Here is a 288358-nt window from a genome sequence, read left to right on the forward strand (position 1 = left end):
ACACAACTGATAGAACCTAGGAAAAAGCAGAGCCAAAGCAGTAGGAATCATTAGAACTGGATGTGAAGTACAATGAAACCACTGAAGCAGAGGGAAAGCAGAGTGAGGTCATCTGAATGTCTAAAAGAATATTTCATGAGTGGCTGATTAGCAATATTAGGTTCAATTACACATTCACATTATTCTTTGTAATTGTTGGACATAGGTCCCTCAATACCAGGCAGCAAGAATTTCATTCTCCCATTCTCCAAAACTTACTCCCAACCTCCATCCACAAAATGTCCATAGGCGGACTGCTTCCAAACTATATCTGTAGGCCTGACCTTTTCTAAAATTCCAATCTCACAGATATCAGTCTTCAAATTAGGCATCTCTAATAGGCAAATCTACCATATCCAAATTTTCTCTTGATTTCACCAATCCCTAGAATCTGTTCTTCCCTAGTCTTTCCCAACTATATGTGGAATGTATAAGCATTTACCCAATTGCTCAAGCCAAAAACCTTGGACATATCCTCAAGCCCTCTCTTTCCCCTTTATACCCCAAACAAGCCAAAGAAATCCTCTTTTTTTTGTCTTTTTTTTAATGTTACATTCAAAAAATATGAGGTCCCCATATACCCCACACACCCCTCACCCCAATCCTCCCCCCATAACAACAACGTCCTCCATCATCATGAGACATTCATTGTCTTGGTGAACACATCTCTGAGCACTGCTGCTCCATGTGGTCAATGGTCCACATTATAGTTTACACTCTCCCCCAGTCCACCCAGTGGGCCATGGGAGGACATACAATGTCCAGTAACTGTCCCTGCAGTACCACCCAGGACAACTCCAAGTCCTGAAAATGCCCCCACATCACATCTCTTCTTCCCACTCCCTACCCTCAGCAGCTACCATGGTCACTTTCTCAATATCAGTGCTACATTTACTTCCATTACTAATCACAATAGTCCCAGAATAGAATATCAGTAAGTCCACTCTAATCCATATTCTATTCCTCCATTCTGTGGACCCTGGGATGGTTATGGCCACTCCACCTCTATAACAAGAGGGTGCTTAGATTCACTTGGATGATGGATGCAATTCTCCTGCTTGCAGTTATAGGCACTCTTGGCTCCCAGGTGTGGTGGTTGACCTTCTTCACCTCCCTGTTAGCTGGCTGGGGTAAATCCAATAAACCAGAGAGTAGGAGTTGCCAGTCTGTTGAGGCTCAGGGCCTGGCTATTACATGGACAGTCCAGAGTCAGGTCCCCTGAGTATACACTAAACCCCAGTGCCAACCATAGGTCCAGTAAAAGTAACCGAGAGGCTTGTGAACAAAGATCACATCTGAGTCCAACTCCATCACACTCAGGAACGCAAACTCCAAAGTAGGGCCAACTGACATGGCACTGAACTCCATCTGCCATGACCATAGAACATGTGGGACTCTGTAGCCCTCAGAAGAACCAATACCTGGGGATGTATCTACTTTAGCTGTCTCTGGGACTCTGCTGAGGTGTGCATAAGGGCGACCCCTCTGATGACCTCTCGGCTCTTTTTTGGAGACTCATAGCCATATAAACTCATTTGTCCTTTCCATTTCCCCCTGTTATTCAAGGTCAAAAAGCATTTTTAACTCCTGATATTACATGTAGGCTGAGATATTCTACTGGTCTGAGTTGACCCTTTCATTCAAGGTCGTTTTCTAGTTACATCATCAGCTGGTACTTGGTAGTAATCCCTCAGTGCCAGGGAGGCTCAACCCCAGGAGTCATGTCCCATGCTGGGGGGAAGGCAATGCATTTACATGCTGAGTTTGGCTTCGCAACTGGCCACATTTGAGCAACATGGAAGCTCTCAGGAGGTAACTCTTAGGCACCCTGCAGCTCTAGGCCTAGTTCTTATTTCAGGCACACAGGCAACAAGCATAGTTATTACTATCAAGGGCCCACTTTTGGACCATCCTTCTTTATTTGTCTTAGCCATTGCACTTGGAGAAATCCTGTCTTGAATCTCACATCGCACCACCTCCATGACCCACCACAAGAGCACATGCCATCATTGCCTTTTATTTGAATTATTGCTGGAGACTTTTGACTGGTCTTCCTACTTCCATTCTTACCTTCTCAGGACCTTTAACCAGACAGAAGGCAGAACGATCTTTTTATTAATGTAATATTTTTATTAAACATAGATAAAAGTGCACAAATCATAAGGGTATGACTTGATTAATTTTTTTTTAAATTTCTATTCTACTAAAATATATACAACCTAAATTTTCCCCTTTGTCACACATTCAAATATATAGTAAGTGCTATTAACTATGTTCACAATGTTGTACAACCATCACCACCATCCCAATTAGAAACCCTGTTCAACTTAGGCATTAACTCCCCATTTCCTACCCCTACAACTCTGACTCTATGAATTTGTTTATTCTAATTATTTCAGATCACTACTTGTCTTTTTGCATCTGGCTTTTTTGACTCACCATGATCTCTTCAAGTTTCATCCATGTGGTCACATGTATCTGAACTTCACCCCTTTTTATGACTGTAGGATATTCCATGATATGGATACACAACATTTTGTTTATCCATTCATTGGTTGATGGACACTTGGGTTGCTTCCATATTTTGGCAAGTGAATATCAGTTTGCTATGAATATCAGTGCAGTATTCAAATATCTGTTCAAGTCCCAGCTTTCAATTCTTTTGGATATGTACCAAGAAGTGGGATTACCAGGTCATATGAAAATTCTATATTTTGCTTTCTAGGAACCACCAAACTATCTTCCACAGTGGCTGCACCACTTTACATTTCCATCAACAATGAATGCATATTCCTATTTCTCTACATCCTCTCTAACACTTATAATTTCTGTTTGTTTGGTTTGTTTTTGTTTTTTTTTAGTAGTAGCCTTTCTAGCTACTAGCATTAGTACTAGCCATTCTAGCATTTAAAGTCCATACTGATAATGGAGTACTTCTGCCATTTTTCTCTATGTCCCTTTTTTGACCCTCAGTTTTTCTGTTGATGCTACTTTCATATTTATTTGATTTTTTTTTGTACTGTACATAATGAGTTCTTATATCTTTCTGGATACATTTTTCATATATTTTGTTTGTGGTTACCATGGAGTTAAAATTTAACATCCATAATATATAAAATCATTCTATTTGATATCAACTTGACTTCAATAGCATACATACACACTGTTCCTATACTCTGAGTCCAATTACCTTTTTTGGACTTGTAACAAATTATGTCTTTGTATATCATGTGGCCAAAACCATTACTTTTATGCATTTTCATTTTAGTACCTATAGGAAGTAAGAAGTGGAATTACATACTTTAAAAATACAACACAATAATACTGGCATTTAGTATTATCCAAACAGTTACCTTTACTGGAAGTCTTTTTTTTTTTTTTATGCCACTTTTATTCACTGTCTACGGTCCTTTCAGTCTGAAGAACTCCTTTAGCACTGCTTATAGGGCAGGTCTGGTGGTAATGAACTTTCTCAGCTTTTGTTTATCTGGGAATGTGTTCACCTCTCCCTGATATCCTTATATTCTTTTTCTGTATTTTCCTTCATCTCCTTGAGCATATTGAATATGAATTTTTTTAAATCTTTATCTATGTCCACAGTCTGGTCTTCTTCCATGATATTTTCTAGTCTTTTGTCCCCTCCTTTGGATAGACCATCTCTACCCATTTCTTCGTTTGTCTGGTAATCTCTCTCTTTCACTTTTTTTTTTTTTTTTTGCATACTGTACACTTTAATAATTTAAAATATTATCTCTGGGGAAGCAGATGTGGTTCAAGTGAACGGGCTTCTGCCTACCATATGGGAGGACATGGGTTCGATACCTGGGACCTCCCGGTGAAAAAGAAGAGAAAGCATACCTGCACAGCAAGCCAGTGCCTGCATGGCGAGCCAAATGCCCACATGGCAAGCCAAGTGCCCACATGAGTAGCCACATGGTGAACCGAGTGTCCATATGCATGCCTGCACATTGAGCCAAGTGCCTGCACGGTGAGCCAACTGCCCACATGGTGAGCCAAGTGCCTATACAAGTGCCTGCATGGCAAGACAAGTGCCCGCACAGGAGCTGAGTCCCTGCGCAGCGAGCTGAGTGCCGCATAGTGAGCCAGTGCCCACACAAGTGAGTCATGCAGCAAGATGATGATACAACAAAAGAGAGATGAAGGGGAGAGTCAAGATGAAGTGCAGCAGAGACCAGGAACTGAGGTGGTGCAAGTGACAGGGAAACTCCCTCCACATCAGAGGTTCCCAGGATGAAACCCCAGTGAATCCTAGAGGAGAAAAAATGAGAAGAGAAGACAAAAATGAGAACTAGATACAGAAGAAAACACAGCGAATGGACACAGACAGCAAAAACAGTAGGGCAGGGGGAGGGGGATGGGGTGAAATAAATAAATAAATCTTTTTTTAAAAAGTTATCTCTGATAAGATTGAGTAATCAGAGTGCCAGGAGCTTCAAATAAACAATGCAGAAAGCTTCTTTCCTCTGCCACTTTTGGCCCAGGTGGGTTGGAGCGATGGTTACCCTGAGATCCAGATCCCCTAGCAATCTGAAGTAGCTGATAGAAAGCAATGCTCAGCAATCAGACCTCACACCTCTGGATTTATATCCTACCCTGGCACCAGCAAGCTGCAACAGGGGCCAGGGTTGAATACCTCACTGTTGCCTGCTGCCATGCCAGGGCATTGGCAATAGTAGCCACTGTCTGGATTTACCAGCCTCTTCTTCCCACTCTTCCCTGATTGCTGCATAGTAGTCTACTAGACTCTGAAGTTTCAAATAGTTGATTCAGTTTCTGCCTATTTCATAGTTGTTCTGATAAAGGGACTGACTCCTGGAGCTTCCTACACCCACAATCTTCCTTGAGCAATCCAGAGTGATTCTTTTAAACCATAAATCATATCAGCCATGCCATTCATCAAAACCTTTTCTGCCATCCAGAATCAATCCCATAGTCTACCAGCCTTAGAGGACCTGGCTGCTGCCGCCTGGCCAACCTCATCTCTTCCCACTTTCTGCCTCACTCACTTTATTCTAGAGACACTGGTCTTAGGACTATTTCTCCAAAATTCCAACACCTTTCTCACACCATGGCCTTTGCACTGCTATTCCCGCTGCCTCAAATGTTCCTGAGAGCTCTTACTTATGCAGGTCTTTGCTCAGCAGTCATCTTCTATGAGTTTGCTTCAGAAAGTACTTCATATTTCTCAACCTCCATTACTCTCTATCCTTTCTCTCAACTTTCCTTCTCTTCATGGCACTTTTTGCTGCGTGAGAATTTATCACAGACGTCACTATTGTTTCTTGTCTAGCTCCTCCACTGGACTGGAAGTTCTACGAGGGCAGGGAATTGGTCAGTTGGTTTCTCTACTGTATATGTGGAGTCTAGGAAAAAAAAATGGCTCACCCATGGAAGTACTCATAAATATATATTTAAGGTATTCACAAAGGAAGGGAAGAAGGAAGGATGGGAGGATGGAAGGAATGTTGGAAGGAGACTAGGAAGGAAGAGAGGAATGAATGAATGGAAGAAAGCCTCTAGAGCCCATCGTGGCAAATAGAAATATGGCCCCTCAATTATGCTCAAGTCCTATTCCCTGGAACATGTGGATATATTACCTTACATGACAAAGGGGAACTAAAGGTAAAGATGAAATTGTTTACTAATCTGCTGACCTTAAAATAGGGAGACTATCCTGGATTATCCATGTGGGCCCATTGTAATCACAAGGGTCCTGAAAAGTGGAAGAGGAAGGCAGAAAATGAGGTCAGAGTGGTCAAGGAATATAGGTGGTCCCTAGACGCTATAAAAAATAAGTGTGTTCTCCCCTGGAGCTTCCAGAAGGGAACACAGCCCTGCCAATACCTTATTTTCACCAGTATGAGCAACATTGGACTTCTAACCTACAGAGCAATCATATAATAAATGTGTGTTGTTTCAAATCCCTAAGTTAGTAATAATTTGTTACAGCAGCAATAGAAAACTAATGCATCTATGCTCTTACATTCTAGGCTGTACCACCTCTCCTGACTTTCACTGTTAGTGACCTTGTCAATATAATTTATTTAATTATATTACTCTCTTTCCTAACACACAAAAAACACATCCTCCACTTCCTGTCTATGTTTTGGCTAATAGACATGATGACCATAATTTTAAATGAAAAATAAAGCACTGAAATGAAAACTGGGTGGGTGTTCCCTAGCTGTCACACTTAGGGCAAGTTTCTTAACCTTTCTGCATCTGTTTCCTTACCTGTAAAATGTGTATTATAATAATAGCTAACTAACAAACATTTAGAAGAGAAGCTGGTAGATAATAACTTCTCAATAAACATTAGCTGCTATTATTATGTTCAGAGAACCCAGGAAGCACAGCCCCTACACTGGTAAGACATGTTACCACCAAATTCTACACTTTTCAGAGATATCCTTAATATTTTGTAGTCAAAATCTCTTCTGTGCACTCAGGAATGATTTAAACTACCATCAGAGATTTGTGTGGGCAAGGTATGGGGAAATGGAAACTCTGATGCTCTTGTGCCTGAGTGTTAGATGTAAGCCAACGAGCTATCTCATTTTTGCTTTTCTGTATTGCTCGAGATTTTTACAAGTATAAACTGAATCTAACATAAAAAATGTTAAAGCTCCTTTTATTTTGAACAAAACAAAAACAAATTCGCTTCACAGATAAAAGTTTAGTAATTGTCCCATAACCTTTTCTGGCATGTTTTTGTTGCACGACAGCTATAACCACGCACATTCAGTGATCTCGTTCTCAACCCTGACCGAGGATGGTACTTAGATTTCCAAGGAAAACAAAAAAGTTTTGTCAGCTGGAGGCTATGAATTTGTATAGAGAAGTAATGAACTCTATTGTATTTTTCCCACACAGAATAAGGTTTTTATAAAAGTTGGTAACATGGCTCTTTCTTGAGTGATACAAAGAGACTGTGGATTACACTATGACAATGAAAGAAGAATAAAAAGGAGCTAGACATTTGGTCCGATTGTTTCAATGAACTCACCTCTTTTGAGTAAATCTAATTCATTAGCCTGTATTATGAGGATATGTGAATTCTACAGCTGCTTCCCACATTTCAAATTTGACACTGGAGAGTGCTTCTGACAGGTTTCTGATGAGTTCTTCCAACTTTTGGAAATTGAAAAATCACCTTCCATGGCTATTCTAATATTGTTAGGGGGGATGGGAATTAAGAGTTGAATCCGTCAGCAGGAAGATTTTAAATACTTCCCCTCTATTGTTGAACTGAAAGATAAAGAGAAGGTTTTTTTTTTTAATTTGTTGATTTATTATTTTATCTACTCATTCATTCATTCACTCCACAGATATCTGTTGGCCAAACATAATGTTCGGTGCTGGCAATGCAGCAACAGACAAGACAAACATGGTGCCTTTCTTAGGTTTCATACAAAAATTAAGAGAAGAATGAAAACTAAATTCCTCTGAATAGCTATTGAAAAGGAATACGGAAATTTGACAGTCCACACTTTGATCCTTCATATCCCTGTCAACTGCATTAAGAAGAAAGGAGATCTGTGTACTTCATCCTGAAAGAACTATGAGTATGTGACGAAGTGCAGTAAAAGGATAGCAAGAACAGGCATTTCATCCATTTATTGATTCATTCATTCTTTCAACAAATACCATTTGAGTATCTGCTATGTATTAGGCACTTTTCTAGGTTTTAGGGATACAGCATTTTAAAAAATTAGATAACATTCCATTCTACTGTAACTCAACATTCCAGGAAAGATAACTGACTATATTTAGGAAGGTTAAATATTGACATCTGGAAGAGAGATAAAAATTTAGCAGAGTAGGTCTGTTGCATGCCCTTTCCCATTTTGCCAGTTGAAACATTGCCCTTCCCATCAAGACTCAAATGCTAAGCCAACCATTTTCCTTCCACTCTCCTCTTTACATCTATGTAAATCACAGCTCTTTTCACTTTGTATCAATGGTTTAAATCTATCACATATTACAAATCCCTTGATTGTTCATTGCCCAGCATATCACTTAGTATATATGATAAATTCTCAATAAATTCTCTTACAATTAAGCAAATACAATTGAAAGGATAAATATCAAAATGGTTAAGCATATTTCATCCTTTCCTAAAGGAAGTCTAGATTACATTAATATCCCAACAGTTCATAATAAAATTATTTTTATGATTGAAATACCAACTTGTTTTCTATATAATAATAGTGATATAATATTAAATCTGCCCAAACTCAACAGACCCAAAACTAAACTTACTACTTTGTTTCAAAAACCTGCTTTGCCTGTTTTTTTTCCCCTTTTATCAATTAATGGCACTGACATTCTTCAAGTTAGAAACTTCAATCTTTCTTGATTCATCAAGCTCTTTCTTTTTTCCCTCTCCAATACTTCACCAATTCCGTTTGCCCTCTTATTAATATAATTCCATTACTTTAATCTTTACCTTCCTCTCTTTGTCTATTTTCACTATCTTAGCCAGACTAGATTATCCCTTGCTTGAAATACTGAAATAAGAACAGCATTGTTAGGGAGGTATATCCTTGAGAAAGTGTCTTATGGACAAATAATTTGAGGGAACAATGACTTAAACACACATTCAAGCTGGTTCATTTACTGAAGAACTTCTCAGAGCCTTGGATATCCTACTCTGCATGGTGAGTCTCCACAAAGAAACAAGGATTTCCCAAATATATTTGATTAGAAACAATTTTTTCATGGAAAACTGAGTCTGATAATATAAATTGACTCACTCATCATCCAAGCTAACTCCCTTTTTCTGTAGCTGTCTCAATTATATAAACTGGAAAATTGAAAAAACAAAACATTAATTTCCCAGCCACCCTGGCCGCTAAGTGACCGTGCTGGCCTATGTGATATAGACAGAACCCCTGGAGGACTGCAGGTGTGGCAGCAGCTGTGTGTGGTCTGTGCTGTGTGCTGCATCTTCAAGGCCAGGCAGGTGGCCGGTGGGTATTTGGCATACAGCCTGGCCGTCGTGACTGACATGGCCCAGGCTCGCAGACATGGGCAGCATGATGGACAGACTTTTCTCCCCTTAACTCTCTACCTGCCTGGCCACCGCACCATGATCTTTGGCTGGCACTGCTCAGAGACCCTGGGGGCCTTGGCCTCCATGGTTTCCCTATCAATGGTCACTGGCAACCTCCTGCTCTTGGCCTTCATCTACCTACCGCACAATGACTACCACATCGAGGGGGCCGCCATGCTCCTGACCAGCATCACAGTCTACACCAATCTGCTAATGGCCCTTGTGCAGCACCGAGCTCAGCCTCTGCACAGTCACAGAGCTAGAGGACAGAGTATGTGCACTGGAGGGGAGGTCCAGAGACCTGCTGCCCCTGGAGAACACCAGTGTCTACGAGACTTTGTGCCCATGCTGGGGTACCTCCTGCACATTGGGGTCAATGCAATATAGGCAGAAGACCTCGAGAGCACTTCTTTTTTTACCCCCTTTCCATACTTCCTCTTCCTGCCTAGAATAGAGGTGTAAAGCTGGAGGTAAGGCAGCCACCTACACACCTGCTAAGGATGGCAGAGTAGGAAGATGGCAGGAGCCTGATTCCCTAATGACATCATTCACCCCCTGAATGAACCCCAGTTTGCCCATAGGAAAATTAGACCCCTTGATCATGTAAGCTATTGTATTTTGGGTTTTCTGTTACTTGCAGCTGAATGTAATCCTAATATTCATTCACATTGCACAGACACTGAGCATGATTTTGGAATTAATGAAATGAAAAATAAAGTTTACATCTCTCAGCATGGCATACAACCTACTGTTTTCCATAAATCTCCCTCATTTCTAATCCCTTAAAAACACTAATATTCTTAACATTCCAAATCTCTCTATGACTTTATGTAATGTGTGTCACTCACCAGGTCTGTTCACTACAGACACTAGAACCTTGAGGGCAATCATTAGTTACATTCTTCTGATTCAGTGCCTCTCTTCAATAATACCTATAAGCACTGCTTTTTTTTAAACTAATTGTAGCCATATCTGTTGCTGTTAGTGACTCCACAGATCAGTGCACATTTGGGAGCTTCAGGGAATACATTTTTTCTTTACTGCTACTCTTAAAACTATACCGATATAGCTTCAGAAAAAGACCTTCTATTCCCTCCTGTGTTAGAAGTTTTGTTACTCACACATGTTCTGTGACAATAAACCCTTGTGGGCTTAGCACGGCCTCAAAGTATTTTTTTTTCCATTACCATTCTCTGAGCTGCACAGTCTAACAACCCCACTGGCTATAGAGATTTTGCTGTCCAGTCATTTTGTATCTATTAATTCTCTCCCTCAGTCTGATCTGCCCTTTTCTTCTGGTAAATGTCTTCTCATCTTGAAAAATCTCAGCTGAAATGTTACCTCCCCTGTACAGTCTTTCTCACAACATCCAGTGTTGGCTTCTCTAGCCTCTTTCCTCCTACAGCAAGCAGAATGTACTCCTATGAAAGCTCCTGACAGAATATAAGGAGGTTTTCTATTTACAGGGTTGTTCATCCTAATAATCTACAAATTCCTTAAAAAAAGACATTGTGCCATCTTTATAATCGAAACCCCAGCATCCAATACAGTTCCAGATACATGCACAGTAAATATTTAACCAAAGAATAAATAAATAACTTAACCAATGGATGATATAGAGTTGGTAAGAATATGGAGCCTGCAGAGGCCTTTGTTTGGCTAAGTTTGAATTCATTCCCTTGCCAATAAAACCTTGTCCCTTGCCAAGAAGTGAAAGGATATAATCCAATTCTAAACTGATCACATAACCTACTTTTATCATTGTATATTAGCTCACACATATTCTTTTCATGAAATAACTGTATTATATATGAATTTAGTGTAATTGTTATAAAGACAGAAAAAGTTTCTACATACTTGAAAGATCATATAAATATATTATCAGTAAAAACATAACTTCTGAATGTCAAATTTTACTATTAAATAAATGTCCAAATGTTAAATGTCACTCCAGAAAAAAACAGTATATGTAAAATCATATTGCTTTCATTCCTGCAAATAATCACTTGAGTTCCCATCTGTTATACAGGTAGGAAGCCCAGTATTTTCCCATCAAGATGTCCCTGCCAAGAACATCTAAGAGCTTCCAAAGGTGAGTCACATCCTTTTCCAAGTGCATAGAAGCTCCACCGGTCACCACTGCCACTGTTCCTCACCACAACCTGCTGTTGATGTTAACTCTTATCCCTACACAGTACCACAATCCACGTGCTCATGTGCACAGTAGGGAAAGCTAGGTCCTGTGTCTGCAGTCCCATCTCCTTATGGTGCCAAGGTTATAACTCTACTAGACAGCTTTTTCAGTTCACATACTAACTACTTCCTAGGACACATTTTGGCATAAGAGCACCTTTAAAATCATTCTCTCTTCCCGATGGGATGGAGCCTAAATTATCCTATACTTCCTAAAGGAAGAGGTCCCTTTCTCTGCCACTCAAAATACCAAAAAAAAAGTCTTTTTTCAGCCTTCTTTCCTAATCATTCAGTCTACTTTTGCCACACAGCCCTGCCAAAAGAAATTATCTTCTGCCTAACACTACCTTTTTGAGTAAGCTAAAATTAGCGATTACAAGTTGATTTTTAGCCCTTGCATAAGGGGAGCTCTAACAGACAACCTCTGTAGCTAAAGAAGTGGGGGACAGAGAGTGGTCACACATTTTATCTCCGTAATGACATTCCCTAAGTAAGGCATCCACTCACATAAGAAGCAACATCAGGTCTTTGAGGAAACTGTGTTTTGTTTACATGGAAGAAAGAAGCATATCAAGAGATGGTATCTGGGCCAATCAGGTGAGTCTTTTCAACAGCACTGTATACATAGGAATGTACAAAGGAAGCAATACATTAACTTTGGACAAACTTCTTGGTGAATTGTGCTTTAACAACTATGTCTCTTTGGAGAGATGAGGTCAAGCTCATTGTTTAAAACCACTAACTGATATTCTTATCAGCATCTACTTTTCCTTGTTAAAATATGATTCAAATTGTCTAGAAACAGAAATTGTACAGTGAGATACTGATATATGTCCTTATATGCAGTTTTCTTGTCAACATTTTTTGCTTAGAAAATAGAATTTTTTCTAATGATAAAAATAGACCGAACTTGCCAATATTTCACCCCCTGATAAACATTGATAATTTTACTCTCCACAAATAGATCCATCAAGACAGATACCTTCAGGTGATTGAAATCCCTCTGTATAAAATGTTATTTACTGCCTGAAGAATCTTGAAACTGATTCTATTTTTCAAGTCTTTCACAGGTGAACTATCACCCAGAAGCTATCAGATTCTCATAAAGCTCTTCACAATTAGCAGGATGTGTTGTGTTAGAGGTTGCTTCTTGCCTCTTTCCTACAATTCTTCACAAAATGGTTCCAGAACCAAAAAAAAAAAAAAAAAATTAAGACACATGAGGTCCATTTCTCTCTTTCATTCTCCCCGCTTACCCTTTCTAGTCTCCCCCCCCCTTTATTTTCTTTAATCATCTTGTTAAGATCCCTCTCCCTTCACGTTCTTTACGCTCTGAAATCCTATAGAAATTGCTTGTGGAAGTAAAAGAGGTAAGAGCAGATTTTCTTAGTATAGGTACTTTGTAGAACCAATTCTGGAAAACTCATAGCTCTCAGAATGCACTAGGGAAGTTCTAGATAAATTGTAATCTTCTTAAGGGCTGTGACTTCAATTGTAGCAGAATTTTCTTTGCTACCCAGAATCCATTTCCCCAATTCTGGTACTAATTTCTTTACCTGATAGGATTCTTTGGTTGCAAGAAACAGAAACCAACTCTGGCTAACTGCAGCAGGATTTGAAGGATATGGGGGAACTTGGCTTGGAAATATGATGGCCTTGGCTTTAGAACCCCAGAAACTGAGGAAGTTCTGAGAGTCTGTGTCTAACACTCTCAAATCAAACTCTCTATTCTGCCATCACCAGGAAAAAAAAAAACCAGCTCCAACTATTTCTGTTTTTTTGTTATTTTGCTCAGGTTTCAAATTTTTAAAGAAAGAACATCTAATTACCAAGTTTTGGCCTTGTGTCCACTATTTATAAGGGAAATCAAAGAGCCTTGATTGATACTCCCTCCATATTGTATGCAAATGGGCACATAAAAGGGTGCTGTACCTAGAAAAAGAAGAATGATGCTGGATAGCATAAAGGGAAAAAAGTTAAAAGACACAAGTTCAGGATAACCCAACTCCTCTTTAGAGGCTTTTTGTTGTGGCATATTTCTCTGGTGTTACCCAGAGGGAGAGGCACAAATTAAGTGCAGAGTACATGGTCAAAGCCCAATATATACTTTATTGATTGGTTCCCATCACCAATCATTAGACTATTACCTCCATGAAGGAAGAGAGCGTATCTTTTATGTACTACTCTATCCTCAATACCTACCAGAGTGTCTAGAACATGGGCACTGAAAAAATATTTGAAAAAATTTTAGATGAATTTTAAAGGTTATCCCTAGTATTGAGATCAGTTCACTTTTCTTCCTTTTCCCACCTTTTTTCATCTTCCCCTATTCATTTTTTCCATTTATTCATCTTTTACTCTTCTTAGCTTTGGCCTAGGCTCATTTTTTACATCAAAAATATAAACTCTCTTACATGTCCAAATTTTAGAACTAGAAAATCCACAAGGTAAAAGAACTTTTCTTGAATATCATGTTGTTGGTAGTATGTATTATTCAAAGTTTCTATCAGGAGGAAGAATTTGGAATTTTTTTTTAAATTCAGATTGTAAGCAAATTGCAAGCTCTTTACAGAGATCTGCTCTCGGCAATTCACCACAGGCAGACAGCATTCTCCATATGCTGATAACAACCTCAGGATTCAAAAAAGTTGCTTATTTCAGGAGTACCTTGGAAAACTCCCTTTCTTGGAGAAATCCCAAGCCAGAAATACCATATAGATCAAATATCTGGATTTGGCTTTTAATGTAGCCAACTTTGCTAAAAACAAACAACAGATGACAATAACTGTGATTTTGACAGTTCATTTAACAGTTCAAATCTTAATTATATTTTGTCATTTGGAAGATACACATTCTCAAGGAATGTTCTCTTCACATTTCTCTTAGCCTTCCAATCACAGTCTAGCCTTTTATGAAATTAATGAAGCTCAGTGGATACTGTCATTTGCCTTTGGTGTGGCCTCTATATTTTGACAGTGCAGTTTCTATTGATGATTAGACTTGCCAACATACAGGCTGAAATCTTAAGGAGGAGGTAAGGAAAAATCTTCACTCAATAGCCTAAACCTTAGCTTCCTTCTTTTAAAGAAAAATATTAGCCAGATAATATGGGCCTTAGTTCTCTTAGCAATGTTACTGCATGGTAGATTGATAAATAACAGGGGGTTAGGAGTAAGGGGTACTGAAAATTTAATAACTCCAAAAGACAAAGTAATAGATGAGATATAGATATATATATTTATATATATAGATATATATTTTTTTACATATATCTATCTATAGATAGATGGATAGATAGATAGATAGATAGATAGATAGATAGATAGATAGATAGATAGATAGATAGATATCAGTGTTTCTTACACCTTTTTGTGCATATAAATCACCTGGTGATTTGGTGAAAATACAGACTCTGACTCAATGACATGGGGCCTGAAAGTCTGCATTTCTATCAGGCTCCCACGGTACCCCATCTGCTGGTCCAAGGACTGCAATTTGAGTAGCAAGAACCTGAAAAATGAGTTCTAACCTCCCCCCCACACATACGCACACACAAAGCATTATAAATTTGTCTGTTTAGAATACTTCTCTCCTTTTAGCTTAAACTTTTGACACTTATTCTTTGCATGCTCCAATTTTTCTTCAGACTTTAGACTGGGAAAATTAGCAGATACAAAGAATTTCCTCTTCAATCCACCATCCCCACATTATTTTGCTCCTGAGTTTCACATCCCACCTTTATTTTGCTTGGGCTATGAGCCTAATGTTATCTAATTCTAATTTGCCTCACATTTCAGATTTAATAAGAATTTGCAATTCTTCATGAAAATGTAGTAATATTTTTTTCTTTCATGAATTCTTTCCTAATGAAGTCCTCTTCACTTCTTATAAGGATAAAAGACACCCTCAGATATACATAAGGAATTATTTAAAGTATTTCTTCTTCTGTTTAAAAAAAAGAAAATCCAGTAACAGTCAACCTTCCACACAAGAAGAACCACGACAGTTAGTTTGATTATTTTTTAAACCTCGACCCATCCCCACTGAGGGCAATAGAATCTCTGCTTAAATTTCTGTTCTCCCATTTTTTACAACTCACTATTATGCAGAGGTATTTTTTCATCTCTGTTCAGAAATGGAGATGGCATTCCTTCCACAGTGAACTTCTTTCCACAATACAAAGAAGTCATTTCAAAGAGGCTCATTAGCTACTGCCAGGCTCTGTGCTAATGTTGAACTGAAGGGGAAAAAAAAAAACAACACTGCCAGAGCTGCTACCAGTATCAGCTCACACAATATCCTTGGGAGATTTCCTGAGTCCTCCTGGGACAAGAATAGTTAAGTTCAGGGCTTCTCCTGCCCTCTCCTCCAGAGTGGATTGATGGCATGCTGCTTTTTTCCCTTCCAAGGATGACGTTTGTCACTGGAGAGGAGGATCAGAATTGTAATCCTTCTTAAATTCTGTTGAATTGGAGTTTACTGCTTTGACCTTTGCAACGGTACATATTTTTTTGAATGACTGCATGTTCCATTTCTTGAGGGGATTTGAAGTGATGGGGGCCAGGAGCTGGAGGTGAGGGGGAGGGATGCTGGGAGAAAGATCTAGAGTGATGGTGATGGGCTTTTTGACCTTCGAGACCAGAGATTTGTACTCGGGTGACTGAAGACATCCTGTGGCTATACAGATTAACATTGCAGAGGTTAGATGGCAAATCCAAATTGTATGTAGCAAGAAACTAGGGAATTTTTCAAGTCTTCCCAAGCCCTGTATTTGAGGACAACAATACTATCTATAATGGCTGCCTGGCACACCCTGTCAACTGGACTATTTTCCTCCATTTTATTCTGCCTGTCCTAACAGCCATATCAGCCTCCTCCATATGCCAGGATGGGACGTTGCTTTATCGAATAAAAAGCCATGGAACACCAGCAGAGGATGAGCAGGATTAGACATGCTGCTACAGATGTTTTTGTCACCGTCCTTCTGTACCCATAAGCTGAGACGGAGAGCTTAAAGTCACCACATAGAGCTATCAGCTACACGGCTCTTCTTATACTTCCTCTTTGACTTTGCAGGGCAGAAACACAGACAAGCAGATTCAGGTGCGAGGCAGTCCTGTCAGGTGCCTCTCTGTGCCGAGCACTGCACTGGGCTTAGAGGCCTCATAGCATTCCATGTAAGAAAGAGTGCAACCTTGGGAGCCAGACGGCCCAAGGTGGCACACAGCTCCACTTCAGCCTCGTGGTCTTGACCATCACTACGCTGGATTTCCTTGTCTCTTAGTGAAGAAAGTGATTTCTACCTCACGGGATTGTGATGGGGATTAAAGGAATATATATATAAATGTTGAGAGAGGCAAATGAGTGTGTGTATACACACATACACATATTTGCTATTTTCCTTAAGTTAACAAGGACTTAGTGAGTAGCAGAAGCTGCACATGGCCTGTGGAAGGGAAGTTTCACAGATCACTGTAGACTTTGTTCTCATTCGTGCTCATTTTACAAATGAGGAAACTGAGTTTCGGAGAGAGATTGCTGGGGAATCAGCCATTTGGTGCTCTGGACATAGTAACAGCAAAGGAGAATGAGAGGGTCCCCAAAAGGGATAAAGAATTTTGCAGCCATGCCAGAAGTTGCTGAATATTCCAGAACCCCAGCCTAGCTGCTTTCCCTAGGCCATGTGCAGCTTCTGCTACTCACTAAGGCTTGTTAATCTGAGGAATAAAACAAGTTAAAGGAACTTCTTGTGTATTCACATCTGGGGTGTCACTTACCCATCTTTGTAGCTGGCCTCTTATTCTCTGATGTTCAAGCACTCAGTGAAACACATAATGCTTGACAATGGTTGTTATACATAGCCTGAATAGGCTTTGTGTTTTGTTTGTTTGTTTTCCTTACCTGCTCACCTTGGATGACTATTGAGATAAATAAACCTATAGAAACTTGGAAAAGTTAGGGTGGAGAGACATAGTATTTGTGGTTAACAAGTTCTCAAGTCCTTGTTGGAATGTTGGCAGCAAAACAAGAGACATGGTTCAGAATAAGGCGCCAGCCCCAACATTGGGATAATGAATAAGCACTGGCTTGGAAGGCTGTAGGCTAGTTTCCATTTCTTCATTCAACAGATGATTCTGGAACCCCAGGCTAAGTGTGTACTGAAGGTACAGGGATGAATAAGATACTGGCCCCAATCTCCTTGAGAGGGGGTGACCCTTATGCATATAGCTATAATAAAGTAGGGTCCCATCGTTCCAGCTCATTTCCCAATAGTAGCCCATCATTCTTCCATTCTTTCTCGAAGCTTTAACTACACAAACTGAACCACTTGCTCTATTCTGACCCAGTATCACACATAGCACTGGCTTTAACATGCTTCAATTTCCTTACCTAAAAAGGTCGATTTGCAATATTCACTTTTCCAGAAGTTATTATGAATATTAAATATGGTTTATGGAAAGAACTTAGGACAGTATCAGGCATAGACTATACAGTCAATACATGGTACACTTAATATATCCATTGTAGTCAGGCTTTTGAGTTGTTGACAATAAAAAAACCATTACTTTTATTGCAAGAAATACTCAGACTTTCTTAAGGATGCAGAGGTTTTTATGATGGATCAGGCTATATCCACCTCCACGCTCCATCATCTCCTATCCCGGGCCTTCACCCAAGAAGCACGTTACACAATGACCACATGCTTAATAATTATAAGTGCTGGACCCAGGACCACACCACCCAGCTTTTGATCCCGGCTCGTCCCTTCACAAGCTGAGTGACCTTGACCACATTACAGAATGTCTCTTTGCTTCAGTTTCCTGAACTCTAAGATGAGGTTTAAAATAGACCTCGTTCACCAGAGTCCTGAAAAGATCAAGTGCCATCATCATGTAAAGGGTTTATCACCGAGCATCCAGCACCAAATACAATCTATATTAACCATTTCAAAATTTTACAAGGCCGCGTTGAACGGAATTATACCTGCTTGGAAACAAAAAGCTCCACCATGGAAGTACACCTAAATCAAGCGCCCTTCTGAGTCAAAGGCGGCAATGCACCTGTGTAGACAGAGAAACAGAAAGGCTGTTTTTCCGTTTTTTCTGCTTTCATCTCACCATCTGTGAGTTAACAGGCCGGCTGGCTGACATGGTCTCCAGAGGCCCACAGCAGCCCAGGTCTGCGGTGAGTTTATGAAATGTCCTCAGAGACCATCTAATTTTCAGACTCAAGTGTGGGAAAATCCCAGGTAGGAGGAGTGGGTGGAGGGTTGTGGTGGGGTTGAGGAAGAGGGTCCATGTTCATGATCTCCCGCCGCCAACACAGCTCACACCAGTCTGCCGCCTCATTGCATTGCTGGCCATTGCTTTGCAGAACTCTGCTGAAACACCCTTCTAACCAAGATGCAGAATTCTGTGACATTACACCAGAGCAAGACAATCTATCACCCTGTAAACTGAATCGTGTGGCCAAATTCTGGCCTGGTTTGTAGTGAAGACTCAGGAAGAGCCAAGGAGAAATCTGCAGACGATAAACCAACCTGGTCAAGTAACGAAAGCCAACGGCTCATCGTGAGACTCTGACCCACTCCTGAAGAAGTTTCTCACACACAGAAACAGGAGCACCGGTCCTTCCAAGCAGTCTTCCCCTGGGCGAAGGTGCCAGCCCGCAACTCATAATTTCTGCCTCCTCTATCCTTTTCAGGTATTTGGGGATGGTTTCCTTTTTATTGTGATTTGAAATGATTCTATGACTCAATTCTATTGTTGTTCTGGGTACAGTGAGTAATGAAACATTTTTAACGGCATCTTTTGGGCGCCTTTTCCTTTGATTTTTCCAGCTTAATGACATTATCGGGAGGGCTTCGGGGACTGTTATGCAGATGTACTTCCTGGCGAAGTTGCTGCTTCAGGAGAAGTCATTACTTTTTGTGGGCCCCACAGGCACTGGAGAGGCTGCTCTTACAAACGGCTTCCTGCGACAGTTACCTCATGAAAAATATGTTATATGTCAAATTAACTTCGCAGTGCAGACCTCAGCTAAGCAGACCCAGGACATCTCCCTAACGTAACTTGAAAGGTACCCAGAGTTTTAATTAAAATCAAGAATGTAATTGTGCTTAGTTTACTCCTCTGAGATTATCCACAAAATAATATGAAGCGCTCGCCTTCAGTTTCTGACAGAATAAATGAAACTTGATTTGTTCCTCCCTGTAATGTTTATTACCAGGGAAACTACATTTTAATCGTTGTTGACAAATATTCTGATTTATGGGGTGCATAAAATGGAACGCAGTCTAGATAGCATGTGTCAACTTAACTTTTTCTTTGCAAAATTTTGCTTCAGGAGGCTGTGCTAGCTGTCTGTCATGGGTATTCTTTAGGCCAAAGCATATTAAAGTAAATCGCCAGATTGGATCTTGACTAGTAAAAAGAACCATCTGTTAGGGAAAGATGTGAGCAGTGGGCGATAGCCGGTCTTTGCCAACACAGGGAGGGCAAAAAGATCAACTGGAAGAATGGCAGTGTCCAGGGGATTCTATCCAGAAACTGGCTACCTTTCCAGCATCCAAATCATGCATTTTTAATTCATCACATGGCAAAAAGACAAGTCAGAGACTAATTGGCACCATAAAAGAAAATCCGCACCATACTAAGAACTGTTCAGTCAGGGTGACTTTGCATCCCATTCCACATGGACCATTTTGTATTCTGTTTAAAGTTTAGAACTAAAACTTAAGGACTGAGAGGTTGCTAAAGAATCCATTTAAACCACAGATTCCATTCATAATGCTATTTCATTACCAGAAAAACATTTGGAGGCAAATATGCACAAGACATTTTTCCAAATGAAGTCAGAACACACTATGTAATTGATATATAAGACTTTCCCAATTGTGTATACATATATATATATATATATATACACACACACACATATATAACCATATCAGCAATATGTTGGTTCTGAGAGTAGGCATTTTTTAATCTAAGGAAACCAAAATAAGTATTAATTAATTTTCACTCTATTTTTTAAAATATACATTAATATTTTTGAGAACTATGAAGTAGAATAATCTTAATCTAATGTGTTTCTTTACACTGGGATTGTTAAAACTCAAAAATACCCAAAATTACTGTTCTGTTCTTCCAGATCCTTGTGTAGGAAAAGCAAAATGGATGTTAATAGAGGGTCCTCATCTCCATTGATATGGCTGCTGGGTGATTATAGACTTTGCACACCATGGTTTCAAGATTTTTTTTATGGCTCCCTTCTTATACTTACATCCCAACACATTCTGCTTTGCCACATTTTTAGCTCAAAAAGGTCTTTCAGACCTAATTAAATCATTTAATGTTCCGGAGTGTTCTTTCCCTCCTTAAGAAATGCTATTTCATTTCATTTCTTTAATTTTAATTCCTATTAGTGCTTCTGCCTTAGAATATACCTGTCTTGGTGAAGTTCCTAAAGATCTATTTCTAATGCCTGGGGTTTGAGGAAGTTAACCCAATACTGTCCCCTGGCAGATGGGTAGGGCCAGACCACTAAAGCCCACTGGTTTTCTCTTCTTCTTTGGCCTGGAAATTTTTCAAATCTCATGGCAAGTCTGGAAAAAGTTTGAATTTTGATCATAGGGATATGAAAGGGTAGTTGGGTCTCAGGAGGTTCCATATGCAGAACCTGGAGGGGAATTTGGGTCTTACTGCTCGATTTGGCAACTTTACCAAAAAGGCAGTGGTAACATAAACCGCTGCAAATGCTTGAAGTGAGGAGGGAGCAGACAGTGACAAAAATCTCTGTCGAAGATGCAGAGCTCCCCACTGGGCACCACGACTAAAGGAAGGCTCATCCTTGGACTTGGACTAAAAGAGAAGCCACAGGATTCACAGCAAGCAGATCTTCACACAGTAGCTATGGTCCGTGGACTCCTTGGAGGCAGGGATTCCACCCCACGCCTACCTTTGTGTCCCAGTATCCAGCAAAGGACCTGACACAATGAATGTGAATGTTTCCTGAACAGAAGCAAAGCCTTTGTTAGCAGAGCAAATGAGGAGACTGTGGAGAGCCTCGAGTCCTGCTGATTTCATTATACTGGATGGAACTATCTGGTGTTTCTCTCAAATTAGAGCTTTTTCTGCCAAAGTAGTATTTGAAAAGGAATGCATGTCAACTGTGAATAAAATGATGAATTTGCTTTAAAATTCAATTTATTCATTCCTAGGGTTTACTCAGAAAATATTTGCAGAACATATTAAGGCATTAAAAGTTTCAGAGGGATTAACAGCCCCTTGGAACAAAATAAATAAAAAAAAACAAAGATGATTCATGATATAGCAGGGGCTCCGTGGAAAAGTTCTAAATATTTCCCCAAAACTCTCATCAAATTTCATCACACTACTTCTTCCCAATTTGCATCCCTTCTTAGAGATGTATTTGACACATGCTTTATATCTTGCCACCACCTTCTCTTTTTTTACAATTGCCATATGGAAATTTCCACTAATATCTTATATTGCACCTTATTGGTTATATTAAATACCAGCCATTCTGATCATATATAATTATCAAACTGATAATTATTGTTTTATAATTAATTCTGTTTTTCATATGTTAGCGCAGTATTAAAGGAAATCCTTGATGCTTTAGGTCTACCATATTAACGTTTTAGTTGAAGGCTTATCTGGTGGACATGATGCAGGTGTGTGAGAGAACTGAGGTCCATGCTTCAGACCCCAAATGTTCTCACAAAAGTTGAGCTGGTATAAACATTGGCTCTACCATCCAATGTTTCTTTTATTTTTCCTAACAACTCAAAGCAATTTCATACATGTTCTTTTTTATCTTTATAGTACCCCTTTCAGGAAACCAGTTGCAATACCTCTATTTAGTGAGTGGAAACACTCACACAGGAGATATTAAGCATTTTCCTACATACTTCAATATGTAGCCCAGTTAGGATCATACTCCAGGTTTTCTCCAACTTCAGCGGCATAGCTGACTTTAACAGCTTGGAATGGAATCTTCTTGAAGTCTTCTGTAATCTGAAGAGTACAACACAACCTGATGTGGCAATAGATTTCAAATCAACTGACCTTCCAATTAAAAATTCTCTACAGTGTTTCAAGACAATAAAGCAAAGCCCTCTTGTAAAAATGCATTTCATGCTAAAATGTTATTAGGCAGAAATGCTTTGAGCAACCTGGAAATGACAGTTGGGAGGTGTTGAAAATCCCTGCTCTGTAAGGAACAGAATAGTGACTATTTAAAAGAGGAAAGTGACTTCTTCGCTCACTATGGACAAGTCATGTGTGGCCCACCACAGGACTCTATGTCCAATGTCTTTGTTGACACTATCTGTAAGTGAGGTTTAAATTAGAATCATGTAAGTCACAGAATTGTAGGATTGGCAGGGGTTATAAGGGACATCTTATCCAGAATTAGATTCAAAGCCTCATTCCCTTGCATCATGGCCCTGAGGGCTGGACATTCATTCTTGGCTTGAACATTCACAGTGCTCGAAGGGGGCCATTTCTCCTTTGGACATCTCTGATAAGGGATTTTCATACTTTGTATGCTATGCAATGAACTGAAATACCTTACTGTAACTTCAATCTATTTGTTCTAGTTTCTCTTTCTACAATCCTAGGGAACTGATCTAATTCTTCTTCTACAAATTAGTACTTTAAATAGTTGATTATACCCATCCTGTCTTCTTTTCTCCCAGCTAAACAATCCATTCCAAATAACAACCCTTAATAGGACATGTTTCAGGTTGTCATTTCTCCCTGTAGTTATGTATACATTTCAGGGATTTATTCACTTCACAGACATTATTGAGTGTCTGCTGTATGCTAAGAAATCCCCCAAAGTGTCTGTCTGTCTTCTGAAACAAAGAGCTAAACACAGTGCTTTAGATGTTGTCTATAGTTCTGCTAACAGACTATAAAAACCTGGACAAGACATTTAGCTTCTTTCACGATGTTTCTTCCAGTATCACTTTCCACTGATCTGGATACCATTAAGACATCTAACTACAGCAGTGTTGTTTTCAGTGAACGAAGGCTGACTGGTAACAATTCCAAAATATCCATGACTTAATCTCTTAGTGGTTTATTTCTTGTTCATTTCACAGATGACATGAGGTCACAGTTTGAAAAGTAAGGGCAGGGAAGGGGTTCTGCTCTAAACAGTCTTATATGAACCCAGAACTTTGTCACCTCCTGGGATCTTGTGGTGAATTGAGTTGTGTACCCCAGTTTGGGCACGTTCTTGGTGGGTATGGATCCACTGTAAATAAGATCTCTTCAAAATGTTATTCAGTTACAGGGTGGCCAACTGAGTCAGGTCAGGCTTTAATCCAGATCACTGGAGTCCTTTCTAAGCAGCGTGAAAAGCCACGGGGAGCAGCCAGAAGCTGGACATGAATGGAACCCAGAGGAGAAGGGAGAAGACATGTGCCCTGCATCTTCTGGGAGAAAGCATTGCCTTGCTGATGCCTCAATGTTTTACTGCTAGCCACAAAACCCTGAGCCAATAGATTCCTGTTGTTTAAGCCAATCCAGTGTGTAGTATTTGTGTTAACAGCTAGGAAATTGAAACAGGCCTCAAAGTCCCCCACTGGATTCTCTGGATGGAGCTGTAAGTCAAGGGGAAAGTGAAAGCATGGAGAAGGCTAACTGCACTTAACTACATTCATCCAGCAGTGATGCACTTCACTTCTCATGTTCCGTTGGTTGGGAAATGCAGTCTAGATGGGTGCCCAAGAAGAGAGAAACAGGGATGAACTTGATTACAAAAGGATCTGCCACAGCTTTTATGGTCGCTGTCTCCTGCCGTGGTTTTATACTGAACTCACTGTTAATTTAAACCCAATATTTCTCACAGAGGCACATGAATTGTGCTGTCATGAATTTGTGCAGCTGGTATATTAGACTCAAGAGAACTTTGTGTTTACATTTGTTAATTTTTTTATCTAATTAGATTCAAACCATTTGGCTTTTTTGTTTTTCAATCTTTATTCTGTCATGGATTATACTTACTATCACTTTGAGGTTTCTGTCATTTTATCAACTGTACATTTCAAAAAATTGCTGCCATATCCTCATCTAAGATATTAGTTAAAACGGTAACTACCTGAGGCAGAAGACAGAGACCTTTGGCACAATATTAGAAACCCCCTTCCAAGATGACAGAAATCAGTGTCTTTTGTATTTAGTCATTCATAAAACTATTATGCATCCATGCATACATATATATGTATTCTGTGTGTGTGTGGAAAGAGAGAGAGAGGTTCATCCTGTTAAAATGTATACCTCTTCATCATTCCCTTGCTTAAAACCCATCATTCATTTATTCATTGAACAATTACTTTTTAGCCATTATATTGGGCCAGGTACCTTGCTAGGCTTTTGATATATTTCTCTTTAATCTTCACAACTACTTGTATTCTTTGTATCTAAAGAAACTAAAACTTAGATAAATTCACCCACACTGTATAGTACACAAGTCAGAATTTCAACTGTGGGCATCCGCCTCCAAAGCCTCCATTTACATTGTGCTTCACTGCCTTTCATACATCAGTGGATCTCCTTCTGTGTTTTCCTCTTTCCAGGGCCCTAAAGGGACAGTGTCAGAGAAGGAGGTAGAACATCAGCAGTACATACTTTGGTCATTGCCCAGAGACTATTGTTATGTTCATTATGGCTCCTTAGTTTCCCTAGGTCCGATATCAAATGAACCAAACCATGAGATTTCTCCAAAGGCAGAGGACTTTTGATTGGCCTTATCTCTCAGTACTCTCTGATACTATTGGCTACTTCTGCTTTCTAGGAATGCTTTCATTCCTTGGCTTCGGTGAAGCGACACTCTTTTGGTTTCCTTCTCTCTGTGACCATTACTTCTTGGTCTTCTCCTCTATTTAATCATTAAATGTTGGCATTCCTTAAAGTTGAATTCCAGACCCTTGTTTTCTCATTCATACCAGTGGCTTCATTACATATATGTAGAAAAGTCCCCAAACGTACATATACCATCTCAAGCTTTCCTCTGAGTTCAAGACCCAAGTATCCAGCTACTTTCATGGCTTATCACACTGGACAGTCCAGAACACAGACATGAGCATCCCTGGCAAACCTGGTCCTACCTTCCATGCTTGCCTTGGCTCAATGAACAGCACCCCATGTACACAAGAATCTGAGGATCACCTCTTTGCTCCCTAACTATTACCATCCTGTCCATTTTACTTCATAACCATCCTTACGTTCATTCATTCTCTCCATATCTATTTCTTCATTCCTTACCCAGGCCCTCTGTCCTATAAATTTTGTTTTTTAAAGATTTATTTATTTATTTTCCCCCCTCCCTTCATTGTCTGCTTTCTGTGTCCATTCACTGTGTGTTCTTCTGTGTCTGCTTGTATTCTCATTAGGGGTCTCTGGGAACTGGTCCTAGGACCTTCCGGAGTGGGAGAGAGATGATCATTCTCTTGCGCCACTGCATCTCCCTGGTCTGCTGCATCTCTTATTGTCTCTCCTTTGTGTCTCCTTTTTTTGTGTCATTTTGCTGCAGCAGCTTTCTGCATGGACCAGCACTCCTGCGCAGGGCAGCACTCCATGCAGGCCAGCACTCTGCATGGGCCAGCTCACCACACAGGCCAACTTGCCTTCACCAAGAGGCCCTGGGTATTGAACCCTGGACCTCCTATATGGTAGATGGGAACCCAATTGCTTGAACCACATCTGCTTCCTTCTGTCTTATAACTTCTGAAATAGCTTCCTGACTAGTCTGCTCATATCCTCCTGGAATCCTGACCATCCACCCTCCATACTGCAGAGTGATTCTGCCAAAATCTAAATCTAATTTCATCCTCTCCTGCTTTAAATTCCTCAATGGTTCCCCATTGTTCCCTTACCTCCAGCCACATTACCTTTTCTTGGTGTGCCTTAGCTGCTACAATCCCACATACCATAGGGCATTTGCATAGACTATGTCTTCTGCCTGAAATGCCCTTTCCCATGGCCACCTCACCCCCTAACTTGAGTCAAATCATATTTCTCCCTCCATCTCAGGGCAAACACCCCTTCCCGGGGAAGCGTTTCTTGATGTTTCTGACTAGGGCAACTCCCATATCACATGCTCTCATTACATGTATACCTCTCTCCTTTCTTTGTTAAGTGTTATCATGGTTTTCATCTTGCATTTATGCTGGTGAATCTTTGATTCATGTCTGTCTTTTCCAGCAGACTATAAGCTCCATGAGGGCAACACCCATCTCTCTTTTTATTCTCAGTGCCCAGCTTAGTGCCTGGCACATTTCTGTTGGATAAATGAATGACCCAATCCATGCTCTAATTCAAATCATTTGATTGCAAGGAAAGTATCCTGATTTAATTAAAACTGAAACATCTACTTCATTATTAAATTTGGTCTCTATGAGAATTCACTGTGAATAGACAGGAGCCAACATTTTACCTAACCAGGAGAAGCATATTCATTTGCATGCATGAAACCTACCATATTACTACACAGTGCATGATGAAACATAAACTCCAAAGCTGGAATGTTTTCCAATCATGAGCTATTAATAATTTAACAAAATTAATTCAAAACACTTCACTCAACAGTGAAACAGAGGCGAGGAGGAAATGATGTGTGTGCCAGTCTTCCAGGGTAGAATTAAATATGGCAAACCAGTAAAAGGAAATAGTCCTGACCCTTGTTTAGAGTGCGTCTTGCTTAGAATTTAATACAAATTTAAGTTTTTCTAAAGATAATTAAAGAATGAGCATCACTGGCATAAATAAAAATCTTTGCTTTTCACAGGTGGATGAGTTAACATGGTAATAGTTGTCTTCCAGGCCCGAGAAAAAGAAAGAAAAATTGAAGGGATTTTCTTCTTCAGCAATAATCAAGTCAAAGAAAAGCTTTCAGTAATTGTTATTATCAAGAGCAATCATTAGGAGTAAAAAGTGAGGCAAAGAATCTATAGAGCATAGAATTAGCACCTACCCAGAGGATCCAACAATTTTTACTAGAGCAACAAGGGAAAGCAGAAGACATTTATTAGAAAAACAGGTGAGTGTTGTACAGCAAAATTTTCCAATCAAAATTTTACATTGACTAGGAAAGCCACCTGAATTCTCTACCCCAGACACCAAGAGTGAAGGAGAAAAAGACGATGGGCAAGCTGCCACTATCATTCTCCCAGAGAAGGGGGGGCGGGGGGAAACAGATGCACAGCAGTCAAAACGTAACTCTCAAGTTGATGAGAAACCTTGATGCACGGACTAATGGTTCCCAAAATTTAGAGCATCAGAACCACCTGAGAATAACCTGTTAAAATGCAGAAGATTGGGCCCCACCTCCAGAATTTCTGATTCATTAGTTCTGGAGTGGACCCAAGAATTATCTTTTCTAACACAGTACTTGGTGACAATAAGGCTGCAATTCGGTGGACCACACGTGGAGAACCACATGCAAATTTCTAATAATAATGAATGCTTACTATGTGCCTGCCAGTGTGCCAAGAGTTTTACAAATGACAATTCATTAAATCTTTATAACAATACTGTGAAAGAGGATTCAATATCCCCATCTTAGAAATGACAAACTGAGGCTGAGAGACATTAGGTCTCTCGATGAGTGAAAGCCCAGTGATGAGTGAAAGCCCAGTGATCTTACTGGCTATGCTGCACCATTTTCTTCGAGGCATTAAGGATCCACCTTCAACTAAGGGCACTCTTAATTCCAAATAAGTCATTGTCAACCCCATCCTCCACCCCCACTAAAATAAAAATAAAAATCACTAAATTGACTTTCAAAGTCTCTGACAGTGGTAAATACAAAAACATACCTAAAGGTAGTTATGGTTAAGCATGCTGCGAAAATGCATTGTAAAGGAGGTGAAGACGCTGCAGAGAGCAACTGGATGCACATGCCAGACCTATCGATAAGTGAGAGAGGAATGGAATAAGGAAATGGAAGGCTCTGATGGAATCCCATTAGGGACTGAGGACTGACCAGGGCAGAGAGGACCTGAGCATGAATGAATAATAGCAAAGGCAACTGGACAGCAATCAAGGGCCCTAAAGAGAAGACGATGCCACATGCCACAAAAACCAAGGATTTATTTTGAAATAACGTTTAGGAAAAAAAACAAAACACAAGTAGAAAGGAATTTCAATTGAACATAGGAGAACCAGCCATGAAGAAAACAGCCAAGGGAGATGAGGGTCCAATAACCCAGTGTCAAGCTGTTGGGAGGTTGTAGAGATGCTACCTCATGTAAATGAATTCTTCTCACAGTAGCCCACCCGCCAGCCCCCACTCCATTGCCTTCCAGAGAAGCCTACATCCTAGAGAAAAGGGAGTAGTTAGGAGAACAGCTTTGGAGTTCAAGACTGTGAGTGTGTCCCCTTGGTTGAGTTATAAAATCCCTCTCTACTTAAGTTCTTCATCTCCTCGGCAGAACTCATAACTCCTACCTCAAAGAGTTCTAAGAATTAAGCATGATAATGTCTGTAAAGCCCTTAGTACCTGGGGCCTCTTGCTAGCCCAGAATACACTGGCTCTTATATTATTATCCCTATTGTTGCTTTGGTATTATCACCATTAATGTTATCGTCGAGGAGAAATTATTTCAAAGAAAAAATATAAGGGCCTAGATAATCCTCGTGAAAAGTTCACGTGTATTTCTTCTGTGCATCAAAACCTCAGCGGTTTGAGCTGTATGGTTTCTAATGACACAGGTGCTCCTGATAGAATTAGCAAAAATAAATAAATTAAATAAATTAAGGAAAGCAGCATTTGGTGCCCTACTTTTCTCCAGTACTGTTTACATGTTCTCCTAATTAGATTTTTGAGTAAACTCAGGTCCACAGCAGTGCTGAGCCTACGTGGATGCTTTATAGAATGATTCACAGCATTGATAGCAACTTCTCCACTCCGAGTGCCAAATTCCTTGCTGTAGGTGCGACAACCAGAATTCATTTATTATTTCACCCTCGCTTAATTAATTTCATTGCCAGCTACCTGTTGCTGGTGGGGGTCTGTTGACAGTGCTCAACAAAGTTTTAAGCTAGATTGTTTTAATAACTTGTTTTCTGCTGGTAGTCTGCCACCGTTGATTAAACTTCATGTGGATTTATAGCCTTTTCCCCCACGTCTGTAACCTTTAAGGAACGTCTGATAAAAAGCAAAGGTTGTGGGTACCAAAAGTCCTCATTCTAATAAATATATTAGACAGCTGATTCTGAATGTGCGGCTCTCTCATCCTTACTCCACCCCACACACACTTGTTTTTTTACAGCCAACAAGGATAAAAATTAACACGAATAGAATTAATGGTTTAATTTTGCAAGAGAAAGGAGAGGCTTTACGATGCCTCAGCAGGGAAAGGGCTTCTGTCTTTGCTGATGACCCAAACAAGTCTGCCAAGGAGAAATATAGGGTCCAGTCTCCCATTGAACTGCCACGGGAATGGATTGGCCGTGGCTACCGGCTTGACAGGTGCAATAAATATTAATTAGTGTGCTTGGCTACAGAGGGAATAATGACATACACTGCTTCTCTGAAGCGTTAAATTGTAGTGTTAGTCTTGATAATGCCTCATCTTCTCCATCACGGTGGGCAAACATTTTGAGTTGCACACATCCCCATATAGGCAAAGAAATAAAGGTTGTAGGGCCTTTCAGGTGCAAAGAGTGGGGGCTAAGACTGACTGTCAACCGGGCCCTTGGCATTCCCTGTGTGATTGTTTTGCTTTTGCTTTTGCTTGTTTAGATCAGCATTTCAGGTGGCACAAACCAATTTCTGAAATGCTTGCTGTTGTTAAGGAATAAAACTGAAACAATTTCCAGTTGTCAAGATATTTGATTACATTGGAAACGGATTTGAAAACTCTGTCTGAAAATTCCCAATAATATGTATTAAATATTAGGGGACCAATGCTTATCAGATTATGGATGAGTTAGTAGGTTTGTGGAGTTGGGCCGAATTACATTCTTGGGATGTTCTCCAGTGTTTTGCTGATAAGTACCTCTAACAGACTGGAGGTAGTTGTATTTGGGAACTGAAGATATAATTGCTCTTAAAATTCAACTCTAATCAGAGAGAGAGAGAAAAAAAAAAAAAGACAAGCCTGAAAAAGAAATTAACTTTAGCAGGATTCTAGGCTTGCTACAAAACACATTTTTGAAATGGATATGTTTAGTTGTTTACACCTGAAGTTACGCACAACAACAGCGTTTTACCAAGAAAAGAGGCCCTAATTAAATGCTGATATTTTCCAATTCCTTAATTATAATGGCTTACAGTTCTGCCTAAGGGCTTCTCTAGGAGCTAATTTGCTGGAATATTACCATTTACACTTTTTCATTTGCTGACGATCTTGCTCCCTCACGAATTGCCTTTTTTAGGTGGTTGTAACTTCATTTGGCATTATCTTTCTGGGAATGCTTCCTACCCTCTATAGAAAGACTGGCAAGAAACTTGGCAAAGTTTCATTCTAGGTGGAATTCTCCCTCTCCTACATGGCTTAAATGTGTTGTTATCTGTTTCCGTACTACAGCTGCGCAGAAAAGGTTTTTGGCAATGCGGATGCGCACGTGTTTTTTATTCTCTCCTGGAGCCCTGGGTTCTAGCAACATTTCCTCAAGTAAGTGTTGCCGGAGCTAGAGGGAACACAGAGGAGCAGTCCCCAGGGGGTACTGAGATATTGACTGATGATGATTTGTTCTGAATCAAGAGCCTGGGGCCTGGGGGTTGGACCATTTCTGCAAAATAAGCCAGGAGGTCACCCAGGACACTAGCAGCTCCAATCTGCAGGAGATGTGTTGCCCTCATCCTTCCTCTCCCTACAACTCTTCAACCAGTTTTCCTGAAGAAGAGCAGATTCCACCTTCCTCTCAGAATCTTGGAAAGGTTTGTCAACCGACTGAAGGCTGGTTTTACAATTATAGTTCTTTATATCTTCTGCCAGATTCTTTAAACACAGGGACCACTGTGTGTTGGCAGTTGATGGGGAGTAAGGACTGAAATGTGAATTGTCATCTCTGCTCCCTGACAAGGAGTCAGCCCTCCAGAACTTTATTCTTGGCAGAATGGCCCAGGAAGTGAAGGGAGATGCCAATGGGATAAGAGCTGGCAATATTTTCTGGCCTCAAGTAAAACTGTGTCCCTCTACAATCCCCAGAATTCAAAGGTTCTGTCTAGCTGTTATGAAACGATTCCTAGAAATGACTTAGCTTCTAACTTTCACCAAAATACGGATCATTAATGAGATCCTTGAAGGAGATTCGAATGTAGTGGATATGGCCCATTATTAAACACTGCCTTATTGGTATGTAGTTCCTACCTGTTTTGAAACAATTTCAAAGTTCCATACCCTCAACAAAAATCAAGGCAATACCCAAAGACAAACCAGAAGATAGTATTTCAGAAACATAGTGGTCCCATGAAAATTAAAAGTTCCCAACTAAATATCGAGAAAAGTTTATCAAATATGGAGTAATATTTGATACTTTCCTTTGAGCTCCAGAGATTCATTAAAACTCTCTTCCATATAGAAGGTGCCCTATCTCTCTAGTCCAGGATGATGACCTGATGACCAGAATTGCTAGGCATGGTTGAGTCAAACAGAAAAACATGTTCATTTGCAATTAAGCTTTTGCCCATAAGAACAGAAAAGTCTTTATTGAAACCTCTGAAAAATGTATATCTTAAAAAACATACCTTTATAAGGGAGATTTAAAATAAGAAAGTTGATGGAATTTGGAATCAGACCATTTTGGATTTGAAAATGGATTCACCAGAAGAATGTGTGGTCTTGAGTATGTCACTTGAATTCTGCAGACTCAGTTTCCTCATCTGTAAATTGACTATAATGGTACTTTTCTCAAAGGGCTTTTGGAAGGACCAAATGAAATTACATTTATAATATGTGGCACAGTACTAAGTGCTAATAAATAGATGTCCTGCATAGTAGTTAGATAATAATAGTAATTATTATAATTATTGCCATTAAATTCCAAATTCTTTGCCATGACCCTCAAGGCCCTACATCATCCAATCACTCTCCATGTCATTATTCCACAGGCAGAATTACAGCTGCCAAGAAGATTCTGTGCTCTAATCCCTGAGACTATGAAACAAACGAGATATCATGCCTGTGAATATGGTACAATGAATATATGTAATGGACTAATTAATAGACCATAAATAGGGAGATTATCCTGGATGTTCCAGGTGGGTCCAATGTAATCACACAAACCCTTAAAAGAGAAACAGGAGAGGCAATCAGAGTGATACAGCGGAAGGGGAGACAAAGAGATTTGAAACCTGAGGACTTAACCCACCATTGCTGGCTCTGTGATCGAGGGGGCCACATGGAAAGCATGAAAAAGACACGAATTCTGCCAACAGCCCATGAGTTCTGAAGAACACCCTGATCCCTAAATAAATAAATAAATCCAACACCTTAACTTTGGTCTTTCGAGACTTTAAGCAGAAAACCTAGTTGTGCCATGCTGTATGTGGACTTCTGACCCACAGAAATTGTAAGGTAATTAACGGGTACTGTTTGAAACTACCAATTGTATGGCCATCTGTTATGGCAGCAATAGAAAATGAATATAGCTATCTACTCTGTCACCAAAATGAACTTCTATCTTTTAACATGACATGCTTTTCCCTCCTCAGGGTCTTTGCACAGACCGCCTCTTCCACCTATGCTCTCTTGCCTCAACTCTTCATCCAGTTGATACTTGTTCATTCTTCTAGTGTCAGATCAATATTTCCTCTTCATGGAGGCAGCCTTGAATTTCTTGCCTAAAGTGGGTCCCCCAATATATTCTCTATCTCTAAAGACCTATTGGTTTCCTCTAGAATTTTTGTCAGAGTTTGTAATTATTTTGTCTCTTGACTCAATAAATGTTTGTGGAATGAGCACAAATTCATTACCTAACTTGATCCTTTTGGGTAAGTACCACTATTACTTCATTTTACAGATGAGGAACTTAAAACATAAAGAGATTAACTTGCCCCAAATCACCCAGGCCCTGAGTGATGGAGCCTAGGCATGACCCCAAAGTCTACGCTCTCATTCTCTGTGCTTCCATGCCCCTCTAATGTGTGTTTTACTAGTACCAAGCAAATATTACCAACCTCAGAGCTAGTTGGCAGGATTTGATCCCCTCCAAAGTCAGATATTTGGAGCACTCTAAGATGCAACAGCTCCTTCAGCTCAAAACTTTGCCTCACACTACACCAGTCGAGTCATGGTCTCCAGCCTGCGATAGGTCAGTTTGATGTTCATCAGATCAAGGTGTGTTCTCTGTGTTTGTCTTGGTCCTGGTCCTCTCCCCACTGATGTGTGGCTTCTCGTTACCAGAGTAGACCACCACCGCTAAGGTCAGAGGCTGCCCCTGCTGCTGCGCGGCAGCGACAGGAGAGGCCGATTAGAGAAAGGACTTCTTTGTGAAAGTCACACTCTGCCCCCTCATTACTTTCTCTCTCCCTTCCTTCTTGATTCTTCTTCCCTGCCCAGGCTCTTGGGTGATCATTTAAGGGAAAGCACGTGATGGGCATGCCTAACTGTGAACATGTGTGTGCTCTCTTGAACATTTCATTTTGCAAATGACATTTTTATGAAAACATCTGCAGAAATCTGGTTGATTTTTTTCTTGGTGCTTCTAACCGAAGACAAAAATAGAAACATGTACAGCAACCACCAAAATTAATGTAGCCAGATTATTAAAACACTAAAATACCCATTCCCTGACTCTGCAGTCAGTCACCACTCATGTATGCTTTATTGTACTAGCAAGAGACCGCTGCACAGCTTGAGGTGTGACTTTGAGGTCACTAAACATGGGGAATTCTCCAACTGTTTCACAGCTACCACAGAGGATGTGTGTGGAGCCTGCATATCTGCAAGAAAAAAAAATCTGTATTTTAAAATTAGCCAGTCAAAATTTTCCAATAATAGAAAATGTGAGATGAAACCCATGAAATATGCTTTAGGACAGCTATTAGACTAGGGGCTGGAACAAAGGACCTTTGGGTTTTCATAAAATAAGTGTGTTCCTTGAGCTGTTTGCTCTCTCACATCTCAGCGTTCCTCCTATCCCGTCGCCATCATAAGGAAAGCAGTTAAGAGTAAAATATTAAAACATTCTAATATCTGAATCGTGTTGCTTTCCATAGAGCCTTGGTGTTCTGGTTCAAGCATTCCAAAATTATAATGAGGCCACAAAATATTTAAAACTGGTATGGCTTGGGCACTGGTAAATAAAAACAGACTCAGACCTTAACCCTTTAGTCCCTAGCTCTTGGGGAAGGTTGAGGCATCACAGGGAGGGGTCAAGGTAGCCAAGGGGCACTCTGGGTCCTCAGTCTTGGCCATGAATATCTACCAGCAGATCAATCATAACAGTGAATACCGTGTAAATATCAAAATTGTACACATGTATGCCCCAAAGATCACCTTGAATGGAATGAAATCTCCAGGCAAAAGTTACCACAAGGATAGAAGCAGGTATTTTCTTTGGGGTAAGATGTGCCTTCTCCCAGCCATCCCCTGCTACAGCTCCCCAAGGTCCCTTTAAGCCACTGGGCTGTGGCCTTGTTTTACTGGGAACTCAGCTGTTTCTGTGAGGAGGGTCCCGCTGAGTCAGGGGAGCCCCATGTCACTAGATAGTTAGTTCCCCTCTCCCAATATGTCCTGTGTGCCCAGCCTGCTACAAGACAAGTTGCAATATTTTCACTGGAAACATAGATTCAAAGGCATTCTCTTATGAACAGATTATCAGGTCGATGGACGATGCATGTTTACAACTTAGCTTCAGGTGTCCCCTAGGTAATTTCCCATTACACCCTGTGATATAAGTGTCACAGGTCAAAACAAAATAATGGTTAATTCCTATAGTGAGAAAGAACAATTGGAAAATCCATAAATTGTTTCTCTTTAGCTCAATGGAAGCAAACTAATAGCCATGAGAATAATCCATATTCTTGAGATAGCTGTCAACAATTGAAACTCAAATTTCACATTTAAACAAAATCTGGATTTTCCAGTTTCTCTTTCAAAATTCAACGATATGGCCACCCTGGGCCTGCCTTCCCACACTATAACAACCAGAGCAAGAAGGGGCTGGTGTGGTGAACAGCAACCCCCAGTTCACTCCAAATCTCCAATACACCATAATCCCTGCCCACTAGACTCATTTTTGTTACCTGCCTGGCCCCTATGGCATTTGGGTTTCCGGCCCTTGATTTCTTCACCCATTTATTTCCAAGGTCAATTTCTTTATGCAAGGAAAAGGCCTCTCTATTGATTAAAAGTTTTCAGGACATTAACCTGAATTTTCTTAGTCTTGATCACTGCATGTGAAATTCAATACTCAAACTAGCCCAAAACATCTTCGATTGCTATTCAAGTCAGATGCATTTACTTAAACAAGCAATTAGCCTTGGCAATAGAAAGCTGAAAGAAAATGAAGTTCATGAATCTGCTACTTGTTCTTCCCCAGCTGATGCCATTAGTCAATGTCCAAGTATTGAAGTGTAGCAAATATTGTGCCAATTCTGGTACCAAGAGATTTAAGATTGGAATGGCTAATGTTACTGAATCTTCAAAGTGGGGTTGGCTGAGAAATGGTAAATGAATTTACTAAATGTCTGCTGTGTATTCAATGCTCTACCAGGCAAGGTGTAGGTATGGGGATCAGAGATTGAGAGAAGAGATCTAAAAAAATATGTACATGCATATAGAGACACTTGCCACTAATTAGGAAATCAGAATAACTTTAAAATACATCTTCAAATCAGTAACTGCTATTTAAGGTACAGGCATAACATAAATATTTTACAGCAAATATTTTATAAATAAGGAAGACAAATTCACTGTATTACCTAAAAATTCATAGATTGTCAAATATATACACATATATTCTTAAAAAAATTCAAAAATATTTATTCATTTCATCTCTCTGCATGGAAACAGATAGTTGCATATAGAATTTTCTCTGTGAAACTTGACATAGGCTTGCCAGGAAGGAAAAAATGGTTAAATTAAAAGGCCATATAGATTTTACTGTTGTCTAGTGGAAAGAAGAAAGGAAGACTTCGCAGCAATCACTCAAATATTCTCATCTCCTTCCTTCCTTTTCTCTAAATCCCTAACCTGGAAAGCATGGTATTTCTCTGCCATCCTCCCCAATCCCATGATAAAGCTCATGTCCTCCACTTGAGAGGTCACAAGTCATGAACTGGAGCTGAAGTGACAGACCCCTTCCTCTCCTAGACAAAATGGATTTAATCTCCAAATATAAGCTTTAAAGAAAGGGACTTTATAAGCATTTTCTCTCACAATCAAGCACAACATCTCTACTGAAACAGAAAGAACCTGAAAGAATGGTACACACACACATGCACAAAATTTGACTCAGTTGCTTTGTAATAGATTGGGGAGGGGTAAGTTAGTAGAGATTTACATTCTGTAATTTATTAAATAAATATGTACTAACTACCTGTTGTTTTCTAGATAATGTGCCAGATAGTGGCGACATAAAAATGCAGCCCCTGACTTCAAGGAACTCAGACCAAGAGGAGAGGCAGATATAACAAATACCATAATACCAGTATTACAAAGTGCTGTGGGAATATATGAAAAAGAAGCATACTGGATATATCAGTTAGCTATTGCTGCATAACAAAACACTCCAAAATTTGGACTTACGGCCTCAAACATTTATTATTTCTCACATGTCTGTGGGTCAGCTGGGTCTTTCTGCTGATTTTATCTTGGCTCAGCTATGCATTTGCAGTCAGTTGTTGGATGGTCAGTCCAGGATAGCTTTGGCTGCATCATCTGGGCTGACTTAACTCTTCTCTATGTCTCATTTCTCAGCATGGCAGCCGAGACATATCCTCAGGACAAAGGCAGAGAAGCAAGAAAAAAACAGAGATTGACAATGCTTTTGTTAAGCCTCTGTTTGTGTCAAGTTTGTTACTGTTTCATTGGCCAGTGCAAGTCACATGACCAAGCACAGTGCCTCTTGGGGAAGGAATCAGCAGATAGCAGAATGAAGGACATAAAAACAGGGAGACTATTTAACTGGGGGCCATTAATACAACCACTCAACCACAGTGGGGAAAGAGAAAGGATTGTGGGGTTGTCTTTATAGGGCAAACAGAATTTTACAAGGTATAGACAGGGCAAGGGTATCCCAAGTGTAAGAGAAACAGAAGTAGTTTCTCCATTGTAAATGATAGATTGGAAGAAAGGGAAGAACTGGAGGATAGGAGACCAATTAAGAGCTTTTGAAGTATTGCAGTTGACCATGCAATAAAAATAAATAATAAAAAAATGAAGGACTTGAGCTAGGTTGGCAACTGGGAAGACTGAAAGAAGAGGGATTGAGAGACATCATGAGATCAGACTCTGCAAGGTTTAATGGGTGTAGGAGTGAAGAAGGGAGAAGAATCAAAAGTGAATCTGAAGTATGCATGTTGAGCATCTGATTTGATGATGATAACAGATCATAAAAGAGAAGCAAGTTTGGGGGCAAAGAGAGGGTGACTTCCATTTTTGTCATACTGGTTTGGGGATGAGGTACTTGCAGAAGTAGTGAGATACATCTAGTCATCTGCCACATCAAGAAGAAAACTCCCAAAGATTGATGAAGATTGCTGAGGGAAGTTGTGACAAATTGGAAAGAGCAGTGAATATGAAATAGAATTCATGGATTACTAGCCCCTTCCTCTTTCTAACTGTGTTAAAATGTGAGGCTAAAGCAGAGAAAAAAATATAGCAGTGCAGGGAGTTACCAACTGTTAATTTACTAATGCTTCTCGAATCCTTGTCTTTGTTTTACTTCAATGCTGCCCCTTCCCTCAGTCCACATTGCCCTATTCATTTTTAAAAGCCAGCCATTCCTGCAAAATTATGGAGATGGGGGAAAAAATAGGTCTGTGCATCCAGAGGGACATGAATTTCAGCTAGAGAGTTCATAAACAATTTGGGAATTTTTCATATCAATGATTTCTGTTCAGATAAGCTATCACTGTAATTTTTTTCTTTAGACCTTTAAGTTACTGTAATTTTTTAAATGGCCTTAGCCTTTCTGCATTTATATTAAGACTTATTTTGCATTATTATTTCATCAGGGAAAGAAAGAAAATATGACTCAAAAAATTTTCACACATGATTTCTAAAAGGTTACTGAGTTTGTAAATGTGATTTTATTAGATTCAGATGCTTAAAAGTTTTTCAGAGAAATGCATGTCCAATTTTATGCTGAAAGTGTATGAAAAAGCAGAGGGTTGGTATAGCAAAATTAACTCTACAGAGTACCTTCAGGAATATTTCTACTACAAAAATATAAGTTAACACGAATGGGAAGAGAGTGCGGAATTACTAAAGTCTTTGGAGTAACCCAGTAGAGTCAGGCCAGTCATATGCTGGACAGGACTGAGTCTGAGACAGGTTTTGAGGAAGTAGAGATTTGTGAATTAAATAAGAAGAATGAAGGCAAAGCATAAGAAGAACTGGCAAGAGAAATGGAGGAATATATGTGGCACGACCAGCAGGTGTTTAAAATGGAAATAAAGAGTTGCATGAGGCCAAAATCATGAGACCATTGAAATCTCCCTGAACCTTCACATGAAAATCAAACTCAGAGCTTAGCCTTTAAGGCTTTCCCAGACCTGGCCCTTACTTCTCCAAGCTTCTCTCTCTCTACTCCAGCCAGATGGCCTTATCCTATTATTCTACCAGCCTGCCATATTTGGAACTAGGGTTGACATCTGTAAAGATGAGGGTTGGACTATGTAGAGTAGCAATTTTAAGTGCTGACTGTGCATTAGTGCCAGCCTGTTATTCATTTTTAATATATCTGTCCTCTCTCTCCAGAAAAGAGAGGACAGATATATTAAATTCCTTGGCGTCAGAGTCTAAGTCTAATGCAAGTTTGTGAAGACAACAGTGAGGAAAATCAACATTTGTTTTGAGGGCAATTTTAATGAGTCCAATAATGATTGACACCTCCTTGCAGAAATGTGATACACAGGTCATAAAGAATCATGCGTTTCTTCTCCTGGTGGCAGATTAATGGCTTTTTTGAAAGCTGCCATCTTCAAGAAGCTGTGAGAAGAATCATAGCCAGAAACTGATAAGAATAAAAGTCAGTGATGTCTCCCAGTCTTTCACCATCTTGCAGCAAGGTGTACTTGGATGGTGACTCATTTAAATGCTCTGGAAGAGAGACGTTAGACTCCTGTTGCTCTCCTTTTTAAAGGGGCTACATGAGAATGATCTTGTAAACAGGGCAAAATAGCCCAAATTCAGCCACCAAATAGCCTGGGCAGAGGTACCTGTTTATTTACAAGGCTGTTAAAGGTGAGAGTGAAGAGAGAGGGGCCCCCATTTCTAGGCACCTTGTTGCAAGGCACCTTGGGACATACTCTTGGAATCACTCACTCGACAATCCTACTTGCTTTCCACAAGAGGAAGGAAGCTCTGCTCTGGGGGCCCCATGTTCCTTATTCGCACCATGAAGACAAAAGTGCAAGTCCAACCATACATATTTTTGAGTTCTTCATTTTATGTCTGATAAAGCACAGTACACTGCAATCACACATAACAGAAGAACATAATGTATATGCTGGAAAACAAGAATGTAAACCAAGTCTTTCAACATTTTCTATGTTAATTAACCTTTGGCTAAACATTTTGAAAAGTCAAGAAATAGTATTTAGCCATGAATAAAGACTATTCCATGCACTTGGCTGGCTGATATTTTTTTCTTCCCCTCCCCCTCCCCCACCCTGCTCTTTTTGCTGTCTGTGTCCATTCACTGTGTGATCATCTGTATCTATTTCTCTTTTCGTCTTCTCTTCTCATCTTTATCCTCTAGGATTCACTGGGATTCGATCCTGGGGACCTCTGATGTGGTTAGAGGTTCCCTGTGAATTGCATCATCTCAGTTCCTGGTCTCTGCTGTGCTTCACCTTGACCCTCCCCTTCATCTCCCTTTTGTTGCATCATCATCTTGCTGTGTGACTCATTTGCACGGGCACTGCCTCACCATGAGGGCACTGGCTCACCGCACCGGCACTTGGCTCACTGCACAAACCCTGGCTTGCCACACGGGCACTGGGTCACCATGCAGGCACTCATGTGGGCACTCGGCTCACCACACAGACACTTGGCTTGCCATGCAGGCATTTGCATGGGCACTTGGCTCACCATGTGGACACTTGGCTCACTGCGCAGGCACTCAGCTCGCCATGCAGGCACACTTTCTCTTCTTCTTTTTCACCAGGAGACCCCAAGGATTGAACCTGGGTCCTCCCATATGGTAGGCGGAGGCCTTATTGCTTGAGCCATATCCGCTTCCCAAGATATTTATTATAAATATACAGAACTATCTAGTGCTGAACTTTTTGGGGGACCAAATGCAAGCCAAACATCTTATAATACTTCTCCTAAATAAAGTCTATTATAATGTATATAAGAGGATCCTCTCCCTCTGACAACACCCTGTCTAAGAAATCTCTCTGTTGTTGTTGTTGTTGTTGTTTTAGCCCCATGTGTCATGTACCGCACAAAAGACGACAGGTTCAAGTCTTAATCCATATTCCCGTGGGTGCAAACCCATTTATAAGTAGGATCTTTGAGTGTGTTGAGGTGAGTCAGGGTGTGAACTCACTTGTGAATAGAATCTTCAGAGATCCTGCATAGATGAGGCCAAATTGAGTCAGGGTGGGTCTTAATCCACGTTCCTGGAGTCCTTCTCAGCAAAGGACACTGGATATGGAGGGTGAAGCCAGAAGTCAGAAAAAGCCCCAGGAGAGACAACAGAGGGCAAGAGAGACCACCATGTGATGGAGGATTGCCCGAACCACTAAAGACTCTGGGAGAGAGCAAGCCCTGCCTATACCATGATATTAAACTTCTAGCCTCCAAAACCACAAGACAATAAATTCTTGCTGTTTAAGCCAACTCATTGTGTGGTATTTGTCATCATAGCCCTGGAAAACTAAGACAAATTCAAAACTCCAAACACCTTTACCCATCTTTTCGTGCCTACTTTAAAGTGCTTACACATTAGATCTATGGTTGATTCTTTTGCATCTTTATTTAATATTTTCACTAAAGGGCAATAGCAACTTCAAATATGCCAAGAATTCTCTTGGCGGGTTGAGAAGCAAACAATCTGCAACACTCAGAGGACTGAATAAAGATAGGAAGTTTGCTTTGAACCTGGGACTCTCCCACGCTGTACCCAAACACATGCCAAACTTGTACAGGTGTACACCACATGAACAGATGAACAAATGTGATTACAAGAGCTGTCAGAATGCACCTGAGTCCATACTGCATTTCTCCCAAAGTGGACTTATACATCTGTTAGGTACTTGATATTTGTTTACTTGCTAGCAAAGAAAGAGCTACTAAAATTACTAAGCTTGTACCATATTAGACAGCATGGTTTATAAAAAGAAAAAGGACACAATGAGATGACAAGACAGAGGGTATCATGGTACGCTCAACTGGAAGGAAGTGCAGAGCCCATCAGCAGAGGCACAAGATTTGAGGTGTCCTAACAGAATATTATGGTGATTATATTGTTGTCCTTTTGTGCTGAAAATGCACTGTTACTTGGGAGAAACGTTAAATTGTCAAGGTAACTTAATGTGGCTTTCCCAATAAGGTTTTTTGAGATCTAATATATATATTCAGGAAGAAAATATATGAAGGATGTCTGCCACTGAAGACTCTAAATTATCTTAAATATATTGTCCTTCTGTAGCCCTTATCTTCCTTCTCAGTGACATCCAAGCCCCATACTTGCTCTCCTCTCTACTTGCAGTCTCCTAAACCTGATTTTTTTCATTTACTCCTCCAATTTTTATTCACTTGACAAATGGCTTTTAGTGCCCCCCTTGATTAATCCCTACCCCTTAAATTCAAGCAGGGCAAAATGGGCCATTAACATAACAGATATGCAAATTAAGTTGTATGCTACATGGTTGATAAATGCTATAGAGAAGAGTAAAACAAAGTGAAGGGGATGAGAAGTACCAGGGGGCTGAAGCAAAACTTTCCTTTTCTGTGTTCTACTGTTTTGCTTTTTAGTCCCTAGCTATTATAAAGTAGAAATTCAGCTTAATTTGTTACTGGGAAAAAGCAAATCCTATTCTTTTCTCCTTACCTTTCCACTAGCATGTACAGCTTATCAATAATACCTAACACTTAACACTAGACTTCATCCCATTATTTTTTTCAATCCTCAATACAACTGGTTAGAGGAGAACAAGGCTTAGAAGTCAATGACTTGATTAAGATCAAATAGTGGATAAATAATAGAATAGGAATCTTTAACCCCAGTTCCTCGAATTTTGTTCATGTTATGATGCCTCTTGTTGGTACCCAAAAGAAAAACTAGAGGTATGAGTGTTGGGCTAGTTGGGGAAGAAAAATGACATAGGAAAATGGCAAATGAATCATTAATGAGGGCAGTAGGCAAACTATTTTGAAGCATACCATGAATGTTCAAGCAGTCATTCAACAAATGCTTCTTGAGTGTCCATTATGTGCTTGGCACTGGGCTAGGTGCTAAGAGTCATAATCTACTTAACCTGCAAATAAGATGTTTCAGATTTAAATCAATATACAGGCCAGGCTGAGGAACAAGTGTTTTAAATTGAGAAGAGGTTATCACATTAATATTTGCTTCTAAAGTCTATAAACTTCAGAAAGGATCTAGAAAAAGAAGTTACAAATATATGTAGAGATAGAAGACATAAAGAGCATAGAAAGTATAAATAAACTAAAGTTAGAGCCAAGGAGAGAATTGAGGGTTAAATTGGAGAAAATGCTCACCATTACCTTAATAGTGAGTTGAATAGGATGAAGTAAGGCAATAGTATTAATCACTGTAAATTCTTCATGAAAAAAATCTTAAAGAGAGAATTGTAGGAAGGAGCTCTGGTGTAATGGATAAGCACAAGACTTAAAAGGTTCTAATCCTGAGTCTGTGATTTAACAGTTTTCTGACTGTTATAAAATGAGGTTAATAATCTTTTCTTTACCCATCAGGTCAAAATTGCATAAGGTCACACTTGTGAATGCAGTGCCAAATGGATGTTTTTGTCAGGGCTCCTGCAATTGCAGCGAGGGCAGAAATGCACTTGACAAGCTGTTTATTGGCTTGTATGAATACAAAATGCAGAGCTAACAACAAAAGGAAAATATAGATAAATTGAACTTCATAAAAATGAAAAACTTTTGTGCATCAAAGAACATTATCAAGAAAGTAAAAAGACAACCTATAGAATGGGAGAAATATTTAGAACCCACATATCTGATAAGGATTTAATATACAACATATATAAAGAACTCCTAAAATTCAACAAGACAAACAAACCAATTGAAAAAACTGGGCAAAGGAGTTGAATAGACATTTCTTCAAAGAATATATAAAAATGGCCAATGAGCACAAAAAAAGATGCTCAGCATCATTAGCCATAAGGGAAATGCAGATCTAAACCACTGTGAGATACTACCTCACAGCCACTGGAATAGCTGCTAATAAAAATCAGAAAATAACAAGCCTTGGTAAGAATGTGGGGAAATAGGAAACTTAGTACATTGTCAGTGGAAATATAAAATAATGTAGTCCCTGTGGAGAACAGCTTGGTGGTTCCTCAAAAAGTTAAATATACAACTACCATATAACCTGGCAATCCCACTTCCAGGTATATACCTGGAAGAATTGAAAACAGGGATTTAGACAGACATTTGCACACCAATGTTCATTACAGCATTATTCACAATAGCCAAAAAGTGGAAACAAACCAAGTGTTCATCAATAGATGAATGGATAAACAAATTGTGGTATACACATACCACGGAATATCATTCAGTCATGAAAAGGAATTAAGTTTTGATACATGCTACAACATGGATTAACTTTGAGGACATCATGTTGCATGAAATAAGCCAGACACAAAAGGACAGCACAATATTGTGAATGTGATTAACCTCATTGAATAGTATGCTTGGGAAATGTCTAGATAGGGAATTTTATGTTGCATATGTTTCCACAATTTAAAAAAAGAGAAAGACTAAAGTGATGGTGACAATTAAATTCAATACATGACACTGTACTGGATCTAATACTAGAGGAGAAACTGCCCAAAAGGACATTATTAGGATACATGAAAAAATTAGAATATACACTGTAAGCTTTACGGCAAGGTTAAATTTCTTGAACTTCATAACTTTATTGAAGGTGGTTGCATAGGAGAATATCCTTGTTCTTAGGAAATATGAATGGAAGTAATGTGTCCAAGGAGCACAGTGTATACAAATTATTCTCAAATGTTTAGAAAATAGACAGATGGATGGGTAGATAGATAGTTAATGATAGATAATAGATAGGCAGGTGATGATAGATAGATAGACAGAGATAGATAGATAGATAGATAGATAGATAGATAGATAGATAGATAGATAGATAGATAGATAGATAGATAGATAGATAGATAGATAGAATGGTACAGCAAATGTGGCAAAATGTTAAAAGTTGGTAGATCTGGGAGGAAGGGAGTATGTTAGAGTTCTCTGTATGGGATTGTATTATTTTTGCAATTGTCTTGTAAGTTTGACGTTATTTTAAACTAAGACATTTAAAATATATCTATTTAGGGACAGTGCTTTAAATATGCAAGAGTTCAACTTCTTTCATGGGGACCCATCTCTCTTCATCTCTAGGCCTGCTCTCATTGCATTAACTTTATTCTCTGATTGGCTCTTCCAAAGAGGAAACAAAATGGCGGCTTGCAGCTCCCAACTCAAATCTTCACAGTTAGAGAGCGCTTTCCAAAACATAATTCCACCCAAAGTCATTGTTGGCTTGGACTTGGTCACAGGTCCCTCTGAACCAGTCAGTAGGGACAAGGCAATTCAGTACCCTGATTGGCCTGGCCTAGGTCATATGTCTTCCTGTGGAGCCAGGGATAAAGTCAGTCACAAGGGATTACACAGCTGATGGAGAGAAGGGTAATTCCCCAGGAGAAACCTGTAATACTATTGTGAGAAGGTAGAATGGAGGATGGCGAAAGCAAACTAATTCCACCAGCATATGGGGTTCAATTAGTATTTGTTGTTCCCAGATCTGTTAGATTTGGATGTCATGTCTCCAAATACATCAGAAATAGAACATAGAACCTAGCCTCTGGGGTAAATATGTTTTCTAAATAATGTTTTTTCTGCAGGAATATGTAATAAAAATAATAATACACTTTCTGTGAGCACAGAAAGCCTGGTGCTTTAGAAAAAAATTGATCACTAGGAAAGCCTGACTTTCTTGCTTGGCTCATGAGCTAGAAAGAAGATATAGTAACATTAATATTTAGTGCATGCACCTAAAGATGACCCTGTATGCTTAAAGAGGACTTAGTCTCTTCATTTATACCTACATCAAGAAAAATTTAAATTATGATGTACTGCTATGAAAAAATGAAATGAAACACCAGACATATATTAAACTTAAAGATTAGAAATGAACCCACAACACTTGAAAATTTGGAATCTCACATGCTCTGTTTTTTTAAGTATGGATCTCTGTGCTTTCCTGTCTGCTTCTGTTGACTAATAAACTTAGTGATAAATAAAATTAATAGCTTTTTTATCTTCCCCATTGCCTAAAGTACTTGATAAAGCAAGTCTCTCCCATCTTTACTAGAATAGCCTTCTCTTTCTACAACCCAATTTCTCCTTTCATTCTAGAAAGGGCAGTCTACACTGGCTGTTTCTACTTCCTTACCCACTCCACCCTCTTTCACCCATAAGCCTATAAAGACAGTTTCTGACTCTACCACATGGAAACTGCCCTCATTAATGAACTAATGAACATTTTCTAATTTCAAAAGATCCCTTCCCATCTTTACCTTATTTAATTTTCATGTAGCATGCTCTGCTTCCATTTCATCAGTGTCTCCTAGTTTTCCCTCTACTGCTTCAGATGTTCCACTTCTGTCCCCTTCACAGCCTTTTCTGCCTCCACTTACTCTTTAAATGTGGTTTCCCTGGGATCTTACTCTATATATTTTCCCCTAATCCTGTGTCTTCAATCATCCCTTGTATACTGATAGCTCAAAGTCTTTACATCTAGCCTAGTCCCCTATATCCAAACTGCCCCTGGACATAACCACTGCACTGCCCCACAGGTGCATGGACCACAAAGAGATGAAAGAAAGAAAAGAGGATCAAGAAAAAAGCCTTAGGAAATAGCAATCTCTAAAGGATGTGTGAAGGAAGAAGCACACTGAGAGAGGTCACAGATGTGCAACAAAACCAGGAGTGAGTGGAGTCCTGGCAGTCAAAGTAGAGACTTTTTCAAAGAAGGAGGGCTCAAAAGAATTGCATGCTATAGCAAGAGCTAGTGCCAAAAGGACTGAAGACTGTCCTAAGAGGCTCCTCAATGAGCTTGACAAGAGACATCTCAGTGAGAAAGGCAGAACCTTGACTGTAGGGAGCCGAGTAAATAAGTTGGGCAATGGTTATAGAGAACATGAACCATTCTTTTAAGAACTTGATTGAGGATGGACTATAGCTAAACGAAGTGAGGGGTGAGGGCTGGTTGGGGGGTGGGTAGAAGCTTTGAAGGGAGGATGAAGTTGAGGTTGTTTATTAAAGGAAATAAAACAGTATAAAGTTAGAATTAGAAATACAGACATTGGAAACAGGAAAGGGGATGTTAATGGTGTATAAATTTCCTACCACCACCACGGTTTTCTATCCAAAGCATAGTTTTACATGTGCTTACTTTACCCCCTTTTTTCTGGACTCTTCAAAAATTCGTCATTAGATATGGGTTAATACTTCATCCTCTGTCTTGCATTCACACAATCTCCTCAAAGTCTGCTCTCATATCCCATACATTATGTCCTACAAGTCCTCCTACCTAAAATGATGCTGGGAGCCTTTCTTACTTCTTTTCCTTCTTGCTGCCTGTTTAAACTCTATCCAGTACTTAAGGCCTAGTTCAGGTTCCATTTTCTCTGAGTTTTCCCCAACTACCTCTGTTATCAGTAATTATTCCCTCTACAGAAATTCTGCAACTTTATATTGTTCTTGATTTCTCCTGGCTCATGTTATTATTCATCTCATTAAGTACATGTTCCTGTTTCCTAGCTTGACAGGCTCCTAAAGGGCTTTGCCCCTTGGGCGGAATCCCTAGCTTAGATTGTAATGCTCCTGTACTAGGCCAACTGCAATAGAGTGGGCTTGCAAAGATTGGAAAAGACAGAGATTGACTCAATAATGGTCATTGGTGACCTCATGAGAGTAACTGGCAGGTAAGGTAGGGAGCAGTAGGAATCAGAATTAGTGATTTGGGAAATGAGGAAATGGAGAGCTTTCTCAAACTTTAAGATGCTTTCATGAGGAGAAAATGTTAAACATAGGATAGCTAAGGGGAATGCACAGTCTTATAAGGGTTATTTATTGAGCAACTACTATACACAAAGCATAGTTTTAGACATGAAAGATACAACAGAGGGCTTACAGTCCAGAAAGCTGGTAAACATTAAACATGTAATTTCAAATGTGACAAGTGGAAGAAAGAGAACTATGAGAGAGGATCGTAGCCTGTATATTCCTGGTGGCTTGGGTCCAGCCCTGCACAGAGTTAGCACTCCCTGCTGGAAAGAATGGAGAGAAAGAGGGAAGGAAGGAGAAAAAGAGAAGGAAAGAAGGGAAAGGGAAGAGAAGGGAAAAGGAGGGTAGGAAGGAAAGGGGAGAGGAAGGAGAAGGAATATTATTCATGAATTTGGATACCTCATATTTTATTGATAATATTTGTTCTAGTTTGCTAAAGCTGCTCAAGCAAATACCATAAAATGGGCTGGCTTTTAACAATAGGAATTTGTTAGCTTACAAGCTTACAGTTTTGAGGCTGAGAAAAATATCCAAATCAAGGCATCATCAAGGTGATATTTCCTCCCTGAAAACCAGCTACAGGCAATCCTGGGCTCCTCTGTCACATAGAAAGGCATGGGGCGGCATCTGCTGGTCTCTCCCTTCTCTTCTGGGTCTCATTGCTTTCAGTTTCTTGCTTCTGTGGCTTTCTCTGTTTGTCTGAATTTCATTCTGTTACGAAAGACTCCAGTAAGAGGATTAAAACCCAACCTGAATGAGGTGATTCATCTTAACTTAAGATCCTACTCAACCAAAGATCCTACTTTATTGTGTTCACATCCACAGGAATGGATTAGCTTTAAGAACATACTTTTCTGGGGTCCATTTAGCAACAAACCATCACAGTGTGGATAGAAATTGCAAAGTTAAGAAAAGATGTAATTCCTTCATTCACAAAACAGATAGTAAGTTCCTATTATATGAAAGGTACTGAGATGGGGGTGCATGTATAAGTCCTGCCTCAGGAAGCCTATGTTCTAATGGTGACATTTCTATTCTATTTATTGAAATGAATTGAACTTACAGGTTAAACATCTAAATCTAACAGAACAGGATATTAGATTGTGCCAAAAATGAAGGAAGCTTTTGACCTAGATAACTTCTGGAGTCACTTGCCTGTATCCCTAAAACCCTGTGCCTCTGTCATGGACTCTGCTTCTCAGAGTTCTACACAAATTAGCCGTGTGCGATGTTTGTTGTGTTAACCTGTAGACATCAAAGAGAGAGTCATAAACAAAGCAGGTTAATTGAAGTCATTCGCTGTCTTCAAATTTTCTTCTAGAGAATTCTTATTTCTAAAACAGGTCAGAATATCAAAATTCTGAGAAAACAAAGGATGGCGAAAAGCACCTAGAATTGAGCAGCTATTAGTAAACCTATCATAGCAACATATGAAACTTTATCATGTGTCACACTATTTGTCATTTTAATGCAGTAATATAACCCAAAGATTACAAAGTTAAATTTATGTAAATCACATTTTGGAAATTAGAGCAGACTGTGGAGGCTGCTTGTACTCAATCTGCTAATGAAAGGACCCATCTCACCAACAGAAAATCAAATGAAGGAAATATTTTTGCTGCACTTCCTTTTGCCTGTTTTAAAAATTTTCCCCCAAAGTCTTTAATTTGGAAGAGAAGGAGGGAGAAAAGTGAAGTCTCTCTGTTCCTCCAATGTTAAAGAGGCCACCTTGGGAGCTGGGAATGTTCCCTTTGGTTTATTGTCTATCCTGCAAGGCGGATGGTACTTTTACTTCCAACTGATTAATCTGTCTGATTCCCCCAATGTTTTCAAGGAACCGTAGACTACTCAAGCATTCCCTTATGAGAATGATGTTCCTGCATTATGAATCTAACATTCATTTTCATAGATGGCAGCATGACTAATGATGATGCCTCACATTTCTATAACAATTTACAGTTTCCCGACCACTTTCACATTCATCATTCATTTGATTCTCATGACAACCCTATGAGGCCTAGAGGGCAGGAATTATTATCCTTTTACTTCAAATAAGGAAAAGGAATTCAAGGCTCAGAGGGGATATCGCCTCCCAAACGTAGTAAATGGGGAATCCATGATTCTAACAGAATTTCTGGTGTTGATTTCAATGTTCTTTCCATAGACAATTTCCCAAAATTTATTCTGAAGGACCATGGTCTTGAGAGTTACGCTATGAAAACACAAACATGCCCGAGCAAATAAGATTGGCAAAATATTATTTGCATACAATTAAGATACATACCACATTATATACATTACGTTACATATGCGTGTGCATGTATTACTATAGTAGGGTCCTCCAGTCCACAGAAACAGAGCTTCCTGGAAATATATATTAATATATACATATAGAGAGAGAGAAAGAGAGAGAGAATGTAAATATTATGAGATTTATTTTAGGATTTGACTTATGCGACTGTGGGGATGGGCAAATTCCATAGGACAGTCTGTAAGCTGGGAACACCAATGAAGGTTTTCGATGAATTCCCCAGAGTAAACTGGTTGGCTGAAGTAGAGATGGAAATTCTCCCTTCTGACAGCTGAAATCATCACTTCTTTAAGGCCTTCAAGTGATTGGATGAGACTTCTCTCAGTGTTGAAGGCAAGCTCCTTAGTTGATTACAGATGTAATCAGCCTTAAAGGCAATCAACTAACTGATGATTTAAATTCACAAAATATCCTCACAGTAGCAATCAGGCCAGTGCTTGCTCAAACAAACATCTGTAAACCATAACCTGGCCAAGTTGACACACAAACTTAACCATCACACTATATATGCCTTGCATACTTGGGGTTCAATGCAGGAAACAAAAGCCACGCTTAAGTATTTTAAGAATAATGGAATTTAATATGGGAAATTTTGTGATCACAAAATTGCTGGAAGGGCAGGAGGAGAAGCAGTTATGAGCTACTCCAGGCTATTGAGCTCAAGGGTCCACCATAGTAGCTGCCATTGTCACCAATGACAAAGCCAAACTGCCTGTAAACAATCACATCAGCAATAGCTGGAAAATTGCTCTCATCTTACTTCCACTTTCCAAATTTTATGTGAATGAATGTAAGTGCAGAATTGAATGGATTCTCATCCAGAACCGTAGTTGCAAGGGAGCCTGGAAAAAGTCATTTTAGGTGGACTGGGTTGAGAAAACCAATCCATCTCTATCATCCCCTTTTTAAAATGCATGGTGTACATTAACATTTCAAGGCTATTTTTTAAAACCCTGCAATAAAGAAAACTATTAAACTTTAACCTTGCTAAATTCTACTTTCCCCAAGATTATTTTACCTTGGAATTCTTATCTGGCAGTCCCTCATTAAACAGAACACGCTTGGTGAAAAAACCACTGCAGCAGGCTGGCAGCAGCCATAAAGCAGCATACACACATGTGCACCAATATGTCAATCAGTCAACCAATAAAACCAATGAACATCTGCTTTCAGCACCGGGTAGACCCTAGGGCAGCTCCACAGAAATTCCATTCAAAGCAATAAACATGTGAGGCAAAGTCCCTTTCCTTGGGGTAGTTATAGTGTAGTTGAGAAAACTACCTACAGGCTTAGGCCCCTGAAATATAAGAAGCTAGAATTAATACTAAGTGGGAAATGAGCATTAAGGCTATTAACTACTGTAGACTAGAAATCATAATCCATCAGTTGAGGGTCAAATTCAGCCAACAATAAAGTTTTTGAAAACAACCTGTCACGGAAGTGCGGAGATGGGCACTTCCTGTTGACAAGCCTGAACCACTCTCTATTGTCTCATATGTGCCCAGACTGTGTCTGTCCAAATCACTTTCAGAAGCACTGAGTTCAACACTCACAGGTGGACACAGTCAGGCTGAGAAGACTTCGTGAGAAAGACGGTCATTGAACTGAGCCTTGAAGGCTGAGTGGAACAGCATTCCCAGCAGTGTTTCTCCTGGACTTCTGAAAGAATATTCCCGTTGCTACATTAGTGGCCAATATGTGGTTAAAGGGTAAGCCCTGATTCAGCCCCATTGGCCTCTCTGAGTGCTCTGGCAACAGGGCTTTTTGTAACAGCAAAAAGTATTAATAAAATGAGAGTGGAGGTTTAATAAAGAGTATTGAGTAATTAGGAAAATATTTGAGGAAGTCTTCAACCATGACTATGGGGGAGAATGCATCTTTCACGAAAGCAAAGAGAGTACAGAAGCCAACTTATTATACCTTTCCATTTATGAGATAAAGCAAACACATGATACATAATGGTATCAATGGCTTCACCATGACTAAAAGCAATCTTTTTGCATCCAGACTCAACTTTTAAGCAGCTTACATAAAATACTTAAAATACAATTCCCTGTCAATCCAAATCTGGAAATCCTCTCCTATAACAACTTGGAATTCTTTTCTCCTTTCTTTCGTGTATTAAGAAAACCCTATACTTGCAGGCTAGGAGGAAAAAAGGCTTTCAAGAAGAAATGCATTTTTCAGGAAGGCTTTATAAAGCCCTAAAGAACATTAATTAGGGTTCATGAAATTGGAGATTTTTAAAGACAGTAAGATTATCCAGGGCCATAAGAACTAGCTCTGAGAAACTGAAGAATTGGGATTTCCTACCATATTGCTAGAATTATTTTCCAGGAGATCACCATAAAATAGGAACCATACAGTGTAAATGTTATGAGCTGATTTTCACAGGTGATGTGAAAGAACTATGTAGAAATCAGTTGTGTCATCCTTGTCATCAATATGGATAGTCAGTTGGCATTCTGAGAAAAACATGCACATTTCATTTGTCACCAGCTTTAAGCTGGATCAATATTGCTATCCCGCATAACAAACATATACCCTTGTCAAGAGCAAAGGACTTCCCCAAGGCACTCAGCAAGTGAAGGAAAGAGTCAGCTCCAGAATGTGGAGAACTGGCTTCCTGGGCTCATGTAGAATATGCCAATAACCAACACTCCTCTGATGTTATCTCTTTATTCATTCCACAAATAGTTGAATATCTACTACACCAAATACTGAGGCAGGCAATGGGAATATAACAGTAATTTTTAAAAATTAAAAAAAAAAAAACAACACCTGCCCCTTTCATCATGGAGCTTAAAATCTAGTGAGGAAGTAAGTCAAGAAGTAAACAAACTAAGGAATGCATTATTTTAAGTGATGGAGATCTATGGGGGTAGCACAATCTTAGTAAGACAAAGATGGCCTCTCGAAGGAGCTAACATTTGGACTGAGATTTAAAGGATGGAACATTCCTAGAAGAGGCCACAGCTAGAGCAAAGACACTACAGTGGGAAAGACCTGGCATGTTTGAAGACCTGAAATGAGGCCAGTGTGTGTGAAGCAGAGAGGAAAGGGAGGGGTGAGGCCGGAGAGGAGGCCTGTGACAAAGGGCCTGGATTTCATTCTGGTAGTGATGGGAAGCCACTGAAAGTCTTAAAGCAGAGAAACAATATTATCTGATTATCATTTTTAAAGGGTCACTCTGGCTACTTTGGTGAGTGTGATTGGGGGGAAAAAGAGAAGAAGCAGAAAGCCCAGGAGTCCCCAACGGAGGGAACAGTAACTCAGATCAAGGTGGTGGTGGTGTACATGAGGGGAAAAAAAAAAAAGGAAAGAACTGGGTAGCCAGATAGCCCGTGGGGAAAAAAAAAACTGCTAGTTTAATATTTTAAGAAAATGAGTAAGATTTGTTGAGTTGGGAAGGAATGTTGGAGCAGGCAATAGCTTATCCAGTTTTAAACGACTTTTTGAAACAATATCAGTAAGTCATTTGAAGAGAGGGACAATCTGTGAGTGCCCCCACACAGTAATTCTACAGAATTGTTTTGAGCATTAGCTGCCTTCTTGTCTTATCCCTGTGATTCAGTCATGGGGCAATCCAATAAGGTTGCAAGTTTCAATTAAGATAGACAATTAAGTATACAAATGCTTACTGGAATATTTATTAGTTTCCTACTGCTGTGTAATACATTACCCCAAAATTAACAGTATAAAGCAACAATCATTTATTTTTTTAAAAGATTTATTTATTTATTTTATTTTCCCCCTTCCCCCTCCCCGTACCCCCAGGCTGTTGTTTTTTTGCCGTCTGTGTCTATTCACTGTGTGATCTTCTGTATCTATTTCTCTTTTTGTTCTTCTCTTCTCATTTTTTCTCCTCCACAATTCACCAGCGCCACCTCAGTTCCTGGTCTCTGCTGTGCTTCACCTTGACTCCCCCCCTTAGTGTCTCTTTTGTTGCATCATCATCTTGCTGTGTGACTCACTTGCACAGGCACTGGCTCAGTGCATGGGCATTCTCACCGTATGGACACTCAGCTCAGCACACAGGCACTCACTCACCATGCCGGTACTCACTTGCCATGCAGGCATGCTTTCTCTTCTTTTTCACCAGGAACAACCTGGTTGTCCCATATGATAGGTGGAAGTCCTATCACTTGAGTCACATCCACTTCCCAACACCCATTATTATCTCACAGTTACTGTGGGTCTGAAGTCTGGGCATGGCTCAGCCAGGTCCTCTGCCCAGTGTCTTACAATCTGAAATCAAGGTATCACCTGGGCTAGGTTCCTTCCTGGAAGGAATCTATTTCCTTGTGGTTGTATGAATCTATTTCCTTGTGGTTGTATGACTGAGCTTCTGTAATTTTGGTGGTCAGCCAAGGGCTGCTCTCATTTACTTAGAAGCCACCAAAATCCTCCTTTCATGTCCACTAGATTAGATCAGGCCTGCCCAGATAATCTCCCCTTTGATTAACTAAACTTATTAGGGACCTTGATGACATCTGCAAAATCCCTTTTGCCATATAATGTAACATAAGCACAGAGATGATGTCTTATCATAATCATGGGTTCAGCCTACACTCAACAATAGTGATTATGCAACTCTAACTTATGACCTTTTGTCCTTTAGTAAGGCAACAAGAACACATCACCCTGGAAAAGGGGACAATCTTTCTTCCTAACTATTACAGGGCTGAATTTGATGACCCGAAAAGCAAGCCTATAGAAAATGATTGGAAATGTTTTAGTAATGGATGGTAGTGATCATGGTGCAGCACTGTAGGTATGATTAGCAGCACTGGAGTGCATGTCTGAGTGTGATTAAAAGGGGGAAATGTTGGATTGTATGTTTGGTAAATTGGATTGAAAAGAAAACATGGAACTGTACTACACAGAGAACCCTAATGTAAGCCATGAACTCTATTTAATAGTACAATTTTTTTAAATGTGCTGGCATCAATTGTAATAAATGTTCCACTCCAATGCAGAGTGTTGATGGTAGGGTGGTATATGGGAATCCTATATTTTGTATATGATTTTTCCATAAATCCATGATTTCCTTTAAAAAAAAGAAGAAGAAGAAGAAAACCAGCTGGTTATAAACATGAATGTTGATTTCTGAACTCTCAGTTCCATTCCATTGGTCTATATGTTTGTGCTTATGCCAATACCATGCTGTTTTGATCACTGTAACTTTGTAATAAGTTTTACAATTGGGAAGTGGGATTCCTCCAATTTTGTTCTTTTTCAAGATGGCTTTGGCTATTCTGGGCCCCTTACTCTTCCATGTAAAATTTATGATTGGCTTTTCTTCTTCCACAAGGAAAGCTGTTGGTATTTTTATTGAGATTGCATTGACTTTGTGGATCTGTGGGTACAACTGACATCTTAGCAATATTTATTCTTCCAATAAATAAACACAGAATGACTTTCCATTTAAAAAGAAAGAAAACAATTGGTACACCAAGGAACACTTTGTGAATTCTGAGAAATAGCCTCGAGATAGGCCAAAGTGGCAAAGAATGAACTAGAGGGCTCAGGAAAGTGTTTGTGCAACTAACCTAGAATGGAATTGTGAGGTAAGTAGCCAAGAGATGTGTTTAACTGAAACAACAACTTTTTCTCAGCCTTTTCATCAAAAATGTCTTGCAATTGAAAACTGATCTTCTGTGGGGAGAAGGAGATTGTGATATGGGTGCCTGTTTTAGTCTGCTAAGCTGTCAAAAGTAATATAACAGAAATGGGTTGGCTTTTACAATGGGGATTTATTAACTTGCAAGCATAGGGTTGTGAAGCCATGAAAATGTCCAAATCAAGGCATTTCTCCCTGAAGACTAACTGTAGGCAATCCTGGATTCCTTTGTTACATGGCAAGGCACACGGTGGCATCCACTGGCCTTTCACTTTTCTTCCAGGTTTCATTGGCTTTCAGCTTCTGGCTTCAGTGGTTTCCTCTCTCTGTCTCTGTATTCATCCTGTTTATAAGGGACTCCACTAAGAGGATTAAGATCCACCCTGGACCACCTAATCAAAAGTCACTCAACTGAAGCAACCTAATCAAAAGGTCCCACTACAACAGGACTATACTCAAAGGAATAGATAGTTTTAAAAACATGCTTTTCTGGGATCTATCCAGCTTTAAGCCATCATAGTGCCCTTTCTGCCCCATCTGTATGACCTCTTCTCCATGGGTTGTGGTTGATGGCACCACTCCTCATAACTTGCAGTATCCTGACACCACTGACTCCATGGGGCCCAGGCACTGGGACTGAAATGCTGTCCTGCCTCTTTGGTCAGAAAGAGCAGACATCCTCTATTCCTCCAGCCCTGGCCAACACTTCCAGTCCTACCTCTTTGTCATGACTTCTAAACTCACACCTCCAGGTGTCACTCCCAAGCACAAACCATGAAGCCTTCCAGCCTGCTACACATTTCCATATTTGTTTGTTTATTTCATATTCTACAGATATATGTTGAGCACCTACTATGTGTCAGCTGGAAAAACAAAAGTGACCGATATAGAAAAGGTCCTACTCTCATAGGGCTGACACCCTACTGGAGTGAGACAGAAAATAAACATATAAAAATACACCAGATCAGTTTAGATCCTGATAAGTGCTAGGAGGAAAATCAAACAGGGCATTAAAAAAGATAGACCATAATGGGAGAAAGGAGGTACTATTATAGACAGATGGTCAGAGAGGTCTCTTGGAAGATGTGCCATCTGAACAAAAACCCGCATGCTGAGAAGGAGCCAACAGTGCAAAGAGCTGATATGAAGAGGGGAGTAAAGGGATCAAGGCATGAGGATGCATTCCTGGCAGAGTTAACAGAGGTCTGGTGTGAACTTTTCAGTGGAGGAACTAAGCTGTCATTACAGCTGGAACACAGTGAGTGAGGCAGAGGGTGGGGTGAGGAGGTCACAGAGCTGGTAGAAAGATCCTGTCGGCAATAGAAAGGTTTGGAATTTTAGTTCCTAAATTACATCAAAATTACCTCAAACATCAACTTCCCTCAAATTCTTGTTCCTAACTTCCTACCTCTGCCAAAACCATTTACCTCCATTCTGCTTATCAACCTGGTTCAAAATTTAGGATTGCTTCTTAAAGACTTCCTAAGCCATGTCACTCTTTATAATCAATCAACTGTGTCAGTTCTCCTCTCAGGGTATCGTTTTTCTCCTCATCCTCTCCCAGTCCCAGCATGACCCCTCCACTGCCTGGACTATTGCTGTAGCATCCTTAGTGGTCATTCCATTTTTCTCTCCTCGTACCAAACTATCCTGTGTCCCACACATGATGATCATCACTGTTGTCATAAGTCATCACATTCATAACGTTACTTCCCTATTTACAACCTTCCAGTGGATGTCTGTGATTTAAAAGATAAAGTCCAAAGTCTGTGATGGGAAGGGGAATTTATAGCCTTAAGCCCCTCCTTAACATGAATTTAACTTTGTATTTAGACCTTTCTCCCTACTCCCTTGCTTTTCTCTCTCCCAAATACAACTTGCTCACTCGCACCTTCTTGCCTTTTCTCACATCCCTTAACCTGGAATGCTCCTTCTTTACAAGTCTAAAATCTATTCATTCTGCAAAAGTCAATTCAACATCTTCTCAATCTCTCAAAGAAAATTTATCAAAGTGTGGTTCAGGAACTCCTGGAAGGGACTCACTTTCAGGGACTCTATGAGGTCCTCCTTTTCTAACCACATAGCCATGTGCAGGCAGACTCTCTTCACCTACCTCAACCAAAGCACCATATTAGAGCTGATGGAATGCAAAGTAGAAACCTATGAAGCTATTTAAAAGATTTGCAAAAATCAAAAACAATGCCATTCTCCTCAAAATTTTGTGTTGAAAATGTCCTGAATAAAAGGGGGAAATGGAAAGGACAAATGAGTTTATTTGGCTATGAGTCTCCAAAAAGAGCCAGGAGGTTATCAGAGGGGTTGCCCTTATGCACACCTGAGCAGAGTCCCAGAGACAGATAAAGTAGATACAACCCCACGTACTGGTTCTTCTGAGGGCTACAGAGACCCACAGGTTCTATGGTCATGGCACATGGAGTTCAGTGTCATCTCAGTTGACCCTACTTTGGAGTTTGTGTTTCTGTGTGATGGAGCTGGACTCAGATGTGATCTTTGTCCACAAGTCTCTCCTGTTACTTTCACCGGAACTGTAGTTGTTGCTGGGGTTTAATGTATAACCAGGGGACCTGAATCTCTGGACTGACCATGTGATAGCCAGGCCCTGGGCCTCAACAGACTTGCAACTCCTACACTCTGGTTTATTGGACTTACCCCACTCAGCTAACATGGAGGTGAAGAAGGTCAACCACCACACCAGGGAGCCAAGAGTACCTACAACTGAAAGCAGGAGAATTGCATCCAGCATCCAGGTGGAATCTAAGCCCCCTCTTGATATAGATGTGGAAGATGGAGGAAGAGAGTATGGATTAGAGTGGACTTACTGATATTCTATTCATGACCTATTGTGATTAGTAATCGAAGAAAATGTGGCATTGGTGTGGAGAAAGTGACCACGGTGGCTGCTGAAGGTAGGGAGTGGGAGGAAGAGATGTGATGTGAGGGCATTTTCAGGACTTGGAGTTGTCCTGGGTGGTGCTGCAGGGACAATTACCAGATATTGTATGTCCTCCCATGGCCCACTGGGTGGACTGTGGGAGAGTGTAGGCTGTGATGTGGACCATTGACCATGAGGTGCAGCGGTGCTCAAAGATGTATTCACCAAATGCAATGAATGTCTCGTGATAATTGAGGAGGTTGTTATTATGGGGGGAGGAGTAGGGTGAGGGGGGTAGGAGGTATATGGGGACCTCATATTTTTTTAATGTTATATTAAATTTTAATTTAATTTAATTTAATTTAAAATTTTTTTAAAATGTCAGGTAAAAACAATCAGAACTTAGATAAGAAGAGATGCTCTTCACAAATATTGCTGCAGTAGGGAAAACACACTGACCTCAGGATCTACAAGCATTTCAAAATCAAACAGAAAAAAAGACTTTTCTTTATAGGGAGGAGTAAGCCAGCTCACAAGAACTTTATAAGAGAGGAGGACAAGAAGGGGGATGAGAGGATGGCAAAATCAGGGTGCTTCAACAGGAAACATTGCTTTTTGCAGGTGGCCAGTTCTCAGAATGAGCTGTTGAGCAGGGATGTTCTGCATCTTAGTGCTTTAGTGCTTGCTCAGACTTGAGGCCAAGTCAAAGTTTAGGGGCCTGTGGGGAAGAGATAGGCCTAATTAAAATTTGGTCAAGCCAATGTCCCGTGGGTAAGTAATGGTCAATTGTGAGCACTTGGTCAAACTACAATTATTTTCATGAAAACGTTATTTATCTTTACATATATTGAGTTTGTTACTGTTACATTGAGATGAATTAATAAGTATTTTCAAGTGTCTCAAACTTAGATTCTGCATGTTAAATATCATTAGATATAACCATTATTAACAAAAGCTCTTGGGAATCCTGAAAACAAATTTCTTCCTGGAAAAAAATGGTAAGAGTATAAAGGGATCCTAACATCAAAATATTCAAGAACCATTGCTCTGGACCACTCATAACTGCCTGTTAATCAAAGAACAATGTATTCACTTAAAAACCATGTAGTTCAATGCTTTCATATTAGTTGAGGAAATTGAGGCTTAAGAAGGCTATGCAGGGAAGTGGACGTGGCTAAGCAATTGGGGCTCCCATCTATCATATAGGAGCCTCAGGACTCGATGCCCAAGGCCTCCTGGTGAAGGCAACTTGGCCCATGCAGAGTGCTGGACCACATGGAGTACTGCCCCACACAGGAGTGCTGCCCCACACAGAAGTGCCAGCCTACATGGAGAGCTGGCATAGCAAGATGACACAACAGAAAGAGACACAGAGGAGAGATAATAAGAGATGCAGCAGATCAGGGAGCTGAGGTGGCACAAGACAATGGATCACCTCTCTTCCACTTGGGAAAGTCCCAGGATCAGTTCCCAGAGCCACCTAATGAGAATACAAACAGACAAAGGAGAACATACAGAGAATGGACACAGAGAGCAGACAATGGAGGGAGAGGGGAGACATCAATAAATAAGTAAATATTTTTTAAAAAAAGAAGGCTATGCAACTTGTTCAAGGTGGCAGTTAATAAAAAACAACTAAGATTAAAATATTGATCCCCTTATTACTAATCCTGTTTGCCCTCCTGCTGCAACTTTGTTTTTCATATATGTTTGTCTACGTTGCATCCAATCATTGAGACTAAAACTCCATCTTCTACTTCTCTGATATTCTCTAGGGCACCCTGCACATTTTCTTAATGGTTCCATGATAGGGGCTTGTTGGATGAATGGGTGCATGAATAATGAAGGAAGGCAGGAAGGAAAGAGAATGAAGGCATGAAGTCTTTTCAGCTCCCCATAGACCTTAAAACCACTGCAGTCTTCCAGCAGCACCCACACCTCTACCATTATCCAAACATTCATCTCTTAGTAGTTATTTCCAGACTTCTGGTGATGCTTGAATCAACTCTAAGAGAAACTCTCACTATCTTCCTGAAAAGTTGCCTCTGCAACCCAAGAGAACCAGAGGTAGACCGACAAAGACTGACAGAAGCAGCAAGCCTTGGCGCCATCCCCCTGTGTACTGCCCACCCGCAGGCAGCAGCAAGACTGGCCTATGCTTTGCTCTGGCTCCCCTTGTGGCCCGCACACCCTGCAGCTTTGCAGAGCCTGAGTCCTGCAGTGGTTCAGTTGGACAAGAGGAAATGATGGGGAATGGCGGGTCAAGAGAGGGGACGGTAACACTAGAGCAGCCTGGGTACAAAAGGCAGAACAAGCAGGAAGGGCTACGGAGATTTTAAGATCTCCTTCCAGAGAAGGTGGAAATAGCGAGGCAAAACCATTTCTTAACAAAGGAAAACCATCCTTTACTTAGGTTAAGGAATACATTCCTGCATAGGTTTGGTGTTTTGGAGTTTGGTTCTTTTATACTTTTGCTAATTTTTTTTACCAGAAAAGTTGTACGTTTACAGAAAAATCATGCAGAAAACACAGTTACCATATACCCCTCATACAAACAACTTTTCCCATTATTAACACCCCATGGAATACCTTTCTTACAACTGATAAAACAATAAATCATAATTGTACTATTAATGTAGTCCATGGTTTACATGAGGGTTTACTGTGTTGTACAGTTCTATGTTGCTTTTTAAAATTTTATTCTAGTAACATATATGCAACCTAAAATTTCCCTTTTAACAACATTCAGTTATATAATTCTGTGGTGTTAACCATTTATATTCACAATGTTGTGCCATCACCACCATCCATCCTCAAAAGTTTGCCATCACCCCAAAGAGAAATTCTATACCAATTAAGCATTAACTCCTCATTCCCTACCCTCACGTCAGCTCCTGGTAACCTGTACTCTAGTTTCTGATTTTATGAATTTTCTTATTCTAATTATTTCCTATCTGTGAGATCACACACTATTTCTCCTTTTGTGCCTGGCTTATCTCAGCATGATGTCTTCAATGTTTATCCATGTTGTCACATGTATCAGAACTTTACTTCTGCAGCTGAATAATATTTCAGGGTATGACTATACAATATTTTATCTATTCATCTGTCGATGGACACGTTTGGATTGCTTCTACATTTTGGCACTTACGAATAATGCTGCTGTGTTCACATCAGTGTGCAACTATCTGAATCTCTGCTTTCAGACCTTTGGGTATATACCTCTCAATGGGAGTGCCAGGTTATATGGTAATTCTATACTTAACTTTCTGAGGAACTGCAGAACTGTTTTCCACAGCAGGCTGCACAGTATTTTAGTCAAACTTTGCTCTGTAGCCCAGGAAAAATTATCAAGTTCTTAGCTGTAGAAATTAGAATATAAAGGCTGGAGTCTGTAGACAGAGTGATATTCTTAACTCCTATTGCTGACCATTTCATGACACTAATGAGAGCTTCAGGGCACTTTCCAGGGTGTGCAGCAGGTGATCCAATGGTCATTTGCTTTCCTCAGCCAAGTCTATGCCAGCTAAATTTGGCCAGAGATTAATGAGTCCCATTCAGGGTGCCGGGATACTCTACATACAGCTTGAAGGTATATGTCAGGTATCCATTGTCTCCACTCAGTTCACACAGGATTCCAAAATCCAACTCAAATCCATTCATTTGACTCTTCCTCCACTGCTACCACCCAGTGTCCAAACCACCACTGTTGTTCATTGTATCAGTCAGGGACCAATCAGGAAAAGAAAGCCCAAGTTCTGATTCAAAGAAATTTAATATAGGGTGCTAATTACAAAAGTTTTGAGAAAGCCTAGAAGCCAAACAAAGAATGGTGATGCAACCCAGAAATTAGCAACAGCAGGAAGTCCCTCTCACCTCCAGAGCTGAAGAAACCAAAGGAAGAGTCCCTGCTGCTAGAATTTAAGAACTGGGACTCCCAGGTGAAAATAGGAACCATGGAAAAGACTGCCCTGAAGGAGATGGAGCACATTCACCAACCCCATGGAAATTTCCTCCGCATGACCTCCTGGCTTTCCTTCTTGCTCCTTTCCCACCCTTTCTCCAAATTGAGATCTTTTTAAATCAATTCTCATCACTTCCTTCCTTATATCCTTCAGCAGCTTTCTATTGCTTCCAGGATAAAATCTAAATGCCTTTCCACAGCCTATAGGGTCCTCTGCCTCTGCTGATCTTTGCAGCCTCCATTCAGGTCACTCTTCCCTTCACTCACCAAGGGCTGTTTTTTCAGTCCCTCCAATGTGTCAAAGTGCAGGGCCTTCATGCTTGTCCTTCCATCTGTCCAGCTAAATCCTACTCATTCTCTAGGTCTCTGCTTAAATGTCATTTCCTTGGGGAGACTTTCCCAAGGCTTACCAACCTCAGCAAGATGTAACTTCTGTGGTTTGGCACAAGCCTTGTTCTTTTCCTCCATAGCACCTAACACAGTTTATAGACATATATCTGCTTGTGTGACTATTTTTTTATATATCTGCTCCCCACCTGTCTGGAAGTTCAACAACAGTAAAGCTCCTGCCAAGCATCTTCCCTTGGGTAGCTTCTGCACACAGCACCAGACCTGGCACAGACAGGTGCCAACTAAATAGTGGTAGAGGATAAATGTGGAAGGATGATGTGACAGGAAGCCATTATTTAATTTGCAAGCAGATCCATCGATTCTCCTCTCAACCCCTTCATTTAAAAACCCAGGAACTAACTACCTCTGAATAAAGTCTCCCCCATGGTAAATAGATGTGCAAACCCGCTGTTGCTAAATCAAGCTTCAAGGATACATTTTTTTGACTTCTGTGTTTAGAAGGATAAAAAGTTCATTGTGTCCTTTGGAGAATAACTCTTGCTGAGAAAACAGGAGAATTCTGAAGCCACAGTTACCTTTTTGTGACAACATGTGAAAAAGCTTCTCCCTTTTTATTTCCAGTCGATGTTGTAGCTTGTCCTTATTTTTTGTGTGTGGCTGTGACTCTGTCATGCTTTGTAATGTTCATTTAATAGCATAAGGATATCACAGAATGTTTATATTACTCACAAAAGACCGTACCATTCTTTCTGGATGTGTAGCACATTTTTTAAAAAGCTCTTTTAAGTAGGTTTTGTTTCTCATGCAGGAAAGGCTACTGGCATAGTACAAGTCAAGGACACATCCATGGTTGTAACCACGGCCCCTCCTTGTGGCAAAACACAGGCAATGACTCCAAATGCCATCCCTATTTTTTTTTTTCTCTCTAGCTGACCTTTACCAGCACAGGAGCAATATTTGTCTGCAATTTTAGCCATGGCCTTGCCACATTCCTCACTACCCAAAGCATTTTCTTAATGGGGCAGCCCTCGAGTCTTCTTAATTCCAGCCCGTTATTTCTCATCTTACTGAGCTAAATGTGTTATTAATAACAACAACAATAAAATGAAGTATGGTGTGCACACTAATCTAAAATTTTGAGTTGGCAATCAGTTGGAGAGAAATGCAATTACATGTTTTCCTTCAAGTCCTAATTTACATGCTGGAAAACATGGGCAGCCTTCACAAGTAATTGCAAAAATAAGCCCTGCTTTCAGTGTTTGTGTATAAATACAAAGCTTCTAAGCACACCTGCCTTTGCCTAAATAGAATAGAGTCCCAGGGGTCTTCTTGCTCTATGATCACTGGGTTATACAGCAGAGAAGAAATGATCAGCCTTGAGGTGAAAATGTTGTTTTCTTTTCACTGCAGACGCTCGTTGCTAATTGGCATTGACTTTATGGAGAGCTGGGGGTAAAATAAACTAAATCTGACAGTATCTTCATGGAACCCCATAGGTGAATTAAGGCCTTTCAGAGCCCCAGCACCCCTTTTCGTGCACTGAAAATAACAATGGATGCAATTCGATCCATTAAACATTTCATGAGCGTCTACCCCATGCAAGACTGCTAGAAGTCCTAGAGGATATGCATTGAATGAGTTACTGTTGTCATCTTCAAGAGGTTACAGTTTGGTAGACAAGACAAGACACAGGCACAAAGACCATCATGGGAAGACCCACAGAAGGTTAGGTGTGGGTTGGCTAAGCAGTTATATGCCTGGGGGATGCAATCCCCATGTTTCCTCCGATCTCCAGTGGAAGTATGAAGTGTCCAGGTAAATATGTCGGTGCCCCAAAGAGGAAACTAGTTTCAGCTCCCATCCCAATCAATAAGCAACACTTATCATCAAAATGAGGAGGAGGGGGACTTCTCACTTCTTCAGAGAAGCAAAGTAGACAAAGGGGATAGGAAGGTAATTTTGCAGAACAAAGCAAATGAAAAATCAAGCACTGTGGGCTTTCTGCAAATAGCATTAAGGGCTCTGGCACAAGAAAGCAACATCTTAGTTCAGATGTGGGATCAAAACAAAGAGGGACAAAGAGAAAGAACCAAAGAATCCATACAACTTAGATGATACAAAGAGTAGGGGGGGAAACCAGCAGAGAACAGAAACCTTTCTGTTGGCCACACTGCTGAGCAGTTTTCCAGTTCCTTAGGAGGAGAAAATTGGACATCAGCATCAGAATCTCCCCTTCAGGTTATTTTGACTGCTGACTCCCATAATTCTCATCGCGTAGTATAGGTTTGGTTATTATTTACTTATTTATGCCCTATTTTGTTTCTAAAGTAATCTGAAGCAGCTAACATTTTTATCATCTTCAAAAAGTCCCAAGATAAAGAGCCCCTTTAGATATTGTCATATACACAGAAATCTAAACTGAGTGGACCCTACCGGAAAGCAGTGATCAAGGTTCTAAGGCACAGAGCTTGTAAAATCCCACAACTAGCCCACTTTTCTGAATTCTGCAGTGGTAAGGCTTTACTGTGCCTGAGTTTGTTACATGTTGTAAAAATACAAAGTGTTGTACTTCATATATAAACGAAGAGAAGACGTTCCAGTGGAGACACCAGAGAGAGCCTCATGAGGGGAGCAGCGCTTGGATGGGATGGTGGGAAGAAGGGCCTAATAGTCACGTGGAATGGCATGTGCAACGATGGGGAGGCAGGAAAGCACCCAGCACGTCATGGGCACCCAGCGCAGGCACACAGCACAAGAAAGGCGAAAACAGAGGAATGCCTCATTATCTATGTTTGCATTTTTTAAACCCTTGGGGTTTTTTGTGCTTGTTTTTTGTATATGTGTGTTTGTTTTTCTATGAGGTCCCAGGAATTGAACCCAGGACCTTGTATGGGAAGCAGGCACTCAACAACTGAGCTACATCCTCTCCCCAATGAGAGTTGGTTTTTTTCATTTGTTTGTTTTTAGGAGTTACTGGGGATGGAACCTGAGATCTCATACATGGGAAGCAGGTGCTTAACCACTTGAGCAACATCCACTCCCAGTCCTTGCTCTTTTGACATACCAGGAATGTGTTTTCCAATGATAGATAATGAGATGCTATAGAGCCAGCCTCAACCTGGTTGGAGAAGTTCCATCAGCTGACAGTTATGGATTATGGAAGGATTTCCAAGAGAACATTCTTCTTAAAAATATCCTCACACCCATATACTCAGTTCACCTTAAATTTTTTTAAACAGGAGAAAAATCTTTAATTTTACATTTGGTAATAATAGTATTTTAAAAGCAAATTTTGCAGTAGAGACCACAGAACAACAATCATTCCCATGGAAGTGTAGGTGATGTCTATCTGTTGGTCCATGTCTGGCCAGTTTAGCTGGGGAGGGTAGGGGAGGACAACACAGTGAAACTGCAGGCCTGAAACAGGGAGAAGGCTAGGGTCCAGATTTGAGCTAGGAGGCAAGAAGACAGGAAAAAGTCCTAAGGAAGTAGAAGTTTGGTAATGATGACAAAAATGACTGAGTTCATAATTAGAGGGAAAACAGTTCTAGGTGAAGGGACTACCCCAGAATGCCTGATAGAGTAGGGCAGGGCAAATTCAGTCACTGCCTTTTGGTATAGCCCTCTAATAATCACAGCCTTTCCTACAAAACCCAGCATGGAGACTTCCCAGGACAAATCGCTTCTGTGTTCCTTGCTGCTTCCAGGTATTAATAGGATCTTTTCATTCTATAAGGAAAACCAAAGTTGTACTTCTAAGCAGTCATTTACATGAGAAATCCATCATTTAAACTTGGGTTGTATTTTAATTATTTTTAGTATGCAAACATAATGTGTCCTGAGGTTTGGAGAAGGGAGAACTGCCATAAAAATGAAGAGATGGGAGGCCACTGCTTAATGCCAGCACAGGAGGGGATCCTAAAGAATGGTGTCACTGAGAAGGGACTCATTTGTCATGGGAAAGGGAATAGCTTGGGTGAGACTGAGAGCTGCTTTTATAAAGGGAGCAACGCAAACCAGAAAGGGGAGTGTGGGAGCTGTCAACTAAAGTCCCACACACTGCAGGAGACGTAAGGAGAGATCACAGGTGATTAGAAGTGTTTTGAGCTAACTGACTCTCCCAGGTAAGGTTAAGCTTAGCAAGAAGACCCCTGCCAGACTATCGCTCCAGCTTTGATCTGCACTCAGTAAGCAGCTGGCATCGTGACCCTTTATCAAAAGCATGTGTGAGTGGATAAAAATATAAAGGGGAAGACAGTAGTTAAGAAGTATCCAGGGGTCCATGGTTAATTGCATTAAGCCTCACTTGTCCATCTGTGCATTGTGTGGGCTTCTTTTTTCTTTGCATATAGGCATCATAAGCACAGAGCAAAGGCCACGTAGTGCCTCCACCTCCTTCCTCCCTGATCTGGAGATTTACTTACTTGCAGACATAGGCTGCATTGTTACATTGTCACCATATCCCTGCTGGGAATGACTTTTCATATTGAGTTACTAATCTAATAGCATGATTTCTGATTTGCTTTCATTTCATTCAAGTCAACAAGCAGGTACGAAATGGCAAGAATATGAATCAGAGTAATGGCAGAAAGGACATCCATGAAAAAATAGGGGGTTAAACCCATAGGACTTGGTAATTAATTGGATTTTATCAGGAGCTAAGGGAATGAGAATTGGATAACTGAATAGAGGATGGATAGTGCCACCAACTGACTGGAAAATAGACTGACATGCAGAGCTCAAGGTGCCTAAGGAGCAATGTATTAATAAAGAAAGGTCAAACTCTGCTGCAGTGACAAATAGTCCCCAAATGTCAGTGGCTTAACACACTTTGATTCCTCACTTCTTGTACAGCCCAGGGGGGAAGCAGCTCCCCTAGGATCTCCTCCAAGAGGTGACTCAGGAATTTAGGTTCCTCCCATATTGTGATCTTGCCATCTGGGAGAACTTTGCTTCCAGACACGTGGATAGGAGAATGAGGTGTGTGGAATGGGTACGTATCATTTCTATTCACATCAGTCATGGGCTAGAATTCATTTATTTGGTCCCAAACTAAATACAAGACAGGCTACAAAACATAGTCTTGCTGTGTGCACAGAAATAGAAACTGGGTTGGATAAACATCTAGCCTCTCTCTAACACAGACATCCAAGTGACAATTACCATACCAGTCTAGGGTTTGGCATGGGGTGGGAGTGAATCAGAACTAGAGATATAGATTTGGATGTGGCCAACTATGTAAATCTAGAAAAGTGCATGAGATCAACCAAGGAGAGCACATACCATAAGACAAGAAGGGAAATCTTAGAAACACCAACTTTTAAAGAGCCAGAGAAGGAAGAAAGACTGAGAAAGATGGCCAGTATGGAAATTCACCAGACACAGGATTAATTTAAAATTTAAAGAAATTCTTTTCTGTGAATTAAAAGATATATTCTGCTTTAATTGAAGTGAGGCTGGGTCATATTGAAGTGACCATATTTACAGAACCAAAAATGTCGGCCCATTCTGATGAAGAATTTTTATTCCCCCTGAGTAATAAAGGAGTTCTGGGATTCATGGTTTGGAGGCTGGAACAATAGAATTTCTAGGGCCTATAAGTAGATTAGTAGAGACAATATTAGGATCAAGAGAAAATACATCCAGAACTGTTGGCTTGTGTATAATGGAAAAAGAACTGTCCTAGGACCTAGCACATGTGAATTCTAGTTCTGGCTCTGTGTGGCTGGGCTAAAGTGACTTAGTCTCTCCAGACATCATCCTACAAGTCTACGAATATGGAGGTTGCACTTCCAGTAATAGTAGTAACAGCTGACATTCATTGAGTGCTTTCCATATGACAGATCCTATGCTAAGACCTTTTCAAGATTATCTCATTTATTCAAATCCTATTCATCTCAATCCTATGACACAGATACTCTAAGAACCTCCATCTTACATATAGAGAAACTGAGTGAGAAAGAAGTTAAATAAGTTGCCCATGATCACACATTTAGATCACACTGGAATTCAGCTATAGGTATTTATAAACCTAAGCTCAAAAAGGTCAGATGCTGTTGCCAAGCTTTCATTCATTTATTCAATAAATAGATAGTGAGTGTTTCAGAGACAGTGTCCCTGATCTCACAGAGGCTTTGACAAAGAAATGGGACACCAAGCACAAGGGTATTTGCTCTCCAAAGCCCAGGCGTGGTGGCTACTCAGGAGCTCTCACACATCGCTCTCCTACAATCTAAATGGGAGAAATTTCAAGTCCAAAATTTGATGTACCCTCGATACACTTGAAAAAATGCGGCTCCATTTTTTTAAGGTGATTCCCCCATCTTTGTTAGCTGAGCAGTTTAATAATTAGGTCCTTTATCACTTTGTCAAAATGGAGCAAGAAGAGCTAAACAAAGCTAGACTTCAATGACCTGTATTCCATCAATATGAAGAAAATGGATAAGGTGACCCAATTTTTAAATTGTTTTCAAGGTAAAGAGCTCAATCTTCTCAAACACACACACAAATGCCTTTCTTTTAAATATATTTATTTCCCAACTTATATAGTATAATATTCTTATTCTAATAAACCATAGAATGTAATGTATTCCATGAAATTATGAATATGATCATGTAATGCAAAGGATCAGAGAGAAGCTACAATATTGTAATAAACTAAATGGTTTACTATTTTACTTTTTAATTTCAATTTAAGTGCATTCTTTGTTCCCCTATAATTGTTAGCAAAATTAAATTCTCTTTTCCAATTAGACTAAAATAAAAATGTTTAGCTGTTGAGCCCATCTAAGCTCTCTATAAATCTCCTTTAACAGGTAAAATAACAGCCATGTATGGCACCCTATCAGTCTCCAGCAGTGTTATTACACATTGTACACAATAAAAAGATACTGACTTTTTCTTTTAATTTTCCAAACCCAACTCCAGAAAAGATGTCTTGCTAGTGATGATTTTTTTTTTCTATTACTACCAGTGAAACTGAAGGTCTTTTCACTACTAGACCAGGGCCTAGCCCAGTGCATGGGTCACAGTACATATTCAATATTTTATGGTTGAATTATTTAATAAAGAAAAGCATATTTACTCACTAAGGATACAGGAGTGAACAAGACATTTAATTTCCCTGCTGTCAAGAGGCTTACATTTATTTGGATGGTGAGAGATGGGAAATAAACCATTAACAAATAAATAAAACAATTTACTCTGGCAAGATCATAGCTACTAGTATACTCTTGATTTAAAAAAAAAAAAAAAAGGACTTTATTTATCCATTGAAGGTCAACCTCTTTAACCAAAGGAACAGCTTCTGGAAGAATGAACATAGTATGAGAGAAGAAGACACACATGGGATGAGAGAACGACAACATCTGTCTACTCAAGCCTGGTGATGCACTGGACTAGACTTGCAGTCCTCTCCTTTAATAAACAGATCTACATACCACTCTACCCCCAACAAAGCAGCTACTGAAATAGGCAATAAATGCCTGGGTGTTGCTAGTCTCTCACCTAAGGTTGGGTAATATTCCAGGATAGAACTTAATTTCGATTATTCTGCAGAGCAGGAACTAAAGACTAACCTTGTTTGGATCTATAGATGTAAAACTGCAATGGTATGCCTAAGACTGTTCTTCCGGGTTAGCTGTATGTGTGCTCATCTCAAATGTCCTGCACACATAGGTTTAATTCGTACCCATTGGGTTGAATGTAGGCACAGTTGCTCTAGGCAAAATTGAAAACCAAGGCAAATTTGTCTTCGCTGTAGAATCTCCTCTTTCTGTACCTGCTATGTTAAACTCACATAATCACAATCAGCCAGGGTTTGTGCAGGAAAATGGAATAAAGTTTGTGTACTCTATTTCAAATAGATAATGTTTTAAATCTGAGAATTAGATGTTTCCAAAATCATTGGAAGTGCCAGAGGAATAAAAAACAGTGAGCTCACCTAGAAAACCAAAGAAAACTATTTGGGGGAAAAAAGAGACCAAAACACTGAAAGCAACTTAGGTTTGGGAATTTAATTTTCAGCTACAGCCTGAATAAAGTAGCCCTTAGTTTCTCAAAACAAAACAAAACAAATTCTATCAAAAAACTCTTGGCCTTTCTAAGAAATTCTAACTTCAAAAAGCAAATTTCTGAAATTTAAACCTAGTACTTGGTACAAAAGCAAAGTCTTACAATTCCATGAAAAAATGAATATTCACTCCAAAAAATCATTTGGAATTTGAAATTAGAAGAAAAACTAACATCCAGTGTTGAGGGGACTGTTTTAAGCAAAGGAAATCATCCAAAAGGTCAAAGTTTATCCCAAACTTTGTCTTTTGGGCAGGTTTAGATACTTTGAGACCTGCCTTCTTATTCTTTCTAAGTACCGGGAATCTATATCGCTAGGGACCCCAAGATAGCAGTATTACTAATTGCACTAATACTAGATCTACCCTCGCACATTCAAGAACTTGTCAAGTCATAAATTCTTTAAAACAATTTATGTAAAATCACTCTAATATTTTAAAAAATAAAAGCAAAGTTTGAAGAGAGAAATTAACTAATAAAACCAACATATAGTTTAAAGTCTATGTGCTTCTAGCACCAGCACCTTTTATATTTCTCTATTTTTGTTTGTAACAAGTGCTGGCAGCTTCTAATTCTCTTTGAAGCAATGTCCAAGCTGGCATTCTCCACAATTACAAACACCTCTCTCAGACCTTTGCTTACAGAACTGCACAAACAATCTACCCTCTCTCCAGATGGTGCTTGACCCTTACTGGCGAAGACTGTGGTCACCTCTGCAGCTGCAGAAGCAAAGTCTACTTGGGGGCTTTTTGTCTCTCCATGCCTTTTCCTCAGTCAAAATAAAGAAGGTTGCATCTGTGTAGCTCCTTTCAGTGCTCTATTTATTGTCCCCAAAAGGATTGTTTACTCATTAAGCAGAAGATTGGTTTTACACTTCCACTTGGTTTCTTCTGTTTTCCTGGCTTTGTGAGCATTTACATACAAGAGGGTGTGCTCCTTTACAGCTTAAATACGTTCTGGATCAATTTCCACAGACCAAGAGCATATTTAGTTAAAGCACCCTACTAAGACAGTAGTACTCAGACTTTTTGATCCAGGTCCTTCTTTGGCAGATCAAAAGACCCCATGACCTTCCTGCCCTTACCATTTCCACAAAAGAGCAATGAAAATAAAGAATTAGAGCAGAACCAAATGACATTGAAAATGATAACAATACTGGAAATTTCCAATAACAAAATGACCAATCACAGTAAAACATAAAGAAAGTCAAACAATATATTTATTTATGTAATAACAGTAACTAGAGACCATGACTTATCCACAGCCACACTGGTGAGATTCTGATAATAAAGTATCTTCCAAGAATTTCGACCCAACTATCTGCATGTATGGGAGACTTGAGTTTTTTAATAATGGTAAGCATCACATAACTACTAGAGTTTATTATTACTATTATTATTAATTTCAAGCAACAGAAAGAAATTCTGGATAACTTAAGGAAAACTTATCCAAAGGGATGTAAGGAATATCTTAACAGGAAAATGAAAAAGAAGACATTGAGCTTTGGAAAGAACAGAAACTCGGCAACTTCAGTGATAAGCAGCAGGAAGGACTGGACAGGCAGTTAGTGAGCTACATCAAGGGAAATAATATGCAGCCATTTTCTTTTTGGCCCACTACATTAAGATTCAAATTTCAGGAAGGCCTTGTCCAACCAGCTTAGCTCAGGTGACATGCTTGCTCCTTGGCAAGTAGAGGGCAAGGCACTATGATTGAGAATGCAACCAAGAAGTGGGAATTGAGACTGTGCTGGCCAAAATACAGATGCCCTAGGTACACCACAAAACTATATGGCTGCTGGACTTCATAGGAGAATGCCAAATCAGAGTAGGCAGGTATCTCAAGTAAAGTGAGAGCATTTAGCTTCTCAACCCGTATCTTACTGTGATTCTTAGTAAAGCTTAGGATTTAAAAAAATGAAGTCTAGAGACTTGTGTTTCATTTTCAATAAAACCTAAAGAGAAGGCAAGCCTATGTGACCACGATGTGGCCCCATAGCCCACCAGATGGTTGCAAACCACGCTTTGGGATATTGCTCTAAGAGAGCACGTTCAGTCAAGCTGACTTCCTGCTGGCAACTGTTCCAACCCTGCTTCCATTTAACCTGCTGCTCATCTAATGAACTAAATGAGATAAATTTTTGAACAATTATCACTAGAGTCATCATGGTCCTCAAAGATGCCCACAGCATGAGTGAATCTTACCTAGTCCAAGTGTAAAATATGCATTAATGTAATTCCCTTTAGCAAACAAATATTAAGTGCTACTGTTTGCTAGACACCAGACTAGCTTCTGATAATGTAGTGAAAAATATTATCTAATCCCTGACTTCAAGGAGCTCAGAGTGTAATGGAGGTGACAATATGAAAATAAACAATTAAAATTCCCTATAATCATATGTATATAAGGTATTACAGCACCATCTTTTTCAAACTGGAGTATTATTATTCTATTGCCATGTAAGAAATGATGCCATAGAATGTTCAAATTCAGAGGGTAAAAGTGGTCAATTTTCCTGCAACATCACTTGTATATGAAAATTGGGGGGCTAAAACAACATTATTTAACAGATGAATAGTATTATTTTCACAATTTCATCTATAATATAAAATTCAAGTTGGTATGAAAAACCCCAGGAGCTACCACCATTCCCTATATCTTGCTATTTGGGGTTTCTTGGATAGAAATATTTGGAAAACACAGAGAGAAACAAGCCTTCATTCCTGCCCTCCACCCCCACTTCTCTCTCTTCACTGATAATGTAAATGGGCTGTTTTTATTCTTGTCCTTAATCTTTGTGGAGTTAATGAGTATAATACTAAGTTGGTGTTTAATGATGTTACCCTCAATTGATTTATTTCTGTGATTCAATGTCCCTTGAAAGAAAAGAAAATCCCCTTACCCTACACTACATCAAGGTTCCCAAAAGAATATTAAAAACACATATGCAGATGAACATTAGATCCCATTGAAAAAATGCAGAAACTTCTTTGCGGAGTTTAGTTTTTAACAGAGAAAAAATCCTCTCAATATGAGATGTCTGTCTTATTTATAAAGATACATCTCTAGTAAGTATCTTACTCACCAAGATAAAATGAACTTGGCTAGATATCTAAGTATTTAGATATTTAGATATTAGATATCTAAATAGATATCTTCACAGGCCAAGGACATTTTTAAAAATTATTTAAAAGGAAATGACTAACATGATTTACTATCTGAAGTTTATACTTTTACTCCATATTTATAAAATATCTTTTCAAAGTACATGTTAAAATAAAGTTTTAAAAGTTGTTCTGAAACAAATAACTTACTAAAAAAGAAACCACTCCAAACAGAACAAGGAGAAACTCTCTTTTGTGAGCAGCTTCTCCATTATACACAATCCCTTGTTGATATCTTTATATTCTACATTTCCAAGTCTGAAAGTCAGTCAATGGATAGGTATTTATTAAATACCAACTGAGCAGAGAGGCCAGTTCTGAAAACAGAAGGAAAATAAGAAAAGCAGTAGAAAACATGGTCCCAGCCCTACAAGAGGTTCAGTTGAAAGGATAAAACCTATCCTCTGCCTCTTAGAGTATCTAATGGCAAAATTCTTTTTAAGTTGCTTCAACATCTGATCCTATCCTTGACTCTCAGTAGAAAGCAGAGAGGGGTTAATGGAGGTGTAGATTGCCAGTCAAGACAGATGAGTAAACCTACAGGGTTACCATTGACATGATCTCAACCTTCAACTTCCTTTGGGAACAAAGAAAGTTCCATAAACGAATCTACGAAGAAAGATTTGTCATTGCATTTATATTTTTATAAATGGCACATTTACTAAATTAACCAGCAAATCATTCCAGGAATTTTGTGTGTGGATATATAACAGCACTGAGAATAACTTCCATCCTCACATTACTCTTTTTTGTTATTCTTATTTTCATCTTTATTTAGTTTCTCAGCTTGCTTTTCCAGCATTATGTAACATTGTTTTCTTTATGCCATTGAGTTTTTGAAATACCAAAGGAAATGAACATTCAAAAAACACAAAGAAAAATCAGAAGCTGAAAATGCAAGATACTCCTTAAAAATGAACCCAAAATGTTTGGGTCCTCTTTAGCCCTATGACATGCGCAATGGAAATTTTTTGCTATGGCATGCACTAGTAACCATGAATTGGTTCTTGTCTCAGAAAAATACTGGCACAAAACTTTCTAAATAATGTTTCATTTTTTTTATTGATTCATTTGATGGGGAAAAATAAGTTACCGTACAGTGGCTTTTTGGTATATGTGTGTCACGTTGTGTTGCTATTTGTTTTGTATGGCAATGAATGATATTATTGATTATAAAATTGAACCAGGAATATGACTGTGGGACAAGGGAAGAGGAGGTAGCAGAAGAAAAGAGGAATAAGAAATGAGCTTTGATTTTTAAGGCCAGATGTTTCTATTTGAGCCAGTGTGCTCTTTATGACATATTACATATGAAAGGGTCTCATAAGAAAAAGATATATTTAGAAAGAGGAACAATAAACCGTGATGTGCCAAACTGCCCTTTTTTTTTCATGGACAACACGGTTTTCTCCTCACCTATACATTATTTAGGCCATTTTTGTGCAATAGAAAAATAAATTTAGTGAATTCTATTGGTGATACCCATACTAAAAGAACCACAAATCACAACTTGTCACAGGAATAGAGTGAACGTCAAGACTCTAGAGCAAAAACTGTGAAATATTTTTCAGAATTCACTGTCTTTCTCTATAAAACAGCCATCCCCTTCCTATTGCTTGGAGTACTTGTCCTGAATGATATTGCAGGAACAGATGCAGGACATTATATATCCTGCCATAACCCACTGAATAGACTGGAAGAGAGTGTAAACTTCAATGTAAACTATAATCCATGCTCTGTAGTAGTGCTCCAAAATATATTCATCAAATGCAGTGAATGTACCACATTAATGAAAGAAGTTGTTGATGTGGGAAAAGTGGGGTTGTAGGAAGTGGAGCCGGGAATCTCCTATATTTTTTTAAGTTAACATTTTGTGTGATCTATGTATCTTTTAAAAAATAAATTAAAAATATATTTTAAAATTTAAAATTTAAAAACCAGCAGTAATTTATCTCCTGATTGTCAGGGTTTGATCCTTGGCTCAGGCAATTTTGAGGCTCATATTCTCAGGCAAGTTACTTAACCTTATAGAATTTTTGTGAATATTAAATAAGATATGATATAGAAAGTATTTATCATACAGTAATGACTCAAGAGAAAAGGAGAGAGGTACATAGATTAGATAGATGATGATGATGACAGAGAGAGAGAGATAACAGATGGTAGAGAAAAAGAGAGAGATTAGATAGAAAGACAGAAATAGATAAAGAGAGGAGAAAAAACAATTCCTCCACTGATGTTCATATTCAGAGACAGAAAAGCCTAGACTAATAAAGAAAAATAGACAGATAATGGAAATACATAAAATAAGAAACAAAGAAGGGGATATCACCACTGACCCCACAGAAATAGAGAATACAATAGGAGGATACTTTGAAAAATTGTATGCAACAAGATGGATAACTTAGAGGAAATGAAGAAATTTCTAGAAACAAGCAACCTACATTGACAAAAGTAGACTCTGAAGAACTCAGCAATCACAAGTAGCAATAGTGAATCAGTCACCAAAAACCTCCCAACTAAGAAGAGCCCAGAACCAGATAGCTTCAGAGGTGAATTCTACCAATCATTCTGGAAAGAACTAACACCAATCCTGCTTAAACTCTTCTGAAAAACAGAAGTGCAGGGAACATTGCCTAACTCATTCTATGATACCAATATCACCCTAATACCAAAGCCACACAAAGATGCCACAAGAAAGGAAAGCTATAGACCAATCTTTCTAATGAAACTAGATGCTAAAATCCTCAACAACAAAAAATACTTGCTAATCATATTCAGCAACACAGCAAATGAATTCTACATCCTGACCAGGCGGGTTTCATCCCTGGCAGGCAAGGACGGTGCAACATCGGACAATCCGTCGATGTAACACACCACATCAACAGATCAAAAGGAAAAAGCCACATGGCCATCTCTATTGATGCAGAAAAAATATATGACAAAATTCTTTCCTGATAAAAACACTTCAAAAAATCGGAGTAGAAGGAAACTTCCTCAACATGATAAAGGATATGTATGAAACACCCCCAGCCAACATATTTAATGGTGAAATGCTAAAGGCTTTCCTTCTAAGATCTGGAACAAGACAAGGATGCCCACTGTCGCCACTTTTATTTAACATTGTGTTAGAAGTACTTGCTCAAACATGTAGGCAAGAAAATCAATGTATCTTTAAAGGAAATAAAAAACTATATTTTATGTGTCTGCTTTTTAAGGTAAGAATTAAGGTATATAGTAAATCAAACAGTACAAACTACAGGCTTCAATTTGGAAAAGCTGAAGAAGAGAAAAAAGCAGGAAGCTTTGAGAGGTTTTATATTTCTCCTGTTCACTAGAATTGAGGACTGTAAATAGTCATCTGTTATCACAAATCTTTGGAATGATAATGAGCCTTCCCTAGTCCTTTCTCTTTTTTCACTATTCAGTGTTTAGTTTTTAAACAAAGGTTTATGCTACATGGACTCATAAAGGTATTCCCACATGTGTGAAGTCATAGTTTAAATTTGGGGGATTTAATTTAAAACCTTAGAGGGGCTGGTTAATTTAGTAATCAGGCCTGAAAATCAAGCTGATGTGAAATCTGCTCTCAGATTAGGGCAGCCTCATTCTACAGTAGTGGAAATTTGCAATTTAATCAACATCTTTCATTGTTCTGAGCATTTATTTTTCAAATTAAATTAACTTTTTTGTCAAGTTTCTGAAAGTGAAATTAAACAACATCTCAATATATGAAAACTCTCAGGAATAAATAATTTATATATGATTTATAGTGAAAAATCTAACTCCAGCCATTACAGAAAAACTAGTAACAGATTTGCCCTCCTGCTAAAGTTAACCCTAAAAGTGGACAAAATATATAACACAACCATTTTAACACCTTGAACAGCAGATAACACAGGGACATTTTCTTTGAGGAAAGAGAAACATGACACAAGGCCAAGTGGAATTCAGCATTCTCAATTAGTTGAGAAGGCAACCAGTGGAGTCCAGCTGTCTAAAGTGATTAGAATTTGTGGTACAGGGTATTAAAGAGAGGGAGATGCACAGATGTAATAAGGCTTAGAAGTAAGGCAGGAAATCATGGTGGATTCTTGGCCACAAGATTTCAAGAGACCTAGAGGGAAGTGGATGTTATTCAAGCAGCTGGGAATCCACCTATCAATAGGAGGTACTGGATTCAGTTCCTGGAGCCTCCTAAAGAAGACAAGCAAGACAGCAGGCTGGTACAGTGAGATGATGCAATGAGATGATGCAACAAAGAGACACAAGGAGGAAAACACAATGAAAGACACAACAAGCAGGGAGCAGAGTTTGCTCAAGCGATTGGGTACCTCCCTCCCACATGGGAGGTCCCGGGTTCAATTCCCAGTACCTCCTAAAAAGAAGACAAGCACACAGTGAACAGACATAGTGAGCATAAACAATGAGGGGGGTGGGAATAAATAAATAAATAAATCTTTAAGAGAACTAGAAGAGACTGACTGCACAGGGCCTGAAACCTGAATGCAATAATGAAGGGCATGCAGGGCTCTGAGACATTACAGCTCTGGCCCAGTGAGAATGGAGATATTGCTAAATACTCTGGGCATTCGTTTAAACACTAGAAAGGTCATGCCTTAGGAGTACCTCAGACTGTAAGGACTATCCCCTCACATTAAGTTCAAAACTGAAATAGATGTAACCTCACAAATAATAAAGCCATGCCTGGTAGGACCAAAAGGATCAGCCAGTATTTTAATTGCCTCACAGAACAAAATTCCACACCTACAAAAAGAAGACATTATATTCCAGACTCCCTAAAGTCTATCATCCTCAATATCCCATATATAATCAAAGCTCACGAGACATATAAGAAAGCACAAAAATGTGAACTGTAATCAAATGGATTAAAAAATAAATAAATAAATAAAAATAAATAAAAATGAAATCAATAGGCACAAATCCCAAGATGACCCTTATGTTGGAATTAGCAGACAAGAATTTTAAAGAAATTATTATAAATACTTCCAAGGACTTAAAGGAAAAAATAGCTATAATGCGTGAGAAGATGAGGACTCTCATACAGAAATGTAGACTATTAAAAAAACTCAAACAGAAATTATAGAAGTGAAAAGTACAATATCCAAAATGAAATATTTATTGTATAAACTTTAAGCAAATTGGAGCTGGCAGAAAAAAGGGTTAGTGAACTTGAAAATATATCAATACAACTTGAAAACCTGAGCTTGAAAATAGATCAATACAATTTATCCAATTTGAAGGACAGAAATTGGGGAAAATTTTTTGAAAAACTTTGTTACCTGTTGGGCAGTATCAAGTAGTTCAGCATACATGTAATCAGAGCCCCAAAGGGAGAAGAGAGAGCAAATGGTGTGGAAACAATAATAATATTTGAAGAAATAATGGCCCAGAATTTCCCAAATGTGATTATAAAATCTCCTTACAAGAAACTCAAGTTTATAGTTGAGTAAATTTTGGACCTCATTATATTTCTAGCTTCACTAAGATTCAATTAGTTTTGCTTAAATGTCTTTATTATTTTATTGCCAATATTGCCTTTTTTAAACTATGCAGTGGTTATAATAGAATAACCTTCAGGATATTTTTAAAGTATCCTTTGGAATCATTTCTCAGTACTTTAAGATCTAGAACAAAGCCTCTCTTTGTATGGTATAAATTACTATACAAATAGAAATGACTGGAGCCTGTGTGACAGCCTTCCCAGCATCAGTAAGCAAATGCAATAAAACCACCCTGCAGTCACTGTCAAGTGCAAAGTTACTTGAAAGTTGAAGTGTTACCTTCTTCAAGTAACCACAATGAGAATTGCAACCTCCCTCATGACACATATTTTCATCAAAGCAGGGGGGAACAAACCCCCTCTAGTGTTTCTCCTATGATTCTATTTCAAGAGATCTTGTTCTTCCCCTAAAAATAAAATGTATTTACAAGATTTATTTCCTCCTAAAAAATAGAAAACATCTTAAACTTTCATGTATAATTGGATGTATACATAACCTAATGTGCCTAGAATTGTGAAAATTCAACACCAATCTTGCAAAAGCTCTAAGCAAATATCTAACTTATTTATTGGTCAATGACAGAGCAGTCTCCATCTGATAAGAAAGCCTGGCTCTGACCACAAAAGACACTTCCTGCTTTTATTAATAAAACACTAGTGAAGCACACCTTTTCAATCCAAGTATTAAATTTATTTTTACAATGATAAATGTCTATGTGTTAAGCTAAGTTTTGATGACTTTTTTACCCATTCCATTCCAATATCATTGTACCATCAATCTAAAAGAATTTCTGAAGATATTTAGGCAAAATAAAAGTTCACAAAAGCAGTGAGATCTGAAAGTATAATTATTATGGGCAGAATCTATGGAGTTAAACTTTCATTTATCCACTTTCAAGTTAAAGGATGCAGAAGGATCTCACGCTTCTGCAGTAGGCTGAGCTCCTCCCTACCAGAGCACATGGGAGGGTAAGAGTGCTCTTGGTAATTAAGCATCCCTTGAACTTGCCATCACATGCCTCACTGCACCATATACCTCTCCTTTGTATTTCTCAGTGTTTCAATGTTATCTTCACTTATGTTTGTTTGAATAAAGTCCACCTCACTTACTAGACTGTAGCCTTGTGCTTGATTTTTCTCACCATTTGACTCCCAACATGTAGGTCAGTGCCTGGTATATGGCAGGCACTCAGTAAATGTTTGTTGAATGAATAAATGAATGAATGAATGAATGAATGAACGAACGAACGAACGAACGAACAAATGCAGCCTACACAACATGGTCTTCAGAGCTCTTCCTTCATTCAGTCTCTTCATAAAGTCCTTGGGCTTCCACTGGGACTCTGCAACTCAGAGAAATAAAGTTTTTCCAGGTCAGGCAACTATCCAGGGACAATTTAGAAACAATAAACAATTTGGAAAGTGCTAACATTTCACCTTAAACATTAAAAATTATTTTTAATTCCTATGTTAGGGAAGAGGAAATTGAGGCACAGGGAGATTTAAGGGGCTTGTAGCAGACTGGTAGCTCCACCTCCAGCCCCATGGTTCCAATTTATTCTCTCTTTATGACACCACAGCTCTGGGTTGAGGAAAAGCAACAGATTTAGTGACCTGGGCTGATAGAAGGAGGAGTCTCCCTTGTGGCAGATCATTAAACTGCAGCCCTGAGCAGTTGCTGGGATTGCCTGGGTGGACTGTGTTGGGGGAGAGAAAAGATTTGGTATTTCAGACATGACAGAACTCTACATTTAGGATCCAAAGGGTCCTCTTCTCTTTCAAAATACATTCAAACTTTTCTAACTCACTAATAGCTTGGCTTTAAAAGGAGTTGTATCTGGTCGTTTTTTAATTGCATAAATTAGAGGAAAATTGTACAATATTCTTTCTCTTGACCTTCAAGATGATCCAACACTAGAACAAAGTATGTAAAACTTTTTCATGTCTTGCTGAGTTTTAAAGATTTGAAAGCATGTTCCCTGGGATTTGCTTGGCTATGCACTACCATGCTTCCTTAATACACAAGTGTAATTATTGTAAGAATTATTGATTTTGAAAGACTCATATTCTCTGCAATTTCTCATTGATTAGTTCAAGGCTGATTTTATTGAATGCTAAACAAGGACCTTCAGGAATTGAAGAAACACAAAAACGAATGCAATTCTGAATTTCATTGTATCTACTGAGTCTTGTGTCATACCTTCACAAGCATTCAAGGTAGAGCATCCGAAGTACCAACACAAAGCTGAGAAGCTTCTAGCAATTTTAAGAAAGATTTTTTTAAGTTCAATAATAAAAGTTTATTGAAAGCACCTCGGATTTTCTTCTCCTGCCCTTTTTTATGGGCTTGGTTGTTTTGCTAAATTAGGTTTGAGGTCTTCTCGCTTTTGTTTTAGCACCACGTTAATGAGGCCAAAATGTCAGGCTCCATCTCTGTAGTGACAAACTGCTCCCTTAACCTCAGGGAGCGCCCCGGTAGATGAAAGCAGGAAGAATATTTGAATTCTGAAAATTCGTCCATAATACTGGAAAAACAACTTTAGGGCCTGAGCAATTGAGAGCCACACCACTTTCACTTATGCAAAATAACAAATTGTTCCCCTCAGTTAAAAAAGAAAATCCCTAAGGAAATTATTAGTGTCATAGAGGAAATAAGGTTGCCAAAAAAAAAGAAAGAAAAAATTACAGTGCCCATAAATGATTAACAAGGAACCATAGGCACAGTTTAGAGGATGGAAATTTTCAGCCATTTGGCTTGAGATGCCCCAGTGATTACTCTGCATAGATGTGCTAAACAGTCCAGGCTGCACATCAAGTAATTAAAATCTGATTAATTCTTAGTGGGTTAGCAAAGGGTGCTGCTTTCACCCCCAAAACAAATTGGCGATGCACCTGAACATTAAATTTAATTTGTCATTTTGCACATTCCACTGGCTCTATTATAATATACTTAGAAGCACATTTGCCACTCTGACCTTTTTTGACACCAGCCCTTCCCCCCCATACTGTGTACATTAGATAAGAACTAAAACATAGATATTTTTTAATTCTGTCATTTAAGTCCTTTTAAAATTCTCTCATTTAAGAACATCACAATGGCCTAATTGCAATTCAAGATATCAACATTGCTTCTTGGCAGTTGCAATCAGCAGAAAAATAATAAATAAAATGTGAGTGAACAAATCACTGTTTCAACAGCAATACTTTTGATAATTAGCAAATATGTTGAGGAAAAAATACAGAGAAAAACTGAAAAGAGAAAAATAGGATTGGAATTTAAATTGGATTTCATTTAAAGTTTCCCCATTGTGTAAAGGTCCATCTTTAATTCATATTACAGTGAGTAATTTGTAATGCTGTGTCAAAATAGATATGCAAAAAGGCTATGCATTTGAATTTTAAATCTGGTCCCTAAGTTTGAATTTAATATTGCACCCTAACTGAGTCCTGTATATGGAATAGGAATCTTGAATCTGTTTTGAATGTCACGAAGATCAGCAATCATGCATAGTGTTATCATTGTTCATTATCTACCATGACTTGTGAAAGGAACATGAAATGGCAATAATCATTATTTCCACTACTAATAATATACTTTAATGCAATTTTCACCATTTTCTAAATATCTAGCAGAAGGAAATTTTCTTCTCCATCTCACCCTGCAAACCACCCCCTCTCCTTTATTCTTGATTTGCAGTTGGAAACCTTGGTGACTGATGTTTGTGATAAAGTACATTGCCCCAAAGGGAAGAATATGCTTCTGACATTAAAAAAAAATTTAACTCCTGACCCCATGCCCAGATGCCTAGAATCATAAAATCCTCAAGCCTCAAGGAACCTCAAATGTCATCTAATCCAGCCCCTCATATATCAGATGGGGAAGTAAGGGCTTATTTTTGGTAAATTGACTTACCCAACGTCACCCAGCAAATAGGGAAATGGAAACTTGAGCTCTTGATTCAGGTTGAATGTTCTTTCCAACAACCAGGTGGAATAGCATCTTACTTCAAAACAAGAGTTTGGGAATCAAATAGATCTGGGTTTGAATCCTGATTATTTGCTTTAATTTCTTCATCTGAAAAATGTATAAGCTAATGTGACATTCCATCATATCACTGTGAGAATTAAAGGATATACTGCACATCAAATACTTGGCACCAAACCTAAACAAAAAAATCCAATAAGTATTAACTGTGAATATTACTTATTAACCCATGTTGCCTCAAGTATTTTTGTACATATAACTAATTTATGTCTCCCATCCACCACCCCCCATATATATACTTTTTTTTAAGGTTTATTCTTTATTTCTTTATTTCTGCCCACCCCCTTTTTGTTTTTCACTTGTTGTATTTGTTTGTCTTCTTTGTTTCTTTAGCACGCACCAGGAACCAAACCCAGGGCTTCCAATGTGGAAGGGAAGTGCTCACACACCTGAGCCACCTCCATTCCCTACTTTGTTGTGTCTTTCATCATGTTTTTTCCTCCCTGTGTCTCTTGTTGAATCATCTTGTTGCACCAGCTCACCGTACCTGCCAATCACGTCAGCTGCTGTCTTCTTTAGAAGGCAGCAGGAACCTCTGCTCCCTGCTTTTTTATGTCTCTCACCATGCTTTCTCTTCTCGTGTCTCCTGTTGCACCTCCCTGTTGCATCAGCTCTCTGTCTTCTTTAGGAGGCACTGGGATCCGAACCAGTGGCCTTCCATGTGGTAGATGGGAGCCCAGTTGCCTGAGCCACATCTACTTCCCTGTATACTTTTAAAGCTAGGGATTCTTACTGATATAATGGCAGTGGCCACCAGAGGCTCTGAGGAGAGGGAGAGTGAAAAATAGGTGTAATATGGGGCATTTTGGGGACATTGGAATTGTCCTGCATGATGTTTCAAAGACAGATACAGGTCATTATACATTTTATCATAAGTTACAAAATTGCGTGGGACAGTATATAAACTATAATGTGAACTATAATCCATAACAATGCTTCATCGATTGTCAGAAATGTACCACACAATGAAGGAGGTTGTTAATATGGGAAAGGGTGGGAAGGGGAGGGTGTGGGGCATATGGGAATCCCCTATATTTTTCTATATAACATTTAGGTAATCTAAGGTTTCTTTTAAATAAATAAATAAGTAAATATATTATATTACTGACTTACTTAATGAACTATAGCTATGACAAACAAGACCCCGTGTGAGACATGGGGAAAGATGGACAATAGTGGTACCATTTTTCAGTTTCTCCACATTTATACAGCAGTTCACAAACCCTAATTGAAAGCATTACCTTGTTTCAGTATTAAACTACCTTATGTGATAAGTAAAGAATGCACTCTTAAACCCATTTTACAGAGAATCAAATGGAGGCTCACAGAGTAAATAAGTGATTTGCCTAAGATTATACTGTTAGAAAGGATGAGGCTTGGACTCAAGACCAAGGCTCTGGCTTCTACACCCAGGAGCATGCCTTCCATCTCACTTAGAAAATCCTGATTTTGTTGTATCATCAACAGGGAAAAATGAGAGACTTAAAGAAGCTGAAGCCACTCACTGCAAATCAGATCTTCTCCAATGTGTCCTGCACTGTCCATAAAATGATCACAATTCTCTGGCCATCCACCCCACCACCACCACACACCTGGCCCTTTAGCACAACTGCAAAGTGAGCAAAAACTGCAATAGAATAAGAAAAAATTATAGAGAAGGGAGCTGGTAGGCTTTACTTACTCAGACTAAAGATGTGTGTGTGTGTGTACACATGCATGAGTAGTGAAGGCAGAGAGAAAGAAGAGAGAAATTGACTGGGGAGACTGATTGCTTAAGCAGACAAGTTCAGCTTGTCAGTACAAGGAAAAGAAAGGGTCTGTGTACTGTTAAGTAGGCTAAAGGTCTGGTCCAAGCTGGAATAAGAAGATCATTGTGGTAGTTGCCAATCCAGAAGGGGTCCTAAAACATCAGTAGGAATGGGAAGAGATGAAGACAAGTAAATCTACCAAAACTCTTCTCAGTGAGAACACTGTACATGCTGAATGGTTTGAGAAGCTGTTGGGAGGTGAGACTCCACAAGGGTCTTGCTCTAACTAGTGTTGCTGCATTAGTCTGGTTTTAAATAGGATAGTTACATAATTTTCCTCCCAATCAGGACATGTCTAAGTGTGAAAGAAAACCCTAGTAACAATCATGCTAGGACATAACATATAACCCAGGACTGTTCCAAACAAATGAAGACATATGGTCACCCTAGTTTTAAGTATTAGAAACAAAACCAAACTGTTATAAGCAAAGGGGCACTTATTTGTGCCAATGTTGAAAAGACCAGGGGTAGGTCTGGCTTCAGGGATACCAGGACCTAGAAATATCTCCAATATTCAGACTCTATCTTACTCCTCTCTGCTCTGACCAGGAAGTCTATTCCACCTCCATGGCCACAGAGACTGGGTCAAGGCTGGGATTGTGATCCAAGTTGGGCCAACGAAACTCTGCCCAAAGACCTGGATCACGAGCCACTTCTGGAGCTGGTGTGTGTGTGTGTGTGTGTGTGTGTGTGTAGAGAGAGAGAGGAAGAATCATCCCACCACTCAAATCAAATGGACCAAGTTTAGACAAGGGGTGATTCCCCAAAGAGAAACCAAGGCATAAATCTGCAAGAAAGGGAGGGAAGGAGGTTGAGCTGATAAAAATCAATAAATATTCACTAACTCTGGGATTTTAGTGTAGCTAGTAGTAACAGACAACACTTTTTGTGGGATCACTATGTGCCAAGAGCATGTTAATGGCTCTATATCGATGATCCCATTTAAACTACAAAATAATCCTATAAATCAGATACTATTATTATATGCATTTATACATGAGGAAACTGAAACTCATAGAAATTAAATAATTTGCTCAAGGTCAAAAACCAGTGCACAGTTGTAAGCCAATATATGAAAAAGCCAAGATTTCAAGCCAAACAGTCTGATTCCAGAGCCCATGTTCTCAACATAGTGCCATCCTATGCAGAGTGAGGCAAGCATTTTGGGGGCATTGGTGGAGTGTTGGGAAAGAGAAACTAGGATTACTAAAATATAGCTCCTCTCGGGGCTATAGAAGAGAGTCTAGGAAGCTGCCACAGTCATCCTCTACTGCCAACATTCCCATGGATCTAAGTAAATATTGAACAAATCTTTGATATTATCAATGTAAAGATGTGCCTCCAAAATTATTCTGGTCAGAGCATGAAGTTTAGCCTTCCTGAGCACTCATGTGTCTTGGTTTCTTTCAATTCAGACTGAGTTAGAAGAAAGAATTTAAGAGTCAGTCAAGGAAAACATTCTCTCTGTTGATTTATAACCCCAAAGTCCTGATACAAATTAACTCAGCACTTGACAGAATCCTGTGGCAGTACAGCCAGCCAGCTTCTTGGAATAATGGAAGCCAGAAGCAGCTCTATCCATCTGGCTTCAACTGTATCTCTAAGATCCCAGCAGGGAAATCACTCAACATAGCTGAGAGGGTATATTCCAACAGAGGGTTTTATGAATCCAAAAAACCTTCTATTAACAAACAACAACAAAAATGTAATTGAGAGAAATAGACAGAGTATTGCAGACTATATTTTTAAAGCAAAGTATTTCTAATTATAATTATGCAAAAGGCACTTTTAGATTCCAGAAATAATCTGGTTGTGTTGAGGCAGAGTGCTACTTGGCAACTTCTAATGTAAGCGTATTTAAATATATTTGGCCATGTTTATTTGTGCATTCCTAAATTAGATAACCAGCACAAAACTGTTTGTTTGTAACAGGAAAAATTGTTCAATCTATCTTCCTTTATAACTGAGTCTCAATAGCCTTGATTTAGTGGTGTGGTTCAAGAAATTTGTCCCACATAGAGTTATAGGGAATCACTTTCATTTGTATGCTAACTGCTTTTGATTTTTTTTTTTTTTTTTTTTTTTTAGCATCGTCAGTGGTTTTGGTGATTGATTTTCAGTCTAGCTAAACCAGTTCGTGGTCTACATATTCCCCAGTAGGAAAGAGATTTGCTTAGCAGACAGTACACTTCAGGCACAAAAAAAGCTCTGGTTCATTCCAATGACATTTGAAAATTTCCAAGGAATATAGTGCATGAGCAAAGCTTCTGGGCTTCTGAAAGAAAGATTATAACAAAAAATAAATGGTAATTCTTTATTAAAATGACACACATTCCTACACAAAGGTGTACATAATAAACACTTAGTTTAGTGGTTAAGCACTCAGGCTCTGGGATCAAGACTCTGGGGTTTGAATCTGGCTCCATCACTTACCAGTTACTTAACCTGTTTAATCTTCTGTTTCTACAATGTTACTTAACCTGTTTAACCCTCTGTTTTTATACTGATAAATTAGAGGCACAAACAGTATCACCAACACTGAGTTGTTTGAGGATTAAATAAGACGTTGCATGCTTAGCACATTTAGCTTGTGTCTTGGCCCACATGAAACTCTCAATAAATATTAGCTCCTATTGTTCTTGTTGCTGCTGCTGTTATTATTATTGGTAGTATTTGCATGATTAGAGTTTCAAAGGAAATAAGATACAAAGATACCTCCCTGGTCATCAAAGACCTAAGAACTTAAGGGAAGATGGTGGTTGAGTGAGTGCACTGGATAATCTCTTCTGCAAAGAAGCGGCTGGGCAGTGTTGGAAATTCTTTGGGACCAGGCTGTTTCAGGATTTTGCAGGGCAGGAGGTGTCTGGACATCGATTTGGTGGGAAGGTAACAGAGAAAATTTGTGTGTAAGATAAAATTGAGGCTCTATTACACGGAGGTGGGGGCTGCGCGCAGGACGCTCCCTCCTGGGGTAGGCAGAGCTGCAGCACCAGCACCGCTGCGGCGATTCCTGGAAGCTCTGCGGTACTGGGGAATTCATAAGCCCTGAGTGGGCTACTGGGGGGCTAACAGGGCAGGAGGCCTTCGCAGACTGATTGGGGGAGACAGACGTAAGTTTTATTGCAAAGTGGGGAATTTTTGATTGCGGACACAAATAATAGCGCTTCTGGCTAGAGGCCCGCCCCCAAGGCCAGCTGCTGATCTGCAGTGGCCTTAAATCGCTCGCAATAAGGAGACGTCACCAGGAGGCTGTTTCAGGGGCTGGCAGGGTGAGAGACGTCTGGAAGCCGATTAGGGGGATATTTTGCGAAGCGTGGGAATTTCGGTTTCGGACACTGATATTGGCGCTTCCGGCTGGAGCCCCGCCCCCTGGGCCTGGCTGCTGATCTGCAGCATCATTAAATTGGCTGCAGTGTAGAGGCACCCCCAGGTGGCTGTTTCAGGGGCTTACAGGGCGGGAGGTGTCCTGAAGTCGAATTGGTGATTCAGCCACAGAAGAGACCCTAGTGAGAGGGTGAATTGCGGGTTTCTGACACATAGGTCAGAGTTTGCGGATGTGACCTCCCCCATAGGGCTGGCACCCAGCTGTGGGGATCCCTAAAGTCTGTGTTGCACTGTAGCGCTCCAAGGCTCCCTGTTGACCAGATTTGAGGTTGCCAGGTCTGTGTCCCCTAAACTCTGGTGGCCCACACCCCAGAGACTCACACCTCTTGAGTCTGCAATATCACAGACTTTCCATCCCTGAATCCACCACGCCCTGAGGTTCATCTGAAGTCCTTGAATGTCCTAGCCCTCAACGTTTGTGTTTTTTCTTTTTTGTTTTGTTTTGTCTTGTTTTGTTTTGTTATTTTTATTTTATTTTTTATTTTTTATTGTCCTGGTTGCTAACATTGCATTATCTCCTAGTCTTTTCTCCCATTGTATTCCCCAAGGTCTTTTTTTTTTTTTTTCCAGTTATTTAGGGGGGTATTTTGTTGTTGCTGTTGTGGTTGTTCTGTATCTTTTTTTCTTTTCCTTACTTGTTCCTCTCCCTTTACCCACTCCCCTTTTTCTTTCTTTCTTTCTTCTCTTTTTTTTTTTTCCTCTCTCTCTCTTGTCCCTCATTTTCTTCTTATTTTATTTTCTCTTAATTATACAATAGGTGCTGCAGGGAACACCTCACATTTGCTGGGTTTCCTCATCCTCCATTTCCTCATTTCTGTGTGAATTGACGTTGGCTACCTACACTACCCCTTTCCCCCACATCTTGATATCCTCCATCATCTACTGTCTCTCCTATATTCCACCTCCCTTTCTTTGATCCCCAAAGTGTCTAACTCTTAATTTCTAATACCTTTGTTGTGTTTTCTGTCTTTTATCCACTCTTGAAACTATTGCCTTTCTTTTCTCTTTCCCTCTCTCACAAAAACACTAGCTTTTTAATTCATACCATATTCCTCCCATATTCAGTCAACTACCTCTTTATAGGTACTGTAACTACTGCTATAACTCTACACAACTTATATGAATCTAATATCCATCCTCCCAGATCTCATATTGTTGCTCTGTTAACATTTATTACCAATACTACTTTACACATTTTCCTTTGTTACAAAATTACCTTTCGCTGGCCCTAATACTTTCCTTCAAAGTGAACTCAGCAAGCAATAAGAAATTAGAATAAGAAGAACAAAGTGACAAAGAGAAGATATAACACTTAAGCAAAAACAACAGTTAATTAATCCCCAAGACTAGACAAAGAAGCTAAGGAACTGATTAAACCCGTCAAGATAAAATGATGACCAGACAGCAACAAAAATCTACAAACCAAATCAGTAATCAGGAAAACATGACTGAATCCAATGAACAAACTAAAAACCAGGAAGGGGAGCAGAACTTTGCACAAGTAATGAAAGATCTCAGAACATATATCACAGACAAATTTAATGAAGTAAAGGAAGAGGTTAACAACATGAAGACAACACTTGGAGGGGAAATTGCAGACATACGCAAAAAGATAACAGATATGATGGGAATGAACATCACAGTTCAAGAAATCAAAAATACACTCGCAGCAAATAACAGCAGATTAGAAGAGGCAGAGCAGAGAATTAGTGATGTGGAAGACAGTACATCAGAAATCAAACAGATAGTAGAATTGATCGATAAAAAGATAGAAAAAATCCAGCTAGGATTAAGGGACCTGAATGACAATGCAAAATGCTCAAACATACGTATTATAAGCATGTCAGAAGGAGAAGAGAAGGGAAGGGGTCAGAAGGAGTGTTGCAGGAAATAATGGCTGAAAACTTCCCAAATCTACTGAAAGAGACATAAGAACATATCCAAGAAGCACAGCGCACCCCAATCATCATAAACCCCAACAGGCCCACCCCAAGACATATACTTGTCAAATTATCCAACGCTCAAGACAAAGAGAAAATTCTGAAAGCAGCAAGAGAAAAGAAAACCATCACATACAAGGGAAGCTCCATAAGATTAAGTGCTGATTTCTCATCTGAAACCATGGAGGCAAGAAGGTAGTGGTATGATATAGTCAAGGTACTAAAGGAAAAAAATTTCCAACCAAGAATACTCTATCCAGCTAAACTAGCATTCAAAAATGATGGAGAGTTCAAAATATTCACAGATAAACAGAAACTGAAAGAGTATGACAGCAAGAAACCTCCCCTTCAAGAAAGTCTAAAGGGAGTTCTGCAGGAAGAAAGGAAAAACAGGACAGGCAGAGTCGGAGGAGAGTGTAAAAGCAACAGAAAAGACAAAAAGAGAAGGGAAAAAAAAAAAGCAAACAAAATATGACAAACACAAGTCCAATCAAAATATGGCTAACACAAATAATTCCTTGAAAGTAATAACACTGGGGAAACGGACTTGGCCCAGTGGTTAGGGCGTCCATCTACCACATGGGAGGTCCGCGGTTCAGACCCTGGGCCTCCTTGACCTGTGTGGAGCTGGCCCATGCGCAGTGCTGATGCGCGCGAGGAGTGCTGTGCCACGCAGGGGTGTCCCCCGCGTAGGGAAGCCCTATGCACAAGGAGTGCGCCCCGTAGGGAGAGCCGCCCAGCATGAAGGAAAGTGCAGCCTGCCCAGGAATGGCACCACACACACTTCCCGTGCTGCTGATGACAACAGAAGCGGACAAAGAAACAAGACGCAGCAAATAGACACAGAGAACAGACAACTGGGGGAGGGGGGGCAGGATTAAATAAATAAATAAATCTTTAAAAAAAAAAGAAAGTAATAACACTGAATGTCAATGGATTAAACTCACCTATCAAAAGATTCAGACTGGGATATTGGATAAGGAAATATGACCCATCTATATGCTGTCTACAAGAGACACATCTTAGGTCCAGAGACTCATGGAGGTTGAAAGTGAATGGTTGGAAAACAATCATACAAGCAAACAATAACCAAAAAAAGGCAGGAGTAGCTGTATTAATATCAGACAAAATAGACTTTAAATGCGAAACAATTGTGAGAGACAAAGAAGGATACTACATTTTAGTGAAAGGGACAATCTGTCAAGAAGATTGAACAATCATAAATATTTATGCTCCTAACAAGGGTGCCTCTAAATACATGAGGCAAATGCTGGAAAAACTAATGAAAGAATAGATGCATCTACAATTATAGTGGGGGATTTTAATACACCACTATCAATTCTGGACAGAACATCTCAAAAGAGAATCACTAAAGAAACAAAACATTTGAACAGTATATTAGAGGAGCTGGCTCTAATAGACATATATAGATCATTACACCCAAACACAGCAGGATATACATTTTTCTCAAGCGCTCATGGATCATTCTCCAAGATAGACCATATGCTAGGCCACAAAGAAAGCCTTAATGAATTCAGAAAAATCGAAATCATACAAAATAATATCTCTGACCACAGTGGAGTGAAGCTGGAAATTTGCAAGGGTCAAAGGCCCAGATTTCACACCATGATTTGGAAATTAAACAGCACACTTTAAAAAAACAGTGGGTCAAAGAGGAAATCTCAAAAGAAATCAACGACTACCTTGAAACAAATGATAATGATAACACAACATACCAAAATTTATGGGATGCAGCAAAAGCAGTACTGAGAGGGAAATTTATAGCCATAAATTCATATATCAAAAAAGAAGAAAGAGCAAAAATTGAAGAACTAACTGCACATTTGGAGGAATTAGAAAAAAAACAACAAAGTAATCCAACAGGAAGAAGGAAGGAAATAACAAAGAGCAGAACTAAATGAAATAGAAAATAAGAAAGCACTTGAAAAGATAAACAAGACCAAGAGCTGGTTTTTTTGAGAAGATCAACAAAATTGACAAACCTTTAGTGAGACTAACAAAGAAAAAAAGAGAGAAGATGCAAATACACAAAATAAGAAATGAGAAAGGAGATATCACCACTGACCCCACAGAAATAAAGACTATCATAAGAGGATACTTTGAAAAACTATATTCCAACAAAAATGACAATTCAGAGGAAATGGACAAATTTCTAAAAACACATAAGCAGCCCATATTGACAAAAGAAGAAATTGATGATCTCAACAAACCAATCACAAGTAAAGAGATAGAATCCGTCATTAAAAACCTCCCAACTAAGAAGAGCCCAGGGCCAGACGGCTTCACAGGTGAATTCTACAAAACATTCCGGAAAGAACTAACACCAATCCTGCTGAAACTATTCCAAAAAATCGAAACAGAAGAAACATTGCCTAACTCCTTCTATGATGCCAACATTACCCTAGTACCAAAGCCAAACAAAGACACCACAAGAAAGGAAAATTACAGACCAATTTCTCTAATGAACCTAGACGCAAAAATACTTAATACTTGCTAATCGTATTCAACAACACATTAAACGAATTATACACCACGACCAAGTGGGATTCATTCCAGGTATGCAAGGATGGTTCAATATAAGAAAATCAATCAATGTAATACACCATATAAACAGATTGAAGGAAAAAACTCACATGATTATATCTATAGATGCAGAAAAAGCATTTGACAAAATACAGCACACTTTCTTGATAAAAACACTCCAAAAGATCGGAATACAAGGAAATTTTTTGAACATGATAAAAAGTGTATATGAAAAACCTACAGCCAACATCGTTTACAATGGAAAAATCCTAAAATCCTTCCCTCTAAAGTCAGGAACAAGACAAGGATGCTCATTGTCTCCCCTTCTATTTAACATTGTCTTAGAAGTACTTGCTCGAGCACTGAGGCAAGAACCAGATATAAAAGGCATTCAAATTGGAAAGGAAAAAGTCAAAATTTCATTATTTGCAGATGACATGATCCTATACATAGAAAACCCTGAGAGATCTACAACAAAGCTTCTAGAACTCATAAATGAGTTTAGTAAAGTCGCAGGTTATAAGATCAATGCACAAAAATCAGTAGCATTTCTGTACACCAATAATGAGCAAGATCAGGAGGAAATCAAGAAACAAATACCATTTACAATAGTAAATTAAAAAATCAAATATTTAGGAATAAACTTAACTAAAGATGTAAAAAACTTATACACCAAGAACTATACAAGACTATTCAAGGAAATCAAAGAAGACCTAAATAAATGGAAGAATATTCCTTATTCATGGATAGGAAGACTAAATATTATTAAGATGTCTATCCTACCAAAACTGATCTACACATTCAATGCAATCCCAATAAAAATCAACACAGCCTTCTTTAAGGAACTAGAAAAACTAACTACGAAATTTATTTGGAAAGGAAAGAGGCCCCGAATAGCCAAAGACATATTGAAAAAGAAAAACAAAATTGGAGGAATCACACTACCTGACTTCAAAACATACTACAAAGCTACAGTAGTGAAAACAGCATGGTATTGGCATAAGGAGAGACACACAGACCAATGGAATCAAACTGAAAGTTCTAATATAGAACTTCATATATATAGCCATATAATATTCAATAAAGCCACCAAACCCTCTCAACTGGGAGAGAATGGCCTATTCAACAAATGGTGCCTGGAGAACTGGATATCCATATATAGAAGAATGAAAGAGATTACCATCTCACACCTTATACAAAGATCAACTCAAGATGGATCAAAGACCTAAATATAAGAGTCAAGACCATAAAGACCTTGGAAAGCAATGTAGGGAAACATCTACAGGACCTTGTAATAGGAAATGGCTTCATGAATATCACACCAAAAGCACGAGCAGCAAAAGAACTAATACATAAATGGGACTTCCTTAAAATTAAAGCCTTCTGCATCACAAAGGAGTTTGTCAAGAAAGTAAAAAGGGAACCCACACAATGGGAGAAAATATTTGGCAACTATATATCTGATAAGAGACTTATAACTTGCATATATAAAGAACTCCTATATCTTGAAAATAAAAAGATAAACAACCCATTTAAAAAATGGGAAAAAGATTTAAACAGACACTTCTCCAAAGAAGAAATACAAATGGCTAAAAAGCACATGAAAAAATGCTCCAAATCTTTAACTATCAGGGAAATGCAAATCAAAACTACAATGAGATACCATCTTACTCCCATAATATTGGCAGCTATGGAAAAAACAGAAGAATACAAATGCTGGAGAGGATGTGAAGAAGTGGGAACACTCATCCACTGCTGGTGGGAATGCAGAAGGATACAACCATTCTGAAGGACAGTTTGGCGGTTTCTCAAAAAACTAACCATAGATTTGCCATATGACCCAGCAATACCACTGCTGGGTATATACCCAGCAGAACTGAAAACAAGGACACAAACCGATATATGCACACCAATGTTCATAGCAGCATTGTTCACTATCACCAAAAGTTGTAATCAACCCAAATGCCCATCAACAGATGAGTGGATCGATAAAATGTGGTATATACATACAAAGGAATACTACTCGGCTTTAAGAACAAATACACTACAAACACATGTGATAACATGGATGAATCTTGAGAACCTTATGCTGAGTGAAGCAACCCAGGCATTAAAGGACAAATACTACATGACCTCAATGATATGAAATAAGCAAGCTGCCTCAGAGAGCTAGAGACTGGAAGATAGGCTTACAGGAAATGGGGGGTGGAGGAAGGATGTGAGCCGACGTCTGCAGGGGTGGAATCTATGATGAGCTGGCGGTAAGTATGAGCACAAAGAAGAGAGAAAATGCCGGCAAAGGGTTGCCTTTGGGTGGGGCTTTGTGGGTTTGAGGGGGGCTGGGGATGGGCGGATGGGTAATATTGCCCAAAAAATTGGGGGGCGGGAGGGGCAACGTACGAACATAGGAGAGTGTCAGGTGTTGGTTGAGAGTAAAATGCTGAGAAAACCGTATCAAAATATAATTAAGAGGGTTACCTGTTTAGGATTCTCAGAGGGGATGGTCTGACACGGGACGGACTCCTGGGTAATGTCTGAATGCTCATTTTGCCAGGGTGGGTTGTACCATTGGATAGAGACCCAAGTAGTGAGAGTGGGGGTGGACCCACATCCTGGGGAGGACTAAGGCCATCAAAAAAGAGGGAACTGTATCTCTCGAGAGAAAGGATGGCTCCTAGGGCATTAGGGCAGTTGAGCAAGTCAGGCCCTGAACACTGTTGCAAGTATCTCTGGACGTGGCTCCTTGGGAAATGGAGATTGGCTGTCACTGTGGGCCCCAAGGGAAGGGGAAAATGGATGTTGAATGGATGGAACCAAGGTAAATGTGGGGGTAAGAGAGGAGTTTCGCGAGAGTACACAAGGATGGATATAAAACATGTAATATTACACCAAAAACATATAGGGGATGACAGACTAATAATGTAAACCATAATGTAAAATATAGGATAACTAAAAATTTAGAAAACTGTATATCCTAAAGTATGGACCACAATGTAAGCACAGATGTCACCTTGTTTGAAAGCTATTGTCTCAGTCTATACGTCAGTTTAAGTAAATATGATATGAATAAGTTATAAGAATATTGCTGTGGAAGGGAAAAGGTTTTACGGTGGATGTGTGGGAGTACTGTATATTGTATATACGAATTACTGTGATCTAAGGCTCTTGTGAAGAGAAGCTCAATAATTAGGAAAAAAGAAAAGAAAAAGATAGGATGTAGAATTTTTCCAAATCAATACGTATTCTATATCTAACCTTTAAACCCATTGCTATATTCCATTTTACTAGTAAGGGATCCTGACATTATATTGGGCTTCACTTTTCAGGAAGTTTTGGATCACAGAGGGGTTCAACAATGGCAGTGGAGGAATACTGGTATAGGATGTTATTGACAGGTGATATATGGTTGACAGGGAGTTATACAGGGCATATGTCCAGGGTGCATGGTAATGTTTGGATATACTCATAGTGGCAACAATTAAAAACAACAGCTGGGGGGCTACTGGGTTCCTGGCCAGGGGTGCTCTGTCGTGGTCCCTAGGGGAGCAGCGGCAGTCCCCCAGGTGCAACGGTAAGGACCAGGAAGGAATGAGGGTCCAACAGTGAGCCCCTGATACTGACTATGCTTGTGAGCCTATATGCCTGAAATAAGAAGAAGGCCTAGAGCAGCACTGTGCCTAGGAGTTTCCTCCTGACAGCCTTCATGTTACTCAAATGTGGCCAGTCTCGAAGCCAAACTCAGCATGTAAATGCAATGCATTCCCCCCAGCATGGGACATTACACCCAGGGATGAGCCTCCCTGACACCAAGGGATCACTACCAAGTACCAGCTGATGATGCAACTAGAAAAGGACCTTGAATTAAAGGTTCAACGTGGACCAGCAGAATATCCCTGTCTACATATAATAACAGGAGTTTAAAATGCTGTTTGACTTAAAGTAAGGGGGAAATGGAAAGGACAAATGAGTTTATATGGCTGAGTCTCTAAAAAAGAGTCTGGAGATTGTCAGAAGGATTGCCCTTATGCACACCTGAGCAGAGTCTCAGAGACAGATAAAGAAGATACAACCCCAGGTATTGGTTCTTTTGAGGGCTAAAGAGACCCACAGGTTCTATGGTCATGGCAGATGGGGTTCACTGCCATGTCAGATGGCCCTTCTTTGAAGCTGGTGTTTCTGCATGATGGAGCTGAACCAGATGGGATCTCTTTTCACAAGACTTTCATGCTACTTTACTGGAATTGTAGTTGGTGCTGGGGTTTAAGATATATCTAGGGAATTTGAATCTCTGGACTGACAATATGGTAGCCAGGCCCTTGAGCGTCAACAGACTTCAGCTCCTACACTCTGATTCATTGGACTTCCTCCACTCAGCTAACATGGAGTTGAAGAATGTCAACCACCACACCATGGAGCCTAGAGTGCCTACAACTGAAAGCAGGAGGATTGCATCCAGTATCCATGTGGAATCTAAGCCTCCTCTTGACATAGATGTGCAATGGACACAACCAATCCAAGGTCCACAAAGAAAATGTGGCATTGGTGTGGGAAAAGTGGCCATGGTGGGTGCCATGCCCTGCTGGGTGCGGGGAATGGGAGGAAGAGATGAGATGTGAAGGCATTTTCGGGACTTGGAGTCGTCCTGGGTGGTGCTCCAGGGACAACCGGACATTGTATGTCCTCCCATGGCCCACTGGATGGAATGTGGGAGAGTGTGGGCTATGATGTGGACCACAGGCCATGGGGTACAGCGATGCCCAGAGATGTACTCACCGGATGCAATGGATGTGTCATGATGATGGGGGAGAGTGTTACTGTGGGGGGAGTGGTGGGGTAGGGGTGGTGGGGGTGAATGGGGACCTCATATTTTTTTAATGTAATATTTTTTTAAATGAATAAATTGAATAGAATTTGGAAAAAAATAAAAAATTTAAAAAAAATAAAATAAAAAGAGCTTAAGGGAAATGGAATGTAGAATCATCCAGACAGGAGCTACCATTTCCATTTCACCCACTGTGATTTCTCCATACTCAGGCTAGAAATTGTTCTTTTGATTATGTGAAACCCACATTTGTCACAATGTCAGTCAAAGCACGAAGTGGGATCATTATTCCCTGTTGCCTTTAAGCAGTATAGCAGTAAATTTTCATTCATTTTCGTTTTCCTTCCTGATTTGTATAAATAAGGCCTTCATCCTATACGTTGTATTTCTGTATCTTTTGCCACCCAGAACACCACCAATTCTCCCCGCCCCCAAGACTCGGAGCATTACTAGCTGTAACTTGGCAAATCTGAGAGTGGATGTCAAATCTCACCTGAGGCAGTACTGCACATAGCTCATTTCCAGTCCTTGTGCCCCTGCTCCAGGGAAAGTATAAATGCAGGGGAAGCTTCTTTATGATTTATGATATGTAGAGGACATCCCTGTGGCTCCTGCCCACCATCCATGCTCTTTTCTTTGATAACATCCATCATATTTTCTTCTTTTTTTTTTTCCATCATCATGGGACATTCATTGCACTTGGTGAATACATCTCTGAGCGCTGCTGCACCACATGATCAATGGTCCACATTACAGTTTACACTCTCCTCCAGTCCACCCAGTGGGCCATGGGAGGACATACAATGTCCAGTAACTGTCCCTGCAGTCTCTCTTGCCAGTTGCATAAAGCTATGGTGAGGCTGTTATTTAAAGTGTCCTGCCCCTCCTGGACAAAGAATGGACATATGACCCAAGATAGGCCAATCTAATTCTCTCTCCTTGGGACAGCAAAAGGACCGAAGCCATTTGTAGTACTTTAATTCATTCCACCCACAAAACACCAAAGGGACTACCCACTAGTTTCTACCATCCATACCCCAGAAACTTCCCTGGTCCCCTACTTTGCATAGTTTGGGCTAATTTAGGGTCTCTTTCAATTCTATGTATAGCCTATTAATAAATTTCCACAGAGCTTAACCAGCTAGTATTAGGTCCTAATACTAGAAACCAAAGAAGTCAAACTGATAAGAGTCCATAATATCTGAACACCTACATTCTGAAATATAGAAATAAGTAAAAGGGAATGTCAAGGCCTTTTTTTCCACTTTCCTATGACTTAACTATTTCATTGGTCACAACTCCTCCACCCACATAACTTAGGTTTTATATCTGGAAACTTTACTTGCTCCACATAGTGATTTTTCTAGAAGTTCTTAAAAGTTTATGCAAGTGTATAAATGATAGCTCCTGGCATCTGTCCATATCCTGAAAATGCTGACGACAGACAGACTAAACTAAGAAGTTATCTTATAATCCTAGGGCAGACTAATTAAATTGTACACATTGACATTTTTAGCTAAAAACAAAGAAATAACTACACTAATTAGCCCATTAGAAAATGCTCATATCTCGTTGTGCCAAATGAGAGGGGATTCCTTATAATTGTTCCTACAGGATTGGGAGCAATTGCTGTAGACATGATTTAATTGCAGGGAACATCTTTACCTTCCAAGTTCCCTTACCCCGTTTAACCACCACAGCAGTTCCGGCCCAGAACAGTGAAGAGGAGTTGGAGCTGGATTCGCTTCTCAAAACCATGGCTCATTACCACTGCACTCCAAACTTTTTAGGAACATAATGAGTTTTTGAAAGTGAAATGAACGTGGCCTCTGACTTCCTACTGTCTGAGGACCCAAGGAAGCCAAAATGCTAACAAACCCTGACAAAGAATGAACAATTAAGCACTGTGAACTTTTTAAGACACTGTGGAAGCTGTACCACATGCGTGTGAAGAACATTTGAAACTTTCTGAAAGTATTTATTTAAATAAAATCCCTGAGGATTTACTAAATGTCAGGCAGTGAAATTAAAATGTCAGCATATGGCAGAGAGGTCAAAATAAAATTAATAACACGGAGCCAAATGACTCGATTCGATACAGTTTAACAAATCTTTGTGGACTCCTATATGTGTCAGACACTGAGGTAGGCCCAGCAGGGGATACAAAAACTATCAAAAAGAGGCTCTGGCCCCCAGAGAGTTTATAATCCAGTAAGGAAAATGGGAGAAGAATGCAAATTCCAGTAATACAAGATAAAAATGTAAGTACTATTAAAAAGCTGCAAATAAAATGGTAAAGGGAAAATGATTACATCCATTGCAGGAATCCAGGAAGGTTCTCACAGAGTACATAAAAATAGGTATAGTCCTTGACTGACAGATAAGTAGAAGAGATCTACCAGGTCCCTACAAGGAAAAGCAAAGAAAGATGAAAACCTATGGTATACGCAGAAGACAGAGATTACTTCACTTTGTCTGAGCTATACTATAAGGTTCAGTCAAGGGGAGAAATGCCTGGAAAAGTAGATTGGAGTTACCCAAGAAGGGCTTTAAAGGGAAGGTCTTTTTTACTCTTGGAGGGCAATAGAGTCATTGAAGGTTTTTGCAGACTTCTCAGAGCTGGCTTTAGAAAGATTAATCTGGAGGCAATGGGAGTGATAAATAGAAGCCAGGGAGATCAATCAATTAGGAGTCCCACTCAGAAGAGTTTTAAGCAGAAGAGTTAGAAAGGAAGCAGGTAGGAGGCCGGTGGGAAATACATATAGGAGAAATAACACAGGACAAACCCAGAGCAGAAGTTCTCAACCCTGACTGCACATTAAAATCTCCAGGGTAACTTTATTAAAAACTAAATCCCACCCCAGACCAATAAAATCAGAATCTCTGTGGTAGGGCCCAGGTATGTGTGTGTATGTATGTGTTTAATTTTTTTAATTTTTATAAACCCTCCTCCTTTGCCTCTCCCCTCAACCCTCCCACCCCCACCCAGTAACTTCCAATCAGGTTTCTATTTGCAAATTTGCTAATTTCCTGTCATTTCTTGTAAGTGATAGCATACAATTTTTGCCCTTATGTGTCTTGCTTATTTCACTGAGCGTAATGTCTTCAAGGTTCTTCCATGTTGCAGCATGCCTCATATCTTCATTTTTTCTCATAGCTAAATAATATTCCACTGTGTATATATACTGCAATTTCCTTTTCCATTCAATGATGGACGTCTGGGTTGTTTCCAGCATTTGGCTATTGTGAATAATGCTGCTATGAACACTGGTGGACAAGTATTTTCTGTGACCCCATTTTTACTTTCTTTGGTAAATACCTAACAGTGGGATTGTCAGGTCAAATAGTAAAGATATATTTAATTTTCTGAGGAACTGTCATGCTGCTTTTCACAGTTGGCACACTATCTGATAATGACTAATGATGTTGAACATTTTTTCATGTATTTATTAACCATTCATATAGCCTCTGTGGAGGAATAACTATTCAAGTCCTTTGCCCATTTTTAAATTTTTTTTGTCTTGTTGTTGTTCAGTTGTAGAGTTTCTTTATATATGCTAATTATTAAACCCTTATCAGATATGTGTTTTTAAAATATTTTCTTTCATTCTATCGATTGCCATTTTACTTTCATGACAAAGTCCTTTGATGCAAAAAAGGTTTTTATTTTGATAAGTCTATGATTTCTTTTTTTTAAGATTTATTTGATTTATTTCTCCTCTCCCCCTCCCTCCCCGCCGGTTGTCTGTTCTCTGTGTCCATTTGCTGCGTGTTCTTTGTCCGCTTCTGTGTTGTCAGCAGCACGGGAATCTGTGTCTCTTTTTTGTTATGTCATCTTGTTGTGTCAGCTCTATGTGTGTGCGGCACCATTCCTGGGCAGGCTGCACTTTCTTTTGCGCTGGGCGGCTCTCTTTACAGGGTGCACTCCTTGTGCGTGGGGCTCCCCTATACAGGGGACACTCCTGCATGGTGCGGCACTCCTTGCGCGTATCAGCACTGCACATGGGCCAGCTCCACATGGGACAAGGAGGCCCAGGGTTTGAACCGTGGACCTCCCATGTGGTAGACGGATGCCCTTTCACTGGGCCAAGTCCGCTTCCCTATTATTTCTTTTGTTGCTCATGTTTTTGGTGTAAAATCTAAGATATCATTGTTTAACACAAGGTCCTGAAAAGGCTTCCCTATGTTTTCTTTTAGGAGTTTTGTAGTTTTGGTTCTTATGTGTAGGTCTTTTTTTTTTTTCTTTATTTTTTTAATGTTACACTCAAAAAATATGAGGTCCCCATATACCCCCCACCCCCCCTCACCCCACTCCTCCCCCCATAACAACAACCTCCTCAATCATCATGAGTCATTCATTGCATTTGGTGAATACATCTCTGAGCAATGCTGCACCTCATGGTCAATAGTCTACACCATAGCCCACACTCTCCCACAGTCCACCCAGTGGGCCACAGGAGGACATACAATGTCCAGTAACTGTCCCTGCAGCACCACTCAGGACAACCCCAAGTCCTGAAAACGCCCACATCACATCTCTTCCTCCCACTCCCTACCCCCAGCAGCCATCATGGCCACTTTCTCCACACCAATGCCACATTTTCTTCGATTACTAATCACAATAGTTTATGAATAGAATATCAGTAAGTCCACTCTAATCCATACTCTCTTCCTCCATCCTGTCGACCTTAGAATGGTTGTGTCCACTCCACATCTATATCAAGAGGGGGCTTAGATTCCACATGGATGCTGGATGCAACTCTCCTGCTTTCACTTGTAGGCACTCTTGGCTCCCTGGTGTGATGGTTGACCTTCTTCACCTCCTTGTTAGCTGAGTGGGGTAAGTCCAATAAACCAGAGTGTAGGAGTTGCAAGTCTGTTGAGGCCCAGGGCCTGGCTATCACATGGTCAGTGCAGAGATTCAGGTCCCCTGGGTATACACTAACTACAGCAACAACTACAGTTCTGGTAAAAGTAACAGGAGAGACTTGTGGACAAAGATCACATCTGAGTCCAGCTCCATCACACAGAAACACAAACTCCAAAGAAGGGCCAAGTGACATGGCACTGAACTTCATGTGCCATGACCATAGAACCAGTGGGTCTCTGTAGCCCTCAGAAGAACCAATACCTGGGGTTACATCTACTTTATCTGTCTCTGGGACTCTGCTCAGGTGTGCATAAGGGCAACCCCTCTGATAACCTCCCGGCTCTTTTTGGGGACTCATAGCCAAATAAACTCATTTGTCCTTTCCATTTCCCCCTTTTATTCAGGTCAAAATGCATTTTTAATTCCTGGTATTATATGTAGACTGAGATATCCTGCTGGTCCGAATTGACCCTTTTATTCAAGGTCATTTTCTAGTTACATCATCAGCTGGTACTTGGTAGTACTCCGTCGGCACCAGGGAGGCTCATCCTCAGGAGTCATGTCCCACACTGAGGGGGAAGGCAACGCATTTACATGCTGAGTTTGGCTTCAAGACTGGCCACATTTGAACATGGAGGTTCTCAGGAGGTAACTATTAGGCATTCTGCAACTCTAGTATGTGTAGGTCTTTGATTCATTTTTACTTCATTTTTGTATATGGTGTGAATTAGGGATCCACCCTCATTCTTTTGCATATGAATATCTAGTTTTCCCAGCACCTATTGTTACACTCTTTTCCCCATTGAGTAGACTTGATACCCATATCAAAAACCAATTGGCCAGGGGAGTGAGTACAGCTCAGTGGCTGAGTGCCTGCTTCCCATTTACGAGGTCCCAGGCTCTATCCTTGGTAACTCCTAAAGAAAAAAAATCAATTGACCATAGATGTGAGGGTTTATATCTGAACTCTCAATTTGATTCCATCAGTCTGATGTCTGTCCTTGTGCCTGTACTATGCTGTTTTGATTACATTAGCTTTGTAATAAGTTTTAAAATTGGGAAGTGTGAGACTTCAAACTTCATTTTTCTTTTTCAAGATGATTTTGACTATTTGGAGCCCCTTACCCTTCCATATAAATATTTTTTAAAGATTTATTTATTTATCAACCCCCCCCCCATTGTCTGTTTTCTGTGTCCACTTGCTGTGCATTCTTCTGTGTCTGCTTGTCTTCTCTTTAGGTGGCACCGGGAACCAATCCTGAGACCTTCCAGCGTGGCAGAGAGATGCTAAACTTCAGCCCCCTGGTCTGCTGCATCTCTTATTGTCTCTTGTCTGTGTTTCTTTTTGTTGCATCATTTTGCTGTGCCAGCTCGCCACTTGAGCTAGTTTGCCATGCAGGCCATCACTCCTCCATGGGCCAGAACTGCTGCACAGGCAAGCATTCCTCATGGGCAAGCTCTCCACTTGGGCCAGCTCACTGCACGGGCCAGCTCACTGCACCGGCCAGCTTGCCTCCATCAGGAGGCCCCAGGTATTGGACCATGGACCTCACATATAGTAGATGGGAGCCCAATCACTTGAGCCACAACTGCTTCCCCCATATAAATTTGATTATTGGCTACTCCATTTCTGCAAAGAAGGCTGTTGGAATTTTTATTGGAATTATGTTGAATATAAATCACTTTGGGTAGAACTGACATCTTAATTATATTTAGTCTTCTAATTCATGAATATGGAATGGCCTTCCCTTTATTTAGATCTTCTTTAATTTCTTTTAGAAATATTTTGTAGTTTTCAAGTCCTTTGCATCCTTGGTTAAGTTTATTCCTAGATATTTGATGATTTTAGTTGCTCTTGTAAATGGAATTTTTTTCTTGATTTCCTCTTCAGATTGTTCATTTCTATTGTATAGTAACACTGTTGGTTTTTGAGTGTTGATCTTATACCCCACTGCTTTGCTGAATTTATTTACTAGCTCTAATAACTTGGGGATTTTTCAGGATTTTCTGTATACAGGTTCATGTCATTTGCAAATTTAAAAAGTTTACTTTTTTTCTAATTTGGATGCCTTTTATTTCTTTTTCTTGTCTAATTGCTCTGGCTAGAATTGCCAGTACAATGTTGAGTAACAGCAGTGATAGTGGACTGTCTTATCTAGTTTCAATTACCATTTCACGGGAAACGGACTTTGGCCCAGTGGTTAGGGCGTCTGTCTACCATATGGGAGGTCCGCGGTTCAAACCCCGGGCCTCCTTGACCCGTGTGGAGCTGGCCATGCGCAGTGCTGATGCACACAAGGAGTGCCGTGCCACGCAAGGGTGTCCCCCGCGTGGGGGAGCCCCACGTGCAAGGAGTGCGCCCGAGAGGAGAGCCGCCCAGCATGAAAAGAAAGAGCAGCCTGCCCAGGAATGGCGCCGCCCACACTTCCCGTGCCGCTGACGACAACAGAAGCGGACAAAGAAACAAGACGAAGCAAATAGACACCAAGAACAGACAACCAGGGGAGGGGGGGAAATTAAATAAATAAATAAATCTTAAAAAAAAAAAAAAATTACCATTTCACTGAGCAAGGTTTCTCAGCTGACACTTGGTGGTTGGGTGCCTGGAAGACATTTAAAACAAAACTCCAGTACAAAAGTCACTAATGTAGAAGAAAGAAATCTGTGCAGCCCAGTAATGCCACGCGGTGTGTGGAGATGGGGAAGGGTCCTCAGATGCAGCAAACATTGATGCAACAAATGTGGTTGCAGGAAACACAGATGCAATAAATGTGAACACAGCCTGTGGAGGTTCTCATACATCATCTCTGATAGTGCCTTGCTGATATTGACACAGAGTCTGGCACATGCTTTTGCTGAATATGGTTAATGAGGGCATGAAAATCAAGTACTTGGTAAAGAGTAGGCTCTCCACAAATCTTACCTCTCTCCCTAAGGATACTACTTAAATGTAATCCTGCCTTTAAAAGATCATGAGTTTTAGAAGTAGACATACATGGGTTTTAATGCTGGCACCACAAGTAACTTACTAGTTGTCACAATCTTGGACAAACTTCTCTGAGCCTCATTTTCCCCATCTCTAAACTAAGATAGTAATATCTACTTGCATGTTCATTATAGATTAGTTGGATAGAATGTACATAGAGTGTCTGGCAAATCAAAATTATGGCTAATGCTTCTGAGTGCTGCTTACTGCATAAGAAAAGCAGTAATCTAAGTATTGTACACATATTAACTCATTTAGTCCTCAAAAACATTCTGTGTGGTAGATTACTATTATTTAACTCATTCTACCCATGAGGAAACTGTGGTATAAAGAGTTTGAGGGATTTGCCCCAGGATACATAGATAAAACATGATAGAGCCAGGATTTAAAGTCAGGCAGTCAGGTTCATGGACTGCCTCTATTTTCAGTAAATTATATAATAGCTATTATTTTCATGTTTTTATAGAAATAACAACTTGATACTTCATCAAACCAAACATGTGACTTCATTTTGGCCTTTACTTTGCTCTCCCAGTAAATGTCCTTACCCCTTTTCTCATTCCCTAAGAAGGAAATCCCAAGCCAGCTCCTATCTGAGTCAATGCAGGTTGCCCCTGCTGAGTCACTCAAGTGAAGGCCATGAGGAAACTCCAGTGTGGTGCCACAGGGCATATGCGCTCCTACCATCAGCCATCCATCTCTGTGAAATCACCTCTGTGTAGCCTAAAAGCTTTGGAAGGCTAGAGGAAATGCTTGTGTGCCACAGCGATTTCTTTTTCTTTATTATTGCTCAGTCCTTGCAGACTCCTCTGCTGCAGTCACCCTGCCCCTGTGGATATGGTCCTTGCTAGTCAGCTCAATCCTGGGCCAATGAGTGCAGGGCTGGGGGTTCATAAAGAGCCCTGACTCTACTACTATTATAGTTAAATGTCCTTTGGTTGCAAAGAATAGAACTCCATTCAAATTAACTTCAAACTAGATAAAAGTGAAATTTATTGAAAGGACAGAGAAGCAGCTCACAAAACCTAAGGGCCTTCAAGTCTCAGATTGGAGAGGGAAAATTATCAAATGTCTTAGTTTGCCAGGCTGTTACAACAAATACCACTTAATGGGTTGGCTTAAATAACAGGAATTTATTGGCTCATAGTTTCAGAGGTCAGAAGTCCAAAATCAAGGCATCAGAAAGACCATGCTTTCTCCCTAAAGTCTATACTATAGACGTTACAGCATTCTGCTGCAGGCTTGCCACAATTCTCAGCTTTCCTTGGCTTGCATCTTTGCCTCCCATCACTTGGCAAAATCCTTGGTTTCCTCTTGTTTCGTTTTCTCTGATGTCTGGCTTTTTAAAAGGCCTCTAATAACACAAATTAAGGCCCACCCTGATTCATTTTGACCATACCTAAATAGGATCTTCAAGGGTCCAATTACAAATGTGCCCACACCTTAACTGTTTATACATCTTCAAAGGGTCCTATTTGCAATGGGTTCACACCCACAGGAGCGCCAATTAAGAGGAAAATTATTGGGAGGAAAATAATTCAACCTACCACATCAGGCATTCATTTTTTCTCCCCTCTCCCCACTCCTCCCACCTACCTTCTCTCTTTTTCTCTCTACTACTCCCACTCCCTCCTTCCCTACCTCCATCTCTCCTCCCCACAAGGCCTCTGGTCCTCTTGTCTCTATGTCTCTATACATCCATCTCTTCACTCTGCCAGGCGCATCCTGTTTAGTCAAAATTTCCTTTCTCTAACTTTAGCTTCCATGCCTTCAACTTGCCAGAAAACAGATTCTGGTACTAATGCTATATGATCTTGAAGCACAGATTCCCACAGTCCATTAGCTGCAAATTTTGTAGTTCTTAGTTGAAGTTCTTTACAAGATCTTTCATGACAGGTCTCTAAATGGCCAATGAACTGGTGGGCCAATTACCCTTTCTTGGTCCAACTAGCTGTGGTATGAGAATGAGGTTACAATATGCATAGGGTTGTCCTTGACATGGGCTGTGGGCTGAAAAAGCAATGAAACCTGCCTGTTCCTACTACTAAAGGCATCTGGAATCAGGCAGTTGCCCATATTTGCTATAGACGTCTGGAGTAGCCTTAGTTAACTCACTGTCTAGGTGCTGGTCTGAGCCACAGCCTCTTTGTCCAACTACCTGTGTCTACCCCACAGACCTCTTACATTGGTACCTACCTCCAGATCCCTTCCAGTTCTCATGGGATTGTAGGCAGGACTGAACCTTAACCCTGCTGAACCTTCCCCCTTGTAGTTCCTGCACATCTTATCCCCCTGGAGCTAGACTCTGCTTCCAAGTGTTTCTGGCTTGCTGATCTTTTCCTCATATCTGGGAATCTGGAGGTGCTACAGGTAAACACAAAACATTATGTAGCACTCGTATGTCTCTGTTCCACTGTGTGTAGCCAGGTCACTCTCTGGGGCTTCTGCCCTGTTCCTGAGGTCCAGCTTCCTAAGGCAGGTCCTCCTCTCCACCTCCATACACCTGAGACTAGCTTCAAAGGGTTTCAGGAACAACTCCATCTCCACCTTTTACTCGGAGGTTCTGAGCCTCCTGCTCTTATCCCTGACTCTAGACCTTGTTTCGGAACTCCTCCCATCACCCCAAATATTATTCCTGGATTCCAACCTGCACTCAGGTTGACACAAGAAACTAATCTTTATTGTACCCACATAACTCAAGTCCATAGCACTGACGTTCACCCGAGTTGCCAGGGCACTTGAGTTGTCACATTGTCTTCTACTTTCCATGGGATGACTAGCCTTTCTGCCAGGAATGCCCCTCTATCTATTTCACCCCAAATAGTTCATCTAAGTTCATTGCTCTCACTTTCCCCAAAAGGACATTTGTAACTATCTGAATCCCAGCTTTTGTGATATTATCAAAAAGACCCACATTCAACACATTAACACTTCTGAGAGGAGGAGGCAAAAATGCTATGTGATCTTTCAACACAAATGTCTACAGTCTGCTGACTGCAGTATTTGTAGCCATTTCAAACAACATTAGGACACTCTCAGTGCCCAGAACCCATGAGACTTGAAATGACAAAAATGAATGAAGTGAAAATGAGTCCTCCCCTTCTCACTCTCTTCCTGAAACCGAGAAGGCTCAGCATGATGTTTGGTACAACAACAAATTGTTCTGGGCAGATTTTCCAGAGTAATCCAAGATCCCTGAGTCCCTCTACATGAATTGTCTACTGTGGTGACTTAATTTCATGTTTTTAGTTTTAAGGAGAAGGGATTTGGATAAATGTTCTAATGCAGTAATTAGCAGTTACATTAATAGCATTGATTTCCCATTATGTTGTCCCATTATTCTAATTATATTTCTCTTTAAACAATTTTTCAGACTGTAATCTTCTACTTAGATGGCCTGATACTCTGAATAACCTCCTTCTCCATTGTGCACCCTAAATTGGTAATGAGTCTTGTGCTATTTAACCTCACATCTCACAATTTTAAAATTCACTCCAAAGAGCCCTGTGTAAATGTCCTCTCCTGGGCAATTATCTCCAGGACCCAGAACTGAAATTGCAGTAATCAAAGCAGGTGGTCATTTGGAGGACTCTCTACACAAACAGCTCCCTGAAATCCTACCATTGAAGACCCCTTTGGGGGACATTTAAGGTTCTTAAGTTTTAAAGAAACCCTTGAAAAAAGTAACATCTGAAGGCACACCCAGATACAACCTGGAAAGGATATAGCTAATTGAGAGCTTGTTCTGGGATGAGAGCTAACACTTATATACCATTTGCTCTATGTTTCAGGCACTATTCTAAGTGTCATACATTTATTAACTCATTTAATCCCCATCCCCAGTCCCCAACCCCCAATCCCCAAAAATACCTGCAAGTAGATAGCATTTTATCTCCATTTTATAGATGAGGCCATGGAAGCTCATCTATGATCACCTAATAAATAAGGAACTAAGCCAGGATTCAAACCCAACTGGTTTGGTTCCAGTTCTGTGCTCTTAACTTCTGCTACTCAATTATCTCATGATGCAAGTATTTTATACCTGTTTTCATAGATGAAGACGACAAGGATCACAGAGATTGCAGAAGTTAAGTGCCTTACCCAAAGGCACAGGCTAGTAAATGCCTCAGTTACAATATAAACCCAGGTGTCTGACTCCAGAGACTTGCTCTTTCCTCTCAGCTGTCTACCCTGGAAGAGTATGTCACAACATCCAACCATGATGGCTATATAGGAACAAGACCCTGAACACCTGGGAAATTAGAAATAATGTAACAGATCACAAGGTCTACTAACAAAGGAAAAGGATGGCAGTTAGGTATGGGAAGAGACTGTTAGCTGATCAAAAATACTCTTTTCTCTTCCTCCTAGGCACACAGTCTGTATCTCCCACCCTCCCATGAAGTCAGGTGACTGAGTTCTGGCCAAGGGAATATGGGCAGAAAACCTTCCGTCACAATCCTCCCACTTTATATTCTCTTCAACTGGCTGAATGGGGAGGCTCCAAGAACCCAGAAGAGGTAGGAGCCACAAGAGGGAAGGTTGCTCAATCAGGAACAGGTCCAGAGAACTATGAGGACTATGGCAGCAAGAATTCACCTGTACTATTTTAAGCTGCAGAGATTTCAGGTTTATCTCTTAGAGCAACTAGTATTACATTAAATAATAAATAAATTGATAATAGAAGCTGAATACCACCAGAGCAAAAACTTAAAATATATGGGATTAACTTAGCAGTAGGACTGTAGGTGACAAAAATATAAACAACGAGGGCTGGAAACCCGGAGATCATGTGATATATCTTCACAAAATATTTGGTAAAATTGCCCCTTGTGATAATTGCAAAGCAGCTCACATGCCTACTGAGTCTGTAGCTCTAGAGAAAAAAAGAATTGGGAAAATCCAGTGTGTTAGTGAATGTTGGCTGCTGCTTGCTGCTTTTAGCAAAGTATGAGAGAGGAGCTCAGACAAGAAACAGCTGGTTTCCAAAGATCAAAGGGGATGGAGAGCATTCCACACAGGTTGGAAAAGCCAACCACCCCTGGCCCCAAAACTAAAAAGTAAAAGGGTAATAAGATCTTCTCAGATTAAAGAAAGTTGATGTAGGCTCATTCAAGAGTTCCAATTAAGGCTGTGGTTGTCCCACTCAAGCATATTTTTTTTAATATGGTAGACATCATTAAATTGGGAAAAGGATGCATACAATGAAATAAGGAAGGCTTGGAAACTCTAAGAAATAAATTTGGGTGTGGACACTGGTACCTGGAACTGACTGGAAGCAAATAGAGGGAACCATATTGCCAAAGACAGCATGAATTGATCTAAATAGTCATCCTTCTCCTCATCACAATAATTAATTAATTAATTTATAAGTAAATAATTTCAAACAGTCTGTGACTGTTTGGCAAATCTTCAGGCAGCCCTCAGGCCTCTGAACTCCTTGAGCAGGCAGCAGACTGCAAAGGCTAGGCAGAAATGAAAGGGACACTCCCTAATATCCACTTCAGAGAAGAAGCCTGGAACACAATGGAAAAGAAAGTCCCTCCCGGAAGGCAGAACCAGGGCCCTGAGAAAGCCACAGACAGTGCAAATCCTCCCCAAGGACAGAAGTGACGACCCATCAAGGAACTTGTCTAACCCCATGAAGCCTCCGCAAAGCCTGTCTCACAGCATTTCATTACTCCTGCAGAGCAGTGATTGCTGTGTGTCTCCCCTTCTTAATTTTCTGAATGGGAGGTTTTATTGCCTCCCTTTGGGGAGCCACCTTCTTTTGCCCATCCACTGACTGAAGAGGACTCCAGGGACCTAGAGGAGGGTAGAGCCACGAGGTGAAAGGATCCTGCATCACTGCATTGCTTTAGGAAAGGTCCCTTGACCAGGAACACCTGGATTGGACTGCAATGTGAACAGGAAATAAACTTTTTTGTGTGTTAAGCCACTGAGTTTCTGCATTTTTCTGTCCTAGGAGCTAGCGTTACCTCAATAAATATAACTGAAAATTAGGAAACTCATTCTCTGCTATCAAAATACAACCACCTGAATTTTGTCCTTATTTCCCCATCCTCGAAATGAGCAATGACATTCTCCTTTCACCACACTCCCTGAACTGAAGACAAATCAGGAAGTGTCTAGTAAAATGTTTAACAAGTTTTAGGTAAGTGTTCAGTGTGAGTTCCAAGAAATTGTTCTATATATACCCCCAAAATAACCCCCTTCTCTGCTATATGAACAAAGTTCACAGGAATGGTTCCTTCTTGAAGAGAAAGGCACTTTTCAAATAGGAAGCAAACAATGACCAGAGGACTGATTAAGGCTCATTCATTCATTCAACTTATGTTTATATTTTCTGGGCACCTCCAATGAACCAGTTCTGTTATAGTCTCTTGGGATGCATTAGAGAACAGAACAGACCAGGATCCCTGCCTCAAGGAGCTTCTATTTAGTGGCAGAGTGTTAGTTCATAAACAATAAACATTATAAATAAGCAAGTGCTGTGGTATGTTAGAAGTGGATGAGTATTATGGAAGAAAGCAAAAGTACAGAAGGCTAAAGATGAATAGTTGAGTGCCAGGATTGTGTGGGGGGAGAATGGGTCACAGTATTAAATAGGATTATCAGGAGTTGCTTTATTGAGAAGGTGAGATTTTTAACAAAGACTTGAAGGAGTGAGGGAGTCAGCCCAGCTGCTCTCTGGAGAAAAGCATCCAAGTGGAGGGACAACTAGAGCAAAAGCCCTTAGAGGGGAATGTGCTAAGAATGTTTAATGGAAAGCAAGGAGACCAGTGAGCAAAAGAGGAGTAGGAAATAAGCTCAAGGAGGGGAAACGGACTTGGCCCAGTGGTTAGGGCGTCCGTCTACCACATGGGAGGTCCACAGTTCAAGCCCCGGGCCTCCTTGACCCGTGTGGAGCTGGCCCATGCGCAGTGCTGATGCGTGCCAGGAGTGCTGTGCCACACAGGGGTGTCCCCCGCGTAGGGGAGCCCCACGCGCAAGGAGTGCACCCATAAGGAGGGCTGCCCAGCACAAAGGAGAGTGCAGCCTGCCCAGGAATGGTGCCGCCCACACTTCCCGTGCGCTGACGACAACAGAAGCAGACAAAGAAACAAGACACAGTAAATAGACACCGAAAACAGCCAACGGGGGGGGGAAGGGTGTGTGAAATTAAATAAATAAATAAATCTTTAAAAAAAAAAAAAAAAAGGTCAAGGAGATGGCAGGAGGCACATGAAGTCAGGTCTTGAGGGCCACGGCCTTTACTCCAAAGGAAGTGCTGCTGTTGGAGGTATTGAGTGATTTAGAGACATGATTTGACTTTATAAAGGATCACTTTAGCTAACTGCTGTGTTGCGAACAGACTGGGTGCTAAGAGTGGAAGCAGGGTGACCAGCTAGGGGGCTACTGCCACCGACCAGAAAGAGAGAAACCTTGGGCCGGAGGCTACCCTCTTGTATCCTTGTGATGCTTGGTTCCTGTATTAGTTCGTCAAAGGGGTGCTGAAAAATCTGTAGGCTCTTATAAAGGGTATTTATTTTGGGTAAAAGGTGACAGTTACAAGACCCTAAAGAGTCCAACTCAAGGTTGCTTTCTAGCCAAAGTCTGTTGCCTTGTGTTGAAGCAAGATGGTGGCTGATCTCTGCCTGGTGTCTCCCTCCTGGGCTTCCTCTTCCTCTTCAGGCTCCACGGCCCATCTCAGCTGGAGGCTGGCCTAGGGCTTGTCTCTCAGGGCTTCCTATATCAGCCTCTGACATAGGGCTCATTTCTTTCCAGGATTTCTCAGCTGCTCAGCTACAAACTATCAGGCGAATGGCTCATCTCTCCCAGGGGCTCCAGGATCAAAACTGACAAAGTTCTCTTCTCTTCCATGTGACTTCTTGAGTAAGTGTTCATTTACTTATATGGGTCCACCAAGAGGGCGGGGACTCAGCCTGAGTCATGCCTTACTGATGTGGCTGAATCAAACCCCTAATTTTAACAGGTAATTTAATCAAAGACTTCTCAGGTGAATCTAATACAATCAAAGGGTATCAAACCCAGAGGAATAGATTAGTTTATAAACATAATCTTTCTCTTTTTGGGATTCATAAATAATCCTAAACTGCCACAGTTTCCTTAAAGAATGTCTCTGAGCCTGCAGGCCAGACAAACCCATTACCAGTGTGTCTAGAATTTTATTTCTTCCAATCAATGACTGATTTCAAAAATCAGTCGAAAGTGGAGAAATGATATTTTGTATTCAAATTTTTTCTCTTTATTAAAATTTCTTTCAGATAGTTTCAAAATTATAAGGCCCAAATACAAAGATTCTCCACAAATGTCCAATTTATTTAAAAGGTCCTTAAAAATCCTATTTTGTTGGGTAAAGAATTGTGATTTCTCTAAATTTGGGATGCATGAAGATCCTTAGCTGTCAGCCAGCACAACAAGGGCTGGGTTACTATACTTGGCCTCCCTGAGACGGATGTATCCAGATCACGTCTTCCATTGAAACTCCCAAGGGCATAAGCATGGAGTTCATGTAGAGAAAGCCACCTTCAACTCTTTAGGGCTTCTTTTTTTAATTTTTAATGTGGTAATATATACAGAACATAAAATTTCCCATTTTAACTACTTTCAGGTATACAACTGAGTGATAGTTAATTATATTCATGACATTGTGGTACCATCAACACGACTCAATACCAAAATTTTTCCATTATCCCAAACAGAAACTCTGAAACAATTAAACATTAGCTCTTCATCCTCCACCCCCACCTTTACCCCTGGTAATTTGTTTTCTAATTTCTAACTCTATGAATATGTATATTTTTATGTCATATAAGTAAGATCATATATTATCTGTCCTTTTGTGTTTGATTTATCTCACTCAACATGATGTCTTCAAGGCTCATCCGTATCAGAACTTCATTCCCTTTTATAGCTGAATAACATTAATTGCATGTATATACCACATTTTGTTTATCCACTCATTGGTTGATGGACATGTGGGTTGCTTCCATCTTCAATGCTTCTTTAGGAACCACATTTAACATCTCCCTGTCCCACCTCTCACGTAAGCCCAGAAAAGATGTTCCTGTATTGAACCCCAGAATCTATTTGCCAGTTACAAATGGCTGAATTAAAGTTGATTGTATCTTTGATGGTTAATATCACATATCAGTGAAAATCCTATGAGATTCACAGAGCTATGAAGACTATAAAGAAGTGGGAATTCTAGCAAACTATGTTTATCCTTCACTTATATCCAATTTCTGAATTAACCAATGCTTCCAAGTACTATCTGCTTGTCTAATCCTGAGTGTTGGGCTCGTTTGTCCACAACATGTTTCTGATCTATTTCATTCCTGACAGTTATATCTGCGAAGTTTAGGTTTTTGTGGTGGTAGTTGTTTGAGATTTTTTTTAACTGGGTGGATGGCCCAGGAGTCACAGTTTTCCTCAGATAAGGGAAAAAGAAGGCCTCTCTTCAAAGTCAGTATTCAGATATCACACAAAGTTGTCAAATGTTGAAATGATCCCTAGAAAGTGCTGAGAAGGAAAAGGCAAAATGGGACACCCGCTGTTTTCCTGTATGCTGAGCATCATTCAAAGGTAAAGTTAGCCGTTATTGAAATAACTTAAACTGTGGGGAAAATATCAAAATAAGCCTATTACGCTAGGACCCAGCCATTACTGCCAAGGAAATAATACAATAAATCCTTTGAAATGAAGAAATATAGCAAGAGGCACTTGAAAACTGAGAGGTGTTTTGTCACTAAATTGCAACATTAATAGTGCATTGATGCTCCTTGTTAAATTGTATATTTCTGACATTCAAAATGAATATTAGGAAAATCATACTTATTTTATACAACTCATTAGTAGAAAGGAAGAAAATAAGATGATGTTTTAAAACCATAAATCTCCTTTACAACTGTGAGTCTGATAATATTGGAAGTAGGAAGCAAATTGAGAGGGAAAGACTGATTCTAAACTGCGTTTATAATCTGGGGTGTAAATGAACTTTTATCTCATCAGTAAAGGATGAGTCCTATTTGGCAGACTAAATATGATGCTGAATGCTGGCAATATACCTCCTCTGATAATGATAGGAAACTAGGAATCAGGGAAGAAGTTATTTCTCTTTTCATTATTAGTAGAACCCTGGTGTCATTTCTACATGCCTGTGTTTTGGGGGGTTTTTTCCAACAATTTTTCTTTCCTACATATACACCTATTTATCCCATCTAATGAAATACCACTTGACTCTGTATTCTGTACTCTGTACTCTGTTTAATAAATGTGACAAATTCAAAGAAAGGCACTTAACTCCATAGGTAAGACCTTGCTATTCCCCTGCCCCATTTTCAGACTCTCATTAATGCTTGCCAGGTATTCTAGATGTCTGTTTACTTGATCTTATTTAATGTGTTAAAGGGAGTTGAAGTCATGACTCAGCTATAATGTGGCAGCATTTGAGTACTAAACGAAAATGCAAATCTAGCGGTACAACCTTAATGAGATGTAACAAGCTCATTTTTCTTCATATCATTTTTAATTCAGACTTGTTGGGTTGGGGGCAGGGGCATTTATGTGGCACGTGGTCATGTTTAAACTTTATTTTATTACTCCTGAGATACAACCACATTGTCAGTAACTCAAAGGCCTAATCCTGAAATCTTTTGGCTTACAGACACATGAAAACACTTGAGAAAGTATTTGTTTTCCCACATAGCCACCTAATTGAATGGGAGGAAATATCCATGCCAGTTCTAAAAACTCCCTGCTTTGTCAGTGCCCAAAAGTGACACGTAGGTTTCAGAATTGCCCAGTGCCTTTAGACATCTGTACTGAGTCTTCCTCATGGCTTAATTTTGCATTGTAAAAACCACAAAATCCTGTCATTTGCCAGCAGAAGGACGACCACCCCTGGGGTATATGGTTGGAGTTCTCCAAACACAGAGCCTAAGAGCAGGTCTTGGGTGAAGGTAGTATTGGGGAGGTGAACTCAGGACACACTACGATCAAATGGGGAGAAAGAGAGGAAAGCAAGGAAGACGACGAAAGAGTGGGCTAATAATTGATTACTCTGTGGGCAACTGGGACTCTATCCCACTGGGCGCCCTCTGATAGTGTTTGGAAACACCTCAGAATTGCTGAGGAACAAGGAAATGGATGTTTATCTTCTAGTCTCTAAGCCTCAATGGTTGAAGGTTTCTCCTGGGAACCTTAACTCCTCTCACTTCTGGCCTGCTCCGTGTTCTAGCTGAACACACATCCGTAGCCAGACCTCACACAGAAAGACACAGGAAGCCATCACTGGGTAAAGGAACATCTGTATAGGTGACTTCCAAGAGGGCCAAGGGAATACGGGCAGTGACTGGCAGCAGATGCACTGTGAGGGCAGGACGACAGGCTTGGGCTGGAAGCCTGACTTCCCATACTCATTGTAGGCCTTAGACCAGTTACTTAAAATCACTTTATAGAAAAGTAAGGTCTGTAATGCTGATGTCTCAGCATGATACCAAAGACAATATAACATTGTGATCAAAATATAATAATGCGATCTTATACGTAAACTCCTAGCACCTCAGTAGAATCGCAACACCTACTCTCCAGTTCATTGGACTTACCCAGGTCAGCTAACAGGGAGGTGATGATGGTCAACCACCACACCAGGGAGCTGAGAGTGCCTACAGCTGCAAGTAGGAGAATCACATACATCAACCATGTGGGATCTAAGCCCCCTCTCAATTTAGAGGTGGAGTAGACATCACCATTCCAGGGACCTCAGGATGGAGGAATAAAATATGGATTAGAGTAGACTCACTGGCATTCTACTATAGAATTTTGGGACTCTAGCAATGGAAGAAATTTTATCACTGATGTGGAGACAGTGGCCACGGGAGTTGCTGAGGGCAAGGAGAGGAAAAAGAGGTGTGATATGGGGGCATTTTCGGGACTTGGAGTTGTTTTGAGTGATATTGCAGGGACAGATGCAGGACATTATATATCCTGCCATAACCCACTGAATGCTTGGTAGAGAGTGTAAACAACAATGTAAACTATAATCCATGCTGTGCAGTAGTGTTCCAAAATGCACTCAACAAATGCAATGAATGTATCACAATGATGAAAGAGGTTGTTGATGTGGGAGGAGTGGGGTGGGGTGGGGAGTAGGGTATATGGCAGATACTTCAAGAAGCTTCAACTGCAAAGTAGGGTATACAGTAGAGAAGCAATACACGCACATATGCACACACTCCCCATCTTCACTTTCCAGAATCCTTTTTTACAGTCAAAAGAAAAGAGTCATGTGATGAAGCCTGTGGGCCACTGATACTGACACTATCTAAGGGAGATGCTGACTCTAATTTCTCTTCATCTTAAGGCTGAGACCCTCCCTCACCTTTATCGCTCCAGCAGAGCTTCAGTACTGTTGGGCTAATGGTACCACCAGCCTTTATTGCACCAGTCCCCTTTGTCCCAAACCCTAAATCATTGTCCCTACAGGGTGAAAGGATAATAATAGTAGCTGTCATTGGGTCATCTGAACTGTTTATTAAATACAAGTAATACTGCTTCTATTTTAGTGAATGTCTGTTGTTTTATAATACCTAATTTCATATTCTTGTCCCCACTTTGTACTCTCCTCTAGTTTAAAAGAGAAAAAGGGAGAAGGAGCTAACAAACACATGCTCCCAAGGTTGCTCTTTAGCATCTTGTTTCTGTTACCATTTGCAGAATATAAATAAAACCCTGGTTTTCATAGGCCAGCAGAAGATATAGCCTTTGTTCCTATTTGTATAGATGGTTAAATATTCCTAAGTACTCCTCCCAACTCTGTATTTACAAATAAATGTGTCAGAGAAGAATAAGAAATGAGAGCAATATACTGTCTTCCAGCCTTTTGTGAACTCTACTGCTGACATTTCAGAGGGACCAAAGGATTAGAGGAAGGAAAGGAAAGAGGGCAAGGAATAGGAAATCATATTATCCATGAGTAATATTGTATTGTGCAATGTAATATACATTGTATCTTGCAGTGTACATTCATTTGAACTGGGGTCAAACCATCTAACACAGGTACTTACTTATACTTACTATTTTACAGTAAGTAAAGAATTTTTCTCATGGTCCTCAACTTTACAAAAGAAAATTAATGGTTAATGAAAATCTACCCACTTGGTGAATTTTCATATCTCATTCTAATGTGCCCACATGCCTGAGCGGCAGGCTGAATTATAAATAGTTGATGCTTTGATCTGATACTGCAGTGTCTAATGAATTGTTGCCTCTATAAACTTTTTATGTGTTGCAGTGTAGAGTGAACCAATTAAAAAATTTTGCCAATTGGAATCTTCCACATAAAGTATCTTCTGCAAGGAGATAAATATCTTTGATTCCTTTGACTGCTTGGTGGGCTAAAACTTTATTCAAATTGGCTTTGTAACATCTTTAAATGTGCATTCCTATTGTATTTTGCTCTCATATTTGTACTGAATGAGTATTTGGACATCATTAAACAAGAACAATTTGCTCGACTTTTTGCTCCCCCTTTTGTAAAATGAAATTTCAGGACAAAGTTTTTAATTTGTTTTGGGTCTTCTTTTTTATTAAATTTGTTTGTATCTCAAACTATTCCATTCTGACCTCCCTGGCATCATTGTAAAGAAATGCTCTGAGAAAAAGCTGATAGTTATGTTCTATGGAAGCCAAAGTTCTTCTTGCAAATTAAAATTACATTCCACTTTGCTGAACACTAAGAAAATAGGCTTTGGAAAATTACCTCAGCCTAAAAGATTGTGCTGCCACTTACCAGGCAAACCCTGTTTCTCTAATGTGCATCTGTGAGCAAACATGCTTGGCTCTGACTCACACTGGACCAAACAAAATCTCATTAATAGACTTGGCCTAAAGAAGCACTTGAAAAGACAGCTAATCATGTTCTACATGATGGGAAATGTCACACAAAATCAGAACCGAGGTGAATTTTGGACAAGTACTTCCATCCGAGTGCAGCACCCTCTTCTAAAAACAAGGTTTAGAATGTGTCACAACTGGTCTTCCAACTCTTCCCTGCACTTAACTCAGATTATTAACAAGGCATTTTTAAGAGGAGGCCAAGAAGAGAAAGATGGGAAGGCAGCAACATGCCACAGAGGGAAGGGAAATGTTAAAAAAGTAAGAACAGGCACCACCCTTAGCCCTGGATGACCTTGTGAAAAGGGAGCTGACCCTGCCTTCCAGGAGCTTGCAGTTGACAGGTGGAGACAGACGGACAAAAGGAAATACTACGAAAAGGCAGTTACAAAACAATAACAGAATTGCTTGAATAGGGATTTAAGCAAACAGAAAAGCTATAAAGTCAATTTGGGGGAGTCAAAATCATCCAGAAGATTAACAATTTGACTTGAGGCTTTAACAGTGAGTGATTCAAAATGACAAATATGGGAAGGGCACTGCCGGCTAAAGGAACAGCATTTGCAAAAGCATGGCACACTCCATATTGCTGGAGCAGAGGCTCCAGAAGTTAGAAGGAAGAGAGGAGGCAGGTAACACGAGGCTGCTTCTAGAAGGACCTGAGGGCCATGAAAAGAAAATAGGGCTTGATTCTTCGGTAAAGCTAGAACCAGTAAAGATTATTGTATAAGGGAAGAGCATGATAGACCTAATTATTAGAAAACTCTCTCTGCTCACATGATACAGTCAGACTGACCACTGGAAAGAACAAAATCCCTTCCACAAATATAACAATGTGCCTCATGAGGACATGTATTTTACCCTTCCTCAAGAGAGGTGTATGTCACAAACCTAAACCCAGCTCAGTAAAAGCAAATTTCATGAGGGATCAACTGGTTTAGGTACAAGGCTCTTTAATGGTTCATCTTAAATCTGAGAACAGATTGTAGAATTTAGACTCTCGGCCAATTCTCATAAACACTATTCCTTAAGTCAAGGTAGGTTGATAGGTTTTGGACAGCCATGAATCAAAGGTTATACTCCCTGACACATTCCTGGCACACATGGACTCCTTCCTGCCAGTGGAGGCATCCACTGCTTTAACACTAGTGCCATGATATCTCTGACAGAGCTAACTTTTCCAGCCATTTTAGACCGTAATTCAACACTTCTCAACACACTGAAAAGGGTGAACTCTGTATTTCCTTCCCCATCAAATTTTGAATATGCGGGTGTTGCCTTGTATTTCAACCAACCTCTTCACACCTCAGCCCCTCCCTCAGTCTCACCACTGATAGTCCAATTTGCTTTCCTTGAGCACCTCTGGCAAGCAAAACGCAAAGAGGCAAAACTCAAACTTGGTCATGTCCCTACTTATTTGGGCTAAAAAGCGAGGAAGGGTTTAGAACCTCTATCTACAGCAGTTAAACATGGATGTTACGTTGACTAGGTCTTCATTACTCCAGGGTTTTTGTTAGTCTGTCCAGTACCATAACGCCAAGGATGTTTAGGTGGTTTACACGCAGTAGTTATGTAGAAATAGGAATTCAGAGGTTAACGCCTTATATGTAGCAGAGCTGGAATTCTGGCCCAGGTCTTTCTGATACTAAAGCCTAAGACATTCCTCTTGGCCATCCTGCCATCTTGGAAGTAATTCTCCTCCTTAATCCAATCTTGGCTTTCATCCAGTATAATAACTTAATTGTATCAGAAATATAATGTGAGCAAAGAATGTAATCAAATCACCCAGGTGTGTTCCCACAGCCAAGTTGCCGAAGTTTGGGAACATATCAACTTTTTTACGTTCAGACTTTTCTGGTTTTCTTTTCCCTCTTTTTTCTGTTTTCCCAGGCAGTATGTCTTTCTTATTGAAAGAGTCAGGATTCATGTGTACTATGCCAGTTAAATATCCCATCTTCTTTTAATTAATATAAAAATGAATAAATGGAGGTATGAATTTTTACAGTTTCACGTAAGAATGCATCTGCCTTTGGTTTCATCAATTTATATGTGGTTTTTGCTTATCATAAACAGGTTTTGAGCTGTCAGGATGATCCTTTTCTTCACACATTTCCCAAACAAAAATTTAGTACAGAGCTATCTATACTCTCAAGAAGCATGAAAAATATAGGTTTCCTGACAAGGAAGAAAACATGATAATTGATGACTGAGATAGGCTGCCCTTCTCTGGAGGTTTTTAATTACCACCTTTCATTTACATAACACTTGAAAGTCTGCAAGAGCTTTCAGGTACATTATCACATTTATTCCTCAGCACAACTCCACAAGGGGAGAGAGCCAACATTACAGTCATCACTTTAAAGACTAAGTCACTGAGTCTGAATGAGGTGAAGTGATTTGACAAGGTCACACAGCTAGTGAGGGATGGAGCTGGTGCTAGAACTTAGAATGCCTAATTCCTAACCCAGTATTATTTCTACCACACCTCCCATAATTCCACTGGCTAGAAAATTTCCCATGTGGCTCCTCTTGATGGCCAGGGGCATATGCCCCTGACTGCAAAATTAGTATTTTAATTTCTTTAATGAGTGTTTATCATCTTTCCACTAGACATATCTAAAAGCCATGGCTTTATTAGAAAAAATGGCACATGGTGGCATCTTCTTTCTCTTCCCAGTTCTGTTTTGACTTCCAGCTTCTAGCTTCTCACGGTGTTTTCTCTCTGGTCTTCTCTATAATGCCTCCACTAACAGGGTTTAGGCCCATCCTGATTCGGTTGGTCACAACTTCATGAAAAATAACAGGTTTGTAAGGTCCTATTTACAATGGGTTCACACATGGGAATGGATTAAGATGAAGAACATGTTTTTCTGGGGTATGTAACTCCAAGCCACCACATTATCATATATCAAGGTGAGTTAAAATCTGAGCTCTGTGGCTAAGAGGATACAAATACCATCAGGATGTCATTTGGGGATTGTATTAGGCTGGACTTTTCTAGCCCTGATTCAAATAATGAGGTTTGCAATTTCATTGGGTGTGCTAATTAGAAGCTTTTTAATGATTTCTCTTGTCCATTGAGGCCACTAAATAATCTCCACATGGGTCAAGCTCTGTAATCACCCCATTGCCTCATTGATTGTTCAAGTCAGCAGTTGGAGCCATGATGGAAGATCCATGGTGAACAGAATGAAAGAACTCTCAAGACCTGAAATAGAGCTTTTCTATGGTCTGGTTCATCTTTCATTATTCCCAAAATTCAACTTTTATCTATAAGAAAATTAAATAATAGGGCATTTTCTTAACCAATTTCCTACCCATTTTAAAATACATCTTTTAGTAGATGGTAGAGCTTATAAAATATTCATCAATACAAGCTACTGCAGTTTTTTTTTTCTGCTGACCTAACCTCAGAGCTGCTCAAGTGGAAATTAGATTTTTTTTGTTAACTCGCTGAAACTGTCTGCATTTGCTAGATTTCCTGAGGAGCAGGAAAAAGTAATTCCGTAGGATTAATAAGGGCAACGTACATTCTTATTCCAAAAAGGCACACAGAAAGGGGGCAGAAATGCTATTCAGTGAGGATAATTGATATTGTAGCCCAGCATTCTGCCTAAGCTCGTTGTGTTTTGAATCAGTGCTCAGGTTCTTTGAATCCCTATCAAAAATACCTTGTGTGCCTTTCCCCTCTTACCCTGAATTAAGGAAGACTTTTAGGGACTTATGAAATGAAAGACGCTTGTGATGTTAATCAGCAAAAACAGACACCTGATTGCACTTTCAAAAAGAATGAATAAAAGAGGTTTTGTTGTTTTAGAGACTTTTTGCTCATAACTTAAAAGTAGAAAAGCCTAATAACTATTCTTTATCTGTACTGGGCACAGCTCATTCACATATTCTCTATTTCTTTCCATTCTCTCTTCTTCCCCGAGTACATTTTGCTCCTTTACTGCTCTCTCTTAATTAAAAAATTCAGTTCCAGAAGGTTGTTGATTTGTTACTGAAAGTCTTGCTTATTTATCTGTGGCTTTTGTCATGCGAGGACCTAAAATCACCCTCTCCAGAATGGCCTGTCTTACCTCCGTGTACTGCTTTTAAGGTGAACTTTGCTGCAGATATTCAGAGACCCTTTTGATGAGTATATTCTTCAACACACTAAAAATAGACTAAAATAATCAACTTCAAGCAAGGTTCTAATCCCACTGAGTCAAAAGCAGCCACCCCCATCCCAGTACCCCTCACAGCATGCCCAATTTTCAGCTGTGACATGATCTCAAATTTAGTTCCCCTATTTTAATAAAAAGATTTAAATTTCTTTCATTAGAAAAGAGGAAAAGCAGCTCAAATTTAAATCACTGAAAGGAAGACAACTTTTAGCACACAGAAGAGCTTGAAGCACTCCTTCATGCTAATGATTTTTGCATCAACATTTTCTTGCACAAATGTGTGTTTCCAGCCCACTCAGAAATTAATTTTATAATAACTGAAATTTATGCTCTCGATTATTAAGAAAACTAAACCATGTAAAGTGAAAATGTAATACAATATTATACTAGTGGGTAAGCCTTCTGTTTGTAGTTTAAGGTCTCAAGGGCATATGCCAATAATCTGCTTGAAATTTTCTAGTCTGAAGCAAATTTAGCAACAGGATCAGGTCAAAAGAGTGATATTTCCAGTGACATAATTTCCATTTGATTAAAATGCTTATTTTAGGTTTGAGATAAAATGTAAGTGGTGGTAATGGCCATGCCCTTTTGGTAAAGTTTACTTTCTCATTTCAACCTCCTATTCCCATGTTACCCTCCCTCCTCATGCTTTTGGAAATTCAGAAATGGAGGGTTTTTGTCAGCGATTTCCACTCAGGAAATCATGGCTTTTGGGAAAGCCTCGGCCTATTAAAATGGGTTGAAAATCCACATGCCTTCTGTATTAGTCAGCCAAAGGGGTGCTGATGCAAAATACCACAAATCTATTGGGTTTTATAAAGGGTATTTATTTGGGGTAGAAGCTTACAGTCACAAGGCCTTAAAAATTAAGTTACTTCCCTTACCAAAGTCTGTTGCCACATGTTGTAGCAAGATAGCTGCCAAGCGCTGCTAGGGTTCAGCCTTCCTCTTCCTACTAAGGCTCTGTGGCCCCAGTTTTTTCCATTCTCAGCTGTAGGCTAGAATAAGGCTTGCCTCACTCCAAAACTAAACTCTCTGTGCTCTCCTTTTCTGTGTATCTACTTCCCTGTCTTGGATTGAGCATCTGTTTATATAGCCCACAAAGGGGGTGGGAGTACTCAGACCTAGTTGCCCTAATGATGTGGTCAAATAAAAGCCCTAATCTTGATTTAATAAATTAAAAGTGAAACCTCTAAATCTAATACAATCTAATATGCCCAAAGGAAGAGACCAGTTTACAACATAATCTAATATCTATTGTCAGAATTCATAAACAATATCAAACTGCCACACCCTCCAAGCATCCGCTCTGTTTTGTTACCTGAAACAACCTAATATAATTGTTCATTCATTGACACAATGATCTGAAAGGATGGCCCCACTTCTGAAAAAAGTCCAAAATTGTGAGGAGCCTGCCCTGCCCTGTTAAACAGCAGCAAAGTAGGCAGATACCTGAGCAGGACTGTCAGACCTCTGAAGGTGACGTGTCCATTTAGTTCAGATGATGTCTGAAGATCCAACCCAAGATCCAGAGCTTTTTATTTTTTTATTTATTTCATCTTTATTAGGGACTATTTTAAGCATACAAGGAAGTAAAGAGAGTAACAAGATGAACATGCACATACCATCAAGCAGATTTGTCTGATCTTATTATTTTAAATTTGCTTCAGATCTCTTATTCATTTAAAAATATCACAAATATGGGTTGAAGCCCCATATTCTCCTCACCCCAAAATCCTCTTTCATTCCTCAAATACTATACAGGATTCTATTGTTTATTATTCCCATGAATCAATTTAAAATATTTATTACATGTATGTGTGTCCATAAATAGTATACAGTGTTGTTTTGCATGTTCTTAGATTTCTACATAGTTTCAAATTCAGTAAATCGTTCTTCAACTTTCTTTTATATGCTCTATTATGTTTTAGAAATATACCCACGTTGCTTTAATTCATTCTATTTCAATGCATTAAAAGTATTTTATTGTATGAATAGATCATTATACAAATACATAAGTATTTTAATTTTACTTTTCATTTGATGAACATTTCTGTTGGTTTACACTTTACGGTATCATAAACTATCCTTCATTGAGCATTTTTGTAATGTCTCCTTCTGTCATTAATGAAAGTTCCCTTAGCATATATACCTAGAATTTGTATCTCTGGATTGAACATTCAACTTTCAGTTTCAGCTCCACTATTTACTGCCTAACTGCTCTCCAAAGCGTTTGTACCAGTTTTCATTACCACCATTATTATATCCTTATTTCTCTTTGCAAAACATTGAAATGTTTGTCTTAAGTATGGAAATGGTATTTTATTTTATTTTAATTTGTATTTCCCTGTTTCCTGTTGTGTTTGATACTGTTTTCATTTATTTATTATTTTGTTAATGAACAATGATAAAGGATGAGTTTGTTCCTTCTGGTTCTTTTATCCACTATGCCCGCATTTTTTTTTAGGTCTGGTCCTAATTATTCACTATGTAGTGGGAGTTAGTGCTTTAGTGCTATATTTCCTGGACCCTCAAACTTACTTTCGTTTTTACATTTTAACATTTTGGAATTCTTGAAGTACCTAATAATCAGGGAGTACCTTGATTATAGCTTTGCCTTCTTTTCTAAAAGGCTGCTGTTAAGTCAAGGAATGCTTTATAATCTATGGCATTTTAGGATAAATGAAATCAGATCCTCCCTCTGGCTAACCTCGGCATTATCTGGATCAACAGTTAAAGATCTGTTTATATTCCAGGATTTTTAAACCCTTCAAGCTCCCACTATGAAGCCACCCAACCATTCTGTAAATCCAATCTCATTTTTTGGATTCTGTGGCCAATCCAGCACCCTGTGCCCAATCTAGCACCCTGTGCCCAAAAACCTCGACAAAAACAGGTCACCCTTAAATCTCAGTTATGGTATCTGAGTTCCTATCTTGTCTTGTTTCCTTTGGCAAAGTTCTCCCACCACCACTTCCCCATTCTGTGATTCCTGTAGTAAGTCAATCTTAACTGAACACCCACCAGGCATCAGGTGTTCTGCTAGTTGTTTTCAGGCATGGAAAAAAGCAAGACTTTATTGAATTTCTTTACATTTATTTTTGGTGTTTCCTTTTGTTTTTATTTTAAATTGATGTGGAAAAGAGAGCACTATAATCTCTTCTTGTACTTATGTCCTCTTCAGAACATAACTCTTAGCCCCTGGCTTTTACCAGCTGTGAGATCTTCAGGATAAACCAAGCTACTGGTCTCTCAGGGCCCTCACCATTTCTATGTCTTGACCATAACAGCCCTCACTGACCTCCTACTTAGGCTTTCTCCTACTTCCTGCTGATAACCACTGTTCTAGTCTTTTATTTACCTTTAGGAGGTCTGTTTGGTGTTCAAGATGTAGAATGGCCACCTCACCTTGAGCAGCATTGATTATGAGGGTAATTCAATGTTTGACGAGTAGGCAGAGGGAGGGAACTCAATGAGTGGGGTTAAAAACATAGACGTGATATCACAGGGACAGTTAATTTCCCTGAATTTCAGTTTTCTCACTTGTAAAATGAAGATTATAGTAGTACTTTCCATTAGTATTATATAGGATTAAATAAAAATGTATATAACTTGCTGAGCACAATTATTCTATAACCAGTAACAATTATTAACTATTACTATTAGGTGACTCACCCAAAGATAGAAGAGTGGTTGACAAAATTCTAACCATCTAATCTGTCTTGTTTCATTTTCATAGTTGACCTAGTGAAGTTGACCTATGGCCAAAGTAGGAAACACTCAGTCCAAAAGCCCTCTGATCACCATGGTACTATAAGAATTTGGAGGTACCTACTCTGAATTTCCCCTTCCCTTTCTCAGGGGAAAAGTTCTCACATGAGAGAGTGATTAACCTTACCTGCCATTGGTCAGACCAAGTAAAACTTGAATCAGCTGAAGAAAACAGAAAGTGCTTCAAGAAAAGAAGAGAGTTCTAACCATCTGTGCTATATGATGACGGAACAACCCATTGTGGATACTGATGAGTGTCCTGCCCTGAAGGCGCTCCAGCTAGTCTAGGTGTTCTGCAATCATTAAGACCACGACTGCCTGATCTTTAAACTTCTTTCTAACTCTGAGGTCCTAACACTTAGAAAACAAAGCAGCTTATCAGAGTTCATTCATTCATTCAACATTAATCTGTCAAAGTATGCAATTTGTTTCTAGCTATGGTTTGGTTTGGAGATAATGAATGCCCTTAAAAAATAAATAAAATAATGAAATAAATAAAATAATAAAATAAAACCAATGTAGGGAGAAAGCCACGGAGAGGGTTTCTATTCCAAATACCATAGTAAGTTCATTGCCCATTTATTTATTTCTGAAGTGATTAACAAATTTAATTTATGAACTACAACTATTTCCTATGTTGGTCTTTTTTTTTTAAGTCAGACATGCTTCATATAATTTGATGTCTATACTGATTCTTTAGGCAGGCTCTTGGTGCTTACCAAGAGAATTCCTCTCTTTTTTACAGTGTGTACCAGGAAATATAAAAGAGAAACTTGCCACTTATGGGAGAGGAGGAATGATAAGACTTTTTGTTTAGTTCATTGGGTCATAAACATAACTTCCACAATAGGGCAAAAAAGGATTTTCAGAGCATTTCCTAAAAATAAAGTGCTTTATGGCTACAAGATTTGCAATGTAGTTTCCCTTAATTGAAAACTGTTTCCAATTATTAAAAGGCAAGTCAGATTTCAGATTTTCCTTTTTCAAAGAAAAGATTTGTGACAGAGGCTGTTACTGTCCTCCAAAATCACATCTCTCCTTCTTTCATGAGTTCTAGAATCCCTGAGCTTTATCTGGGCACCTGGCCACCAAAAATGAGACTCACTTCCCAGCTTTCTTTGCAGGTAGATGTGACCATTTGACTAATTCTGGCTAATGGGATATGAGAGGAAATAATGTGCTCAACTTCCAGGTTGTGCCATGAAGGAAAGGGTCATACCTAACGCTTCTCCTTCTGCTCCTGTCACTGGCTGGAATGCTAGTAGCTAGGGCAGCTCTTAGATTGCAAGATGCAAGTCATGAGTGGGGAAAGTAGAACAAAAAAACAAGGCCCCTACAATGGCCCACGAGGCCCTACGTGATCTGGTCTTGCCTTACCTCTTTGGCCTCATCTCCTGCTCCTCTCCCACTGATCACCCTGTTCTAGCCACACTGGTCTCTGTGCTGTTTCCAGACAAGCTGACACATTTTTGCCACAGGACCTTTGTACCTGCAAAACACTCTGCCCCCAGATATTCACGTGACTCACTCCCTCAGCCTCTCTACGTCTTAACCAAATCCCACCTTGCCGATGAGAGAGTCTCTGATCACCTTGTCTAAAACTTCAACAGCATCCACACCCCTCAATTCCTCTTACCTCCACCCGTGCTTTATTTTTCCCACAACACTGACCACTATACAATATACTCTAAATGTTCTTTTTTTTTCTCTTTTTTAAATTTTATGTTGAAAGAAGCTTTAGATTACATAACCATTACATGTATGGGGGATTCCCATATACCCCACTCTCTCCCCCTCCCCCACTTTTCTCCATTAACATCTGTCATTAGTGTGGTATATTTGTTAAAATTGATGAACACATACTGAAGCATTGTTACTAACCATGGTCTGTAGTTTACATTATACTTTACATTTTGCACCACCGGTTTTATAGGTTTTGACAGAATGTATAGTGGCCTGTATCCATCATTACTGCAATGTCATGCAGAACAATTCCAATGTCCCCAAAAGCCCACTTTGCACCAATTCTCCCCTCTCCCTCCCCTTAGAACCTCTGGTGGCCACTGCCTTTACATAGATGTTAAAGTTCTTCCACTGCTAGAACAATAATAAGTCTATTTTAGTCCATAGTTACATTTCCCCCTTACATTTGTTCATTCCTCAGTCTTGAGGATTTGGGGATGGTGATGCCCACTCTGCTTCCATTGAAAGGGGACTTAGAGCCATGGGGCAGATGGGTGGAACTGTCTTGTCTGCCATCGTAATTACTCTCTGTTTTGGGGGGGACGGGCATTGTCCATCATCATCCTTTTGTTAGTTATCCTGGGTGAGTCCCATGAACTGGAGAGTAGATGTTGCAACTCTGCTGAGATTCAGGGCTCAACCAGCATACAAACAGACCAAAGATTTAAGTTTCTGGGACATATATTTAACAAGTTTAGTGTTAAATATAGGTTCAAATTAAAGGGGCAGAAGAGCCATGTGTAGAGAAATCATAAATAAGTCTAACTCTGTTACACTGGGGAGCATATATTCCAAGGTGTATAAGAGTTAATTTTTATCATGTTCAGTTGCTTCTCTCTCCGACTGGAGCATAAGCTCCAGGATGGCAGGTGTTTCTTCTGTTTTGTCGGTTTTTTGCATCTTTAAGGCCTAGCACAGTATCTGGGATATATTAGGTACTTAACGATAGTAGGAGCCTAAGTCCCTGACACTGTGGAGTATCCCAGATCACCTGAAGCTCAGACAGAAATACACCACTCTTGTTCAAGTTCACTTTTATTTTCTCCTTTATTACAGCAGTTAAATTAGTACTTCAGTACAGAGTGTCCTGCTGTGGTATCATCCTCAACTTCCAGATTGTGCATGACAAACTGATGAGCTAAGACAGGCAAGGCTCCTGCCCTCGGGAAGTTTACATTTTAATGAAGAAGAAGAAGACATTAATCAAACAGCCACAGCAACAAATAACAAGTTGTACTTGAAACAAAGGAGATGCAGCTGTAAGAACCTACAATGGGAAGATCAGACCTGGTCAAGGAACTTTGAAGAAAAGATATTTGGGCTGATATTTGAAGGACAAACAAATATTACTTGGAAAGGACCAGAGGGATAATCTTGCAGACAGATTTGGACTATGCCCTGGGTTGGAGGAAGTGTGACACCTGGACCAAGGGTCAGTCTCTTTGGCTGGAGCAGAGAATGGGAGCCTGCTGTCTGAAGGGGCCAGAGAGGTAAGAGGTAAGGAGTTTGGAGTTTTCCTCCCAAACAATAGATGCTCAGGAAGTATTTTAAGCAGGAGGTGGATGTGTGATAACTGCCTCCAGGCATTCAGAGACATTTCTGGAAAGACCTGCTCCCCCATCTCCCTTGAGATGGAGAAAGACTGGAATCCTGCGGAATGGAGGCTTGCTACTAGTACAACTCTTTTATTCATTGCCTCACAAATTAGTTGCAAGAACTTGCCCTGGAGACAAGGGGATGCAAATGCAAACTACATGGAATTGTAATAACATAAACATTATGAAACAATGCAAACCAGTTGGGCTCCCTGTGGAGAAATAATCCCCATACTCCTTTCCAAATTGTCTTTATGGAAATTTCATAAAATTTGCCATTATTAAAACTGAGTAGCAATTATTTCTTTCTTTGGTTCATCAATTATGGGGGAAAAATTAATTGTGCTCTCCTTTTCTGGAGTTCATCCAATAGCAATGAGGCAACAAGGGTTGACAGGACCGTGGCCTCCATTGACGGAAGGAAGGTACGGGAACTTGGGACGGGAACTTGGGACGGTATCGCAGATGTGTTACTGGAGGTGGAAGCGGTTAAGAGAGTGATAGCGGCAGATGCGGCTACGGCTAACAAGTGTGTCAGGGAGCCAGAGTCATTACAGTCTGTTGACATAACATTTGCCAGCTTCACGGGGGCCATCATTGTAAATTAGATTTAATATTGATCGGGCCTTTCACAATCAGGGCCAGGAGAAAATTGGAGACAGGGTTCTTAGTCAAAATTGGCTCTTAAGATTCTGCTTTCTAATTAACATAGAAGAACAGAAATCCAGGGCCTGCCTGGCTGACCCAGCGTAGCATAATGCTTTCCTGCTCCCTGAGGGCAGTGGGGAAGTGATGGCAATTTCCACGGTCTTTTTCTGTTTTCTCTCCCAGGACGGTGCTGCTGCTGCGCAGCCATGAAGAAGGTGAAAGGTGGGACCAGAAGAGAGCATGGGGGTTTCCAGATGGCTGCATTTCTCATCTGTGCTCCTCTCCACCAACTTCCTGAGCCATTAAGAATCCTCAAACGGCGAGTTTGCCTATTGCATATCCTTTCTCCGTAAGCTTCCAGCAGACCTAACACTCCTCCAGGCTTTCCCTGGCCTTTCATGGAAATTCCAGGCAGGGAACTCACTGGCATCAGAGACACTGTTGTAGAATTTGATAGAAGTTCAATTACTTGGTTATAGAGAGGCCAGGACTCAGGAATGATTTTGAGAAGGAAAAATGGTTTATTGACGGCCGGCCGGACTCGGGAACTTTCTGTTTCAATCCCGAGCCCGGAACAAGATTTTTTAGTCCCTTTTATATAGAGAGGAAAGGCCAAATGGTCCTTTTGTTTCAGTTCCCAATAGGCTTGAATTAGCATACATTTCCACATCTTAGGTAAGCTTTTAGCATAGACCTCAGGCATTCGATAAGCTTTTAGCATATTTGGTTTGCATTTCCCCTGAATACTTAAAGTTTATAGACCTTGCATTGTTAAACTGTTTCCTGCTTACCAAGGGCAGGACTGGACTGCAGCCTTTTATCATCCCACACCCACAAGTCACAGATAGTTTAGGTTATCTCTGAAGAGACAAGGAGCCTTCCACCCATAGCCGGCATCAATACCTCAGCCGCCTTTGTATCCCCAACACCTAACACTAAAAAGCAAGGTCAGGACTCAAGGGAGGCAAGCAAGGCTCCTAGGGCTCAAAATTGAGGGGCACACCCACTGTCAGGGCCAACAGGGCCCTGGCAGACCCTGGCAGTGGGTGTCCCCTTCACTTTCAACCCTTAGGCACCTTGCTTGTTTCGCAATAGCCCTGGTTAGAAGGGATGTTCCATAAAGATGACATGAAGAGAAAAAAAGAGAGAGAAATAGATACAGAAGATCACAGTGAATGGACACAGACAGCAAAAATAGCAGGATGGGGGGAGGGGGAAGGGAAGGGGAATAAATAAATAACTCTTTTTTTAAAAAAGATGACATGAACAAATGAGTTTTCTTCTCAACCCCCAACCCCAACTCACAGATGCTACTGCTACCTTTGCCAGCCTGGATACATGTGGGAAGGGAAGATGTTGCGACAAGAGATGTTTTAGAAATCTGCTTTACCAATAATAAACACACACAAAAATAGCCATTTTATAAATCTAAACAGCAGTTGCAGGTTTAACTCACCTGCAAAAAGTTCTTCCTCCAGACTTCATGGAGTTAGTCTTCAAAACTAATTGCAAAACTCAAGTCCAACAAGAAACATCTGCTGTCCTTCAGTTAAAGGCTACCCAGGGACCTGAAAGGAAACAGGTCTCTAGGCTTGGCTTCTAGTTATTAATTTACAAAGGCTGCATCCTCCCACACTCTCTCATATTTTCTACGAAGATATAGGCAGGTCTACATTCCTGTGGGATGATTTTATTCTCCATCAGAGGGAATGAGGACCATTTCTTGCACAACAGATACCTTTCCAGGGAAGAGGGGACAAATATTTTTTCTCCTAACTTTAATCCTCATTTATTTCCAGCCTCCTCCTTCAACTCACATAGGTTTCTTCCTTTGGAGCTATTAGGCCTCCATTCAATCCCATCTGTTTCGCATCTACTGGACTTCTCTATCCTTGGACACCTCACTGCAACTATGGAATTTGTTTATGGAAAAAGGCCACACAATTAAAATGTTCCGTGTTCTATTATAAGCACATGGCATGTGATAAAGTATCACATGAAAAGGCTTCCTGATGATGATGAACAACACTTACTACCACTTATTGATCATGTGCTATGTGCCAAACCTTATTTCAAGTTACCCTGCCACTGAGTAACTCAGTTTCCTCACCCGTAAAATGTACGGTGGAAACTGAATGAACTTGGGCCTTCTCTGACTTTGAAGGCATATATTGCTGCTCTCCTGTGCCTGGGAACGCTCTGAGGAGCTCAGGGCCCAACTTCCTTATATCTTGGAATGGAGGGCTCTCATTCTTTTCTGCCCATCATCCATGCCCCCATTCCTTTAGAAAATACCCCAGTTTTCTTTTGGAAACCACCTCTCCCCCATGTGCACAGATGGGGACTGACCCCACTGTGGGTTCAGAGATGGGCATGGGGTCAAGTCTGGTCCACTGGAATGGTACCGCATTTCCCTTGCCCCTGTGATTGGCCAAGTGTGGGCACACTGTTGAACCAGCAGGCGGAAATGCCATCCCACACCACAGCTAGAATTATTAGAGAAGACATTCCTCTTCTAAGTGGAATGGGTAGAAGCTGGGAGCCGCTGACAGCCCACTGTGCCAACGTGCAAGAACCTGCCAGTGGAACGTAGACCTGGAACTGGGGGAGAAGGTCCCTCAGCACACTGTGTGCCTTTCTGGGGCCATCCATGCCAGAAGTTAGACATTACTGTTGTAGGAACCTTTTTTTTAAAACGTAAACCAATGTATAATATACGATGCACATATTCACATTAGACACTAACGCACAGATTTAAATCAGTTGGAGGGTAACAACTTCCTTCCACCCAACAACTTGTCTTTACAATCAGCTCTATCAGGCATGCACCCAAGGGATAAATCCAACTTGGACCCCCCAACAGGCTACTGCCTATTTCCTCATGCATTATCCCCAAGGACATGGGGGTGGGCCGGAGCAGGTCCCATCCGCTTTCACAGAAAGCAACTTCAGGATGGAGAACAGTGGAGTTTGGATACTTCCCTCCTGATGGGACTGAGCTGCAAAGAGAAACCAAGTTTTTCAGCCTCCAGTTAAATACATGAGTGGCAAGGCCAGGGGCCCGAATACAGGGGTGTTTTATTTTGCACTCCAGAATGGTTGAGATTAGGTGAGCTGCACCTTCACACCCAGGAGCTGCAGAGGCTAATGAAAGCTGAAATGAGCCAGGAGCTGGCGTGCTGGGCAAGAGGAAACGGATGGACTTCAGAGTGCGGCTGCTGCAGGGAGCCTCTCACAGGCAGCCATCTCTAATTGTACGAGCAATAATGCTGGCACCGTGGGGTGGGGGGGTGGGGGCTGGAGGCTTGGCAGCCTAAATGAGACCATACCGAGTTTTAAACTTCTTCCTTGGTCAATAAGACCTGACTGGTCCAAGATAAATGCTAAAATGGCATTTACATAAATCCTCAGAACAGATTCCATTAAAAAGTTCCAGATGCATCGTGATAGCTCAGGGCACGGTGGCAACCCTAAAGGACCTGCAGACAGAGCACAACCTTTTATGATGTAGATACCATATTTTTGCTGCTATTTAAGTCTTCCTCTAAATGTATGTCTTTTCTTTCTCTTTGCATCTTCGAATTGAGGCATCTCCTGCTGAACAGCATTAGTGAAAGGCAATGCTGGATCGAGTAACACATTTTTAATGATGTAAAACAAAGCTTTAATCGCTAGAGTTATTTACAAAATAATGTGTTCCTTGCATTTGGTTTAATAGCACTTTATCCACAGTTTTCATCAAAACAACCACCCATCTGACTTATTGGAAGATTATATTAAATGTCAGGAAGCCTCACCAGACTCATAAAGTACTTCCCCGCCAATTAGGATTTAAATTTGGATGGGGAAATAATAAATACAATAATTATTGAACCCTGTGACATTAACTGATAAGGATACCTGTTTTCCTTGAATTATCAATTTCATTTTGTCATAAAAAATAGATTAGTGACAATGTAGTCCTACATCTGGTAACCTTTAAGTAACATCGTAACACTTCACAGCTTTGTCATTAGAGTGTCATGAGCCTTCTTTCTAAAAGAATTGATACCTAACTACTTCAATTTGGAATAGTATCTGGTAACAAATCTAGAGGAGTGTAAAAGAGCCAGATGTGCTGGGCAATTTTGCCAGCAGCAGTTTTAAAAATAATCTTATCATAATTTACCATGTGAAAGCAGATTAAGTCGAGTCCAAATCATAAAACTGTAGCGTACTTTCTGTCCATGGGGGGAACTGTTCTCTACCAAACCCTCTTGGTGGGCAGGTATATTGCTCTCCCAGCATTAGGGGGGCCAATTGTCACCTATCCTACAGAAATATTTATACACAGCCACAAAAGGCAGTTCATTAGATCATTGTTTGCAATATTAAACATATCAAAAATTGTAAACAAACTAAATCTCTATTAAAAGAGGAATGCTTAAATAAATTGATACATCTGCATAATGGTATATTATGCAGCCATTAAAATAGAATGAGCTGCCAAATGTTCTGACAGGGTAAGTTCTTCATACTATACAGTTAAGTGAAGAAAGCAGGTTGCAGAACAGCATTTAGATTGTGATTCCATTTGGGGAGAAAATTATGGCATTGTTTATAGATATGCACACTGTATGCAGAAAAATAGTTCATAGTCATCTTTACAAAGCAAATTGGGGTAGGGCTGTAGGGAGTGGAGAAGAGAGACTTGCCTTCAGTTTTTATTTTAAATATTTCTGTATTTTTTCTAAGAACACATTAGCTTAGTGATTTTTAAATTTAGTAAATATTTTAAAGAGTGATAAACCCAGAATCAGAAAAGCTGAGGAGACTTCCATAGTCAATCAATTCATCCCCCTGCTTTCAAAAAAAACCTTGAGCCAGAATTTGTTCTGCACCTTGTGGGGAACCATCATCCTGAAAATTCCCTAAGGAAAACAATGTTACAGTTTCCCTTCCTAACACTACTTTTGTTTCAAGACCTTATAGTCAGGAAATGTCTTACAGGCACTGATTCTGGGCATCCCAGTGCTACCCTCTGGAAGTGGAAAACCATTATTTTGAGTCTTCTATTCTCTAGCATCAATTACACCATTTGATTTGGTTTTATCTCATTAAAAAATCTCAGAAATGTTACCTCTGCACTTTTCCTTTGCAAAACTGTCCACCTCTTAGGAATCCTAAAACATCTACCAGTTAAGGCTACCAAGGAATCTCACTCAGCTTTATGCTCAACTCCACCTTGAGTCGACTTTGATCTTTAAGTACAGATTTGATTCAACCAACATTTTTAAAAGAAGAAAAGGAAGAAGTGGTGGTATGCAGCGGACGGAAGTACAAGCTCTGGAGACACACCGCCTGGCTCAGACTCCAGGTGTCACCACCCAGGGAACTGTGGGCGCTGGGAGGGTTCCTGGACCAACCCGTGTCTCTGTTTTTCATCTGTAAAATGGAAATGATAATACTACTACCTAGGTCATAGGGGTATTGGGAGGAATAAATGAGCTCATGTATATAAAGCATTTGGAGCCAGTCCTGTTCCAACAATTTTCTCCCCTCTCCCGCATTACAAAGTTTCTTTCTCTACTGGATTGTTCCCATCATATGAAAATGCTTCTTTTCTCCCTTCTCAATTAAAAAGAAAAAAGAAAAAACAATCCTAATGTCCCTACTTCCCCGACCACCTATCACTCTTTGTCCACTTTTCTTTTTTCTCCTTAGATGCAAACTCCTTCAAACATGTGTACTCATTGGCACCAATTCCCCTTCTCCCATTTTCTCCAAAGCCCATTCTAATTCCAGATTCCAGCTTGAATGCAAGTCTGTCCACCTGCCATGTGGGAGATCTTAACCACTGTTCCCTACTGCTGCTACTAATGCAATTCAACTAGTTAAAAAGTTACATATTGGCTCAGCCTCTCCCTCCATCCTTGTTTAGGAATTCTACAATACCAACGATTTAGCTGAATGTCACATATTGAGCAGTCCTTTAACTTTATATACACAAAATTTAAAGTGTAGTCCTGTGTAAAATGATGAATGAGGTCATAAGTCTTTAAGTTTCCTTCAAGCGATGTGACTTTATTACTGAGTTCCAAATAACCTTTTACTTCTGGGAGTGGTGTTTTAGTTTGCTTATTTTTGCTGTGAGGGACTCTATCACTCCCTCTTGGCCAACTTATTAGCTTTAGTCATAAACAGCAATCAGTGAAACATGAGGTTTTTTTTATGAGATAGTTAATTCCAGTTTGGAACTCTTTGGTATTTTGGAAAATTTTTAATTTCAGCATATTAGCTTTTGCATCTGTGAAATACTATTTTGTTCTGGTGGCTATTTCATGTGTGAGATTTAACTTTCGTCAGGACATAGCTAAAAGAATAGACTTTCTTAAATTTAGTATAATAGGTCATAAACAAAACAAGGTCTGATTTTTTAAAACCAGTGAAGTATTTAGGATCTAGGTGGCAAAATTATAATGGAATATTTAAGGAGGAAATACCCTTGTTGATTTTTAGATCCTTTCTAGAATTAGTGATATTAAACTCACAACTCACAATACTGATCTAGAGACTCACTGCAATAAAATGCTTAAGTGAAAAGAAGACTCTGGGTGGTATGGGAAGTAGGGTATATGGGAACCTCTTATATATTTTATTGTAACATTTTTTGTGATCTATGTATCTTTTTTAAAAAAAAAGATTTAAAAAAAGCAGATTCTGTGGGTGCCCTGCCCACAATCTTTGGAAGCTTCCCACTTCTTATATGTCAACCTGATTTCTAACTACCAGCCTCTGCATCCTTTGTGCAAGGACTTTCTTTGGCCTCCAGAGCCTCTTCTGCCCAAGTACACAGAAGTGTCAGAGAATTAATGCCCCCCCATGCCAGAAGCAGCCCTCAACTAAGGGTTGATGGGAATTGGTGTATAAATACTCTAGTTCCCTCGCTGCGTGGGCTAACTCTCAGGTGCATGTTCTGTGCTGCCTCCTGCTGTGCTCCCAGAAAGCTCCAGGTTCCCACAGTGGTAACTTGCTTCACAAATAGATTCTTTATTAGTTGCTTTTCTTTTCCTATCTCAATTTTCTCTCCCCTAACCAGTGTGTCCCAGGGTCAGCTACTAAATAATCTACTTGCATTTGAATCCATACACATAAGATATCAGCCTTCATTTGGGACTTAGTGGTATGTCGGTCATGATGATGATGGTGATGATGATGGTGATTCATTCCTTCTTCAGCAAATACTTATTGAGCACCTAGTCTGTTCTTTTGGGGATCTAGTAGAGACCAAATGAACAAAATTCTCTGCCCTCATGTGGCTTACCTTCTTATGGGGGTGGGAGTGGGAAACAATTAATGAAATGAAAAAATAACATAATGCAAATAAATGCTATGAAGGAAAAGAAGGTCAGGGAGCAGAGCCGATACCATCAGAGATTGAGGTGTGCAGTTTTAATAGGTGGTCAGTGAAGGCCTCGCCGGGAGAGTAAGGTGAACAAAGATGGGAAGGGGGTGGGAGGGTGGGGAAGAGCAAGCCAGGAAGAGTGGTAGTCTAGGCGGGAGGAAACAGGTAGAAAAGTCCTGCTGGAGACCATGCCTGGAATATTCCAGAACCAGCAGGGCCACTGGGGATGAAGCAGGGGGAGGAAACAGAAATGAGATGATTTATTATTTACTAAAGGTTTACTATTTACTATTGTTATTATTATCAGGGCTACTGATTAATGGGCTTTTTTCCAACATTTTATTATGAAAATTTCAGAAAAATGGAAAGAATTTTACAGTGAACATCCATATACCCACCACCTGGATCCTACCATTTTATTATATGTGCTTTTTCATACATCTGTCATTCTATTCATCCCACTATCCCTCTGTCCATCTGCGATCCATCTATAAAGTTATCTTATTTATTTTTATGCATTTCAAAGTAAATTTCAGACATGTGGCAAACATGCTTAGTCATTATACAGATGTTTTTTCTAAACCTAACAACCACCTTGCAATGTGGATGCAATATCCCCATTTTACACATGAGGAAACTGAGACTTGGAGAGGTTGCATAACTCAACTAAGATGTTTTTTTTTCAAATGCATAGCTAAGAGGAGATTCCAGCCTAGGTTTTTTCAGTGACAATGTTCATGTCCTTTCTACTAATGGCACACTGCCATTCTTGGCCAACAGAATAATGTGGAAGGACAGTCAAGGAACTGGAAGAAGCTATGCCCTTCTCTGAAGGGAGTGGTTTCCCTCACTCTTTTGTTTGCATCCAAGAGGTGGAGATCCAGAGATGTGCTGGTCAATGTTTACCAGCCACTTCATTAGATGGGATGGGAATGGGGCAAGAGGGTAGGGAAACCCTGGTTTGTCCCATTTGCCAATTAATGTGGTATGAATATTCTGATTGCGGCCAATTTCAAGCTGCCAAATTGACATCATAGTGTGCACTCTTGTGAGCTGGTACCCGTCAGCTTAGGCACATCACTGTGGATATTTTAAGGCAAATACTGTGGATAACAAGTATCACTGGCCCTCACAAGCAGCACCATATTCAGGAATCATTCCAGTGCCCTGTTCCCAGTGAGTCCTCATTAAATACGGGTGGTGGTGGTAGCTAGAATGAAGATCTGCTCCTTCCCATACACACCTATGTCTCCACCCAGCATCAACCATCTGTTTACACACGTGCACACACACATATGCTTTCTTCCTAGGGTGGATGGTAGTGAATTTGGGCATGAATCCTGGACCATATATATATACCATAATTGTGTATAGAAAACTTCGCCACAAATAATAAATGAACCCCTTTCTCCATGTAGTTTCAACCCCTTGGTTGATTTCTCTTGCTGTTCTTTTCCTCTTCATCCCTGAACCTCCCTGTCCTGTTGGCCATGCTTTTCTTTTGCAAGAACACTCACAGTGTGCCCCAATACCAGAGAGAACACCATATTCTGCATAGCTTGAGGTTATAAACCACTAAAAGACATGCTGCTTTGAGAGGTTTGCCTTTCCTCCTCCTTCTGGAGCTTCTCTCTTTAGCTTCAATGGTCTCAACCCTTCAGAGTGTTTCCCGTTGCTGTTCCTGATCAAGCTCTGCCTACTTCTTTATCATTAGGCCATCTGAGGACCACTTGAAAGCTCGGTTCTTTTTTTTTTTTTTAAAGATTTATTTATCCCTTCTGCCACTCCCAAATTCTCCTGCCCCCCTCCCCCTATTGTTTTAGGCTCGCTGTCTTCTCTGTGTATTCTTCTGTATCTGCTTGTCTTCTCTTTAGGCGGCACTGGGAACCAATCCTGGGACTTTCCAGAGTGGGAGAGAGGCGTTCAATCTCTTGTGCCTCCTCAGCTCCCTGGTCTGCTGCGTTTCTTATTGCCTCTCCTATGTCCCTTTTGGTTGCATCATCTTGCTGCACCAGTCCTCCACGTGGGCCAGCACTCCTGCCAGCCTGCCATGGGAGCCAGTTTACCTTCACCAGGAGGCCCCAGGAATCGAACCCTGAACTTCCTATATAGTAGACAGGATCCCAATTGCTTGAGCCACATCCACTTCCCAAAAAGCTCAATCCTTTTTATTTTTCCTTCCTAACTGCTGTCTGCCCCCTTGGCCCCAATTTTCCTCTGTACCCTCTCCTCCAGGGACCATAAACACCAGAGATAACATCCCTAATCCCATTACCTAAAGCCTCCATGTCTTCCAGAATTGGCAGAGGTCACTTGCATTGGTTTGGGGTAAATGGTTCTAGATTCAGGCCTTTCTAAGTAGAATCCTTTGGTCATTTCCTCCTTCCCCATGACACCCAGCTCTCACCCCTATCAGCTCCCATATATTTGGCTGATGCAAGGCACATCCCCAGCAGTCTGTAGTGCAAATAAAAATCATCTTTAACAGAATTGGCACAAACAAAATCTGACACTAAATGACTGTAAAGCATTTTTTATAGTATGGCAAATCCCATTACCGTGCAACAAAGAACAGCTAATTGCTAAGAATTAATAATGAGAAATAAGTATAGATAATGGTTTAGCTGACACTGTCATATTTTAGTACAATATGTTCTGAAATATTTGCTCCCTTGGGTTGTGAATGTGCTATTTTTGTCACTAACAGGCCTATAGAAACCTAGTGGAAATGAGAAGTTTTCTCAAAGAAAGTTATGCATTCTGAGATTTCTCTGATAAGGGGAAGAGGTCAATGTGCCTGTAGTTTCTGTGCTTCATTAAAATTCTGCTTCCATACTGTATGATGTGAGTAATATTAATTTTCTAAACACTGGTGTACAGCAGCTGCTAAATAATTTCCATAACAGCATTCCTACTCTACAGGCATTTTAAAAAGGAGAAACATGAAGATGACTGTTGACTATTTGCCAAAAAGAAAAACTCATCCTAACCCAGTTTTGAATAATTCCAGACAAAAAGAAGGAAAACATTAGGGGTGTTAAACTCCTCATTACTGGGAATGTCTGCACCTGACCTTGCCGCCTTAGACCCGGGGCTGTTGTACCTAGAATGAGCTGCAGTAGCCACATGTTCACTGGCTTGCATCCTTCCTCCAAATGCCTTTGTAGTGACAAAGTTCATGTGGCCTGGACTAGCTAATAATCAATCTCCCCAGCCCCAGCCATGTGAGTACTGGGGCTTCCCTTCCCCTCCTGGTCCATGCCACTGTGGTTACAGGAAGCTTTGTAGTTAAACTGGTGCACCATGTTTCAGGGAGGGTGGCATTGCTGGGCCACTGTGGACACCTTTCCTTTCAGGGACTTGCTCTGAGGGCATCCTCCACCCACCTTCCTCCAGAAAACATTGGGATGCCCAAGCACATAGCCAAGATATAATTCCTAGTGTTTAACTTACGTACTTTCTCAGGCTGGACTTCTCTTCTCTTGCCATCCTCTGCCAAGATGAAAAGTGTCATGAACTTGACATTACTAAATCTCCTTTAACTCTCTCTGATAGACTAATTATATTTCCCAACTTCTCATTCATTCATTTTGCAATCCATCCCCTTTTCCTTTGTACTCTGACCCCAACCAGTCTCTCTAATCATATCATCCATGCCACCTTCCCAAATGCCTAGGAACCCCACCACCAGTCTACTTGCCCCTCCCCCAAATAAACCATAGCCGGTCCCTCCTCCAAATCTTTACTGAAGCCGTAATCTCTGGCTAGATAGTCCAACTCCTGAAATCTCGCAAAATTTTACTCTTCATCCTTCTTTTATTCCATAGACAAAGTTAATCACCATTTTTAAACTCCCCTAGCCTTTGTCCATACCCACCAATTTAGCACTTATCTTCTTGTTCATTGGTTGCTTACTTGCTTATATGCAAATTTGTTTCCTTTGCTTCTGTGTGACTCTTAGAAGGCATGAGCCTGGTTTTCACCCATCTTCACATGCACTGTGCTTGTAACATAGTGGCACAGTAGGCACTCAATAAATCATTGTTGAATTGGATTTACCCTCAAGGATATATAAGATTAAAGGTGACCATAAATGTTGTTAATCCACGTATCTCCATAATTAGAATTGGCGTTGGCAAAACTAAGTAATCTTTGCTCTTCTTCTGGAGGCCCCCCATTTGAATAATGGCTTCTGCTTACTGATCATTTAACATTTACATAGACCAGAAAGTGCTTTTCATAGGTTAAAGCTAGTCCTCACCAGTAACCCTTCAAGATGTATGATATCATTATTATCATCTCTATTTTACAGATTAAGAACTGAAGAATCAGAAAGGTGAAGTTACTTGGCCTAAACTGCATAGCTAGTGAGCTGCAGAGCTGGGGACTCAAATCTAGGTCTGGACAGCTCCAAAGTCCATACATCTCCCATCCCATCTACCAAACCTTGGCACAAAAAGGCTACCCCCACCACCTTCACAAAGCAGTCTAAAGAAAGAATCAAGAAATCAGCTAAGAGAGGGGACTGCTCCTTTTTGCATTTTTCTTCCCACTGCACTTCCCAGGTGATCTGCTATCCTCAGGGAGCATGGACAGAGCTACTCAAGTCCACCCGCAATAAATAAATGTTGAATGAATATTTTCTCTAAGGAAAGGTAGCAGTGGGGGGTGCATATAAGGCCTCAACAGACCCCAGGAAAATTGTCTCCTATTTTGTGCTTGGCATTTTCCCCTGAGCTCTTCTCTCCCCTGCCTTTCTGTCTCCTTTACTTTCCCACTTTGACCCAACTATTTTTTTTTCCTGTCTGGTTGCTGCATCATCTTTTTGGTGTGTCACTTTGCTGTGCAGGGCCTGCGCCTCTCCACACAGGTCTGGGATGCCTTTTTTTTTTTTTTCTTTTACCAGGAGGTCCTGGAGATCAAACCCGAGTCCTCCATATGGTAAAATGGAATTCAATTGCTTGAGTCACAGTCGCTTCCAACCCAACTACTCTTATTCCACTCTCTGCCATCATGGACTCTTCCCTTCCCCCTTTCATATTTCCGTGCTCACACGAATGGTCCCAGAGTCACTACCTTCTCAAACTGTCAACACTATCGTAGATGCAAAACTGAAATAATAAACGAAAATGGATGCAACCTAATAGTGAAAAGTCCATATGTAAAAAGTCAAAAATGCAAAATTGCTGCTCTCAAGTCCACTATCATTGAAGATTCTATGACTTAAAATTTAACCTATACTCTGAATGTGGTGTTAGTCTCAGCACACCCTAACATAATTGACAAAGATGTTGTGTACACAATATCTCTTAGAAGTCAACTAAGTAACTGAGGGCATGTTAATATTAACATCAGAGCTTCAAATGCATCAATAGAGTCACCATGAAACTAGGTTCTAAGTAAGGGATGTACTTCCTTATTCATTTGGTGAAATATCCATTAGTCTTTACCATTAACTGAGGTATGACAATTTTATTTTTTAATTGACTGCCTTCTTGCCTTTTTTAATACATAGGATTTAAATGCCTATCCATGGGGCACTGAAAGAATAAGTGGGAAAGAGCTAGTATCTAAAGAATGGGGCTCCTGAAGCCAAGGGTGCCTACAACTGAAAGCAGGAGAATAGCAACCAGCATCCATGTGGAATCTAAGCCCCCTCTTGATATAGATGTGGAGTGGACACAACCATTCTAAGGTCCACAGAATGGAGGAAGGGAGTATGGATTAGAGTGGACTTACTGATATTCTATTCATGAACTGTTGTGATTAGTAATAGAAGAAAATGTGGCATTGCTGTGGAGAAAGTGACCATGGTGGCTGCTGGGGGAAGGGAGTGGGAGGAAGAGATGTGATGTGGGGGCATTTTCGGGACTTGGAGTTGTCCTGGGTGGTGCTGCAGGGACAGTTACCGGACATTGTATGTCCTCCCATGGCCCACTGGGTGGACTGTGGGAGAGTGTGGGCTATGGTGTGGACCGCTGACCATGAGGTGCAGCAGTGCTCAGAGATGTATTCACCAAGTGCAATGAATGTCTCATGATGATGAAGGAGGTTGTTGTTATGGGGGGAGGAGTGGGGTGAGGGGGGGTGGAGGGTATATGGGGACCTCATTTTTTTTAATGTAACATTAAAAAAATAAAGACCAAAAAAAAAAAAAGTTAGAGCCAAAGGATCAGGCATTGATTGGCCAAAAGGATGCCTGAGGGAGACATGGATAGTCTTCAAACAGTCTCTTAAGGAATACAGCCCAGGAATTCTGGAAAGAATTTCTTAACTCAAAAGGTTAAGAAACTGGCTCAGAGGAGACACTCAAAATATGTTTGCCGAATGAACAAACAAATTTTGAGAGTGAAAAAATAAAAATTTTTGAGTGCATAAAATGTTACTTCAAAAATATTTTTCACTTTCAAAAGAAAGAAAGGTTATGGAAGGAGTGGGGTGAGGGGGGTGGGGATATATGGGGACCTCATATATTTTTAATGTAACATTAAAAAATAGATAAAAAAGAAAAAAAGGTCATTAAGCACTCATAAACACCTGAGAGTCATATTGATACAATAGCAGGCAAAATGTAACACTAGGAAAACAACAAAATGCATTATTTAAATTCCATTCACAATAAGCTTTCAAGAATTTAATGTTGCTTCTGGAGCTGCACAGTCCTCTGGGACAGCAGGTAAACCGGAAGTGGCTCCTGCCGTCTAATCAACTATCTGGTGATAGTCCTCAAGTAGGCAGCCTAGAAATCCACCCAGGTGACCAAAGAATAGCCCCGCTCAACACTATATGCCCATTATCCCTCACAGGGCCTTAAACTACACCATTAAAAATTAATTCCTTTGGGTCTTGAAAACTAATTAAGTCTCCTCACAAAGGTCAAATACTAGTGGGAGGGGTACCTTCTTAAGCCATTATCACCTGAAATTGGACCCAAGATCACCTCCTGTAAAGCAGGCTAGAGAGGAAGGAAGGAGGAACAATGGAGGGAGGGCGTTCAGGGCTGGAAGAGCGGGGGAAGGAGGCGCCTAAGAGCACCAATGAGTCTCTTTATTCACAATTTTCCTCATTTCTTCCATGGCCTACCCCATGGAAAAGGGCATGGGAAAATCATGTAAGACACCCAGCCTCCTCGGAAATGTCTTTCCAGTTTCTCATAGCGAGGTTTCTAGGACTCAATACCTGGACTTTCCATCTTGCCTCTGGTTCCTGAGCGAATTCTAATAATAACAGGCAATGCTTGTTGGGTACTAAGTCAGGGCCAGACAGTATCCGAAGAGCTTTACAAGAGCTATCTCCTTTAAGCCTCCCGACAACTCTACTCTCATTTTACAAGTGAAAAAGCAGGCTTAGAGAAGTTAAGAAATGCATCCCAAGTTATTTCCCTTTAAATAGCAGAGCCAGGATTTGAATTTATTTAGTCTAATTCCAGACCCCAAACTCTTAAAAGCAATACTACAGTGCCCCATAACTCAGGCTGAAATTACAACAGTCCTATTGGGCTGACCTAAGAAGCAATAGTCCCTCCCTAACCTGGGTTCAAGATCCAGTTCAACGGGGGGGCTTTGGGCCTGTGTGTTCTCACCTGCAAAATAGAGTTAGTAATATCTACTTCATAGGGTTATATGTGGATCAGATGAGTTAATGAAATAAAATATTCAGCACAGAATATTCTATAAATTGTACCCATAAAATATATGCTCCTTGCCATGCAACTTCAGTTCCGGTAATAATTCCGTTGGCCTCTAGGGGTCGCTCAAATTTCCACCTACGCCTTACCCCCATCCTACCCCAGGCCTTCACATCATCTAATTATCATTGGTTCTCAACCTAGCAATGCTTTAAAATCACCTAGGGATTACATATGTCCCAGTACAACTGAATGAGAACTTCTTGGGAGCAGGCCTGGGCATTGATTTTTTAAAGCTTTCCAAGTGACTCTAATGTACAGCGTAATTGAAAATCCCTGCAAACGAAGAACTGCTAGAAAGCGCCAAGTCCAAGGACTTTTTGAAGTGATGCAGCCAAAAAGAATGGATGTTTGTGAGTGGCAAGTAAAGAAGTTAAAAGTTCTACTGCCTAAGTGACATGGTCTCTTGTGCATGCAAGTTTGTAATCTACTCAGTGGGATCCTCCGTTTCAGATGTGCCCTCTTTAGAGGACCCTTCTTTTGGCTGATTAGTAAGAATCTTGACCAGAATTCAGGCCTCTGGACCCTGATCGCGATTCTGCCCCCCGTGGCCAGCTTCCTGCAGCCTCGGCTCCCTGACATTAGGCTCTGGTTACTTAGTGGGATACAGCCCTCTCCCTGGGGCTGTCCTCAGGCAGCCCTGGTTGGAGGCAGGGGCAGCCCGCAGAAGCCACGTGGCTGACCTTCTGGCATCAGCCCCACCGATGGGACAGATCTGGGGCTTCTATCCAGCATGACAAGGACCAGCTTAGACAGCCTACAATTAAAGCGATTGTTAACCCTACGCTGAGACAAGGTACCTCGAATCAGAGTCTCTTTTCTCCCCAAACAAAAATAGCCTATATTAGACCGTGTTGGTTGCTTCTGCAGGCTAACAACAATCACAATTCAAAATCCTGTCCTTGTCCACACACACTGACAAGGCCATCAGCCCTCCCGGGATGGATCTGCCGCCCTCATGCTGAGCAGGATTCTATTATTCCCTCCCCTCCTCCCTCTTAACTTCAGTTCCTCCTTCATTATTTTTCTAAACTATGAAAGATGCACAGAGAAAAGCATGCTTACTAACCCCTCTGCCCTAAACTGGGGATCCAAGCAGTTAGTAAATTATCTGGATGCAAATCATAGTCTTATTCATGAAAGGTGAAATGTCCCCATTTATTCACACACTTGCCTCTCAAAAGGGGCTGAGTATACATTCACCAAACTTGGCAGCATTTCACTACAAGACTAGAAACAAACATGATAAATTTCACCTCCGGAGATAATGTTGGTGATGTGTATAGGCCACTGAAAATGAGAATGTTATGACTTCAGTGCTGTGATAATATATGGTAGTAATTATATTAACAAGGGAAATTACATCCCTTTTCAGCAATTTCAGCTCATAGCACACACATGAAGAGTGGGCAATAGCAAAAATGCTGAAATGGTGATAGTAAAATAGGGGGAACAATTTTTGCTGAATTTAGAACCTACATAAATCACTTTTTTTTTTAATGTGTGGAGCTCTTACAATGTGCCAGGTACTGTGTGAGCACAATAAGGAAAATAAGGCATGGACATAAATTCTTGTAATATCAGGTAGACAATGAGAGGTCATACAAGGAGAGGTATAGCTATAAGTCTACGAAAGTTGAAAAGAGGAACTATTGCTTCTAGATGTAGCTCTAGGAGAAAAAAAGGCCATTAGGCACCCAGGAGGTGATGAGTAAGCAGCACTGCACAGTTTTCCAACATCAAGATAAGCTTTAGGCAATTAACACTGAAAATGGGGCCCACAGACCTGGCCCCAGAGAATGTCCACCAGAATGTCCAAAGCTGGATGGCCTTGAAAGCAAACTACATATTCCAGGGCTTCAGAAATCCTTTCAAAAAGCCTTTTGCCAAGAAATTATAAATCTGTGTATTAATGAAGTAAAAACAGGGATTAAAGGCATGAGCAAAACTCCATAATTCATTCTAATATTTTACTGGAACCATATCTGAGATACTTGCCCTGTTCACTTCTACCAATTCAATGAGCTTTTGTTTAGTTCTTCCCATATGCAAGAAGATACAGAGAATTCCAAGAGAAATAAGACACAGGCCAGGTGCTGAAGGGGTGTGGAATTTCATAGAGAACAAGGAGGCAAGTACAAAATAATTGTAAAGATGATCTGCTCTTTTCTCCACAAGATCTGAGGGAGGGAGTATATGATATAGAACCAGGGACACTTGGAGTGAGTTCCTACTTTGCAATCTACCAGCCCTAAGAGCTGAAAAGAGTAAATGAATCTCTCTTAAATTTCCATTCCTTCATCTGTAAGGTGTGCAAATCATAGGACCGCAGTAAGGATTAAATGAAATAATAACTGGAAGCATTTCATCCAATTTCTACAAATGTTTAGTGAGTCTGTTTAGTCATTAAAGAGTTATAAGGAAAAATATTGTTATCTTCAAAGAAAGAGATTGTCTTGGGGTTTGGGGACCTTGGAAAGGCTTCATGAAGTATGTGTCATTTGAACAGGACCTTGGTGATCAAGTAAGAATTTGACAGTGTGTGGTCCCCTTGGCTTGGGATGGAGTGAGCAGGACTGTGATGAAGCGTGACAGTGAATTTTTAGATGGCTAAAAATTTTGCATGTCAAAATATTTGACTAATGATTAAACTCTAGGCAAATCAGTCTTCAACACATCTCATCTCCAAAATACCCAATCGTGTAATCAAAAATCCAGTGGGTCTTAGGGCAAAGAACACTAGACAAGACAAAGAAGGGAAATTCTACCAGAACAGAAAAAGGAGAGCTTCAAAAGAGCTTCTGTAATATTGACACCATAAATTTTTAGAAGAGAAAAACATAAACATTTTAAAACTAGATACCAATCCTTCCCATAAATATTAATGTAAAAATGCTATAACGCTTTGGGAAAACAGAATTGAGAAGCATAATAAAGGAATAAAATACCACAACCAAATGATATTTACTCTAAAATCACAAGGAATGCTAGGATTAAATATAATTAAACCTATTAATAATACACAGGAAAACATATTCTGCAAAAAATCCTTTGATAACATTTAATATCTATTCTTAATTTTCAAAGAAAAATCATGATAAAATATGAATAGATGCTTCATTAATATGCTAATATCACAATTAATAGAGAAAATCTAAAAGATTCCCATTGAAGTCAGGAACAAGATACAGATATTCACTGGTGCCATTAATATTTCATGTTGCCCTGGAGCACATAGCTAGCCAATGCAATTACATAAGTAAAAGAAATGAGCTATAAAAATTATAAAGGAGAAAGTAAAATTATGTTGATTTGCAGGTAAGATAATTGCCTATAAACCAAGAAAATAAACCTGGAAGGTATTATAGAAACTAAAGAATACAATAAGAGAGTACTCATGGATACATATATTCAGTACAATAACTGTCATGTATACACATATCACTTAGAAGAAATCATGGAAAGAACCTTATTTATAAAATCAGCAAAGCATATAAAGTACCTAGGGATAAACTTAAAAAGAAATGTATAAGAGTTATACCAAACAGTACTAAAATGCTTTTTTAAAAACCCACAAAAATGATATAAGCTAATAGAAAGGCATACCATGTTCTTGAAAGAAAATTTTACCATCATAAAGATGTTAATTTTCATCAAGTTCAGTAAAAATCTCATGCAATCCCAATCTACCAAGGAAATTTTTTGAGAATTAAAATAGCTCATTCTAAAGTTCATCAGAAAAGAAGAGTAAGAATAGTAGAAAATTCAGAGGGGGGTAGAGCAGAAAATGTGAGATTAGCCTATCAAGTATTAAAATGCATAATAAAGCTACAATAATTAAGTAATATAGAAACTAACTCATAACGTGAATATGCAGATACATAAAATGAAATGGACTAGAAAGCCCTGGAAAAGATCCAAATCCGTATGGTGTAGCATACACACTAAAAATGTTATTTTGTATCAGTGGTAAAGATAAACTATTCAATAAATAGTAGAAAATCCACCAGAGATACCTACCTCAGAATTCCCAAATAGATCTAAGAATTAAAGATGAAAAATAAAACCTTAAATGAATTAGAAGACAATATAAGGATGATGGTATTTTACTTTTCATTTTTTACTACGTTTAAGTGGGGAAGGCCTCTCTATGTATTAAAAAAATCCCAGAAGTCGTAAACAAATGATAAAGAAATTTGACTATTTAAGCGTTTTTTTAAATTTCTGTATGGAACAGGAAAAAAAAAAAAAGTTAAACACAACCTGGGAAAAAACATTTGCAATTCATAACAAAATAAAGGGCTAATCTTCTAATATATAAAAAAGGATCTACAAAGATATAAGGAAATAGTGAATAACCCAATTGAAAAATGGGTGAAGGATATGACTAGCTTAGATAGAAAGTGCAAATGGCAATTTTAGTACATTAAAAGCTGTTCATGGGGAAGCGGATTTGGCTACCACATGGGAGGTCCAGGGTTCGTTCCCCAGGGCCTCCTGACCTGTGTAGCGAGCTGGCCCACGTGCAGTGCTGATGCGCACAAGGAGTGCCATGCCATGCAGGGATGTCCCCCGCATAGGGGAGCCCCATGCACAAGGAGTGCACCCCGCAAGGAGAGCTGCCCTGTGCGAAGAAAGTGCAGCCTGTCCTGGAATGGTGCTGCACATATGGAGAGCTGACACAGCAAGATGACACAACAAAAAGAGACACAGATTCCTGGTGCCACTGACAAGAATGCAAGTGGACACAGAAGAACACACTGCGAATGGACACAGAGAGCAGACAACTGGAGAGGGGTGGGAAGGGGAGAGAAATAAATTAAAAATCTTTAAAAAAAAAAAAAGCTGTTCACCTTGTACATGAAAAAGAAATGCATATACAAACTACAACTAGATATTATTTTTCACTTGACAAATTGGCAAAGATTCATGTTTGATAAAACACCCTATTAATGAGGATGTGTGGAAGCAGACATTCTCTCACATTTCTGATCAGATTGTAAATTGCTACAACCACATAGATATGGCAATATCTATAAAACATTTAAATGTCCATACATTTTTTTTTTAAGATTTATTATTTATTTTTATTTAATTCCCCTCCCTTCCCCCGGTTGTCTGTTTTCTGTGTCTTTCTGCTGCATCTTGTTTCTTTGTCCGCTTCTGTTGTCGTCAGCGGCACAGGAAGTGTAGGCAGTGCCATTCCTGGGCAGGCTGCTCCCTCCTTCACGCTGGGCGGCTCTCCTTATGGGTGCACTCCTTGCGCGTGGGGCTCCCCTACGCTGGGGACACCCCTGCGTGGCAGGGCACTCCCTGCGCGCATCAGCACTGCGCATGGGCCAGCGCCACACGGGTCAAGGAGGCCCGGGGCTTGAACCGCGGACCTCCCATACGGTAGACGGACGCCCTAACCACTGGGCCAAAGTCCGTTTCCCAATGTCCATACCTTTTGATACAACAATTGAATTGCTGAGAAATTGGTCTTGCAGACACTATAAATAAAATGTTATATATTCAGAGATATTCACTTCAGTATCATCCTTGTGACCTAGGCAGAAGGGTCCCCTTCCAGCACTTCAGAAGGCCCTGCTTATCACACAGACACAGAATGGATTTATCGAAGAATAAAGAGTACCTTTGTCATACAGGATCTGACACTCAGTAATATAATGTAAATTGTAACCCTAGACATCTGCTCATGTGCCAAACATCATTCAGGATCCAGAGAAAAGTTTCTCCACATTTCTTGCCCCGAATCTTCAAAATAGAAGGCAATTCTGTCCAAATACTGTGGAAATTTGTAGGTCATGCCTCTGCCAATGGATCAACCACTGCTTCTCAGAGAAGGAAGAATATGAGCAGTAGAAGCTCTTAAGTTAAAGCGAAGACAAATTCATTAACTTGTCAAATTCTTCCTCTCATCAGGAATGCAATAGACCTTTGCAACAAAACATATCATTTATAATAAAGCTTATCACATATTTTCATCTTTTTCTTTTTCTTTTTTTCATTTTTGTTTGTTTAATATTCCCATTCATGGTTCCATAAATATCTACAACATATGTTGAGGAACATTATCCAATATAAACAATTAATCAACTGGGTGGACACTGAGCACCAAAACTGGAAAGCTTTACTTTCATAAAAATATTAAATGAGATTTAATTTTAAAATATATATGTAAGAAATTTAGCTATATTTAAATCTTCATTTAAGTTTTGATGTTCAATCACTAGAAGTTTCCTTTTGCCTTTACTTTTGGATGCATATTTTTAAAAGAAAGATAATTTTTGGAAAACATGAAAATTTTAATTTATCAATGTTTTACATGTATATTCATTTACATTTTGATGAAAATGTATCCAAATTTTGTATACTTTGAATATAAGTCAATTTTCATCCTAAAACCATTACAGTGAATAGAACACAGATTATATGAGAATTTTGATTATAATATAATTAATAAGTTTGCTACAATGAAGGTCAGAAAAACAAATTTCATAGAATCATTTAAAATAAATTATGAGGGAAATGGATGTGGCTCAACTGATAGAGCATCTGCCTACCATATAGGAGGTCCAGGGTTCAAATCCAGGGCCTTCTGGCCCATGTGGTAAGCTCGTCCACACACAGTGCTGCCATGCACAAGGAGTGCCGTGCCACACAGGGGTGTCCCCTGCATAGGGGAGCCCTACGTACAGGGAGTGTGCTCTGCAAGGAGAACTGTCCCATGTGAAAAAAGTGCAGCCCACCCAGGAGTAGCATTGCACACATGGAGAGCTGACGCAGCAAGATGACGCAACAAAAAGAGACACAATTTCCCAGTGCTGCTGAGAATGCAAGTGGACACAGAAGACCACACAGTGAATAGACACAGAGCAGACAACAGGGGGGAGGAGGGGAGGAGGGGAGAGGAAATAAATAAAATACATATTTAAAAATAATAATAAAATAAAATAAATTATGGGTGTGCAACTCACCCTGCAGTATGCCAAGGCATGGACTGTATACTTTCCTCATTTTCTTGTTTCTTAATAAACTCTTTACTCCCTTGTCTTCCCTAAAAAATAATCAATACATGCAAACATACATACATAAATAATGAATTATATGGAGTTTTTTGGTTTTAATCAAAATATTACTAATCTATCACCAGAATACCCAGGGATGAGCAATAATTGTATTCAGTATATTATTTTATATTTTGGCAAATTTCAGTTATATAAAAAAAAACAGGGAACAGATATGACTCAAGCAATTGAGGGTTTGCTTCCCACATGGGAGGTCCCAGGTTCAGTTCCTGGTGCCTCCTGGAAAAAACAAATAACAAACAAAACAAACAAAAACACCAACTCGGGAGAGTCAATGTGGCTCAGTGGTTGAGTGCTGGCTTCCCACATAGGAAATTCCAGGTTCAATCCCCAAACCCCAGCTGGAAAAAAAAAAAATAGCTTTATGCAAGTTTTTCTAATTCATGTTATAGAAACATATTTCTCAAAGAAATAGGAATATATTTTAGTTACTAGCTTATGAGCTGGATTTATAACTTTTAAATATTTAGACCCTTCGTATGGGGACCTCCATTTGTATTCTTACTTTTGGTTCCACAAATGTGACAAGAGGATCTGAATGAAGCACTGTGTATATAAAAGAAAATTTTTAAAGATCCTAAATGTCCATTAACATAGCACTGGCTAAACATATTATATGTAAAAACTTTTTAAGGATATATGTGTGCTTGCCTGTGGGTGGGTATATGAAATCTCTAGAATGATACACAAGAAACTGGTAGCAAGAGTTGCCTCTAGGAAATAAGTAGGTGCACAATAAATATGTATCAGATGACTGAATCAGTCAGTCAATCCAAAGGGGGGAGATCAGCTAATCAGCTTCTCACTGATCATACTCTTGTAAATATTGAATATTGAAACATTTTATGTTCCCCTAACTCATTAAAAATCCAATAGACTGATAAGTTTTAACATTCTGAGTAGTTCTCATATTATCATCTCAGAACAAAACACAGATTTTTCTATTTAATGTCATAAAATTGGAATAATCAGTTCCTTTCTATATATTATAACATAGCACTACCTTATGCATTCTTTCAGATGTACAATATGACTCATTCAAGGTAAGAGAAAATGTCTTTACCTCTAATTTATAAATGAAAATCCCTCCCAAGTTCACACAACTGGTGCCGAATTCTATTCAAATGGAGGTTGTAACTGTACATTCATGGTCAATTCTTTATACTCCCCTGAGAAGGCAGCTTTGTTTTGTGGAATAGGCAGCAGATTCAATTTTAAATGATTGGCATCCAGTAATGTTATCTCATTCACTAGAGTTTAATTTGTAGCCAGTTCCAAATTCACACTTTATCGACAGAAATACATTTTATCTCCCCCATTGTTTAAATATTTTTATGGTGCCCTGTATTTAGTAACAAATTTTATTACATTATTGTAGAAAAATACAATAACTTTGCCTGAAAATTCTTTTCTTAGGGATGAAAATTTCATTAAAATATCCTCCTTTCCACATTTTTCTTGTTTTCCATTTTAAGCCACTTTCTGTGACTTTTTTATTTAAAATATTTCTTTTTAAAGATTACATTAACACATTTTTCTTAATTCCATAATGTTTTTAACTACCTTATCTCTTATACACTGTGTTTTTGTATCTTTATTTTCAAGTCCTTTTCATATTTTCTCTCTTTTGTTTTATTTCCATGGGAGCTTTTGTTGTCATTTTAGTCTTTATTTTTCGATTTCTATGCTGTGGCCTGACCTAACAGCAAGGTAACAAAAGTGGGAAATACTGCAGCCACATTGCATTGGAAGTGGCAGACAGGTGTAAAGAAGGAAAATCATTTGAAAAGAAAAAGACTGAGACTGACCTAGGGCCTCATTATTATTTGGTCTCCAAGGTGTAATATTTTTGAAGAGGAAAAGTAATGACATTTACATAAGCGTCTATATAAAAATGTGACTTGCAGAACATAGAAATAGCAAGAAAACAGGTTCCTTAAATTAGAATTGTGGTTCACTGTCCAATAGAGAGTCAAATTTACTGTGAGGGCCTGATTGAAAGCATTGCCCTGCAAAACTTGACAAACTAACTATGTCTCTATCTTGAACCCCACAAACTGGTGAGTGAAATTTACAATTCTGCTTTAAGTTTGTTAATGTTGATTTAGATGGAGCAAGCTCACACTTTTAAAAGAACTCTAAAGCAAGACATGTATGCTATAATTTGGTAAGAATGACCACAGTATGATTTTCAGGCAGAAAGATCAACAAACAAACAGAAGATGGCAGAGTAGAGAACAGGAAACTATATTTCTCCTCCAGAAACTGTAGGAAGTTGAATACGGGCAACTACAAAGATATAGAGTAAGTGGAACCGAGTGTCAAAAGAACCTTTAACACAAAGTCAAATAGAAATAAAGCCCTAAACCAGAAAGAGAAACTAACAGAATAAGCCCATCAAGATATATAGATGCTTAGACATCAAAAAAAAATAAAAGCCATACTAAGAAACAGGAAGACATGGCCCAGTCTAATGAACAAATTAAAGAGCAGGAGGAAATGCACAATGTGGAACAACTAATCAAGGATGTGTAAACAATACTACACTCAATGAGGTGAAGGAAGAAATAAAGTATATTAAGAAGACACTGGAGGAACATACGGGAGAAATTGTAAACATACATTAAAAAAACAACAGATCTTTCAGTGATGAAAGGCACAATGCAAGAAATTAAAAATACCCTAGAAGCACATAACAGCAGAAGAAAGAATTAGTGAATTTGAAGATAGAACATCCAAAACCACACAGATAGTAGAACAGATAGGGAAAAAATATCAGCAGAGACTCAGAGAATTTGAAGGACAAGAGAAAATTCACAAACATAAGCATTATAAGCATCCCAGAGGGAGAAGAGAAGGAAAAGAGGGCAGAAGGAATGTTTGAGGTAATAATGGACAAAAATTTTCCAACTCTTATGAGGGACATGCATGCTCATGTACAGGAAGTGCAACATGCTCCAAACATAATAAATCCTAGCCAGCCTACCCTGAGACACATACTTACCAGAATTTCAAGTACTGAAAACTAAGAAAAAATCCTGAGAGCAGCAAAAGAAAAGAGATCCATCACATATATGGAAAGTTCAATAAGATTAAGTGCCAATTTCCCATCTGAGACCATGGAGGTGAGAAGGTGGAGGTATGACATAGTTAAGGTGCTAAAAGGAAGAGACTGCCAGCCAAGAATTCTGTATCCAGCAAAACTGTATTCAAAAATGAGGGAGGGCTCAATATATTTACAGATAAACAGAAATTGAGAGTTTGCCAATGAGAGTCCTGTCGTTCAAGAAATACTAAAGGGAGTTCTGTAGGTTGAAAGGAAAAAAGAGGAGATAGAGGGTTGAAGGAGAGTGCAAAAAGGAAGATTACTACTAAGATTAAGGATTTTTAAGGATAAAAAGAGAAATGAAAAAAAATTAATGGCATATATAAACCTAAAGAAAAATGGCTAAATTAAGCACTGCCTTTACAGTAATAACATTGAATGTTAAGGTGATTAAACTCTCCATCAAAAGATACAGATTGGCAGAAGGGATACAGAAATATGATCTACCTATATGCTGTCTACAAGAAACTTGCCTTAGATGCATGTACACAAATAGATTGCAAGTGAAAGGTTGGAGAATAATTTTATACACAAACAGTAACCAAAAAAAGGGCAGGAGTAGCTATACTAATATTGGACAAAATAGATTTTAAATCAAAACTGCTGTAAGAGACAAAGAAGGACGCTATATATTAATAAAAGAGGCAATCTACCAAGAAGAAAGGCCAATAATAAATATTTATGCATATAACCAAGATGCCCCAAAATATATGAGGCAAACACTGGCAAGACTAAGGGGAGAAATAGATGTCTCTACAATCACAGTGAGGGACTTCAATACACAATTATCACCATTAGACAGAACACCCAGACAGAGGGTCAGTAAAGAAACAGTGACCTTGAACAATACATTGAAGGAACTAGACATAATAGACATATGAAATATATTACATCAAAAACCACAGTACCCACATTCTTCTCGAGTGCTCATGGATCATTTTCCAGGATAGACCACACGTTAAGTCACAGAACAAGTCTCAGGGAATTTAGGAAAATTGGAAATTACACAAAGGAATTTCTCTGACCATAATGGAATGAAATTGGAATTAATAAGGGGCAGAAAAACAGAGAAGGCACAACACACTCATAAGCAATCAGTGGGTCAAGAAGGAAATGCAGAAGAAATCAGTAACTACCTAGAAGCAAGTGAAAATGAGAACACAACATATCAAAACATAGGATGCAATGAAGCACTGTTAAGAGGGAAATTTATAGCGCTAATTGCCTGCATTAAAAAAGAAGAAAGAGTTAAAGTCAAAGATCTAACTGAACACCTGGAGGAACTAGAAAAAGAACAAACTAATCTGAAGGCAAACAGGAGGAAGGAAATAATAAAGATTAGAGAGGAATTAAATGTAATTGAGAATTTTTTTAAAAACACTAGAAAAATTAACAAAATGAAGTGATGGTTCTTTGAGAAGATTAATGAAAGTGAGAAACCCTTAGCTGGACTACTCCTTAGCTAGACTGAAAAAGAAATAAGGAGAGAGGATACAAATAAATAAAATCAGAAATAAGAGACGGGCCATCACCACTGATCCCACAGCAGGAAAAATGTATCAAAAAGGATACTTTGGAAACCTGTATACAAACAAGACAGACAATTTAGGTGAAATAGATGAATTTCTAGAAACACATAAGCAACCTACATTGGCAAAAGAAGAAACAGAAAACATCAACAGACCAGTCACAAGTAGTGAGATTGAAACAGTCATCAAAAACCTCCCAACTAAGAAAAGTCCAGCACTGGATGACTTCACAGGTAAATTCTGCCAAACATTCTGGAAAGAACTAATACCCATCCTGCTTAAATTCTTTCAGAAAAATGAAGTGGAAGGAACATTTCCTAACTCATTCTACGATGCAAATATCCCACTAATAGCAAAGCCACATAAAGACACCACAAGAACATAAAACTATAGATCAATCTCTCTAATTAACTTAGATGCAAAAATCATCAACAAAATGCATGCTAATTGTATCCAACAACACTTAAAATGAATTATATACAATGATCAAGTGGATTTTATCCCAGGTATGTAAAGGTTTTTCAACCCAAGAAACTTAATCAATGTAGTACACCACAGAAATAGTTCAAAGGATAAAACCAAGTGATAATCTCTATTGATGCAGAAAAAGCATTCAACAATATACAGCATCCTTTCTTGATTAAAAAAAAAACACACACACACACTTTGCAGGAAGTGGATGTGGCTCAAGCAATTGGGCTCTCCTTTACCATATGGGAGGTCCAAGTTTTGATTCCCTGGCCTGCACAGCAACCTGGCCCAAGAGGAATGCTGGCCCATGCAGGAGTGTTGTCCTGTGCAGGAGTGCTGGCCCATGCAGGGGTGCTAGCCTGCATGGCAAGCTGACCCATGCAGAAAACTGCCACTGCAAGATGACACAACAAAAAGAGACATAGAGAAGAGACAATAAGAGACACAGTATACCAGGGAGCTAAGGTAGTACAAGAGATTGAGCACCTCTCTCCCACTCTGGAAGGTCCCAGGATTGGTTCCCAATGCCACCTAAAGAGAAGACAAGCAGACACAGAAGAACACAGAGCAGACAACAGGAGGGAGAAATAAATAAATCTTAAAAAAAAAAAAAACTTTAAAATATAGGAATAAAAGAATACTTCCTCAGCTTGATAAAGGGTATATATGAAAAACCACAGCTAATATCATAGTCAGTGGTGAAATGCTAAAGGCTTTCCCTCTAAGATCTGAAACAAGACAAGGATGCCCACAGTTACCACTCTTATTTAACATTGTATTAGAAGTTCTTGCTTGAGCACTTAGGTAAGAAAAAGAAATAAAAAGAATCCAAATTGGAAAAAAGTAAAATTTCCCTATTTGCAGATGACATGATCCTATAAAAGAAAGTCCTGAAAAAATCTACAAGAAAACCTCCAGAGCTGATATATGAGGTCAGTAAAGTTGTGATAGGATATATAATCGAAACACAAAAACCAGTCATGTTTCTGGACAATAATAAGGAGTAATCTGAGGAGGAAGTTCCATTTACAATATCAACTAAAAGAAACAGGTATCTAGGAATAAATTTAACTAAGGATTTGAAGGACTTGTACACATAAAACTACACAACATTGCTAAATGAAATTTTTAAAAGACCTAAATAAATGGAAGAATATTCCATGTATATGGATTGGAAGACCAAATATCATTAAGATGTCAATTCTACCCAAGTTGATTTACAGAATCAATACAATCCCAACAAAAGTTTTAACAGCATTTTTTACAAAAATTGAAAAGTCAATTACAAAATTTATTTGGAAGGGTAAGGGACCTTGAAAAGAAAAAAACATCTTGAAATAGAAAAACAAAATTAGAAGAATCATGCTACCTGACTTTAAATCATACTACAAAGCTACAGTGGTCAAAACTGCATGATGGGGAGTGGATGTGGCTCAAGCATTTGAATACCTATTTCCCACATAGGAGGTCCTGAGTTCAGATCCCAGAGCCTCCTAAAAATTTTTAAAACTTAAAAGACAAGCAAAAAGCTGAAAACCCCAACTTAATGGAGTTCTTATGGTTCAGGGTTCAAGCACCACCTTCCCACATACAAGGTACTGGGCTCAATCTCCAGCCCCACTACCTCAAAAAAAAAAAAAACAAAAAAAAAACAACTGCATGGTATCTGCACAAAGATAGACATACTGACCAATCGAACCAAATTGAGAGTTCGCTATAGAATGTGTGTACAGCCAACTGATAATTGACAAGGCTCCAAGCCCACACAACTGGGACAGAAGAGTATCTTCAACAAATGGTGCTGTCAGAACTAGATATCCATATCCAAAAGAATGAAAGAAGATCAAGATTGGAAGCCCTATACAAAAATGAACTCAGGATGGATCAAAGACCTAAATATAAGAGCCAAGACCATAAATCTCCTAGAAGATAATGTACCAAAGCATCTACTAGATTAGTAGTAGGAAATGGTTTCATAAACATTATACTCAAAGCATGAGTAATGAAAGAAAAAATAGATAAACGGGAACTCCTCAAAATTAAAAAAACTTATGCTTCAAAGGAATTTTTCAAGAAAGTAAAAATGCATCCTACTCAATGAGAGAAAATATTTAGAAATCACTTATCTGTTGGGTCAAATAACCAACATATATAAAGAAATTGTACACCACAATAATAAAAAGATACATAACCCTTTTTTTTAAACGGGCAAGAGATTTGAATAAAACTTTTCCAAAGATGAAATACAAATAGCTAAAAAAAAGAAAGAAAAAGAAAAGATGGTCAAAATCACTAGCTATTGGGGAAATGCAAGTCAAAACTACAATGAAATTGGAGTTTTGCAAAGATGGCATCAGAGTAGGCAGGCAGTGTTCAATTCTCTCACAAAAACAATAGAAAAAGGGTCAAAAGCTGACCAAGGGGCCTGTTTTGGGGATTGGCAGACCAGGACAGCGCTGCACAACCCCCAGGTGAGTAAGGGACAGAGAGATGAGGAATCTGCAATGACAACCATGCATTACTAAATCTCTGCAGTGGCCAGAAGGGCACCTATCCCCTACCATCACAGCTTGCAGCCTGAATAAAATCCATGGCCCACTGCAGCTGACTGAGAAGGGAAAAGATGTCTTACCCCCAAGGAAGAGGTAGGGTGTGGCAGAGAGGGAAGAATGGTTTCTCTTCAGTGAATTTGGCCAGCAAAGCCCACTTTTAAATTCAGTTCTGGTCAGACCATAAACAGAGGGCAAGCAGAGTTTGAAAGAAATACCTCCATGGAAAGGCTTGTTGTTGAGTGCCATCTGCTGGCTGGCTGGAAAAATGCAAGAAGGAAAACTACTTTCAGGCCTCTCTTAGTCAGAACTACTGGGCGAAAACCTACACCCACTAGTGAATCCCTGGCATGATTTTGATAACTTAAGCTGGGCAATTTTAAAGACTCAGAATAAGTTGAACCAAAAATCAAAGAAGAGTCATGAAACACACACACACATACTAGGCCAGAGAGAGAAATTGACCATAAGTAAATTTGCCAATATATTCAGATGCCTAGAAATCAGGAAAAAATTACAAGCTGTACTAGGAAACAGAAAGAGATGGCCCAGCCAAAGGAAAAAATGAAATATCCTAATGAGATAAAGGATTTAACGCAACTAAACAATGATAATTACACAAATGTTCTAAATCAATTTAAAGAATTGAAGGAAAATATGACTAAAGAGATAAAGGATATTAAGAATACAATGGGTGAGCATAAAGAACAATTTGAAAGCATACAAAGAAAAGTAACAGAGCTTATGAGAATGAAGGACAAGATGGATGAGATTAAAAATATATTAGAGGCACATAACCCAGATTTTAATTGATCACAGAATTAGTGATATCAAAGATAGAACATCTGAACTTGAAAATTCAACAGAAGAATGGAAAGAGAAAAGAATAGACAAAATGGAATGGGGTCTCAGGGAACTCAATGACAACACAAAATGCACAAACATATGTTATCAGTGTCTCAGAAGGAGAAGAGAAGAGACTAGAAAGGGGGCAAAAAGAACATTGAGGAAATAATGACTGAAAACTTCCCAACCCTTATGAAAGACATTAATATTAATATCCAAGAAAGACAATGAACCCCAAACAGAATAAACCTGAATAGATATATCATGACCTACTATTCAGAATGACAACAATCAGAGATAAGAGAGGATTATGAAAGCAGCAAGAGAAAAATAAAACATCACATACAAGGGAACATCTATAAGATTAAGTGCTAACTTCTCATCAGAAACCATGGAAGCAAGAAGAAAATAATATGATGTATTTAAGTTACTAAAAGAGAAAAACCACTAGCCAAGAATTCTGTATCTAGAAAAACTGTCCTTCAAAAGCAAGGATGAGTTTAAATCTTTACAGACTAATAAAACAAAGAGAGTATCAAAAGACCAGAATTACAAGAGATACTAAAGGGAGTACTGCAGCCTGAAAGGAAAAAGCAAGTGTGATAGACTTGGAGAACAGTGTAGACATTTAGATTATTAGGAAGCGTAAATTAAAGGGTAACAAGACAGACAATAGAAACATAAAACAATGGAAAGCCAAAGGATAAAATGGACAAAGTATTTTGCCTATATAGTAAAATATTGAATATAAATGGCTTGACCTCCCCATTCAAAAGACATAAAATGATAGAATGAATTTAAAAACATATGCACCCAATAAGGGTTTAATATCCATGATATACAAAGAGATCATACAACTCAACAATAAAAAGAAAAAAACCCAATTAAAAAATGGGCAAAAGACTTGAAAAGATAATTGTCCAAAGAAGAAATAGAAATGGTAAAGAAACACATGAAAAAAATGTTTAGCATCACCCGTGATAAGAGAAATACAAATCAAAACTACAGTGAGATATCATTTCATGCCTAATAGACTGGCCCTATTAAAAAGTCAGAAAACTGTAAATTTTGGAGAGGATGTGGAAAGATAGGAATGCTTATTCACTGTTGGTGGGAATGTAGAATGGTACAGCCACTATGGAGGACTGTTTGGCAATTCCTAAGGAAGTTGAATATAGACTTGCCATGTGACCTGGCAATACCATTACTATGTATATACCCAGAAGAACTGAGAGCAGAGATATAAACAGACATCTGTACACCAATGTTCATAGCAGCATTATTCACAATTGCCAAAAGTTGGAAACAATGCAGGTGTTCATCAACTGATGAATGGAAAACAAATTGTGGTTATACATACAATGGACTATTATGCAGGGGTAAGAAGAAATGAAGTCGTGAAGCATATGACAAATGAATGAACCTGGAAGACATTATGTTGAGTGAAGCAAGCCAGACACAAAAGGACAAATACTGTATGATTGCGTTATTATGAACTAAATAAATTGTGTAAACTCATGGAGTTAATAATTAGAATAAAAGTCACCATAAAATAGAAGGAGGGTAAAGAATGGAAAACTCAGGGGTTAATCTGTGCAGAATTGATAGAAAAAAAAAAAGGTTGTTTGTAAATCTTTGGAAATGAATAGAAATGGTGAGCACATATCATGATGTTTATAACTATCGGAGCTATTATATTTGTATGACGGTGATTGCAAGGGAAAGTCTAAGGTCATGTATACTACCAGAAAGAAAGATAAGAACATGGGACTCTATAAGACAGTAAAACCTCATGTAAAACACAAATATGGGTGATATTGATATATAAGATTGTTTTTACAAAATATAAATACAAATACACTAGAGAAAGAAAAAGAATAGTGGCTATGTATGGCAGGGGAAGCACAGAGAAATTGAGAGGTGATGCGTTTTGGTTGTTTATTATTATTATTATCATTGAACTAATGAAAGTGCTCTAAGAATGATTGAAGGGATGAATGCACAAATATGTGATTACACTGATTTGTACACTTTGGATGGATTTATGCTTTATTAATATGCATCAATAGAATTGATTTGTTTAAGAAAACATACGAGCTATCTATATGTTGTCTGTAAGAGACTCATCTGAGATGTAAGGACATAACCAGGTTGAAAAACTGAAAGGTTAGAAAAAGATATTCCATGCAAATAGCAACCAAAAAAGAGCTGAAGTAGTAATACTAATATCGAACAAAATAGATTTTAAATGCAAAACTGTTAGAAGGTCATTATATATAATAAAAGGGGAAATTCATCAAGAAGATATAACTATAATAAATATTTGTGCATCTAACCTGGGTGCCCCAAGTTATATGAGGAACATAGTGGCAAAACTGAAAGGAGAAATAGATGTCTCTACAATAATAGTTGGAGACTTCAATAAATCACCTTCAGTATTGGGTGAAAAATCTGGACAGAGGATAAATAAAGAAACAGAGAGCTTGAATAATATGATAAATGAACAGCAGAAACCAGAAAATGAACAGCAAACTAATCCCAAACCAAGCTGAAGGAAAAAAATAATAAAGTCCAGATCAGAAATAAATGAAATAGAGAAAATCAACAAAACCAAAAGTAGGTTCTTTGAGAAGATCAACAAAATTAACAAACCCTTAGCTAGATGACAAAGGAAATAATGAGAGAAGGTGCAAATAAATAAAATTAGAAATGAGAGGGGTGACAATAACACTGATTCCACAAAAATAAGATAGATCATAAAAGGGTAGTATGAACAACTGTATGCCAAAAAAAAAATAGATAACCTAGATGAGCTAGACTAATTCCTAGAAACATATGAACAACCTACACTAACCCTAAAAGAAATAGATGGCCTAAATAAATCAATCACAAGTAAAGAGATTGAAACTGTCATCAAAAAACTCCTAAAGATGAAAAGCCCAGGACCAGATGACTTCACAGGGAGATTCTACCAGTCATTCAAAGATGATCTAATACCAATCTTGTTCAAGCTCTTCCAAAAAATTAAACAGGAAAGAATGCTACCAAACTCATTTTATGAAGCCAGCATCACCGTAATACCAAAACCAGATAGAGATACTACAAAAAAAGAAAATTACAGACCAATATCCCTAATGAATACAGAGGCAAAAATCCTCAACAAAATACTTGCAACTGAATCCAAAAGCACATTGAAAGAAGTATACACCATAATCAAGTGGGTTTTTATCCCAGGTATGCAAGAGTGGTTCACAACAAGAAAATCGATTAATTTACGAAACCTCATTAACAAATGTAAGGGAAAAAAATCACATGATCCTCTTGATTCATGCTGAAACGGCCTTTGACGAAATACAGCATCCTTTCTTGATAAAAACACTCCAAAAGATATGAATAGAAGGAAGATTTCTCAATATGGTAAAGTACAATTATGAAAAACCTACAGCTAGCGTTGTACTCAATGGTGAAAGACTGAAAGCTTTCCCGCTGAGATCAGGAACAGGAAAGGATGCCCACTGCCACCACTATTTTTCAATATTGTGCTAGATGTTCTAGCTAGAGCAATTAGGGTAGATAAAGAATTAAAAGCCACCAAATAGGAAAGGAAGAAGTAAAAATATTGCTATTCACTGACGATATGGTCCTATATTTGGAAAATCCTGAAAAATCAGCAATAAAGCTATTTTAACTAATAGTCAAGTTCAGCAAAGTGGTGGGATAGGAGATTAATATGCAAAAATCAGTGTCGTTTCTATACACCACTGATGAGTAATCTAAGAAGGAAATCAGAAAAAAATTCCATTTATAATAGCAACTAACCAAATCAAATTTTTAGGAACAAACTTAACCAAGGACATAAAGGACTTGTATTTAAAAAACTATAAAACATTGCTCAAAGAAACTGAAGAAAACTTAAATAAATGGAAAGACATTCCATGTTCATGGACTGGAAGACTAAATATCATTAAAATGTCAATTCTACCCAAATTTATTTACAGATTCAATGCAGTCCCAATAAAATTTCCAACAGCCTTTTTGGAAAAAATGGAAAAGCCAATTTACAAATTTATTTGGAAGGGTGAGGGGCTCTAAACAGCCAAAGTGGCTTTAAAAAGAAGAACTAAGTTGAAGGACTCTCACTTTCCAATTTTAAAGTAAATTATTTAGCTATGGTGGTAAAAAAAAAAAACAAAAAACAGCATGTACTGACAAAAAATAGACAGATTGACCATGGAATCAAATCAAGAACTCAAAAATAGACATTTATGAGAAGTGATTTTTGACAAGATTGTAAAGCACTCCCCGCAGGGCTAGAATAGTCTATTCAAAAAATGGTACTGAGAAAACCGGATGTTTATATCCAAAAGAAAGAAAGAGGATCCCTATCTCACACCTTATACAAAAATTAACTCAAAATGGATTAAGGACCTAAATAAGTAGCAACCATAAAGGCTCCTGGAAAGAAATGTAGGAAAGCATCAAGATATTGTGGCAGGAGGTAATTTCTTAATCCTTACACCCAAAGCATAAGCAACAAAAGAAAAAATAGATAAATGAGACTTCCTCAAATTAAACACATTTGTTCTTCAAAAGACTTTTTCAAGAAAATAAAATTCAGCCTACTCAATGGGAGAAAATATTTGGAAACCACATATCCTATAGGTTTAATATTCATTTTCTATAAAGAGATCATACAACTCAATGATAAAAAGATAAGCATCCCAATTAAAAAGTGGACAAAAGACTTGAATAGACATTTCTCCAAAGAAGAAACACAAATGACCAAAAAGCACATGAAAAAATGTTTAACATCACCAATGATAAGGATAAGGCAGATCAAAACTACAATAAGATACCATTTTATACCTTATAGAATGGCCACTATTTAAAAAAAACAGAAAACTAAAAGTACTGGAAAGGATGTGGGAAAACAAGAACACTCTCTCACCGTTAATGAGAATGTAGAATGGTGCAGCCTCTGTGGAAGATATTTGGCAGTACTTCAAGATGTTGAATATAAAACTGCCATATGATCCAACAAGTCCATTCCTGGAAATATATTCAGAAGAACTGAAAGCAAGGACACATACTGACATTTGCAGTGCTTACAGCAGCATTATTCACAATTAATAAAATATGGAACCAACCTAACTGTCCATCATCTGATAAATGAATAAACAAAATGTGGTATATACACACAATTCAATACTATTCAGCTATAAGAAGAAATGAAGTTGGGATGGATGTGACAACATGGATGAAACTAGAGGATATTAAGTTGAGTGAAATAAGCCAGACACAAAAGGACAAATATTGCATGGTCTCACTAATATGAACTAAAAACAATGAGTAAACTCACAAAGGTAAACTAGTGATAGGTGGGTTGAGAAAGGCAGCTGATGCTTAATGTGTGTAGAATTTTTAATAAGGTTTATTGTAAAAGTGTGGAAATTAATACAGTTGAGAGTAACACATTTTAATGAGTATAACTAACATTGTTGATTTATAAATGTGATTGTAATCTGTGGGAGTAAATGTCAGTTGAAAGGAAACTAGAGAATAATCTAGGGAATGTATAACATAGTGATTTCGGTGGTGGATGAAGATTGTAGTTAATAATATAAGAATGCTCTTCTTTTACACAGTGCTAAGAATATGGTGATACATGGGAAAATTACAACTAATGCAATTTATAAACAATAGTTAACAGCAATATTGTAATATTTTGCAGCAATGGAAAGAAGATATTTTTTCAATATTTAGGGACAACAATAATGGGTAAAAGGGGCTATGGGAATTTTCCTTTTGGAGTAATGAAAACATTCTAAAATTGACGGAGGTGAAAACAGCTCAACTCTGTGTTGAAAATGAGAGCCACTGAATGCACATTTTGAATGGATTATACAAAGCATGGGATAATAAAACACAGGGAATTTAGTGGTGGATGATAGACTGTGGTCAACAAGACCAATATAAGAACATTTTCTCCTGATCGATAACAAATATATGATACTAATATAGGATGTTAATAATTGGGTGGTTGGGGGGAAAATACTGCAAATATAAGATATGAGCTATATAGTTTGTAGTAATATTTTGACAAAGCTCTTTCATAGTTCGTAACAAATGTTTCACAACAATGCAAGGTGTTTTCGTGGGAAATGTATGGGAGCCTTGTATGATGATATGCACATTTGTTTCATAAATTCACAAATTTTGCTATACATTTATTGCTTATGTATGTTCATGAATGAATGAGATATGTCAATAAAATTTTGTTTAAAATCAACTACAATGAGATCTCATCTTACACCTACTAATTGGCTGCTATTTAAAAGAAACAGAAAACAGCAAGTGTTGGAGAGGATGTGAAGAAATAGGTACAATTCACCCACTGCTAGTGGGAATGTAGAATGGTGCAACAACTGTGGAATATGTTTTGGTAACTAAGTATAGAATTGCCATATGATCCAGCAATCCCACTATTAGGAATATTCCCAAAAGAATTGCAAGCAGGTACATGAAAAGATATATGCACACCAATGTTCATTGCAGCATTATGCACATTTGCCAAAAGTTGGAAGCAACCCATGTTTCCATCAACAGACATATGAATAAACAAAATGTGGCATACACATATGATGGAATATTACTCAGCTGTAAGAGGGAATGAAGTACTGACACATGACAGTATGAACGAACCTCAAAGATCTTATGTTGAGTGAAGTAAATCACTCACTAAAGCACAAAAAATGAATAATCTCACTGATAAGAACTAAGGATATTGAACAGACTCACAGAGGCAGAGTCTAGAAGAAAGTTTACTAGAGATAGAAAGAGACTATAGAGTGGTAAGCCAATGCTCAATCTGGGCAGAATCTCTGATGAAAGTGGATGGTGATGGTTTGGGAGTGGAAGGAGGTGAAGGTGATCCAGCAATAGGAGGGGTTTGATGGTGCTGGAGTGGGAGTGGGAGTGGGAGTAGGAAAATGGGGATAGTTGGGTAATCCATGGAACTCAGGTAGGGTTTGATGAAGGAATAGGTTAATGTGTGGTTTGGTGAACTCTGGAGAGACCAAGAGCTGTGGTGAAGAATACAATGGTGCAAGTGTTCTTGCAGGATCTACGCAGGGGAATACGCAGAGGGTTAGTAGTGGGGGATGTGTGGATGTGTGGGGAAGAGTGCACATGGGGCATGCCGCTAGGGAGAATAATTGTGTTTGTTGTCATAGAGTATTTTATGTATTTTAAACAGACCAATATGCCAAGCCTTCCATATTGATGCTTCTATTTATGAACCTTATTCTTGTAAAAGTGAAACTTAGCCAGATAAAAACCAATGTCTAAGAGTTAGCTCATGAAAACCTCCCTAATAATCAAATGTGGCTTATCTCTAAGCCAAACTCAGCAAATAAACTCACAACTTTCTTCTCAATGTGGGACATGAGCTCAGGAATGAGCCTCCCTGGCTCTGTAGGATTGCTAACAAGCACTAACCAGTGATGCATTTGGAAAAAGACCTTGACCAAAAGAGAGAAACATTAAATACAAAAGAGTTTTTACATCTAAGAAATTTCAAAGTGAGTCAGGAGGTCATTTCAGAGGTAACACCTAAGCATGTCTCAGGCAGATCCCACTGCCATGGTTTACAAAACCTCATACAGGGATGTTCTTGAGGGCTTTAGACACTATACAAAAGGCACGTAGCCTCATGAAATTAGCACCCCATCAGTGGGCCTTGCCCTGGAATATATGATAATCTGCTTCCCCAGTACAACAGAGTTAGACTCATTTATAATTTCCCTACTCAAGATTCTTCTTTTTATTTGAACCTATAATTAGCACTACACCCATTAAATATATGTCCCAGAGACTTAAATCTTTGATCTGTTCATATGACAATTGAGCCTTGAATCTCAACAGAATCGTGGCCTGTACCTACTCTGGTTCATCAGACTCGCCCAGGACAGCTAACAAAATGATGATGACAGACAACTCCCACCCCAAAAAAAACAAAGAGTATCTACAACTGCAAGAAAAACAGTTGCCTCCACCTGCCCCATAAGATCTAAATTCTCTCCTAGTCTGAAGCAGAAGCCTCAAAATTGAGAAATGAATAAATATAAGGTGGGAATACAACCACGGTTCAAAGTAGACTTATTAGTGTTGTAGTATTGGAAGAACTTGCAATATTGATATAATGACAGTGTTTACCAGAGTTTCTGAGGAGAGGGAGAAAGAATAATAGGTAGAACATAGGGTATTTTTGGAATTTTTCTGCAAGATATTGCAATGGCAGATACAGACCATTAGACATTTTTTGTCAAAACCTATAAAACTATACAGTGCAAAGTGTAAACCATAATGTAAACTATGGACCTTGGCTAGTAGCAATGCTTCAATATTGGCTCATCAATTGTAACAAATGTACCACACTAATATAAGGTATTTTTAATAGGGAAAATATGGAAGTAGGAGGGGTAATTATATAGGAATCCCCTAATACTTTCAATGCAACATTTCTGCAATCTAAAACTTCTTTAAAAATAAAGTGTATTTTTTTAAAGTTTTAATAAATAGTTATCCCTCTATTAAACAGGTAATTTCATGTTTCAGATCTAGCTGTTTACCCACCCTCTTTCCTTAGAGCTCATCTAGGTTTGATTTATCTTCTGTCTTCCCACAAGCATTGTCCAACTCTTTAATCCATCTACAATTCCACCCCGGGCTCTCCTGTTACCCCTATAGCAGGTACAGATAAAAAATGAACAATTAAAATAAGAAATTGATCTTTCTTGTATAGAAACATGTATATTTTTAAAAGCTTTTGTTATCTTTTCAGTGAAGCAAACTAAATCCAAAAATTTATCCCACAAAAACATTAAGAGAAAAAATGATGTGGTTATGTATATCTGTGTGTGCCTGAGTGCATGTGCGTGTGATTCAATCTGTGAGAGGATATGATTGTGTAGGTGTGAATGTGTGCATTTGAGTGTGTGTGTGCCATGAAGAGGTGAATTTCAGTAAATAAGACATTTTTTTCTACCTAACCTGGATGTGTAGTTATTTGCAAATACGTATGATTGAATTTTTTATTAATACGGTGAAAATCTGGGTGTTGGACACATACACTAAATGTGAATGACTTCTCTTTGCTCTATTTTTTTTTCATCTACTCCTTTTCCTTTTCTGCCACCTTTCACCCTCATATTCCTATTCTTATCTGATATATTTCCTAGATGTTCTGTTTTGTTTAATTTATTCAAATGTCATACCCAATAAGTTGCTGAATTTCTACCCCTTTCCTGCTGAATTATTGTATTCCTTTTAAGTAACTTGCATCTGCTCCTGATTCTCCCATCTGCTTCTCTTCCTCTTTACTTTCTCATCATGAGGTCTGGCTCTAGGTAAGGGACCATGGCCAGGCATTCCTGATTTTCCAAGTTTGAAACGCTGACACAGAATTAGTTAACCTTTCCCAATCTCTCTATAAAAGCAGGCCCCAGGCAAATCTTTACAGTAGTTCAGATTGCACGTGCCACCAAATCCACTTTTAGTGCTTTCGCATTCACTTTGTTCTCCCTCCTAATATGTACCCTACACTCTTGGTCCTCCTGTTTTCTCCGTTACTCACCATTCTTCTAAAATTGCAGCCCAAAGTCCCCTTTCCTACTGCATCATTTCTAGAAGAAACTTAGTAGGAAAATTCCACCAAAATGTTACTCATAGACAACAAAATTTAATATGCCATTCTCAATAAAATGAACGTCAAGATTTATGTTTTCTGTGTTTTGTTGCTAATGCAGGCATATGGGGCAGCACTGGACAAGTAACCAGCTATAACTGTGATTTGAAGCATTACTAAGCAGAGTTGGCTGCTCTCTTCAGAATTTGATGGCATTTTTAAAAAGAAAGGAAACTAGCATTTCCCAAGTTTTTACTGTGTACTACACACAAGCTAAATTTTATCCTCATTATAACCAATGAAAGCTAGGATACTTGCCCAAGGTGAAAAGATCCAATGGCTATAAAAAGTATAGTTGGAATTTGGACCCAAATATAACCCAGCAGCAAAGCCCAATGCTCTGTCCACTACACTGGCCTCCTGCTTGGGCCCCAGCCATGGCACATGAGCTTTCTTCTGTTTGGGTTGCCAATGAATCAACACACATTAAGAAAGTACCTTTTCTGGGTCAAGACAAAGAAATGGAAATTAGAAACAGCTTAGAGTATATGGCAAGCTGTTGCTAGAGCATCAAATCCAAAACAGGAATGTGAGCCAAGAAGATTCAGCTAGGACAACTTCTTGAAGGCTTTGTAGTACATGCTACAGACCTCAGACTTGACACCAAAGATATCAAAAGTTCTGAACAATGTAATGAGATGGTCATATCTGGGTTCTAGGTTCATCATTCTAGAAAGAGGCTTCAAGAGAGACAAACTTTGTACAGAGTTAACTAGTGGGAAGCTAAATTGCTGTTACCCAGGGAATAAATGATAGTGGGCACAAACTAGGCAGTGGAGAGGGGAAAAATTCTGTATTAAGAAGGTAAAATCAATAAGACTTGGTGACCCTTTGGGTAGAAGAGGATAGGAAAGAGAAAGGAATCAGAAATGCACATTTTTCCATTGCATTTGTTCCCACACTCTGCCCCCTTTTCAAACTCAAAGGAAAAGTATTGTAAAAAACTGAAATGCCTTTAAGCAGATATCTAAGCTGAATTTATAAATGTTTGGGGTTTGGAGAGTTATGCCTAACTTGACTAATGATGCATTCAGCAAGCAAAATGTTTGACCACAGAGATATTGCAAACATACAATGAAGGCATAATTTAGCCTTAAGAAAGGACTAGAATGCTAATTCGTTTGGAAAATCATTTTTTCCTACCTCTAGAGGTGTTCTTGACAGAGACAGTTTTGGTTATGTTTACAGGTATTTGATTTCAAGAATCATTCTGAAAACAGATATTTCCAGAGTAAATATTCTCAGCTGCCATATTCAGAAGGGGTAATTTGATTAACTGTACTGTGTTGCATTGCATTATAACTGGTTTCTTCAAATAATGTTTCCTACCCACTTAAAGAGAAAAATAAAGAAATCATCAGCCAATGTCTAGGTGATCTGCTTTGCTGAAAAGTGATGGCAGGATAGGGTTAAAGACTTATGGAGAAGCATTAGGGAGGATGAGTTCTAAGTTTTGATATTAAAGAGTTTATTGGAATCTCATAGAGCAGTAACAAATGATCTAATAAAACAAATGAGATTAAACAGTTCCAATAAACAAAATTATAATAAAACTCCAGAAGTGTAGAAGCAAACCATTTTTATTTTTTAATTCCTCAAAAATCATATTAATATTTCCAAATCTTATAAAGCATTTTGGAATCAGGAATCTGCTTAGGCATGAGCACAACTGTTCTAATCATGTTTCCTGTTATTTGTGAATTCTTTTAATGGACTATTTAGCCACATTAGCAAACTTTTTAAAGTAAAACAACTTTTCTTTCCATGGAATAAGAGAAGGATCACTGACCATGGACCAGCAAATAAATAGTGTATGTTGACACAGAACAAGTGCAGGCAGATGGGGCCAGGAACAGCCTCCAGAGAGTCTCATAAGTATTAGTTTTTTAGTACTGCTGTAACAAAGTACCACACACTGGGTGGCTTGAAACAAATTTATTCTCTCACGGTTCCAAAAGTCAGAAGTCCACAATCAAGGGGTCCTTGGAGTTGGTTCCTTCTGGAGGCTCTGGGGCAGGATGTGTTCCATCTGACTTCTCCTAGCTGCTGGTGACCCCAGCAATCCTTGGCATTTCTTGACTTGTAGACGCATCACTACAGTCTCTGCCTCCATCTTCACATGGTCGTTTTCTCTCTGTGATTGTGTCTCTCTGTATCTTCTCTTCTTATAAGCACTCCAATTATTGAATTTAGGACCCATTCTAATCAGTATGACCTCCTCTTAACTAAGCATGTTTAGAAAGACTCTATTACCAAATAAGGTCACATTGTGAGGTTATGAGAGGAATGAATTTGGATGGGGGCACACTGTTCAACCTACTACACCATATCTAACATGGCCCAGAATCAGCAAAATGATACTTGTGTCCAAATCAAGGTACTAAGTAACAGCAGCCAAAACAGAAATAACCAGATGGGCAAGAACAAGCAACATCTCATCAGCAAATGCCAGGGCTAGGAGAATCTTCCTACTTCTAAAAGTCATGGCTCTTTGGTTCATTACAAGATAAGATTTGTTGAGTCAGGGGAAAAGGTTTCAAGCAGCTTAGAAACAAATCTTAATCCCTTATCCAAAGTTTGAATGTGCAAAGACCCACAATCCACTTTCAGACTTTCGTCAGTTGCACAGCATGGACACTAACTAATCAGAATGGGTGCCAGCTGTAAACAAGTGCTATGATCATCTGGTGTTAACCAAGAGAATATCATTGAGTTACTGATGAGTTAAAACCCAAAGTGCTTAATCAATTTCTGTCGATGACAGTGAACTGAAACATTCCCCTGCCATGCTATCACACAACTTAAGGGCAAAGGGTAGGTTTTATTCATTTGATATCACTCCTACTGCCTCAGACAGCACTGGTCTCTAGTAGATGGTGAATAAATAAACTAATAACTAACTGATTGTGATTTTATTCACACAGAGCTTTCTAGAAGTGGTAGCTGTAAAAACATTCCTATGATAATCTTAAGTCTTTGCACAGGTAAAGATTGATTTCTTTTTTACCATTGCCACCACTAGACATCAAATTTATATGTGTAATTTGAACCTCAAAAGGGCATTCGGATTTTCCTAATACAATTATATGTTGGGACTAATGAGGCAGTGACAATATTTCCTTTATACAAACAATTTTTCAATTACACAGGACAGTGGCATCTAATGGCTGCTACCAATGCAAAATCATTGGGCGACCAGCTTCTATTTTATGCAGCAAGGTTAGCAATTATTCCCTAACACTTAATTTCCTGTTACTAATGCTTTCCCAGAAGCACTTAAGCATGATGGTCTTATGAATATAGTTATTAGTGGAACAGCATTCAGTGTTTGGATTCTTTTGGAAATCTTATAAAGATAATATTCCTCCAAAGGTTACTGCCCAGATAACAAGTCATTTTGTCAGCAGACCTGAGTTTCTGCCAGCTGTCATTAAGAGTGTCTCGTTAGCCAGTGAAGGACTTTGTAGCTGGGTGAGGGCCGTCGAAGTCTGGGGCAAGGTTGCTAAGGTAACGAATCTGTCCAAAGACTTCTCTCAGCATCAACCTTACATCTTGTTAAATTTATATAAGCAAAGCACTGTGAGGAGAATGCTAATACACCAAATGACAGAAACAATTGCACAAAGCTATTTTTAAGCTTGATAGGGTGTGTGTTTAAGCTCCTTTAAGAGAAAACAATATGTGTGGGTTTAGAGATGTTTGTGGAAATGAGCTAAATTACCCGAGGACCATATATTGTTTACATTAGTGTTTGAAATATGTGGTGCTAAAAAGCAGAATTTAATTCAACAATACATGTTGGTTGAGAGCCTGCTAGATACCTGGATTCATTTTTTCAGTGTAAAATTTAAGCCTGAGAAGAATTAAATTCTCAGTAAAGTTTAACATGCCTTTCAAAGATGCCAATTCAGTGAGGTAGAATAATTTCAGTGCTTGCATTAAAGAAAGATGCCTAAGTAGAGTGAGGCTGCTATTTAAAATACATATAAATATATGATATCAAAGACTAGCATGGTCATTTCGAAAGGATAAAAGATGAAGAGCTCCCTGTAGCCTAAGATAGGACAATATGAGCATAACCATGACATGGCCAAAGACAGGACACTATAAAGAAGAGTAATGAAAGCAATAGATTGAAACACATCAAATATCTAAAACTCCATGAGTTCATCATGATATTTTATAAAACTTCATTGGTTACTTTTAGAGGTTGGTAGGGCCACCAACTAATTATTCTGAAAATTGACAAATAATGGGAAAGAATGAAGTACATATCTTCCCTTTCCACTATGAAGTATATTTCTATATACCCACATAGTTGAGAAATTGAAGTTGTTAAAAAATAACTCCAGCTGTATGTAAAGTAGCAAGGCAATCTCTTCCATTTCTTCCTCAGAGTCTTATCTCTTTTTTTTTCATTATGTCTTCAAAGAAGTTTTAGGTCACAGTAAAGTCACACACAGAATATAGGGGACTCCCATATACCAAACATCCCCCCCCTTTTCCCCCTTCCCCACCCATGATCTTTTCACATGTGGATGTTACATTTGTTACAACTGATGAACAAATATTGAAACATAGCTAATCATGGTCAGTAGTTTACATTATGGTTTACATTTTAGACTGTACACATTTATAAATTTTTGATGAAATTTAATGTGGCCTGTATCCATCACTGCATGATCATGCAGAACACTTCCATTGCCCCCCAATTTACCCCTCTTCCATCTATTCTATTCCTCTCTTCCCCTCCCCTCAGGGCTCACAGTGACAACCAGGTTCCACTGCCTGAAGGACAAGATTCATAGATCCTTGCAAAAAATGTGAGGACTTGACACACTAGTCTGTCCTCCCCCATTAGGAGCCCCCCATGCTCTCAAGAGACACCCTCCCCTCTGTTTGAGAACATCGGGCTTCCCCAGGATGGGGGTACAACACCTTCCCACTCAGTGTATGGGTTTCCACCATACAATACACCCATATAATACACTATGACAAGATGAGCACTAACACATTCCATAGAAGTCTGCCCCAGGTACACCCTGTGCCAAATGTTCCCCATCCACCACCTATTACAGTGATGAAAGGCAAAGTGTCAAAAAAAACTTTTTATACTATTTTTCACTTTTTAATATCTCATTTTTTTCCTTTATTTTAGTTTTTTCAAAATTATTATGTATTTTATTTCTAAGGTTTAAATCTATTGTTACTATTTCATTGTCCTATTAATTGAGTTTGGCAATATATTAGGCTTTATTTTTTAAGAAGTGTGGATCACAGAGGAGTTCAGTTATGGCAGGGGAGGAGCATTTGTGTGGGCTGTCATTGATGGAGGAAGCATGTGAGGGAGTTCACCTGGGCATGCATATAGGGTATATAGTTATGTTCCAGTGTTCGTTGGGTATTGACACAGTGGGTAGAGATTCACACAACAACTGAGGGAGTGCTGCGTTCCCATCCTGGGGAGCCCTGCCACATTCTCCAATGGAACAGCAACAATTGCCCAACTACAAGGGAAATGACCAGTGAAGAAGGATGGTCCAATGATGGGCCCTTGATACTGATGACTATACTTATAGGCCTTTTGTGCTTGAAAAACTTAGTTTAGTGTTGCAGACTGCCTAAGTGTTCCCTCCTGAGAGCCTCAAAGTTGCTCACATGTGGCCATTCTCTAAGCCAAACTCAGCATAAAAATGCTTTAACTTTCCCCAGGATGGAAAATGACTCCCAGGGTGAGCCTCCCTGGCACCAAGGGATTACTACCAAGCACTGACTCGTGATGCAACTGGAAAAAGACCCTGAATAAAAGTGGGAAATGGTAAAGACAAATGAGTTTATATAGCTAAGAGACTTCAAAATGAGTTGGGAGGTCATCAGAGGGTTCACGCTTATGCACATCTTAGCAGGATCTCAGAGACAGCCAAAGTAGATACAACCCCAGGTAGTGGTGCTCCTGAGGGTACAGAGATACCCAGGTCCTACGGTTATGGCAGATGGCTCCAGAGTTTGGTACCTTGCCAGTGGGCTCTACTTTGTGTTCCTGAGTCGGACTCAGATGTGACTTCTCTTCAGATGCCTCTTCTTCCCCTTTTATTGAACCTGTGGTTGTTGCTGGGGTTGGTGTATGCCCAGGACACTTGAATTTCTGGGCTATCCATGTGCCAACTGGGCCCTGAGCCTGAGCGATGTTGTAGTACCTACTCTACAGTTCATTGGATTTACCCAGGTTAACTGACAGGGAGGTGAGGATGGACAACCACCACACCAAGGAAATGAGAAAGTCTACAGCTGTGGGCACAAGAGTCCTATTCACCAGGCATGTGGAATTGAAGCCCCATCTCAACTGAGAGGTGTGGTGGGCATTGTCATCCAAGGGTCTTCAGGAAGGGGAAATAAAATACAGACTTGAGTGGACTTACTGGTATTCTACTATAGAATTATTGTGACTCTAGCAATGGAAGAAATATCATTGATGTGAAGATAGTGTCCACTGAGTTGCTGAAGGCAGGGAGAGGAAATAGGAGGTATGATATGGGGGCGTTTTCAGGACTTGAGACAGATGCAGGACATTATATATCTTGCCATAACCCACTGAATGGACTGGGAGAAGGTGTAAACTACAATGTAAACTATAATCTATGCTGTGTAGCAGCTCCAAAATGTATTCATCAGATGAAATGAATCTACTACACTAATGAAAGAAGTTGTCGATGTGGGAAAAGTGGGGATATGGGAAGTGGGGCATATGGGAAGCTCCTATTGTTTTTAAAGTAACATTTGTGTGATCTATATCTTTTAAAAATAAATAGAAATATTTTTAAAAATCAAAAAAATAATAACTCCATCTAATAATTGCAGAAGAAATAATAGGATTCAAAAATCACCATTTTGCAACCCCTGATGAAATAATGGAACAAGACAATGTACATCAATGGATGCCAAAACCAGCAAGTGAAGTGTTGGGAAATGTGATAGAGGGATCATGTTGACAACTTCTGAACTCACTAACCAACTGTATCATTAAAGATGGGACAATTAGACATGAGGTGCTCGTAATGTGCTACAATGGGAAGTACATGCATAGCCTATGAAATAGTCTTGCCTAAAAATATTAAACCTGATTCTAATAAACCCTCTAATTCTAACCACAAGGAATGGAGGAAAAGGTTAAGCAATATCACAATCCAAAAATTGGATCATTTTAAAGACAAATGACCAGTTTCTTTGACAAATCAATAGCATACAAAAAAGGAGAAGAAGGAGGGATATTCAGAATAAGAACCTTAAGAGACATACCAATCAAATACTTCATGTGGGCTTTCTTTGATTTCTGAGTTGAGCAAATCAAATGTAAAACAACATCTCTGAGAAAATTAGGAAGTGTTTAATATAGCAGATTTAGAAGATACAAGACTGATAATTGTGAAGTTTGGTGGTTATTTTTTTAAAGGTAGAGATGCATACTGAAGTAATTACAGGTGAAATAAAATGTCAGGAATTTGTTTTATTTTTAAATACCAGGGAGAAAAGTGGGGAAATTGAATAAAACAAGAATGAAAAAGCATTGATAATTGCTGAGGCTCATCGATATTTATCTGAGGATTACATTATATGTACTATTTTTATTTACACTTGAAATTTTCATAATAAAATTTAATATACTTATGCACATAAATATACATACACATTTTCAGCACATACACATTTCTGAAACCCAACATCTATGGAAAACTGGGTGCCTGAATCATGATGTTGGAATTGCTAACTAATATTTTCGTGTTCCGTATTCAAAACATTCCATATGAGAACATCTCCTTAAAAAGAGAGAGGTAAGACTTGTTAGAGTGCCTGACATTTAGTTATATTTTTTTTATATTTAATTGTCTATCTTTTTCTGTCTTTTTTTTTTAATATTGCATTCAAAAAATATAAGGTCCCCATATACCCCCCACCCCCTCACCCCACTCCTCCCCCCATAACAACAATCTCCTCCATCATCATGAGACATTCATTGCATTTGGTGAATACATCTCAGAGCACCACTGCACCTCATGGTCAATGGTCCACATCATAGTCCACACTCTACCACGTTCCACCCAGTGGGCCATGAGAGGACATACAATGTCCAGTATCTGTCCCTGCAGCATCACCCAGGACAACTCCAAGTCCCGAAAATGCCTCCACATCTCATCTCTTCCTCCCATTCCCTACCTCCAGCAGCCACCATGGCCACTTTCTCCACACCAATGCCACATTTTCTTCGATTACTAATCACAATAGTTCATGAATAGATTATCAATAAATCCACTTAATCTATACTCTATTCCTCCATCTTGTAGACCTTGGAATGGTTGTGTCCACTCCACATCTGTAACAAGAGGGGGCTTAGATTCCACATGGATGCTGAATACAATCCTCCTGCTTTCAGTTGTAGGCACATCTGAGACACTTAGTTATTATTAGCTTCCAAAAATTTTAGCCACTATTCAAATGACACCAAACAATTTTAAAATTTGAATCTTCTACACTGAGTGGCAGAAATCCTTTACCAAAAACTTTTTATGGCATATTGAATTTTCTTCTTACAGAATTGAAAATATAAACATTAATTCTACTCAATAGAGTTTGCATTAATTGACTTCAATTTTCATAGCAGGAAGAGAAATAAAAAGATCACTGTGAACAATTTTGGAAATATGCGAAAAGTTTTTAAAAATCTTTCAGTATTGGGAGAATAAGCAGCATCTATATATGGCATATATAAAATATTCTTACTTCTAGCAAGTTTTTGTTGAATGGGATAAGCCAAAATGCCATGTTATTTTGAAAGAAGAAAACATGTCAGCATCTATGGATAGGCTAAACTCTGAAACTTGTCCTTATCTGAAAACATGAGCCAAGGAAGAATTTTATAGGTCAGAAAAATACTGCCCTCACGTAAGGCTAAATAATTTGTTAACTTAGGAGTCATGCCATCTAACTAATAACAGTTATCTCTGCGGACCACCCCAAGTTTTCTGCAAGTTTGGGCTGTTATTGAGCAGCAGAGGATGCAATCATTCAGGTTTCTGTCAATAACACGGGGAACTTAAGGATGAAAGACTAGAACCACTTAGCCACTCTTCCTATTATGATAAACTGAAATTACAAATTAAATATCCATGGGAGCTTAAGAACAAAAGATTATTAAAGTAAGAATTAAAGAGATTATCTAAAACATGGCAGTGGTAATATATGAAGAGTTCTTAGAAATCAATAAAAAGATGACTGCCTCAATAGAAAAATGGGCAAAGGACCAGAAATCAATTCATAAGGGAAACATAAATGGTCAACAAACATTTGAAAAGTCATTTTAAAACTTTTTAAGAAATCAGCCTCAATAATAATCAATGAGTGCAAGTTAAGTTAGTAAAAACTGAAAATAGCTTAGATACCCAACAATAGGAATTCTTTAAATAAATTATGATACATACATGAAATGGAACACTATGTTGCCATTAAGCCTATATGGACAAATATGCAAGGACTCAGAAATATGTTTATATCATGCTATTAAGTGTAAAAGTAAGGTTATAAAATAGTATGCATTATGTGTATATATATAAATATCTGCAAAATATCTACCAAAAAAGTACTCCAAAATGGTAACTGATATACTCTCTTTAATTATAGTATTGTGATTGTTTTTATCTTCCTTTTTGTCTATATTTTCTAAAAGTTTTACAGTGAACATGTAAGTATAAAAGCTTTTTTTTTAAGAGTGAAAAGAAAGAATTTTCTAAGCACTAACTTCTACTACTCCAACTGTGCTCAATTGTTCTTTTATTCAATCTGGGTTTATTGTACCCTATTTCCTCACTGATGCAACATAAGAGGAAAGTCACAGCCCTGCCATTTCTACCTGCTGGCCTCACCAAGAGACCTGGGGAGGAGACTTGCTGGTAGCAACCACTAAGTGTAAAAAGCCTTTATCACTCAAGCTTCTATACTTAGCATTTCATTTTACCTCACAATTGTTCTAGCAGCACCAATACCTCTATCTTATTCCCTGGCTAAAACTAAAACTCACCCAACATGGAGCTCTCTGCTCTTCTCTTCCCTACAAATAGTCCACTATCAGAAATATGCTGCCATCAAAAGACTCATCCATCTAGGAGACTTCCACTCCAACAAATGCTTAATCTACTGGGTACAATTTTGTCATAACCTCAGGCTCCTACTTCCAGGACAAATCTGTATTATCACTTAGCTGCTTCCATTTGGTGTTCTCAAAAGCATAATGTCTTCCCCCATCCCTTTGTTAAATCTGTTTTAAATGTTGGCACTTAATAAACAGTTTTTAAACATAGAAAATGAATGTTTCCTCACCGTAGGTTACCCAATTTCCAAATTAAGACACGGTCTTAAACCTCTATTCTTATAATTTAAAAGTTATTAAGGTCATAGAGAGGCGTTAAATTGGACATTGAGCAAAGCAGATTAGAGTTTTAAGCACTGTCTTCTGGGGCCTTAGAACATTTGCTTAATAAATGTAGAAATATGAAACACAATCATGATATAAAATGAAATCCACATCTGTATAGTATTTTACAATTTCATACAAGGAAGAGAGGTTGGTCAACCACACCAAGGAACCAAGAGAGTCTACAACTGCAAGCAGGAGAATCCCATCCATCATCCATGTGGGATCTAAGCCCCCTCTTGATTTAGAGGTGAGTAGGCATCACCATCCCAGGGTCCTCAGGATGGAGGAATAAAATATAGATTAGAGTGGACTTACTGCTATTCTACTACAGAACTATTGTGACTCTAGAAATGGAGAAACTATATCACTGATGTGGAGACAGTGGCCACGGGAGAGGAAAGAAGAGGTGTGATACAGGGGTGTTTTCCGTACTTGGAGTTGTCCTGAATGATATTGCAGGGACAGATGCAGGACATTATATATCCTCCCATAACCCACTGAATGGACTGGGAAAGAATGTAAACTACAATGTAAACTATAACCCATGCTGTGTAGCAGTGCTCCAAAATGTATTCATCAAATGCAATGAACTTGCCACACTGATGAAAGAGGTTGTTGATGTGGGAGGAGTAGGGGGAGGGAAGAGGAAGTAGGGTATATATGAACCTCATATTTTTTAATGTAACATTTTATAGGACCTATGTATCTTTAAAATATATATATATATAATAAAAAAGGGCAAAAATGTTTCTTCTACGCCTAGAACAAACTAGGTTAGACTGAGTTAAAGTTGCTTCTTTGCTGTATGACTTATCAGAGCTTTAGATAGGCTTATGTTTATTGTTAATTTCTAAGGATATTGAATACAGCATTTCCCAGACTTATTGACCGTAGAACCCTTTCTTCACAGACCAACTTGATCAATTGCTTTGGAGTTTACAAATTACCTTTACATGACTTGAAATCTCATGTGCCCAAGACTCTGAGCTTCTCGTGGAGAGGAATGGGGACACCTGGGAGATCAGGGCTGTATCTCACCCATCTTCAGATCTCTAGGGTCAAGCACATTGTTCAACACATAAAAGATGCTCCATAAATGTCTGATAAATTCATGACTGCGTGTGCATTCTCATTTGAGCTACCACTACATGGGGGAGTGTTCTAAGCATGTGTCTTTTTCTCATTGTACAGATTAAGAAATGCAGTGAGGGAACATTAAGTGACTCACCCAAGATCATACAGCAAGCTACTTATACAACTGGAATTGGAAACCAGATCACTCCCAAGTCCTGTGCTCCTTTTACTATACTTACAGTGACTGTGCAGCCCAGATTTCTGCATAGTCTTCATTTCAGATATCCTGTTACTTTTTTAAGCAGGCCCGGTAACATTCTGGTTTTTTGCTTAGAAAATAGTCTCTATAAGTACAACTTTTTATGTTATATAAACATTTAAAAAGATGAACATTCACTTAGTAAATACTGAAATATAAAAACAACCATTTTATAAGTGAAATCCACATGATATTGGGTATGAGTGATTACACAATAATGACCCTGAGCTACTTCTTGGTTGTGCTGGGGGAGAAAGGTGTTTACAGTAATGGGAAGTTCTGTTTTCAGTCCTGACCCTAAACAGGAAAGGCCACAGCCTGGGAAAGATGTTGGCAGGTTCCTCCCACATAGACAACATCCAAAGAGAGAAGATCCCCACTAGAGTTGGATGTGGGTCCCTCAGAGATATCACAAACACAAAGGGCTGAAGCATTGCCCAACCTCTCTCAACTATCAAGCCAGGTAGCCCCTGTGTCTGCATGTCCAGGGAACATATAAACAAAGAAGAGTAGCAAAGGCCCCAAAGCAAAACATCCCAAAAGCAGCACAGGCTTCATGAGTTAATAACATGAACACCTTCTAGAAGACAGTCCACAACAGATCAGCACTAGGACTATTTGCTTAGCCATATGGCTTAATGGTGATCACTGGCCTCTTAGTGAAGAGGGAGAATAGGAATATTCTCAGTTTGGGAACCAGAGACTCCCTAAATTAGAACCCTGCCTCTGTTGGGATCCCTTGGCCAAATGATTTATCTCTATAAACCTTCATCTGTAAAATGGGAAAAATAAATTTAGCTTCCACGGGATTAATGTAGCTTAGGCAAAAGGGTCAAGCACTTACCAGAGGACCTAGAATACAGTGAATGTTCAATATTTTTATTATAAAATGTATTATTTTAAAAAATAATTCTATTTTCATAACATAACATGTAATAGGCTGTGCAATTATCTTCATTACTGAGCTTAGCTTAGTCCTTCCCAGTAAGTCCTTTTGTCTTCTCTATGAAGTCCCCAGTTCAAGATCCTTTACAGGAATCAGTAGACACATTTAACTAAAGTAAGTGGACTCTATTTAAACAGTAACATCACTTGGGGATCCAGAAGGGGTAAAACAGAAATAGCCTTCTTACAGAATGCCATCTGAACAAAGCTCTGTTCCATGCGGTAATTCCAAACGATGCATAATCACTAGTCCAAGTGACCAAACCCTCAAAGAGCTCAGGGACAGCAGAATAGGAATCAAGCAAAAGGCCTCACTCTGGTAATTTCCCTCAGTCAAGGTCATCTTGGAACTATCACAAAAAGCACTAAGTATGTTCTCATTAAGTAAAACCTAAACCTCAGGTTGCCATTCCCAAAGACTTAACTACAATAACCTATAAGGTAGAGAGCCATTTCTAGGGCTAGGACCACAGTACAGTTTCCTTGGGCTACAAGGCCTTGTCTTAACTTACACACAGTATTTCTTTATTTCTCAAAAGAAATCCCTGACCAAAAAAGAAGAAGAAGAAGAAGGTAACAGGTTGACAAGCATAGCCTTGATCAATCAGCATATAATTCCAGCTGGGTCTCTTAAATCTAAGCCATGTATTGACTAATAAGCAGCCCCTCCCATCATATGCAATGGCTTGCATGCATCACAGAGTTATTTGCAAGTTAATATATATTAAAATCACATATGCCCACACACATTACTTCTGTGTCAGGGACCTCAAGAGATAATACATCCATCTTCATTTGTGACAGTGTATGCATCCGTAGTTCATAAATGGTGATAAATGAATTGTCATACTGTCCCAATTGTATAATACACTTATCCTCTATTCCTGCCATATTAATACATGTTCATTTCAGCACCAGCCAAATATTTAAAATGAGTGATTCAACATTTGCCTCCTATTGGTAACCACGGAAGAATGCAAATTTCACCTCTCAAGACCCAGTATTTGTTTGGTATATAAATCAATACAAGAGAAGAACCAAAAAAGTAATAATAATTTCAACTCATGATACTACCTCTCTGAGATGCTAAGACAAATTGAGATAGAAAACAGGGTTTATATTCAGTAAATCCAGGAGGAGCTAGCCCTCAGCACCTGACCTACCCTAACACCTGGACCAACACAGCTGGGAGGAAGGGCAAAGCAGGCAGAAGTTTTCAAGCTGATGAATGTGCCTGTGAACTAGTTCTCAACAAGTCTAATTGATGTGTTTATCACTTTAGTATCTGTTTTACATTAATAATTATTAATAATTGTTCATATTCATTAATAATTGTCAATTTTGCCTTGCTTTTTTACAGCCAATTCTCAATTTTTCTGAGGTTAATGGCACTGTGAAACTTAATCCTGCCTTCAGCGTCACCGTATATAAGAACTTACAACCAATTCATAGCCCTTCAGCACCTGAACCGCATGAGCGCTGGTGAAAAGAAATAAGGAAAAACCTGGGGTTACTGAATCTCAAGCCTAAAAGGAAACTTAGAGGTCAGGGTCCCCACTCTGCCCTTCCATCATCTCCTCCTCTCTGATCAATTACCACTACTTTCTCAGCTTCCCCACCCATTACCTCTACCTCTGCCTCACCCTTCCTTCGATCGCACGGAGCTTTTCAGTTTGTTTGTCTAATAAAATGCATTTAGGACTAAAGAGATAGAAACAAAAAGTTAAAATGAGGAGTTGCATTCAGAGTAAATCTCATTAAGCAGTTCTCACTAAGAAAGATGATTGGGCACTAATTGGTTGTTTCTAAATTTTCTAATCATACACCCTATGAGTAAAAAACACTTGGAGAACACACCATATTTATATAAATAAATTCTATGTATGTGGGGCTCTCTGGATATATTATGTATATTAAAACTAAAAAGAAATAAATATAGGAATAGAGATTCTAATTTTTCTTCCCACAGGTGCCCAGCCTGGATGCCACAGACCTGGATGTGCCAATCCCTTTCAGGAGCATTTCCCAGATCCTGAATGTCCAGTTGACCACATCAGGTGGCATTCTTTGTGGAAGCATCTTGTGAAGGAGACCCTTGGATGCACTCCATCTTGGCAAAAGTTCTGCAGACCCTGCACAGGCTTTGTTTAATCCTGTTTGCCTGGGATTTCCATTCCGAGGCAATATTCTGTTTTTCCATTAAGTATAGGAACAAAATTTAGTTGGAAAGCAAGAGTCAAAACTTCTGGAACTATGTATGCATTAAAAATGAGCATGCTCTCAATGACCTCTCTGTTTGGGAGTATCAGGTGGCCCTGAGATGCAGGCAGGGCTGATTTGAGGCTTCGGTCAAAACCAAACAAAGAACAGGTAAGGTTTCTCAAATGGAGTGGTCTCTAGGGCCACTGTCTACACAACTCTGAGAAAAGAACGCTGGAGGAAAACACTGAACTGACAAAGTCTGTGATTTTTAATCTCTCATTCCCATAAAATGACTCCCATTATTCTTGGGTCCTTAGACTCTGACGTGAGCTGTAATGGGCCACTGGGCTAAAAATGAAGTGCAGATTTATTTCTGTAATCACAACCAACCAAACTCTTCCCTGAGAAATAACTGACTTGGCTTTTAAAGTACTGGGATGCCTTTAGAATACTTGAAATTTATCTTTGGGATTGAGTGCTTGTGTTGCTGTGGGAAATTCTAACTATTTGAATTGTAGATGCCCTGATCAGTGGACTGTAGTATGTTGGAAAGACAACAGAGGAGTGAGCTCTGCTACCCTTTCAGGCTCAGGTCTGGGAAAATTCTTGTGCCTAAGAGAAAGTAAGTAAACATCAATTACAAAGGGCTCTGAGACTGGCTGATACAACTGCTGTCCAGGAGACTGAGTAAGTTCAGCCTCAATGTAAATTTAAATTCTGAAATTGAGTTTGACTCACAGTAGCCCCCTACACTCACTCACAGTTCTTGGCCACTGACAGGCTAGAGAAGGGGACATTCCCTTGCTGTTCCAAGAATCGTATGATGCAGAAAATATTCAGATTTATAACCATGAATCTCAAGAGTTAGGGGGAAAGATGCATATATAAAGTAAAATAAATAAGTAAATAAGAATCCCAGGATCCTTAGCTGAAAGCTAACTTGTTGCACATTACATAACACAGCCCTTGCTCCAGCACCCAGGTGATCAAGCAGCCATTGCCATTCTCACTAATGCTTCTTGGCAGATGTCTTAACTCATAACAAGTTAATTTATTGCCTACATGCATGCAAATGCCCTCTTCCTAACTTCTTTCTGCTTTACCTTTAATGAATCTCCCCAACTCGTGACTTTGTACAATAGCAAAGGGTACTTTGGGCAATCCCAGGAACGGAGAACTATGAATCTCATTTTGTGGAATCATCGTTATGTTCAGAGCACAATCCACAAATCAGAACATTTTGGAATTGGAAAGATTCTGGAGGAGCATTTGTACCCTCATTTTATAGACAAAAACAATTCAGTTCAGTGGGATCAATTGGCCCAAGGTCACCCAAGCAGTCAGGGCAGAGTGGGGAGTAAAATCTAGTTCTTCTAGCTCTTCCATCATGCCTCCTTAAAATACTTTAAAAGATTGAAGATGCCAATGAATGAGAGAAGAAAGACATTGCTTTGCTTTGAGTGGGTCAGAGGTCTGAGCAGGTCAGAAATTGTGTCTGACACCTAGAGCTTTAGCCCGTAACCAGATAGACTGCCAGTATTTGCTCTAAAATGGCCCTCCTCTCACTGGCCAATTAATTTTTTTAATGATTTATGATGATTCTCAAGGAAAGTGCTTTTCCAGCATGAAGAATTAATATGCTGAACTTAAAATATTTGCTCTAATTACTAAAGGTCAAAATGGGATTGTGCACAGACATTAATCAGAGGGCCCAAGGGAATAGGAATACATTGAACAAATAATGTGAAATGTAAGACTCTAATCAAAATATTGAGGAAAGTGCACTTGGTTGCATATGTGATTGCAAACTAGAACAAGAACATTCTCTCTTAAATCCAGACCATGAGGTCAATGATGACTAGCAAATAATAACCATAAAATCAAAAGTCCTCAATGACTCTGAAGGCTCTTTAAGAGAAACTCCAAAGTCAGTTATTTACAAGGTAGACACGGCCCTTCCTGACCTGAGCCTGCCCTCCACGTCTCTTTCCACCACTGTTTTCTTCTGTCCTTCCACACCGATGTCTTTCTGTCCTTCCACACCGATGTCTTTCAGTCCTTAAACCTGACATGACTCTAGAACTGCCCACCTGCTATTACCCATGCCTAGAACATTTGCTCCACTGCCTGTCCCATCAACCCAACCTCCTTATTGGGATAAATTCTACTCATTTTTGGGGTCTCATTAGGTGCTTATGTTCTACATACATGGTGGGAGGTTGCAACACTAATCCCAATTCTTCATCCTTCACAAACTATCCACATACTCAGGCCAGTGACTTTGTAGTTCCTTTCACTAATGGGTAAGAGAATGTTTCCATAGCCCTGAGGTTTGGGGTGGTTTATTGTACAGCAATAGTGCTTTCCCCATCATAGCAGTTATCAAACCTTATTATAACTCTTTAATTAATTCCCTCCTCTTGAGGATTGCATATCCCTATGGGATATAATATAATTGAAACCTATCTCACCATATTATTTCTAGATTTAGCACAGTTCTTGGACATAGTAGCTGCCCATCAAATAAGTGGTTTTTGAATGAATACCTTATCATTGTACAACATTTTCAATTGTCTTTCTTCAGAGTCTCTAGCCCTGACAGCAAACTGCGTCAACACTTTTCAAAGCCCTCTCACAGTAGGTATAACATTTTAACCTGACAACAACCCTACAAAGTAGGTTATGCTTATTTATCACATGCTAGACAGAACAACTGTGAATACAAGGCCCTATTTTGTTCGTCTACTATTGTTTATCTCTTTGTGATTCTATAGTCAGTACTAAATGGATGGGTGAGCATTTCCAAATAAAGCATAGTCTTACATTTGGCATCTCATTTTCTGTTCCTCCAAATCTTTCCAATCTGTATAAATTACATTCCGAGTTAGTCTTTGCATACATGCAACCCTGTTAGGAGTGAAGATCCTTTTTCTTTCTGTAAATGGTTATTGGAAACTTGAATATAGTGGTGAAAATTGCACCTGATTAGTCACCAAAGAGCTCATATCATGCACCTGTTTATGTATGGTGCTTTGAAAAAGAGGGAGATGCAGAGAACATAACAAGCCCTCCTTGGTATCCTATCACATCCCAAGTCTTCACTTGCACTGAAGGTCCCTATGTAGGGGGGTTGGCATTGTTGGGGGCTCAGCTACCATGAACTAGGAGAAAATGGAGATTCAATCCATTTAGCCCAACTTTGCTGCTGTATGATCCCAAAGTCCTTAACGTCTATATCCTTTAAGAGAAGACAAGAGAAAACCTATGTTTGTGAGGAAAGTTACTACTCTCTAAGAGGCATGCTTTCTTCTTTTCCATAGTTTCCACTAACGGTCAGCCTCCCATAGGAAATGGAAGTGAAAGAAAAGCATCCCTTGTATAAAAACATTCCAATTTACCATTAAGGATAAAACGCTCTTGATACAACCCGCAGCACTACATGTGAGCTGGAGAGAACCATCATTAATATATCACTCCATGAGCCCACTGTCCTATTAAAAGATTAAGACATCCTTAGCTTCGTTAAAATGTCCTAATAGAGAGGTCTCATTTCTGAAAATTATGGTTGAAAGGCCTAAAATCTTACTAAAAATTACAGAAAGCATAATAGTTTCCAGGAATCTATAATCTGAGGCTAAAGAGGAGGGGGAAACTTTGGGGAAAAAATACCTCTTGAGCTCTCTGGGCTGGTTCTTTTTGTAAATGACCAATGAGATGTCAAACAATTTCATCAGTCAGAGCAAACTTGTCCTGCATGCTCAGTTGAAAGTGTCTATTTGGACATCCATCTTCTCCATTAGACTGCAAGCTCTTCCAGAACTTTTCCTAAAGTTTTCTAGTCAATTTTTCCCAATAATGGGGGGGGGGGGGGAACAGTGTTTCATAATCAAATATACATACACACCAAGAAAACTTAGTTCCTGTTAGTGAAGTCTATCTCTGTGTGTTTGCAAAAACTCAATTTGCAGCCAGGGAAAGTGATATTTATTTGAAGAAGCTTATTGCCGAAAGTGAATCATAAATCTGCTGGCTGTTGAGACTTCAAGGCAGGAAGAGCAGAGGCAATTATTAGTCTGAATGTTCCACTGACGATATGAAATCTTTGTCTTTCAAAGCATTTGTTTAAGTAAGAAAAAGTTTGCCCAGCCTGGAGAGCATTCTATTGTGGGAAATAAAACTTCTGAAACCTCCAAAGCTTATTTATATATTTGCTCGGCTTCTCTCTGCCAACTTTCTCTTCTCCCAGAGCGTCCGTTAATGCTAAGAAAAGCCTCCGAAAAGTACACATTATAAGCAGAGAAAAATCTTAATGAATGTAATATATTCGGCAAATCTGTTTTATCTACCAGGGAGATTTCCTTCCACCCTCCATCACCCGTCTCTTTTCTTTTTCCCTTTTTTTTTTTTTTTAATGTTTTTCTCCTTTATTTGTCCTATGAAGTTTATTTTTCTCTCCTCCCAAATATAAAAATAAAAAGAGAAACCCAAACAATCTCATCCTCCATTCTCTTAGTGTCGTTTTCTCTTTCTTCCTACCTACTCAATTTTCTTCCTTTTAGTAAACTTGGGGTGGATGGGGGGGGGGGGGGGGAAGGAAGGTAACTGTCAGAGCCCCGTGTTAAGTTCCCTTGTCTAGCTAAGCCAGGAAAGAACCATCCAGCACAAAACCTAGATTCCAACAATCCACATGTGGGCTGCCCAGTTTACAGACCTTCCTTGGCCAAGATGCATTCTAAGCTCACCTCCCCCTGCTGCCCAGCATGCTCCTTTCCTCAGCTGGTGTGTGCTCAGGAATTGCTAAACCACCTTAAGATAAATCCAAGCAGCCCAACATCAGCTGTTGGCTGTAGAAAGAGATTTTGTAGTCATACCAGGCATACTAAATCCAAATCTAAAAGATTTGCAAGTTATCTGGAGACTGCCTCCTACCCCTAGTGAGGATAAGTGAGAGCTGAATGTGTTTGCCCATCTTCATACATATTTTGATTCTCCTTCCTTTGAAGCTCTGTTACCTGAGAGTATGCCTGTAACCTGATATTCTCTTAGCATCTTGTTAATCAGAGCATGGTATGCCCGCCTACAGCATGGTCCCCGGGGAGTTTGTTAGAAAGGTAGCATCTCATGCCCTATCCCCGGACCTACTGAATCAGAAACTTCATTTTAACAAGATCTCCAGGTGGCTCATTTGCACATTAGGGTTTGGGAAGTGCTGTTAATACCAACTGCACACAGGGCACCTGAAGTTTGGGTTCCAGTAGTGAAAGGGTCGCACCTGCTGCTGCTGCTGCTGCTTCTGCTTTGCCACACCCTCTGCAGGGTGGTTTGGAGGCCCTGGGGTGTCGCCAGACCCCCCCCATCCCCTTCCCCATCTCTAAAAGGTGTCTTCCTCTCTGTCTGTTGGCTATGCAGGCTGCTAGGGCCTCGGTTTCAGTAGCTGCAGTTGACGGGCGCGTGAGCCAGCCGTGCTCTTCCCTCCTGCGGTGGCTGCTAGTTACCTGTGCGAGCGGTTATCACAGAGACTGATGGCTTGACATTTACAGTTCCTTTCCCAGGGAGAAGCACAAGACATTTCATGAAAGCTGCACATAATCCTCCTCAATCCCCTGTAGAAGGGGGAGGGGAAATGCACTTTAAAATAACTCCATTTTATCCATCCCACTGGATGAGACCCTCTCCCCCTTGACTAGAAGGAAAACAACCAAAGATGAGCTGCCCCTGGGGGAAATGTCTGTGCATGAATGCATGTGTGCACATGTGTGTGTGAATGTGTGCATGAGCATGTGCGTGTGTGTGTATGTCCATATGTGTAACTATAGATGTGTGCACATGTATGCTCACATGTGCGAGTGGTGCACAATATTTTTGAGTTTAAGAAAAGGCTTACAGGTTGAACCAACTTCTGAAACAACCTCAGGTTCTTCATAGGATTTCTCCTGACTCTACAGCAGGAGGCACTTATTTGTGCACTCCTTTTCTCCTCACCCCAAACCCTCACTGTGGCTCAGAAGCCCATTCCCCAAGCACCTATTTTGCCACAGAGGCAAAGACAAGAGATAACATATAATGAATGGGTCCCCTGAGCTTTGTCTCAGTTTCTCAGTGAAGACACAAAGCCAAACCACATCATTAGCCTTCTAGCCGACACTCCCCACGCCAAGGCCATGTAAACACTTCTCCAAATGCAAGCCCATGAATGTAAGTTTCTCTTTTCCTCTCGTTTTTCAGACTTGCAAGCAGCCTATGGCCACTAGGCCACTAGCTTTGAATCATGAGCTCTTCCTTTCTTTCCTTTTATACAGACAAGAACATAGCAGGACAACGTTTGACTGGTTCAAGGCAGAGGGAGCTTCCCCCAAACTTAAGGGGATCCAGGCAGTGTTTGTTTTTGTTCCCCTGACCTAACCTGCAAGGTGGTCCTTGTCTCTGGACACAGTCCCCAGGGGTCATGGTTCATCTGTTTAATTCTCAACACATTGGCCCAGTGGGGGCAGATTCTGGAGGTTCTTACAAGTGGCACTTTTAAGAGATAGCAGAGTGTATGCTTGACAGGTGGTATCAGGCCTAGGATTTTTTAAATGCCTCCAAAAACAAAAATAAGGAGAACTGCTCTCCTCCTACCTTAACATGGCCACAAACACAGTTTCACATTGGCCTCCTAGAAGGGCAGTAGTAAGTGAGTGGGGAATAAAATCGGACGTCTCACAAAGGTTCCAACCATTTGTCGTCCATTGAATGGAAAGTATCTGGTCCTTTGAGAGCCTGTGGGGTGGGTTCTTTTAAAATGCAGCAGTGCCCACCTGAACTCACCTCTGAGCAACGTAACATTTACAGTAGCCTAGGACCACTACTGCTCCCAGGAAGCCCCTTCCCTGTCACCAGATTGGTCTGAGATCCTTCTCTCCAAGCCACTGAAATGAAATGTTACTTCTTTGACATGAAACTTTTAATCCAAGATTCCACTTATTTCAAACCCAATAAATTCGGCTGAAACAGAGGCCACTGGGATGTGTTATGAACAAAGAAGAAAACGTTTGTTTTACTGAATTTTACTGCATTCCAGCAGAGAAGCTTAACTTAAACTGTGGCCTGGTGTGTGACTTTTCTGTGAGCCTCGGGGCTTTGAAAAAATCCAATTTGAATATTTTAAGATCCTTGGAGGGATCTGGTTAGAAATAAGGAGTGACTTGCTTCCTACAGATAAAACAAATGGAAAACCAGACAAGTCTCAATGACCTCCATGCATAATTTCTGGAATAGTCCTAAAAATGAATGTCCTTCTCTCACAGTGCATTTTCTAGCACCATTCTTTAAATCCACTAAAGAAAAGAACAAAATCTAAAAACATACCTCATGTTAGTCTTATTCTCTCCCTATGTAGAAGACATTGGATTGGATGGTATATAAGCCTAGATTATTGCTATTTCAATTCTGTCCAACAAATATTTGCCGTCCCTACTAAGTCCCTGGAGGCAATGTGAAGGATACCAAAGTGTGAATCTCAGTTTCCTATGCCAAGTTGAAACCCATGTAAAGCCAGGCTGGGTTTTTCTCACCCAGATGTCAGCCACAGCCTAGTATCTCATTCAAAGAAATGCAGCCAAATTAAATAAGAAACAATTTTATAGGTTTTGAGATGTATTGAAAATTGTTCAGAGAGATCATACGCATTACAAACAGCAAAACTGATTGAACCAGCTTTTCCTGTTATTTTCTTTCTACATAAATATTTGTGTGTTTGTTGATTAACAGGTTCGATTGAGGTACAGATTGATATTAATATGTATTGCACCTGCTCCCAAAGACTCTCTTCTCCCTCTCCAAGTCCCCAACTCAACCCACACAAAATTCCTTCCCTGTCTCCCTTTCTCATGTCTCTACCTACTACTTTTCTCTTGTTGATTGTTTCTCTGACATTTCCGATGTGAACCTGACTGGCCTCTGCCAACTTCTCTAGGTCCCTCCCTCACCCACCATCAGTACATAATTGGCCTTGGCAAGACAACTCTCCTGGTGAGGCAGCTGGGGATGTAGGCTGATTCTCCACAGCAAGCGGAGGAAGGGAAATGCTTTGAGTATTAAATAATATTCTTTCCCTGTCAGGAGGTAACTATTTGATGAATGTTACCTTATGGGCAGAGTACTACCCAATATGATAAGTTTATTTTTTTCTTTTTTTTTTTCCCAAGTATTAATTGGTCATTTGGATAGTTGTTTTTTGTGATATATTTGTTCAATTCATCACTTTTTGATGGATTATCTACCTTTTTCCTATTGATTTGAAGGAATTGTTTATATATTCTATATACAAACTTTCTGTCACTTTAGTTTGCATTTTCTAGAGTTTTCTATAAATGGAATCATGAACTACTTACTTTTTTTGCCTGATTTCTTTCACTCAACATAACTATTTTGATAGTCATTCACATTGTTGCAAGTATCAATAGTTTATTCTTTTTTATTATTGGGTAGTATTCCATTGAATGGATATACTATCATTTGTTTATATGTTCTCCTGTTGATGGGCAATTACTTTATTTCCAGTTTTGGGCTCTTACAAATAAAGTTGCTATGAACAGTTGCATACATGTCTTTTTTAAATTTTTTTTAATTTTTAAAGAAGCTTTAGATTACATATTTGTTACATTAAAAATGAAGGGGGGGATGCGGCTTTGACTCAGTCAGATGAGCGCCCATCTACCATATGGGAGGCCCTGGGTTCATGTCCCGGGGCCTCCTTGTGAAGGCAGCCTCACCTGCCTGCTGTGGAGTGCTGTCCAGCCCTCAGATGCTGTGGAGAGCCGACTCAGCCAGGTGATGCAACAAAAAAAAAAAAGAAGGGAGACAAGCAAAACACAGAAGAGCCCGCAGCGAATGGACACAGAGAGCAGACAGCACACAAAAAGCCGCAGGAGGGAGATTAAAAAAAAAAGTAGCGGATTCCCATATACACCACCCTTACCCCTCCCACACTTTCCCACATTAACATCTTTCATTAGTGTGGTACATTTGTTACAATGATAGGCACGTATTGAAGCATTGCTTCTAACCATGAACTATAGTTTACATTATAGTTTACACTTTGTCCCACACAATTTTATAGGTTTTGACAAAATGTATAATGGCCTGTATCTGTCATTGTAATGTCATGCAGGACAATTCCAATGTTCCAGAAATGTCCCCATGTTGCACCTATTCTTCTCTCTCCCTCCCCACAGAACCTCTAGTGACCTAAATATAGGAGCCAAGACCATAAATCTCCTAGAAGGCAATGTAGGGAATCCTCTAAAAGATCTTGTAGTAGGAAATGGTTTCATAAACTTTACAACCAAAGCACAAGCAATGAAAGATAAAATAGATAAATGGGACCCCCTCAAAATTAAAAACTTGTGCATCACAGGAGTTTATCATGAAAGTGAAAAGGGAGCCTACTCAATGGGAGAAAATATGTGGTCACCATGTCTCTATAAGGACCTAATATCCAGTATATATAAAGAAATCCTACATCTCAAAAATAAAAAGACAAACAATCCATTTAAAAAATGGGCAAGAGATTTGAATAGACACTGCTTCAAAGAAGAAATGGCTGAAAAGCACATAAAGATGTTCAACATCACTAGCTATTAAGAAAATGCAAATCAAAGCTATAAGGAGATATCATCTTATACCCATTAGACTGGTGGCTATTTAAAAAACAGGACTACAAGTGTTAGAAAGGATATGGAGGGACAGAAACACTTATCCACTGCTGGTGGGAATGGAGAATGGTGCAGCCATTGTGCAGGACAGTTTGGTGGTTCCTCAGGAAGCTAACTATAGAACTGCAATATGATCCATGAATCTCATTTCTGGGTATATACCCAAAAGTATTGAAGGCTGGGACATGAACAATGTATGCACACGAATGTTCATAGTGGCATTATTCCCTATTGTCAAAAGTTGGAAGCAATCCAAGTATCCATCAACAGATGAATGGATAAGCAAATTGGGGTATATACATACAATGGAATATTACTCAGCTGTAAGGAGAAATGCAATATTAACACACGGGATAACATGCACGGATCTTGAAAACCTTACATTGAGTGAAGCAAGTCAGTCGCTGAAGGACAAATATTACATGACTCACTGATATGGCTTATGCAAATTAAGCAGACTCACAGAGCTAGAATCTGGAAGATAGGTTAACAGGAGACAGGGAGTGAAGTGTGTATTAATCAAACAGACATGGTCCCTGCCCTCAAAGAACTTAATGTCTAGATGGGAAGGGATTGACTCAATAATGGAATAATCACTTTTGTGATAAGCCCTACAGTCAATAATAATGTATGCTGCTAATCCAAGTGTCCCTTAAACTGTAGATTAAAGTGAATCAGATCCCATTTCATATCCATTGGAAAGCTTATATTCTTCTTCAAGATACCTGCAAAATTCCTAAGAGGAGACTGGGGAAATGGGATTGTATTTCCATTCTCTGCTGAATTCTTGTTCACTGCTCTGTGCCTTGAGGTTGACCCTTCATCTCTCTGCTTCCCTGTCCAAGGAAGAAAGGAACAAAACCTATGGCACGTAGCAAAACTTTCACTAAAGCTTTCCAGGTCACTGTCACAGAGTTACATTCCTGCATAGCACAGCAAATAATTTAAAACTGCGTATCAATCATCTCTGATCTTAAAATTCCTTTTAGTACCATGGCACAGGGGCTTTCTCACTGGTCTCCATACTCCAACTAGGACTCAATCTTTGACCATCTTGTTCTTTTACACACATTCATACACACACACACACACACATACGCTGATTGTCCCAGTAATCCCAAATTGTTCTTATTCTGTTATACAGAAATTCAGATATCTCCAACCCTATGCCCAAACTCAGATCCAATCTCAACTTTGGGTATCCAAAACTATTGGGTACTCAGATAAGCAAAATAGTTAACTGTATGCACAAAAGCAAAATGAACTGCGAACTTAGAATCTTTTCTCTAATGGGATCCACCCTTCTTTATTAACTGATGAAAAATGTTATACCAACACTAAGAGACATAAAAGTTGTCCCCACTTGTAAAATGAAACTATTAGACTAAATATTCTCTAAAATCCAACAGACTGTGAATTCCAAAAGAGTAGGGACAGATTCTGCCTTATTCTCTGCTATATATCCATATCTAGCCTGGTGCTATCCTTCTCAACAAATAATTTTTTGAATAATTGATTGAAATACCTTTCAGTGCTGACATTTTATAATCCTTTGATGTTTGAAATTCTTTTCTCAAGTTTAATTTTATTATCATACTTCTCTCATATTTGGAAGAAGTATAGGAAAAAGAATCCTTAGTCAAAAGAGTTAAAAGCATTAAACATGTTTTATTACCTTATCATCTAGGATGATTTCAACTACGAGTCACTGAAGGACCAACTCAAAATGGCTTACACTATAAGGATATTTACTACCTCACAGAACACAAAGTCCAAAGATGGGATGGCCCCAAGGTTAATCAAGTCAACAGCTCAGTAATATTATTCATGCCTAGGTTCTTTTCATCTTTCTACTCTGCCCTCCTCAATGAGGTCCTCAAGAACATACTCTCATGGCTGCAAAATGGCTTAGCTGTTCCACATAGCATAGCCACACAAAACAAAGACTTTCCCTGGTTCCTTCATTGGGAACAAAGACAAATTTCCCAAAAGCCACTCTGCAGACTTTACCTCATATTTCATTAGTCAAAATTATATCACATGCTCAGTCCTAAACCAATCAAAGGTATGGAAAATATAGTTACCATAGCCAGGCAAAAGTGGTAAAATTTCAGCTCTTGTGGTGAGGACCCCGAAGTTCCTTAAGAGTATGGTCACTCTTTGTCTGAAAAAGATTTGGGTTCTGTTAACAAGGGTAAAGGAAAGAATCCCTCCTGGACAGTCAACCAACAGTATATGCAATAATTACTATCACATTAAAAAGCCATCCAAATGTGATAGGAATCATTTTGAGTGGAGGAGCTGATTCTAAACCAAAGGGATGTTTTTAAGGTTAGATCATTGATTAACCCATAAATGTTAGTATTGACACATTAATCCCTTTCTCTACAAACCTTTAATCATATTCTACTTCTAAAGTAATTGAGAGTTTTAGAAATAAGCATTGCCAATGTCTTCTTTATTTTGATCATTTAGAATTCCTTTGTTAAATGAAAAAATTTCAGAGAAATCTATCCCCATCCCCTAAACCAGGACATTAAAGCAAACAAAAACTGCATTCAATGGATTACACCAAACTCTAAGAAGATGTGGGGATCGAATCATGTATCCCATACAAAGCACATTCAGGTTCCAACCCATGGTCCTGTACATGTGAATCCATTATAAATGAGGTCTCTACAGGATGTTACTTCAGTTAAGGTGTTGCCCCACTGAATCAGATTGAGCTTTAATTCAGATTACTGGAGTTCTTTATAAAGAAAATTAAATTCGGACAGAAATAGAGAGAGAAGTCACAGGAAACAGCCAGAAGCTAGAAGTCAACAAACCCAGAGGAGAAAGAAGACATCACCATTTGTATTGCCATGTGATGGAAAAGCCAAGGAACTCAAAGATTGTCAGCCAGGCAGAAAATACTGACCAAAGGAGGAAACAAGACTTCTAGCTTCTGAAACCATGAGCCAATAAATTCCTGTTGTTAGGGCAATCCACTGCATGGTATTTGTTTTAGCATCCAGGAAACTAAAATACTGTTCTTTACTTCAAATAATATATAGCCCACCATCTTCGAAATATTTATTACCTTATGGAGGTATCTTTTCTGGATACCAAAAGAGCACACACAAGAACTAGTCATCAACATCAGTGACCACAGCAATGGCAACAATAAGGCTACAAGTGTAAAGCATTGGGCCATGTAATAGCCCAATCTCCTCCATTTCCAATGTCCCTAATGATTCAAAGACTGTTCTGGATATGAGCAACAGAAAGTCAACTCAAACAATCAAGCAGAACAACATTTTTATTGACTCATCAGAACATTCTCTGTGATTCTCCACAGAAAGGAAACTTCTTTCTAGTTTAAACTTTTTGTCTCATTTTCTTTTAGGAAATTTTTGGAAAAGCAAAAATTTAAAGGCTTCATACATGCTTGCCAAATAGCACAGCACAATAAACATCACAGCACTCAAATTACCATCAGTAAGTCCCAGTAGCTCACATCTGCTTGTGGAGTTCCCTTTACAATCAATCAGGTGTATTGAAAAGATATTTGTGATGCAGAAAGGAACAAAACTCACCTGTGTTTTTCAGTTTATTCTAATTTGTACAGAAGATATAATTTGCTACACCACAGGTCTATTGCTCAAAGAGATTCAAAACAACAAAAGCAAAAATAATCACTACTATTCTGAAAGTGAGATAAGTGATACGAAATCTAGCTGTGATCAGTCGGGAATTATATTAAATCCAAACTATACACAAGAACAAAGATCTTAGCAAAGGAAAACATCTTAAAGTATATGAAGATGAAGAAATAAAACCAATGGCCTTGTAGCTGGCATGGTCAATTGGATACATAAGTTGATTTCCACTTCCTCTCATGACCATTGTTTTAGTTTGCTAAAAGCTGCTAGGATCAATATACCAGAAATGGGTTGGTTTTTACAAAGGGAATTTATTAGGTAAAAGTTTACAGTTCTGAGGCTGTGAAAATGTCCAAATCAATGTTTCATCTGTCAATGCTTTTCTCCCCGAAGACCAAGTGTTGGTGGTCCTGGATTCCTCTCATGTGGCAGGCACAATGGAATGGCATCTGCCAGTCTCAGTCTCTGTTTTCTCCTCCAGGTCTCACTGCTTTCAACTTCAGGATGCTCCATTTGGGTTCACTCTCTCTCTTCCAGATTCATTGATTTTGGCTTCTGGAGACTTCTTTCTTTCTCTGCAGCTTTTTTCTGTCTCTGTGAACTTTTATTCCTCTATTTATAAAGGACTCCAATAAGAGGATTAAGACCCACCCTGGGCCATGTCCTACTGAAGTGATCTAATCAAAAGGAAGACCCCTTAACTGAATCCAACTAAAAGGCCCCATCTACAATAGGTTTACATGCACAGAAATGGACTAGCTCTAAGGACATGGTCTTCTGGGCTGCCGCCCCATCTAGATTATTAGTAAAAGAATACAAAAGGTATAAATCCACAAGGCAAAAGAGAACAAGAGAGGAGATAAGTAGTTAAGAGACCACAGAAGATGGATAGGAAGTGGTGGCTAACTTAAACAGAGAAGGCTGGAAACTAAGTGCCTCCAGAAGGAAGAGCCAATAGTGAGAAAGCCTTTTGTGTCTCTGAATCCCAGAAAGTTACAGGAATTAGAGATATCAGATACCTCTGCATGGGGTGAAGTGGGGATGACGATCCAGAGGATTTGTTAGAGATCTTCATAAGGATAAGGTGGAGCTCCTAAATCCCCTTCCTATCTCTTTTCAACCAGAAAGCTGCTCCTTCTCCATATTGGCAGAAGATTGGAGGTTTCCTCTCTAGGTACACTGAACTGGGCCAGTGGGAGGGCAGAGTGAGGCACAAAGTGATTACACAATGAATCAACAATAAATTGATGATTACCATGATGATGATAATGACAACAGTGAAAATGGTAACACATGAACTTTTACTATGTTGTAAGCACTGTTCTAAGCACTTCATATGCATGAATTCTATTTAATACTAACAAAAACTTTGTGAGGTAGGTATTATTAGTATAGCAATTTTACAGAAAAGGAAACAGGTTAAACAAATCACCTTGGCTTGCTAGAGCCACAAGAACTTTGAAACCAGTAGTCTGATTTTAGAGCAGGGATTCTTAACAAGGAGTCTGTAAGCTTGAATTTAAATTTAAAAAAAAAACATTATTCTTGTGGGGATGTGTTGGTATGGATGTGATATATTTATTAAATAATATACAGTATAGTGTGAACTTAGTAAGGGGTCTATGGTTTTTACCTGACTGACAAAGGGGTCCATGGAACAAAAAAACCCCTGCTTTAGAGTCTGATTAATAAACTCATCCTATACTGTCTATTATTGTGAGAACCCCAGCATCCCATGATTATGATTTCCAGAAAGCTATAACCCAGATGTACAGCTATAAAGGAGGACATTAGAGTTTTCTTCTCAGAGAAGCTAATGAACCACAGAGAAAAGACCTACAGGTCCCTGACTCATCAGAGTCTCCAGTCAACCAGACCTACCAAACAAGTTTCAACTTTATAGAACCTTGCAATCAGTCTCTAAAATGAAAAGCAAGGACCAAAATAAAGAAAAAGGGAGACATTCAGAGAAAAGAAAAATAGTACAGAAGAAAATTAAAAGATGAATCTAAAATGAATACCTTCAGAAATAAGAAAATCAAAGATTTTAATACAAGAAATAATACCAAAGAAATAATTACAATAAAATTTTCCAGAACTGAAAAAAACAAAAGGGCCTATTGAATAACTAGCACAACAAATGACTAAAAAATAAAATAATTTTAAAAAGCACAAAACTTCAAAGCATATCATTATATAATTTCAGAACATCAAGGTATAATGGCATAAAAGAAATTACAGTTGGTGCTTCATCATTCTGCATGGCCTAGTCAAATGTTTCCATTCTAAACTACCATGTCAGTTAGGCCTGCCCTGGGCTTAACTGCAATTAGCAAGGCTGGCATCTCTACATGATCTGGGGTGATAAGGACTGCCCCTAGCTTCTCCTGAATGACCCCTGCCACTTCTCTAAATGGCCCCTTGCCATTTCTATCCTTTCTCACTGTATAAATTACTAGCAGGGCAGGTACTTTCATATGGTTTGGATGAAAGGAAGCTGCTCTCAGCTTCTCCAAACACCCCTTGCCACTTCTGCCTTCCATGCCATATAGTTTAAAACCTCTAATCCCCACTACCCATGAGAAGATTCTACCCCACCCATCTAGGTCATGATAAAGGCAAGAGACCAGGACCCACATGTGCCTTCCCTTCCCCACACCTCCATGGACCCTCACAGAAGCCCAAGTTAACTAAGACAGGGCCTGTCTGTAGCACTTATTCTCCCTTCTTCTTCTCCAGACTGTTTAACCTAATAGAGCTGCCCTATCAAATGCTCTTGGCTGGATGCCTATCTATATTTGTGCTTCATCACCCATAGAACCTTCCCATAACATCTGAAACACAAGGATAAAGAGAAGATGAAGAAAAATTTCCAAAGAGGGAAAGGAAAGCATGTATAAAGGATTGGGAATTAGAATGACATTAGATTTCTCAAGAGGAATTCTATATGTTAGTAGATTTGGGAGAAATGTCTTCAAAATTTGGAATGAAACTGATTTCCAAACTAGAATTCTTTAGCCAACCAAATTATCAGTCAAACATGCAAGTAGAATAAAGGTATTTTGAAATATTCAGAGAGCACAGGACAAGAGCTCAAAACATGTCTTTCTTGTGCATTCTTTCTCAGGGAGTTACTAAGAAAGGAAGCTGCTGTTTGGAATTCTCCAAACCAAAGTAAACCAAGAAAAAATGAAGATTTGCAATCCAGGAAACAAGAAATTCAATGCAAGAAAGAAGCCAAGGAAACTCCCAGAATGATGTTAAAGATAAATCTTAGAACAACAGATGGGCAGCATACTTAGAAAGCAATCATTCCTAATTAGAGCAGAAGAAGATAGGGCTCCAGAAGGGACATCTTTTTAAAAAAAAAAACTGATAAATTACCTGATGGGTTTGACTATATTCAGAAGATTTTTTTTACAGCACTCTCAAAGAGTGTAGCAAGGGGCAAAAAGTATGGCATGGATTAATAATATGAACATAGAAAACTGAGCAAATAAAAAAGGATATGAAGACTTCCAGGGAAGTTGATGGAGTACAGAGCTTCGGGACTCAGTACTTCCACCAGGCACATATTAGACAGGCAGGAACTATCTGAAACAACTGTTCTGGGGCTCTGGAGGCCAGAGGAACACTGTACAGCATCCAGGGGCGAGCAGGAAGAAGATCCTGATAAACTACAGTAAAGAAATCTGAGTTAGATTTCTCCACAAGTGGCTGCAGTGTCCATCCCACCCTCTCATGGTGGGCTGCCTTGGGGTCCAGTCCCTGGCTAACTGCTGCTGACAGAAATGAATATTAAAATCCTCTTCACCAAGAACAGAGGTAGGCATGGCCAAACACTGATCATGGCTTTTGATTAGTGAATTCAGATTGCTGGGGCCTGACTCTGAGTTACTGTTTCAACTTGCCCCATACAAAAGTGGTGCCAGTCAAAGTTTCAGCCCCACCCCTGACAGGGGCAGAGACACTGGACATTTAAAGTCACAGTGTCTCCTCAGGGCAGAGGGGGACAATTTGCTAAAGGACAGTGAGCTGTCAAAGAGGATTTTGTTGTCCTTTCTAATCCCCTCTTCAGAGTGCCTTGGGGTTGGTCTGCACCACCTACATGAATCCCTGCCATGTTTTGACTAGGAAAGACTAACTTGGGAAAATCCTCGAGGAAGACCCTCCTCCCACAATTCACCCTCCACAGCAAAAGCAGCTAGACTCAAAGGAAACACTACAAAAAACTACACAAACAGAACAAAAACAAACATAACAGATGAAGATTCTGAGAGAAGTATTGGAAGAAATGAAGCTTTCTCCTGGAAATGAAGCTTTCTCCTAGAGATGAAGCAATTGCAAAAAATGCAATCTTCAAAATTCTATCACATATCTAGAGCAAGAATCAGATGAAGAAGAGCTGAAAGAAATTTGATCAGTAAAACACAGGCTACTCTAAAGGCTTAGAACAGGTTGATCCAAGTGTCAAAGAAGAGCCTTAACACAAAGCCAAACAAAAATAAAACACTAAGTAAGAGAGAGAACCTGTTCTTCAAAGGAAACTTATCAAGATAATCAGATGCCTAGACAAGAACAAAAAATTACAAGCCATATTAAGGAACAGAGAGAGAGAGACCAGTCAAGGGGACAACTTAAAAGTTTAGAGGAGATACAGAAATTGGAAAAATTAATTTTAAAAATTCAAGCAAATCTTCTAAATCAATTCAAGGATATAAAGGAAAATATGGATAAAGACATAGAGGATATTAAGAAGACACTAGGTGAACATAAAGAAGAATTCAAAACAGGGAGGAAGAAACATAACAGAGTATGGGAATGAAAGGCACAATAGAAAAGATTAAAAACATACTAGAGGCATACAACAGGAGATTTGAACAGACAGAAGAAAAAATCATGAACTAGAAGTCTGTACAATCAAAATCCTACAGACAAAACAACAGATAGAGAAAAGAATGGGGAAAAAAATTGAGCAGGGTCTCAAGGATTTGAATGACAGCACAAAATGTACAAACATATGTGTCATGGCTGTCCCAGAAAGAGAAGAGAAGGAAAAAGGGGCAGAAAGAACATTTGAGGAAACAATGGCCAAAAATTTCCCAACTGCTATGAAAGGCATAAATATGCATATTCCAAACAGAATAAATCTGAATAGACCTTCTCTGAGACACATACTAATCAGAACATCAAATGCCTCTAGACAGAAAATCAATGAGAAAACAGAGAACTTGAATAATATGATAACTAGACCTAAAAGACATATACAAAACACTGCACCCCAAAACAGCAAGATAAACACTCTTCTCAAGTGCACATGCATCATTTTCCCAGATAAACCACAGGTTGGGTCACCAAACAAGTCTCAATAAATTTAGAAAGATTGAAATTATACAAAGCACTTTCTGTGACCATAATGGAATAAAGATGGAAATCAATAACAGGCAGAGAACTGGAAAATTCACAAATATATAGAAGTTAAATAACACACTCAAACAATCTAAGGGTCAAAGAAGAAATTTCAAAAGAAATCAATAAATATCTCAAGATGAATGAAAACAAGAACACAACATATCAAAACTTATGGGAAACAGCAAAGCAGTACTAAGGAGGAAATCTATACCCCTAAACACTTACATTTAAAAAAGAAGAAAGAGCTAAAATCAAAGACATAATTTCATACCTGGAGGAACTAAAAAGAGAAAAGCAAACCCATCCCAAAACAAGCAGAAAGGAAAGAAATAAGAAAACTTGAGGAGAAATAAATGAAATTGATAATAAAAATTATAATAAGCAAACTCATAGAGTTAGAATCCTGAAAATATTAATAGTTTATCAGAAGATAGCCTTGGGTTAAAGAATGGAGAGTTGATGCTTAACTGGTACAGAATTTCTATTTAGGCTGATGGTAAAGATTTAGAAATGGATGATGGTAATTGTAGCACATTTTTATGAGTGTAATCAAGAGCACTGAATGTGGTTAAAAGAGGAAACTTTAGGATGTATATATTACTAGAACAAAAATTGAAAGATAAAACATAGGTATGTACAACACAGTGAACCCTGTTGTAGATGATGGGCTATAGCAAATAGTTCAAGTATAAAAACATTCTTTTATGAATTATAGCAAATGTACAACATTTACACAAGGTGCTAATAAAAGGGTGATATATAGGGAAAATACACATAATGTAAATAATAGACAATAGATAGAAGAACTATCTTAACAATCTTTCATCAATTGTAGCAAAAGTAACTACGGTTTAAAAAATAGTACCAGTATTTTAAAAACTGCTATCAGAGGATTGTGGGAAGACGGCAATGGACTAAAAGGTAGAGCTAAATACTCTCACAAAAACAATGGAGAAAGAGCCAAAAGTTCTCCAAGGGATCTGCTTTGGGGGTTAGCAGACCAAAACAGGGCTACAAAACTCCCAAGAGGTGAGGGACAGAGAGATGGAGAAGCCAAAATAATAAATGTGAGTTACAAACCCAACCCCCCGCCCCCCTCCCCGCCCCCTCCGTGGCCAGGAAGGGCTCCCTTCCCCCACCCCCAAGATATTAAGCTGGGATAAAACCCTTGGCTCACTGCAGCTGACCGATATGGGAAAAGACATCTTCCTCCCTGTCAGCTATTTCAAGGGAAAAAGGAGGGAGAGTCAGGGGACTTTTCTTCAGGGAATTTGGTCAACAGAACCTACTTTGAATCTCCACTCTGGAGAGTCAACACAGGAACACAGGAAAGCCTATATTGAAGCATCTCCATGGAAAGGTGGATTGACAGGCACCATCTCCTGGCCAGCCAGGAAATTGCATGGACAAAAACTGCTCAGTTCTCTATCCTTAACTATGAGAGAAAATCTGCACCCCACTAATGAGTCCCTGGCACAATTTTGATAAATTAAGCCATGTCATTTTAAAGACTTTGAATAAGTCGAGCCAAACATCAAAGAAGAGCTGTGAAAATAAAAACAATAGGCAAGAGATATAAATTGGTCATCAGAGTATATGCACCAATTCAGACACCTAAACATCAGCAAAAAATTACAGGCCATACTAGCAAACAGGAAGAGATGGCCTAGCCAACAGAGCTAACCAAATATCCTGAAGAGAGACAGGAGTTAAGACAATTACTCAGGGATAATCACACAACTCTCCTAAATCAATTCAAAGAATTTAAAGTAAATATGACTAAAGAAATAAAGGATATTAAGAAGACGCTGGAGGGAAGTGGATGTGGCTCAACAGATAGAGCATCCGCCTACCATATAGGAGGTCTGAGGGTTTGATACCCAGGGCCTCCTGGCTCGTGTGGTGAGCTGGGCCCATATACAGTGCTGCTGCCCACAAGGAGTGCCAGCCCATGCAGGGATGCCCCTGTATAGGGGTGCCCCCTACACAAGGAGTGGCCCCTGTACAAGGAGAGCTGCCCTGCATGAAACTGTAGCCCACCCAGGAGTGGTGCCACACACATGGAGAGCTGACATAGCAAGATGACACAACAAAAAGAGACACAGATCCCCAGTGCTGCCTGATGAGAATACACAAGAGGACACAAAAGAACACATAGCAAATGGACACAGAGCACAGACAGCAGACAATGTGGGGATGGAGGTGAGAAATAAATAAATAAATCTTTAAAAAAAAAAAAAGAAGAAGACATTGGGGGAAACAGATATGGCTCAATCAATGGGCTCCCGTCTACAATATAAAGGTCCAGGGTTCGATGCCTAAGGCCTCCTGGTGAGGGCAAACTAGCCCACACAGAAAGCTGGCCCATGCAGAGCGCTGACCCATGCAGGAATGCCACCCTACACAGGAAAGCCACCCCATGCAGGAGTGCCAGCCGACGCAGAGAGCTGGCACAGTAAGATAACACAAGAGACACAGAGGAGAGAAAATAAGAAGACGTAGTAGAACAGGGAGCTGAGGTGGTGCAAGAGAGTAATCACCTCTCTCCCACTCTGGAAGGTCCCAGGACCAGTTCCCAGAGCCGCCTAATGAGAATACAAGCAGACAAAGAACACACAGCGAATGGACACAGAGAGCAGACAGTGGGGGAATGGAGGGGGGGAAGGAATAAATAATTTTTTTAAAAAAAAAGAAGACACTGGGAGAGCATGCAGAACAATTTGAAAGCCTGCAAAGAAAAGTAATCAAACTTATATGAATTAAAGACATGATGGATGAGATTAAAAATACATTAGAGGCACATAAGAGCAGATATGAATTGCTTGAAGACAGAATTAGTGATTTCGAAGAGAGAATATCTGAACTGGAAAAAACAGGAAAAAAAGAAAGAGAAGAGAATGGAAAAAATGGAACAGTGTCTCAGGGAATTAACTGACAATACAAAACACACAAATATTTGCATTATCAGTGTCCCAGAAGGAGAAGAGAATGGAGAAGGGGCAGAAGGAATATTGGAGGAAATAATGTATGAAAACATCCCAACCCTTATGAAAGATATAAATGTCAATATCCAAGATGGACAATGCACCCCAAACAGAATAAATCTGAAGAGACCTACCCTGAGACATCTACTATTCAGAGTGACAAATATCAGAGATAAAGAGAGGATTCTGAAAGCAGCAATAGAAAAACAAAGCATCACATATGAGGGAAAATCAATAAGATTAAGCACTGACCTCTCATCAGAAACCATGGAGGCAAAAAGAAAGTGGTATGATGTTTTTGTCAGCCAAGAATTCTGTATCCAGCAAAACTGGATGTATGGTATGATGTATTTGCCAGGCACATATTCTGTATGCAGCAAAACAGTCCTTCAAAAATGAGGGTGAATTCAAAGTCTTCACAGACAAAAACTGATAGAATATGTTATCAAAAGATCATAAATACAAGAGATAATAAAGGGAAAACTGCAACCTGAAATGAAAAAACAAGGGCAAGAAATTTGGAGAAGAGTTTAGAATTAAAGATTATTAGAAAAGATAAACTTAAGGGTAAGAAGACAGACAATAGAATGATATGACAAAGAAAGTCAAAGGACAAAATGGCTGAAGTAATACCTTTACAGTAATAACACTGAATGTTAATGGATTGAATGCCTCAATCAAAAGACATAGACTGATTTAATGGATAAAAAAATATGAGCCATCTAAGTGTTGTCTACAAGAGACTCATTTCAGTCATAAGGACACAACCAGGTTAAAGGTGAAAGGTTGAAAAATGGTATTCCATGCAAATAGTAGCCAAAAAAGAGCTGAAGTAGTGATACTAATATCAGTCAAAATGGACTTCAAATGCAAAACTGTTACAAGAAATGAGGAAGGTCATTACATATTAATAAAGAGGGAAATTAACCAGGAAAAAATAATCATACTAAATAGTTATGCATCTAACCTGAGTGCCCCAAGATACATGAGGCACACACTGGCAACAATGAAGGGAGAAATAGATGTCTCTATAATAATGGTTGGAGACTTCAATTCAACACTCTCAGTATTTGATAGAACATCTGAACAGAGAATAAATGAAGAAACAGAGAACTTGAATAATGTGATAAATGAACTTGATCTATGAGACATCTATAGAGCACTGCACCTCAACATAGCAGGTATAATTTCTTTTCAAGTACTCATGGATCCTTTTCCAAGATAGACCATATCTTGGGTCACAAGACAAGTCTAAATAAATTTTAAAAGACTGAAATTATACAAAACACTTTCTCTGATCATAACAGAATGAAGCTGGAAATCAATGATGGACAGAAAAGGGGAAATTCATAAATACATGGAGATTAAACAACACAGTCTTAAACAATCAGTGGGTCAAAGAAGAAATTGCAAGAGAATTCAGCAAATATCTTGAGATGAATGAAAATGAGAACGCGACATATCAAAACCTATGACACACTGCAAAAACAGTGCTGCCAGGGAAATTTATAGCCCTAAATGCTTACTTTAAAAAAGAAGAAACAGCTAAAATTGAAGATCTAACTGCATGCCTGGAGGAACTAGAAAAAGAACAGCAAACTAATCCCAAACCAAGCCAAAGGAAAAAAATAGTAAAGATCAGAACAGAAATAAATGAAATAGAGAACAAAAAAAAAACAAAAACAAAAACAATAGAATCATCAAAACCAAAACTTGTTTCTTTGAGAAAATCAACAAACCCTTAGCTAGGCTGACAAAGAAAAAAAGAGAGAAGATGCAAATTTAAAAAATCAAAAATGAGAGAGGGGCATTAACACTGACCCCACAGAAATAAGAGATAGCTTAAGAAGATACTATGAACAACTGAACGCCAAAAAATTAGACAGTATAGAAGAGATGGACAAATTCCTGGAAACACATAAAGCACCTACACTGACCATAGAAGAAATAGAAGACCTCAATAAACCAATCACAAGTGAAATAAACCAATCACAAGATTGAAAAAGTCATCAAAAACCTTCCAAAGATGAAAAATCCAGGACCAGATGGCTTCACAGATGAATTCTACCATTTGCTCAAAGACAATTTAATACTAGTTTTCCTCAAGTTCTTCCAAAAAAATTGAAAAGAAAAGAACACTATCAAAATTATTCTATGAAGACAATATCAACCTAATACCAAACTCAGATAAGATACTACAAAAAAAGAAAACTACAGACCAATATCTCTAATTAATATAAATGCAAAAATCCTCAACAAAATACTGAATCCAAAAGCACATTAAAAGAATTATACACCATGATCAAGTGGGTTTTATCCCAGGTGTGCAAGGATTGTTCAACACAAGAAAATCAATTAGTATAATAAACCATACTGATAAATTGAAGAAGAAAAATCACATGACTCTCTTGTTTGATGCAGAAAAGGCATTTAACGAAATACAACATACTTTCTTGATAAAAAACATTCCAAAAGATAGGAATAGAAGGAAGATTTCTCAATATAGCAAAGTGCATATATGAAAACTTACAGATAGTCAATTGTGAAAGACTGAAAGCTTTCCTGCTGAGATCAGGAACAAGACAAGGATCCCAACTGTCACCGTTGTTATTCAATATTGCGTTAGAAGTTCTAGCTAGAGCAATTAGAATAGATAAGGAAATAAAAGGCACCTAAACTGGGAAGGAAAAAATAAAACTTTCACTATTTGCTGATGATATGATCCTGTATCTAGAATCTCCTGAAAAATCCAAAACAAAGCTACTAGAACTAATAGTCAAGTTCAGTAAAGTGGTAGGATACAAGATTAATAAGCAAAAATTAATAGCATTTCTATACACTGCTGATGTGCAATCTGAGGAGAAAATCAGGAAAAAAATTCCCTTATAATAGTGACTAAAACAATCAAATATTTAGGAATAAACTTAACCAAGGACATAAAGAGCCTGTATTCAGTAAACTACAAAACATTACTAAAAGAAACCAAATAAGACTTAAATAAATGGAAGGACAATCCATGTTCATGGATTGGAAGACTATTGTTTAGATGTCAATTGTACCCAAACTGATTTACAGATTCAATGCAATCCCAATAAAAATCCCAACAACCTTTTTCGTGGAAGTGAGAAAACCAATTAAGTTTGTTTGGATGGGTAAGGGACCCTGAATAGCCAAAAAGATATTTAGAAAGAAGAATGAAGTTCCAGACGGTGGTAAAAACAGCATGGTACTGGTGTAAAGATAGACATGTTGACCAATGGACTGAATTGAGAAATTAGAAATAGACCCTCACCTCTACAGTCAAGTGATTTTTGACAAGGCTATCAATCTCTCAGCTGGATGAGAATGATCTGTTCAAAAATGGTACCAGAGGAACAGAATATCAATATCCAAAAGAAAGAAAGAAGATCCATATCTCACACCTTATACAAAATCAACTCAAAATGGATCAAGCACCTAAATATAAAAGCAACAACCTTAAAACTCCTAGAAGAAAATGTTGGAAAACATCCTCAAGATCTTGTGGTATGCTCAGAGATGTATTCACCAAATGCAATGAATGAGTCATGATGATGGAGGAGAATGTTGCTATGGGGGGAGTAGTGGGGTGAGGGGTGTGGGGGGTACATGGGGACCTCATATTTTTTAAAGTAATATTTAAAAAATGAATTTAAAAAATAATAAATAAAAATAAATAAATACACCTATAAAAAATAAATAAATAAATAAAGCCCAATATCCTTGTTAAAAAAAAAAAAAGATCTTGTGGTAGGAGGCAGTTTCTTAAACCTTACACCCAAAGCACAAGCAGCAAAAGAAAAAAAATAGATAAATGGGACCTCCTCAAAATTCAACACTTTTGCACCTCAAAGGACTTTGTCAAAAGGGTGAAAAGGCAGCTGACTCAATGGGAGAAAATATTTGGCAATCACATATCCAGTAAAAGTTTAATATCCATGATATACAAAGAGATCATACAACTCAAAAATGAAGAGACAACCTATCTAATTAAAAAATGGACAAAAGACTTGAAAAGACAATTGTCTGAAGAAGAAATACAAATGATGAAGACACACAAGAAAAAATGTTCAACATCACTGACAATTAGGAAAATGCAAATCAAAACTACAGTGAGATATTATTTCACACCTATTAGACTTGCCACTATTATAAAGAAAACTGTAAATGTTGGAGAGGATGTGGAGAGTTAAGAATGCTTATTCACTGTTGGTGGGAATGCAGAATGGTACAGCCACTATGGAGGACTATTTAACAATTACTAAGGAAATTGAATATATACTTGCCATGAGGCCCACCAATACCATTACTAGGTATATACCCAGAATAACTAAGAGCAGAGACATGAACAAATATCTGCACACTGATGTTCACAGTGGCATTATTCATGATTGCCAAATGTTGGAAATAACCCATGTTTTCCATCAACTGATGAATGGATAAACAAATTATAGTGTATACACACAATGGAATATTATGCAGCAGGTAGAAGTAATGAACTTGTAAAGCATGTGACAACATGAATGAACCTGAAGGACATTATATTGAGTGAAGTAAGCCAGACACAAAAGGACAAATACTGTATGATTATGCTATTATGAACTAAATATATTGTGTAAACTCATGGAGTTAACAATTAGAATATAGATCGCCAGAAAATAGAAGGAGGGCAGATAATGGAAAATTGAGGGGTTAATCTGTGCAGAATAGGTAAAAAAGGTTGTTCGTAAATCTTTGGAAATGAATAGAAATGGTTAACGCATATCATGGTGTTTGTAATTAGCAGTGCTATTGTATGGGTACAACAGTGGTTGAAAGGGAAAGTCTAAGGTCATGTGTATTAATAGATGGAAAATTAAAACTGTAACATGTGACTGTAAAAGATAGTAAGACCTCATGTAAAACACAAATATGAGTATGTTGCATATATAAGACTTTTTATAAAATATAAATACAAATATGATAGAGAGAAGGAAAAAGAAGAGTAGCTATGTATGGTAGGGGAAGCATAGAGAGATTGAGAGGTGATGAGTTTTGTTTGTTTATTTGTTGTTTATTATTATTATTGTAATAATGAAAGTGCTCTAAGAATGACTGAAATGATGAATGCACAAATATGTGATTACACTGAATACCTTTGATTGTACACTTTGGATGTATTTATGCTTTATTCAGATGTATCAATAAAATTGATTTGTTATGGGGAAAAAAAAGTGCTATAATCAACAGTAGCAAATATTCCACACTAATGCAGAGTGTTGGTGTTGGGGTGGTGTATGCAAATCTGTTTTATCTTGATTGTTTTGTAAACTCCCGACTTCTCTAATGAAAGAAAGAAAGAGGTAATGGAGACGATGTGGCTCAAGAAGTTAAGTGCCCAACTCCCACATGGGAGGTCCTGGGTTCAGTTCCCAGTGCCTTCCTAAAGAAAAAAAAACAAACAACAAGCAAAAACAACAAGCAGACAATGAGCACACACACAAAAAACAAAACCAATGAGCAATAAAATTCAGATTTTCTGATCCCCGAACACTTTCTTGTTCTACTATACTGAGGCATCTTCCTCCAGAACTAATCTATAGAACAGAAGAACAGAACAATTACCCAATAATTTTGACTAAATAAAATACATTATTTTAATTTTAGACTTTTCATTTTTAATATTCTTGAGACGATTTTAATTTGGAGACTTAATTCTACATTTTTACCAGGATTGTGAGTGTCATAATTAAAGTTCAAATGTAGTTATGTATTGTACAGTACTTTTACCTTTAAGAGTTCTTAGCTACAAAATAAATTCCAAACACCTTATTGTTCAAGATCATCTTTGGATTGGCCCAAATCTATTCTCCAATCTTATCTTCCACTATTCCCGTTTGCTTCCTAAACTTATGTAATACTGAACTACCTCTATTTGTCCTGCAACTTAATTCATAGGAGACGGGTATAAAATGGTTTAATAACCATGTTCTTGATCTTCTACTGCCAGGGGAACAATTTATCCTGTTATACAGGAAGTAATATGTTGTTGCACAATGACATTTTCAACTGATTCAAAGAGGAAGTACCGTTTCCACCAATGGGAAAGGACAATGATCCAGCCTACTGGCAAGACATAGCAGAACACTCATTATAGCAGAGAATACAGAATCAGGGTATAGTTCTCGAAGGGAAAGCACTGCAATACCAAGCAGGTAAGAGTTGTCCCAGAGCTAAAAGAAGATGTTGAATCCAAACCCATCAGACAGATGGCACACAACTTTGCAAAAGGAACCAACAGTTTATATCAGAAACTCACTATTTAACATTTATATATAAATATCACTTTCATCTATTAATCATTGCACAGAAATGTGTACACAGGTATCTATTTTAAACTAGTTTGAGTCATTCTCAAATAATTCAACTGTCTTCTCCATAAAGGCATTGACATATGTAGATATGAGAACTACAAAGCTATGAAGCACCTATCTGACTAATAAGTCAAAATTTAGGCACTCACAGTGAACCAAATCAGGTAAGCAGTGTGCCTTACCTAATGCACAGTTAGAATAAAATTTTTTTAAAAGGATAGTAATACATTGTACAAAAGTACACCAGAATAACAAGCATAAAACCTGCTTAATACCTATATTCACAGTCAGAAATTAAGTTTGGCCCTTAAGTAAACTCAAGGTGAAAAAAAAACAACCTTTAAAATGAATTTCATGGGGGAAAAAAAACTGCATATACCTGCTGATATGGAAAAATTGGAAAATAATTAGAAGAATCTTGAGAAATGGCCATAATTGGATGCATCCAAAATCACTGACGAAAATGGAAAGCTAGCATGGAAGGAGGAACAGATGGAATGACTCAGATGCAGGTACTAAAATCTAGGACACAGAAGTGAAGATGTCTAAGCAGGCAAAAACATACCCTAAGTTGAAGATTCTTAACAAATGAAAATTGTTTGTACAAGCCCAAGTAGCTGGCCTTCCATTACACATAACAGCTACAACAAATGGGAGTGGAATTGATTGGAAAAAGTCCCCAGAGTCTGCTAAACAATCTGGGGTCAGAAATGACACCACCAAGGGCCTCCACTCAACAGGACTGGCCTCCACTCAACAGGACTAGCCTCCAGATGAGGTAGAAAACACATTTTATGACTACCACATACTCCTGGAATTGTCACTCTCACCACTAATTGGCTTGTCTCTGTATTTCTGCCAGAAATTGAATGCCATCCCCAAGAACTCCGGTGAGTGAAATTTTCTCCATCTAATTTTACTAGTTTTATTTTAATTTTAATGTTTTGCATAGTACAGACCACCTTGAATATCTTCTATGGCCAGGAACGGTGCTTGGTGCTTAGGCTACAAAGATGAATAGAACACTTCTTCCTCCCCAATGTTGCTCACGGTGAGCTCTGAACCTTGAACCACATTCCTTTTTTGCTTCTAAGAAGTTTCTGCCAATTGCAAATGGGCAGGTTTCTGCCTTAATGTAGCTCTAAGGTCCTGCCCTGCTGCTTTTCTACCATTCCAGCCTCTCCTTCTCTGCTCTTTTCTGCCCTGTCTAACTTGCAACCAGCTTCAAATCAGGAGGAAGGTAAGTAAATTCTCAGAGGCCCACAGACTAATCCAATCTAGACTTGATTAGGGTGGCAACACCAACCAACTCTGTAATTGTACCCTGCTGCTGCCACCACTTCAGAGAATCCAGCCTCAGTGACTTCAGTGGCCTTCCTCTTTGGGGATTTTCAGTGTGCAGCACACCCAGACTATTCCACTTTTGTGATACATTTCCAAAGTCTGACCTATTACCACCATTAGTTTTATAAATTGCCACAAATGTAGTAGCATACAAAAACACTAATTCATTAGCTCACAGTTCTGTAGATCAGCAGTCCAAGTGAGCACAACTGGTTTCCCTGCTCTGGGTTTCAAAAGGCCGAAATCAAGGTATTGGCCAATCTGGGCCCTCATATGAAGGCTCTGAGGGAGAATCTGCCACCAGACTCGTTCCCAGCATTGGTAGACTTCAGTTCTTCGCAGGTGGTACAATAATCTCCACACTTGTTTGCTGACTGTCGATTAGGAACCTCTTCAATCTCCTAGAGGCCTCTCTCCATTCTCTGCACATAGTCCCCTAGATTTCAGAGCCAGAGACTGAATACCAAGTCCTTCTCCCACTTTGAATCTTCTGATTTCTCCTACTGCAACATCTCTTCCACCTCCAGCCAGAGAGCAGTCTCTGTTTTTAAGGGTTAATATGATTAGTTGGGCCCACCTGGATCATCCAGAATACTCTTCCTACTTTAAAGTCCAGAAGTCCCTTAGTCATGTAATGTAGCATATTTACAGATTTCAGGATCTGTCTTTGGAGGACGAGTCTGCATACCACAATTTCTAAAGCAAATAAACCCGGTTTATTATAGCAATAGATAAATCTAACCATTACAGCACCTGACCCCTCATGGTAGAATAGGAATGTTAGTACTTGTATATGTGCACAATGAGACCAGCAATTGCTAACACAACTAAGTTTATTGAATATTTACTACATAGCAAACACTCTACCAGGCCTGGGGATTCAAAAGTGATTAAGAGGTCACAATCTAACAAAGGATTCAGATAAACAAAAATAAAGATATACAGAAAGTGTAATGCAGGATAAACTCAAGAATTTTTAAAAGGACCGTAGAAGGGCACCAACCCAGCCTTGGGATGGGGAGGTTGCTTGGAGGAAGTAATACTTGAATTGAATGTTAAAGGTTAAGGAGGGATTAGCCAGGAAAGGAGCAGGGGTTAGAAAGTTAGAGTGAAAAAAAGAGGAGAAATGTATTGCTTTATTTACATTTATAAAAATATTTTAGAATATAAAATGAAGAACTGGAAAACAAAAATCCTCTTGCAAATAAAATTGTAGACTTTTCTACAATTCTTGAGGCAGAGTTCCTCAAGAATAGGTCCAACAATGAACCTTTGATACTAATGACTATGCTTGTGAGCCTGTGCACCTGAAATAAGAACAAGGCCTAGAGCTGCAGGGTGCCTAAGATTTACCTCCTGAAAGCCTCCATGTTGCTCAAATGTGGCCAGTCTCGAAGCCAAACTCCTCCCAGCATGGGACATGACTCCTGGGGATGAGCCTCCCTGGTGCCGAGGGATTACTACCAAGTACCAGCTGATGATGTAACTAGAAAATGACCTTGAATAAAAGGGTCAACTCGGACCAGCAGAATATCTCAGTCTATATATAATACCAGGAGTTAAAAATGCTTTTTGACCTGAATAAAAGGGGGAAATGGAAAGGACAAATGAGTTTATATGGCTATGAGTCTCCAAAAAGAGCCAGGAGGTTATCAGAGGGGTTGCTCTTATGCACAACTGAGCAGAGTCCCAGAGACAGATATAGTAGATACGACCTGAGGTATTGGTTCTTCTGAGGGCTACAGAGACCCACATGTTCTATGATCATGGCAGATGGAGTTCAGTGCCATCTCAGTTGGCTCTACTTTGGAGTTTGTGTTTCTGTGTGATGAAGCTGGACTCAAATGTGATCTTTGTCCACAAGCCTCTCCTGTTACTTTTAATGGACCTGTAGTTGGTGCTGGGGTTTAGTGTATACCCAGGGGACCTGAATCTCTGGACTGACCATGTGATAACCAGGCCCTGAGCCTCAACAGACTTGCAACTCCTACAGTCTGGTTTATCGGACTTACCCCACTCATCTAACATGGAGGTGAAGAAGGTCAACCACCACACCAGGGAGCCAAGAGTGCCTACAACTGAAAGCAGGAGAATTGCATCCAGCATCCATGTGGAATCTTTTTTTTTTTTAAGATTTATTTTATTTATTTCTCTCCCCTACTCCCCCTCCCCACCCCAGTTGTCTGTTCTCTGTGTCCATTTGCTGCGTTTGTTGTGTGTTCTTTCTTTGTCTGCTTCTGTTGTTGTCAGTGGCACAGGAATCCGTTTCTTTTTGTTGCATCATCTTGTTGTGTCAGCTCTCCATGTGTGTGGCACCGTTCCTGGGCTCTAAGACCCCTTTTGATATAGATATGGAGTGGACACAACCATTCTAAGGTCCACAGGATGGAGGAATAGAGTATGGATTAGAGTGGACTTACTGATAGTCTAGTCATGAACTATTGTGATTAGTAATTGAAGAAAATGTGGCATTGGTGTGGAGAAAGTGGCCATGGTGGCTGCTGGGGATAGGGAGTGGGAGGAAGAGATGTGATGTGGGGGCATTTTTGGGACTTGGAGTTGTCCTGAGTGGTGCTGCAGGGACAGTTACTGGACATTGTATGTCCTCCCATGGCCCACTGAGTGGACTGTGGGAGAGTGTGGGCTGTGGTGTGAACCATTAACCATGAGGTGCAGCGGTGCTCAGAGATGTATTCACCAAATGCAATGAATGTCTCATGATGATGGAGGAGGTTGTTGTTACGGGGGGAGGAGTGGGGTGAGGGGGTTGGGGGGTATATGGGGACCGCATATTTTTTGAAGGTAACATTAAAAAAATAAAGACAAAAAATAAATAAATAAAAGAAAAGGGTAAATGTAAAGAAAACTGTATCTATTCTGATAATTTAACAATGCATGGTTCTAATATTTATATTCATGCATGGTTCTAATATTTTCTTTTTTAAAATTTATTTATTTTCCCCCTTCCCCCGCCCACAGTTGTCTGCTCTCTGTGTCCATTTGCTGTGTGTTTTTCTGTGACCGCTTCTATCCTCATCAGCGGCACCGGGAATCTGTGTTTCTTTTTGTTGCATCTTCATGCTGTGTCAGCTCTCCGTGTGTGTGGCGCCATTCTTGGGCAGGCTGCACTTTCTTTCGCACTGGATGGCTCTCCTTATGGGGCGCACTCCTTGCGGGTGGGCTCCTCTACACGGGGGACACCCCTGCATGGCATGGCATTCCTTGTGCACATCAGCACTGCGCATGGGCCAGCTCCACACAGGTCAAGGAGGCCCAGGGTTTGAACTGCGGACTTCCCATGTGGTAGGTGGATGCCCTATCCATTGGGCCAAGCCCACTTCCCCTAATATTTTCTAAATACTTGCACACTTATCATTTTATATTTCATCAGCCCTGTGAGGTTAGAAGAGCAAATATATTATTCCCATTTTATAGATGTGAAATATGGAGTTCAGAGGAAGTAGAAACTTTATAAACTTGTTAAGACTCAGATCAGAAATTAGGCCTTCCAGATCCAGTTAGAAAGTTCAGAGTTTATTTGACTACAATGTGCCACCCCTACTTTGCAAGTTCTACTCAAATTCATTTAGCTCTTTGCTTTCTTAAATGCATGTGATATAATTACGGATTCATAAAATCCCAGAAAAGAGACCAATTCAGTCTTACATTTTGCCTTTAAACTTACCCTCACATAAAGGGGGCAAAATTATACTCTCACTCAGACATTTCTGCTTTATTGATATTTGTGTTTTCCAAAATAAATAATTTTTGGTGTTCTCCCACAGTCATTTACAATAAAAAAAAAAAAAAAAAGGAGAAGAAGAAACTCTGATTGATAGAAATCCTGTTATTGTCGCAGGGAAAACTCCTAGAGGACAAACTGGCTATTGACATTCTTCCTCAAACCAGAAACTGTCTCTGGAGATCCACAAGAAATACCAAATCACAACAAAGAATGGAAAACAAATTGATGGAATCAAAGATGGCTCCAGCCCGTAAATAGCTTCTTATGCTAATCCCATTAGTTTGGATTATAGTTCAGTTTTGCAAATTGATGGGGTAAAAAATCTAGTTTTATTTCAGTGTTTTACTTTTCAGTTAAAGACCAAAGAATAGGTTTCTACACTTGAAATGGTTTCTTTGGGTTGTTTTGTTAAAAATCATAGAACTCTTTGATGTCCCCACCCCCAAAAAAAGAGCCTCATATGTTATATTGCAATTGGAGCAAACTCAGAGGAGAATGTGTGCCTTTTTTGTAAAGAGGTTTTAATATTTTCATAAAGATCCTCTATTCTCCTCTTCAAGCCATTTGCCTTTCATTTTGTTTTATTGAATTAGGCTGCAAAGCACTCAAGCATGAAGCTCTTTTTCATCTCTAACCAGACTTACATTGATTCCACATACCCATACGCCTAGACTGGGTTTATTAATCTATATATCTATTCCACTGAAAAAGAGAAACACCTAATTCATTATGTAAAAGGATAAGCCACCTCTACAGTCCATTTGCATGCAGGTATGCTTAAAAGTAGATTTGCTTCCTCAGACTTAGAGCTGCTTTTTTAGTGGTATTAAACCAAGAGAAAAATGAAACTCTATTATGATTTCTCATGGTGAATTATACTACAGCCATGACAAAAGCTGGCTAATATTTTGGGTTTTATTTCTTTAAATAAAAAATGAATTCCATATGAAGAACTCTAGACCAGTATAAGCAAGACTGTAAACGCACACCTCAAAAAATGCAAATCACACTATTAAATCACTACCTGCCACTCATTTAGGTCAGATTGCCAACAGCTAAAGTAAAGGATTTGCTGGGGTGGTAAAAGGTTTTATCCGAGTGGCCAAAATTTTTTTTTCTTCCTAATTATTGCTCTTCCCAAATGTTGAGAACAGAAATGTATAAAATATGCAAGAAAATAATCAAGAATTTCAGCATCAGAAGACCTTAGTAATTTTTTAATAACACAACACCAGTTTAACCTTTCTTCATTGTTTTTGTATTTGAGGCAAATTCATCAATTAATATGTACTGAGGACATTTAAATCAAAGAAAGTTTTTAGTTATTTTTTAAAGCTTCTCTTTCTCCTTATTCTGATTGCGAGGTCATCACCTCTCCTAAGAAGGACAGGTATCCAGTTCATTCAGTTTAGAAATATTTATTGAGTGCCTCCTCTGTGCCAGGCACTATTCTGGGTGCTGGGGTAGTATGTCAGATGAGATCCCTGGTCTTATGGAAGACACACAGCAAATAAATGATTAAATTGGAAAACTTCAAAAGCAGTAAGTGCAATGAAGAAAATTCAGGATTACAATGTGAGGATACTGGCTGATAGAGCAATTTAGGTAGGATGGTCAATAAAGGTCTAAGCTGAGACCTGTATGACAAGAATCAATCATATGAAGTCTGGGAAAGAGTATTCTAGATAAGGCACCTACAGGTATAAAGACCTGAGCTGAAAAAGAGGACCTGAGGCTGGTTCACTCCAGCTTGAACTAGATGGCAACTCATCCCCCATTTACTGAGCATCTCTTTGGTAGAGAGCTCAGTCTAGAGGAAAACTGGAAGACAATTAAAATATAAGTGCAATGAGAGCAGTCTGTACAAGGTGCTATGGGACAGGAGAGGAGAAATCAGATAAGGTAGATAAGGTAGATAAGGTTGTAGAACCAGTCAAAAATTAGGTGCCAGCGAAAGTATGTTCTCATCCTGGATCCACCATCAATCAACATGAACCTTGGCAGGGAAAGGTTATTCCTATGTTCATGCACCAGTCAATTGGTCAAAAAGCATTGACTGAGTTGCTATAATATTCCAGTACTATGTTAGGTATAGGAAATCTGTATTAGTCAGGGTACATTTTGGTTACTAAAAACAGAAATTCAACTCAAAACCTCAAAATGGCATAAATGAAAGAAATTTATTGATTTGTATAACCAAAAAGCCCAAGAGTTTGGCTTCAAGCACAGCCAATCCAAGGGCCCAAACAATAAAGTTAAGTCAGCCCCACCCCTCTTTCTGTCTCTCTCTCCTTCTCTCCCTGCATCACCACCTCTGCTTTATCTCCTACCTTTACGTTTTCTTTATTGACCTCACCCTATTGAAGGAAGACTCCGTTTGGCTTGTCTCCTCTCAACTTTGAGTCCAGCAAAAAAGAGATTCTCCCTTCTCAACAATTTCAACAAATGACCTAAAACTGATTGACCACTTTAGTCATGTTCTCATTCCAATAACCATCTCTCTAACCAAGCAAACTGCTACTCTGACTGACCAGGCCCAGGACACTTCCCACCTCTGGAGTTGAGGGTTCCAGTCAACCTTCCTGAACTGAATTAACTGTGATGGGAAAAGGGCTTCTCCTCAATGTAGACTCTAATACAGAAAGCAGAATGAAAGAAAGCTAGGTAGGCAAAAGTCATAATGTTCCACTACAGGACCCAAGTATAAATACAAATGCCTCTGGGTCAAAGAACTCACATCCCTGCAGAAGAAATAAATGACTTCCCCAAAAATTACAATTTAATATGATATATGCCCTAGTAGCTGTAGACAGTTAAGCCTCAATGATGTCTTCAACTTTTGCCTATGTTTGCTATATAAACTGTCGTTCTTTTGTGTCTCCTCCCCTGCATGACACACATTCCTCAGCTCTCTCTCAACCAGTACATGGCAACGTCCACCTCTCATGGTTTCTTCTCCTGTATCTCTCCCTTCATCCTTTCCACTATGGGGCGATGTCTTCCCACTAACAGTATTCTCCCTTCCTTTACCTTCACTCCTTCTTTAAACCTTCTTAATCTAACAGTGAAGAATATATTGATTAAAATCAAAAACTGTATTCTTCTTTGAATTTTTCACAAACACAAACTTAAATAACAACCATATCATCCTGCCCAACAGCCAAAAACTGGATAATAGCTTTTGATTTTTCCCCTTTCCATGTGTAGACATGGAATTGCTTCCCACCATATCTAGCTACCATTTCCCAATCTCTAAAGTACAAAACTATGGGCCTCCAGTTATAAATAACCTTGCTTATTGTTTTAGTTTCTAAAGCTCCTTAAAGCAGATATCATGAAATTCACTGGCCTAAATACAGAGTTTGAGCCTTTGAAAATGACCAAAAAAAAAAAGCTCCATCAGGGTGATGCCTTCTTCCCAAGATCAGGTGTTAGCGATCCTTGGATCCTTTGCCAAATGGCAAGGCACATAGAGGTATCTGCCGGCCTCTCTCTTCTCTTCTGGTTTATATTGATTTCAACTTCTTGCTTCCATGGCTTTCTCTCATGCACTCTGTATTCATCCTATTTATAAAGGACTCCAATAAGAGGATTAAGACCCGTCCTGAATGAGGTGGGTTATACCTTAACTGAAGTAGTCCCATCAAAAGGTCTTACTTACAATGGATTTACATTCACAAGAATGCATTAGATTTAAGAACATGTTTTTCTGGGGGTACATAAAGCTTCAAACCACAACACAAACTATCTTGCACATATTAAAATTTTCCTGGTCTTTGCAATTGTGTTCCATCTCTCAATTTGACTTCTTTAATGGCCCCACATCTTAAAGCAACTCTGTTAAACCTTTGGTATTTAATGTATCCCATGAGTCTCTATGGCTGACAACAATGCTGTCATCTCTAAGTTTGGTTTATAGTCAGATGTCTATGTGTTCTTAACTGCTTTTATTTTTAATGGAAATTTGATGAGGAATGTTCTCAAATTTTCTAAAATATTCTTCATAAAATAATTCCCTGTATCATATTTGTGCACAGCCCCTGAAGTCATTTTAAGATAGGTTGGCTGAGGTATGAGTTTTGTCCATCCTCATAATTGTTGAATATAAAAATCAATAACACCACCACTCTGCACATTTATCTAATGTAATAATCAATACCAATACCTTTCCTTATATCTACTTAATATAATAATCAATAACAATACTGTTTGTTTATTTGATGCCATTGACCAGAGAAGAAGACCAAATCTGTATAATTTTCCACCCTATGTACAGACTGTGCCACCCGCTGCTAACATCTCCCATCTTTTCTTACTTCCCCTCTCCAGACCTGAAGAGTGTCCTTCCTCTCTTTGCTCTGGAAGGTGATGATCAATAAATTATCATTTTAATGAGACAATCAGCACTTACTGAACCTCTTTCCACTAGAAGGAAACAAAAAAATTAGATACGATTTACCCCTATATCTGTTAGGGTAACACTAGCTGCTGCAACAGATAAGTCCTAAGATCTCAGTCCCTTAATATATGTTGAGCTGTCAAGTTGGTTTCTTACCATCTGACAGTATATGTGGTTATTCCTGGTTGGACAGAGGAACAGGAACATGAGGAGCCCATTCTGACAGTAGCACAGAGTCTATGATGAGAGAGTAACATATCTGCATAAGGAGACTAGGATGAAACTACCTTGACTAGGACTCCCAATTCTACCACCTCGAACACATGTGTACACTGCACGAAGATTCTCCTGGTCCAGGCTGAAGAGCCCAGTGCACTTCACCATCTTTTTCTAAGTAATCTCTAAATCTCAGCTGACATTTCAAGTTTGGGTGGAAAATGCTGACATTACTCAGAAAGTGTCCCTCGCTAATTTTGAGTTTCTCAAAGAATAGAAGGAAAAACAAATAACTCTAAGAGAAAATTCTTAACCTAAAACCATCTCAGTCTTTGTGGTATAAAAAAGCTAGGAAGTCATTGAGAATCAGACATTTCAGTTGAGGACACATAGGAATAGATAATTAAATGCTTTGGCCAGAGATGACGAATTATAGCAAAGTAACAGTAGAAATTAACAGTCAGTAGTGCTCTCTTTGGTTCAAACCCTTAATACCCAAAGAATTAAGGAATCACTTCCCCGGTCAAATCTTCCTACAAATTAGGAACTTCCTAAAGCTTAACTCACATATGGTTCAAATAGATGTCCTCATGGGTGTGTGTTCCTGAATCTTTTGGGGAGGACTCCATGGTTGCCATGGGAATACATCTCTGATGCACTTGTTCAGATACTTGCTCCAATGTTTCAGAATATGCCCCAATACTCACCTCGATGAATTGAGAACCACATCTCCAACTCCTACATGTTTTGATATCTATCATGCACAGTCAGGGCTACCTTGTGCCCTTATAGAAATTTGGGGACAGTAGTTATTTATCTTTGGAAATCTTGAGCACTTTTGAAAATCCAAAGAAAGCTATGATTCCTGTCTCCCAGAAAACTTCACATAAGCATATAGAAGGTATTTCTTGGTGTTTATGTGTGATGAATCTGGACTCAGATGGGATCTCCCTTCATAAGACTTTCATGCTAATGTGCTGGAGGGGCAGTTAATGTTGGGGTTTAAGATATATTTAGGGGATTTGAATCTCTGGACTGACAATGTGATAGCCAGATCCTGAGCCTCAACAGACTCCAGCACCTACAATCTGATTTATTGGACTTACCACACTCAGCTAAGATGGAGGTGAAGAAGGACAACCACCACACCATGGAGCCTAGAGTGATTACAACTGAAAATGGGAGGATTGCATCCAGCATCCAGGTGGAATCTGAGCCTCCTCTTGACATAAAGGTGCAATGGACACAACCAATCCAGTGTCCACATAGAAGAGGTGGCATTGGATTGGGAAAAGTGGACATAATGGACAAAGGGTATGGGGAAAGGCAGGAAGAGATGAGAGGTGGAGGCGTCTTCGGGACATGGAGCTGCCCTGGATGGTGCTTCAGAGGTAATCACCGGACATTGTAAATCCTCACAGGGCCTACATGATGGAATAGAGGAGAGTATGGGCCATGATGTGAACCAATGTATATGAGGTGCAGAGGTGCCCAAAGATGTACTTACCAAATCCAATGGATGTGTCATGATGATGGGAACGAGTGTTGTTGGGGGGGGGGGAGAGGGGGGGTGGGGGGGTGGGGTTGAATGGGACCTCACATATATATTTTTAATGTAATATTATTACAAAGTCAATAAAAAATTAAAAAATTAAAAAAAAAAAAAAAAGAAGGTATTTCTATTGTATATAAGGGAAACATGCCTGAGAACCTCTTATAATTTAAAATCCCTATTTTTGAGCACCAATTTCTCATAGGAGGGCCATACATTCCTGTGGGACAACAGAGCACACTTGTGAAGACTGTCAGCTTCCTACACCAGCTCTCAAACTTGCCCCATTTTACAGGTGAAGAAAATGGTGCACAGAGCAGTTAAGCAACTTGTCATTACCAACCCCCTCTAGAAAGTGGCAGAGCAGTCGTGGAGGACATGTAATCTACCTCCAAAGACCTGGTACGGAATGTAATCACAGTGGGATACTATTCCCACTCCCCACTCCTACTTAGTAACAGATCCCTTTTATTTAAAACAAAATAAAACAACTCCTATCTGAGTTGCTGGCACTAGCCTTCAAGCAGCTGAGTATTCCGCGTCATTAGCACTCAGTCCTCTTCACATGCCCTTTGATCAATTTAGCAATCATTAGGGGGAGCGCCTTCCTCTCGATAATTTAGGCAGATGTGGGGCCAAGCACTGTGCCTCCTCTCCCCTAAACTCAAGCAGGCTACTTAGTTTCTCATTATGCTAATTATTAAGCCATCAATTTGGAGGCCACATTATTGCTTTTCAACCTCACTGAGTTTCAGACTATACATCAAGACAAAGTTTCTCCTGGACCTAATATTGTTTTACACTTTTCAGCCACTGTCACGGGAACAGCAGCATTCTCTTAATTTGTTACAATTCTCGAGCTCTTAAAGTTTGCAAATAGGCATCCCACTGTCAGGAAAAGAAAGACTATAATCAAAGTTGTTTCAGTCCAAGTTAATAAAATTCTTTAGCTTTCCATTTAAATTTCCTCTTTCTGGTTTTATATGAAGAACATGTTCTCAATTAATCCAGATGCATAGATTTCTTTTACATTTTTTTAAATAGAGCAGTTCTAAGTTTTTTAACAGAAAAAAAACATGCAGAAAATACAAAATTCCCACACACTTTGGCACATACCCGCAGTTTTCCCTATTATTAGTATTTTGCTTTATACTGTTGTACCTTTTTTACAATTGATGAAAGATTATTATTATTATTATATTAACTGTAGTCTGTCATTCACATTAAGATTCACTCTTTGTATTGCACAGTTCTAGTCTGGTAACATATATAATCTAAAATTAATCGTTTTAGCCACTTTCAAGTTTACAATTCAGTGATGTTAAATACATCCACAATTTTGTGCTGTAATCAATACCATCTATTACCAAGACTTTTCCACTACCCCAAACAGAAATTCTGTACCAACTGAACAGATGCATAGATTTTTAAAGGTAGATTTATCAAGCACTTCCTCCCTGTAGATATAAAACCCTTATTTTCTATCATTCCAGACTGGATATCTTGCTTCAACCTGGAGCAACAATGGGGGAAGGCTTGAGACATTTTTACCCCACAATTATCTCTGTCAGTACCTCCCAATTGATTCCAAACGTATATTCTACATAAAAACACTGCTTCTACTATTTAGTATAATTTAAAGACCTTCATCAAATTTCCATCAGCCTACCCTCAAGCTATTCTAAATAAACCCGAAAAACTAGTAAAACCATTGTGTTTGCTTTGCAACGTCTATGTTAAGACAAATTCCTTAGCTAGCTCTACCACGTTCCAGAGAGAAAATTTTAAGCTCCCATAGGTACAAAATACCCTCTATAGCAACTTTATGACTTAATTCTACATTTTTCTAACTAAATGTATTGGGTGTTAGAACCTGAATTCGCACTACTGAAGTAACATGAAAATTCGCAGCAAAGAAACTAACATAAAAACTGACCCAGAACCACAGGAAAGCAGAGGACCCTAGCAAAAGCAGATGTGACAATACCCCCATAGAGGTGTCTCTTCAACCCAGAGTACAAGTCTTCCCCAGGAGACAAATACAACTGAAGATGAACGCATAGTCCAAAATGATAAAATACACAGGAAATCCACTGCCCTGAGACAGAAAGGAAATGCAATAAAAGGGGATTTCGGTCTGGGAAGAATTAAGATAAGAGATCAATCTAAAATGAAGTCTTTAAAATAAGCATGTTCTTGGCAGGACTTTAAATCATGCATCATAGTGAAACTGCAGAACGTGAAAAATACAGATCATTTTTAAGTTACTTTGGAAAAAAAGAAGTTTATCTATAAATGAGTAACCATCAGACTGGCAGAGAGCTTGTCAGGAACAGAAAGAAATGCCAGAACCCAAGGAAAAATATTTTCAATGTTCAGAGTAAAATAACTGTCAACCTAGAATTTTTTACCCAGTGAAACTAACATTTGAAAGAGCAGGAGTAAAATAAAGACATTTTCAAACATATAAAGAATAAAAAGTGTTGCTAGTCAGAGATAATCCCTTCCTCAATTAAAAACTGAACCTGAGAAAAGCAAAAAAGCAAAAGTGGAGTAGAATACAGAAAGCAGCTGTGAAAGAGAATTAGATTTTCATTCGTAAATCTAAACAAATATAACCTCTATAAAATAGTGATATAGAGACTAATTTTGAGGGATTGTGTAAAATCACAGAGGAGCTAAATTATAAAAAGAGCAATAACATGGAAAATGGGTTGAGATTAAGAGGAAAATTAAAGCTTTTGAAGGTTCTAGTCTTATTTAGGAAAAATGATAGAAGCAAAAATAAACCAATTATCATAAGGAAGTAAACATTATGGCATAATTGTGTTTGGGTTGTGTGTGGGGGAAAGATGGTTAAGATTTCTTTTTTCTTAAGTTTCTAACAATAAGATCATGCCTTTCCTAATTGAGGTTAGTATCAATTGCTTTGAAGGTATTTTTTAACATTCTTTTTTTTTATTTTTTAAAGATACTTAGATTACATAAATGTTACCTAAAAAATATAGGGGATTCCCAAATGCCCTGCTCCCTCTCCCTCCCACACTTTCCCACATTAACAACATCCTTCATTAGTGGGGTACATTTGTTACAATTGATGAACACATTTGGAGCATTGCCACAAAGCATGAATTATAGGTTACATTGTAGTTTACATTTTTCGAGAAATTTGAAGAAAACTACTCATGTCCAGTAGTGAGGAAAGTTAACCTGCTCCTTCCATGACCCTGACTGTGAGCCAGATAACATAAAATTAATTTTGCTAAAATCTGCTTCCAAGATTGATATTTGTTTCTATCAGTGACCCAAACTCAAATATTCCCCATCGAAGTAAATTATCTCAGGAGTTTCACACACTTTACAAATTTAAAATAAAAATACATATTTACCTTAAGAGTTGAAGTCCTAAAAGCCCTTAGGAATGGCATCTCATATTCATCTAAAGGATTTCTCAAGAAACCCTTTCACCTTTCCTAGGAGAAAAGTCTTAAATAATTCATTAGAATCAGCACTGCCCTATCACCAAGGACTTCACCTGGAAAGTCACATGCTGGGCCTACTCTGACCTGAGGAAAAAATGTACATCTGCAAAACGATTTTCTGGAGGTCAATATTGCACTAACTATCCACTGCTGCCTGAAAGAATCACCTTTTCTTGAGCACAACATGCTACAAACTTAATTTTGCTTTTTCATTTGATGCTTTTGAGAGACTAAATTGCAACTCACAAAGACAGTTATTAAGGTCTGAATAGAAAATGTTTGGATTAAATACCATGCTCACTTTCAAGAATCGTTGTAATTGGTCCATTAAACAGCAGCACTGCAGTGGGGTCTATATTTTTATTTACTTCGTTACTTAAAATTAAATAAGTTATTATTAGTTCTATTACAGTGGTTAAAGATTCCATAGTTTACTTTGTCAGTGTTGAAATTTAGCTTCATGTCAACTCAATGACAATTTCTTCTACTCATTTAATATTGATTGATAGATGATGATTTGGCTGAATTCTCTGATTTCATATCAAGTTTCCTTTTAAAAAAGAAAGTTGAAAAGAGTCCAATGAGAAAGGTGATTATTCAGTCAAGGTAGAATGGCTATGAACATTAATCAACAATGCCCAAATATCAACAGCAACAAGGGTTTATTTCTTCATTGAAGAGAAAAAATGGCTCTAGTTTGGGGGAAGGGACGGAAAATTAAAATTACTGACTTGAAACACTAAACAGGGTGACAATGAATGAAAAATGTTATTCTCACCTAAAAAACAAATTTTGGTTCAAGATTACAAAAAACGAATTGTGCTGTGGCTTCCTACTTAATAGGGAATGGGAGGAAATAGAATGTCCATTGTATTAGAGAACTTCAAAGGACATAATCATTTATGAAAAAGACGTTTTCCAGAGAAGTCATCTAAGGGTATTTCAGCAAAAGAAACTTATGTTTCCGTTTCATTTTGTATAAAGGATGGAGGATATGCTTAAGAGGCAAAGGCTAAAAAGTGAAGTTTAAAATAATTTTGACAATTTAACACTGCTAAAATTAGTTGCCACCTCAGGCACCCTTATGATTTGCACTTTTAAAATCTTGAGAAATTTTTGGAAAGCTAAGAGTATTAATCATAAGTCTTAAAAATATTTTAGTGCTTTGGGCAATAATAAGAAATCCACAAATTTTAGAACAAATTGTCAGTATTTGATACTGATCTTTGTTGTGTTATTGAAGGAAGTGAATTTTATCACAGCAGTCACTTGATGTGATTATTAGAGCAAGGTCATAAATTAGAAGCCACATGAAGTCATATCCTTGGTTTGTTTAAATGTCAATAATGCTTTGCCCCAAGTGCTGTAATTGACCACTGCGACCTCAACTATTTTATGACTCTAACTCAAATCCAAAATTAAATTGACATGAGCCTAAGAGGGCTACCTAGCTTTCAGATTCAGAAGAATATATAGAAACGTTTAGCACAATAAAGATCAAGAATTAAAATATGTTCAAATGTGCAACTCACCCTCAAGCCCATTGATTCAATAAATAGTGTTTGCATTCTATTAATAAGCAATTCTGTTTATTCTTCTAAGAAATTTAACAGCCAGTTTTTCCCAGACTTCATCCTGGAAACTAGTAGTTCTATGGAACTTAATTGATGGTTATGTGACAAAAAGTCTGTAGTCAAATAAATTTGGGAAACACTGTGTTAAAATAAAGTAAGTGTTTTTTTAAGTTCTCAAAGCTATTAAAAGACCAAGGTACATCATGAATCTCCAAGAGAGAGTGACAGCATGCAGCATTTCCCAAACTTATCTGACCACTGAACCCTTATTTTTTAGGACACCAAGAGGGACTGTGAATCCATGGTATACACTTTGAAAAGTGCTGAAGTACACTTCCAGATGTTTCGATTATTGTAAACATTGTCTAGAGTTGAAGCGTTAGTCACATCTGCACAAAATTATTAAATCTCTCCGTTTAGACAAAAAATGACTTATTACTATTTCACAGCTGATTCAACAATGATGTTATGGATTTCCTTATTCTCTATCATCTTAAGATGAAGTGTAAAGAGCCGTGTGACAACGTGCTCAATCATTCCATTATCAGAATTTATAAAGAGATGGGAGAAACAGAAAAGGACAAATTAATTGGTGAATGTTTCATTACCCAAAACATATTTTATCAGACTATCATAGAGGCGCAGCCGATGTGAACCCAATCTCAAGGGTCCCTTCAATGACACTAAAACAATATATATAAATGGAAAGAAGCAGCGATTTTCCCAGAAAACCAATCCAGCTAGAGCAGAGGTTGATGATATTTTGCAAGAAGTCAATCTTGATTTCCCTCTGAGGGGCAAAGATGCTGACGGTCTTTGAACTGTCAAAGATGATCATCTTAAGTGAGCTAAGCATCAGCAGCCCTCTTAACTTAGAGAAGAAACTTATGCCAGCTGACCTATCTTCTTCACCAGCAATTCCAGTGTGACATATGGTAGGAAATGAAAAATTCTGGCACAATGTCTTTAGTTAATGATGTTGTGAAATTCTCGAGGCCTGTTAATCACCAAACCAAAATACCATCTCCATGAGACCTACCCTGGCCATCCCCTTAATCCTGCAACCTATCCCTTCCGGCACCAGTCCCCACCCTGCCCCTGGAACTCCCCACTTACCTAATCCTACCTCACATTTTTCTTTAAGTCTTGTCACGTTCTAACAGATTATATAATTTACATATCTATGGTGCTTAATGTTTGTTTCTTTTCCCTCCCCTAATTAAAGCTACTCCTATATTTGTTGAAAAAGGGAAGAGTAATAAATGCTCAAAACTTCGGTCTTCTGGAATTTTCTCTTACAGTACTTCTGAAGATGTCCATCCCAAAAGTGCCTGCCTCTGCCTGTGCATACTACTGCCACCACCACCCCCAGGAGGGGAAAGAAGGGTGGGGGAAAACAGCTAAAACACTTAGCACTTACCAGTGCTAAGAATGATATCTGATACTACTCTTCATTCCTTTTACTTATCGTCTTTAATCAAAAGGATTAGATGGCATACACATACAGTGGGATATTACTCAGCAGTGTAAAGGAATGACATTCTATTACATGGACAACATGGATGAAACTTAAAAACAAGTTGAATGAAATAAGCCAGATATAAAAGATCCTAAGTATATGATTCCACCTATATGAAACAGCTAGAATATCAAACTGATAGGGACAGTATGTAGATTACAGGTTTCAGGAGTGGGAAGGATGGGAGCTACTGCTTAATGGGTAAAGAGTTTCTGTTTAGGGTGATGAAAAAGTTTTGCTAATGGATGGTAGTGATAGTGGCACACTATTATGAGGACAATTAATGACATGGAATTGTGTGCTTGATAATAGTTAAAAAGGGAAATTTTGTGTTGTATATTTTACCACAATAAAATGTTTAAATGTCTTCTCTTTTGAAAAAAGAAGGGAGATTAGGGAGGCAAGGAGGGCAGAGTTCCTCTTCTGACGGTTTTCTCTAATCACCTGTGAAAGAGGAGAACATAGAAATGGACTCCTGCATCTCCCCATACCTCACTTTAGTCAGTTCTTAACACGGGAGCCAAAGTGTTTCTCTTTGAATCTTAAGTCAGGTCACATCACTTCTCTGCCCAAATGGCCCTTCTGTTCTCCTCAGAGTAAGAACAGAAGCCCTTACAAAGCCTGCAGAACCCAACATGATCTGGCCGTCCACTCCTTCTCACGGCTCACTTCCAATTACTGCCCCGTCTGTCTCCAACCCCAACCTCCTCCACAGTCCTCAGACACACCAGGCAGGCCCCTCCCCAGGGCCTTTCCAACAGCTGTTTTCTCACCTCAAATACTCTCCTCTTAGCAGAAATCTATGTGACTCACACGATCACCTCCTTCAAACTTTTGCTCAAATGTCACCTTGTCCGGCGGGTCTTCCCTGGCGACCCTATTTAACAATGCAACCTTGTCCCCCACTTGTCCCCTCTATGTGCCTGATCTTTCCCACCCTACTCCATCACTTTCTACAGACCACATAACTTACTTATTTATCATATTTATTGTCTATTTCCCCACCAGAATTAAAAAACACTTCATGAGGGCAGGAAATTCTTTCGATATTTCTTCACTTTGACTCCTGAATGTCTGGAATAACACCAAGCACATAGTGAGTGCTCAACAAATATCTGTTGAATGAATCAAGATAGGTTAAAATGATGAATTCTGGAAACACCAACTAAATAGAAAACCCAGCTCTGCCACTCATTAGTACCTATGTAGTCTTCAATAAATTTTAGAAGCTCTTTAGCCGCAGTTTCTTCATCCATGAAATGAAACTAACAATATCTAGCACATAAAATGGAATGCCTCATATATTCAATAAATGAAGGACATAGTATGCAATGTGGGGGGCTTCAGGAAGTTGGGAGGAGGGATAATATTATGTTGGGAGATGGGCAATGGAGAGAAATGAAGAGAGAATGTATCCAAGTCCCCTTGCATCTCTGAGTATGTACATGTAAAACCAACATATGTTGTGGATAATAGTGAATATAATTTAACCAAACTGGATCGTCTACCCATCTGATTTAATGCAAATAGCATTAATTAAGACAGCTGACCAATAACAATGGTTTAAAGATGGGAGTGTTGCTTTATAGACTTTAAAAATGTTGTCAGTATGCTCTATAAAGAATTTTTTCATTGTAGTGCTTCAGAATCAATACCTCTATGATATTTCAAGGTCATTCCGACTGACTCCATTTCATGCACTCTAGAATGTCATTACTGACTTTGCACTTGCCATTCTTCCCTGTGTTAGACTGGCCTTGGCAGCATGGAAGGGCCATATGGTGCCCATCCATATGGATGGGCTGGCTGGCTTTTAAAATCTTATTCCCTATTGATGCTACTGTTCTGTGAACAGAATAACTTCTATTTAAGAGTAGAAGATGTGGGATTACAGTCTTGCATATTGTATCAGTTAGAAAATCTGTTCAACTGTGAATAACAGAGACCTGAAAAACAGAGCTTAAACAAATTAGGTGTGACATGATGGCCCACAACATCATCATGGACATTCTATCTCTCTCTTCTGCCATCTTTGACTTGTGACTTCCTTCCTCAAGGATGCCTCATGTTTACAAAGTGGCTACTGGAACTCCAACCAGCATTTCCTCAATCCAGGTAGGAAGAAAGACAGAGAAAAGGAGCAAAAAGTGCCTACCAGTTGTATCATTGCCCCTTTAAAAAAAAAAAAAACTTTTTTATTCTGAAATATTATCAAATTTCCAGGACAGTTACAGAAATAATACAAAGCCCAAACAGAGAACTCCAATATAACCATATACCCCAAGATACATAAACCCTTGCTTTATCATTCTATCTATCCACAAATCTATCAATCCATCTATCTATCCATCTATCTATTAATTTTCTGAACACTTGAGTGTAGATTTCATACATCATGCTCCTTAAAACTTAATACTGCCATGTATATTTCCTAAGAATCAGGCTATTCATTTATGGAACCATCTTAAGTACAGTTATAAAATTCAAGAAATTTAACACTGATAGAAAGCTTACATTCCATATACCAATTTTTTCATATGTCCCAATAATTTCCTTTTGAGCCTTTTCTCCTCCCTTCTTAGCTCCCACTCAGAATCACATATTTTATTTAGTTGTCATCATTTTTAAATGCTCACTCTTCTTACTTAACTGTGAGAACATATATACAACATACATTTTCCTGTCTCAACTCCTCCCAAGCATACTATTCTGTGTGATTAATCACATTCAGAGTATTGTGGTGCCCTGACCACTTTCCATTACCAAAGTTTCCCAAAACTTCAAACAGAAACCCTGTTTCTGAGAGGGAGGGAGGGAGGGAGGGAGGGAGGAAGGAAGGAAGGAAGGAAGGAAGGAAGGAAGGAAGGAAGGAAGGAAGGAAGGAAGGAAGGAAGGAAGGAAGGAAGGAAGGAAGGAAGGAAGGAAGGAAGGAAGGAAGGAAGGAAGGAAGGAAGGAAGGAAGGAAGGAAGGAAGGAAGGAAGGAAGGAAGGAAGGAAGGAAGGAAGGAAGGAAGGATTTCAGATTGACCTATGGGAATGCTTTCCTTCATAGCTTATCCATACAATGAGTTTAAATGATATGACCCAAAGCCAAAGTATAGAGACCTCCCTGATCTTTTCTGTGGGGTATGCACATGTGGCCCCAGAAATTACCTCATTTACACAGATACACATGCCCCCTTTTCCCTAGGAAACAGTTTCCTCAAAGTTAGTCTGTAATGTAAGTCCTATTGCCAGGAAATTCTTTCCCCAAGTCCATAACTTGACTGCTCTCCCACAGTGTTCAGTATGAGAGCTCTGTGAGTTGCTTTGTACATGCAGGACAAGTTCTGGAACAGTAAACGTACAACTAGTGTTCTGGCTCAGTCCCTCAGGCCACCACCAGACAGATTCCGTCAGACATACATTCTCTCAGCAGGGCATGAGGGTTACCCTGCTTCTTCCAGAACCAGGACCAGCAACCTGACCTAAGAGCAGACCAGTTCCATGTTAAGCCAGTAAGGGGGTGGGAGAGGGGCCATCCATGAGATCCTACCACTTTTAAGTTGCCTTTTGCTTGTATCAGACATTACCCTACTGAAAGTTTTCTGGAACTTTGAGATGTTTCTCCAGTCCTTGCTGCTTGTTCAAGCCTTCTATGAGTGTCAGAACCCTGAAGTTTCTCACTCTGCCATCTTGATCAGGTTGGGTTCCATTGCCCCCTTTTAAGGAGATTTAACAGAAGACCCACCAAATAACTTCTTACATTTCATTGGCTATAATTTAGTCATATACCTCATCCATCTTCAAAGAAGGCTGGTAAATGTAGTACTTTTTGGTTAAACACAATGCTGTCCCAATAAAATCAGGACTCTTTAGCAAGGAATAAGGGGAAATACATATTCTGTCTCTTATACACATGAGCACTTAATTTCTGCAATAGACAGAGAAGCCAAAGAGATGACAGTCTTAGAAGAGAACTCTTCTTGCTAATGACTTCCTAGTTACCCTTGCACCAACCTAGAAATTAAAATTCTCTCTACCTTTAGTTCTCCAAGTGGTAGTTTATAAAGATTAGCTTTTAAAAACAGACAATTCTTATATTGCTGTCTACCCCACCAGGACTCTAGTTCGACTTTTGCTAAGCAGGTCTCCATTTAGCCAACTGCATAGGTGATTCCAGTTATTCCTCACTAGGCTTTTTAGGAAGGAGCACTTCTCAGAACCCCATCATTGTGATTTCTGCTGCAATACTCCAGAATCAGGAGCCCCCTTGTGTGATCAAGAACCCTGCCAAATTCCTACCCCTACACATTACATACTGTAGAATTGATATTTGGGGAACTGTATTTGTTTTCAACTGAGGAAACTCTCTAAGAACACTTTAAGCTCTCATTAGCTCTTTCAGGTCACCAAGGAACCATTTTGAAACATTTCACCCTAGCCAACAGTTTCTGTGGGTACCATTCAAAGAACTAATTTACTAAATGATCCCTCAGTTGCCTGAAAGAGTTACATATCTTCTGAAAGTGTCAGACTTACTTCCAGGCAGTAGCCCATCCACAGAGAAGATCTAGCTTCCAAAAATATTATAGAATTCCTGTTGTTACTAATTATTTTTTAATATCACTTGAGAAATGGGAAAGTATGAAAGTCAATGCTTTGTTCTAAAGACCAAGTGTGTAGACATTTGGGACATAGTCATGAGAAACACACACACACAACTCCCACATTTTCCCCTCTTTTCCAAGTCTAATGTGTACTTTTGTTCGCTAAACAAAATAGAGCCTGCACCCACTCTGAGAAAGATAATCCTTCCATTTCGGGATGAATTGCTTTCCTTCCTTCATAAAGATGGCTCTATGGGGCTTTCAACTTGTCAGATATAATCTGTTCGGGCCACACAGTCTTGAGAAGATGACAGCCACAGAAACTGTGGTGTCAGATGAAAATGGCATAGAATGCAAATGCTAAGGCATCACAGAAGTGATGAACATGAGGTTCTCCCTCCCTGAAAAAAGGATGAATGAAATGCCAGATCTGGAAGGAGTAGTTTCAACAAATGACATGGGCTTCTGTGGACAGAGCATAGTCCAGAGCTCTGCAGGACACGAGGACAGTTTCCAAGGCTGTGTGTCCTCACATCTGTCTTGACACTCCCACTGAGACATACTGGAAGGAAGGTCAAATCACCCTTCATCAGAATTTGCTAATTCAGACGGACTGCTAAACCAAGGCGGCTTTGGTGAACACACCCTATGGGATGAAATTAGTTCCCCTGTGGTCTTCTTGTTCTGTTGCTTTTAAACCTAAGCCAGAGGAGCTCAAAGTTGCTAAAAGATTGTCACATTGCTGAGGAAAGAATTTACACAATAGGCACCCTCAGGCAAATAGTTCTGAAACTGTCAGTATTTAAGATTGTGTAGTTTTTCAGCTATTTCTTCATTCCAGTCTATTGGAGCACAGCCTTCTCTCTTCACTTCTGCACTTACTGGGTGAGCCTTTACAGCACCGCCAGTTCTGAGGGATGGCAAATATTGCCTACCAGAGCTGTGTACTCAAGAGCTGTCCAATGGGGGAAAACTGGGAAGGCAAACAGTCAGCATTGAGGTTGTGGACAGCTCCATGCATACTAGAAAATAACCTGCAAGAAGATGAGCTGCCAAGGCAATGATAGAAATGAGGAAGTCTCTCTAGAAACTGGTAGTCATGACAGAACTGAAACTTGCTGAGTAGTCCAACAGTGAGTTTGCACTAGGACTAAATAAGAGGGTTAAATAACAGGGCAGAACCAAGTTGTAGCATATAGGTTGTTCCAATTGTCTATCCTCTGTCTGCCCATCAGAGAATCTGCAGTGGCCATGTGACCTCACACACCCTTGCCACAGTTTATTATAGCAAAGAAACCTCTGACTTAAATGCAGCCAACCCATTGGCCAATCAAATAACCACCTAATTCCCTCTCTTGAGAATTTAAAATACATGATTCATGAATTGCAGCTAGTCAGAGTGCTAAGCACTAGCACTCTAAAGTTATAGAGAGTTGAGGCCAGAGTCAACGCCACGTTAACCCAAACTACATAGCTACATACAAGTCAGAGTTATAGGTGAACAGAAACTAAGAGCCTTGCAGAGGAAATTGGTGTGGAAAGAAGAGCAAAGAAGATATGCAGAGAGTAGCAAAAGTGAGAGATTATGTGACCTCAGAGGGAAAGACAAATGGGGACAGTAGCTGTCTGAGATTTTTCCAGGTCCCAAGAGGTTCCATAGTTATTCCTTAAAGAGGTTCTCTTGGATCCCCTGCATCTTTATCATCTAACAGGGAAGCCCTGATCTGGCGTAGTTTCCCACATTCAACTCCCCACCCCCCTTGTTGTAATGGGCCAATTGCACCAGTCAGATTCTTTGGATTGCAAAGAACAGAAATTCACCCAGCCCACCCTAAGAAAGAGTTAATTATTGTAATTATGCCCATGAACTGGGCCCAGGACTGAGACATGTCTTGAAACCAGTACAGCATTAGGCACAGCTGCCTTCTCTCTCAGAGCCTTCAAGGTCACTCCCTGATGGTATTTCTGCCACTTTCTGTACTTCTGCCGCATTCTCTTCTCTCTACCAATTGGATTATTCTTTCCCATCACTCTGCATGACTTTCCTCTACTTCCAAGTTTCTGCTCTCTCATAGCTTTTGTTTCCTCCTGACTTCAGTAAGCTGTGACTTTTCATGGCCCTACCTCACCTCATAGCTTCTCTTTATATATCCCCTCTGCTTCAGATTCTACTGCTACCTGCATTTTCTAGTTCAGCAGGAAAAGAGGGACTATGACTAGCCCTGACCATCCTTTTGCACCAGATCATGAGCTGCTAGGCAACATGTGGTTGGGCTATTCAAGGTTCAACGTTCATCCCTAATACAACCAGCTCTAATCAGTAGGGTAGAGTCGCAAAGTCAAAAACACACCATGTGACCAACATGTAATATTCCAACTCCTCCTTGCCACAAATATTCTAAAGAGACTGTATTCTGTTTTCCAAAAAACAATTAATTATGCGATATCAAATCTGCCTTGAGGTATTAGCAATCATGTTGTAAAAACTTTAAATGACTTATTTTCTTCTTTTGATTTTCAGAGTTTCCAAATTTTCCATAATTAGCATGTGCAACTTTTGTAATAAAAAATATTGCAGGAAGCAGATGTGGCTCAACTGACAGAGTGTCCACCTACCATATAGGAGGTCCAAGGTTCAAACCCATGGCCTCCTAGCCCATGTGGTGAGCTGGCCCACACACAGTGTTGCCACACAAAAAGAGTGCCATGCCATGCAGGGATGCCCCCGCATAGGGGTGTCCCATGTGCAAGGAGTGCGCCCTACAAGGAGAGCCGTCCCGAGCAATAAAAGTGTAGCCCACACAGGAGTGGCACCACACACATGGAGAGCTGACACAGCAAGATGACACAACAAAAAGAGAGACAGATTCCCAGTGCTGCCGAGAATGCAAGCGGACACAGAAGAACACACAGTGAATGGACACAGAGAGCAGACAATTGGTGGGGGGGGGGGGGAGAAGGGGAGAGAAATAAATAAAAATACATCTTTAAAAAAATTTTTTTAAACGCAATAATTTTTAAAGTATTAAGAACACAAACATAGCATCATTTACTCAACAAAAATATGTTGAGCATCAACTATGTGTCAGGCTCTATGCTAAATACTATGGCTGTAGCTGTGAAAACAAAAGTCTCTCTCATAATGGAAAAGGTGATTGCAGAACTTTTCAGACATATCAGGACATTTTTGAGAGTGAAAGGTGATGCTATTCATAATTACACCAGGACAAACCTGAACTTACATAAACTAGGGCATATAGTGGTTATTTCCATTTATGTATGCCAGCTAACATTTTAACATTCCTGGGTATATGAGCAGAGGATTTCCAGATATAAGGCCTCATTTCTCCCCAAAAAATTAATTTCCAAAAGCAAAAATTGAGAAAACATGCCAGGTAAGTATCTGAGCACAAAAAGCTTCAAATCCCATCAAAAAGACTTCAATATCTTCATTCCACACTTCGGAAAACAAGTGGTAAAGGTGAAAAAACAATCAGTAAAGGTGAGGAAAGGGAAAGGTGAGGTGGTGGGTAGAAAGAAGACTGATATTTTTAAGCACTTCCCATGTGCCAAACGCAGGGTTAGATACTTTTCATATGTAATCAAAGTTAATCTCATGACTGTTCTTTAATGTGAATATTATTATACCCATTCTACTGATGAATTAACCAAGTCTCAGAGAGTTACAGTACTCAAGGTAAGACAGCTAATGTTGGAATGAAAATTTGAACCCAACGGTAGATAACTCCACGACATCAAGCCACCTCTCAAAAACTAAGTTTGAGACCTTGGACACTGACACATTATAAACCCCAGTTTTCCCTAAAGTAAATGTGAATAGTCATGAGTGTGTCATAAAAAGTCAAGTTTTAGTGGTCCATATCACCAGTTGCTCAGTTTATGCCGAGGAGAAATGTTGAAAACAAGCTTAACTGGATGCTGCTTCTTGGGGAATTTCTCATTGTCCTCATGTAGGTGGTAGCTGAATTTGCCATGTAATTTGAAAATGAGATTTTTGATGGCAATTAAAGGAAAACATCTGAAAGAGAAAATGGCCAAAATGCTGAAAAGCATTTGGAACTAATTTCCTATCAGTTGAGTCAAAAGAGAATAATTCTATTGATAGCAGATTGGATAATTAGAGAAATATGTCAAATTCCATTTTAACAAATAACATCACAACTCAAATCTCTGTTCACTTTAATGGGCTTTGACCTGCATCAACTTGTTCCAAAGCATGAAAGTAGAGAAGACTAGATATTTCTGGGAGAGTTTTGCTACGTTTGGGCTTTTCCAATTGTTATAGTCTATACATTTGCAAAAGGAAAAGCACTCTGGATTTTAAAACTACAGGAAAAAAAAGAGACTCTAGAAATAAAATCACCTGGAAAATTTTTTCACTGCCCTGTGTTAGCAAAATTCAAGTACATATTAACACTAAAAGAATGTCAGAAAACATAAAAACAGTATGAAAAAGCATATTGCATCCATGATTTTTGTTGCCTGTACTTCAGGAAAAAAAATCATACATTTTTGGGTTAAATATCATTGGAGAAGCCGCAATGAAGAGATTGCGATTGGAAAACCCTTCTGAATTAGAAAGTCTCTTTTTATCCTAAAGTCTCCCTTGAAAAAAAGAGAGCTTCCTAAGGACACATTTTTTAAATGCTGAAATTAAAGTTCAGTCTCATACCCAATCGTACTCAAAATTTGAGAGATGAGGAGATAGAACAGAGTTTGATGAGGAAAGGAAATTTCTCTAAAATTTGAATGTTTGAGTTCAGCACATAAAAGGAATTGGTAATTTCATTTAACGTAAAAAGAAAATGGGATCCCTTTGTCCCAAATAAAATACTTTTCTCCAAGTAACTGAAATATCTATTCCAAAATTTGCACTCTTCTTTAACCTTTAGATCTCAAGGTTGTAATTCAAAACCAGTATTTTGAAATACTTAGGGTCTTTAGTCTCCCTCAGTCTCTTCCATTAGCAGAGAAACACAATCTTCTTTCACGTTGTGTAGCTGATAACAAAAACTGGCTAGCACAAGAATGCCCCGCTGAATTCACAGTCAGCTCTGCAGAGCTGAATTGTATAGAAATAAATGCAACTACTTACTGTCTCACTGAATTATAGATTTTAGAAAACTGTTTAACAAAGAGGAAACCACTTAAGACAGCTTCTATTAAAGTGTGCACACACAGAAAACTGACATGAAACAGGATAACAGATTGTTAATTTTATGACGGTTTGGAAGCTTAGATAGCTTCATAAGAAGAAACCCCACAATTACCTGTATGTTAATTAACCTGAAAATGCACGTCATTATATTTTTAAGTGGTCAAATCTTTCTTTACCTACATTTTAACTTACAAAGTTTTAATACTCCTATGTTCTTTATTTAGCTTCTGCATGTACAGAAAATAATAAATAAATGCTTGCCATTTCCTCGTCTTCAGTTGTTTAATTGTTGAGGACTATGAATTAGTGTCAGAACCATAAATTGTAAGTTTCTCAAAAGATGGTGAAACTCTTAACACTTGTGTCTTAAAACTTGTTCATTTTTGTATCTACCAGGGCATTTAATAAGGTACAAGCACAGAGCAGGCTCTCAGGAAAAAAATTTAATTGATTTGAATTTATACAGCAAACCCAAAACCTCAAAAGAATTCTCATTTGTTACTTTTAAAGTCTTTGTTCATTGCTATTTCTGACAGCCTAACAAATGTCATCCACTCTGCTAAATGATTAGCAGGAACTAGACACTGTCCTCATGCTGCAGCAGCTCCAGTCTAATGTGAAGGAACAAATGAGTAAACAGGAAATTATCATACTGTGTTATAAACACTGACTGTGATGGAAGCAGATGGGAGATGCACCTAACTTCTTCAGAGCAGAATTCAGAGAAAACTTCTGGAGGAAGATGCTGTCTGAGCTGTAACTGAAGCACAAGAAGTGAAGAGAGAAGGGGGAAGAAATTCTAGGCAGAGGGAAAGCATATTGAAAAGACCAAGATTTAAAAGAACCATATAATGGGGAACTGCAAACAATTCAGTAAGGCCAGAACATGGAGTATGCAGTAGGTAGGAACCAAGACAAAACCGGAACCATGAGCAGGGGTGAAAATTTGGAGGGCTTTGGACACCATGTTAACTCATTCTTTGCATACAATTTTAGGATGCAAACTTTTGACGTTTTTGGGTTCTTTTCCACTGCCAAAGGTTTGGGCTTATCCTAGCCCCCAGTAGGGAGACATTTCTAGGTCAAAGAGAAACAAACAAGGATGTGTTTTTGAATCAGGTCAAATAATTCAGCAGCTGTTCTTCAAGTCCAGTTGGTTTTATCCTATAGACAAAAATGCTTTACTTAATTTTTTCTAATTTCCACAATCTCTTCCTTTCGCACCCTTCATCCTCATTAGCTTCTTGCCTTAGTTTCCACATTACTATGACAAATACCACACAATATAGGTCACCTTAAGCAACGGGAATTCGTTGTCTCACAGATGAGGAGGCTGGACAGCTTGCTTTCTCTGTGATGGCAATCCGTGGGGATCCTTGGCTTTCCTATCACGTGGCAATGTCCTTTCCTTTCTATTCCCAGTTCCCACTGATTTCCTACTTCTGGCTCCTCCCCATAAGATTAAGACCCTTTCTGATTCAGTTGGTCATACCTTAAGTGCATCAAATTGTCCTATTTTTAGCTTTCAATTTTTCCTGGGGCCTGTGGCAGCCGGGGACGGCTCTGGGGTGATAAGTGAAGCCCCCAGAGTGGCTGTGGCCTTGGTGCTGTGAGGAGCAGCCAGGGGGTGAGGCAGCTGCCACTCGTCGAGCAGAGACTCAGAAGCAAGATATCAATACTGGAAACATCAATGTGTTGGCTGCTAAAATTGCTGCTCTGTCATCCAGTTGCACTATCCAAGCCTACACAACATGGCATTTAATTAATGTTCAGCTTCAGAAGTGGCAGGAAGAGTCTACTTTTCAGGTTCCATGTGTGAAGAAGAAATAGACAACAAGTAAATGCAGGTCTTCTAGAAGAGAAACTGAAAATGGAGTGAAAACTTCAAATAGAGAAGACGCTCCCTGTAATAGGAAAGAGAAATCTTCGTAATGAATTACAAGCTAATTGATTAACTCCCCAAAGAAATCTACTCTTACTATATCTTTCTGCACTAGAGATTTTCTGTTCTTGAAAATAGTTTGTGCTCCTTGATTTTTGCTATTGTACTGCTTCATGTACTTTTTGTTTAAAGGGATTTGAGGGGAGGATGATTATTATGAGTGAAAAGACATTTTAGCTTAGACTAAACTATGGTCTTCAAAATAGTTTAAGGAACACAGCTATATTGATTTTTTACCTTTGAACATTTTCCTAATGATTTGGAGAGATAATCACAACATTCCACATGTCAGCTATATAACACCTTGTTCTACTAATTTTTTTATAATATAAACAAATGGTCTGTTCCAGAAGAGTATGTATTGTAAGTTCTCTTTCAGAGAAAAATGGAAATACTATAAAGGTGAAAGTCAAATTTAATATTTTCAGTGTTCTTTAATTCTTAGAAACTTTTTGTAGAATTTACAATTAGAAAAAAGATTTGTAAAACCACCAAAATAATCATGCGCTCTATTTTTCAGATGGTGGTCGTTCATTTACGTACCCATGTTAAAAAAAACACGTGGTAACAGTTAAAATGTGTGACTACCTATTGCCATATACAGAGAATCGAAATACATTGAATTGACATAAAAGCAATATTTAAAATGTAAAATCATTCTTGTCCATTTAAAAAACCTGTAAGCTAGAAATCAGAAAATTAAATATTTACTGTAAAGAGGGAAATCAGGCTTAAGTAGTCTTTTTTGATATGTTTATTGAAAACATGGAGCTCGTCATAAGTTTGGCACGTACACATCTTAGAAATATACTGTGTAACCTGTAATCATTTTTTAAATAATGCTTACTTGATTTATGTCTATGAAAAGAATGTCAACTAATTGCATTTGGAAACCATTTAACGTATTAACCCAAAGAAATTATGGGATAGTTTAATCTTTTAAAAGTTCTGTTTATAAAGGCTTCACATCCATAGGAATAGATTAAGAGTAAGAATATGCTTTTTCTGAGGATCTACCACAATTCTGATTCTAAGCATACAAAGTCATCCTACGACATGGGAGGTAGGGGGTGGGGGGGTTGTTTTATAGTACAGGGCCTGACCACTTACTTTTCAAGTTTCTTTCTAGACCAATGGATCAATGAAAAGAAAACAAAAGCTTGGGGAGAGGGGTCCTTTCTTCAGCTAATTCAAAACTGATACAAAAGAAAACTTTAAATTTCAGAAGGCACTACAGGATCACAATAGGCTAGGCATAAGAGGATATTAATTATTTTTTTACTAGAGAAGTTGTAGATTTACAGAAAAAGCATACAGGAAATACAGAGTTCCCATATAACCCCTCACACATGCAGTTTTCCCTCTTAATCACACTTTGCGTTAGTGTGGTATCTTTACTACAATTGATGAAACAATATTATAATAATTATACTATTAACTATAGTCCATAATTTACATTCAGGTTCACTGTTTATGTTGTAGTACAGTTCTATGGTTTTTTTAAATTTTTTATTCTAATAGCATATTTAAAACCAAAAATTACTTTTAAACCACCTTCAAATATATAACTAATGATGTTAATTACTTACATTCTCAATGTTGTGCTTCCATCACCACTATCCATTACTAAAACATTTCTATCACCCCAAATAGAAACTCTGCATACATTAAGAATTAACTTCCCATTCCCTACCCCTACCCTAGACCCTGGTAACCTGTATTTCATATCATATCTAATTATTTCCTATCAGTGAGGTTGTAAAAGATTTGTTCTTTCATGTCTGGCTTTATTTCATGCAACATCCTATCTTCAAGATATATCCATGTTGTCACAGGAATCTGAACTTCATTCCTTTTTACAGTTGAATAATATTCCTTTGATATATATATACCGCATTTTGTTTATCCGTCTGTTGATAAACACTTGGGTTACTTCCATATTTTGGCACTTATGAATAATGCTGCTATGAACATCAGTGTGCAAGAATCCTTTTGAGTCAATTCTTTTGGGTATGTACTTAGTTGTGGGTCACTAGGTCAGATGGCAGTTCTAAACTCAACTTTTTGAGGAACCATCAGTCTTCTACAGTGGCTACACCATTTTACATTCCCATCAACAATAAACAAGTATTCCTATTTCTCCACATCCTCTTCAACACTTGATGTTTTCTGCATTTTTAATAGAAGCCATTCTAGTGGCTGTGAAATGGTATCTCACTGTGGTTCTGATTCACATTTCCCTAATGACTAACGTTGTTAAACATCTTTTCATGTGCATTTTGGATATTCATATATTTTCTTTGGAGAAATGTCTATTTGTGCCTTTTGTCCATTTTTTTAATTGAGATTTTTCACTTTTTGTTAGTGAGTTGTAGGATCTCTCTATATATTCTGTATATTAAGCCCTTACTGAATATGTGGTTTCCCAATATTTTCTCCCATTCTGTGGGTCGTCTTTTTACTTTCATGATGAAATCCTCTGTGCACAACTTTCCTTTATTTTGATGAAGTCTCATTTATTTTTTTTTCATTTGTTTCTCTAGCTTTTGGTGTGAAGTGAGAACTTGCATTTTAACTAGTTCATAAGTCATGTTGATGTTGCTTGTCTGTGGACCACACTTTGAGAACCACTGGGTTAGATTATGCTGTAGTAACAAAACAATCCCAAAACTTCAGTGACTTAAAAACCAAGATTTATTTCTCACAGGTTGGCAGAAAAGGTCCAGATTGATGGAGTCATGACCATTAAGCAGTGGCTTCAGTTTTCACCAAGAGGGAAAGAAACAGTGGTGTGCTGGTAAATGTTTACTAACTGGTTCTTTGGGAGAAAAGGTCACCATTGGTAGCATTTGCTGCTTGCCATGGTGTAAACATTGCAGTCGTGGCCACTTTCAAGCTATCATCATGCAGTCACTGAATGGGCAGTTGTGAAGAAATGCACATATTAACTCGATCACACCAATGGGAAAAAAGCAGATGGAAATCTTGTTCCCAGTTTTCTGTGTTGGAAGTGGCACACATCATATACACATCCTACTTCACTCCAGTCCATTAGCCAGAATTAGTCCCCTGTCCTGGCCTAACTATAAGGGGTCCAGAATGTTATAAAGAAAGCTGTACTTGTAAGAGAATTAATGCTCACCTGATTGTGGAGGAGAAAAGAATTTTATTAATTATCTTGCAAGAATGGGCATGCAACCAGAATATGGAGGTTGGTGCACGTGTGCAGCAGGGCACAGCAGAATTTATTCCCTAAGCCTGGCACCCAGATCCCTCCCCTGTTTCTCCATTGGCTGGGTACTCCAGAGGTTACAGCCTAGCCAAGAGACCTAACTAACCCACATGCATCTCCCCCGCCCTGTATTTTTCCCCATATAAGGAGTTGGCACCACTTTCAAATTTGGCGCTGCCTTTCAAACTTGGCTTCACCTTCAAACTTGGTGCCAGAGCCATTAGAGCCCTTTTCCCTCCTTCCATTAACTGCAGAGCCAGTTTTAGCTAGTTCCCCTGTTAGGATGTAGATGGCTGATATAATAAACCATGAGGCTGATTTTAGTTTCTATTTTCCCGAATCCAGGTCACCTTCATGTGAAAGCTGAACTTAACCCCTTCCTTACAAGAAGAAGATAACTGGATACTGTAGAGCCTGGTAATGTTTTAAACAAGACCCAGTCCTTGGGCTTCCTCTTTTATACCTGGAAAATCCATAATTGAATTTTCCTAAAGAAAAATTACTCTTTCCCTAAAACAAATTCTATCACTGGCTTCAAAAATAATTATGTGTTCTCACATATTACATATATGATATACACATAAAAAGAAGTAAATAAAATTATTTCTAGTTGATGGGTTTACAAATTTTTTATTTTCTTCTTATTTGTATTTTTTAATTTTTCCATAATAAACATAGATTGCTCTCACAATAAACTGTCATTATGTTTTATATGCATTTATATGCATATATTATTTTTCTTTGCATAATTCCTGCAAACTCTTCTTATTTTGATTCCCAAATGAATGGGGGAGGCAGAATACAGAAACATTTGGTTATCAGTCTTTATCACTTCCAGCACCTATGCCAATCTTTCTTAACAAGTTTCTCTTCCATTTTTTCTTTTTCTTTTTTTTTTTTAAGATTTATTTATTTATTTAATTCGCCCCCCCTCCCCATTGTCTGTTCTCTGTGTCTATTTGCTGCGTCTTGTTTCTTTGTCTGCTTCCGTTGTCGTCAGCGGCACGGGAAGTATGGGCAGCGCCATTCCTGGGCAGGCTGCACTTTCTTTTGCACTGGGTGGCTCTCCTTACGGGGCGCACTCCTTGCGCGTGGGGCTCCCCTACGCAGGGGACACCCCTGCGTAGCACGGCACTCCTTGGCGCATCAGCACTGAACATGGGCCAGCTCCACACGGATCAAGGAGGCCCAGAGTTTGAACCGTGGCCTTCCCATGTGGTAGACGGACGCCTTAACCACTGGGCCAAGTCAGTTTCCCTCCATTTTTTTCTTATAAATCTTACAAGCCCCTGACTGGCTAATTAGAATTTAGATATTCTTCCCTATTTTCCTTTACTCAAATCAAATACTGCAGCCTCCTCTTAATCACTGTGCTTCAGTCAAACCTGATGAATGTCCTCTAAACTCCTCCTACTGCTATGGGTTAAGATCAAAAAATAGAAATATGGAAATTATTCAAGGAAAATATTTCTCCTGATTTCCTCCATTAAATTTTCCCCAAGAAGAAAAATTCTTTAATGAAAATATTTGGTAGTTAATTTTTTTTTTCATATCATTTCCATGATCTGAAATTTAATTCTCAGGGTACATAAGAAGGTTTTCAGGACTCACTCGCGCAGATCACGCATAAGCCCGCGTGCCCTGGCTCCCCCACTTCTGCCAATAAAGCTGTCTACTTCTCCTAAAAAAAAAAAAAAAAAAAGAAGGTTTTCCCCATCAGTGAAAAATCCAGGGGTTGAGAGAATTGTTCAACTGGAAAAGAAATACCCTAAATGAGTAGTGTGTATGAGTGTATCTATAAAATTTAAAACTCTAAATAAATATAAGGTATTAACACTACAATGTAGTATATCCAATATTCATTTGTACTTAGTATGCATGAATTTTCTATAGAGAGGTGTTATTTTGTGCATATACTTCTGTTTATTTTAATATCATCGTTCAGCATAATGCTTTTGTTATTGTCTTTAGCATTAGAATAATAAAGATTTGCATCTACACTTTGAACTTGAAATATGTTACTTCCAATCTTTTTTAATTGTTTACTTGTAATGAAAGTTATTTTTCAAAGTGCTTTCTAAAGTAGCAAATGCATAAATCCAAATTATTCTATTGAAGGTAAAAATAAAAAGTTGGGACAAATTTATAAACATTTTAGCAGATGTTTGAAACAGCTCTATTACCTCTGCAATATTTCCTTACCTATCAGGTAATAATATTCCAGTATTGGTTGTTTTGTGAGCTAATGGAGGAATATTCAATGAATTAAAAAGAGCTAGAGTAGGACATTAGATTACCACTTTTATATCCAGAAGAAGTACATCATAGCATGCCTTTTCTTCTCTTTATCTGCTTCCCCTTTCCCTTCAGGCAAAAATATAAATGAAAAATACATTCTACCTTCAATCAAATACCAAAGATAAAATGCTGATTGCTTGCTTGACTGCTTACAATGGAGGTATACAAATGTTAATCTATTTCTGAGGCCAACAGAGAGGGGAAGCTGGAAAGGGGAGAAGGGGATTAGAAGAGATTTTCCTCTTCGGCATTTTTGAGACTTCAAAATGCTCTTAGAAGCTACTTAACAACAAACTCAGTTAATCCCATTGTTGTGGCTCAGAATTCTGTTTCAGTATATAGCAGCTTGAGTGAGGAGGCTAAGGTGCTCAAAGTGGCATTAATGGAAGACCCATGGATATTTCCAAAGGGTTTTAATTATAACACTTTAAAGAAGTCTTACATAAATCCTCCAGTCTCTCACAAGACCTGTGTCTCCAGGGGCCAGGCCCACCATGGGAAAAATCAAAGCCCCAGATCACTATCTCAGATGCAAGTTTTATTTCCAGGCCTCAACCCTGCCCAGCTGTCACCCACCCACCCATGCTCCGATTTCTTTGCCACCTGTACAATGAGGGGGTATGCAGGAGACCCTCTCCCCCTCCTCATGGGTTTATTATGGCTCCCAGTTGTGCTGCTTCTTTCTGGTCTCTATCCATTGCTACAACCCCCTGTGCCCAGCCTGGACCACTGACACCCACTGGGGCATCACTGACCCACCACCATTGCCCTTGAGGGTTCAGATTCTGCTCACCTAATTCAGATGAGGAGGGCCATGAGAGGCAAGATTTTCCCTCCCTTACTCAGCAGCCAAACCTCTTATCTGCTCATAGGGCCTAAACAGTAGCCTCATTCACTTGAGATCCTAACCCCTTCAAGAAACCATCCAGCCCTTCAGGGTGTGGGGATGTGAAGCCCAGTTACAAGACTCTACTCCAAACAGCCCTGGGAGCCTTTAAAATAACCTACATCCTAAGGTTGGACAGGAAATCGGTAGCAAAAGAATCCTTGCTTCTCTCCACATTACTGCATCAGACCCAGACACCAGTGGCCTTCAGTTCCTCTACCAACTCAAAAGACACTTTCCTTGTCTCTCTCCCCTTGATGGCTGCTCCTGAAGAGAAACAGCTCTGCTGCTTAGGAAGAACCTGACATCGGCCAACTATGGAATCACTAGGTAGGTCATCTCTGGGCATGCATCAGTGTCTACTATACACTTCATCCTAATTGAGCCTCAATGTAGATGGGTTTCCTCAAGTTTCCAATGAGGTGAGTGGTCCCCCATGGGCAATTGTAACACCCAAAAGTACATAATTCCAGTTCTCTGGGATTATGCCATACAAGGAACAAGAATTTGGACCAAGAGAAGAGACTCAAATTCTACTTTGGGGCTTTTCATTCTTTCTGACTCTTTAGTATCAAATTGAGTTTTTCTCTGGAAGCATAAATCAAACCCTGGTGTCATCTTCTAAATTCCTCATTAGTATCTCAAAGTCATGACCCTCCACACCAGGATGAATTTTCCTAATCCCTGACCTTTCCATGTAACTTTGAAATATTCAGTCATCCTTTATCACCCGTCATCATTTAAGGATGACCAAAATGACCTTAACTTCCCTTTAGCTTGACTAAACTTTAAGCATGTTTCTCCCTCTCTCCTCAGCCCTTACACCATCCATGCCCCTGCTGAGAAGCTCCTAACTAGGTAAATCACTTGCCTTTCCCAATGATCAATCCCTTCACTATCTTCCAGCCTACTCCCAGTCCTTGAAATGCTTTTTCTTAATGAATTTGAGTGCTACTCTCTCTCCCCTACCATGGGTGGCTATGAATAAAGCCATCTTTGACTGTTTAACATTGTTGGCTGCAATTTTTCTTTGAAATTGGTCAAAGTCTCTCATATGCTTTGTTCCTCACCTTTCCCCTTTCTTCTTGGCCATTTCCCTCCAACATGGACTTGACCTGAATTATTCCAACAACTGCATTTTCCTTCTGTTTCACATTGGCTCTATAGACCAAACCTCAACGTATTTCTTCCCCAACCACTATATTCTGTTTTCTCCTATACCGTGGGTTTAGGGACTGTTGGAGAAAAATGGCATTCACGGGGACATAGAGACTGATTGACCATAGGCAGAGAAAGTATTTATTGGGAAGCTCTCCCAACAGAGGGGGTCTGAAGAACAGATTTCAGCACACACACACACACACACACCCAGCATGGTGAGGGTCTGAAGAGAGACTTTAGCTCACTCCTGGAAGGGGGGAACTTGAATTTATACAGAACTTTTCTAGGCAGGGAAATGATAGTTGGTGGGAGGGGGTTGAGGGCCCGAGGGAGGACCAGGGACCAATAGGAAGCCCTAGAGGTGAAAACTTTTCCTGATAGTAACTAGAAGATAGTGGGTTAGGGAGTTATGGTTTTTTGGAATGCTGCAGGAGCAGATGATTTTTGTTCTGTAAGAATTTTATTTTCCTCTGATATGCTGGTAGGGAAGGTTTTCATTTTCCTTTATTCCCATCTCTACATGGTTTTTTTGTTTAACCTGTGGGGAAGTGCCATGCCCTTAGGCAAGTAGGCTTACAGGGTATGGAGTTAGCCTTTTCCCAATGCATATCAGGGGAAACTGAACTACAGCTTGTTAATTATTGCAAACCTCACAGGGACAATCTTGGAAAGTTTAAATTACTAGTAGCCTATTGGCCTTTCTACCTTATCTAAATTTACTAGCTTCTTGACATAAATAGGGAACCAAAATCCTCTGGGGAATCAGCTCTGCTACTCCAGAGGTACACGAAAAAATCATATAATGTCCCCTGAGAGATTTAAAGCTATCTTTGTAGTCACTGGGAAATAACCAGTGAGACCAAAGACTCAGTTAATTACCCCTGGTTAATTAAGCCAAGACACTCTCTAACTGAATGCCCAACCAGGTAGGTTGTGAAATAGATACTAAATAACTAAAAGGTATTTCAGAAGCCTGGAGATGAGTAGTTTAGCCTTCCTGTAAAGACAGAGATTCAATTCTTCCCTTCTGGTTTCCTTCTGGTAAGCTGTTTACCCCTAAAAAGAAAGGAAAGGAAAAAGATCTCTGAACAATGGAGCAATACATAGAAGAAAGGCTCTTCCTATAGAGTGAGCAAAACTCTAAAGACTGAGTAGCCCATGAATCACAGAAGAGAAAGATCTACAGGTAATTAGCAAGTTCATTGGCCATAGAAGAAAGATATACTGAGTAATTCTGATGGAAAGTATGGAGATGTTCTGACAAGGCTAAAAGTGGAGGTTACTGTCTTGTCACCAGTGCAGAATAATTTTAATGAATGCTAGATCTAGAGATGGTCTGAGATCAAATCCTAGCTCACCATTTACTAGGTGTGTCAGCTTGCTGTGTACTTATCTGTACAGTGGAAATAACCACAGGATTGTGGTAAGAATTAAATGAGATACTCTGAATTGAGTAATTAATGAAATACCTGACACATGGTAGATGTTCTATAAATGTTACTACTGATCATCATGTATGAGGATCCTATTGGCATTTACCCCACACACCAACCACTTCAAAATTCTAAGTAATACAAAGAGCAGTGACACCATCAGAAAAAGCCTAGGACTTTTAGATCTCAAAAAGAAGCCAAAGGAATTGGGAACAACATTAGTGTCTATATCCCGCTAATGTTAGTAAATTTTGAAGAGAAAAATGACACGAAACTTCATGAAGTGAACAGCTGGTATTGTCAGACGGTGTCAGAGAATGGGATTTGGCTTCCTGAATGACCGCTTAAGGTCTCAGAAAAACAAACATGTGTCTAAGGATAAGGCTGATGTGTGGGAGAACCCACAATCCATCAGCAAGAGAATGGGTTAACAAATGGGGATATTCACAAACGGAGTACTGCTGACAATAAAAAAGAATAAAATACTAAACACAACAGCATGATGAATCCCAAAAACATTATTGTGAGTGACAGAAGCCACACAGAATTACACAGAGTACTGTGTGATTCATTTATTTGAAATTTTAGAAGAGACTAACTAATCTAAATATATTAGAAAATAGAACAGTGGCAGTCCCTGGGACAATGAGAATTGTCAGGAAAAAGCACAAGGAAATTTTCTTGGGTTGTGGAAATGACCAGTATCTTGCTTTGGATGGTGGCTTGTCAAAACCGAACTGAACCATGTTTGTTAATTATATCTTAACTACACCTCAAATTAAAAACAAAAAAAAATTAGAGAGAGGGCAAAATAAAGACATTTCTGACTAACAAATACTGAGATTGAAAGAACGCACCATTCACAGGATTTTTTTGAAAAATTATTAAAGGATGTTCTTCAAGAAGAAGGAAATTGAACCTACAATGAAGAAGAGTAAATATACAAAAAAAACTAGGAGCACTAATTGCATAGAACAATGCAAAAAATATTGATTGGTCTGGTGTGTGTGTGTGTGTTTTAAAAGGTAGAAATGTTATATAAAAATAACATGAAAGACAGGAGCTACTGCTTTTTCATGAAAATAGGGACTATAGTGATTACATTTAACTTTTTTTAAGTCATGTGTGCATGCTAAAAATATGATGGCAACGTCTAAAATGTAGAGTAGCGTATAATTTCTGGGGTTGGGTGGTGGGGTGAGAAAGTGCAGAAGGATAAAAAATGTTAAATCAATCTAACAGATCCCACCCAAACAAACAGACAAACAAAAGCCTGAAAGAAAGAGAGGATACAGGGGGAGAACCAGAGAAATGTGTGATAATTATAAAGCACAAGGTAAGATGGTAGAAATGAATAGGGATATCAGTAATCATAATAAATATTACAGACTAAAGTCACTAGTCTTACACTGGTTTTTAAACACATATATTCCAATTATATACTGATTATAAAAGATATATTTGAAACATAATGCTAAAAATGTTGAAACTAAAGAAGTGAAAAATTATAATGGGCAAACGCCGGCCAAAAAAATTGATATAGTAATATTCAACCAGACAAAAATAGATTTTAAAAGCAAAAACATTATGTGATTTAAAATATCACTGATTGATAAAAGGAATAATTTGTCAGAAATATGTCATAATCCTTAACCTGTATATACTTAATAACATAATCTCAAAATACATGAAGTAAGGGAAGCAGACTTGGCCCAATGAATAGGGCATCTGTCTACCACATGGAAGGTCCACAGTTCAAACCCCAGGCCTCCTTGACCCATGCGGAGCAGGCCCATGAGCAGTGCTGATGCGCGCAAGAAGTGCCGTGCCACACAGGGGTGTCTCTCCGTAGAGGAGCCCCATACACAAGTAATGTGCCCCATAAGGAGAGCTGTCCAACGCGAAAGAAAGTGCAGCCCGCCCAGGAATGGCACCACACACATGGAGAGCTGACACAACAAGATGATGCAACAAAAAGAAACACAGATTCCCGGTGCCACTGATGAGGATAGAAGCGGTCACAGAAGAACACACAGCAAATGGACACAGAAAGCAGACAAGGGGGGGCGCTTGGTGGGGCGGGGGGGAAGGGGAGAGAAATAAATTTTAAAAAATAAATACATCTTAAAAAAAAATACATGAAGTGAAAATGAAAAACTCACAGGAAATAATAAACAAATCCACAATAATGGGGGAGGGGAGACTATTACATATCTTGCAGTAGTTGTTGGATAAAAAGCTATTAGGAATTGAAAGAGTTACACAACACAATTAATAAACTTGATCAAATGGACTTCAACTTATATCCCTCACCCAGAAATTCTAGGATGTATATTTTTCTCAAGAAAATGTAAAACATCACCAAAAACTGACAGAATCTTGTCCTCAAAGCAAGATTCAATAAATTTAAAATGTTTTGGAGCATATAAACCACATTGTATGACCAAATACTATAAAATTAAGAAACAATAGCTAAAACATAAACCCGCAAACTATGTATGTTCAGAAATTGTAAAATGTCTTTTAAATAATATGGGGCCTCAAATAAATAATAGTGAAAGTTATCAATATTTAGACCTGAACATCATAGGAGTACTACATGTCAAAACTGATGGTGGGGAAGCAGATGTGGCTCAACTGTTAGGCTCCCATCTACCATATGGGAGGTTGCCGGCGGGGGGAGAGGAGCCGCTGGAGGCCTCTGCGACTTCTCTCGGTGGCTCCGAGGTGTGGAGGGCGCGCAAGATTCCGGGAAGAAACTCGCAGAGACAGGCTGGTGGCACAAGTCCGGTTTATTCCGGAAGGGTACACACTTTATAGGGCTTAGGGTGGCGTGTAGGGTTCTGATTGGCTTAAGCTAAAGGTGACTTGTGGTTGGTTGCCGTAAGCAGTTACTAGGGACGGGGGCAGATATCAGGTTAGCTCTGCTATCTATAGGGACGGGGATTGGTTGGGGACTACATGGAGAGATTTGATAGGTGCAGGCGGGTACTGCTTTCTGATAGGTGGTTGTAAGCAGTTGCTAGGCAGAGGGCAGGTGGAGAGGTTTGGAATGGGGGAGGGGAAAGGGGAAGTGAGAGCCGACCAGATGTTAGGCTAGGCGGGAGATAGTGGGAGGCAACCGTTATTGATATATCTTGCGCGGGTAGGCTGAGGGCGTGGTCGCCCATTCCAGCCACCCTGCTTGCCCAGGTGGGCTGAGGGCACTTCGCCCATACTAGGCTGAGGGCGTGATCGCCCGTTCCAGCCACCCTGAACTGTGGCTTCAGGCTGTGCACACGCCTGTTGCCGGGTCGGCTTAGTAACGTTGGTTCGCACTCTCACAGGAGGTCTCAGGTTTGGTTCCTGGGGCTTCCCGGTGAAGGCAAGCTGGCCTGCATGGAGACCTGGCCCACACAGAGATATGGCCCATGCAGAGAGCTGATGCAACAAGATAACATAATAAAAAAGAGACACAGAGGGAAAGAAATGAGAGACATAACAAACCAGGGAACTGAGGTGGCTTGTGCAATTGAGCACCTCTCTCCCACAATGGAAGTTCCTGGGATCAGTTCCCAGTGCCTCCTAAAGACAAGACAAGTAGACACAGAAGAACGCACAGTGAATGGACACAGAGAACAGACAGTGGGTGCAAGTAGCAAGGTGGAAGGGGGGAAATAATAAATAAATAAATAAATAAATAAATAAAATCTTTTTAAAAAAATTGATAGGTGGGAAGCAGATGTGGCTCAAGCAATTAAGCTCCTGCCTACCACATGGGAGGTCCCAGGTTCAGTTCCTGGTGCCTCCTAAAAAAGGAAGACAAGTACACAACAAGCAGGCAAAGCAAATGCTAGCAATGAAGGAGTGAGGAGAAATAAAAAATAAAATAAATCTTTAAAAAAAATTGATGGGTGAAACGCAATAAGTACTTAGGGGCAATTGTAGCCTTAAATGCATATATTCAATAAGAAGATCAAATGTAATGAATTTAGGATCTAATTCCAAAAGTTAGAAAAAGAATAAACTCAAACTAAGGAGGGGAAAAAGAAGAAATGAAATGAAAAATATAAGGGCAAAAGTTGTTCACATAGAAGTTCTTCATATAGAAACAAAGAAAAAATTATGGAAGGTCAACAAAGACTGAGTATTTGCAAAAAAATAAATAAATAAATAAGCAAATCTCCTGACAAGATTAATAAGAAAGAGAAATAAGGCACAAATTATCCAGATTAGGCATAAAGTTACATAATTACAGATTAAAAATTAGCAATTTAAAGTCTCATAAGTGAATACTGTAAACAGCTTGATGCCAGAAAATTTGATATCTAGAAAAACTAAATTTTCCCCCAAAAAACCTTAATTACCAAAACTCTGTCATAAAAAGAAAAACAGAATACCTGAATTAATATGTTTATTAGAGAAATTGAAATGACAATTTAAAACCTATGCTCCCCACCATCCATACCAAAAAAAAAATAGGCCCAAAGAATTGTACAGGTAAATTCCTAAAAGGAGCCTCCAAGGAACAAGTATTTCCCAAATTATGCAATTGTTATAGAGCATATACAGAGCAACACATTTTATGAGGCTACTGTAATATTAATGCTCAAAACTGAGAAGGATAATATTTAAAAAAAGAAAATTACAGGCCAACCTCACTGATGAACATAGATGCAAAAAATCTTAAATAATTTATTAACAAGCAAATGAAGTGAGGTATTCAAAGAATAAAAACCTATGACCAAGTAAGTCTTATCTTAAGCATGCAAAGATGATTTAACATTAGAAAGATCAATAAAGGCACTACACATCCCTACCAGATAAAAGGAGAAAACCTTTATAATAATCTCAAAAGATATAGAAGATCAGATGAAATTAAATATCCACTCATAATAAAAACTTTCAGCAACACAACTGGAGAAAAACTTTCTTTATGTGATAAAGGGTATCTACCAAAAAACCTTGGCAAATATTATGATGAATTGGTGTTAGAAAGAAATCTTCTGGAAGAAAATAAGGCTCACCCAATTGTGGAGAAGAAAAGAATTCATTCTCAATCTTGCAAGAAGGGGCGCACAATCAGAAAACGTGGTTGACGCCCCGAACAAAGAAAAATGACGCAATTTATACTCCTAAGCCTAGCACGCAAGCCCTTCTGTTTCTCTATAGATTGGATACTTCAGAGGTTACAGCCTATCCGAGAAGATCTAACTTTCCCATGCAAAATTTCATCATTAACCGCTTCCCCATCACATTCCAACCATTTTCGTTTTTACCTGCTCCCCTTTGCCAAATAAGGAATGGAATTTAGTGCTGAATTGGTATTGACTTAGCTCTTTCTTGGGCATATTTTTTACTGCCTATAGGACTGGCTTAAGCTGGTTTCCTTTGTTCCTGCTTAACCCAGCAGTGGGAGACTGCTGCCAGGTTACATTAATCAATATTTTCTTCCTTTATGTGAAAACTAAACTAATCTTCATTTCTTATAGTTGGGAAATTTTTAAAGCATTCCTTTTTTTAAGGAGGTACCAGGGGTTGAATCGGGATCTTGTACATGCAAAGCCAGTGCTCAACCACTGAGCTGCACCTGCTCCTAAAGCTTTCCATTTTAAGGAGTAAGGATACCCTTTAGTACCACTTGTATTCAGGATTTTCCTGAATGTCCTAGCTAAAACAAAAAGACCAGGGGACAAAAACGATGTAAAGATTAGACGAAATAATCAAAACTGCCACAGATGATATGATTGTCTACATGGAAAAATCTATGAGAATGTATAAACTATTAAAAAACAATGACAGCTTGGTGGATACAAAATAATATAAAAATCAATAACATCTCTATACACCAGCAACATCCAATCAAAAAATATAATTTAAAAATTCTATCAGTGACAGTGGCAACAAAAATATAAAGCACATAAGAACAAATCTGACAAAAGATATGCATTAATATTATGGAAACAGTATAAAATTTTATTGGAGGATGTAAATTTTTAAAACATGAAATAATGGAAAATGCAGCATGTTCATGGGTAAAAAAAAAAGACTCAGTATTTCAAAGGCAGCAATTCTCTCCAAATTAATCTATAAAGTCAATGCAGTCCAGTCAAATCCTCCTAGAAGTTTTTAATAGAACTTGTCAAACTGATGCTAAAAATCCCATAAAACAACAAAGGGCAAAGGATAACCAGGACAATCTGAAGTAGAATAATGAAGGGGTTCTCACCCTAGCAGATATTAAGATTTATTATGAAGTTATTTCTTTGAGCAAGGCTAGACAATGAAGAATAGGAACAAAATAGAACAAGATTAGACAGTAGAGAATTGGAAAAGAACAGATCAAGGTTAGACAATGGAGAATTGGAACAGAATAGAGCAAGTTTAGATGGCAGACAACTGGACAAGTGGAAAAGACCCAGGTTTATATATTAGAATTTAGTATATGACAAATGTGACATTAAAATATAGTGGGGCACTAATGAAAGATGTTGTTAATGTGGGAAAGTGTGAGTGGCAGTGGGGAGGGGGGTAATGGAAATCCCATATCTTTTTTATGTAACATTTATGTAATCTTAAGCTTCTTTAAAAATAAAAAAATAAAAATTTCAATGGGAAATATGTCTATTTTTTTCACAATATAAATAAAATATATATATTTTTAAATAGTAAAGCTTGGCAAAGAAATGTAAATGAAAACTCACAAGTAGCTGGTAGAAGGGCAAATTGTTGCATCCCTTTGGAGAGCAAAATAATACCTAGTAGATTTGAAGATGATACACACACTTTCAACTTGGCAGTTCCACCCTTGGGTATCTACCCTAGAGATTCCTGGGCACATGCACACAGTGAGAGATGTATGAAAATGCCTATTGTACTATTTGTGAAAGAGGAAAACTAAAACAAAACTAACTGCTCATCAGAATGGATAACCAAATGTGATTTATTCATAAAATGGAACGCTGTAAGCCATTACAATAAACTCATTCTTGAAATAAATATTGATGGAAAAAAGGTAAATTGCAAAGTGATTTGCACAGTATATACAAGTTTGCCATTAAGTAAAGTTTTAAACATTCCAAACAATACTATATGTATAGTTAAAACCTAAAAACATACATGAGAATACCAGTCAATTCAAGATATTGCTTTCTGTAATTTCTTTAAGAGGCATGAGGAAAATGGATAAAATGTTAACCTCTGATAAATAGGTTGATGTTACATGTGTAGGTGATAAATTATTTTCTATATTTACTCGAATGCTTGAAACAGGTGAAACTAACCACTGAAGAAGTAAGCTAGGAATTGTCCATAAAGGTATTTAAAAGAAGATCTGAAAACAGCTAATTTCTATAAAGGTGACATGAGGTGAATGCAGGTGGGTAGAATCGAAGTGTGAGTGAATTAAAGCTTAAAGAGAGCGGTATAAGAGAACACAACTTGGCAGGGATCCTGCTACCCTGTCCAGGGAAAAGGAGCATAGAGCTCTCCTCTTTTTTTCTGGAAAAGGCATACTCCATTGGACCTCACCTTCTGAACCTTCATGAACTCATAAACTTCACCAGAACTCTTCCTCTCCTTTTTCCCCATCCATGTTTAATTAGCCACCTCTGGTATTAATCGAACTTCCCAGTACCCTAATGCTCTGCTATGGATAGTCTGGAGAGCATTCAAAGAAAAGACTATTCACACCGTGAAGAGAAAGATGGGGCAATTGTGGCTTGGCCTTTGGATTAGATTTCAGACATGTGAATGTTACCAAGCAATGGGCTCACTGCCCAATGTGCACAGAAATCAATACCATGACACCAGGATTTTTAGAAAAGAGATTTATGACAAGGTCACCCAGCAAGGAGAAAGAAGGCAAGGTCAAATGCCCAATCCAAAAACTAGAGATTTACAGGATGGAAACAAAGGAAAAGAAGATGGAGACTTTGGCAGGATTCAGCTTGGTCTATTCTGATTGGTTGGAAATATGCCAGCAGGCTGCATCTTATCTTCTTTTTGAGGGACCCCTCACATTTTATTTGCTTCCCATGACTCCTCATCCCTGTAATTTTCATTCTGAGTAAGGTGATTTTAGTTCTTAGCATCTCAGGATCATTCAGGGGGCAAGTTGCTCCAGTCACTCATGTATGGCTGAGCTTGGCCACCTGAAAAGAAACTCAGAAAGAATTTTAGACATGGGAGAGAAAGAAATCCTGATAAGCAGAGTCTGTGCTGAACTTTCACTTTTAGTTATGATTCCCGGTGCTCTTGCCCATGGTTTCAAGAAGCTCAAATCCTCCTCTACCTATAGCTGACTGCCATTGGGCAAGTTATTTAAACTCTCTGGGCCTCAGATTCTCTATCTGCAAAATAGTATAACAAGAATACTTACCTCACCAAATCATCGTGAAGTTTAAATAATATAAAGTGTGCAAAGAGGTAAGCAAGTTGCTTGTCATATAGTAAATGCTGAATAAAGTTATCAATGGTTACGATGACTGATTAGGTTAGGATACTTTTTGGCCACAAGGAACAGAATTCAACTCAGACTTAACTTAAACAATGGTACTCATTGGTTCACCAGAAAGCCAAAGGAGGGCAGCCTCCAGAGCAGGTTGTTCTGGTATCTCCAGAATATATCAAATTTCTCCCATCTACCACTCATGAGACTGACTTCATCCTAAGACTGACACCCCAACAATCAAATGAAACTGTCAACTGCAATTAAGGTTAGGTAATTTCTTGTTTACTTCCATGTGGAGAGATACTGGCTTCCTGACGCACTCCTAAGAACAAAGATACATCTTCCCTAAAAACTCTTAGTAAACTTATTCTGGTATCTCACTGGACCAACCAGGAAAGGGAGATGTGATATCATGACCAGATTAAACAGAGGTTCTCAAACAGTGGTCCCTGGACCACCAACTCAGCATCACCTGGAAACTTGTTAGAAATAAAAATTCCCAGTCCCACCTGCATACCTACTAAATCAGAAACTCTAGGGGTGGGGCCCAGTAATCTGTGTTTTAACAAGCCCTCCCAGTCATTCTGATACACACTAAAGTTTGAGAACTACTGGGTTCTAACAATCAGGACTTCCCCTAACACTGGAGTCAGTCAGACTCCCCTGAGGCACAGCGTTTATCCAAAGGAGGGGTAGATACTTAAAGTGTTTCGGTGAAAGGGTGGGGAGATGCCAGAGAAGCATAGAAATATGCATATGCACTAACTTTATTTGAGTATTTACTACATGCCAGCCTCCAGTTAACCATTTTGCATACATTATCAAACAACTCTAGGCAGTTTGTTATAAACTTAATAGTTGCAGAAATTGAAACACAAAGGATTTAGGTAACGCCCAAGATCACACAGCTAATCAGTGACAGTGCTGGATCCCCATCAAACAGTCTGACTCTAGAAATTGCCTTCTAAGCTAAACTGCCCCTACACAGGTTCGCTTACGTTCATTTTTGGTTTCAAAGCTTCTCTCCCTGCAAAATGACGGACTAGTCCCTGACCTACAGTGACCTCCACCTGGAGGAAGTCAGCCCCACTAGATAACTTCTACAGCTTACCTCTCCCTAACTCACTTTATAGATAGGAAACTGAGGCTAAGAGAAGCTAAAACACTTCCCAAAACCACACTCCATTGTCATCACAACTGGAACTTTTAGTTCTCTTGGAATCAAAAGATTAGTGGTATCTGTGAAAGGCACATCTGTTTTAGCTTTCAGGAGGATTTACTTCCTTTTCTGTGTTCATTTAACTTGTTTTAAGTCTGGAGTTTTAAACAATTAAGGTTATAGCAGCTTCTAGACTGGACTGGAAACGGCTGAAGAATAAAGGTCAAAAATAAGTTCCCTTCTTCCTTCACAAACCTTCTAAAAACTTGTCATTTGGGCTGTGGTAGCAGCTGTTCTAGTCTCATATTTGACTCCAATGGGACTAACTTGGGCGCCGTTTTAAAAATTGGAAATCAATATCAAATCAGGTAGCAAAGAAAGCCAATGAGATTATTTCATTCATATTCCCTTGCTATGGAACACGAATGCTCTCCACTTCACTGGCATTGATCTGATGGCAGACAATTGTCTGTTTCTGGTGTGAGCACACCGAGATCCTTCAAGTATATTTAGCCTGGCATTTAGACCAGAAAAAAAATCTGTTTTTAGACTTTCATTTGGGATAGTATTCAGAAGCTTTCTATTTCTGTTGCTTTGGTTAAACTTACTAAAAGACTCAGTAGGAGAAATCTCCTCTATTTTCCACAACTTGTTGCCCTTAAATTCCTAGGTTGACCAAGGAGTAGACAAAGAATCTGGGCAATCAGTCAGCTACAGAAATGGTGAGCAGAATGACCACTTCTTCTCAAATTTTCACCCTCACCTAATTCACTATTGCATCATTTTCTAGCTTTGTGACCACCATTGCTCATCTTTATGTTCACTTTCTTCATGGTAGATTGAGTGATCAGTTCCAATTCTTCACTCCTCCATTGCCATCATCTCATCATGGGCAGAATGTCTTTTCCTGCTTTTAAACATTGGGCTCTACTACATGGCTTGCTTTCATCAGTGGCAGGAGAAAAGAACTTAAGAGGACTTGCATATCTCTTCTTTCTCCTCTGCTCTCGCCATGAGAAGAACATACCCCACCAGATCCAAGGATGATGAGAGACATGTGGAGCCTATCTAGCCTGTATTTACAGGGAGAAGCAGAGCCAGCTCAGACACCGCAGCTTGAAGCAGAGATACCCAGCTGAGCTCAGCCCAGGTGAGCCAACTTCCACCAAACCCACACATTCTTGAGCTAAATAGATGCTTAATATTTGATGCTACAGAGATTTTAAACAGCACTGTTATAATAATAAATATATTCTTTATTTTAAAAGAATAGAGATAATTTTATGCATAAGACAAGCCTATAGAAACTGTAATTGCTTTTGAAACAAATATACAGAATGTGTCCAGATCAATGAATTTGCCCCAATTGGAGGCTATACATTTACTCCATTGATACTGCCTTCTTCCAAAATAGTTTTGGAAAAATTCTTAGCAATTGCTTTCTATATCTATAGCATAGATATTGGCTAATCCTCAGTAACAATAAACCTTCATACTTTGAAAAGTCTTTGATCTTTTTAAAAAGCTGAAAGACATTAGGAAGTAATTGGACTTCTTAAAGATCAACCAGAATTATTTTAGTTTTCATTCAGTAAAGTAGCATAAGCATAGTTCATAAAGGTTAGAAAATTAAAATAAAATATTTCACACTCAAACTCTCATAACTCAATCATTGTTTTGGTATATTCAAATTCCTTTTATAATGCATATGTTTTACTAGGGTGTCTCAAAAGTACTTTCCAATAAAGGGATGGCTTTCTTGTTATTAAGTTTGGAATATGAAAGATGAATTGAAAATAAACATTTGCTAGCAATCTTAATCATTTTAAAAATCCTCTAGCCATGTGTTCTTTATATTTTATTTTATTTAGACCAGTTACAGCATCTAGAATGTGCAACAATAAAATTGCCATTCAAATATCTTATTGCCTCTAAAAGTCTTGTGTAGGAAGATAGTGGTAGAAAAAATTCATGAATTAGAAGGCAAAGATACTGTCCAGAAGTATAAAACTCAAGAGCGTCAGTGGGTGACTAGGCTAAATCCTTCAACGCAAGGCGCTGATGTGTATTTGATGGAATTTTGAGTGAAGGAATTCTCTGCCTTAATGCTATTCTATACATGGTTATTCCACGAAAGCTACACTGAGCTCTGAAAAACCAGCATCCCCACATGGAGTTTTGACTTTTATACACGGCTTTAGTCTACCAAAGTTGTCATATTCCATCAAGGCAGCAATGCCCAACTCTGAAAATGTTTGCTATCAGGGAAAATTTAAAACTTAGATGCAATCCAAAGTCTGCCACAGCTACTGTTACATGAATTGAATTGTATCTCCCAAAAAGACATGTTCAAATCCTAACCTCTGGTCCTGTGAATGTGAACTTATTAGGAAATAGGCTCTTTGAAGATTTTTTGTTAAGATGAGGACATACCAGATTAAAGTGGGCCCTAATCCCCTCTGACTGGAGTACTGATAAGGGGAGGAAATTTGAACACTAAGAGACAGAGACAGAGATGGCCATGTGATGGGGTCAGAGATTGAATTATGTCACCACAAACTGAAGAATGTCATGGATTGCTGGCCACCCACCAGAAGGCAGGGGAGAAGCACGGACTGGAATTTCCCCTTTACAAGCATGACCCTACTGACTGACACCTTGGCTTCAGACTTCTAGCCTCCAGAACACTGAGATAATAAATTTCTGTTTTTTAAGCCAATTTGTCTATAGTCATTTGTTTCAGCAGCCCTGACAAACTAAGACAGCCACATATCTAGTGCCACTAAACTGTTGTTTCTCCCAGATCTATGTCCCTATTTTATGCAGGTAGTCATGAATTCTTGGCCTCCAATTTCAAGGAGTGACACTTACGGAAGGTTGACTTGCCTGATGAAAGATGCATCACAATGAACAAAAATGATGAGCAATATTTCACCAAATAACTACTTTATTTAGCACCCAATGAAACATCTGCTTATAGAAACATACTTGGGATAAGCATTTATAGATAACTGAGTGTTTCCTTTTTAATAGTTTCTGTAAAAATTCTTCCCAGGAAGTGGATGTGGCTCAAGCAATTGGGCTTCCGCCTACAGCATGGGAGGTCCTGGGTTCAGTTCCCGGTGCCTCCTGGAGAAGGTGAGCTGGCACAACAGGTGGGTGCAGCAAGCTGATGCAACAAAGAGACACAAAGAAGAAAGACAATGAAAGACACAACAAACCATGGAGCTGAGGTGGCTCAAGCCACTGAGTACCTCTCTCCCACATGGGAGGTCCCAGGTTTGGTTTCCAATACCTCCTAAAGAGAAGATGAGAAGATATAGAAAGCACACAGCAAATGGACACAGAAAGCACACAGTGACCTCAAACAATGGGGGATAGGGGGGAATAAATAAATTTTTAAATCTTTAAAAAAACTCTTCCCAACCTTTACATATAGCTATAATTATGGTATGGCTACAAATGTTTCCTTTTTAATTTAATATTTGATCATAAGTATATAACTATATATTTAGTGATTATATAATATTTCAAAATTTTCTATTTAATGACTATATAAAATTCTGGAATAAAATTTCTAGGATTGGGAAGCAGATTTGGCTCAACTGATAGAGCATCTGCCTACCATATGGGAGGTCCAGGGTTCAAACAAGGGCCTCCTGACCTGTGTGGTGAGCTGGCCCATGCACAATGCTGATGTGCACAGGAGTGCTGTGCTATGCAGGGGTGTCCCCCAAGTAGGGGAGCCCCACACGCAAGGAGTGCGCCCCATAAGGAGAGCCGCCCAATGAGAAAAGGGCGCAGCCTGCCCAGGAATGGTGCCGCACACACGGAGCGCTGACACAGCAAGATGACACAACAAAGAAGAGACTCAGATTCCCGGTGCCACTGACAAGAATCCAAGCAGGCACAGAAGAACACACACAGCAAATGGACAAGGGGCGGGGGGCGGAGCCAGGGGAAGGGGAGAGAAGTAAATAAAAATAATAATAAATAAATCTTTAAAAAAATTCTAGGATATTATATAGCCATTAAATATTTTATTTTGACTATTTTGAGTTTCACAAGGTATACTTTATTATTAATATATTATGTAACTTTTAAATAGTATAATTAATATTAATTATTAATAAATATCTTTATTATACACTATGATATTATGCTAGGCCTTGTATTATTTGCTTTCAACAGCACTGTAAGATGAATGTTATTATTCCAATATGGATGAATGAATAAAGAATTCTTTTTTAACAGCTGGGATCAGAGCACCTCTTATGGAGTAGGCTGCCTTACAGGCCACTTCCATAAAAGGCAGCTAGTATACATTCTTTCTCTTTTTTCCTCCCCCTCCTTTCCTCCATTCTGCTACTTGAAACTGGGGGTGATGGCTGGGACTCCATTTGGGTCCATGCAGACAGGGCCACCCCCTAGAGATGGTAGAGGGAAAACTGGAAGGCCCCTGCCCCAGATGATGAGAGCGCCCATGTCAGTCCTAGGCGGTCATCACTGGACATGCCTGGGAGAGAGAAATCAAGTCCTCTCCCTTTAAGCTATTATTTTTGAGTCTCTGTTAATCACAGCTGATCCTAACCCTAACTGATGGAGAGAGCATTGGACTTGGCTCAGAAGTCAGTCTTACGTAGGGTCAAAGACAGAACAGCCTCAGCTGACATCGGGGTTACAACCACCTTACAGGTGGGGAAGCAATGACCTGCCTAAGTGGCAAGTTAAGGGACCTGCCCAAACCTAAGTAAGTGGCAGAACTGGAATTTGAGCTTAGGTCCCCCTGACTTAAACCCTGCATTCTTTTTATTAAACTGTATTCTAACATGTTCCTTCCCTCTTACCTTCCCTCCTTATTTCTGTCAGACCCTGGATCTGACACTAATACTGCTTTTCGGTTATTGAACTTTTCTCCTTTCTCTAGACTCAAGAGTCTCAAGAGTTGAGACTAACTCCCGTGACTGTACCCCAGGATAAATGCACATGACCAGTCTCCCTGCTGGATTGCCCCAGTAACAGAATTAGACACTAATTCTACTTCTGCTTCCATAAGAACTTTTATTAAAGTTAAGCCTTTTTTTCCTCCAGGTTGAGTCACAGTTATATTCAAGAAGAATTTCTAAAAATATGAGGATAATACATTCAAATCACTTATTAAAGAAAGCTAGAGGTGTTTAGGGTCTGTCCTTCGACCTTCGGCGATTGAAACATGCCCTTTCAAGAAAGAATTTAGAATGCCACTGTGGGAGAGAGAATGCTAAGCCAGCCTGACCCTTTTGCCATTTCTTTGGATCAAGTCTAATAAATTCTTTCTTAAAATAATTTTATCAGGAAAGTAGTTCATGTTCATTATAGAATAATTATAAAATACAGAAGGATTCTGAGTCGGTAAGAATCACTGTTAATGTTTTGGTGCTTCTAGATGCAGTCTTTTTGCCTCATAAAGGATTTATATCATTGTGATCATATGGTGTATAAAAATTTTATACAGAGTGATCAGTAGAAACTATTTTATTTTTCAAGTTATTTACATACAGTATTGTTAAAATTTTGGAAAAATATAAAGAAGTATGAAAAATTAAAATCACCCAGAATGCCAAACCCAGAGAAAACTATGATAAACATTTTAGTGTCTATTTAACCTCCCATCCTGTTCTATATTCGACACAATTGAGATCTAACTATAGAAGTTACGTTTTAAGTAATTTCAACATAGAAACATCTGGTTTCTGTATAAAATATTCTGCAGAATCCTTCTCTTGGAAACCCAGTATCCAACGTCATTAATATGACTTTCAAAGAGGCAGAAAATCATCACTCAAGTTCTCTGGCAAGGAAAATGGCTAATATACTGTTCTTTGCAAGTCTGATTTTGTGGAAGTAAAAAATATGATTTGTTTAGTAATTTTTTCTGGCACAGTATCTCCATCACGTAAATAATTTTGTCATTCTTGGCTAGTGTTTGCAGAATGATGCCAATTATTGTTTCAAGTGGTTTTTCTTTTTTTTTAAATATTTTTATTTATTTATTTCCCCCTCCTTTGTTGTTGTTTGTGCTTGCTATCTGCTCTTTGTCCATTATCTGTGTGTTCTTTCTGTGTCTGTTTGTCTTTTCCTCTCGTCTTTCTCTTTAGGAGGCACTGGGAAACAAACCTGGTATCTCCAGTGTGGGAAAGAGGCACTCAATTGCTTGAGTCACCTCAGCTACCTGATCTGCTGCGTCGCTCACTGTCTCTCTCTGCATTGCCCTTTGTTGTGTCATCTTGCTGTGCCAGCTCAGCTCTCCATGGCACAGGCCAGCTTTCCTTTAAAACTAGGTGGCCCTGGGAATCGAATCTGGGGCCTCCCATATGACAGACTGGAGCCCAATCGCTTAAAACACATCTGCTTCCCTCAACTGGTTTTTCAAACATGACCACCATGTCCATCTGAATTTTGGAGGGAAGAATGAGGAGAAAAAAAAGGCATTTCCTTGTACTGGAAAAAGAGCAGAAATTTTAAAATATAGAACCAAGAGAATTCCTTCCTTCCTTTATATTTGAATCATTTGACTCTTCTCATCTTTTCACCTCATTCTACAACCTAATAACACATCTGCCGTTTTCGTTCACAGAGGCCATGACTTCTTGCTATATGTGTTCTCTCCTCCCACAGTTTGTTGTTTTTTTGGTTGTTGGTTTTGTTTGTTGGTTTTGCCTCCTCTGATTGGGTGAAGATAGATGGGGCAGGCTGTAGCTTGCATCATGGTCCTATGCAGAGATGCAGCTGAAACCCTGGCATCAGGATCCTCAGAATTCCACAACCCTGGAATTGCATTTGTAATTTTTCTTTTAATTAGTCCAAAAAATGCCACACAACTACTGCTTGCCTAATAGTCCATTAAAACTGTAATGCATACAAAGCTTCCGAGCAGGACTGTGTTTAAAGAAGGATAGACCACGAGTTTCTAATCTTTGCTCTTGTATGCTTTAAATATTAAAGAGTATCTACAGCAACTCATTAAAATTCCCAGAAGTGTATCTCTCCGCTTTCCTCAAAGATGTCTCTCTCTCTCATCTGTACCACTGATCCCTACCAGCCTGATGCCTCCGTGGCTTCTCCCCTCTACACAAATCTTGGCCTCAGCCAAGTTTTTGGCACCCCTGTCTCCCATGACTCCAGGGAAATTGTAATTCTCTTAAACTTCTGACTTTTTTTTCAATGGGAATCCACCTTGGAAAGAAAGGGGAGCTAAGAGGGCAAAGGGGAGAAAGTGAAAGCTGTGATTTTCATTCTACCATAAAACATGCATGATCCAGAACTGAGTTGTCTAGGAGGAATGGTATGATATTTTGAAGCTGGTGGATCACAGAAGAGCATGTCCTTAGAGCTAATCCATTCCTGTGCATGTAAATCTATTGTAGAAGGCCCACTTTGATTAGATTCTGTCATGGTTAAGGGATCTTCCTTTTGATTTGATCTCTTCAGTTCTGCAGGGCCTAGGGTGGGTCTTAATCCTTTTACTAGAGTCCTTTATCAACTATAGAAAAATAAATACACAGAGAAAAAGCCACAGAGATGGAGAGAATGGACCCAGGAACTCCAAGAGGAACTGAGGAGAGAGGAAGCCACAGACAGAACAGCTAGAAGCTGAAGCAGCGAGAACCAGAAGAGAAGCAGATGCCTCTGGGTGCCTTGCCATGTGACAGAGGACTCCGAGATCACCAGCGGCTGGTCTCCTGACGATGCCTTGATTTGGACACTTTCACAGCTTCGGAACTGTCAGCTTTTAACCTAATAAATTCCCATTAAAAGCCAACCCATTTCTGGTATTTTGCTCCCAGCAGGCTTTAGCAAACTAAAACAAATGGGGATGTGGGGTTGTGTGACAGTTTAAAGCTTTTTGTAAATCCCAGAAAAGATTGTGTTCTTGGAGTTAATCCATTCCTGTGAGTGTGGTGCCCTTTGACTGAACTGAATTCTGTTGGGGGCCTTGGATTACTTCAGTGAGGCATGACCCAGGGCGGGTCTCAGTCCTTTGCTGGAGTCCTTTATAAATGGGAGACGCATGCAGAGGAACACAGCGAAAGAGAACAGTAAGCTTTCACCCTGCCATGTGAGAGAGAATTCCAGGGTTTGCCTATAGCCACAGAAAGAGAGAGAAACCCTAAGAGGCTGAGAGAGAGGCTGGAGGCTGGAATCAGATAAGCAGCCCAAAGCTGAAGAGACAATGTCCAGGGAGAGACCAGCCATATGCCTGATTACCCACAGCAGAGCTCAGGAAGAAAGTGAGCCTAGAAGAGAAGGCAGAGACAGGCTGCCATTTTGTCTTTCCACACGGTAGGGGTCCCGGGTCACCAGCAACTGGCCTTTGGTGAGCCAGCATCACTGATGATGCCTTGATTTGGACATTTCACAGCCTCAAAACTGTAAGCTTTTACCCTAATAAATTCCATTATAAAAACCAACCCATTTCTGCTATTTTAAATTGGAAACCTTTAGCAAACTAAAACTAAAATAGGGAAGAAACTCATGATATTAAAGCACAAAACATTACTACTACAGGAACACAGTAGAGTGCAAAGCACTTGTAAGACATGTCCATTCTTGTGCAAAGTCCAAAACTCTTGCACAAGAGTCTGGGTTATGACCAAGGGACAAGTTCATTTCATGTGCCAAGTTTCCATCAAGGTACCTGAGAGCATATATCACACTGGAGATGGAACGCTAGCAACCTCCACCAAAAGCTCCACATCTCTATTTTCTCCACAGCTGTCACCAGCCAGCACCACCTGCACCACCACCTCAGTGCAATTTTTACTCTCTTTTCTTTTAAAATAAATTTTAAAATATGAAAAAACAGAGACTAAAGATGCCACTGAGATTAGATAATAGTTAACATTTTGTTGCATTTCAGAATCTTTTTATGATTTTATTTATATCAAATTGATAAGACATTTGCATGGTTCAAAATATGAAAGGCACAAAAGGAGATTTTCTGTTTTATTTTACATGCTCCTACAAACAAAATGCTGCAAGGAAGGATGTATAGTGATGATTTCCCTCCTACTGCTGTTACCCAAACTTAAAATTCTCTGTCCTAGAGGCTACCATGTTTCAAATTTTTAAAAAAAGGGGAAATAAACCTTCTTTTCACCGTTGTCCTTCCATGTTCCCTAGAGGCAACCATGAATTGATGAATTCATGAATTTCATCTTAAATTTGATCCATATTTCCTATGCTTCTTTATGGTTTTTACATCTCATATATGTATGTATTTATGAATGAATGAGGTTTCTACAGTGTGGTTTTTGCCACTTATATCAATGATATTATACTTTTAATTACTATCCTATACTACCAGTTCATTCCTTTTAACCACTAAGTAAGATTCTACTGGGGAAGTGGACTTGGCTCAATGGATAGAGTATCCACCTACCACATGGGAGGTCCATGGTTCAAACCCAGGGCCTCCTTGACCCATGTGGAGCTGGTCCCCGCTCAAGGAGTGCCGTGCCATGCAGGGCTATCCTCCATGTAGGGGAGCCCCATGCACAAGGAGTGCATCCCATAAGGAGAGCCACCCAGCACGAAAGAAAGTCCAGGCTGCCCAGGAGTGGCACCACACACACACACACACAGCTGACACAGCAAGATGACACAACAAAAAGAAACACAGATTCCTGGTTCCACTAACAAGAATACAAGTGGACACAAAAGAACACACAGCAAATGGACACAGAGAACAGACAACTGGGGCGGAGGGGGTAGAAATAAATTTTTTTTTAATTTTTTTTTAATTTAAAAAAATAAAATCTTTAAAAAAAAAAGATTCTATTGTATGACCATACTGTTTTATTCATTCGTTTTCCTGTTGTTGAATGTGATAGCTAAGTTCATGTCAACTTGGCCAGTTTATGGTGTCCAGCTTGGTCTGATTGTTACTATGAGGTTATTTCATGGGCTTAAATCATCAGTAAGTTGATTGCACCTATGGTTGATTACATCTACTACAATCAACTGATGAGATTGCCTTCAACCATGGGAGGTCTCATCCCATCAGCTGAAGGCTTTCAAGGAGAAATGATTACTTCAGCAGTAAGAAGGGACAATATGCCTTTTGGATTGCATCTAAGTGGAAGGTCGTCTTTGTCCTAGTGGCCCAGGAAAAGTGCTGAGAGTCACTCCAATTGGACCAGCCTAGGCCACATGCTGGATCACTCACTTTTATAGAGAACTTCACCTAAATTGCATGGTGGGTGTGGAATCCCTTGCCCTGGAACCACATCGATCTCCAGCAGAAATTAGGGGGTTTGGGAAAGCAGGAAGGGAGGAATGGATGCAGGGGAGGCATCAACAGTGTCTGCTTCAGGAGATCTTTGTGTGTTGATTTTGGTACCATCTACTACAATCAACCAAGTAGATTGCCTTCAACAATGAGAGAAGTCTCAACCCATCAGTTGAAGACTTTCAAGGAGAAGTGACGATTTCAACAGTCAGAAGGGAGAATTTCCATCTCTACTTCAGCCAGCTTCTCCTGGGGAATTCATCAAACACCTTCATCAGAGTTCCCAACTTGCAGCCTGTCCTATGGAATTTGGACTTACCTATTTCCATAGTCATGTGAGCCAATTTCTATTCTAAAAAAGCTCCAATACTTACATTTTACATTATATACATAAATATATATATACATATATACACATATATACATATATATATATATAAACAGAACAGACAGGATATATATATATCTTTATCTAAATCCTGTCCTTTCTCTTTCCCAGGAGAACCCTGACTAATTCAGTGAACATTTAAGTTCATTCCTACTTTTCAATAATACAAGCAATGTTGCCACTTTGGTGTTTTCTAAATTAAAGATTACTTTTTAGAACCATTTCTCCCCAGATTAATCCATAAATTCAAAATAATCCAGTCAAAAATGAATAGGATAGTTTATGGCAATTGACAAGATAATTCTATCTTGATCCAGAAGAGAAAACAACCAAGAATTGACAAATATTTCTTGAAAAACTGCAAGAAAGTTTGTTCTTTGGTTTTATAATCTGCTTTTATTTACTTAGTATATATTATGCATGGGGGTGGAATGAGAGCTTCTAGGAAAGAAGAGGTGGTTCATCCTTCTCTGGAGGTTTTTCTGTCTAGATGTGATGCTAGAAATGCTGCAGCCATCTTGTCTAAGAGTGAGGCCAACATATCTAGGTCCAAACAGGAAGAATCAAAAGAAACAAAGCCAGACCCTGAAATACCACATTTCCTCTAGCCTTTCCAAATACATGAGCAAATACATTTCCTTTATTTTTCAGTCCAATTTGGTTTAAAAGTAATTGCAACCAAAGGGTCCTAACTGGTACCTCTCCTTTCCGGAACTTTCTAGCATGAAATGTGGGTCATGGTCTTCTAATAACAGCAAAGCTAACACTTGCATAGCCCTTACTATATGCCAGACACTGTCCTTAGCAATTTATGCATTTGACTCATTTAACACTCACAACAGCCCTAGGAGGTAGCTGTGGGGTGTTTTGTTTCAAGTGTGTTTTAAAAATAAGAAAAGTGAGACAAGAAATGTTCACTAGCTGTCAAAGCTTGCAGAAGGTAGATTCAGGATTCAAATCCAACCAGACCCTCTGGCTCCAGAGTTCTTGCTCTTAACTAGTCTGCCAGTTCTTCACCCATAGTTGACCTCAATTCCTTTTTTAAGAGAGTCCAACAGCGTACATATTAGACTGGTGAAATTGGGAGTGGGGTACAGGTAGGCAATATGCCAATGTTCATTTGTGGAGTTTTTAGTGAACCTGAAAGTACATATATCAATTTTCATTACCTCAAAAGTCAATTAAGAATTTGACTGTGTAATTTTCCCTGGTCACTGATGAGCCTTCTTCTGCCAGGTTATTTCTCAGCTGCTTCCGGTGGTTGTCTATGTGCTGAGTCAATATTTTCATGTATACTCATAATCCTATGTGTTAAGATCACTGAAAAATAGATGCCGGGGATTTTTCTTCATGTTTTAGCTTCTGCTTTGATTTTAGACACAAAGTCTAAAGTCTATCTCCCAGTTATTATATGCATAGAATTTGAGAGGTGTAAATTTATGTAGAATTTATTCCTAGACACATAGACATGTTCTCAACAATTGTGCTTTTGAAGCAAAGCAGCCCATGTATCATCTTCATTTTGCTGAGGTGGCTGTGGCTTCAACTGATGACACTTGGTTTTCAAATTATGCCTTTATCTTCATGCCTATTACACTTAAAATTTTCATTAAAAAAAAACAACAGAGTGCTGCAAAAATTCTCTTTGCTATCAGGAGTTTGTGATGGTTTAGATTAATAATAATCTGTTTAATATAACTGAATAGGCATCATTTTCTTCATTACTTTATCTCTCCTCTCCTTGGCTTTTAAAAGATTCTCTTTATTAATTCAGCCACAAAAAGGGCTCAAGAAGCAAAAGAAAAGGAAAAAAATGTTTGCAGTAACTCCAAGTTCAAAAGACCAGCAGGTGGAAAATCACAGTCCATCACAACTGCAAGTCTACAATTGAGCTATGCTTGAATATGTATATTTAAAAATAAAGCAGAAACCTTTCCCTGGGAGCCAGGGTTAAAAAAGGAAGCTTCCAATTGACTTGTCGGTGCAAATGATTGTCAAAGTGCCCTGTGGCAGTAATCCAATTCCTACCTTGGATTCAGATCTTCTGATGGGGGTACTTGAGTATGCCTTCTAACCATTTAGGATTAACCTTGTTTACATGAACAGCATAATTTGCTGTTACTGCAGGGGCTATAAGGTTCAGGCAGTATTCCCGCTTGTTTCCAAAGACTTTCGCTGAAAGCAGAAACAAACAAGGTATTTCTGGAAGCCAGAAGAAAGGTACTAACCTACAAAAATCTCCAATTTAGCCACAAGTATTTTGTTTAATAATATATGTCTTGATTTAAAATGAAGTGGGAATCTAGTTGGCAAATATAGATTTTATTCTGAACCATGGAAAAAGCCAAAAACATCACTTCTCAGAACCTTCTTTATTTGTCATTGTCTCTATTCAGGCCAGACAGAAATGGACATAAAGTGAGAGCAATTGTTGAATAGCTACTAAATGCTAAATTCTAAACAGCTACTTTACCATTTACTTAATTTAAACCAGTTTAAAGAGGAAGGAACTGAAGAAAGGTAGGCACTATCGCAGCAAGTAACAGATATGGACTCCTAACCCTTTCTACTACCATGGTAATTTTCTTAAATAGTCAAAATAAATAAATAGATAGTACAGAGTTCTGTTTGGGGCCATGAATAAATCTTGGGGATGGATGGTAGTGAAGGTAACACAACACTGTGACTATAATTAACTTCACTGAATTTAAACCACTTAAAAATGGTTAATACGGGAAATTTCATATTTATATATATATATGACAACAAAAATAATGAGTATCAGAAAAGAAAAACAGATATACATGCTGCTAGATGGTTGATTACAAAATCCATGGGGTCAATGACTTCACAATAAACAAGCCTGTATGAGACATTCACAGCATGGAAGTTGTTTGCCATCCTCAGACAGCCTGAGACAGAACTGGAATTTACCCATACCTAAAATTCCAGCATTTCCTACGTTAGTGTAGTAGCTTATACGAATATAAAGCCAGTTGATGAAGACCCCATGATTTAAATATAATTGTTTAAAATGTACAGGCTGAAAACCTAACAAGTCTGCACTGCTTTATCAGCCTTGCATGTGTAACACACAGGCCAGTGTGGAGCACAAAAACTGGCAAAACTGACATGAGTTGTTGCCAACAAAAAATAAAAGATCCAAAGAGGACTGTAACTTTGCCCTTAGGTATTTTATTAATGCCTTGCTGTAGGGGATTGGTAGGAAATACTAGCTCTTGGAACACTGTTCTTTGTTTATGAGTGTAATTTGTTTTCCTCTTAACATACTGTCATATTTTTATGGCAGAAAGAAGTCAGGTGATCACAGTATTGAAGGCCAGGACATGAGAAATCTTTAAAAAGGAAGACTTATTAACAGCTGGTCAGGCCCAGTGGACTTCTGTCCAAAAAACCGAGCACTGAATAGGATTTCTAGGTCCCTTTTATACAGAGGATATGGGAGTGGGAGAGCCAAGCAGTGCTTTTATGCAAAAAGGACTTTCTTTGTTAGTTTCTTAGAGTTTTAAGTGTTTGTCTGGGTACCAGGTAGGTTTGAATTAACATATTGCTCACATTCCAGGCAAGCTTGAATTAACATATCACCCACATTCTGCCTGAATGTAAGTTTGAATAACACTCAGTCTGCATCCTCCCTGAATCCCCAAAGCCTACAGAGCCTGTATCACTTAATTGGCTTTCCAGTAACTAGGCATACTTGGATATAGAATTCGATTAATTTGAATTTATGCACAGGCCATATTTCTTCCCCCCTTTGATGCCTGCTTAAGGTTGTTAAGCTTCAGCATCACTATTGTTGGGGTCTCTTTGGACTGACAGGTATGTATATAGAATCATAAGATAGGCAGCTGTCTGTGTTCTTACTATACCATTTATCGAGGTGCTTATCCTGCTTAAAATGAAAGGGAAGAGGCAAAGAAGTATGGTGCATCCTCCTATGAGGAAGGCAATTATTCCCACCAGAAGTTTGAAATTGTCTGCTATTGCCTGCCAGTTTCCAAAGGGATTACTTAAACTCCAGCCATTCCAGGTTTGCACTGGAACATGAGCACTTTTTACCATTTTGTTTGTAATTTCATTGCTAACCTTTCCAGTACTGTATAGTTCAAGGCAGCAATTAGAGAGATTGAACTTTCTGCAACCCCCCCCCTTCGGCTGCCAGGAGATAGTCTAGGGCAAGATGGTTTTGATAGATAGCATTTCTGAATTTCATTTGCTGTTGGGCTAATAAGTTTAGAGCATGGGTGGTTTCATTAGTTATTATTTCTACCACAGCTTGTAAGTGGATGATTTGGCTTAGCATATAGATAGGGGTTTGATAATCCCACATGCCATCCTCCACCCAAGTTGCTGGCCCATAGTACTGGACTATATGCTCAGGGGGCCATTCATCATCTCCCCAGGTAATGACAGCCCTTTTTCTCTTATGTTTGATATACTGGTTGGCTCAGCTCTTTCCCTTCTGCTAAGGGAATGAGGAAGAAGGAGGGCTTTATTTTACCGAGCATACAAGTACCACACCAATTTTGGAGAAGTTCTCGGAATATGACTTTCCCACAAATCCAATACAGACCATTTGGAGCAGTAAAAGGGCCCTTTGCAGGGGAGTCCCATACTGTGATTAATTTGGGGAAAGTATGATTTATAAGAATGAGGTCAGATTCATTCCATGTTCCCCAAGGCCATTGTATTGGTGGTGTGATTTTGGAATCTTCCCCCCATACATGTTAGGTTTCCAACAGATACAGAGTTTAAGCATACCCTTGAAGCACAATATTTTCCAATGACAGAAGTTTGCAAGGGCCACATACCATCTCGGGGGACGGCCGGGAGGCCAGTTTTGTTATATGGTTGGCTGTAATTGTATTCTCTAGATTCCCAGAGCCATTGGTCTCCCATACCAGTAGCTCCACATACATAGCATGAGGAGACATTGAAGGCTGCCCCTACTACCTCAGCAAGGTTTATAAAGAGGTTTTTTGTTACTTGTGGAATGGAAAAGGGTCTTTCCATTTCTTCATAGAAGGAGTGGAACACAGAGTGGGCTTTACTTGTGAGTGGGTGTTCCCAATACCCAACCCAGATGTAGGCTCCTGAGTCTACTCCTTTACTGTCAATTTGGAGACCCACTTGGACTTCCTGGGTCTGCCAGGATTCAGGGTTAAGGATGGTGAGGTTTAAGGGGTTACATTGACTGTGTGGACAGTTAATTGGGGTCATTCCTTTGGTGAGGATGGCTGTTTGTCTAGTTGTGTCTGTGTCCCAGGTGGCCCAGGTGACACAGGACCAGTAGGGGCAGTAGTGTGTACCTATGTGTTTGCACCAGAAGTCCTGTCCTCCTTGGGCTACACTTTTCATTTCTGGAGCACACAAATACTTATTGTTATGAGTATATTCCTGCTCCCAGCTGAGCCCTCCACAGTCAGTGTGCCATGGTCTCCCAAAGTCTATAACTTGACATGCGTCAAAGAGGAGGGACACTCGTAGGTTCCGGCTAGTGACTGAGGTGGAGTTAAATAGCTCCCCATCTTGATTAAATGCTCTTATTTCCAATTTATGGGAGACTGTTGGGGGCTTGGGGTCATAGCAGGATATTTGGCTGGATATATTACAGACACTATAGGAGATTCCCTGAAACTGGCAGGTAGTTATGTGGCCCTTGCAGGTGAAATGTCTATGATATATTAACGTACTATTGACATGGGCCCCTGTTTGTACTTCTTGGATACATGGCTTACACTCTGCGGTGCCAACATAGGCCCAGGGGAGGGTCAGGGCTAGGAGTAGGGAAAATAACCAAAGGGGCATTGTAACTGGGATTAAACCAGATTCCTACTCTTTGGCTGTGTGTAGACCAATCAACTTCCAGGGTGTGACTGGAGCCGAGCTCAGTGTTCCATCCTCAACCTTCGGCCGTGCATGGACCAGTCAGCTTCCAGGGTGTGACTGGAGCAGGGCTCGGCATTTTGTTCTTTCACAAGGTAAGTTTTGTTAACTTGTGGGTAACTGGAACACAGGTCCAGGACTCTGTGGCAGCTCTCTTGACCCAGCTATGGTGTATCCATGGGGTGATTTCAGCTACTTTAACTTCAGTGGGGGTGGATAAAATGATGAGATAGGGCCCTCGCCATCGAAAAGTTAGTGGAGCTGATTTCCAGTCGTTGACCCAGACTGCATCTCCCAGTTTGTAATTGGTGTATGTTGCTGCTTAAGCTAATGGGGGCCCTTTCTTGGACCCAGTGATGCAGGTTTAGTAGGTTCTTTCCTAAGCTGATAATTTGCTGAGCTATTAATAAGTTTCCTCTTTCTCTGAGATCTCCTTCTATATCTCGGATTGGGGGGCGGGGGGAGGCTCCCAAAGAGGATTTCATAGGGGGTAAGGCTTAGCTTTTGGCTTGGGCTGGCTTGAACTTAAAGGAGGGCACTCAGGAGTACTTGCACCCATGTTAACCCAGTTTCTTGGCAAATCTGGGCAATATAAGTCTTTATTGCATGGTTCATTCACTTTACTTTCCCTGAGCTTTGTGGACGATAAGTGGTGTGCAGTTTTCACCAGATGCACAATGCTTTGGCAATCTTTTGAGTGATTTCAGAGACGAAGGTGGGTCTGTTGTCAGAGCCAATTGAAAGGGGTAGCCCATATTGAGAAATGATCTCCCTGAGCAGAACTTTGGCCACTTCTTCAGCCTTTTCGGTCTGAGTGAGGAAGGTTTCCACCCAGCCAGAAAAGGTGCAAAGGAGGACTAGGAGGTATTTGTAGCCTCTGGATCATGGCATTTCAATGAAATCAACTACTAGATCTTCAAGAGGCATACTGCCATTTCGTTGGACTCCTGGGGCTCCCGTGGGTCCCTGGCAAGGGTTATTCTTTACACATGTCATGCACCGCTTGCATACAGCATAGGTGATAGAGGCTAGACTTGGGATGCAGAAGAATCTTTCTAACACTTCTTTAAGATGGGTGTTTCCCAAGTGTGTGTTCTCATGGTAGTCCTGAACTATGGTTGCAGCTAATATTCGAGACACGACTATTCTGTGATCAGGCAATGTTCACCACTCGTTTACTCCTTGTGTCCCACTCTCAGAGAGTACCCACTCTCTCTCAGCTCAACTACACCAGTTCCTGGTAATTCAGAGATTGCAAGATGAGAGCAGGCAGTGTACACTGGAGTTTCTGATAATTAAGAGGTTGGGGAATGAGGGCAGCAGCCAGGTTTTCAGATAGGGATCCCTCCCACGCTGCTCTTTTTGCTTCAGCATCTGCTCTCTGATTTCCTTGAGCAATGGGGCTATGGCTTGTCTGGTATCCCTTACAGTGCATCACAACCACTTTGATGGGCCCTAAACTGCTTCTAGTAGTTCCAGAATCTGTGTGCCATATTTAATGCTCTTTCCTCCTGACTTAATGAGTCCTTTTTGTTTGTATGAGACTCCATGCACATGCAGGGTAAGGAATGCATATTTGGAGTCTGTGTAGATGTTAACCTTGGCCCCAGCCACAAGTTATAAGGTGCAGGTGAGGGCAATGAGTTCGGCTTTTTGTGCTGTGTTATCCAGGAGACACTGGGCCTCTACTGTGGTTTTGGAGGTCACCACAGCATATCCTGCTCACCAGTCACTGCCCTGAACAAAGCTACTCCCATCTGTGAAGAACTCCATGTCAGGATTTGGTAGTGGCTTGGAGGTCTGGCCTGCTGGAATACACCCTGTGCGATGTCTCCAGGCAGTTATGGATTGGAACCCCACCCCCACACACACCCGGCTCCACGGGTATATGGGTAGCAGGATTCAGGGTTTTTATGAGTTCCAGTTGGATGGATGGATTTTCACATTATAGGGTTTGATATTTACCAGGTGGCTGTTAGTAAGCCAGTGTATTCCTTTGGCTTCTAAGATTGTGATTACTGTATGCGGAAACAGAACAATCATAGGCTGTCCAAGAGTTAATTTCATGGCTTCTGGTGTTAGCATTCCCGCAGCTTCTACAGCTTGCAGGCATGAGGGCCATTCCTAGGCTATAGTGTCCAGTTGTTTGGATAAATAGGCTACAGGTCTTCGCCAGGAGCCCAGGTAATGAGTGAGTACTCCTATTGCAATGGCTTGGCAATTGGAGGTAGAACAGTTTACTGAGATCTGGAAGCCCGAGGCTCAGTGCTTCTCAGAGCCTGCTTGAGAGCAGTGAAAGCATCTTTCTGTGGGCTTTCCTAGAGCAGGGATTCACAATCTCCCCCCTTTGTGGCTTCATAAAAAGGGCACATGAGGATCCCAAAATTTGGGATCCAAATGCGGCAGAATCCAGCAGCTCAGAGGAATTCTCACAACTTTTGGCGAGTGCTGGGCTCAGGGACACTACCAATTGCTTCTTTTCATTCAGGTCCTAATTCACAGAGCCCCTGTGCTATTTTATAACCTAGATATTTGACCTGAGGTAGGCAGATTTGGGCTTTCTAGACACCTGATAACCCTTTTGTTGCAGATGTTTTCAGAGGGCATGGGTTCTGCTAGCACAGTCTTGGTAGGTGGGACTTCCAAGGATGAGGTCATCTACATATTGGAGGAGAAAACAATTATGGTTTTGTGGTTTAAAGGACTTCAGATCACTGGCCAGGGCCCTGAGGGAGCTGTGTCCAGGTTAGCTGTTGCCTTTCACTGGAGCTTGGATTGTCCCACATAAGAGAAAATCAGTTGACTCTGGGGGGCTATCTGAATTCAGAAGAAGGTGCCTTTAAGATCCGGGCATGAAAAGTAGACTGCCAATGAGGGTATCAAGCTGTGGAGAGTGTAAGGGTTGGGGACCGCGGAGTGTAGGGTCACTACTGCTGAGTTGACTGCTCTCAAGTCCTAGACCAGGCGATAGACCCCATCAGCCTTTTTAACTGTGAAGAGTGGGGTATTCCATGGAGACTGGCACGGCTTTAGTATGCCTTCATTCAGCAATCTCTGAATATGTAACCAGACGTTTTCTTATGCTTCATGTGGACTTGGATATTGCTTTATGCTCACTGGGCTGGCTGTGGGCTTTATTTCAGCAATAATTGGAGGAATGTCATGTGCCATCCCCACTGGATTGCTCTCTGCCCATACTCCGGGCACACCTTTGAAGGGGAGCTGTGCGGCCATAGATTGGCCAGCTTCGCTGAGTTAGAACAGTCTCCATTCCTCCTGCAAAGAGAGGGTTAGTGCTATTTTCAGAGGCATTGGTGGCTCCAGTGTTAACATGGATTGCCCATGGCATCAAGGGTAATCTGAGCTTGTAGTTTAAACACCAGGTCCTGACCCAGGATGGGGACTGGGCATTCTGGGAGTTATAGGAACTCATGAGTGATTTCTTCACCCCCAATGTTACAGGTCCTGGCCTGGAGGAAGGGCCCCTGGGTTCTTCCACCAGTTGTCCTTATGATAGTGGCTTGTCTTTTTGATAATGGCCTGACTGGTCTGGTCATTACAGAGTGTTGAGCCCCAGTGTCAACCATCATGTGTATGGTATGGCCCCCAATTTGGACTCCGAGCATAGGCTCCGTGGGGCTGAGAGAATAGGAGCCCAGTCTGTCCTAATAGTCCTTATCAGAGCCCTCTATTCCCGTAAGTCTGATGAGCTGATTTGCAGGTTTTCCTTCCAAATTTTTGCGAATTCAGGGTTTAGTTTGTGGGGTCCCTCTTTCTCTCCTGGTTAATGCTTTAGCCACTTTCTTGGGGGCGACGGGGTCGAGTGGCCTGTTGGAGCACTCCTGCTTCCAGTGCCCTTCCTCCTTGCAGTACACACACTGATTTCACCCTAGGGGACAGGGGCTTCCCAGTTTACTTTCCTTGACACAGGATTGCTTCTTTCAACTATTGCTGCTGCAAGAAGGTCTGCTTTCTTTTTTCATTTTCCAATTTTCCTCTCTCCTGGTTTCTACATTGCTGTTGACGTAAACCTTGGTGGCTACCTCCGTGAGCTGGGAAATGTTCATAGCAGCGAACCCATCTAACTTCTGTAGCTTTCTTCAGATGTCAGCCTGTGATCGGGCAACGAATGCTACATTGACCATTGTTTGGCTTTCAGGTGCATCTGGGTTAAAGGGGCATACACTAAGTGCCTCGCACAGTCACTTGTAGAATTGAGCCAGATTTGCATCGAGGGTCTGTAGGACTTGGATGGTCTTCGCCATGTTTACTACCTTTCAACTCCCAGCTCTGAACCCTCCAACTAAGGCCCTATGGAAAGTTTCTAGTTGGCTGAGCCTGGTTGTGTCACTGGAATCCCACTGAGGGTCCTCGTCTGGGAACTGTGTGTGGGCATATTGGTTACTGTCCAGGGTTCCCTCAGGTGGGTGCTCTTTGAGCCAGGTTAGAGCCCCTTGTGTGACTCACGTTCTCGCCTCAAAGTTAAGTAAGGTTATGAGGAGTTGTTTACAGCCCAGGTGGGTTTGGGGGTCTGTAAAATGGACAGGAAGAGGTCTGTCATGGCCTGAGTCTTCTCTGAGTATGGTGGGGTGTGAAGTTTCCAGTTAAAAAGGTTGGTGAAAGTGATGGGTTGGTACACAAACATTCAATTTCCTCCTTGAATCTGGCCATCAGCATCATAATAAATTGGAGCTCAGGCTTCATGGAGAGGTAGCTGTAGGGTGGCCCTTCTCCCTGCTCCACTTGTCCCTCGGGCTCCCCATGGTCTGACTTGTCATCTTTCAGGGTCTCCTGCCTGACTGATGGTTGGCACTATGCTGTCGGGGCCGAGATTGGCAGAGACAGAGGTTGTGGAAGTGAAGAGGCTGCATTGTTTGGAGAAAGCAGCTATGGGAGTGGCTGCAGAAACAGCTGGGCTGCATTGCTTGGAGAAAGCAGCTGCAGAACCAGCTGTGGGAATGGCTGCAGGAGCAACTGCACCGTGTTGCTTGGAGAAAGTGGCTGCAGAACCGGCTGCAGGAACAGCTGTGAGGTAGCGCTGCTCAGAGAGGACAGAGGTGGAGAGGGCTGGGAGGGGTGGCAGGGTCACGCTGCTCAGGGAAGACAGTGGTGGAAATGGCTGCCGGAACGCTGCAGGGTCAGCTGCAAAATAGCACTGCTCAGGGACGATGGTGGCAGAGACGGCTTCGGGGGCAGTGAGGTCATGCTGCTCAGGGAGGATGGCGGCTGAGACGGCTGCAGGGCTGGCGAGGTTGTGCTGCTCAGGAAAATCGGCTCATCCTCACTCCTTGGCACTGGCACAGAAGGAGCAATCACATAAGGTGGAGGGAAGTCATTTTTGTTTGGCCCTTCTAGAGTGCGGGGATCAGCAATAGATTTGGGGCTCACTTCCTCTGGACCCTTTGCAAGGCACTTGTTTGGCCTGGTTCCTGGGACAGCACCTCTGGGCTTTTGTATCAGCCATATCCTGGCTTCTTCAGTCATATAGTTCCTTAAAACCAGGATGGACTTTGACTCACAGTGTCCTGCCAGGCATCAATGTACGGGACCTGGTCAGGGCACCCTGGTTTTCCGATTACCACGTCGTGGACTCAATGGATGATCCGGGGGTCAAAGGTGCCCTCCTGGGGCCAGCCAATGCCGAAATTCAACCATTCTAATTCACAAAGCTTTCTAAGCTTTCCTGGCTAGAACTTTATGCCATATACATTTCCATGGAAAGCTCAGGGAAAATTTTTCAGCATACAACTTAATAGGGTCCTTTTTTGTGTGTTCCCCACCATGTTTCCACCCTGTGTCGGCGCTGCCCAACACTCACTCAGCCTTTCGCTTAGTCTGTCTTCGGTCGGGTCCCTCACAGGAACTTACAGCGCCTCTTAACCTTAGGAGTTGATATAAACCCCCAACTTGGAAGAGGGTCCCTTTCCAGGGAGGCCCTCCAGACCACCCTTGACCAGATGAGGTCACCACAGAACCGCAGATCAGGACTCTGCACTCGCCTCACAGAATGGTATCTCTACATCTCAGTCTTCACAATCACACACACACAACCCCCCTCCTTTCTTTCCTTCCTTGGACCTAGAGAAGATGGCTTCCTCCCTTCTCCTCGGGAGTACTAGGGTCTTTTCAGGAGCTGATCATGCTCTCCTCCTGACTTCTCAGAATTAGGCTTTTCCTGCACTATGCCCCTGGGGTCTTACCTGTCTGGTGTACAGAGTTCCTTGCTTCGTTCTCAGGGTCTCTTTCAAACCCTCCAGTGCCTCTGGTTTCTCTGGAAGGACTCCAGTGGTATCCACAACCTCTTTCTGGACTCAAAGGTTTCCAGGGGCACCCAGGCCTGGGGTTTGCCTGGGCCCTCCTGGCCTTCCCGGAGGTGTCCAAGAGAGACAATCAACTCTTGCATCTCTGGCCTTCTCAGCAATCCTGGACAAGACCCCAGAGATGTTATGGCAGAGAGAAGTTGGGTGATTACAGTATTGAAGGCCAGGATGTGAGAAATCTTTGAGAAAGAAGATTTATTAACAGCTGGCCTGGCCCAGTGGACTTCTGTCCAAAAAACCAAGCACTGAATAGGATTTCTAGGTCCCTTATACAGAAGATATAGGAGCGGGGGAGTCAAGCGGAGCTTTTATGCAAAAAGGACTTTCTTTGTTAGTTTCTTAGAGTTTTAAGTGTTTGTTTGGGTACCAGGTAGGTTTGAATTAAAATACCACTCACATTCCAGGCAAGCTTGAATTTACTTATCACCCACATTCTATCTGGATGTAAGTTCGAATACACATTCAGTCTGCATCCTCCCTGAATTCCCAAAGCCTACAGAACCTATATCACTTAATTGGCTTTCCAGGAACTAGGTATACTTGGATATAGCATTAGATAAGTTTGAATTTATGCACAGGCCATATTAATATCAACTATATCATCACTACTTCATTGTAGATTTAGCCATTCTCAAATAATTATTGGTGATCTTTTAGAGTTCCATGTTAAAATCACTCCAGGCAAAAGAAGAGTTCCAGAAATTGGAGTTGGACCTTCTTCTGCTCTTTTGTTAATAGTGATCAGACCCCAACGACAATTGCTCTGAAAATTTTGATGCCCATAGGAAAAACTATGTAAGCAGTATGAACTTTTCCTGGACGAGTTTCATCCCTATTTGTTCCACATGTTAAATAAGTAATATTTTTAAACCTATAATGCCAAATGTAAGATTTGTCATGAAACAGACACTAACTTACTAAGAAATATGCTTGAAAGCCCAATTCCTCCATAAATAAATCAGACATTAAAATGCATGCCTTTCCTTATTCTTCCAAAGTTTTGTGAGATGCTGGAAGTAAATGTACAAGAATATATAGATAGCAGAGACAATTTTTTATGATTCCAAAACTTACTTCATTTTAGAAAAGCTGCAGTAGTATATATATCTATATTTCTTATCTCTCTTTATGGAAAATGCAGCTTTTCCAAGACTAACTCCAGATGTATTAGCTCCATGCCTCTTGGTTTCTGGCATATTCTCTTGAGTCTCTTGCACACCTTCAGAGTGCAAGCCTTGGAGAAAGAGGCTTTGTTTTGTTTTATGCAGAACCTTTGTCTCATATAATGTGCAGTTCACACCTTTAGAGTCAGATAAATGACCATCATTGTTAGAAGCAATAACATATTTGGATATGAAGTTTTACAACAATCCCTCTTTTCCTTGAACTGCTAAAATCATTACACTTATGACATTGGCAGGTTAGTAGAAGTGTACATCTCTGCTCTATTTACTTAATTTCTGAATTGACCAGAACATGCTTTTAATGTGGAAATTGTATTATGGTGTTCAAATATCTCATGCTCTGTACAAGATTATTAGCTGTAGAAACCAAATGGGATTTTATCCATTGTCATCATCCTCTGTTTTCCTTGACATGTTCATCCCATCCATTGGCAAATCAAATCTGATGTCAGAATCTGCTCCAAAATATCAACAACATGCTTTGTAATTACAAAGCTAACACCTATGAATAATGAAATTGCAAACAAGCAGAGCAACATCAAAAATTCAAGATGATTATTTTTTAATGATTAAATTATTTCCTGATAGTGTACAAAGCATGGGGCATTGTCTCTCTCTAGACTAAATCCCACTGAATATCTGAGCCCCAGAACTATGAGGACAGAGGCAATATTCTCCCCATAATAATAGTAATTCACATCTTGGGAAGCAGCAAGTTGAGGAAGAGAAAAGGATTCCTTGCTTATTCCTCATCTTCCCCCCAAAAGCTTTTAAACTAATTACATGAAAAACATATGAGGACTAAAATGGCC

Source organism: Dasypus novemcinctus, chromosome 12, assembly GCF_030445035.2.
Source record: "Dasypus novemcinctus isolate mDasNov1 chromosome 12, mDasNov1.1.hap2, whole genome shotgun sequence".
In the NCBI taxonomy this organism is placed as follows: Eukaryota; Metazoa; Chordata; class Mammalia; order Cingulata; family Dasypodidae; genus Dasypus; species Dasypus novemcinctus.